This window comes from Canis lupus, chromosome 29 (assembly GCF_011100685.1).
Source record: "Canis lupus familiaris isolate Mischka breed German Shepherd chromosome 29, alternate assembly UU_Cfam_GSD_1.0, whole genome shotgun sequence".
Classification (NCBI taxonomy): Eukaryota; Metazoa; Chordata; class Mammalia; order Carnivora; family Canidae; genus Canis; species Canis lupus.
In genome coordinates, this window is record NC_049250.1 from 16,529,335 (window position 1) to 16,801,791 (window position 272,457).

General features: G+C 38.6%; 3 protein-coding genes, 7 long non-coding RNA genes and 1 pseudogene across 12 annotated transcripts; 4 read left to right on the forward strand and 7 right to left on the reverse strand.

Annotated features, from left to right (window-relative positions):
- Positions 1-14,529: 14,529 nt before the first annotated feature.
- Positions 14,530-18,004, reverse strand: LOC119877720. Its single transcript, XR_005381045.1, has 2 exons — positions 17,739-18,004; positions 14,530-17,328 (listed from the first exon to the last, which is right to left on the reverse strand). It is a non-coding gene; the product is annotated as an uncharacterized LOC119877720 (long non-coding RNA).
- VXN (vexin) lies at positions 16,905-40,282 on the forward strand. Its single transcript, XM_038579427.1, has 6 exons — positions 16,905-17,166; positions 21,494-21,549; positions 29,384-29,534; positions 33,413-33,474; positions 35,901-35,992; positions 37,836-40,282. Exons 1-6 carry the CDS (start codon positions 17,100-17,102, stop codon positions 38,017-38,019), a joined length of 612 nt encoding a protein of 203 aa, XP_038435355.1. The 5' UTR covers positions 16,905-17,099; the 3' UTR covers positions 38,020-40,282.
- On the reverse strand, positions 27,942-34,379 carry LOC119877719. Its single transcript, XR_005381044.1, has 3 exons — positions 33,672-34,379; positions 29,824-33,078; positions 27,942-29,335 (listed from the first exon to the last, which is right to left on the reverse strand). It is a non-coding gene; the product is annotated as an uncharacterized LOC119877719 (long non-coding RNA).
- Positions 39,870-41,791, reverse strand: LOC119877718. Its single transcript, XR_005381043.1, has 3 exons — positions 41,642-41,791; positions 40,680-40,805; positions 39,870-40,009 (listed from the first exon to the last, which is right to left on the reverse strand). It is a non-coding gene; the product is annotated as an uncharacterized LOC119877718 (long non-coding RNA).
- Positions 41,792-80,317: 38,526 nt separating this feature from the next.
- Positions 80,318-80,931, forward strand: LOC100682929 (annotated as a pseudogene).
- Positions 80,932-94,273: 13,342 nt separating this feature from the next.
- On the reverse strand, positions 94,274-131,393 carry MYBL1 (MYB proto-oncogene like 1). 2 transcript variants are annotated; one of them, XM_038579428.1, is made up of 16 exons: positions 131,136-131,388; positions 121,759-121,864; positions 121,353-121,424; positions 119,214-119,306; positions 117,640-117,860; positions 112,890-113,064; positions 110,673-110,747; positions 109,812-109,916; positions 106,314-106,547; positions 104,870-105,238; positions 102,804-102,946; positions 102,135-102,249; positions 98,891-99,007; positions 98,693-98,797; positions 98,055-98,231; positions 94,274-96,922 (listed from the first exon to the last, which is right to left on the reverse strand). In XM_038579428.1, the coding sequence occupies exons 1-16, from the start codon at positions 131,153-131,155 to the stop codon at positions 96,794-96,796; spliced, it is 2,256 nt and encodes a 751-aa protein (XP_038435356.1). In that variant the 5' UTR covers positions 131,156-131,388; the 3' UTR covers positions 94,274-96,793. The 2 variants fall into 2 exon arrangements, with proteins under 2 accessions (XP_038435356.1, XP_038435357.1); XM_038579429.1 differs by lacking the exon at positions 98,055-98,231 and having other exon boundaries at positions 131,136-131,393.
- Positions 131,394-131,852: 459 nt separating this feature from the next.
- Positions 131,853-139,182, forward strand: LOC102156256. Its single transcript, XR_005381047.1, has 3 exons — positions 131,853-132,594; positions 132,695-132,782; positions 138,628-139,182. It is a non-coding gene; the product is annotated as an uncharacterized LOC102156256 (long non-coding RNA).
- A 3,580-nt stretch (positions 139,183-142,762) lies between these two features.
- On the reverse strand, positions 142,763-174,476 carry VCPIP1 (valosin containing protein interacting protein 1). The gene is made up of 3 exons (XM_038579430.1): positions 171,465-174,476; positions 162,637-162,723; positions 142,763-148,857 (listed from the first exon to the last, which is right to left on the reverse strand). The coding sequence occupies exons 1-3, from the start codon at positions 174,166-174,168 to the stop codon at positions 147,986-147,988; spliced, it is 3,663 nt and encodes a 1,220-aa protein (XP_038435358.1). The 5' UTR covers positions 174,169-174,476; the 3' UTR covers positions 142,763-147,985.
- A 303-nt stretch (positions 174,477-174,779) lies between these two features.
- LOC119866708 lies at positions 174,780-184,899 on the forward strand. Its single transcript, XR_005381046.1, has 2 exons — positions 174,780-174,925; positions 184,670-184,899. It is a non-coding gene; the product is annotated as an uncharacterized LOC119866708 (long non-coding RNA).
- Positions 184,900-199,271: 14,372 nt separating this feature from the next.
- LOC119866709 lies at positions 199,272-214,215 on the reverse strand. Its single transcript, XR_005381050.1, has 3 exons — positions 213,887-214,215; positions 208,097-208,139; positions 199,272-200,283 (listed from the first exon to the last, which is right to left on the reverse strand). It is a non-coding gene; the product is annotated as an uncharacterized LOC119866709 (long non-coding RNA).
- A 16,831-nt stretch (positions 214,216-231,046) lies between these two features.
- Positions 231,047-266,453, reverse strand: LOC111093134. 2 transcript variants are annotated; one of them, XR_005381049.1, is made up of 3 exons: positions 266,122-266,453; positions 265,593-265,734; positions 231,047-231,288 (listed from the first exon to the last, which is right to left on the reverse strand). It is a non-coding gene; the product is annotated as an uncharacterized LOC111093134 (long non-coding RNA). The 2 variants fall into 2 exon arrangements; XR_005381048.1 differs by lacking the exon at positions 231,047-231,288 and adding an exon at positions 253,981-254,437.
- Between the last annotated feature and the right edge of the window lie 6,004 nt (positions 266,454-272,457).

Here is a 272,457-nt window from a genome sequence, read left to right on the forward strand (position 1 = left end):
GAGGCTTTTTTACAGACCAAAAAGTTTTAATTTGCTGAAGTCCAATGTATAATTTTATTTTCCTTTTATGCATCATGCTTTTGGCGTCAAGTCTAAGAACTCTGATTAGCCATAGAACTCTATGATTCCTAAAAGTTTTACATTTAAGTCTATAATCCATTTTTAGGTGTTTTTGTTGTGTTTGTTTTTTAAGAGAGAGAGAGATTGTGTGAGCGGGGTTGGGAGGCAGAGGGAGAGGGAGAGAGAATTTTAGGTAGGCTCCACACCCAACACAGAGCCTAATGCAATTGATCTCCTGACCCTGAAATCATGACCTCATCCAAAATCAAGAATCAGACACTCAACAAACTGAGCCACCCAGGTACCCCTCCACTCATTTAGATCAGCATTTCATTTTATCAGCATTTGTAATTATTAGGGCACAGTTCATAAGCATGTTTTGTTAGTTTTATACCTAAGTATTTAATTTTCATTACAGCAACCATAGATGGTATTTTTAAAAATTTCTGTTTCCACATATTTATTGTTAGTATACAGAACTGTGACTGATTTTTGCACATATATCTTACATCCTGCAACATTGCAAAATTCCCTGAGATTTTTCTACGTAGGCAATTATATCATCTGCAAATAGGGACGGTTTGATTTCTTAATATCTAATATGTATTCCTTTTATATGTTTTTCTAGCTTTATTGCACTGTCTAGAACTTCCAGTACAATGCTGAATAAGAGCAGATATCCTTGCCTTGTTCCTGATCTTAGGAGAAAAGCATCCAGGACTATAACTATAAGGTTAGCTGTAGAGTTCTCTAGGTGCTCTTTATGGACTAAAAGAATCTATGTCACCTTTTAAAAATAATGTAAAAAAAATAAATAAATAAAAATAAAAAAATAAAAATAATGTAATAACAGAGAAGATTTTATTTTTCTCTGATGTTTATGTTTAGATAATTTACTGGAGTTATTTTCATAATTAATAGACAAAGCAATCTCTTCCATTTCCATTATAATCCTGTTAAGGTATCTGTGCAGGTATTATCATTTCCAGTTTTCAGATAAACCTTTTAAAAATACTCTAAGAGGTAAATTGTCTTGCTTAAACTTACATGCAAATCAGTAGACTTACACTAAGTCCCAGGGAATCAGTTCAATAACATTTACTGTAAACCATGGGGTGCCTGCGTGGCTCATTTGGTTAAGCATCTGCCTTCCGCTCAGGTCCTGATCCCAGGGTTCTGGGATCAAGCCCCTGCTTCTCCTTCTCCTGCTCCCCCTGTTTGTACACACACACTTTCTCTCTATCAAATAAATAAAAATCTTTAAAAAAAAAAAAAAAAACATTTAGGGGATCCCTGGGTGGCTCAGTGGTTTGGTGCCTGAGTTTGGCCCAGGGTGCGATCCTGGAGTCCCGAGATCGAGTCCCATGTGGAGCTGCCGGCATGGAGCCTGCTTCTCCCTCCTTCTGTGTCTCTGCCTCTCTCTCTCTCTCTGTGTCTATCATAAATAAATAAATAAATAAATAACAAACAAACAAATAAATAATAATAATAAATCTTTAAAAAATAAAAAAACATTTAGTGTAAATCTAATACTGATAACATGGTTGAACCCTTATGAGCCAGGCACTCTAAGTGCTTTAGGTGTGTTACGTCACTTAATTGCTCAAAACAGCCTGATGAGGTGGCTATTGCTATTATCCCCATTTTACAGATGATAATATCTAGCCTCGGAGAGCTGTATAATTGACCAAGGTCACACTGCTAGCAAGTGTTAGCAAGTAATTTGAACCTAGACACAAATCTTCCTCTTGACAACCACTCACTATGATATCCTGTGTCAGGTTCTGGGGATACAAAGATGGATAGAAGAGAGTCCCCTGCCTCTAAAGGAGCTCATAATCCAGCAGGGAAACAGATCAGCAAATTTGCAGGTTGGTTCCTGAAGAAGCCAAAGCACCAGTTGGTAAAATATCTCATCAGTGTTAGAGCAGCTCAATAAAAAGTATTTGTTGATTGAATGGCTAAAATGGAAGGAAAGAAGGGAAAAAGAAGGAAGGAAAGAGAGAAGGAAGGAAGGAGGGAGGGAAGGAGGAAAGTAGTCATCATTCTGGTTTCTTGGATAAATCTAACATTGTTTGTATCTTATGTAGAAACTTCTAGTAGAAAGTACCTTCTACTTTCCAGAAGTAAAAAGAGTTCCTTAAACCAAATCATCGACCTGCCTCAGCCAGTGTGGTCTTTGCACAATTGTGCTGGTAAATGACTAAAAACTATCAAATATAAAGAAAGGGAAAGCAATATCATGGAATATCAGAACAGAAAAAAAAAATGGCAGGAGGTGGTCATCCAGAAAAAAAAAAAAAAAAAAGAGCAAATTCTCCACATATAGCTTTATGGAATAGACAGGCTCAGCCACAGCGGCTGCTCACAGAGGATAGGCTTTCCTGTCCAAGTAACTTTGACCTCAGGGCTCCCCAAGCTCCCACCATGTCACAAGACCTCTATCACCTCCAACACCAAACTCACCTCTCCTTCTTCAGAGTCTCATCTACAGGTAAGGCTTCCTCCAGGGCAGAGTCTCCAGGAGACACTGGGGAAAATGCTTTCTTCTCGCTACAGTATCCTTTCACCCTTCCCATTCCCTAATTCTCCCTTCTTCTCCTACCCCTCTCCCTGTTCTTCCCCTTTACTATGTTATGACCACTGGGAAGTACTCATTCCCAAAGAGGAAAAAGAAATATGAGTTAACATTAACTGAGTATAGATTATACAAGTTCTATTCTAAGCACTTTACATATTTCCCAAAGTTGTCATTTCAACAATGTTATACCCCAACATCTTCACCCCAAACACATACACAGCCCCCTTGGTTCAGGCCCACCTCCCCCTACCTGGTCACTGCAGTCACCTCCTTAATAGCTTCCCTGCCTCCATTTCTTAACCCTCGGCAATCCATTTTCCACACTGGCACCAGGATGGTTTTTATAAAACCCAAATTGTCTGACCATGTCTTTCCTGTAATTAAAATCCTTCAGTGGCTTTTCATAGCTCCAACCTCCCTGCCTAGCCTCCTGTCCCCATATAGACCCTTCACTGCAGCTCACCCTCCTTCCTAGGGGCATCAAGGAACCTTGGGTGCAGTCTCCTCTGCCCATGACACCCTCTGCGTGCTTCTGCTTATCACTCTGTAGTGTAAATACGTCTTATTCTTTGTGCAGTCATTTATTGCCTTGTCTAGCTCCCCCTCTAATCTGTTAACAGAGGGTTAAAGACTTTGTCTTAATCATCTCTAGATCCCTATCACCTAGCATGACAGTTGGCAATATACAGCAGTAAGTTATCAATAACTTGGCAGAAAAGAATGGGAAGGAGAGAATGAAACAAGTGGTCTGATTTTTTCCTAGTCAGACGGTCTGATTTTTCATTGGCCAAAGTCTCAAACTTTTCAACTAAATAAGTGCAAAGTCTGCATGCCCCAGATCCTCATCTACAACTAATGAACAGTAGAACAAACATCTCTTGCCCATTATATCCTTTTTTTTTTTAATTTTTTATTTATTTATGATAGGCACACAGTGAGAGAGAGAGAGAGGCAGAGACATAGGCAGAGGGAGAAGCAGGCTCCATGCACCGGAAGCCCGACGTGGGATTCGATCCCGGGTCTCCAGGATCGCGCCCTGGGCCAAAGGCAGGCGCCAAACCGCTGCGCCACCCAGGGATCCCCCATTATATCCTGATATAAAAACAATCTGGTAAAATAAATATAAATACATACATACATACAATAAAATAAAATAAAATAAAAACAACCTGGTAAAAAGTGTTCTAGGATATGCCTTTTAAAGTCCTAGTCCACTGAGAATGTTGGGAGGGCAGCCTGGGGGGTCCACAGAATTCAGGAGCCCCCTCTTACAGATCATTGCACAGAGAACCCCCTAGCTGTGCCAATGAGGGACAACTTTGTAAAGAATAGACAACTATTTATTTACACAAAAGAAAATCTTCCTACCATTAGTAACACCATTAACATCTTAGCAGCTTTTCCATTATGAATCTGACATTTCCTTTTTCTTCAAAGCCCAACTTGAGTGCTTTTGATTTTTTTTAGTGAAATAAAGCCATCAACACACAATAAAAGCTATGCAATATTTATAATTAGAGGTCTCTAGAGTGTATTTTATGTTACAGAAAAGATTGAATTTCTAGGCCTTCCCTTTTAAATCCCTTAAAACCTTCAGCTTTAGAATGAGAGACTCAAACTCTTCTCTTGGGTCTTAACTTTTATGTGGCTTATTACTTTTTTATCCCCTCTAAAACTCTAAATCCCTTCAACATAGCTTCGGTTCCTTCCACGGCTGAATTGGCAGCAGGCTGATCTTTTTATTGGTGGGTAATGGATTTAGTTTGATTGCTGACACGGGAACAATGAGAAGATAAACAATTCCATTTGTGGCCATGAAATTCCCCATCTGTTGAGCGCGTTCGTGACTGAAGAGGGCTGGGCAGAGACAGATGAATGAGCCTGCCACGCCCGATGTTAATGACATCCGTCATACAAGCCGAACATGTGGCTTCATAAATCAAGAGCTAATAGCAACTCTGGTTGCTCATGTCATTAACTCGCCAGCCGCTTAAATACCTAAGAATGTACCATAACGTTGAGCCTAGAGATCTGATTTGCAATTCCGATCTCACCAAAAAACCAGAGGTTAGCATGGGAAGCCAAAGTCATTTTTCTAAATTCAAAAAACAAAACAAAACAAAAAACTTTCAGATGTATGCTTAAATATTTGTAGATCATATCTCAGATATATGATATCCTATTTGGTTTCTGGGTGGAGGGAGTGTGCAGAGATATAGATGAGAAAAGATTGGCTGTGAGCTGATTGTTGTTAAAGCTTGGCGGTGGCAACTTGAGAGTTCCTTATACTATATCCTTCCCTTTTATATCTGTTTAAAATTATCCATAATGAAAAGGTTTTTTTTTTTTTAATTTGAAGATAAATGGGAAAAAGGGAGTTTCCATCGTTTAGAATGAACATTTTTTGCCAAATTCTCTCTTAAAGAAAAAGAAAAAAGCTATGCTCACACAACAGTTCAAGCATGTAACAAGCCAAGTCAGTCATCATCACCAAAGAGAAAAGCAACACGTTTCAGAGGGAGAAGATCAGGGTTTTTAGGAACCCACATCACTCGCAGCCCAAGCCCTAATGCCGGGAGATTATTGTGTTGGGAAGTCTCAACAGTCTCCCCACCCCTCACCCTTTCTATTTTCCACTGCAGTGAGTTACCCACTTTTGCATTTTGTGGCTTTTTTTCATGGATGTTTGGTCTTGGGTGTTCTCATGTTGCGGCTGTTGTCAAAGAAACGGACAACGAAAAAACAACAGGAAAGGAAAGCAACAAAGGAAAGTGATAGTGTGCTGTTCAAAGGACCCTTCAGTTCATTTCTGTTAAGTAAAGCCTCTTAATGCCCCCCAAGGCACACTGTCTCAAGTTCAGCTGGATCCCCAGAGGAAGCTCAGGGTATGTGTCCATCAATCCTGATATTGTTGGACGGCCTGAAGAGGAGACAGGGAGAAAAATCTGTGCCTCTATTAGCCTCCTGACTCCCAAATTATATACAAATAGAGTGTTGCTATAATTTACTCATGATAAAATCACTGAGTACTTACTCTGTGCCCAACATTGTGCTGGGCACTGAGGTTACCACAATGAATAGGGCATATGACTTTTTCTCAGGCAAGCAAACAAATAAACAAGCAATCACTACAATGGAATATGGCCCCTTGACCTGCCTAGGGAATCTTCTAGTAGAAGTGATGGTGAAAGTGAGAATGTCAAGTGCAAAGTCCAAAAGCCAATGAAAATTTGGCAGGTTGCAGAACCTCCAGAACTGTGCTGTCTGATACGATGTCCACAAGCCACACGTGGCTGTTAAGCCCTTGAAACATGACCAGTGCACGTGGAAATGGGCTATAACGTAAAGTATATGCCAGATTTTGAAGACTTAGCATTAAAAAATAAAATATATCATTAGGATTTTTATATTGATTATATATTCAAATGATAATATTTTGGATCTTTTAGGTTAAATAATGTGTATTATTAAAGTTAATTTCACTTATTTCTTTGAACGTTTTGAGTATGACTACTACAATGCTTTAAATTAGATATGTGGCTAGAATTATATGTCTATAGGACGATGCTGCTCTACTGGTTCAGTGTAAGCTTGGGAACAGCATGGGTTGAGTACCACCTTGAAGGAACCAAGAGACTGTCCAGTCCCCTGGTATCAGGAAAGGGACAAGAGTCATTTACTATCTCCCTTAAATATCAAACTTCAGCTTTGAAGTACATGCTCTAATTGCCACCCAGATTCTCCTCCCCCAGCTGCTAGTGTTGGTGGCTGACAACTCACAGCTGACTTCCTGCCAGAGCTTGCTCTATTAGGGAAAACTATCTTGCCCAAGATCATGCCTTTCCTAAGGTGGCCTCCAACTGGCGCCAGTCAAGTAGCTCAATTAGGAGACCTGACCAACTACCTGGACCCAATTTGGGTAAGTCTGAGGGCTGCCCAACCTCCAGGCTCCTTCCTGGGGTTGGCTGAGTTCTTCATTGGGACTACATGGCATCCCAGCAAATTCCTGTGCTTGACCCTACTTCCTTCACTGGGCTCCTAGGTGTTGATCCTGCCAGCACTGGCCAGCAAACCTGCTCCCTGCAAATTTCATCTGTGTCAGCTTCCTGGGAATTGAATCTGCAAAATGATCTACCTCCCAAATCTCTTCCTTTTTCAACCTTCTCCTGGTGCCATCTCTAACTCCTTTCATTCTCTCACACCCACGGCCTATCGGTCAGAAATCCTGCTGGTTTTACCTTCAATTATATCCACAATGTGACCAGTTCTCACGTCCTCTTCCACCGCCTCTCACCTACAAGCCTGCCCCTCCTCTCACCCCACCACCTGTGGTACTGCAAGGGCCTCCCAACGGCCTCACCCTGCCTCTGCCCTTGCCGCTCTCAGTCCCTCTCAACAGAGTAACCAGAGTGCAGGTCTCAAGCCAGGTCATGGCCCAGCTCTGCTCAAAGTCCACCAGTGACTTCCCATCTCACTCAGAGTAAAAGCTAAATCCTTGCTAGGATCCAACATGCCCAGGACAATCCCAGTTTATACCAGATGGCCCAGAATAATTTAGTAGCAACTGCTTCTCCCTTCAAAAGCAGCTTCATTTGGAGACGTCTAATTGGCTCAGCGGTTGAGCATCTCCCTTCGGCTCAGGGCGTGATCCCGGGGCCCTGGGATCAAGTCCCACATCAGGTTCCCCGCACGGAGCCTGCTTCTCCCTCTGTCTGTGTCTCTGCCTCTCTCTCTGTGTGTCTCTCATGAATAAATAAATCAATCTTTAAAAAACAAAGCAGCCTCGTCTGGATTATAAATTACATAGTTACCCCACCTATAAAGCTCTTCATGTAGCTTCCTGCTGCCTCTTGGGCCTCATCTCCTATGCTCTCCTTGTCCACTCTATTCCAGTGACTCCAGAATATTCTTCAAACAAGTAAATTTCTGCTTCACTTGCTGTTCCCTGCCTAAGATGTTCTTCCCTCAGTTATTTACAGGCTAACTTCCTCATGCCCCTCAGGCTTTCCAGGATCATTTTTATGGATGAGGTCTTCCCTGACCACTTCTTTTAAAATTGCAAATCAACCCTCAATTTCCTTCTTCCTTACTGTATTTTTTCTCCTTTTTTACCTTTTTATAATTTAATATATTTTATATTGTAGTCACTTATTCTGGTGTCAGTCTATTCAGGTTGGTGTAATGAGATACCTGGGTGGCTTGTAAACAATAGAGGGGCACCTGAATGGTTCAGTTGGTTAAGCGGCTGACTTTTTGGTTTCGGCTCAGGTCATGATCTCAGGGTCGTGAGACTGAGCCCCATGCTGGGCCCAGAGTCTACTTGAGATTGTCTCCCTCTCCCTCTGCCCCTCCCCTAACACTCACAGGCTCTTGCTCTCTCTCTCTCACTCTCTCTCTCAAATAAATAAATAAAATCTTTTTTTTTTTAAGAGTATCTTGGGCAGCCCTGGTGGCCCAGCAGTTTGGCGCTGCCTTCGGCCCGGGTTGTGATCCTGGAGACCCAGGATCAAGTCCCACGTCGGGCTCCCTGCATGGAGCCTGCTTCTCCCTCTGCCTGTGTCTCTGCCTCTCTGTGTGTGTCATGAATAAATAAGTAAAATATTTTAAAAATTAAAAAATAAAAAATAAATAAATAAAGAGTATCTTATTTAAAAAATGAAAACTAAAAATTAGAAACAATAGAAATTTATTTCTTGCAGTTCTGGATGCTGGAAAGGCACCAGCTGTTTTCTGGTGAATCTTCCTAGTCCGTAGCTGGTATCTTCTCACTGTGTCCTTTTGTGCTGGAAGTGGTTAAGGAGCTCTGTGGAGTATCTTTTCTAAGAACGTTAATTTTATTCATGAGGGCTCCCCTTTGTGACTTAAGCACCTCTCAAAGACCCCACCTCCTTATACCATCACATTAGGTGTTAGGATTTTAAGATACAAATTTTGGTGGCATAAACATTCAGATCACAGCAACTGGTTAGCATTTGTCTCTTTCAATAGGATGTAAGCTTCATGAGTCCATACTTTGTCATCCCCCAGTGCTTAATGCATAGTAGGTGTTCGATAAATAGCTGTTGGAAAAATAAATAAATGAAATATGGATGGACTTCAAAAATATTATGCCAAATGAAAGAAGCCAGACAAAAAGTTCACATATTTATGACTTCATTTGTATGAAATATCAGAACACATAAATTTGTAGAGACAGAATGCAGATTAGTCATTGCTAGAAGCTGGAGAAAGGGGGAATGTGGAATTGCCTAATGGTTACAGGCTTTCCTTTTGGAGTAATGAAATATTTTGTAACTAGGTAGTGCTCATAATAGCGATGATAGCACAACATTGTGAATATACCAAATACCACTGAAATGTGTGCTTTAAAATGGTTAATTTCATGTGACTTTTACCCCAATACCAAAAGCAAAAAAACCCAAATATGAATGAACAGTTATGGAATGGTGAGGTCTGACAGTGTCAGGGTTTTGCTGTCTTCAGCTTTGAATGGGGAGTGGGTGTTAATGCATTCCTCAGGCTCCAGGAAGACAGCCTGAGAACCCATGTTAAAGCCTACTCTCTCTAGATGCCTGGGTGGCTCAGTGGCTGAGCATCTGCTTTGGGCTCAGGGCGTGATTCCAGAGTCCTGGGATCGAGTCTCACATCGGGCTGTCTGCATGGAGCCTGTTTCTCTATGTCTCTGCCTCTCTCTGTGTGTCTCTCGTGAATAAATAAATAAAATACTCTTTAAAAAAAAAATAAAAGCCCATTCTGTTTTCAAGGCAGGGAGAACCTGACCCATAGCAAGTGCCAGATCTCATTGATGCCATATTTTAACAACCATATTAAATGTCCACAAGGTCTGGGCATTATCCACTCTGAATCTTACAGAGCTCAGTGATAACACCCCAAAGCAGAAATCAAGCTGCAATACTAGGTCATGCAAAAAGCTCTGCATGTCATTTTCAAATGATTTTTTTCCATATAAATGTAATATGATAGATTCCTCTTGGTTCCTGAATTTTTTTTCTGGATGAAATTGTTGCAATGCCTAAGAGCACAAGCTTTGTGGCAGGCTGCTTGGGTTTTGATCGTGGCTCAATATCTTAACGGCTATCAAACCTTAGTTCAGTAGTTCTCAACCAGGGGTGAATTTACCCCACCTGGGACATTTGGTAACATTTGACGACAAATTTGATTGTTAGAACCGAGGGACTGCTACTGGCAGCTAATGTGTAAAGGCCAGGGATGCCATTAAACATCCTGCTGTGCAACGGACAGACTATCCCCATAACAAAGAATTACCTGGTCCCAGATTTTGAAATGTCACTGAGACTAATCACCAAGCTGTTTCTGGCCTCAGTTTTCTCCTCTGTTAAAGGGTGATACCAGCACTGGGCCCATTTATAGGGTTGTGATAATAAATAAAAAGTGAGCAGAGTGCCTGGGTGGCTCAGTTGGTTACATGTATTCCTTCAGTTCAGGTCATGATCCCAGGGTCCTGGGATCAAGCCTCACATTGGGCTCCCTGCTCAGTGGAGAACCTACTTCTCCCTTTCACTCTGCCACTCCCTGCTTATGCTCTCTCTCAAATATATAAAATCTTTATAAATAAATAAATAAGCAAAAGCCCAGAGCATAGTGCTTGGCCCACAGTAAGTGCTATTATTATTATTATTATTTTAAAGATTTTATTTATTTATTCATGAGAGACAGAGAGAGAGAGGCAGAGACACAGGCAGAGGGAGAAGTAGGCTCCCTGCAGGGAGCCCAACATGGGACTCAATCCCGGGTCCCCAGGATCACACCCTGAGCCGAAGGCGGCACTAAACCACTGATCTACCAGGGCTGCCCCTAAGTGCTACTTTTTAAAAGTATTTTTAGACTACGCCTATGTCTGGTTATCTCAATTATTGCAGAACCTAATAAGACCAGGTGAATTTGTCTTCTGCCCCTCCCCCAGCCTTAGCTGCAAGCTTTCCAACACAGGAGCATCATGATCACAAGGAGATGGAGCATTCATCCCCTGGCCCAGAAAACCCACTGCAGTAAGCTTGCCTGATTTTAGCAAATAAAAATATGGGATGCCCAGTTAGATTCAAATTCCAGTAGACAATAAATAATTTTTAATAAGTATGCCCGTGCAATATATGGGGCACATTTCTTATGCTAGAAAACCAATACTTATATTATACTAGAAAAACTACTTATTTATCTTAACTTAAAATGTAATGGGGTAACCTGTATTTTATCTGGTCACCCTGCCCTCCAAGCACATGCCCTCTGATGGGGAGAATCTTTTTCACACACAAAGAACATCAATTTGCCTAAGTTAAAGATTGAAACTCTCTCTCTCTCTCTCTCCCTTAGAGGAACTGAAAGGTGAATGTTACATCTGCTAAAATTATAAATGTCTCTTCAATTTTGCAAAGTAAACCACTGAAGATTGAATACAGAGGCCCTTGAAGTTGGCACAGATTAGCACTGGGGGGTGGCAGGGAGTCCAGGTTTTGGAGTCATGACTGACCTGGGTTAGGGGCTCTCTTTTGTAAAGCGGTAGTAGGTCTACTTTGCCAGATTGGTGTAGGATGAATGTATAAAATGCCTGGTACATAACAGACGTTCAACAGTGATAGCTTCGACATAGTGTTGGTACATGATGGGGTTTGAAAATGTGGAGTCAACAGATGAGTGCTGTACAGCACGGACCAGGGGCCATAGGCCACCATTCAGATTGAGGGGCTACCACTCCTCTGCTCAGCCACAAAACCCATATCCCCCGAGGGCTTTTAAAGCCACACACTCCGAGGAACCGCTCCAGACAATGGGTATCAGGAAAAATGGGGATGTAGTCTAGGCTTTATCAAGCTGCTTAGCAGGTCTAACGCACAATCAGGGTTAAGAACCATGAGTCCTGGGACGCCTGGGTGGCTCCGTGGTTGAGCATCAGCCTTTGGCTCAGGGCATGATCCCGCGGTTCTGGGATCAAGTCCCACATCGGACTCCCCACGGGGAGCCTGCTTCTCTCTGCCTATGTCTCTGCCTCTTTCTCTGTGTTGCTCATGAATGAATAAATAAAATCTTTAAAAAAAAGGGGAGGGGGGCGGGGGAACGCCTGGGTGACTCAGCAGTTGCACGTCTGCCTTTGGCTAGAGTCGTGATCCTGGGTCCCAGGATCGAGTCCCACGTCAGGCTCCCTGCAGAGAGCCTGCTTCTCCCTCTGTCTGTGTCTCTGACTCTCTCTGTGTGTCTCTCATGAATAAATAAAATCTTAAAAAAAGAAAAAAAACCACAAGTTCAAATCTTGGAGGATGGCTTCATCAAGAGTGGTTCTCCAACTTTAGCGAAGGTGAGAGGCCCCAGAGAGCTTGTTAAAATGCAAAAGGCCCGTGCTCTGTCTGAAAGTTTCTGATTTAGGAGGCAGGGGGAGGCCTGAGAATTTGCATGTCTTACTCGTTCCCCACGTTCCCCAGCTGCTGCTGTCTGAAATCAGTATGAGAACCACTTCGCTCCATCCAAGCCCCAGCTACACATTATAATCATTGGGGGTGTTTTTAAATACCTATGCCTTGGCCCTGGAGAATCACATTTAAACAGTCTGGTAAGGAAACTGAGCTCCTCATAATTCTAGTGCCTCTGGGATCAGGCCTGTCTGCTTTCCTAAAGTGAACTTTCTGCTCTAATTCTGAAGTGTGCCCTGGCACCAAGCAGGGTGGCCTCTTGGAAACTCAGTCTCTCGGAATCTATGGAATCAGAATCTGCATTTTAACAAGGCACTAATTCCTATCACATTAAAGTCTGAGAAGCATTGCTTAGGATTCAACCTAAATGAAACTTTTGCTAAGAGAGCTCCTCCCAGCACCTTTGTGAGGGTAGATCTCCAGGACTCTGAGGTTGGAGAAACACAGGTAGCGCCACGCAGCCCTCCCCATTAGCCAGGCAGATAGGTAGCCCAGCATGCAATGAATAAATAAAGTCTTCGGGACGTTTGGGTGGCTCAGTGGTTGAGCGTCTGCCTTCAGCCCAGGGCATGATCCTGGAGTCCCGGGATGGAGTCCCACATAGGGCTCCCAGCATGGAGCCTGCTTCTCCCTCTGCCTCTCTCTCTGCCCCTCTCTGTGTGTCTCATGAGTAAACAAAATCTTTAAAAAATAATAATAATAAAGTCTTCTATTGACATTAATTGCCTGCCCTTTGAGTAAGGGTAGAAATAAAAATTTTAAATGAAAATAAGTGGGCATCCACCTACCAACAGTGTAGAATCCCCATCACTGACATCCCAGAACCTGAGAGAAGAGAAACCTAGACCAGGACCAACTCTGTCCTACTTAGGCTTGGGCTGGCCCTGGCAGGGGTTGCTACCAGTACTTACAGGTGTGGTGTGTACTCACTGTTGCATACAGATTATAGAATTGATATTCCAAAATGAAGTCTTAGCCATCCACCCCTTCAGGGATTGTAAGGAGCCCCATAACTGTCTAATACGATCAAGATTTTTGGCTCAAAAGTCAAAGAGTATAATTTCGAAAAAAATTAATAAGTATTGCCTAAGGTGTGGGGAATAAGCCTCTCATATCCTATTGGTGAAATGTCAACTGATGCAGAATTTTTGGAAGGCAATGTGGAAAAATCCCTCAAAGTTTTAAATACCCATATGCTATGACCCATACTCTCACAATAGAAATGTAGCCTACAAAAAAAGTTAGAAGACATTTATAAAGATACATATATAAGGATGTTCTTTGTAGTACTGTTTCTAATTCTAAAAATAGAAATAAATTATAGGAATCCAATTAAGAAAGGAATGGGGTCCCCAGGTGGCTCAGTTGGATAAGATCCAGGACCCTGGCATCAAGCCCCGCAGCAGGCTCAGCCCCTGTTTGGCAGGGAGTCTATGCCTCTCTCTGCCCCTTCCCATGCTCATTCTCTCTTTCTCAAATAAGTAAATAAAATGTTTTAAAAAAAGGGGATCCCTGGGTGGCTCAGCGGTTTGGCGCCTGCCTTTGGCCCAAGGCGCGATCCTGGAGACCTGGGATCGAGTCATGCGTCAGGCTCCTGACATGGAGCCTGCTTCTCCCTCTGCCTGTGTCTCTGCCTCTCTCTCTCTCTCTGTCTATCATGAATAAATAAATAAAATCTTAAAAAATAAATAAATAAATAAAAAGGAGTGGGTAAATTCTTACAGCGCAGTAGTCTTCTGCACATTTATTTTAAAAATGGGAACTATAAATGTTCGCACATGAATAAGCACATGCATGCATAGATGTGTGTATAGGTAGTAGGACTCCACTTCTATTTTTTAAATTATATATATATATACTTATATATATATAAATAAGTATAAACAAATCTGGAAATGCACCACCAATCTGTAAACAATGATTGCTTTTAGGAAGTGAGGCCAGAATAGGGGAAGTAGATTTCACTTTTCCTGTATACCCATCTGTAATTTTTGAATGTGTTATAATAAGCATGTTTTTATATAATAAGCATGTTTTGTTTTTATTACTTAAAAATATTTGCAACAGGTAAAAATAATTTCTTAAGAATTGTTTTTCTCTGGGTGTGTTTCGTTACTTTTGCTCATTTAGTTCTGTGTTTCAGGCTTATTCAATTGACTAATACAATATATTCTAATTGATTAAGTTTGGGCTTTCTGAGAAAAAAAACATAATCTAGCCTGGATTCCTTGAGATTAAATCCAGACGACCCTGATTGGCTTCTGGGTACCCTAGAAGGTTCTTAATTTTAATTTAGTGTCAGGTCCTTGAAACTACATTTGTGTCTTTTAGCTCTGTTCCTTATTATTACCTCTTATTAAGCATGTGGTTAACCAAAGCTCCAGATTTCTTTTTAATAAAATGCTGCTAAACCCCAACTCCATACTATATAATTTTTTTAATGTAAAGGTAAATGTTTACATTTAGTTTTATTAAATTCCATGCATATTTTATTACCTAGAGTCCATTAACATGATTTCAGTCTGTTAACATAATTTTGGATCTTTCTTTCTATTTAAATATTCCTCTGAATTTTCTATGATTTAAAAATTTAATCACTGTGGAGGTTATAAAATTTGTAGACGTGTCTTTTAGACAGTACTCTTTTTAACTGAAAATGAGCAAAACCTACTTAAACTTAGAAAAAGGAAACTTATCAGATGGAGGTCTAGGTATCTGGACCCCAAGATAGGAATGACAGTAGGCCAGAGGGAGAGACAAGGCAGGAAATGGGAAACTATCAAATTTTTCTGTCCCTCCCTTACCTCTGCCTCTTTGTGCTCTTCTCAATTCTCCATACCCACTCCTCACTCTTCCAATACTTCACTTACTCCCAACCCCTCATCCCTCCCACTGGCTCTCACCCACTGTATATGTGACCACAGACCCACGAACTATGGGTCAGGGTGGAAGTACTTGCTCCCCATCCTCCATCTAAAACACTTTACCCTGGATTTGCATCTAGGCCTCAGGCCCTGTCCAGATCATCAGTTCCATTTATTTCCACTGGCTTCCCCTCCATTCCACACCCTCCTCCCCACAGTGAACCTGCAAACCACCTAGATATTGAAAATTTATACCTTCCCTCTGGCCACAGGCTAAGGGCCAGTTTCTGCTTCCAGGAGGCAGCAGTTTTGAGTTAGGTGTCTACCCTGGTCCAATCGAATGTGGTCAAGGGAATAGATTCAAATAGAATAAACATGGCTTCCCAGGGCCATCTTCTGTAGCTAGGTGCAATTCTGAGACCTAAATGTAATATTGACACTAACTGGTGAGTAAATGCCCCAAATTTGTCTACTACAAAGATAGCAGGGATGCCTGGGTGGCTCAGTGGTTGAATGTCTGCCTTCGGCTCAGGTGATCCCGGGGTCCTGGGCTCACATCCTGCATCGGGCTCCGCATGGGGAGCCCACTCCTCCCTCTGCCTATGTCTCTGCCTCTCTCTCTCTCATGAATAAATAAACTCTTAGAAAGAAAGAAAGAAAGAAAGAAAGAAAGAAAGAAAGAAAGAAAGCAAGCAAGCAAGCAGTGGACACCATGTCCACATCTAAGAAGGGCTTTGAACTCCCAAGTTTAAGGTAGAGGCCAAGGTTTTGGAGGTAAAGAATGGAGTATAATTTTAGCAATTAAGTACATTGATTTTGGAGTCAAATTAAGGATTAAATTCTAATCCTGCCATGAACTAGGTATTCTAATCTTGGACACATTACTCGTTCTCAGGCAGCCCCGGTGGTCTAGCGGTTTAGCGCCACCTTCCGCCTGGGGTGTGATCCTGGAGACCCAGGATCCAGTCCCACGTCGGGCTCCCTGCGTGGAGCCTGCTTCTCCCTCTACCTGTGTCTCTGCCTCTCTCACTCTCACTCTCTCTCTCACTCTCATGAATAAATAAATAAAATCTTAAAAAAAATTACTCATTCTCCTCATGCCTCAGTTTCCTCACCTATGAAATGGCAAAAATAGTGGCTAGTCTTATTGGGTGGCTCTAGACATTAAATAACATTACACATCATGCTTCTTAGCAAGCAGTTAATAAATGCCATCTATCATTATCAATATGAATACATAATTGCTATCAATACGAAGAAATAAATCTGTCTTGGTATAATGAAAGACAGTGGGTTTGACATAATATACGTAATACATTTCAGACATACCTTATTTCTGTGTGTATACTTAGAATATATAAGACAAAATATAGGGTATATATTATTCTACATAAATACAGGGTAATAGAATATATAGGATAATATACATTAGGATATTTAGGACAATACAGTGTAATCTTCTTGTAAATCTAATCTTCTGTACCACCTTGAATGTCAGGGCGCTGCGTGTTACAATGTCTCTGCAAGCACCTGAAGGGTTATACAAGGAGATGCTAAGTACACTGCTCTCTAGAAATGTCAGCCTCTCATGCACTGGCATGAGGCGAAAATGCTCTAGAGAAACAGTCCTTTTGTTTAAAATAGAAACTTAGAAGGAAGCCAAATTAACACACGACAAATTACTGAATATCCAGTTCTTCTGGAGGAGGGGGGGAAAAGCACCCCTTCATTTCTGAAATGAAAAGGGTAATTGCTGATACGAAAATTCACGTTTCCTTCAGCCGAGCTCCAAATCTCTAACCAAGTCGGCGATTTCACTTCATCGTTACTTCACAAAAGACTTCCAAAATCACTGCGGCAGACACGGCAAAACAAAAATGTTAAATACATGCTGGCTGGGAGGGGACTGAAGCCTCCACGCTCAATCAAAGGTTTACAATAATAGGATTCATAAAAAAAAAAAAAAAGACAGATGGGATTAGAAAATGTTGCAGTGAAGACTCTGGAATGAGATGAGATCACAGCAGCAGCCTGTCTTTTGTGGATCTGCACAATGATCCCTGAGCCAGACTGGATTAGGAAAGCTCGAGACTAGGGGTTCAGGGAGAGGCTTCCGGTTCCCGGCACTTTGGGGGAGAGGAGGCTGAAACGATGCATCAGATTTACAGCTGCAGTGATGAAAATATAGAAGTTTTCACCACGGTGATCCCTTCCAAGGGTGAGTAAATTGCCCTTGACGGTTTCCTTACGGAGGCACCTTATTATGCTGGAGGTTAAAGACAATCACGTGCTAGTTTACTAGGGTTTATCCTCAGGTCTCTCGGAGGGTTTGATGGGCTCTCTGTCGTGATGGTATTTGTTGTTGTTGTTGTTGTTGTTTCTGAAAAGGATGTACGGGGATGAACATCAATCATTGAGAAATCATCCATCAAAGGGTGGGGGCGGCTGGGTGGGCGGGGGGGTGGGGGGGGTTGGTGATGAGGGCAGTTAAATGCTCCCAGTGTCACTTAATTCAATATTGGCAACCCAATCTGCGGAATGAAAGTGACAGCAAGCCATTGTTTTAGGAAACAGAGATGAAAACAAAATTCCCTGGGCAGCTAGAGAGATTCTCCTTCTCCACTGAGCAAGTGGGCTCTGAAATGAGAACGGCTGGCTCAAAAGTATGATTTCTAACTATGCTATGAAATGTGAGTGAGGAGAAATCCTCCCGGCAGGGGCCTAAAGTCCAATGCCCTGACCCAGGACTGGCCTCTAACCAGACCCCAGGGCCACGGTCCCAAACTTCACCTGAAACGAGCACCACCACAACGCGTGACTCTGCTCTTGTGCTGGGGGTGAACGGTGTGTCAAGTCCCAGGAAGGGCTTTGTGTGGGAGCTCAGCGGACAGCAGGTGTCTGGTTACTGGACAGTTCCCTTACCCCCTCCGCAGCTCAGCCCTCTCTCCTGCTCCCTCTGTTCTTTCCCTGCAGCCCTTGCCTCGCTGGGAGAGCCTGGGACTCTGGCTCAGCCCTGGTCTCATTGTCAGACTTGAATGAAGGGGGCTGGATGTTTGCTGGTGTTGTGACCCCCTGTTCAAACAATCCCTTTCTTCTTCCCGTGTCAGCCACTGACAGGGCCACTGCTCAGGGGGGGAAGGGAGACACTCGGCCTGGCCACAAAGAGACAGCCTGCAGAACATAAATAAAGCTTTTGACATCTATTGCCACATAGAGAGAAAAAAGAGCTAGGAGTCTGCCCACGTGTAGGAGTTGGAACTCTGTCTGGAGACTCTGAAAAGTACCTGGAAAGTCAAAGCTGACCCTCCGACCCTGCAGTTCCACTTCTGAATGCTCTCACTCGGGGATGTTCACAGTGGCATTGATTCTAGGGGGGCAAAGTTGAAAATAACTTCAATGTCCTTGAGGAGGGGAGGGGGTAAAATGCGGTGTCATTGTACTATGGAATATTCCACAGTTGTCAGCAGGGATGAACTAGATCTATGTGTATGGACACAGATCTCAAAAATATAATGTTGAGGAGGGGGGAGGCTGGCTGAAAATTTTATATGTATGGTAACAATTACTGTATCTGGCAATACAAAACAGCTGATGGATACACATCCACAGAGAGTCTGAAAACATAGGCTGGAAAGATGCAGATCAAATTAGTGATCTTACTAGCTCTGGGGAGAGATGGAAGCAGAATTAGCAGGGAGTAGAAAGGGAATCTATACTTGCCTAATATTTTCTTTCTTTTACGTGAGAAAAAAAACAAATTGGAAGCACATATGAAAATGTTAAGATGTATCTATTTTCTGTAATTTTTTTCCACTTAAGTTTTAAAGGAAGAAAAAAAACCAAAGCCTCTCATAGTCCTTTTTAATTAAAAATGTATTCAACAATTCAGGAGTATGTCACACTTCACCTGAATAAAATCACTTAAAACAGGGCCTTTGACTCCATTTGCTTAGCGTCGTGGTCAAGAGACTACTGCCAATTCTGTACTGTGTCACCTTGGGCAGGCTTCATCTCTGTGGCCTGAATGTCCACGTTTGTAAAAGGGAGAGCTAGAATTTACCTCCTAGGGTTATTATGGGGGGGAAACTGAAAGACAGATAAAACATAAAGCTTCTAGAACAGTAACTCAGCATGTAGTAAGCATCATTAAGTACATCACTTACAAAATGATTTCTATCTTTATTCCACATTTAGAGCAATGAATATGTTCAGTCGGAGATAAAATATTTAATCCTGTGTTCCTTTCTTGCCATTTTCATTCATGGCCATCTCCTGGTAATAAACCAAGTATTCATTGGTATTCATGGACATTTCACTGCTCAGGAAGTTGTTCTCCAAAAAAGGAGTTTTTGCAGTCTTACATTAGACCATGAATGGAAGAAGTTCACTTCTTCCTCCTTCCTTTTTTTTTTCCTTTTTGCCTCATCTTGCTTTCTCCAAAGCTCTCGAGCAGAGGGATTTCAGTGAAAGAAGACAGTGCTAGCTCTTCTTAAGTCATTGCTTATAAAAGATTGGTAACTCTTCATTACATGCCCATGTTCCTTACCCATAGAAAGAGAAAGTGGCTTAATTCTGTCTAACAAGGTTATAGTTCTCTCTTCCCTCTTCCCAGTGCTACAGTTTAGCATGACGAAAATGACCAAGACATTTTCTGAGCACAGATTCAACAGCATGAGCAGGGAGGCCAATGGTTAAGAGTATAGGGCCTTGTACCACCATCAACTGGGTGACCCCCAACTTCAGTATCCCCACCAATAAAATAGAGATAATGCAGAGTACCTAGCTTACAGAGTTGCTATGAGGAGTGAATGAGATAAGGCAAATAAGCCATCACCTGGTAAAGCTCAATGTGAGCTATTATTATGTTTATATTGTTGTAGCATGTCCTTCTATCCAACACACCCATGCATACACATACTGGGTTCAGCTTAATATTTATTTGTTTTTTCCAGCCGAACCATCTTAATGTCTCACAAAATATGGCAACAGCAAGTGTTATAGTATTATTGAAGTATTTTAAAGGCACAGGACATAGATATCAAGTCTATAACTGAGGACAAGTGTGGATTTTTACTTTCTGGAGAGAAAGAGAGCCCTTTAAGGGAAAGATTTCATAGACAAAATTCACAGTAGATACAAAAGATAAAAGCTGTGGTTTTACCAAGAAGTTATACCAGAAGTTATTTCCTGAGACACAGCAGAGGGGGTTTTATTCTAGTGCGAATGGCACCACAGCATTCAAAATAATTCTCTTGAGAATAAACAGCAATGGGAGGGGAATCGGGGAACAGCAGGAGGAAATGGAGAAAACTCCAGAAAGAGAAATCCTAATGGAATGCTATAGTATCTAGAAGTTATTACATATTCTTTTCACCTGCTTTCAACTTGCAGAAATGGAGGAAAATCAGAATAACCACCACTAATTTGGGGGAACTTACTCTTTGCCAGGCACTGGACCAAGGGTTTTATAAAAATTAGTTCATTTAATCCTCGTCACAGCCCTCTGAAATGGGTGCTATTAATTACACGTCTTACTGATGGGGAGAGTCGTGGAGAGGATGGGTAATTTCCCCAAGTCACATAACTGGCAAGTGGTCCAGTTCTGATTCACACTCAAGTGAAAGGAGTCTGGAACCATGGCTATTAACTAGCACACTGTCCACCAGGTTTCGTGGCTATAGGTGCTCTGAAGAAAATAATACCTCCCAGCACTCATCTGGTCACTTATCTGATAGGTGACCAGAAGTCATCTCAGTTCTAGGCAGGGCAGTGACACGGTGGGATTTCAGTTCCAAATAAATCATTCTGGCAGCAGTAGGGAAAAGAGATGCCTGAGTATCGCCATTTTCAACAAAATACACACCTTCTTCCAACCAAATAACATTTTTTAACAGTTGATTTTTTAAGCTTTTTTACTGTTGTAAAACATACATGATATAAAATTCACCATTTAAGCATTTTTAAGTGTACAGCTCGGGGGCATGAAGTACATTCATACTGTTGTGCAGATATCACCACTATCCATTTCCAGAACTTTCATCACCCCTAACCAAATCTCTATATAACAACTCCCCATTCCCTTCTCCTCCTAACCCCTTCATAACCTCTGTTCTACTTTCTGTCTCTGAGTTTAATACTCTAGGTAACTCATCTAAGTGGACTCATAAAATATGTGTCCTTTTGTGTCTGGCTTATTTCACTTAGCTTAATGTTTTCAAAGTTGGTCCATGTTACTGTATGTATTCAGAATTTTATTTCTGTTTAAGGCTGAATGATATTTCACCGTAGGCTTATACCACCACACTCTGTTTATCCATTCATCTATTAGTAGACGCTTGAGTTGTCTCCACCTTTTGGCTGCTGTGAACGCTACTGCTATGAACTTTGGTGCACTCAGCCAAGTAACACCTAAAATTGTAATCACACCCTGGAGTCTCCCCACGTCCCTTCTTGGCGCTCTGCCCCCTTCTACGTGCAAACCCTCTCTGAGGCTACATCAGCCTCACCCATGTTCTCTAAAACCATTCCTTTCTCTCTCTTTGCAGTGTCCAGTCCAGCCAGAAGAAGAGTCAAAAGCTCTCAACATCTCTTGACCAAGAATGTAAGGACAACTTCAGTTCTGATCCGTTTTATTGGTTTTTAATACAAAAGCAGCATCTAGCTCTCCATTTCCCCTGCCCTCTATAGCCAGGAAGCTTTTCTCTATGGCATTTGCTGCTGCCTGATTTCCTGTCCTCCACTTCACCCAAATAATTGACAAATGTCAACCAGACAGGAAACAGCCCTGAATTAGACTCCCCTAGTCTGTCATTTCCCCCCAACCTCTCAGATGTATAGAGTAAATCTCATTCTCTGAAAAAATTTTGTTCTTATTTAAACAGAGTCCACGATGAGTATAGCATTCCTGATTTAGTGGTCTCCTATTGTTGGCATTTGTGATGCTCCATTTTTTCCACTATTATGAATAGTACTGCAATTAATTTGTACAAAATACTGTTCTTTTGGATTAATTCCTTGGTAAATTAACAAGTAAAAGGATAAGAAGAGTTTCATCTATCCATCCATCCATTCATCTATTCATCCATCCAATATTTGCATTCCTACTATGTGTAAGAGACACTCTGCGAGACGCAGAGAATAGTGATTTTTTTAAAAAATGGTTTTGGCTTACGGCTTTGTCACATATTACTAGGAATTCTGAACAGGTGTCAGGCTTCCAGCAATGCTTTTCCATTTACCTCCAACCTAACATCAACTTTCATTTTTTTATATTATCCTTTGCTACTCTAATAAGAATTTGCATTACCTTAAAATTAGTTTACATGTCATTAGAGCCAAATGATGCTGTAAATTTCTCATTTTGCTTACATATTTCTCTACACAAAAGTTGTCAATCCATCTTTGTACTTTCATTGAAAATGTTTAACTGCTAATTGTTTCCTCTTGGTTATGCTGGGATTTCTATTACTATAACAATTTTTCATAGAACACCATTTTGATTTTCTAAGTATCTCAGCTTTTGAAAGCCTATTCTCCTCTTTTAAAAAAGAATTATTTTAAGTATCCTGGGAATGAGATAGGTTTTAGTCATTGTCATTTTTGACAAACATGACTTTTTTAATTCCCAAAGTAGTATGTGCCCATTATAAAATTTCAAATACGATGAACATATAAAATATAATATTAGAAAATTCTAAGAAGCTACAGAACATAATGGCTAGGTATGTAGACTTAAAGTCACACTGCCTGGACTTACATTGCAGTTCTATCCATTTCTAGCTAGGTGACCTTGAGCAAGTTGCCCACCGTTCAAATGGGAATAATATCTCAAGAACCATTAGAAGGAGCGAATGATTTAATACACGTAAAGTGCTTAGTCCAGAATCTGACACACACCAAGCACTCATTTAGTGATGACACTTTTTTTTTTTAAGATTTTGTTTATTCATGAGAGACACAGAGAGAGGCAGAGACACAGGCAGAGGGAGAGTCAGGCTCCCTGTGGGGAGCCTGATGCAGGACTTGACCCCAGGACCCTGGGATCATGACCTGAACCAAAGGCAGACACTCAACCACTGAGCCAACCAGGTGTCTCCCGTTGTCACTTTTTAAGTGAAAATTTCCCATACTAACATATCATTATGCTCCATTGCTCGATAACATACTGTTTTTGCAATTTGCTTTTTTCACTAACCTAAAAATCTTGAACTTCTTTACGTGCCAATTGAAACATATCTCATTCTTTATAAAGGCTGCATACCATGCCATTGTATGAATGTACTATAATTTTCTACCCAAATCACATCTGAAGTTTTCTAGATTATTTAACCAAATTACCAATCAATGAGGTTTCTTCATTGTTTCTACTAAAACAATGCCACGAGTGATATCCTTGAACATACCTTTCATGCTCTTATACAAATGTTTTTGAGGGTAAATTCACAGATATGAAAATGGTTAGTCATCAAATCAATACATTGACCTCCTTAGTGCTATATGTTAATTATATCTCAATTTTATTTTTTTTTCATTTTTTTTAAAGATTTTATTTATTTATTCATGAGAGGCACAGAGAGAGAGAGAGAGGCAGAGACATAGGCAGAGAGAGAAGCAGTCTCCATGCAGGGAACCTGGTGTAGGACTTGATCCTGGGCCTCCAGGATCACAACCCAGGCTGAAGGCAGGCACTAAACCACTGAGCCATCCAGGGATCCCCTATATCTCAATTTTAAAAAAAGAAAACGCTCAAAGGACATGAACATTGAAAAAAATTTATAGCCATTGCAAAATTCCTAGCAATTATGTTTAAAGTACCTTTACCAAAACCAGTACTATAGGTCATCAATATTAATCTTTGACAATCTGATAGGTGAAAAATATCTTGTTTTAATTTGCATTTCTTTAATTATTAACAACATTCTTCATCTTTTCAGGGGTTTTGATATTTTTGCTCTATAGGTTCTTGATTCATGTCTTTTGCCCACTTTTCTGTTGTATATTTTTAAATGACTTTTGAGAATATTTTATATTCTCAAAGAATATAAAAAAGAGGGCCCCTGAAAGAAAAAAAGGACTTTTAATAGATGGAAGATTTCTTTGTGGTAGGGAAGAGATTCTTACCTTTCTCCTGGTCCCTGAAAACTTAAGTCCCTAGTCCAGAAGAAAAATGCTCCCAACTTTCAAGGAACAGTGGATGTTTTCTAACATGGAAAGGGAGCGGTATCTGGGTGACTCAGTTGGTTAAGGAGCCAACTCTTAATTTCAGCTCACATCATTACCCCAGGGGCCTGGGATGGAGCCCCTCCATAGGCTTGAGGATTATCTCTCCCTCTCCCTCCTCTGTGCCTCCCCACACTCACACGCACCCTCTCTTTCCAAATGAATAAGTCTTTTTTTTAGAAACAGAAAGGGAAGGGGTTGTTTGTAGGTAATTTGCTGTTTAAGGAAAGTTTCACAACAGACTTTTTGGTCAAAGGGCTTGAGTTTGACATTACTCTGGATTTGAAGGAGCCACAAATCATTCATGACTCCAGAAAGATCCCTTGGGAATTGGGAATAGTTTGTTACCAACCAAGTTCTTGCCTTGAATTTCTAACCTTAAACAATGTTCCTATCTGAATCACTCCTAACACTGATATCCACTGACTTTATGGACACAACAATATTTACAAAAGTTTTTAAAATGGAAACTAAATCATCATACTTTCTGACAGTTAAATAGGTTCTAGGGAAGAAACTTCTCAGATTTAAATTTTTTTTTATTTTATTTATTTATGATAGTCACAGAGAGAGAAAGAGAGAGAGGCAGAGACATAGGCAGAGGGAGAAGCAGGCTCCATGCACCGGGAGCCCGATGTGGGATTCAATCCCGGGTTTCCAGGATCGCGCCCTGGGCCAAAGGCAGGCGCCAAACCGCTGCGCCACCCAGGGATCCCTCAGATTTAGAACCTAAATAAAGGAGACATCCCTCCGTGGTGGTGATGGAGCCACATGGGCATGAGATATACAAAGCAACCAAAATACAGGGCACAGCCTCCTGAAGCAGCCTTGACTTCAGCCAGGTACTATAGAACCGTGCTCTCAGGTTCCCTGGGAGTGGAAATTTTTGAGAAAGACTGTCATGCTTATGGTTTATGACTTTCCCTCCCCAAAATATTTTTACTCAGAGAAGAAAAATGACTCAAGTATATGAATACATATTAAAATTTGCTTTTGATTTAAAAAAAAATAGAAGCTGGGTCTTGTCTTCAGCTATGCAGTCTTCTTCCAGGTGAGACAATTTAATTATGCCCTCTGGCCTTTGAGCTCTTCTCTAAATTTCTCATTTCCCCTAACCCCTGACTCATCCTTTGCTTGCAAATCTCAACCCCAGCTGTACAGAACATTCAAATTAGAAAAGACAAGAAAGGTCTTAGTCTACCTAAGATGAAGGAAGTGAGTCCTGAAAAAAAAAACGGTCTCTGATTTTTTGTTTTCTCATCCATCTGGCTCTTGGCTTCCCTTTGAGTTCCCAAGGAAAATATTCATATTTTGTAACTGCTTGAATCTACCAACATTTATGACTTTCTTTGTCCTGAAATTCTTATTTGTGTCTGTTCTCCTTGGGCTACCATGTAAAGTCAGGTTCCTTCCTTTATAAAGATCTCTCCTCTCTAAGCCACCCTTAGTGCCAAAGAATCACTAAGGTGTGGACATCTAGGCCACACAGTGACCACTGATTCCCAGCCCCCTCATAATGAGCAGCGGCACCACCCCCTGGAAAGATGGAGAAATGAGATTGTAAATGTCACATTCTCCCCAGATTCAACCCTTTGGGGAGAAATTGGTCTGGAAATCTACTGATTTTTCAAAATCCACTGAGCAATCAATTGCACTTGAAGTTTATCTGGATGTAGGTAGTTCTGTGGGTCTTACAAAGAGCCCTCACCTGGGAGTCATAAAACCACAGCCCTCATCCTGACTCTGCCCCTTATAGCTCTGTGACCCTGAAGACACATGATCTCTCTTGGCCTCAGTTTCCCTATGTGTAAAATTTGGGAGTTGGGCTAGAACATTGCTGAACAATATTCAGCAGCCCTAAATAATGATGATTCTCCATCACCTAGGTCTCATGGGTCTTTCCAGCTCTCCACCAGCCCAACTTCTCCATTCCCTCTCCCTGTTCCCCTATCTTACCCCTGTACTCAAGGTGCTAAAAAGCTTGCTCTCAACTACTTCGAGACCAGAGCATTAAGTCACCAAACTGTGTCCTAGAGACTAGAAAATAACCCAGGCTTTCAGGAGGCCACAGTCATCCATTCAGCTGTCTGTTTCCTGGTGTGGGTCCAAAGCACTCCCTGGAGCCCTCTCAGAGCCTCTGTTACTGTGGGAAATGAGAACCAAGTACCAGCTAAGAAAGAGAAATCTGAACTGGGCACCTCCACTGTTTCCTTTCCTGCTATTGGCATGCTTTGGGAACTAGAGAAGATACCCTGACGGTGCACTTGGCCCTAAGTTGTGACCTGGGAAGAAATCAGCCTCATCCTTATGCCCAAGGAACTTCCTACATCCAGCAGAGGGCTAAGCAGCTAATACTTCTCCCTTTCTTCCTCCCTCCTGATTCTCTTCTCCCGCCCCACAAAGCAGAGCAGGATTTGCGGAGGTGGAGTTTCTTGTTCCTAAAGGGAACATTTGCTTTCCTTTCAGAGGAGGAAATGCTGGGTCTCCCTCCTGGACTCCGCAGGCTTTCATTACCTGCTTTACTTTTTTTTTTTAAGATTTTATTTATTTATTCATAGACACACAGAGAGAGAGAGGCAGAGACACATGCAGAGGGAGAAGCAGGCTCCATGCAGGGAGCCCGATGTGGGTCTCGACCCAGGGTCTCCAGGATCACACCCTGGGCTGAAGGTGGCACTAAACCGCTGCGCCACTGGAGCTGCCCCTTGCTTTACTTTTTCCTTGCACAAAGCAGGTCTGAAAACATACCAGTCTCACTCCTCCTCATTTAGGAGAATGCTGACAGAATGAAAATCAAATCAGAAATATCTGTGACAGCCAAGAGCCCTGTGTCAGAGATGAGGTTCAGGTCTCTCCAATTCAACTCATTCCAGGAGAGTCCTTAGCTAGCCAAATATGACGTGTCCAGGGGAATGACATCCAAACTACCAGTAATCCAGGAAATTCTCAGGGTTCCGGGCAACATCATGGCAGAGCACAGGGCCAAGGGGAAGGAAGGTAAGGAGGAAAGCAGAGGGGACTGTTAGTGCAGGGGGGTCAGTGCTGGACCACCCACCTCTGTGCCTTCCAGTCCCCAGTGAGCTGATGCAGGGTGGATCCGTGCTGCCCCCAGGCCAACGGAAACACCACCTAATCATACCACAGTTTATAAATGTATCAAATCATTGTACACTTTAAACTTACAAAATCATATGTGTCCATTGTATCTCAATTTAGCGGGGAGGAAAAAGGAATACATATTTTAAATAATTGGGGGGATGAAGAACCCACCTTTTTAGTGCCCAGAAGAGAAAACGTACTAATCCTATATGCTGCTGAATTTTCAGCTTTCTCCAAAGGCACAGTGAATGAGTCTGGGCCCTAAAACGGACTTGAGAAGAGTTAATCTCCTAACCCAGATAAGACCAGATTTGGGATATATTAATTTTCTAAGCAAAGGACTATTTGTGGTAAACTGAAGCAAAGGGTGACAGCTTCTCCTACTTTCCTCTTTGGGAGACACGAACTGTTCTCTGATTCTGTAGATAAATATGTGGCACAAAGAAAGAGAGCAAGCCCTGCTACTAAAGTCTCTACAAATTTACTATGCCCCAGGACAGCAAGGACACACAAGAACATCTCCTTTCCGCATAATCACAAGTCAAAACTAGGGTGTGAACTCAGGTCTGCGTGACCCCAAATGGAGTTACCTTCCTCATTACTGACAATCTGAGAGGAGAAAAAAAGACACAACTTTGCTTTCATTTACATTTAATTACCATTCAATATCTCTTCATATTTACGGTTTCATGTTTACCATTTGCATTTCTGTTGTCAATTGCCAGCTCATGGGTTTTTCCCATTTTTCTATTGTTTTCTTTCTCTTCACTGATTTGTAAGAGTTCTGTGTACATAGGGATAATTCCCCATCACGTGTAACAAATGTTATATTGAGCCACATGCAACTCTTGTGTTTGTTTTTTGTTTTTAACATGTATCTTTGATCTGTCTGGTATTTATTTAGGTGTGAGAAGTGTGAACACAGATCCATTTCTCCCAGTCACTTGCCATTTATTCTAGCAGGAGTTATTAAGGATTCAATTTTTCTCCACTAAATTGAAATGTCACCCTAATATTTAAAAAATTTAGTCTTATTTGCTTCAGGATCCTCCAAAAGCCACACAATTGTTCTATGTGGACAAGTGAGGGAGATCCACCAAAGGCCAGAGAATGAGAACTGAGATGGGTCCACCTAACTCACAGATGCACCCAGCACCCGGTACAAAACATGCCCTCGAAGGGCATCTGTTGAAGGAGCAAGCGAATGAGTAAATGCAAGCCTCAGAGAAGCTGCGGTGTACTACTGGGGATTCTAAGCAGCTTCAAAGGAGTAAAGAAATTCAGAATGAATGACCTCAATGTCCTGGATATGTATAAAAATATGCATAATATGAGCCAAAACCTGCTAGGATTCCCTTCATCACTCCCAGTATTAAGATAAAATATAGTATTATTTGTCTCAAGTTTTTGCATTTAATCTATTTCAATATCTAAGTATGTATATTTTAACCTGTAAGGCCTATTTTGGTGGGTCTTGACAAAAGGGAGATTTCCTCTTAATGTACTTCCCAAAATACCCATTCAGCAGGTGATCATTACTGGAAACACCTTAGCTCTTAGCATTCTGTCTGGTTTTCTGGAATTCCCACTTAGCGAACCACACATAGTGGACGTTCATCTCCCAGCTGCACCTGCCACAGGCATTCTGCGAGGTGGGGTAAATGTGAGCACGTGGAGCTGTGCCAGCTCTGTCTTGCCATCAGTTTTTTTTTTTTTTTTAAACCTGGGAATTAGGTGGGCCCCAAGTCCTCTCCCTAGCTCTCCCTCCGCGAGAACGAGAGTCTGCTTAGTGCAAAGACTGTAAGACCCTGATTTCTAGACCTGTCTCCATTTCAAATAGCCTGTCCTGCAGCCGACCATGTCAGGCCCCAGGGCAGGTGGCATCTTTGGCCGGATGGCCCAGGCTCCTGGCTCTGTGAAGGGACTGCTGGTGAGGAACCCCCAGAACCCTCACCTTCCCGCACCAGGGCCCCATTCGGCTCGCTGAAACTAAATAAAACGGTCGACCTGCTGGAGGCCAGTTGAGTCGAGCTCTCTCGCCGCTGCATCGCTGCGGGCACCAGGTGCATCTGCAGAGGGGAGAGGAACAAGCTGACTGTCCTTCCTCCTCCCGGCAGGTGGTGATCGAGTCAGACCTTTACACGCCGCGGCCCCTGGAGCTGCTGCCGCACCGCAGCGAGCGCCGCGACGCCGAGGGCCGCAGGTCGGGCCGGCTCCATGGCGCGCGGCCGCAGGGCCCCCACCTGGGCAAGGCCCCGGCCAGACCCGGTACGTGCGCCCCGGATCGAGCCCCTGGAACCTCCCTGGGGGGTGGGGGGGGGGATGACGCGCTTGGACCGGCCGCTGCGGCGTCTGCGGCCTGGCTGGCCTCTCCCAGGGGTCTCACGCTCCTCGCCGGCGCCCCGCATCACGCCAGGTGAGCGCCGCACCTGTGGCCTGGGGCGCCCCCCTCCCCGGCGCCCGCGGCCCCTGCTCTCTCTCGGGCCCCGCCCACAGCAGCTTCTCTAGGCGCCTACCTGAAAAACCCTCCTGGGCGAGCACAGATGCTCTCACCTACCGTCCTGCTCCCCAGGAAGCCCTGCTGGATTCAAGAGATGAGAATCATTCCGTTCTGGGGGAGAGAGAACCAGCGTAGACAGGACTCAGGAAGAAACAGAAGCTTACGTTATTTACTTGACAGGCCGTGAGTGTGATTATACAGGCTCTTCGTAAACTGCCACCCTAAGAGCTCACCACCTTAAATGTGAATGACTTAGGGCTATGCAACAATCTCTAAAAAGAATGTAGGGACACATGCGTTTTGAAAACTGGAGGCATTGTAGCCTTACCTTCGCTATTTTAAGAATGCCTTCCACCCCAAGCAGTCAAACAGGAACCTGCGACTAGCCCGCCCAAGTCTGTGATGGTATTTTGCCTTTAACGGCTGGTTTAGGTTATTTCTGTTAATGTCCACAGCCTAAAGGAATTCATATTTTAACTCCGAAAATGTACAATAGAAAGTCCTGGGATGTCCTTCTCAAGGCATTTGGGTGTCGACAATTTTGTATGTTGTAAGAACTGAAGTTATACTTCATCAAGTGTATCTCCATCCATTTCTCTCCTTCGTAGATGCCCCACTGGATCTCTAAGGTTTCTTTGATCAGTAACACCCTGATCCTGTTTTTACGATCCGACATATAATAACGCATAAATGAAGATATCTTCTCTAGCTAAGAGATTACATATACACATATGTAGAGTGAAAGCATTAGGAAAACCACAATCTGCCTTGCAAATTAAGAGGAGATAAATTCTCTGTGTCTATATATAGGTGAGTGGGTGGGTGCATGTGTGTGTAGAAAGAGAAAAGGAGAATATGTTCGCTACAAAATCAAAATGAATGTACAGCCATGTTTCTCAAATCTTAATGTGCAGAAGAATCACCTGGGAATCTTGTTTTCATGCAGATTCTAATTCAGCAAGACTGAGTAGGGCTCCAGACTTTGTTTCTAAGAGGCTTCCAGGTGATGTTGAAGATGTTGGTCTGAGCACGATATATTGATTAGCAAGGATTTAGTTGGTCAAATAAGTTGTTCTCACAGTGGGGTCCCCAGCGCAGCAGAATCACCTGGGAATTTGCTGGAAATGTAAATTTTGGGTCCCACCAGAGACCTATTGAATCAAATCCTGGGATGGGGCCCAGCAATCTCTGATTTAGCAAGCCCCGCCCCCAGGTGATTCTTACACATACTGAAGGTAGAGAACCCCATGCCCTTTTACAGAAAAGGAGACTGAAACCATAGAAACTAACCCAAAGTCACACTGCTTATTAGCAACAGAACTGAGATTAAATCCTAAATCTTCTCATTTCCTAGCCAATGCCTCCATTCCCCCTCACCCAGCCCCCAAGAAGCTTCCCAATCATCTAGCTTTAGGGGCCACTTTCCTAAGTAACTTGACTGTCCAAGTCAGTCTTTTATTCTATAAAAGAACAGTAAGTAACGAAATGGAGATAATCTGCCCAACATGTGACAGTCAGCTCATGCAGGGAATGTGCCAGTCAGGTTTTAAAAAAAAGATTGAGCTGGGCATTGATTCAATTCCTTCAGCTCCCCTAATCTGATAGATTCCAGAGGGGGTTGACAGAGACGGAGGGTTTCTGAGTCAAAGCCAGACCCAGTGCTTTCCACGAAAAAGGCTTTGGCACTGGCCTTGGGTACTAAATCTTCCATCCTCCCATCAGAAGGATGTGTGTCTCCAGGGATCTCAGATCTGGAGGCTTGCTTCTTTTCTGAGCTGTAGGAGAAGGCTCCTGGATGATGCAGCCTTCTCATGTGGGAGAAAGATTCTCTGAGGAATCTTGGAAATTGCAGGGACTCTGAAGGCAGAGACCCAGCTGAGAAACTCTCTCACCATGAGGCCCTGAGCTGGTGAGCCTCAAATGCCTAGAGTGGGGACAACCACATCCTAGGCCTTGGAGAATCTGCTGCCTGTGGAATGTCTCCACCGAGACGTCATCAGGCTCCTCAGAATCAACTTGTTCAAATGGAATGCATTCTCCTCCTTCAATCTTGTCTTCCTTTCTCAGCTGGGATGTTTTCCTTAACACCCTTTTGTTCTCTCCACCCCCACTCCACCCACCACATCGCATACTAAACTCTGACAATGTCAACTAGATATGTCTCATCTTTCCCCCTTGCTACCTACCTCAGGCTACCTGGGCTGAGATCCTCTTCTTCTCTGGTGTGTAGCATCCAACCCTGGCCCTCTTCCCCTATAAGGCTACCAGAGGGGTATGTCTAAAGCAGAAATCTGCCTTTGCCATCCTCCTGCTGTTCAATTTCCTTCCTATCCCGACTGCCCTCCAGACCATGTTCAAGGCCCTCCAAAATCCATTCTCTGCTGACCTCTCCAGGGCCACCTCTTGTGATACACTCCTGTCCCTGCCCATCGATATACACAGCAGCCCTGAGCTGCAGTATAATTCTGTGACTACTCCATTATATTGTTTCCCCGACCTTCTCTGACCCCATTCTTCCTGCAGCTTGTCCTTCCTGTCTCTACCTAGGAAACACTTCCCAGACTGGGTTAGGGTGTCCCTCAGCCAAGTTTCTCCAGACCTACAAGACCCCCAAAGCAGTTCACCATTCCCTGGATCATCCTTATCTGGCTTCCTCTGATTGTTATGCATCTCTAAAGACTTTACTTTCTCATCTGGAAAGTGGGGACTATCATGATATCTACCTAACAGGGTCATGGTGAGGATTAAATGAGACAATGTTTATGTGTTTCACAGCACAGTGCCCAACGCAGGAAATACTCAAAACTATGAGCTGCTATTATTTATGCCAGAGCACTGTACATTACAATTTAATCTCAGTAGTCTTGTAGCTTCATTTTATTGGCATTTAAATGTTTTCTTCCTTGGGCTGGAGTGTTTTATCTCTATTTGCTATAGTGTGATAGGATGGGGCTTGTTCTGGAATGTCTGCCCAAGGAGAGGACAATATTGAAAGCCAACTTTCCCCCACCTATTGCCAGCTACCTCAGCTCAACACCTGGATTCTCAGAAGCTGCTGACTTCAGGGTAGAGGTTAATCAGAAGTAGATCGGGCTTCAGGCATAAAGGCATAGCAAGAAGGTTCTCACATAAGTCTCGTGTAGCCAATGTCTCAGGACTCTGATGAACTCCAACCATCCCACATCATAGAGCTGTGCATAACACCGCAGACAGGGCTTCTCTGCTCATTTCCAGAGAAAGGTGTCCAGGATCAACAAGCTGAACAGATCCCAGCAGTAAAGACTCAATTCTTGATAACTTGTGATGTGACACCTTAGGAAAGAAGGAAGGACCAGCTAAGGGCATATTCTCTGAGCACCTACTGCACACAGACACAGTACTAAATGTTTCCACACATGTGATCTTGTTAGGCCTTAGTTCTACCACCTTTCCCCCCCAGTGATGGGAGGAGTGCCAGGGGTACAGGTGCCCCACTCGACGATTGCCCCATTGCCTGAACCTACTGCCTGATTTTGCTGCTTGGCACAAAAGCCTTTAGAAATTCTCAGCTTGGGATTGATTAGCAAATGAGATCATTGACGGAGAACCAGGGGGAAGTAGAACACAGAGTACCACTGAGTAATGCCTCCTCTGTTCAACCTTGCAGTGGGGATTTCAGAAACCAAGTCATCAAATCTGTGTGGGAATCGAGCATATGGAAAATCTTTGGTAAGTAAAATAAGCCTGGTTCATTGTTATCTGTTGTGCTTTAAACTTCTTGCCCTGTCCTTTGTTTCAGGCCTGAGGATTATCAGAAAAGCCCACTGAGGGTTCTTTGCTCCTAAAGTCTATGAGCTAACAGCACACTCCTGGATGTTACTCTTTCTTGCCAGAAATTCAGGTCCTAAGCAAGCAGAAGGTGTTACCTAGTGGACATCTCCAACATGGGGGGAAAGCAGTGGTTTCTGTGGCAGGCACGTGTCAGGTAGAAATGCCTAATTTCCCAGCAGCAGCTATAAGGGTCTCAAATATTGTGAAAACACGAAACACTGGGTGTCTCCAGTCAGGACACCTCTGAAGGACATCTACTCCAGGTTAGGGTCTCTGGAAGCAGACTCTGAGATGTGGGATGGGGGTAAGAGATGTGCATTAGGGATCAGCACCTCTGCAAGAGAAGGGAGGTGGGTTGGCGCAGAGGCTGAACTGCCGTGCCTCCTGGCGGGAGCTGTGAGGCAAGTGCTACCCATCTGCTTTGTCCTAAGTCGGGCCCAAATGGCCAAGCCTTTGTTTCCTCCCCGCTCTGTCATGGTACGTGGGCTGCCTAGCAGTTGGGCAGCTTGTCCTTCTCTGAAGGGAGATCAGGTGGTGCACATCTAGATCTAGCTCAGGGTCACACTGAAAAAAAAAAAAATCCTATGTCGTCTTCTGGGCATGAATGTGGTTACCCTCTGGGTTAGCACAGAAGGGGTGGAATCATGGCTAGAGGTGAGGTCAGCTTGGGCATCCTGGATTCCACAAGCAGCAGCTCTCCAGATGGATGGATCGTGCCACGTGAGGTCTAAAAAAGACCCAGGAGATTGTGTGGGCTGGCCCTATCATCCTTTATGGAACTAGTTGGACACTGAGCATTTTGCTCCCTGTCTGAGCAGAAAATCGAATCCAAATACCTCATTTAGGTCATCCCTGTACTAGGAAAACCACACAAAGGCAGGGATGGGACAAGCTGTTTTATCAGGAGCCCCCACACAGCTAACTGATTCAGTGCTGACATGAATTGGAAGAGGACTAAGAAGAGTGGAGGAGAGATGGGCTTATGTTCCTGGGGCTGGGCTGTTGGCACGATGGGGAGGGCGAGCTCCCGAGAGGCCACAAGGTGGCACAGTAACTCTGCCCACAACCCTTGGCCAGCTAGGGAGAGAAGGGACAGTAATTATGATGTCCTTGACCTGGAATTTCCCAACAATTCCAGGAATGTGGTGACCTTAAGCCTTCCATGGGGTTGGGGTGAAGGAACAAAGCAAAGCAGATGCCCATTGACTAAGCCAACTCTGGATTTAGCCCTAGTTAGGCCATCAGTTACTTTTCCGTTTAGTGCAAGCTTCTTGAGCACTTAGCACCTCCATCAGGAGAGCTGTGGGAGGGCCACCAGAGAGATTAAGTGCTAGACCCTGACACACACCATGCCACGTTTCCAGGGACCAGACTAGAAAAGGATATGAAACAAGAGGAGAACCACAGAAAGAACTGGTGGAATGTCAAAAAAATGTCACATAGGTACTCAGTGCTGTGGGGACATTGGACATGAGGGCAGAGATAAATCAGCTTAGGCCACTAGCCTGAGGAAAGGCTTCCAGGAAGAAGTGGCCTTACATGGCAGGCAGAGGTGATGCAGGGGGCGAAGGAGCCAAGGGAGGAAGGAGAGCTGTACATGTGCTTGAGGAGAGGCTTCGCTGTGCACGGGAATGAACGTGAGCATCCGGGGCCAGCCACACTGGGATGGAAGCTGTCACCGTACTGCAGGGGATCGCAGAGATAGAGCTGCAGGAGGAGATGGAGCCAGTTTTCCAGAGCCTGGAAGCACAGGCCGCAGAGCTGACCTCAGTCTGGCCTGCAGCAGGGAGGCGCTGCTGGCCCAGCAGGGCTGGGATTAGTGGTGAGACTGGTTGGAAGCAAGGAAGGTCCTGGGTCATGGATCTGGAAGCTATGACAGAGGAAATGGGGAGTATGGCACGAATCTAGACAGTCTTTCAAAGCACAAATCTACAGGATTTGACCACAAAGTGGACATAGGCAATTGGAGTGGGGGGGGGCGGGGACAGAGTTCTCAGGTAAGATTGTGCTCTCTCTTGGGCTCCCCGGGTCAGTGGTTCTCAAAGTGGGGTCCTGGGACTGGCAGCACCCAGGAACTTGTTAGAAATGCAGAGTCTCGGGCCCACATCAGACCTACTGAATCAGAAACTGCGGTAGGCCCAGCGCGGTGCTAACAAGCCCTGCAGGGGAGTCCTGATGCCTGCCAAAGTGTGAGGACTCTTGTCCCACGTGGGGGACCGACGGAGCCATCTCCCTTTCAACCAGCTCCAGTTGGGCCAGAGTTGGGACCAGAGTTGGGACCCTGGCCACATCCTCACGTTGCCTTCCCCTCCCACACCACCCAGATTCCTCCGGTGGCCCGGATCTCGGTGAAAGCCCCCGGCGTGCTGGAGGCCGCAGCCATGGGCTCGGAGAACGGAGGTGTTCTGACCAGAGGGTAAGTGTGGCGTCACCCCACCCCCACCCCCGTCCTGCCACAGAAGAGTAACAGGTGGCCTGGTTCACAGACTCTCAAGATGCTCAAACAAAATCAATGCCAGCTTTAAATTACCTTTTAATGAGGGCAATAATCCCAGGTCTCTGTAGCGCCTCATCAACTGTTTCCCTAGGATTAAGCTGAAGTGTTTTTGATGGTTTCCACTTCATTAACACCACTCTTTAGACTTGGAGAAGTGTCATTTGGGAGGCTTTTTGGTTAATTAGATGGATGTAATCACAGGTCATATTCAGAGCCTCCCGGTAGGCGCAGTGATGTCAGAAATGCCTCATGAATTAGGTTAAGTGCCCAAGGTAAATATGCAAGATACAAGAGTCTCAAACCAAATTTATAACCCCCATGTTACTGTTGACTGATCCAGAGCCAGCAGCTAGAGCAGCAGGACTGGATAATCCCCACCTCCCCACCCCCAGCAACTCCGTCACTGCCTCCAGTGTCACACTAATGGCAAGCAAGTATCTGAAATTCAAGTCAACATGTATCTTGATGCCTCTGCCACTATCCCCCATGCTGCACATAGCAGAAAAGTGATTCAGAGGGTGATGTAGGGATACAAGGCTCTGAGCTGCTTGCTTGCCCAGCACTGCCACTAACCTGCTATGACTTCAGGCAAGTTATTGTAACCTCCATGCCCTCACTTACTTCAAAACAAAACCCAAAACCAGGGATGATAATAGTACCCCTCTTAAGGGATGATGGTGAGAACTGAATCAGATGATATGTGAAGAATTTAGCACAAACTCTTGCTGTTAGTTTTCAAGAAACCTACAATCTAGCAGCTGGAAAGGCACATCCTTGGGGGCGTGTTAGATGTGTGCGTGTCAGAGGGGCCATGTGCTAGAATATTAACCCAAGAGGTGTACACCTTGAAAGTTTAGAGTCCCAGGAGGAAGAGACTGATATGAAGCTCTCCTAGATGAAAGAAAATCATTTAGAAAGAATTATAAAAACTAAGTCACTCAATGTATTGGGACCTAATTGGTGAAAAGCCAGAAAACCATGTGGATTGTTTGAAGGTCTAGTGGCCAATGGTCCTGAGCAGCGATGGCTGTTGCTGAAAACTGAATTAAGCCCACAACAACTTACTGTGCTGCACAGACCAAACTTTCTGCTCCACAGAGCTGCATGCGGAGGGATCTCCATGGTCCCCCTTTCTCTCTAAGTTCAGACATTCTCATTTCTATGTGTTCCTGGAGTCTGGCTATTGAAAAGTAAGGCCATTTCTTTCACCTAGAGGGAGGAAGTGAGGAGAGAGATAAACATTTACTGAGGTCTAAAAATGAGCCCAATGCTTTATTATCTCATTTTCTTCCTCACAAGTCTTGTGACTTAGGTGAAATTATCCCTGTTTTGTACATGAGGAAACTGAGGCTGGCTGAGATTAAGTCATTCGCCTGAGGCCACAGAGTCAGTCAGTGAGCAGCAAGATGTACTCCCCATTGCTCAGGCTCTTTCAGTAGCTCTAATGCTTTGGGAAGCTTGCCCTTTCCAGCAAGATTGTTGGTATAAAAGTGGGAGGGGTGGGAAAGGAGACTCTGGGACAAGAGCAGGATTTGAGATTCATGGACCACTGTGCCAAGAGCCACCTCCTTTCCTCACCCCATTGTAAGGACCCCTCAAAAGAAGTCATCCACATATGCATCCCAACAGTGACCCTCCATCCTGGTCACACGGTGTATGAACAGAAGAGAAATAAGGGTTCGATCTACTCCTTGAGGGCAAAAATGAAAGTCTGGCTCTATGAAATGACTGTCCTCCCTACTTACCCCTGACTCTTCTTTAGATCCAGACATCTCAAGAAGATGACTGAAGAGTATCCAACCCTTCCCCAGGGAGCAGAAGCCTCCCTACCGCTGACAGGAAGCGCTTCCTGTGGTGTCCCTAGCATCCTCCGGAAAATGTGGACAAGGCACAAGAAGAAGTCTGAATATGTGGGAGCTACCAACAGTGCCTTTGAGGCTGACTAAAGGTGACCTTCCCCAGGTGCCCTGCGTTGGCCAGAGTTCACTGCATAATGGGGGAGGAAGCTTCCAGATTGGAACTGAGCCGCATTCACCTCTGCTACTAGCTGGTCCAAACACACCACCATCTCTTACTAACGATAGCCCTGGCTTAGGGTACAGGCAAGGAACCCGCCTTCGAAGGCAAAAGAAAAGGGTGCCTTCTTAGAATCGATAAAGTCATGGATCTGAAAGTGGCTTCGGGAGGTCATAGAGGTTATATCCCTATCTTTAAGCAAAACCACACCACAATCAAATTTTCCCAACCTATTTTAAAGACCTCCAAGGAAGGAAGCAGGCAGTTCCTCAGTCTTCCTTGTGAGTTGTTCTAATGTGTGTGATTCCTGGTATAAATATAAGAGCTTGATGTTTGAGGCACTTGTAAACACAGTGGTTCTTACTACTCCTCTTATCACATTTATTTCATCTTGACAAGGTACAATTTTTAATGACAAAGCACTCTATATTTACTTATAGTTCTAATATCCATTTGACAGTATTGTCAAGATCAGTATTGATCATTTGGCATGATTGCATGAATTCTCTATTCTACGTGCAGCTTTTCTATAGAAAAACATGATTAAAAATTAAATGTTGAATGCTAATGTTTTCTGAAGTGGCATAGTCTAGTGAAATTAATAATGCCTTGCAGTGGCAAAATGATTCTAACTTTTGAAAGTGTTTCCCATCCGTTATCCCCATTAAAGAAAACACACTTATTCCCAGTCTACAGATGAGAAAGCCAAGGCCTTATGAGATTTTGTGATTAGATATGGTTAGTGGAACTGGATACTAGGTCCTCAAGCCCACCAGACTCCTTTCTTTGCTTACTTTTTTAGCAACTGATTTGAGGATAGTTTTGAGGGGTAGGAGTATGTCTCCAGGGGCAATGTTTGAAAGGAAAAATTTGATAAAGTTGGAAAAAGTAAGTGATTTAAATGAAATATTAACTATTGGGTTGAACTTGAAGAAATTGCATCTCTGTAAGTCAGAAACAACTGATCAATTTCATGTGATTCAACCTAATATATTAATGCAATGCTTTCCTTCTTTTAATGGAAATGTCATCAATCCCACTGTTAACTTCAATAGGCTTATGATAATAATATGATAATGACACCTCCCATTTATTAAATGCCTACCATGTGTCAGACATGACACTGAGCACTTTACATTCATTCTTTCTGTCCAACAACTTTGAGTTAGATGTCCTTATCTATTTAATAGATGACAGTTTAAAGCAGTTAAATGATTAGCCTGAAGGTGCCTGACCCATCTGGTATCAGGCTTCATTGCCTGTGTATCCGTGTATTCACACAGAATAGTTCAGAACATAGAGAAGGATCAAGGTTAGCAAATAATTTTCATCTCAAACGCTAGATACAAATGATTGGCAGAGGCCGCCTGGAGTGCTGTGTGGAGGTAGGCCTGAGATCCAGGAGTGCAGTGGTCAGTTAGAAATGCCTGCCTGTGGAGGGCATTAGTGGCACATAACCCATAAATCTGTCACCTGTAGCCTCGACTCTGTCCCAGAAGGCTTGTTTTCTAATTCAGAAACTTGAATTAATCTTACCCATTTAGCAAAATCAGATACTCCATGGTGAAAGTCTAAGACTAGGTTGGAAATCGCCAAGTTTTAGTACAATGAAGAATGTGGCCATGTTACCAGTCCAACTCAACAGTTATTCATAAGCTATCGCTCTGTGGCCACATGTTGCCTTTTGCTAAGTTACCTGTTTCCATGGCCCCAGTGAGCCATAAGGAGGCATGGAGGAAGAAGAGGCCTGGCCCTCTGGGCTTTCATCTTGCTGATCCTTGCCCTTCAGCCATTGTTTTAGATGCTCAGCCCCCAGTCCTCACGTTATAACATGATTTGGAGATTTGGGCATCGAGTGCTCTTTCAATGAAGGACTGGTCTCAATGGACTAAGAGTCTTACACAGTATAGATTACAGGGCCTGGAAAAGAGTTAGGGAGCCAGTAGGTGATTAATGCCAGACCTATCAATCAGAGAATCCCAAAACTATTTATTTCAGCTTATTTAATTTGTAGCTGATGTCGTCTATTTGTATGTGGCACCTGGAGATTTCCGTAGGATGGAACTAACTTATTTATTTTTAATTTAAATATTTCATGATGAAGTGTTTGCCTTGCATAGAATGTTTTAACTGACCGGTTCAAATATAAATAAAGTATGCTTTGTTTGTGACACCAATAAACCACCACAAGAGTATGAGTCTCCCTCATTGAATGAGAGAAGGCTTTCACCAAGGGAAAGAATTATGAATCTGGACCTCACTGTTCCTTTACCTAAATGAAAAGGATTGTGAGGAAGAATCTGGAATGTTCTTTCCATCCTAAGGCAATGTCTGGTTTTGATATTATGGGCCCTGCCCAACAGTCAACACCAAGGCCATTTCTGATGGGGCTTGGCCTGGCATGACCTGCCCTCTCTGGGCTCACCCTCCTCCCTGATACCAACCCCTCAGTCCCCACCACAAATCCCTGGGGGCCCAGCGGCCATCCCAGCCCACTGGCGTCTCTCTCTTGAGGCCAGGGAAGACAGAGCCTTTCTCCTCTGTGCCCACCTCATGTTCAGCCTCCCTGGAGACTGCCCCTGTGACTCACGTTACAGCCACTTGCAGAAGGACGCCAAGGCTAGCTGCAGACTGCTGTCCAGGATGACGGAGGCTGGAGTCTTCTCGCGCCAGAGGCAACAGGGTTTCCAGGACATTTAGGGTAATAAAATCGCCTCTGTTAGGACCAAGTCCAGTCAAATATTTCAGTTCTTACTTGTGTGTTCTCTGGCAGTCCCCCCACCCCTCCCAATACTTGTGCTGCCTTCAGAGCAGGCAGATGGGCAGTGGGTAGGCAAAGCAGCAGCAGCCAGAGCCCAATTTTAAAAGGAATCGTGTGACATGTTGTCTCTGACTCTAAGTTGGCAGAGACCTAGGGACAAGCAAGAAAAAACACAAGATAACTCTCCTAAAGATTCTAATCCTCAGGGATTGCATTCAGTTTTTAATACAAGAAATGTCAACCTCTTTTGAAAGGTTTGTGGTGAATGCATTGTCAAAGTGCACAGGAAGAAAGATTTCATTTTGCAGACAGGCCACATGCTTAGAAATTTTTTTTTTTTTTTTTTTTTTTTTTTGGTGGTGGGGGTTTGGTCACTTTGGACTTGGGACGAGATTCACAGCTATTAATATCCATTGTTGGGAGGGAGCATATAGTTTGGAAAAAGTCATGTGCTGTCAAGGGAGTGGCAGCAAAAGAAACCTGACCTGTGACTTGTTCATTGACAGGGCAGCTGGGCCTGTGTCAACCTGCTTCCTAGCCCCTAGCTGGGGTCTGTGGGTAAACCAAGTAGAGAGGCTCATACCACTTCACACCATAAGCCATTCCGTGCTCCTGGCGTTCCTGGAGATTTCATAAATTCTGAGTTCTGGGTGGGGACGTTGGAGTTTAGCCATGAAGCTAAACTCCCCTCCTGGGGTTCAAGCAGCCAGGCCTTTGCCTGATGGCCTAAGGAGGGTCTATGTTCTTCTAGGAGAAAATGGGGATCTGGATCCTGCTCAGCAGGGTGGTACCTGGAATTCTAGGCAAGTGGTGATTAACATTTCAGATTCCATCCATAGAAGAGCAAATTGAGTTTCCTACTCCTTGATCACCTGGGCCCCACTCTTCTTTAGGGAGAGGCCCTACTTCAACATGAACTGGCTTTTTGCTCACATCACAATCCACAGAGCTCAGGATTCTACCCAGCCTGGCAATTTCAGGGGGTGAGGGGCAGGTGTCAGGAATTAATCAGCAGCCCCCAATGCACAAGACACAGCTATTTCTAAAATCAAATGCCGAAAAATAAAATAAATAAAATAAAATAAAATAAAATAATAAAATAAAACAAAACAAAATAAAAATAAAATAAAACAAAACAAAATAAAAATAAAATAAAATAAATAAAATAAAATAAAATAAATAAATGCCGCAGCCAGTGCTCCAAATGTGATTGCATTCTCTGGGTGACAATATTCACATATAGCACAAGAGGCAAAGCAAACTATGAAAATGCTTTCTTTGTTTCACTCAGCACTAGTTCTGGCCACAGCAAGCCTGTGATGAGGGCAAGCTTATTCCCAGTTTCTCATTGCCCACCCCCTCCCTGTTTCCTCTTCCCTGTCAGCATCAACACACACCTCTCCTTCCTTCTGCTGGGGCAGTCAAGCAGTATCCACAAGCAAAACCCACCTTTTCTTATTGGATTTGCAATAGATGAGGAGTGGAAGGGTGTCTGAGCTCCCCCTACTGAACCTCCTGACTCCATTTTGTGAGATTTCCTTAATTCTTTTTCACAAGACAATGCGTTTGGAGGTGCTTGACTTGTAAATTGAGGCATAGACCACATGATTGTAAGGTGAGCTAAGGACTGGAGAGGGTAACCCTTTAAACAGTGTAAACTTATCAATCCTTTATGCCTTAGAGTAGGAGAGTGAAGGAATGGAGAAAAGGTTTTCTTAGGAACCTGAAGATAAGGTGAAAGGATGGGGTGAAGGGCTCCTAATGGGGGAACAAATTCAGGCTTCCTCGTCTACTTTGTCTAGAGTTCTGCTTATCTCCCATCAGTATTTTAAATACCTTGGATTCAAAGTGCAGTGTTCCCCAGAAGCAAACGTCCTCCAGCAAGAAGAAAAGAAATGGCCACCAGAGGTGGTCCTGCAGGGTCTCACTTGCCAGTGCCCTACACATGGACACCTAGACATGTAAGGTGGTAGGGATGAGCATCAGACTCAAGACAGGAAGCCTGTTTCTTATGACTCAACTCCACAATGACTTACAGTGTGCCTGTGTATGTGTGTGTATGTGTGTGTGTCATTGGTCAAACTGCCTCCATTGTTGCTATCTGTGAAACATGGATGAAATTACCTGGCTGGTGGACCTCATAGGCTGATGAAAGATCAGAAGAGAGCTGGTGCATAAAAAGGCTTTATAAATTGTGAATTGCTCTTCTAACATATGGTGCTATGCTAATCCACTCCATTCAGAAAGAAGCAGCACTGGGAGTGAGGAGAAGTGACTCAGGAAGTTCGAGACAGGAATGAGGGCTGAAGAGCTAGTCAGCAACCTAAAATAGAATCATTTTCAGAGCCTGGGGCCAGACTGCAGGGCCAGGCCCGTCAGCAGCTGGCAGGCAGGAACTCCAGGCTGGTAGGAGCCCAGGCTACCTGCTCCCACAGTGGGGCCTGTGGGGTCAGTGCCCGCAGCCAGAGAAGGCGAGAAGGCGAGAAGGCCGCGAACACGCCAGGTCTGTGCAGGCCAACGGCCATGGGCTCACAGGCAGGAAGAGGAGGGCAGGAATTCACAGTGATCTCACCGTGAATTCAAACTGCTCTCCCTCTCTAAAAGATAGTCCGCTCGCTGCCAAACGCTGCCCTGGCCTCTTGCCCGCATTCCCTACCAGCGAAATTAGGCTGCAGATGAAATCTACAAAGCGCCTTGGCCCGGGAGCCCACAGGCCCTGCCCACGTCCCCCTCCTGCCCCAGGAGGGAAGCTGCCCTCTGCCCATCCTGCCTGGGCTGTGCTCCAGGCCTTTCGTTCCCAGGCAGGTAACGGACACCTGTCCCCGCAGGCCTTGAGACTGAAGAAGTACAGAGGGCTTGGGGTCTGGAGGCCGGCTAGCCGCTCGGGCGTAACTAGGCAGGGATTTGATGTTTCACAAACAAACGCTGCTCCCAGGCATTCCTGCTGCTTGCTCAGGCCAACGAAAGCAAGGTAATAGCTCAAGGAACAGTGACCTCATCAGGAAAGCAGGCTCCCCAGTCTCTCGCACAAACCCCACATCCCCAAACAACCCGGGAGACTGTCATGAAAAGTCCCAGAGTGGCCTGCCCTGTAGAACGAGCAGGTGGCCGGTCTGGAAGCGGACTGGGAGCAGGGAGGTAGCTTTTTGCCAACTGTCTGGAGAAACCAGAAGAGAGGGGTCGGGGATGGAGACTGGGGGGCGGGGGGGGGGGGGTTGCGTTTTCCATCTCAGGGTCCTCCCTCTTGCCACAACATAAAGAAACCAAAACAAAGCCAAAGCTATTTGTCATTTCTCTCTCGGGTCCTGGCCAGGCTCCAAGCCGCCAGCACGCTGCCTCGGCAGCCTCCGGGAGCCGGTGCCGTAGAGACCATTCAGCCTGGTCCTGCTTCACTCCTCCCATCTGCTACTTTGTTCTTCCTCAGGATGTGGTGAGAGGTGGAGGTTAGGGGAAAGAAGTAGGAAGTGGGGGGGGGAGGGGGAGAAGGATGCCTGGATGCTCTGGCTATTTATTCTCTACTCCCCCAGCCTGAGGAGAGGAAGGGCAGAAAGCCATCCTGGCTTCAGAGACTGGAGACACTCACTTGCAGTTGCCCAGGGCTGTGTGCCAGGCGCTACCCGAAGCCACAGGCTAACACTACATATGTTCCTCAGCCTTCCAGCAGGGTGTGGTCAAGCCTTCACATTAAGATAAATGCAGGTGTATTCATAGGAGCAAACCCTTCTTGAGTACCTACCATGTGCTGGGCACTGTGCTAAGTGCTTAGGGCGCCTCAGCTCATGCAATCCTCCAACGGTGCTATAATCGAGTTCTTTCCTTTACTCCCTCCATTTGCAGAGGCTTACAGAGTTCATACCTGGTCAGAGGCCCACAGCCATCGGTGGCCAGCCTGGACATGAACCCAGGCAGTCTGACTCCACAGCCCACCACATGTAGATGTCCAATCTGTATGGTGCTCTACAGGGCCTTACTTGGGGCAAGTGCCACATTTCCTGGCACAGGGGCTTTCCCTGCACAAACACTGTTGGCTTGCCTTGAAGGGGCAGCTGCCCAGAAGAGGCAAAATTCACTCAGATACTTCAGTTAAAGCCTGAAATGTCTTTGGATGTGTTGCCTCAAACCACAAAATATATGAAATATGTAATAATATGTAATTTTATGTATAAAATATATATATATTCATTCTTCTTCTTGCCCTTCCCTTCCTAAACATCTCAGGCCTAATGTAGTATGGCCTAGCAGAGCAAGCTAGGCATCCACACAGGGTGAGAGGGCAGAGCCACAGCAACCCAGAGAGAAGGCAGGCTGGATCCTTTTGAGATAAAGGACACTACTGGGACAATTGGAGAAACTTGAGTGGGGTATGCAGATAGATGACAGTCATGTATCCATGTGAATTTCCTGATTAGATGGGTCTGTTGGGGTTTTATAGAGGAACGTCTTTGTAGGGGGCACATGATGCCAGCAACTTACTCTTTTAAAATGTTTTTCATTACTAGTTTTACCTTTTCATTTACTTTTTTTTCAGCTAAGACAGCAGAAAAGATGATTTATTGTACACATGTTACATTCAGCCACAGATGAAAACAGAGTTAATCCCAAAAGTCGCAGGTCCAGGGCAAAGAACCAAAATGGACTGTTTTGGTATAAGCAAGATGAGTGTCTTAAAAGTGGATGAATGTTCTAGATTCATTGAATCGAGTTCTAGAAAGTAGGCATGCAGTCCAACAATTTGCACCAGTGTCCCTGACCTCTGGCTTTCCTTATTTCTGCTGTGGCTTCCATGAGGGCACAAGCTAATGGTTTACTTGGACTTTACTTGCCTCATCTTCTTTTTCACCTCATCCTGTGCATTTGCTTCTTCCTCTGGCTCTCATGGCACAGAGGTTTCCAAGAAGATGGTGCTAAGGCCAAGAGATCCTCTTTTCATTTACTTTTAGAACAAACTAGAAATGCATGCATATGTTCTTGCTGTGAAAAAACATAAAGCAATATAGAAATTATTCCTTAAAAAAAAATGAAAGTATCCTTCCCTCCTTTTCAATATCAGTGCTTTTTTCAAAAGCCACCAGTATTATAAAAGCGGTATCTTCACAGAATACAAATATGTAAGGGAGAGAATAGATCTTCAAGTTCCCATCACAAGAAAAAATTGCAACTATTTGAAGTGATGGATGTTAACTAAGCTTATGGCAATGATCATCTTGCAATGTATATGTATATCAGATCATTGTGTTGTACACCTTAAATTAATACCATGTTATAGGTCAATTATGTCCCAATAAAACTGAACAAATAGCCAAGAAAAAATAATTAGAAAATTTTAATTCTCACTACAAAAAAAAAAAAAGAAATGTTGTTAAACTTTCATTGCATTGGTTGTTAAGCCAAAAAAGGTTAATAAAATATACTTCACTTTTGAAAAAAAGACAAAGGGCAGCCCGGGTGGCTCAGCGGTTTAGCGCCGCCTTCAGCCCAGGACATGATCCTGGAGACCCGGGGTTGAGTCCCACGTCGGGCTCCCTGGATGGAGCCTGCTCCTCCCTTTGTCTGTGTCTCTGCCTCTCTCTCTCTCTCTCTCTCTCTCTTTCTCTCTCGTGAATAATAAATAAAATCTTTAAAAAAAAAAGACAAATATATAGGTGATTGACTTTTACATGGTTCAGAGGAAGAAAGTTATTTGCACTGTGCTTTCAATTTCTCTGTAAATTTGGGATTGTTTCAAAAATGTCTTAAAAATTAACAAGAAGCAAAAAAAAAAAAGACCCCAAAACACCACATGCTCTGTGCTCTACAGGGAGTGGAGGGCTCCCTCCTGGTGAATCTATGCTCGCTGAGTCACTTGATGCCCTCCAGCCTTCACTTGGGAGTTCCAGCAGAAAAAGGTAACATAAGCAGCAGTGCCTTGGCCTTCGTGTTCTCCACTGCCCAGGCGCTACACTCCTGCCTCCACCCACTGTTCCCACGGCAAAAATGCCTTCAGGGTCTTATCCCACTTTATCAATTCCAATAGACAATCAATCTAAAGAAGAAATGATCACTGTACTCTGGGTTTCCTCTCTGAAGGCAGGAACTCTCTGGAACTAATTACTACTGATGAAGAAACATTGTGGGATGAAGGGAGGTATGAGAAAGTGCCAAGTCTAATGGTGGTGTCCTCAGCCTGGGACTGTCCTGGCTCTTAGAATATTGTTCCTATATAATTTCTGTACCATGAGGACTGCACCTACCTTTTCCTCTGGGTTCAGGGCAAAGGGCATGGATATTTTCCACATTTCCAATTATCTTTTCTGTTGGGGAGTCTTTCATTTTAAGAATCAAAAGAAGGGTAATAACTCCAGTGTTCCTGACCAGAACCGCAGCTAATTTTCAGAGGCAGGAAACGCGCCCTGATGTTCCAGCCTGTTACTCAGCAGGTGAGCTGATTGCGAAAGACAGTAGTTATGGTCCCGGTGTCCAGGGCAACAGCACAAACAGTGCAGGGGTGTTCAGGTCAGTGCCCCAGGCTCCCTCACATAAAATTCCTGCATCATGTGTGCTAGGAGTGGGCAGGGCACAGAATAAAACAGGTAAGCTTCTTGATGTGAGAACATTTCCCAGTCTCAGAATATTTCTAGGGCCCTGACTTTGCCTAGAAATGCAGTTAATAAAAAACCAGGGGCCAGTCATTTGTACAGGACCTCCAGAATGACAGCTCCTTCCTCACATGAGACCTGGATTTGTGACTGGGATTTATGAAGCACATCCTCCTTTTACAATTTAATACTGTGTTTTGAAGTGCAATCCTTGCCGTCCCTATAAGACAACAAGAAGCAAAAGTTATCCTAAGGAAACACCAAATTTAACAGTGCCTATATTGGAATTACTGGGCAAGCAAGGGGAAGAGGATGTTAGGAAATATGAGCTAGCAGAAGTGAGCTCAGGGAATCAGATGTGAGAATGTGTGATGGCAGTCAGAAAGAAAAATAGAAAAGACCAGTTGTTTAAAGAAACTTAGAGGGACACCTGGGTGGCTCAGTCAGTTAAGCATCTGCCTTGGGCTGAGGTCATGATCCCTGCTCAACGGGAGCCTGCTTCTCCCTCTCCTCTCTGCTTATGTTCTCTCTAACTATCTCCCTCTCTCTCTCTCTTTCTCAAATAAAAAATTAAAAAAAATAAAATATTTTTTAAAAAAGTAAAAAAGTTTAGAATCAGAAAGCAGGATGATTTCAGACAGGAGAAACTGACCTTTCAGCAAACTGTGCTGGACACACTGAGAATGCAAAAATTGAAAGACAGTCCTTGCTCTTGAAGAATGAAACAGTCTAGTGGAAGACACAGACATAAACCAATTTAAAAAATCACATGATCCAAGTCAACAGTTGAGGCATTTAGAGGCTAAGGGAAGATGAAGGAGTGAGTATCTGACTTGGGGAGTCGGGGACATTTAATTTGGGTATTGAAAGGATGAGTACAAGTTTTGCCAAGAAAAGGAAAGGCCTGAGTGCCTTCCAAAGGTAGGTCAGTTACAAAAAAACTTGAAGGAAAGGGCAAAGAAACCAGTTTAGGGAGACTCCTCTTACTGTGTGAGACCAGGTAGCATTTCTGGGCAAGCTGTCTGGACTCTTTGTCAGGGGTTTAGAAATGACACTAGGTCAGCCTGAACACAAGGAGATGGTGAGCAGGTGAAAAGAGGGAGAATGATTATACTTTGCCTATAATCTGAGGCTTTCGGCTCAGATTACTTACCTATTAAATAGGGATAATAATATATATGGTAAGGATAGCCAATTATCTAACATGTTTTTGGGGAGTGTTCACTAAATGCTCATTTTTTTGAGTAGGAATCCAATTAATACTTGTGCTTTTTCACTTAAATTCAGTTAATTAACATATAGTTTATTATTAATTTCAGAAGTAGAGGTCAGTGATTCATCAGTTGTATATAACACCCGGTGCTCATCATATCACGTGCCCTCCTTAATGCCCATAACCTAGTTACCCCATACCCTCCACCTCCCTCCACTCCAGCGACCCTCAATTTGTTTCCTATGATTAAGAATCTCTTATGGAAAAAAAAAAAAAAAAAAAAAAGAATCTCTTATGGTTTGTCTCTCTCTCTGATTTCATCTTTATTTTTCCCCTCCCTTCCCCTATGATCTGTTTTGTTTCTTAAATTCCACATATGAGTAAGATCATATGATAATTGTCTTTCTCCGACTGACTTATTTTTGCTTAGTACAATACTCTAGTTCTGGGACACCTGGGTGGCTCAGTGGTTGAGTGTCTGCCTTCGGCTCAGGGCATGATCGTGGTCCGGAGATCGAGTCACGAATCTGGCTCCCTGCAGGGAGCCTGCTTCTCCCTCTGTCTGTCTCTCTGCCTCTCTCCCTGTGTCTCTCATGAATAAATAAATAAATAAATAAAATCTTTAAAAAAAATACTCTCTAGTTCCATCCAAGTCACTGCAAATGGCAAGATTTTGGGTTTTTTGATGGCTGAGTAACATTCCATTGTATATAAACCACATTTTATTTATTTATTTTTTTTTAGGATTTATTTACTTACTTATTTGAGAGAGAGAGAGAATACAAGCAGGGAGGAGGGGCAGATGGAGAGGGAGAAGCAGATGCTCGCTGAGCAGGGAGCCTGATGTGGGGCTCCATCCCATGACCCTGAGATCATGACCTGAGCTAAAGGCAGTCACTTAACCAACTGAGCCACCCAGGTGCCCCTTTACCACATTTTCTTTATCCACTCATCTGTCATTGGACATCTGGGCTCTTTCCCTAGTTTGGCTATTGTGGACATTGTCGCTATAAACATTGCGGTGCAGGTGCCCCTTTCAGATCACTACATTTGTATCTTTAGGATAAACCCCTAGTAGTGCAATTTCTGGATTGTAGAGTAGCTCTATTTTCAACTTTTTGAGGAACTTTTATACTGTTTTCCAGAGTGGCTGCACCAGGTTGCATTCCCACCAACCATGTACGAGGGTTCCCTTTATTCTGCATCCTCACCAACATCTGCCATTTCCTGACTTGTTAATTTTAGCCATTTTGACTGGTGTGAAGGGGTATCTCATTGTGGTTTTGATTTGTATTTCCCTGATGCTGAGTGATGTGGAACATTTTTTCATGTGTCTGTTGACTATTTGTATGCCTCCTTCGAAGAAATGTCTGTTCATGTCTTCTGCCCAATTCTTGATTGGATTATTTGTTCTTTGGGTGTTGAGTTTGATAAGTTCTCTTTTTTTTTAAGATTTTATTTATTTATTCATGAGAGACACACAAAGAGAAAGAGAGGCAGAGACACAGGCAGAGGGAGAAGCAGGCTCCATGCAGGGAGCCTGACGTGGGGTCTCCAGGATCAGGCCCTGTGCTGAAGGCGGCGCTAAACCACCGAGCCACCTGGGCTGCCCTGAGAAGTTCTCTATAGATTTTGGATACTAACCCTTTATCTGATAAGACATTTACAAATACCTTCTCCCTTTCTGTCGATTGTCTTTGGTTTTGCTGTTTCCTTTGCTGTGCAAAAGCTTCTTATCTTGATGAAGTTCCAGTAGTTCCTTTTTGCCTTTGGAGACATGGCTAGCAAGAGTTGCTGCGGCTGAGGTCACAGAAGTTGCTGTCTGTGTTCTCTAGGATTTTGATGGATTCCTTTCTCACGTTTAGGGCCTTCATCCATTTTGAGTCTATTTTTGTGTATGGTGTGAGGAAATGGTCCAGTTTCATTCTTCTTTATGTGGCTGTCCAATTTTCCCAACACCTATTTGTTTAAAAGACTGTCTTTTTTCCATTGGATATTCTCTCCTCCTTTGTCGAAGATTAGTTGACCATAGAGTTGAGGGTCCATTTCTGGGTTTTCTATACTGTTCCATTGATTTATTTGTTAGTTTTTTGTACCAGTACCATACTATCTTAATGATTATAGCTTTGTAATATAGCTTGGAGTCCAGAATTGTGATGCCACCAGCTTTGGTTTTCTTTTTCAACATTCCTTTGGCTATTCGGGATCTTTTCTGGTTCCATACAAATTTTAGGATTATTTGTTACAGCTCTGTGAAATAAGTTGATGGTATTTTGACACAGATTGCATTGAATGTATAGATTGCTCTAGGTAGCATAGACACTTTAACAATATTTGTTCTTCCAGTCTATGAGCATGAAACATTTTTCCCATTTCTTTGTGTTTGCCTCAATTTCTTTCATGAGTGTTCTACAGGTTTCTGAGTACAGATCCTTTGCTTCTCTGGCTAGGTTTATTCCTAGGTATCTTATGGTTTTGGGTGCGATTGTAAATGGGATTGATTCCTCAATTTCTTTTTCTTCTCTCTCAGTGTATAGAAATGCAACTGATTTCTGTGCGTTGATTTATATCCTGCCACTTTGCTGAATTGCTGCCTGAGCTTTAGCAATTTTAGGGTGGAGTCTTTTGGGTTTTCTACATACCGGATCGTGTCATCTGCAAAGATGCATGTCATCTGACATATTCTTTACCGATTCATATGTTTTTTATTTCTTTTTGCTGCCTGATTGCTGAGGCTAGGAGGGTATCCTTGTAGTATTCCTGACCTTAGGAAAAAAGCCCTCAATTTTTCCATTGAGAATGATATTTGCTGTGGGCTTTTCACATATAGCTTTTATGATATTGAAGTATGTTCCCTCTGTCCCTACACTTGTGAAAAGTTTTAATCAAGAAAGGATGCTGTGCTTTGTCAAATGCATTTTCTGCATCTATTGAGAGGATCATATGGTTCTTGTCCTTTCCTTTATTAATGTAGTATATCCACTGATTGATTTGTGGATGTTGAACCACCTTTGCAGCCTAGGAATAAATCCCATTTGATCAAGGTGAATAATCCTTTTAATATACTGTTGGGTCCTTTTGGCTAGTATCTTGGTGAGAATTTTTGCATCTGTGTTCATCAGGGATATTGGCCTGTAATTCTTCTCTTCAGTGGGGTCTTTGTCTGGTTTTGGGATTAAGGTAATGCTAGCCTCATAGAAAGAGTTTGGAAGTTTTCCTTCCATTTCTATTTTTTGAAACAGCTTCAGAAGAATAGGTATGAATTCTTCTTCAGATGTTTGGTAGAATTCCCCTAGGAAGCCATCCAGCCCTGGACTCTTGTTTGTTGGGAGATTTTGGATTACTGCTTCAATTTCCTTACTGGTTATAGATCTGTGCCATTTTTCTATTTATTCCTGTTTCAGTTTTGGTAGTTTATGTTTCTAGAAATGAATCCATTTCTTTCAGGTTATGTAATTTGTTGGCATGCAGTTGCTCATAATATGTTCTTATAATTGTTTCTACTTCTTTGGTGTTGGTCATGATCTCTCCTCTTTCATTCATGACTTTATCTATTTGGGTCTTTTTTCTTTTTGATAAGTCTGGCTGAGGACTTATCAGTCTTATCAATTCTTTCAAAAAATGAGCTCCTAGTTTCATTGATCTGTTTTACTGTTCTTTTGGTTTCTATTTCATTGATTTCTGCTCTAATCTTTATTAATTCTCTTCTCCTGCTGGGTTTAGGCTTTATTTACTGTTCTTTCTCTAGCACCTTTATGTATAAGGTTAGGTTGTGTCTTTGAGACTTTTCTTATTTCTTGAGAAAGTCTTGTATTGCTATATACTTCCCTCTTAAGACCTCCTATCCTGCATCTCAAAGGTTTTGAACAGTTGTGCTTTCATTTTTCCTTTGTTTCCATGAATTTTTAAAATTCTTCTTTAATTTCCTGGTTGATCCATTCATTCTTTAGTAGGATACTCTTTAACCTCTAACTATATGAGTTCTTTCCAAATTTCCTCTTGTGATTGAGTTCAAGTTTCAAAGCATTGTGGTCTGAAAATATGCAGGGAATGATCCCAACCTTTTGATACCAGTTGAGACCTGATTTGTGACCCAGTATGTGATCTATTCTGGAGAATGTTCCATGTACACTCGAGAAGAATGTGTATTCTGTTGCTTTAGGGTGGAATGTTCTGAATATATCTGTGTAGTCCATCTGGTCCAGTGTGTCATTCAAAGCCCTTTTTCCCTTGTTGATCTTCTGCTTAGATGATCTGCCCATTGCAGGGAGTGGGGTGTTAAAGTCTTCTACTATTATTGTATTATTATCAATGTGTCTCTTTAATTTTGTTATAATTGGTTTATATAATTGGCCGCTCCCATGTTAGAGGCATAAATATTTACAATAGTCAGATCTTCTTGTTGGATAGACCCTTCAATTGTGATATAATATCCTATATCACATTATATTATATATTTTATATATTATAATTATAAATATAATTATATATATTATATATTATCACATTATATTATAATATAATATCCTTCTTCATCCTTCAGTCTTTGGTTTAAAATCTAATTTTTCTGAAATAAGGATTGCTATTCCAGCTTTTGTTTGATGTCCATTAGCATGATAAATGGTTTTCCACCCCTCACTTTCAATCTGGAGGTGTCTTCCGGTTTAAAATGAGTCTCTTGCAGACATCACATCACTGGGTCTTGCTTTTTTTTAAGATTTTATTTTTTTATTCATGAGAGACACAGAGAGAGAGGCAGAAACATAGGCAGAGGGAGAAGCTCCCTATAGGGAGCCTGATGCAGAACTCAATAAAAGGACCCTGAGCCAAAGGCAGATGCTCAACCACTGAGTCACCCAGTGCCCATGGGTCTTGTTTTTTTATACAGTCTGATACCCTGTGTCTTTTGACTGGGGCATTTAGCCTATTTACATTCAGAGTAACTATTGAAAGATATTAATTTAGTCCCATTGTATTATCTGTAAAGTCCCTGTTTCTGTGTATTGTCTCTGTTTCTTTCTGGCCTATGTTACTTTGGGGCTCTCTCTTCACTGAAGGAATCTTCTAAATGGGGTGGTGGTGGCTGGAAGGCTTGGCACTTGTAGCTGCAGTGATGGAGGCTCTTGCCCAAAGCATGGCACTCTGTGAGACCCTGGCCCAGGGAAAAAACAAAAAAGTGACCCCATGGCTGGTTGTGCCTCTTAGTAAAAGAAATTCTGGGCAAAAGATATGGAGCCAAATTTAAAGGGAATGATGTTGTTAGGGACTGAACTGTTTCCCCAAAAAGTCACATGTTGAAGTCCCAACTCTCAGTACCTCAGAATGTGACCTTATTTGGGAATAGGGTCTTTACAAGGTAATCAAGTTAAATGAGGTCATTACAGTGGGCCCTACTTCAATACAATATGTCCTTCTAAGAAGGGGAATTTGAACACATTCCCAAGGGAATGTGAAGGGAAGATGGTGTGGAAAGATGTAGAGGGAAGAGTACTACCTACAAGGCAAAGAGAGAGGCCTGGAACAGAGCCTTCCTCCACACTCCTCAAAAGGAATCAACCTTACTGATACTTTCATTTCAGATTTCTAGTCTCCAGAACTGTGAGACAATCAATTTCTGTTGTTGAAGCCACCCAGCCTGTGGCACTTTTTTATGGCAGCCCTAGCAAACTAAGACAGATGACTACCCTACTATGGTCCACTGTGGTCCCCTTCAAGCAGTGTTTCTCAAATTTCAATAATGCATACATTTCTTTTAAAGAAGGAGACACATCCTCTTGCTCCATACCTATCCCATGACAATTTATATTATTTAAAAACTATTTTTAAAGTAGTATAATTAGTTACAAACATAAAATCATACATTTATATTTTTGTTCTTGTAGAATTATAAAATCAAAACCAAATGTTCTCTATATCAAAATTATCCATTGAAAAGATACTTGCAAATGACATATCTGGTAAAGGGCTAGTATCCAAAATCTACAAAGAACTTCACAAATTCAACACCTAAAAAAGTCAAACAATCCAGTTAAAAAATGGGCAGAAGACATGAACAGACACTTTACCAAAGAAGACATCGATGGCTAACAAACACATGCAAAGATGCTCAACATCACTCATCATCAAGTAAATACAAGTCAAAACCACAATGAGATACCAACTCACATCTGTCAAAGTGGCTAAAATTAACAACACACAAAACAACAGGTGTTTGGCAAGGATGAAAAGAAAGGGGAACCCTCTTGTGCTATTGGTGGGAATGCAAACTGGTGCAGCCACTCCAGAGAACAGTAAAGAGATTCCTCAAAAAGACAGAAATACAATTGCCCTACAGTCCAGCAATTGCACTACTAGGTATTACCCAAAGGATACAAAAATAGCTTCAAAGGGGTACATGCACCCCGATGTTTATAGCAGCATTATCAACAATAGCCAAACTATGAAGAGCACCCAAAATACCCATCAACTGATGAATGGATAAAGAGGATGTGGTATATATATAAAATGAAATATTACTCAGCCATCAAAAAATGAAATCTTACCATTTGCAACAACATGGATGGAACTAGGGTGTATTAAGCTAAGTGAAATAAGCCAGAGAAACACCATGTGATCTCATTCATATGTGGAATTTAAGGAAGAAAACAGATGAACATGTAAGAAGGGGGGAAAGAATAAAAGGAAAGAGGGAAACAAACCATAAGAAACTCTTAACAATAGAGAAAAAACTGACGGTTGATGGAGGCAGGTGGGTGGGGAATATTCTTGAAGGGTTATGGGTACTAAGGAGGGCAGTCATGGTGACGAGCACAGGGTGTTGTGTGTGATGAATCACTGAATTCTATTCCAGAAACCCGTATTGCACTGTATGTTCACTAACAAAAATTTAAACTAAAAAAAAAAATTATCAGTTGAAATAAAAATCACAGAATTTAAAATAAAAATTCTTGTGGCAATGTTGATGGCTCCACTTTGAGGAAAACTACCTTGAATAATTTATTTTTTTAAGATTTTATTTATTTATTCATGAGACACACAGAGAGAGGCAGAGACATAGGCAGAGGGAGAAGCAGGCTCCCCCTGGGAGACTGATGGGGTACTTGATCCCAGGACTTCCCGGATCATGACCCGAGCCAAAGGCAGATGCTTAGCTACTGAGATACACATGCATCCCTACCCTGAAGAATTTATACACTGGGAAGACTATGTCACCCTAAAGCAGTGCCGGTGGGTGGTCAAATACCATATGTCCCAGAATTCATAGAATTAGATAGACACCTGGATCATGCACTAATGCTGGTATGTCTCTAAGGAAACAACTCTGTTCTCCTGTAGAGAATTTGGTAGCTTCCCACAGCTCAGGGCCTGTAGTCAAATGTTGAAGCTCTGAGCAAGTAGGAGACTAGAGGCTAGAGAGGAGAAAACTAGGGTGGACATAGTCAGGCTCCCCATGTGTGTTTGTCCCCCTCCATACACACAGTGCCGATTTTGTAGCAGATTCACAGGCTGGGTTTTAGCAGAATAAATAAGTAGATAGACAAATGATTATTAAAGTACCCCACGTATTATGGGCTGAATTCTGTTCCCCAAAATTCATATGTCGAACTTCCAACACCTAGTACCTCAGAATGTAACCATATTTAGAGTTAGGGTCTTTACATAGGTAATAAAGGTTAAGTGAAGTCATAAGGCTGGGACCCTCATCCAATAGGACTTATAAGAAGAGAGACATGAGAGATGCACAGGTGCAGAGGAAAGGCCATGTGAGGACACAGTGGGAAGGCGGCCATCTGCAAGATAAGGGGAGAGGCCTCAGAAGAAACCAAACCTATTGACAACTTGATTTTAAACTTCTAGCCTACAGAACTGTGAGAAAACAAATTTCTGTTGTTTAAGCCACCCTGTCTGTGGCGGTTTGTTATGACAGACCTAGCAAATTAATACCCCCTTGCATGGATGATCTCTCTCCAAGCCAATATCCCCCAGCACGCTATTTGTTCATAATGTGGGCAGGTGTACAATCACCCTGAAGAGAGCATCATGCTGGCTACTTTGGGAGTTGCTGAAATCGGGGTTGGAAATTTGTCGAAATATCTCATCTCCCCTACCGAACTGTAACTCCTGAGCAACCAGGACTGTGTCTCAGTGAACAGAGCACACAGGAGTCTCGTGACCAGTATTTGATGGATATATGAATGAAAAAGAGAAACAAGAAGTCATCTAACTTTATATTTATAAATAGATAAAGAATATACACCAAAACATTCATAGAGTTAATCTCTGAATATGAGGTTATGGATGATTTCATTTTTATTACTTTTACATCAATGTTTTCTTTATCTCATACAATAAATTCATAACATTATAATATGATAAAAGAGATGATGTTTTATTTTGCTTTGCTTGTTATGTTTGAGTATCCAGAGCTGTTGTTCACTGAGACGCTGACAACAGAATTTAACCTCATTCCCTTACTGATCATAACTTGAGGAAAAGAGGGACCCTGGGGAGGACCTGAGCCACAGGGACTTTTCCCTTGGACCCCCTGAGACCAAGGACTTTCACTTAGAATAAAGTCCCCAAATCATCTGCTAGCCCTAAGTCCTGCAGTATGGAAAGAAGGTCCAATATCCAAGATAGGTTAAGAGGGAGCAGGGAACTTGACACCAAGGCCTGGGTGGTACCTGCACTGGAAGCCATGGACAAGATTTCTAGACATCCATGTTGGGTGGTCCAGGGACATGAGGCCTGTGTCCATTCATGGAGCCTCATAAGGCTTGGTCACCCTGTCTCCTAAGAAACGTGTTTTAAAAAGGCAGCCTGGGTGGCTCAGTGGTTTAGTGCCTGCCTTCAGCCCAGGGGGTGATCCTGGAGACCCTGGATTGAGTCCCTTGTCGGCCTCCCTGCATGTAGCCTGCTTCTCCCTCTGTCTGTGTCTCTGCCTCTCTCTCTGTCTCTGTCTCTCTCTCTCTCTGTCATGAATAAATAAAAAAACAAAATCTTAAAAAAAAAGAAAGAAACACGTCAAAGGTTTGCACAGACCACAGTTCACTCTTGGGTAAATTTAGCATCTATTGTGTAACACAAATGGTCCAGAGACCCTCCAGCCAAAATGATCTCTTACTTTATCCAACAAGAAGCCCTCAAATCTACTGCCAGAAGCCACCCATGGTGTCAAGAGTCACCTACAGAAGGATCCAAGGGAAACAGCTTGTTAATTCATTAGCACATTGGTGCTCAGCAGAAAGAGAGTCCCAAGAGATCGAGATGAAGGCATTCCAACTTGTGATAGAAGGGAGAAGTTGAGCAGTATTTGTCACAGTGTTTCTCAAACATAAGAAATACATAGTCCCCTTTTAAAGGAAAAAAAAATCACTTGTATCCCCAATACTGACTCAATTTATTGTTATTCTAAGGCAACTTAAATATGTACAAACACATACAATTAGGTAGAAAAATAAGCTTAAAATACAGAAATGTATGTTGAATATGGAAAACATAATTGCCAATAAAATCCAAATTACTCCATTACTTTAATGTGACAAATTGAACTGTCTTGCTGACGTTAATTCACTGCACACAACAGGAATACAGGGCTGATCACAGCAGCAGAGTCATCACACTGGAGAAATGTGAGAATGCAGCGCTCCTACTACCTTCTACTTAAAATGCCACGAAGCCTCCATTGTACCAGCTACTGTCCAATCTGGCCTTCTTTTGGCTCCAACATTCTGTTTACATATTCCATCCTCCATTCTTTTTCTATTAGGCAATTAAAGATATTCTTACCTACTTACACTAATGCCTTCTTTTTTTTTTTTTAATTTATTTATTCATGAGAGACAGAGAGAGGCAGAGGCACAGGCACAGGCAGAGGGAGAAGCAGGCTCCACGCAGGGAGCCCCATGTGGGACTCAATCTCGGGTCTCCAGGATCAGGTCCCCGGCTGAAGGTGGTGCTAAACCACTGAGCCACTAGGGCTGCCCCATACACTGATGCTTTTAGAAGCATCATCAACAAACCCTGACACTGAGAACGGATGGTCATAACTTCAGTAACAAGGCAATTGCCCAGGTCACTGAGGAGATATTAGATTACCACAAATGAAAGCACCATTTAAAGCACCATTCTCATTGATACCTCTGTTGGATCTCCAGTTTGAGAAACTTTTGTTCTTCTTATTCAGAGAAAATAAACTCAGGTGGAGAACAAAGTTAAAACTTTAAAAAGAAGGTAGCAAAAGACTATGTTTAGAGGCCTCAAGAAAGGTCAAAAAAGAGCAGAAGGAATTAAAATAAATTGGGAGGTGTAAATGGAGAGAAAAAACAAACAAATAAAAGTTACCTAGTTTGATTATTGATGATGATGATGGCTTGGGGTTTGGTTTTGGCTAGGACTACCTTGGATTTCCCCTGACCATCTTAGTATAAAGTAGTAGTTACATGTGGTTGAATCAGACACCCCTGAGACAGGTTTCAGTTCCACAATTTTCCACATAAATGCAAGAAGGAGCTTGGCTTCCCTAAATCTCAACTTCTTTCTCTACAAATAGGGATGCTAATTTTCCTTCCTCAAAGGATTGTTTTGAGGATTCAATTAAATAATCCATGTTTGGGATCCTGGGTGGCGCAGCGGTTTGGCGCCTGCCTTTGGCCCAGGGCACGATCCTGGAGACCCGGGATCGAATCCCACGTCGGGCTCCCGGTGCATGGAGCCTGCTTCTCCCTCTGCCTGTGTCTCTGCCTCTCTCTCTCTCTCTCTCTCTCTCTCTCTCTCTGTGACTATCATAAAAAAAATAATAATCCATGTTTAAAAAAATCACTAATGCACTGCATAGCACACAGTAAGTGCTCGATTAGTAACTACTTTTCACAGCAGATTTATTTTAACCATATTGACCATAAAACTAGACAAAGGACTTTAGAATGCCTAAACCAAATAGTGGATAAACATGTATTTGGTCTTATATTTTATTTTATTTTTTTTTAAGATTTTATTCATTTATTCATGATAGACATAGGGGGAGAAAGAGGCAGAGACACAGGCAGAGGGAGAAGCAGGCTCCATGCAGGGAGCCCGATGTGGGACCCGATCCTGGGACTGCAGGATCGCACCCTGGGCCAAAGGCAGGCGCTAAACCGCTGAGCCACCCAGGGATCCCTGGTCTTATATTTTAAAGTACTTTTTAAATAAATACACATTCACAAAATTTTATAAAACATGTTGAAATTATTTACTAAAATGTATGTCAACAAACAACTATTATCAAACATTATCCAAAAGATTTATCTAAATTTGTACCATTTTCTGGGACACTGGGTGGCCAGTGGTTGAGTGTCTGATTTCGGCTTAGGGCTGGATCCTGCTCTGGGGAATCGAGTCCTGCTTCTCCCTCTATGTCTCTGCCTCTCTGTATGTGTCTCTTGTGAATAAATAAATAAAATCTATTTTAAAAAGGTTTAAATTTGTACCATTTTCCAGTGACTGGCTTCTCACATATCAATTCACTGGACCAGGTCTCCATAAAACCATATTTTAGAATTATGTGAAATCTTATCTTAAAATTACTTCACTTTGTTAAATACATTTTAAATATTCAGCAGGAAGGAAAGATAAAATTTCTCTTACATGTTTTAAGGAATTGGGTAATTGCTGGGTTACTTAAGCAATTGCAAAGGATTTGATACAAAACAACTCCTAGAGGAAACAGAAATGTCAAAATGAGTAGAAACATGATTTCCAAAGAAATAGTTTTTGGTTAGGGAAAAAAAATCATCATTAGAGCCAAGTTAAGAAGCAGCTCGTGTGTGAGTGTGTGTGTGTGTGTATGTGTGTGTGTGTAGTGTGTGTGTGTGTGTGTGTGTGTATTCTCCAGAAAAGGAAATGTGCATTAGTACTACATCTAAGAAAAGAGAATTTAAGGGCTTCCTTGAGATGAGCAGATTAGTTTTATCAAGAGTAGCATTAGAGGGTTAGAGGAAGCTAAACTAAAAGTGCAATCATGAGGTAGGAAAACTATCAATTCTCAAAGAAAGCAACACAAAGACTAAAATCCATGTGACTTGAAAAGAGGTCAGAGGTACCCAGGACTTTCAGACAATGAGAAAAATCATAGCTAGCTAACTATCTGATTTATCTCCCAAACCTACACACTTCTGAAAGTAAAACACAGTAATAAATCAAAATTATATAAACTCTATGCATTTTGATGGATAAATTGAATTTATTATATGAGTGGACCTATATGTTAATTCTACTCCAAAGTAAAATTATTTCTTTAAAAGTAGACAATTACCATGTATATTCAACCAAAACCAAAATAAAAAACCAATAAAAAATAAACCAAAATTCAACCAAATTACCATGTATATTCATATGGATTATTGAAAGATTAAAAATAAAATCATTCTTGGTATGTATTTGTGTAGTTTAATCGGTTACTTACTTATGTCTTCCTTATTGAAATATTTTGAAGAGTATATTTTTTATTACACTCTTACAAGTTTTAATTATTATATGAAGCTGCCTACAATTTTCTGCAAAGTTGTATTCTATGATTAACAAATGTTAAATTGTGTACATCTTCAATTGATTCCCCTATGGACAACAATATTTTTTTAAGATTTTATTCATTTATTCATGAGAGACACAGAGAGAGAGGCAGAGACACAGGCAGAGGGAGAAGCAGGCTCCCTGCTAGGAGCCCAAGGCAGAGACCCAGATCCCAGGACCCTGGGATCACAACCTGACTTAGACTGAAAGCAGATGCTCAACCACTGAGCCACCCAGGTGCCCTTGGACAACAATATTTTTAGTTGGGAAAATATTCTCTACAGGTGCCAAAGTACCTGGTAAACTGAGAACAAATTCTGCTAAATATGGATTCATAGTCCTAATTTTTTCTATGTTGAAAAGTGTAAATAATTCAGACCAAATATTTTCATGGGTATTTTCATTTATCCTAAGGTCAAAGTACATTTCTTTAACAAATACTTTTATAAATGCTGCAAAATTATAGGCTTACCTGCCAATCCATTCCATTTCAGGATCTAAATTCTTTCAATTAAAAGTAGAGTTTGTCAAAAGACCCCACAAGTCAAAATCCTCCAAAGCATAAATGCAATTATAGATTTTTTACATTAAAACATTTACAACATTTAAGCTCTACATGTTTAATTGTTCAATTTCTCCTCTGCCTTGTAAGGGTACATTTCACTGTCTTCCTGTTTGCAACTTTGTTTTCAATAGCTGCAATTTGTTTAAAAGTTCCAGTACTGAAATTTTTTGGTCCTTCACTGAATACCTTGATTAAACATTTAAAACTGAATTTAATCTAAATGCAATCAAAGGACTTGGTTATGAAAAAATGTTTCATCTGCTATTAATGAAATCACCACATTAATATCAATGGTTTTGCTTTTTGAATATATACAAGAAAACCTGGAATTAAAGGTGAGCGAAGTTCATCTAGAAGAACTGGTATATGATCTAATGAAAAGTCATGCTTCACTGAGTGATACATAAATGCATCTTCTGCAGCTGTATCATCTTTCTGTCTAGTTTTATTAAAATTAAAACAAACTTTTGGGGCATCTGGGTGGCTTAGTATGTTGAGCTTCCTACTCTTGGCTTCAGCTAGTTCATGATCTCCTGGTCTAGGATCAAGCCATAGGTGGAGGTCCATGCTCAGTGGGGAGTCTGTTCCCCTCCCTCCCTCCCTCTGCCTCTTCCTTCCCCCCCCCCCCTCCTTACACACTTTCTCTCTAAAATAAATAAATAAGGGATGCCTGGGTGGCTTTGCGGTTGAGCGTCTGCCTTTGGCTCAGGGCATGATCCCGGAATCTGGGATCAAGTCCCACACTGGGCTCCTTGTGAGGAGCCTGCTTCTCCCTTTGCCTGTGTCTCTGCCTCTCTCTCTGTGTCTCTCATGAATAAATAAATAAATTCTTAAAATGAATAAATAAATAAATCTTTAAAAAATTTTAAAACAAACTTTTGAAGTAGATGCTGATGTATCCCCAGCAGACGTGTGTCTTCTTGTTTTCCTGTGGCCACTTACAGCCCTCCGTTGTGGACAATAAATGTTGACAAACACTTTGTTCATGATCAGTTATCTTGAGACACAGGAATCTGAATATCTAATTTTTCATTAAACATTAACTTTTCATTTTTTTTAGTTGATTGTTGGTGGAAAGATTTATTACAAAAGCAAGAAAAGTATTCTAAGTGTATTAGTTTCCCAAAGCTGCTACAACAAATTATGTAACAAACTTAGTGGCTTAAAACAACATGAATTTGTTATCTTGCAGTTCTGGAGGTCAGAAGCCCAAAATCAGTCTCACTGGGCCAAAGGCAAAACATTGGTTAAACTGGTTCCCTCTGTCTAATTAAAAAATGGGCAGAAGACACGAACAGACATTTCTCCAAAGAAGACATCCAAAGAGCCAACAGATACATGAAAAGATGTTCAACACACTCATCATCAGGGAAATGCAAATCAAAACCACAATGAGGTATCCCCTCACACCAGTCAGAATGGTTAAAAAAAAAAACACAGGTAACAACAAGTGTTGGCAAGGATGTGGAGAAAAAGGAACCCTTATGCACTGTTGGTGAGAATGCAAACTGGTACAGACACTCTGGAAAACAGTATGGAGTTTCCCCCAAAAATTATAAATAAAATTACCATTGGATTCAGCAATTCCACTACAGGGTATTTACCTAAAGAATAGGAAAACACTAATTCAAAAAGACATATGCACCCCTATATTTATAGAAGCATTACTTACAATAGCCAAACTATATAAGCAGCCTAAGTATCAATCAATAAGTGAATGGATAAAGATGCTGTTATATATAAAATGGGATATTACTGAGCCACAAAAAAGAATGAAATCTTGCCATTTACAACAATACAAATGAAACTAGAGAGTATAATGCTAAGTGAAATACGTCAGAGAAACACAAATAGCATGATTTCACTCATATGTGGAATTTAAAAAAACAAAACAAATTAACAAAGGAGGGGGAAGATAAACCAAAAACCAGATGTAATTACGGAAAACAAACTGATGGTTGGGGAGGGAGGTGGAGGGGGAATGGGTGAAACAGGTGATGGGGATTAAGGAGTGCATGTACGACTACTGAGTAATATATAGAATTGTTGAATCACTATACCATACACCTGAAACTAATATATTACTGCATATTAATTATACTGGAATTAAAATTTAAACTATTTTTTTAAAAACTGATGACTCGGGGATCCCTGGGTGGCTCAGCGGTTTGGCGCCTGCCTTTGATCCAGGGCGTGGTCCTGGAGACCCGGGATCGAGTCCCACGTCGGGCTCCTGGCATGGAGCCTGCTTTTCTCTCTGCCCATGTCTCTGCCTCTCTCTCTTTCTGTCTATCATAAGTAAATAAATAAATCTTTTAAAAAATATATAAATAAATAAAGAAATAAAACTGATGACTCTGAGCGGAGAATTGTTTTTGTTACATTTTTCTATTTCTGGAGTCCACTTGATTTTCTTAGTTCATGATCCCTTCCTCACATCACTCCAATCTCTTGTTTTGGTAGTAGCATCAGCTACTGACTGAGCTCCTGCCTCTCTAAGGATCTTTGAGTACCTCAGGCCCACCTGGATAATCCGGACTAATCTTCCCATCTCAAGATCCTTATTTAATGTCTGCAAAATCCCTTTTGACCTATGAGGTAGCATATTCACAGGTTCAAGCATTTAGGATATCTTTGACAGAAGGAGGGCATTACTCAGTCTACCAGGCCAAGCAATGTAAAAACCAAATGCAGATTTACACAGTACAATCAGTGACACCACCAATGCAGCAGGAGATTTCAGATACTCCCGAGAGCTCCGAGTAGAACTTCTTAGCCTCTATTTCCTGAACATATCTCAAGCACAGCTGTATTAGCCTACATTTTCCCACATTTCCCACTGGCCACATGGACTATCGGCCCAGCACTTGGAGCATATGGCATCCCACAGGCCAAAATGTGGCTCACAGCCCAACTGACTGGTGCACTGAGTCACAACAGTGATCAGCAGCGACCACCACCTGGGAGGAGAGGGCGTTCCTTATCCCTGGCTGCTGCCGTCTAAGGGCACTTCATCTTACCAGCAAACATCCTGCACGCTCTCCTTGAAAAGGAGCTGCTGGTGATGCTGCATCTGGAAAACTTCAGGAGAAGCGACTGGTGTGCTTCACGGTCTTCCAGATTTAACCATGCGTCAAAGGAAGAACTCTGGCTGCTGCACTGTATCTTGCACACTGCTTGCCAAGACCAGAAGCCAGCAGTGGAGGCTACCAGCCCCCTCCCCTGCTTATCTCGGTGCCAGCAATATTAATACCACCTTTTTTTAAAAGGAAAATTTGGGACAAATGCTAATCCAGACAGGATGCCAGAAAGTGAGGTATCATAAAGGCTGTTCCAAGTGAACCTGGACCCACGGTTTTACTCTAACAAGTGAAATAAAAGTTAACATTTCCTTTAAATTAGAAAAAAAGAAAAAGCATGCCAAGATTTACCTAAGCAGCTGCCAATAATTAATAATCGAGGTTACGACAATGGAATTTAACCCGTATTTACTTACTCTAGATTATGTATCTCTTTCTGTATCAGAATAAATTCATGGGGCACCTGGGTGGTTCAGTCAGGTAAGCATCTGGCTCTTGATTTTGACCGTGATCTCAGGGTCATGAGATCGAACCCCATGTCAGACTCTATGCTGGGCATGGAGCCTGCTTAAGATTCTCTCTCCCCCCACCTCCCCACCCCTATTTGCTTGCACTCATGTTCTCTCTCTCTCTCTCTCCCTCAAAAAAGAATAAATTCACAATGGCTTACTTTACAAAGGAGATAAACATTTTTGAGGAAAATGTTAAGAGAATGGATGGTAGGGTAATCTGATTTCTCGGTTATTCAGAGTCAATCAAACCTAAGCAAGGCAACACCTACTGGCAACTATCCAAATTGCAATAACAACACCAAAAACCAGCCTGGCAATTCAAAATCTAGTGAATGATTTCAAACTGACCCTAACTGTTTATATTCCATACCTGCTTCTGCACAGAACCCTCATGATCACACACACCCTTTCTCGAGACTCTGCCTCCTAGGCTTCCTTGGCCAATCTCCCCTGCCTTCTACTCTTCTCCTTATGTTCTCTTCCCCAGTTTCCTGGCTAGTTTCTCCTCTAGCCCCCAAGCTGTAACTGTAGATGTCCCCCCACACTAAGGTCTCAACCCCTTGTTCCTCCTGCTTTACAATTACCTTCTTGGAACATCACCTACAATCCATGTAACTAAAGGTCCTTCCCCTTTCTTGATGCCCACTCAAACTCCTACAGGACCCCAATTCTTATTTTCTTCTAGTCTAGCTCCAGACCTCACTTTTTTCTTTCTGTGAGTTCTAACAGCATTTATAAACCACACCACACAATCTGAAGTCTATATATCCTATGTTCTTCTCTACATATTCCATGTATGTACATTTGCTCCTTCCCAGAGTACAAGCTTTTCAAGTAGATGTGAGGTCTTTCCTACATTCATTCAACAAACATTTCTTGAGAGCCTACTATAGGCAAATACTGTTTTAGATATATAAACAGACAAAACAAAGATCCCTGACTTCATGGAGCTAATATTCTAGTGAGATGGGGTGAGGAGATGCGGGTGGCGAGGAAAGACAACTAGCAATAAACTCATAACCAAGGAAACTGTACACAGGATATTGGTTAAGTGGTAAATGCTCAACAGCTTCAGGTGGCTTGTAACTATCATATTAGACAGTGTAGGTCTAATGCCTTAATTCCCTGGATTTCATTTCATTTCATGGGGAGAAAATGTCAGTAACAAATCAAGCTGTGATATTAGCATTCATTTTCTCAAATGCAAAGCAGCCCACTGCATCCAAATACCAAATACCACGGTGCAGGTGGTAGAAATAAACTGGGGTTGCTGGTTTGTTTGCTTCTCCTGTTTTACAAAAAAGCAAGCAAAAGAATGACTACATTGGCAGATTCAGATGCACAGGCCCATCAAGTGCCCCAGGACTCACACCCTCAGGGTTCAGGCATCAGATTACCCCTTTTCTCGCTACAAAAAATACAAGAAAACAAAATGTCCCACAAGCTCTGAAGGGCAATTACAAAGATGTTCCAAAAATATTTGGGAGATGACATCACCAGAATCAACGACTGCTTGCCAAGGTTTTGAAGAGAACAACCGTCATTCAAATGTCCAGCTTTCATATGAGCGTCATATTACCGTGTGATCAGAGGCAGAAGCAGACTGTTTATATAGATTTTGTGAGGCAGCTATTTTGACAAGACAACTATTTGACAAAGCTTCATCAAAATCATCCTATCAACAAACCCAGTATGCACCCCTCACACTTGCTCTGTCCCTGTGACCACCATTTATGGAGGAGTTTTGCTTACTCTATTACTTTCTGATATATATTAGTCTTATAACTGTTTTCTTCTTAATGAAAAATTATATATATATATATATCACATGCAACATTTGTATTAAAAAGTGTAGGCAATTATATTTATATGTGCTTGTACTTGGACGGCATATCTCTGGAGGGATATTTTGTAAAAGAGCCATGACCCATTACCTCTGGGATGGATATAGGGCAATGTGGATCAACGGCTGGGATGAACCTCACTTCTCACAAGACATCCTTTTGAACTCTGAATAACTTTTTTTTACTATAAGCATCTTTTTTTTATCTTTTAAAAAGCCTTTTTCTAAATTTATTTTTTTAAGATTTTATTTATTTGACAGAGAGAGAGACAGGGAGAGAGACAGAGGACAAGCAGGGGGAGGAGCAGACAGAGGGAGAGGGAGAAGCAGGCGGGAACAGGGAGCCCGCCCTATGCAGGGCTCCATCCCAAGACTCTGGAATCATGACCTGAGCCAAAGGCAGATGCTTAACCAACTGAGCCACCCAGGTGCCCCTCTAAATTTATTGTATAACAGTTTTAGCTTCATAGAAAAAAAAATAGGCAGAAAATACAGAGAATTTTCACAAACTCTCTCATGCCTTCACACTCCATTATTAATACCTTGCCCTGGTGTGCTACATTCCTTACAATTGATAAGCCAATATTTATAAATTATTAAAGTCTACAGTTTACATTAGGGTTCACTCGATATTCTACATTCAGCTACTATAGGTCCAGCACCTGTTCTCACAAATAGGCACTCTCAGGTAGTCCTCCCAGCAATCTCATTTTCTAAATGAGGATGCATGGGCTCTAAGAGGTTCAGTAACTCCCCCAAGGTCACACAGACCCTAAGTGTGTTTGTGCCTGCATCAATCCTCAAATACCCCATAGCTGTAGTGTATCTGAAGAACTAGACAAGCAAGCATGAAATCACTTGTCTTTAAATTTAGTAGGAAAAGAAAAAAATCTCTTGCAAATGTTTTCAAATGATGGCAACATGAACATCAACAATAACTCCTCTTGAAAGGGGAAATAATTTGGCTACTTGTGGTTAAAAAATATTGCCCCACCCTCAGTGTCATACCTACCAAGCCAGTGAGCTCCCTACTTACTGTGCCCTCCATTTGAGTCATCTGAATGTACCAGGGATGAGAATGAGGGGAAATTCCACTGGCCGTCAGGAAGTCCTATTTCAGGAATGGTGACTCAGATGCCACCGATGGATGCCCTGCCCAACCAATCAGCCTTGTGAAGGAGGCACATGCTTTCAGGGCCTGCTTAACAGGACTTAGGCTTCTAGAGCCCCAATTTTTAGCATATGGCTAAATTCTGGTCCCCAAATCTACAGACCAGAAACTTGCAGTGCTTTAGTTTCCCTGTTGTCTTTATTTCTCCAACAACATTGAGTTGAGTGCTGCTGGGTATGGAGAAGGCAGGTGGGACAGATGTGGTTCTCTGTCAATAATGCAATGGGAGACTCCTAACTCTGGGAAACAAACAAGGGGTGGTGGAAAGGGAGGTGGGTGAGGGGTTGGGGTGACTGGGTGACAGGCACTGAGAGGGGCACTTGACGGGATGAGCATTGGTGATATGATATATGTTGGCAAATTGAACTCCAATTTAAAAAATGTAAAAAAAAATAATAATGCAATGGGATTAACAGAAAAACAGATGAGGAGCAAAGAGACAGGGGGCCCCTCTGCCAAGGAAGACTTACTAGTTTTTTCTGAGGCTTCTATCTTCAGGGAGATTTCTATAATAAAATGAAATACGCTAAATGTGCCTTAAGAACAGCCCAAAGAAGATATTAGGGGGATTCAAAGTGAACAAAGTGTTTTGAGAAACTTAGTTACTTTGCACAATTTGAAATTTATGTGTAGATCCTTGCTTCTAGAGGGGTGGTCCACACAACCAGGGCATTGATATCACCCAGGAGCTTGTAAGAAATGCAGAATTATAGACTCCACCCAGACCCACAAAATCAGGGTCTGCATTTTAGTAAAATTCTCCAGTGGTGTGTATGTGGGGTTAAGCTTGAAAAACACTGGTTTAGAAGCTTGAGAAGCATCACTCTAAAGCTTGCTTTAAATATGGTTTGGGGTTTTTTTTTTTTTTTTTTTTTTTTGAAGGCAAACAATACGCAGAACTAAACTCCCTGTGAGATTAGCCTAACCACAACATAATCTTTCAAAATTAGTACTTCTTTTCCTTCAGAGCATTTCGTATTCCCAATTCTTCCTTTATTCGATCTGAGAGGGATGCAGGTGTGTGAGGCTCAAAAAAGAAAAGAGAAGAGGAAAAAAATAGATCTTCTCTGGAAGGCAGAAAGGGCTGGCAAGCTCCCAGTAGATTCAGTTCTAGAAAATAAAGCCTTTGTGCTTTGAGATGGTCTGAGGCCATTCGCTCTCAGATCTCTGTTTCACCTGGCCTGGCAGCTGTCCTGCTGCGCGGCCACATCAGCACCAATGCAGGCATTTTTGTGCTGATCTCATTTTGTACGTGGATCCAGAAACATTTGCAGAGTACCTATTAAGTGCATAACAGGAGTTAAGTGCTCTCAGGTATATAAAGGCATGGTCAACAATATATAGAAAGAATTATAAAAATAGGTAGAAAGCAAGTGGTACCAACAGAGAGATACAAACCAAAGAGAATGAATGTCCGGATGAGGGAGAGAAATTCCTAGCTCAGGAAATCCAGGAAGGTTTTGGGAAGGAGGCCGCAGAACCGGCTGGGCCTTAAATGATGGTTAGGATTTCCAGAGGCAGACATGGAATTAGAGCATTTTAGAAAGGACATCTAGCCCAGAAAAAGCATGGGGCATGAAGGCAAAGGGTTTTCCCCAGGAGATGAGAGAACCTGACTGAAGAATGTGAGGGAGCAAGCTGGAGAGGAAGGCCTGGAGTTCAGTCATAGATGGTCCCAAATGCCCAAATGTGGTGGCAGGAAGTCCCCGAAGATTTCTGAGTAGAGCAACATCATGGCCATATCTATGTGTTGGAGTTTTTATACACCAGGGCATTCTTTGCAGGTGAGGGAGTGAGAGGGCAAGGGTAAGAATTTAGGGAAGTCCTACTTGCTTCCTATGATTCCCAGTTGAAGATATACATTTTATCCCCTTCCTTCATGATCTCCCCTGCTTTCCATCTCCCCTGCCCCTGCTTCCTGACAACTATGCAATCAATAGATGTTCAGCAGCTCAACATTAACAGGGGCAGGAGTGGAATCCAGCACCCACGGAGGCTTTCCTGGAGGCTGCAAAGTGGCACAAGTCCTATTCCTAGGAAGATAGCTACAGAGCACAGGTGTGTTATGATAGAAAGCATTACTAAAGCTGGCGATTTATCAAAGTCTAGGGTGGTGATGATTATCATTGAGCATGTTCATCATCAGAAAGAAGATGATCAGATAAGAAAACCCACTTGACAATCATCTCCTTTCACCTGTTCTTGTTTCTGGGTATGTGCTGTTCTAAGAAGAACATTCGGTCCCTTTTTTGGTTAACCTGATTCCCCTGAGCCAACTGTTTCTTCTTTCTTATATCACACATCTTGGGAACTGGACAGAACTGCAGAGCCATTTTGCCGATTCCCTCATTTAATGGAGAGGCAGAATGACTTGGCCAACTGCAATCAGCCAAGCTAGAATAGACCCTTTTAAAAACATATAAAATACAAAAGCTGGAGGAGGGTCCCTAGCATCACCCCTCAACCCACACACATGGAAGCGGGAGTGGGGAGGCTTCCCCATTGTCCATGTCCACAAGGCTGCTGGGTGCCCAGGCGAGAGCAGCTCCAGCCTCAGTGTGGGCTGCGGGCCAGGAGGAGAGCACCTTGACGCCAGGTGCCAAAGGTCAGCAGCACCTCTGACTGCAGAAGCAGGTGACCTGTCAGCAGGGGCCTGGCCTGGATGTCCCCACCCCTGACCTGCCTCCCATGTTCACTCCTCTTAAAAACAGAACTGTGACAGAATTTTAAACTATTTAGAGGGGATTTTAATGTTAAGAAAAGGCAACTTATTCTGCTTGGCCTAGACCAAAATACAAAGAGGCTGGTGTGAAATCACTTCCTCAATGGGAACCAAGTGAGACACGCTCAGTCGCTTCCCAGCAGAGGTGAGGAGGAGTTATTCCTCTCTCTCTCTCTCTCTCTCTCTCTCTCTCTCTTTCTCTCTCTCTCTCAGTCCTTATGGAGAACCACCACACATGGGGTAAAGTCCCTGCTGATGAAGGGTTCAGGGCTTATCGCTGCTCAAAGACACCTTCTCTAAGCTGCAGTCACAGGTCCCACCGTATCAAAATATCCTCTCAGGCCTTAACTTTCTTGTGCTTTGACTTAAACTTATAAAGGAGAAAAGCTATGGCTAGATTAAAAATAAAAAAAAAAATTTTTAAGTCAAGGAACACTGGAGGTTCTTGGCAGATTTTCCCTTGACGGGCTTTGTGCTGCTCACACGTGCTAGATCTTCCATTTCCAGAACAGAGTCAGTCATATCTGAGGCAGAACCTTGTTCGCCTCCTGATTTATAGAAATAAGGCAAGATTCTCAGCCTCAGAGCACCTGAGCTCAGTGAGTTGAGCTTCTGCCTTCGGCTCAGGTCATGATCTCCAAGTCCTGGAATCCATCCCTGAGAGTCCAGCTCCCTGCTCAGCGGAAGTCTCCCCCTGCTTGTGCTCTCTCTTCCTCTCCTTCTCTCTTTCTTTCTGTCTCTGTCAAATAAATAAATCAAATCTTTTTAAAAAATAGAAATATAGGGTTAGGTGGGAAGGTGGATTCAAGCTGGCTGGCCATGGGCAAACATGTTAGAAGTGGCTTTTGGAGTCCCCCTGGAGCACCTTCTCCCTTCATCCCTCTTCTGGGCTCTTATCCTAGACTCACTCACTACAACAGACCTATTCCAGCTCCTCTATCCCCATAGTACATTTAAGCTGAGTGTCATTACCTGGGTGCACTGCTCTCTGTTTAAATGATAAAGTGTGTGCATGCATTACACTCAGGGTCACCGCAACAGATCTCCCAGGGGCCTTCTGGAGAGAACACCTAGGCCTGAAGAGGGCATATCAGTGGAGCAGATGCTCAGAAGATAGAAAGGGACTTGGATATGTTTCCCTTCACATCTACTGGTCCAGGTAGAATGCTCCATTCAAACCTAAACAACAAAGCATTTACCATCTCATCTAAAGAGTGTCCAAGCCTCAGGCCTGGGTAAGTCCCGTTTACTATCATCAGTTCTACTGCAGACCTAGAGATAGGATCACTGCAGGTGGCAGGGCCATGGGGCATGGGGCTGCAGATAGAGTAAGGCTCTGTCCACTTCTCTCCTATCTACCTCCGCCCTACTCCTCCCCTTCCCCACCCCCACCCCCTAAACACAAACACTCTACAAATCAACACCTGGTCAAGGAGCTGGCCACATCTCCTACCTGCCCAGTCTTGCTCTGGCCACGAATATTGGGCTAAGATCTTAATGGGGGGGGGGGGGGGGGTTGGGATTCTCTCTGGGAGGTCCCAGTGTTTCTCCCTCCTCCCCATCACCCTCCCTCTCTGCACGTGCTCACAGCCTGGACCCAGCGTGAACTCATCCCTCACTGACGTCTTTTGCCTTCAAAGAGTTCTCTGAACAATGGCCAGCCCGCGCTCACCGGAGTGCAAACATGGCTCTGCTCTCTGCTCCCCAAAAGGCCAGATGGAAACTCCCCCTCATTTGTTGGCCCACATCAGACAGAGCAAAAGGCTTTTATCTCAGAAGGAAAGGGCCCAGTTCTGAGCAGCAGCCACGCCCCTAAGCACACACAAAGTCAAAAAGACATTTGTCCAAAAGGCCTGTCACAGAGAAGTTTTGTGTGCGTGTGTTTTTTTTAAAAGACTCTTCTCTTCCCGCCGAAATGTGTGTCCCAGCAGCCGCAGCAGCAGGTCCGTGGAGAGCCTGCCATCTGACCTGCTCCGCAGGTCCCTAATTGCGCCCCATCTGGTGTCTGGCACAGACAAAGGCCACTGGCCCAGCTCCGCCCCCCGCCTTTCTCCTGACCGTTTTGTGCGTTCGTGCGGCAGGCGCTTGGCCTCCCCCGCCAGGCCCGGCAGGGCGCACTGCTGGCGGGCGCCAGGCCCAGGGGCCTCCCAGGCGCGCAGACCCGCACTCCGCTCCGGGGAGGAGCACAAAGGCCGCGCCTGACGCAGGGGGCCTGGCTTCAAGGCCGGCTCTGCACACGTTTGGTCAGCCGAAGACTGACAGTGACGGCAGTGGACTGGCTCTCAGCCAGAGAAAGCGGATGGACCAGTCCTAGGACCCCAGCAAGTGTTGGCAGGATGCATTAAAATGTGCTCGCCTCTGACTCAGCAATTCCTAGCTCCTAGGAACATCCCAGACTGCAATTCAGAAGGGCCCAAAGACAAAGCTGCCAAAGGTTCCCAGCATCGCCTTTTTGCAAAACAGCAAAATCTTGGAAGCAACTCTAACAATTAAGAATGGGTTGGGTTGCATAAATTGTGGAATGTACACACTATAAAATTCTGGGTAGTGATGAAAGGTGGTGCTGGAGGCCTGTGTATGTTGGCATCGAAGAATAGCCACAAAAACATTCTTAAATTTAAAAAGCCAGTTACAAAATAATATGTACAATATCATCCTATTTCATTATAAAATATGTTTGTGTAAATTTATATATATCTGCATGTATGTGTGTGTATCTGTATGTAGAAAAAAATATATATACCAGGCTGTTAACTGATTATTTCTGGATATTGAGTTTGTGGCTGATTTTTCTCCCTATTTTTGATTATCTGTATTTTCTGACTTTTTATGCATTTTCCACAATTTCCATAATAAAGAACTTTTTTAAATGAATGCTGGAGTCAGTCCTCTTATTTACTTATAAATATTATCTAAAGCTATGAACTAATTGAAGTCATCTGAAGGAAAATATAGAGAAGGGGCTCCAGGGCAGAGGCCCCGGGAACACCAATATTTGAAAGTTAGGCATAGGAGGCGGAGACAGGAAAGGAAACTAAGAAGGGGCAGCCAGTAAGAAAGGAGAAAAACCAGGAGGATCCCAGAGGCCAAGTGAAAGAAGTGGCTCAGGCAAAAGTGAAAGGCACAGTCACTTGTCCCCAAGAGGTCAGATAATAAGATTAGGACAGCAAATTGGGCAATGGTTGGCAAGATGGAATTTTATCAGAGTAAGAGGGAAGTTGAGGAAGTGGATTTTGTTGTGAAGAAAAGGCTGAAAAAGGGAAACATGGAGAGTGTTGTCTGCTGAGGGAGGGTTTTTATGTTTTGTTTTGTTTTGTTTTGTTTTTTGAGGCGGGAGGAATTTCAACATTGCTGTAAGGATGACAAGAATGGTCAAGTAGCGAGGGATGCTGGGAAGAGAAGGAAGGGTTGCAAGTGCAACAAGCTTGGCTGGCTGAGTGAGAGGAGCAGGGTCCAGCCCCAGGCCAAGGGACCCCCAGCTTGTCCTTCTAAAGGAGGAAAGAGCACAGTGACAGGTGGGCATGATGCAGGCAGCTTGGGAGGCATGGCCAGAGAAAGATGAGGTGTTTCTACACTGTTCTAGACTTTTTAAAAATAAACAGATAAAAAAGAGCAAGCTGTGAGTGAAGGGAAGTCTAAGGACAGAGGTGAGCACGACCTCCTCAGATGGGGGAGAGTCACCTGTCCAGGCATGCAGGGTAGGATGGTGTAGCAGCCCTTAGGGGCTGCTCGAGGGCTTGTGGCATCGGTGCACATTTTACAGAAGGTCAGTTGGCACCATCGCGTGTTTGCCTCTAGCCCCACTCGAGAGCTCTGTGAGTAAGAGCGCTTCCCAGGGTGAGGTAGGGGAAGGCCCAGGTGTGGGTGAATGCTGCCCTGCAGGGAGCCTGTGTCCTCCAAGCATCCCTTCCTAGTGTGCTTCAGCCCATTGCTGGCACCCCTGCCTAAAGCCGGCTTAGTAGCTTTAAGACTTCACTTAGGGGGCTTCAAAGAGCTGAGGGAGGCCCTGTCACAAAGTACATGAATTGGTGTTTTTTTGTTTTATTTTTTTAAGATCTTATTTATTTATTTGATAGAGTGAGCACAAGCAGGGGGAGCAGCAGGCAAAGCGAGAGGGAGAAGAAGGCGCCCCGTAGAGCAGGGAGCCCCATGTGGGGCTCGATCCCAGGACCCCCGGGACCATCACCAAAGCTGAAGGCAGACACCCTACCAACTGAGCCACCCAGGCACCCCTTAGCACATGAATTATAATTAGCCCTTTGTTCTAAAATTAAAATAGGAGTTCCTTGAACTCTAGGAGTGGGTTATCTTTATATCCTGAATTCTGGGTACAGAATTTATAAAGTAGGAGCTCAATAAGTATGTGTTGAAGGAAGGGAAGGAAGGAGGAGGGAGGGAGGGGAGAGAGGAAAGCAAGGAGGAGAAAGTTTTCCAATTGTAGAATTGATGAAATCAAAGTTCTGATTCCAAACGCTGCTTGTAAAACCCACCAAGAGCTACATATTAATAGTGGTCATATGGTCAAGCACATGATTTGAGCTAAAGGGACCCCCCTGCCCTGCATACAATTTGCTTATGCTTATTGTCCTTTTTGGTGTAATTATTAATGGAATCATCAGTGGACACTGAATTCAGACTGGGGCTGGTCACTTGAGTGAAAGTTTTCAGAACAATCTGCAAACTAAAAATTCAAAACTTTTTCACGGTTTTCGTATGGATCAGTATCAGATTCCCACTTTTGACCATTCCTCTACAACCCCGGTAGATGACACGTGGGTGTAAACTGAGCTATGTCTGTTAAAAAATATTTTGCGGGTTTTTAAATTTTGTTAATATTTTATCGATTACACGTACCAAACAAAACTGAATTAATTTTCATAGCTTTTTTGAGGTATAATTTATATACCACAAACTTTGCTCATTTTACTTGTTCAATAATTTTGGTAAATTCATAGCTGTGAAACCAAACTATAGTAATTGGACTAATTTTATTTGTAGGCAGGAAATCATGTATATCTGGAACTTCCTATTAACGTGAATTATTTAATGCTTACAGCTCCATCCCCAAATATATACTCTGTAACTCTCTCTCTCTCCTTCAGTTTTGTAATAATTTATTTCTCTCAGGAAATGACTTCATCTCAACTCTTAAGATAATAAATTGGAATTATAATACAACAATCATCATTCTTGAGCATGACAACACTTTGGTATTTTTCTCCCAAGACACATTCCATCTTATGTTTTCATAAAAAGGGGGAAAATATAAGCACAAATGAGAACATCTCTCTCTCCTCACAATTAAGGGAAGATGATAGCTGACAACTGATGATTAATTACATGGCCCAGAGATGTTTTGCCTCTGGGATTCCTCTGCTTAGCCTCACCCAATCATTCCATCTTCTTAACCAGTTACTCGCTTTTGTGGTTGTTACTAAATAGATATTCTGATTTGTCATTTAAGCCATTTTCTCTGGATTATCGAAGAAGAAAATCCATACAGCTGCTGGGAGTGCAATGGGCCCATTTTCCCCCAAGGGCCCTTTGTTCATTTCCACAACTCACGTTTTGTGTGAGGATTTGGGGTTGGAAACGACTGACCAACCTCCCCTTCATCACAGACCCTAGAAAGATGCCAGCATGGTGCACTGAAACCTACCGCTACCATGTTCTTTCACATTTAATATTATAGAATCAACTACTCTGTCAACTAATATGAGTGCAGTTTCTGTTATCAGTGGGCCAAGAAAATAGCCTTGTTTAGCACCAAGGGCTAAATCCTAACTTCTCATAAAGCTTGATGTCCTAGTTCATTGACCACAGAACACATCTGAGGACATCGACAATACAAGCAAGTGTCTAGAAGAGAGTAAAAGTCAGAGATCTTTCTAGAACCCTCCAGCAAAAAAAGCTCTGGAGATGGAGTGTTTGACCCAGGAGCTGCAGGAGTGGTTCCCAAACATAGATTTAAGATTTCAAAAATATTGGGGGTTTGGAGAAGTGATATTGGAGTCTGGTATATTTTGCCAAATAAAGATATCCTCATCATTTTAAAAAGAAAGATTGTTATTTACACAGCTCCAAAATAAAAAGAACATGTTCACAGAATGATTATTCCATACGTTAATTAAGTTTTGGGGATCCCTGGGTGGTGCAGCGGTTTAGCGCCTGCCTTTGGCCCAGGGCACAGTCCTGGAGACCCGGGATCGAATCCCACGTCGGGCTCCCGGTGCATGGAGCCTGCTTCTCCCTCTGCCTATGTCTCTGCCTCTCTCTCTCTCTCTCTGTGTGTGACTATCATAAATAAATAAAAATTTAAAAATATATATATAAAAAGTTTTGTTTTACTTAAAAAAGTATTATGCCCACCTACTTTTCACAAATAAGAGCGTATCCTCATCCAAGGTAGAATTATCTTTCATATAGACAATGAAATTAGAAAGACATTTTATAATTCTTTACTCAGATCAAAAGATTAAGCAAAGCAATCCAAAACTGAAAGCTAGAATTCAGGCAATATAATATGGTGCTGCCATGGTCTAATGAATTCCAAAGATTCTATGTTTTACCCTATTCCCACTACCCCATGATTTGTTACTATGGCTTAGGGAAGTTATTTCCTATGCCATTCTTTCTCCAGTGGCAAGCCTGAGAAAACATTCGTTTTTATAACCACATTGTAAAAATTTCAATGAGAGAAACCAATTAAAGAACTCAAACCACACAAGTGAGCCACCACTAGATCTAAAGTGCTCAGTAGGGATGTTTGGGTGGCTCAGCAGTTGAGCATCTGCTTTTGGCTCAGAGCGTGATCCTAGAGTCCTGGGATTGAGTCCCATATCGGGCTCCTTGCTTCTACTTCTGCCTATGTCTCTGCCTCTCTCTCTCTCTCTCTCTCCCTCTCCCTCTCTCTGTCTCTCATGAATAAATAAATAAAATCTTTTTAAAAAATAAATTAAAAAAAATAAAGTGCTAAGTAATTACAGTAAATTTAGATGTTATCATTATACCCAGTCCCCAAATTCATTTATGACTCCCCGGTGACATCCTATACTTTCTCTTCCAGAAAGTGAGCAATAAACCAAATATAAAACTATAAATGAGATTTACAGCTTTGAGTCAGTTAAATGAAGTGTATCAACAATCTACTATCAACTGCCTGCCTTCCTTGGTCCTATGAGGGGCAGAGAAAATCCGATGTAGTCTGTAAGGAGGGAGATAAGACACGGACACAAAGCACAGTCCCTCAAAACCAAAGGTGGAGGGTAGGCTAGGGGCACAGTGTTTGGGAGTAACAGGGAGGAAAGTATTTGTTCCTATCTCTCCCATAATCCCAGACTTCTTTTGCTACCCTCAAACATTTTCTGTTCAACTTTTCCTTTTGAAATGATCTCACACTGAAAGAAAAGTAGCGAAAATAATATAAAGGACCTCCATAAAGCCCTTCAAATGGAGTTCACCAATTGCTGACATTTTAGCCACATTTACTTTATTTATTTTTTATCTCTTACCCTCTCTCTGTATGCATACACACACACACACACACACACACACACACACACACACAATTTTTCCTTAAACTAAGAGAGTGCAGACATAATAGTTCTTTATACCTCAATACTTGAGTGAATATCTGCTAGAACAAAAATATTCATTTATACAACATAGTACAATAATCAAAATCATGAAATTTAACACTGGTACAATACCGTTATTATCTAATCTATGAATTTTATTCAAGTGTTGCTAATTGTTCTAGACTGAATGTATGTCCCCAAAAATTCCTGTGTTGCTGTCCTCAACCCCAATTGTGACTATGTTGGAGATGGGGCCTCCTAGGAAGCAATTAGGGTTAAATGAGATCACAAGGCTGGGGCCTTGATCCAATAAGAGTGGTGTCCTTCTAAGAAGAAATATCAAAGAGCTCCCTCCCTCACTTTATCTGAGCACAAGCATAGAGGAAAGGTCATGTGAGGATACAAGAGAAAGTGGCCCTCCACAAGCCAGGAAGAGGATCCGCATCAGAAAATGAATATGCAGGCACCATAATCTCGGATTATGCAAGCAGCCTCCAAAACTATGAGAAAATAAACTTCTGTTGTTTAAGCCTCCCACTATATGGTATTTTGTTATAGCAGCTCAAGCAAACTAATAAAATAATGGTACCAATGACCTTCATTGCAATGTTTTTTCTTGTCCAGCAGCCAATCTTCCCAGATTTCTTAAAGCCCTTTATCTCTACCCCTTCCTTTACACAGGAAGCACTGCCATGTGTTTTCTGCTAAACTTTTCACGTGTATATGTTCATCTCTCTGGGGAAGCTTTAAGCAATGTGAATATTTGCTTTTGTCTTGCACATCTGTGAGTGCTACGCACAGCCTCCATAGGGTCTTGCACACAGGACATACTCATGAATATTTGTCAGTTAATTGAATGGGAATAAATTTTAATTACTAGCTGCATTATGGCATAGAGCCAATGGTCATTAAGTGAACCACACCTCAGTGGCCTCTCTCATCCTGTTGCCAGAACAAATTTTCCCATTTTTCCATGGAAATAATACATACCATATCTTATTCACACATAGGCTCTAGTTTATAAAAATAATTCTTTGATCATGCTCAGAGATGGATAAACTCCCAAATTCCTTCAGGATAAAGTTCACCCTCTTTCCAGGATTTTAGAAACCCTTCAGGATCTGAACCTAATGTGCATTTTCACTGTATTATTACTTATTCTGCACTTCACACTCAAACCAAAGTGTGCTACTTGTCATTCCTTATGAATGTCTTTAATTTTCCATTCTCTATCCTTCATTCATTCTTATTCTCTCTTTCTAAAATACAATTCCTCCAACATCATGGATCAAAATTACACTCTAGCATTGAGCCCAACATTGGAGTAGAGCAAAATTGAATTGTTCTTGCATATATGCTGATGCACATTTAGTCCACAAAAATTTACTTGAGCACTTACTATATGTCAAGTACTGCACCATATACTCAAACTACAGTAGTGCATGAGACAGATAGGGTTTCCTGCCCTCATCATTATCCTTGCCCCTGCTAGTTGGACAACCTATTCTGAGAATTTGAACAGGATTTCTATTTAGAATAACTTGTTTTGGCCATCTTGCATCCCTGCATGTGTGCATCTAATCTCATCTGGTCCACCCTAGACCCCCTGAGCGCCAACCCTATTCCCCTTGAGCAGTCCAATTTCCACTCCAACGAGATGAAAGAAACTATCATGAACCAGGAGAAACTCGCCAAACTGCAAGCACAAGTGCATATTGGTGGGAAAGGGAGTGCTCGCCAAAAGAAGAAGGTGGTTCATGGAACAGCTACAGCAGATGATAAAAAACTTCAGTTCTCCTTAAAGAAGTTAGGGATAAACAATATCTCTGGTATTGAAGAAGTGAATATGTTCACAAACCTAGGAACAGTGATCCACTTTAACAACCCTAAAGTTCAGGCATCACTGGCAGCGAAGCTTTCACCATTACAGGCCATGCTGAGACAAAGCAGCTGACAGAAATGCTACCTAGTATCTTAAATCAGCTTGGTGCAGACAGTCTGACTAGTTTAAGAAGACTGGCTGAAGCTCTGCCCAATCTGTGGATGGAAAAGCACCACTTGCTACCAGAGAGGATGATGATGATGATGAAGTTCCAGATCTTGTGGAGAATTTTGATGAAGCTTCCAAGAATGAAGCAAACTGAACTGAGTCAACTTCTGAAGAAGATAAAACTTGGAAGAAGTTACTGGCAGCTGCTATTTTATATTATGACTGCTTTTTAAAATTTTGTTCATGGATCTGATAAAATCTAGATCTCTAATATTTTTAAGCCTAAGCCTAGGCCCCTTGGACACTGCAGCTCTTTTCAGTTTTTACTTATACACAATTCATTCTTTGCAGCTAATTAAGCTGAAGAAGCCTGGGAATAAAGTTGGAAACAAGGTTAATAAAGTTCTTTGCCTAGGGAAAAAAAAAATAGTGACTTGTTTTCCTGATGTAATAATACAATAGCTCATTTGACCAACAAGAATGCCTTTGTTTTTGTAGGCAATTCAATAGTTGACAAGCATATTTCCATTTATTATCTCATTTTATGTTATCTCAGAGGTTCCCATTTTATGAAAGAGGACACTGTAATTTGGAGAGGTTAAGTTAACCGACCAAGGCTGATGTCAAGTATAGGATGAGAATCCTGGCCTTCTGACCCCCTGTCCAGTTTCACCACCTCCAAATAACAGATGTAGAAGAGGGATAAGCAATGTTAGCTCTACTTCATAAATGAGAAAACTCATTTAAGCACAGTGAACATCAAGACATGCTGCGAAAGAAATCCAACCTAGAGGTGTTTGGAAGTCAAATTCAATATTACTTCTACCAAGATAATATAAATCATATACCAATACCTTGAGAAAAAATAAACTACTTGTTGCAATTTGAATTCACAAATTCAATTGTTGGTAAACTGGCCTTGCTTTATCAACACTTAAAATTTGAACAACTAATCCTGCAATTCATTAAACCACTAAAAAATTCAAATGCAAATAATTCCTCTATAGTTCCAGTCTTGTCCTATACTATTAAAGTAACTTTAAAAAATAAAACAAAATAAAATAAATAAATAAAGTAATTTAGCATTTCAGAAAATTTTGTGGGGGGACCTCTCCTAATCCACAAATTCCAACATATCCACTGCTAGCTTGAAAGTGTTTCCTTTCAGTTTCTTACCAGACACAAAAATTTTACATTACTACAATTATACTTCTCATACTCTGCTTTTATTTTTTCACCTGACATTCCATTTATATCTTGCTGTGTTTCTGCATAGTCTAAAAATAGAACAGGTCTTGGAATCAGAAGACCCAAATTCAAAATGCAGCTCTACCTCTTATCACTTATCCACAGGGGCAGATATAGACCTACGGGACCCAAAGCTTTTCCAATTGGGAGGAAGGGATTCTTTAAGAATACAAAATTCAGAGCAGAATTAAATATTTCTTTGGAATGAAAAAGGAAATCACAACACATTTTTGGAGATTTGGAGATTTCAATCTTTTCTTCTGAGCTCTCCTCAGGCAATTTACCAGAAATGCTTATACAGAAATGCTCAGTGATTATAATCTGGCTTCTTCTCCTACCCCTCATGCCATGCAACTCCTGAACTCACAAGGGACCTGCAAGTGGGGGCCATAGAGCTTAAGCTTCACTTGCTTTGCAGTAAATCCATATCTGCCATTATGATCTTGGACAGATTGCATAACCTCTCTGGACCTCAGTTTCCTCGTCAATAAAATAGATAATAGCCACCTGCAGAGATTGCTATGAGAACCAAATGAAATAACACAGAAATCAGTACTGGAATCCATGCAGCACCACACAGGCTGGTTATTACTCTCCAAATGCCAATGATCTGGAGGTGGAGGCTACTTACTGCTCCATATACTGCTCCTGCTCTTCACAGAGACTATTTCACTTTTGGTTAGATTAGTGTCATTTTTCAACTATCTATACCTTTCCTGTGTCAGTTTTAATGGATTTTTAGACTAATAGATTTTGTTAGTTCTTTACAAATCCTTCTCTAGTAATTTTTGGCTAAAAATAGGGATTGGGTAAAGCAACTCATTATCTGGAGTTCCTCCTTAACTTTTTCTTCTGAAAACAATGCCTAAGAAAATCTGATTTGGGGTTTCACTTTGGAAGTTTGTTTCATTTTGTTTATTTGTTTGTTTTTGGTTGTTTTTGGATGTGCTGAAGCAATTACAAAAAGTTAGAGGACTCCAGAGATTCAACGGCTCTGGCCTGTGAGCAGACGGGCCATTCATAACTTTGTAGTTTCCAATTTGGAGCAGTCTCAGATGAATTTCCTGCCCAAGCTGGTCTGCTTATGGAACAAAAGCCTGGAGATGTCTGTTTCACGCCCCACTGGAGGGGCACACTGCTCAGGGCTGGCCTCTCTGGTGGCCTATATTATCAGAGAGAGACACTTGGCGATCTGGCTTTTACAAATCATGAAGGGAAATCCAAACTAGACAACATAGAAAAGCTTTTCTTCATACTACTGGGACTCTGCCACAATCTTTTTTATCTTGTAAATAACCCATAAAGATTTCAATTAACTATGCCTTGTTATTGCTTCCTCACCAGGAAAGGTCCCCTTTGCTGGGGTTGACTTTCCCAAAATGCTACAAAAACTCTGAAAGCTGTCCCTAAGTCATTTATTCCACAGTTTACAACATAGATTCCTCTAAGGACCATTTTCATATGGCTGCTTTTTACCCGACATCCCACAGGCTCTGGCAAACAGGGACTAATTGGGTATCTGTGAAATAATACACAATGTGGGGAGAGGTGCTAATACCCAAACAGGCAAGAGATGCCAGGTGTCTCATTCCATTTTAAACAATTAACCTTGGGTATTAGTCCTGCCTTTGTGAAAGAAATGCTTCAACAATTACAGCTACTCCAACCTCAGTTCAGCTACCTTCTCTTATACAATAATGGAAGAAGGGATGATCAGGAAAAACTGCAATGTGGGTAGGAGAAACAAACCTATAAAAGATCTCACAAGCAGATCTGGGACAAAGGAACAGGAAAATGGGCTGCATACCACCTCTCAGTACTGGAGAAAGGAAATAAATTACCAGTTAACTAATTTTATTTTATTTTATTTTATTTTTTATTTTAAAATTTTATTTATTTGAGAGAGAGACAGAGATAGCAAGAGAGAGCATGAGCCAGGGAGGAGAGGGAGAAGCAGACTTCCCACTGAGCAAGGAGCCTGACTCAGGATTCCATCTCTGGATCCTAAGATTACTATCTAAGGCAAAGGTAGATGCTTAACCAATTAAGCCACCCAGGCACCCCAACAAGTTAACTAATTTTAAAGAATAGACTGTGAGATATAGCTGTTACTTCCCAAGATTTCTTTTACTAAAATTCTCTTTTGTATTTAAAAGAGTATATGTTTAAAATATACGTGGAGGGCAGGCCGGGTGGCTCAGCGGTTTAGCACCACCTTCAGCCCAGGGCGTGATCCTGGAGACACGGAATCGAGTCCCACGTCGGGCTCCCTGCATGGAGTCTGCTTCTCCCTCTGCCTGTGTCTCTGCTTCTCTCTCTCTCTCTGTGTGTCTCTATGAATAAATAAATAAATAAATAAATAAATAAATAAATAAATAAAATCTTTTAAAAATAAATAAATAGTAAAATATACGTGGAGACGGTACCTGGGTGGCTCAGTTGGTTAAGCATATGACTCTTGATCTCAGCTCAGGTCTTGATCTCTGGGTCATGAGTTCAAGTTCCGCATTGGACTCCATGCTGTGTGAAGCCTACTTTAAAAAAAAATTATATATATATATATAATATATATATATATATTTGGAGATAATTGAATATTTCTAAGGAAATTTCCCTAAATACTGAAAGTAAATGTCTAATAATTGTGCATTCTTTAAGAGCTAGAATTGACCTCCGATTTTAAATTAAATATATAAAAGTGGAAAAAATATATCTACTTAATCAACTTTGATTCTATGGTAAACTTCATGCTTCCACCTCTCATTAGATACTTGGCCCACATATTTCCACTCCAGCCCAAAGGCATGAGAAGTTTGTGCTAATTCCTGCTATTGCTTTTCCCAAAGTTTCAATATCGTTTTCTTCTCTATATCTTGAATTTTGGCTCCTATATTTTTCAAACATTAGGCTGAGCTGATCTGGCTTTTTATCTGTTAACATCACTATAGCTTGATGAATGGTGATTCCTAATAAGAAGAGTGTGCCCAACCCCGTGCCTGGGGAGAATGCTTCCCACATACACATATAAGGAACGTCTATTTATTGGATACATGAATGAACAGTAGAGAAACCTTCATCCATGCTTAAAAAAAAGATTGTGGGGATCCCTGGGTGGCGCAGCAGTTTAGCGCCTGCCTTTGGCCCAGGGCACGATCCTGGAGACCTTGGATCGAATCCCACGTCAGGCTCCCGGTGCATGGAGCCTGCTTCTCCCTCTGCCTGTGTCTCTGCCTCTCTCTCTCTCTGTGTGACTATCATAAAGGAAAAAAAAAGAAAAAGAAAAAAAAAGAAAAAAAAAAGTAAAACATTAAAAAAAAAAGATTGTGACAAATGAGAATGAAACTAAAATAATCTAATGGGGGGAAAAGGAGCTTTTAAGATAAAGTTCACCTTATCAGGGGCCTTCTGGACAGCTTCTTTTCATTGATTACTATTTCTGAGCATTATGTAGTTAATATGTTATGTTGAGCCCACTAATCAAAATCTGCCTATGGACACACCTCTGCCAAATACTACTGTGATAACCTAATATGGGAGGCTGAATAATGACTTCCATAAATGTCAATGTGTGAATTCTCAGAACTCCTAAGCATGTTATCTTACATGCTAAAAAGGAGTTGTCATATGTGATTAAATTCAGGGTCATGATGTGGGGAAATTAGCCTGGATTTTCCACATGGGCCCAGAGTAATCACAAAGGAGACAGAGGGAGATTTGGCTAGAAAGAGGAACATCAGAAGATGTGTCATGAGGAAGACACCATCCACTATTCCTGGTTTTGAAGATGGAGGAAGAGCCATGAGATGTGGCATACAGCAGCCTCTAAGAGTGAGATAATTCGAGGAAATGGATTCTCCCACAAAGCCAGAAAGAATGAAGGCCCATATCTTGATTTTCATCCAATGAAACTAAGATCAAATTTCTGAATCCCAGACTGTAAGATAATAAAGATGTTCTGTTGTAAGCCAATAAATTGTGGTAATTTGTTAGAGCAGCAATAGGAAACTAATAAAGCAGAGTGTAGTGTAATAATTTCATTTTTCACAGAGATATCTAAGATCTTTCTCTTTCAAACTTCTATTATCCAAAATAATGGAGCACAGTGACTTGAATAGGATGAGTTGATAGTTCTTGAGCAGAAATGACAAAATTATGGGCGCAAGAGCTAACTGGATGATAAGAAACCAACCAAACTCGAAGTTAAAAAACTACCTATGGAAAATCCAGAAGACTATTTATCATTACATTGTTTTTAAAGAGTTTCCCCAATAACTGCCTTTACATACATTTAAGTCATTTCAGGGTTTTTTTTAAATACTATTTCAATAAACTCCAGACTCCTGTAGGACTTAATAGTAAACACAATATTTTGGTAATTATAATAACTGATAAAGCCCTCATCGTATATGTTGGGTTTGATTTTCCAGAGTCAACACAGCTATATTGACAGATTGTAGACATTTGTAGGGGAAGATTCTGCCAGAAGTAGCTACAGTTGCTAATTGAGAAGCAGAAGATCGAAGGGTTTGTCCTAAGAGCTGGCATTCCTTCTTCCAACACTGCCCAAACAGGTGCCATAGTTCTTGCGCCCTCCCGAGACTTTGAAAGACACAGAGATCAAATCCAGCCATGCATCCTCATTCCCAGCAGCTGTGACCTCTGATCTTGAAATGCATTGTTTTAGCAGATGCAGTAGAAGCCAAGAAACCCTGCCCTGTTGAAAGATTGCATAGAGCCTGGATAGCCAATGCCAACCAATAAATATTCCTAGCCTCATTCTGTTCATATTCTTATATTTTATCTTTCTTCCTCTAACCCATTCTGCAGCTGAGGATTCTACTCAAGCATCATTTCTTGAGGAAAATCTTTTCCTCAAGAAAAAGATTTTCCTTTTTTTTTTGGGAAGGTCTTTCCCATATAGCTGGAGCCCTTTATGATAGACCTCCATAAAACGCTGTATTCTTTTCCTTCAGAATGCTTACCTTGGTTTGTAGTTATATACTCATTAGCGTGATTATTTGTTTAGTGTGTCTCTCTCCCCACTGTAGGAGCCAAGGGCAGGACACCACAAGATGTGCACCTTTTACATCTTGATAGTTTTAAATAAAAGTTACTTAAGAAAAAGATGATGTGAAGATACTCATCTCCTCTTCTGTCCCCCTAAAAGCAGGAAACAAATCTCCCATATGAAAAATAACCTCCCTGTCCTAAGAAGTAAAAAGCCATCTTTATTACCAGAGATAGGGACTTTAAAAGCCAAGAAAACTGTAGAAACAAATCTTATTTTTTTCTAATCAACTATCTCAGCTTTAATTTTACTTAGAATTCCCTACTAATTAAAATTCTGAAACACCTGTATTCTTTATCCTGTCAATTCCTCACAGATTTATTGTCTCGTCTAAAATGTATAAAAACTGACTACTTTGATAATTTCCTTAGGTCTCAGATTTTTTTTAATTTTATTTATTTTATTTTTATTTTTTTTTAATTTTTATTTATTTATGATAGTCACAGAGAGAGAGAGAGAGGCAGAGACATAGGCAGAGGGAGAAGCAGGCTCCATGCACCGGCAGCCCGACGTGGGATTCAATCCCGGGTCTCCAGGATCGCGCCCTGGGCCAAAGGCAGGCGCCAAACCGCTGCGCCACCCAGGGATCCCTTATTTATTTATTAATGAGAGACGCACACAGAGAGAGGGGCAGAGGCACAGGCAGAGGGAGAAGCAGGCTCCATGCAAGGAGCCTGATGTTGGACTCAATCCCGGGTCTCCAGGATCATGCCCTGGGCTGAAGGCAGTGCTAAACTGCTGAGCCACCTGGGCTGCCCATAGGTCTCAGATTCTATTACTGAGACTCTGTGCACACATAATAAAACTTTGGGTTTTTCTCTGTTAATCCAGCTTGTGTAAATTTAATGCTTAGTCCAGCTGGAAGATCATGAAGGATAGAGGAAGAATTTTTCCTTCCCTAAACATTCCCCCCACTAAACATTAAATTCCATAATTAGAACCAGGTCTGGTTTATTCTTAATAGTTTATAGTAGGACATGATCAATATCAGCTGAGTGAATGAATGAATGAGGAACCTCAGGCGTGGATCCAGGCTCCCTTCCTCCTCCACTAACAAATACTCGACTAAGCTATAAATCAAGTCACTGTAGGTGAGCCCAAAACCAGAAGACAGTTCTCCAGAACATTGAAAAAATATTTGTTGAGGGCACACTAGGAGCTGGAGCTCTCAGCTGCAAATTTAGAAGTGGAGCCAAGGCAGACACAAAAAGCTCTAACAAAGGACAAAAGTAATGACAACTACAAATGGGGGACAGATAAAGTGCAATGGAAATTCAGAGGAGGCAGAGTGACCTCCAGTTGAGGTTATCTTGCTTATTCTATAAACCAGCTTTCTTGATAATATTCCACACTAACCTCGCCTCTCAGTCCTTCTGCTGTGTCTGTTTGGCAAATGGAAATGCTGTCTGCTGCTCCTGCGGATGCCTTGGACCAAGTGGCCCCAGCAGTGGATGCCAAGGGCAAGGCAGATGCGTATCACTATGTATCGTTTCAGGGCCCCTGCCTGTGGCCATGCTCCCCAGCTGAGGGGACAAGTGGAACTTAATTAACACAAAAACATCGTTATGGACCTAGCAGAGGGCCTGAACTCATGCTTGCCAAAACAAGTCCTCATCGTTTCTTGGCAGTTCTACTGTTTCCCTAGTCAAATTCCTTCCCTGTTTTCCTCAACAATCATTTAAACATTCTTTCCTCTCCTCAGATCTCTGGCAGTGCTTCCCACACCATCAGTTCCTCCTGTCTTTCTCAGCAGATGACCCTGCCTCTTGCTCCACAAAAGAAACTGAAGTCAATGAATTGCTCTGTGAGGAGAGTCCTCACCCAAGGGCAGGCCCCCTTCCTGGTGCAGCCCACTTCCAAGAAGAGACCCTGGGTTGGAAAGAACTGGTCTCCTCACCTAACTTGGGACATCTTGAAGAGCCACCTGAGCCTCAGAGCTCCCCATGGGGTTGGCCAACGTTTTCATCAGACAGCACTGTGGCCAGCTTCTCCCTCTGCCCAATCCTGCTCCCTTCCCTTCCTCAGGTGTTGATTCCCCAACACACATCCTGCATGCTCATCTCCATCACACTGTTTCTCAGGGAATATATGGCCTACCAGGGCTTGTCCACTTCTTCAGGAGCATTCTTTGCACTGTCCTCCTCTACCAATCTCACCATTTCACTCCGGCTTTGGGGTCTTTGAATATGGAATGCCTGCTCCCTCCACAGGGCCTTACTCTCCTTACCTAGTTTCCTCATGCCTATCCATCTGCTAGATCTCACTTCACACATAACTTTCTCCCGAGGAAAACACATCAGTTTCCTTGGTCATAACCTTTCAAGGGACCATCTTTTCTCCTTTATTCACTTGGAGTCCTACCTCCCCTCTCAGAATTCAAGCATGCTGGCAGGGCTGCTTGTTTTTGCTCACTGCTATATCCTTTGTATTTTGCATAGTTCCAGGTAGTATGCTAATGCTGGATACATTCCTACAGAAAGCTTACAATCCACTGAAAGAGACAGTAATATGGAAGTCAAGAAGGTAGTAGACCTCTATCTTACTAATGAAGAAACTGAAGCTTGTGACAGGCATGTCTCAAGGTCAGCAAGGAGAATTGGGATTAAATGAATGAACTTAAAAAGACCCAGGGTGAAAGGAAGGTGGAGAGGAAGGATTCCAATGGCTGTAGTTTACTAAATTGGTCTGTTGTGGCCTGAAATAGGTAGTGTTTCCTCTGAATTACAGAACGTTTTCTCTGTGAATTCCTAGTGATTTAAAACTCCATTGCCCAGTGCACTAGCCACTTGACACATGTCTATTGAGCCCTTCAAATGTAGCTGGTCTGAATGGAGATGTGCTTTAAGTGTAAAATGCACTTTGGATTTCAAAGACTTAGAATATAGCAGGGGTTGAGGAGTGGTGGAAAGAATGTAAAATACTTTATTAATAATGTATATTAAATGTTAAAATATTTTGGATATATTAAAAAATGTAGAAGCTCTCTCATCTATCAATATTTGCACTCGTTCAACAAAAAGTGTTTAGTCAACTAGAGAAGGTCTGCTAGCCTACTAGTCGTTGGTGACAGGGAACTTGAGAATTTAGGAATGAGGAATGCAGGTTAATCAGATGAGTGAATTAAGTGAATGCTGGTTAAGAGAACACAAGCACTGAAAAGACAGTAACACATTGTGCTATAAAGAAATGCAGTTCAGAAGGTGCAAAGCACCTAGTGGACCACATGAGATAGATGGTTATTTGGTTACTAGTAACTTGATGTGGACATTTCAGTGGGGTGGGAGTAAAAGCAAGAGGCTGAGCAGAAGTTGAAAAATGTAATTGTGGAGTATTTATGGGGAACTGTGACTGTTTAGTTTGGCTTGAGTAAAGAGTTCATGCAATGAAGTGGAGTAAGCTCTTAAAATAAAAATTTGGTATGTTTGGCATATACAGTCCAAGGAAATATTCACTTATTTCATGTAGAAATCTTGCATAAATTTACTTTACCAGAAGAAATGAGCTCAATATATGCTAGAGAAGAACAGTGAGAAGTTCAGCTGAGTGCATAACTCTTGTAGACTCTTATAAGCATATGAAGGGAACCATGTAAGGGCCAATTTGTTACATTTTGCTCTGGCAGAGCACTTTTATTTCCCTCTACTATCCAACCAAAGCTTAATTCTAAAAAAATTTGTTATTGAAGCATAATGTGCATACATACAGAAGAGCCTGGATTTGTACAAACTTAAAAACACATCCACAAAATTAGCAACCACAGCAGGAAATGGAGCATTGTAGCACTCCAGAAGACCCCTTCCTCAAGGCTCCTTTTAATAATTCTCCCGTCCAGGGTAACCACTACCTTCTAATAGCATAATTTTTGCCTGTTTTGTACTTTTATAGAAATGAAATCATCTACTCTGTACTCCTCACCCTTATGCTTAATTTTAAAGAATCAACCCAAATCTCAGATGATTGAATGAATTCCAGCTCGACATTGTACTGTATGTTTTGGACAAGTCTCCTAACCTAAGCCTGTTTCCATATCCACAAAAGTGGATTATAACAATGTTTACCTAATAGAGTTGTCAGGAAGAATAAGTGACATGTTTGCGACTGGCACATGGCTCCAGCTGCTATGCCATACTCAAACTTTCAGGCTGTGAACTTCTGGGTGGTGCAAGATCCCTGGGTGGTGCTAACCAATTCTCCATAGTATGTGGGGAAAAGAAATTCACACTATCTAGGCAACGCCCAAATTTCCAAATGAGTATTTACAAATATAAGAGGAAACTTGACTACTTGATCCATCTCATTTTTCAGCCTAAGAGATGCCATTACATACTTATTTGGATCCCCTTCTAGAATATCAGCTTCCTTAAGGGAAGGGTCATGTCCTGTTTACCATAGTATCCCCCAATACCAAGCACCAGGTACTGTAAACACTTGGTTAAGTATTAGTTGCTAGCTGAACGAATAAATAAGTGCTAATTGTATTGAGGCTTAGGAAATTGTGTCAGAATTTGATCCAACCTTTTGAGGTATGGTTAGCAAAATTACAGTAGTAAAATGACAGCATAAGCACATCAGATCTGAGACCTTCAGAAATAAGGGTAGTATATATAGTACACTTCTTTTAATACTGAGTTTGCTCAAAAGCAACAGCTTTTAACATACTAATGCCGGGGATCCCTGGGTGGCTCAGCAGTTTGGCGCCTGCCTTTGGCCCAGGGCGCGATCCTGGAGACCCTGTATCGAATCCCACATCAGGCTCCCGGTGCATGGAGCCTGCTTCTTCCCTCTGCCTGTGTCTCTGCCTCTCTCTCTCTCTCTCTGTGTGTGTGACTATCATAAATAAATAAAAAATTAAAAAAAAAAAACATACTAATGCCAAGATGCTAAAAAGTTTTCAGAAACATTCTCTCGACAACACATGTCAGCCATGAGTAATTTTTCTCCTGGTACACTTTACTTGGCTTTCTGCTGACATATTTCATATTCTTGACCATATCTATTATTTTTTTTAAAAAAAGCACCATGGAAGGGGAAAGTATAATGTTCCAATGGAAACTCACTTGATTCATTTTACCTCCACTAGTTAAAAATAAATTTTCACTTTTCACAGAGTGGGAAGTACCTCTTCAAAAAATACCATCTGGGGGATCCCTGGGTGGCCTAGTGGTTTAGCGCCTGCCTTCGGCCCAGGGCATGATCCTGGGGTCCTGGGATTGAGTCCCACATCAGGCTTCTTGCATGGAGCCTGCTTCTCCCTCTGCCTATGTCTCTGCCTCTCTCTCTCTACGTCTCTCATGAATTAATAAAATCTTTAAAAAAAAATACCATCTGTTTTACATTATAATTAAAGGTCTGATTGGTGGACAAGTCTATTACTCTATAGATGCATAAACCAAGCAAGAAATTACGTGATTATAAAGTGAGCTAAAAGATTTTCACAAAATAATAGTTTATTGACGATAAAGTAAAACTAGTTTCATGTAGATAGAAGCCAAAACTATTTATAATCAATCTGTTGTGTAAAATATGGCTAATATTCCCTGATAGAGCCATGACTAATTTTTTAAAATTCTTTCAATTTAACACTTACTGAGATTTTTCTAAGCACCATGCTAGACAAGGAGCTATAAATAGCAATTCCCATTCTTCAAAACAAAGTCTAGGGGGAAAGTTTTATGGAAGCACTATGATAATCAGGAAATGATTCATAGATCTGTGCCATCAAGGATGAGTAAAATTTTAACAGGCTGAGACAAAGCAAAGCAATCATGCAGAGAAAATATTACTAACACAGGCATGGAGATTGAAGCATACACATATATGTTGTTGGAAGATACAACAGGTCTAGGTTAGGAAGTGGAGAATTATTTTTATCTAGGCAACAGACAACTATGGAAGATCTTTGAACAGAAGAGGTGTGATCAGATATATACAATTTTTATATTTGTTTCCTTATGCTTTCACATAAGAGAATGTACCTCATCCTTTTGCAGTAGTTATTTCACTGTAAATTAATAGTTTCATGTGTCAGTCTTGCATATTCGAGATAAGCATTCTACTAAAGGGTAAACTCATTTTTGGTGGTTTAACCCATCAGATTTCTTTTTTTTTTTTTTAATTTTTATTTATTTATGATAGTCACACAGAGAGAGAGAGGCAGAGACACAGGCAGAAGGAGAAGCAGGCTCCATGCACCAGGAGCCCGACGCGGGATTCGATCCCGGGTCTCCAGGATCGCGCCCTGGGCCAAAGGCAGGCGCTAAACCGCTGCGCCACCCAGGGATCCCACCCATCAGATTTCTAAGCCTAAAAAGCTAAAGGTAAAATCTAGATGGTGACGAATTCACTGAGGCAATGTAATACTGCAAACCTGACTGGGTGACCATTTGGCCTTGCAGGTGACACCCTGATGTCACTGGCACAATTTCTTCATATTTCTATAGAATGGAAATTAGAGTAATTAGTGCAACTATCCAAGTAAGAGATGAAGGAATAGATTTAGAGCAATGGCCTTAGACAGGCTAAGAACTTTTTAAAAAGATTTTATGTATTTCTTTTTAGAGAGAGCACAGGGAGAGAGAGGCAGAGCGAGAATCTCAGCAGACATCTGCATTGAGCATGGAGTCCAACATGAGACTTGATCTCACAACCCTGAGATCATGACCTGAGCCAAGATCAAGAACAGGGTGCTTAACCCATTGACCTACCCAGGTATCCCTAGGTAGATAATTTACAACAGATTTCTATTTGGGGAGGTGAGGGAGGCAGGAGATTTCTCAATGGGTGATGGAAGGGAAGGCGACACCACTAAGAGAGAGAAAAGGAAGGGTAGGTCCAAATTGGGAAAAAGAGAACATGTTGCATTTAAGGTATTAACATAAGAGTCATATGGAAATATCTAAAAGCAGTTGAAAATATGGCTCTGAAAGAGACTGTATAATTATTTCCACAATTTGATAAGGAAGTCAAGTTGTATTAACAGGTGAAATCAACTGTATAGACAGTTCTAAAGGAGAAAAAAAAGTCTAAGAACAGAATGTTGGGTTAAGGGATGCCTGGGTGGCTCAGTGGTTGAGCGTCTGCCTTTGGCTCAGGGCGTGATCCTGGAGTCTGGGATCAAGTCCCACATACGGCTCCCTCTGAGGAGCCTGCTTCTCCCTCTGCCTATGTCTCTGCCTCTCTCTGTGTCTCTCATGAATAAATAAATAAATAAAATCTTAAAAAAAAAAAAAAAGAATGTTGGGTTAAGTCCTTAAGGGTTCAATCAATACCATAAAACACAAAACCAAAGTGAAATGAGGAATGCCAAGTCAGCTTGTACACAGATGCTTTATTATGGATGTTAATAGTCAACATTGTATGCAAGATTCTCTTACAATGGAAAGTTTTCCCATACATCAAAAAACTCAATTTAGTCAGGGTAATTGCTGTATTAATGTGAAAACCTTACAACAAAATGCAGTATTATATATGTGTAGTCAGTTTCCATGCAAGTATGGCTGCTACATGTATGTCTGGCATTTTTGTAACATACTGAAAGAAATTCAAATGAACACAACAGTGTAAAGGTGACTTAAGATGCCTGACATGTTTAAGATTAAAAATCTTCTTGCAAAAAGCAACAAAGCAGTTAACTAAAGGATTCAACCAATACCAACCCAAATATGTACTATGTCCAATAAGCCCAGGCTTATCTGCAATATATTACACTTGGGATAATTTAATGCTCAAGAAAAATCATGCTTTAAAAAAATATAGCTCTTCCAAGATATACTTTGGTGACTGGAAACTATGTACATCCAAACCAGCTAAGGGCTATGGGCTACATTAAAACAAACAAACAAACAAACAAACAAAAACCATTATGTGCTATTAGTTCAAAGTAACTGAAATTGAAATGATCCAGTATGATTTTGCTACAATCATTGGTTTTATAAAGTGTTATTTCTGTGAGAAGTTCACTAATTGGGAAGCAATCAACAGACTTAACAAACACACTAAGAAGATTCAAATTGGTTCATCCATTTGTTATCAACAAGGCATAATCTTAGTACCACACATTTTCTTCACTTCTCACTACATATAATATGCAAAAATGAGCAAGTGGATTTAAATAGCTTAAAACCCTTTTATGTCTACTGTTCAAGAGCTAGGCATTAAAATATTTAGTATTACCATTTCTATTAACATAAAAACATCAGAAAATCTTAAGCTGTCTTTGTTTTAAGGCATAGTATTTTGGCATTTGCAAGAATTTGCCTGGTAATGGTTGATTCCATTAAGTTAACTTGAGAACTTGCCATCATTTGCTTTTTACCTTTTCACACAGTGCAAGTGGTGGTGGCTCTTTCCTTCTCTCATAGCAGCAAGCCGATTCTGCTATTTTCTATAGCAGCATACTTCAGGAGTGGAGAGGGAGAGAGTGTGTCAATTATAAATAATTACAACTACAGTGTACAATTCTATTTGCCTGTCAGTGTTTAAGTTGACAGCACACCATTATATGTCTCAAAAAAAAAGTACATAAAATCTCTACACAAAAGCAAATAAAGACATTCTTTCAAAAAGAAATAAGTGCAAACACCTAAAACAGGCAACTGAAGCAACTGTTGTAACCTGTAGAGAAACACAAAACATTTATAAAAGGACAAAATATTTTTATAAATAAAAGATAATGTTCTCTACCTCTGAAACACTGAGTAAATACAATAAACTTCTAAGTGCAGACTGTTTTTAGGGACCAAAGTACCATATTATTTGTTTAAACAAAATGCAAAAATTTCAAACACATATACAAATCACCAGATTAATTTATATGACCCCCCCATATAATTTAAAAAGAAAATATTAAATTATTATTTAGTACATTTTTAGAACTATTTTATAACCAACATGATTTAAAGGGCATAGTGCAATATTTAGGTAGATGTGACATACAGTATAGAGACTGTATTCTTTGCAGCTATAACTTACTGTTTCATATTTCATACTTAAACATCAAAATTGTTCTTTATGTTAGCTGTAAATAACAGGAAACAACACTGGCTTCTAGACACCCTGTATAGGTATAAATATCTACATTTAAGCTTTAAAAATGAAAATAAATTATAAAAAGACTTCTCTCCAATTTACAAAGTCTTGCTCCTACATACTGTACAATACATTCAACAAAACTCTCAGCTCTTCTGAGACTTATGAAGAAAATACTGACTCTTTACTAATAAGGGAAAAAACCTTTTTCAATGCTTTTTGTTTTTAGTACTATGCTCAAATAAATACATTTAACACTGTAGTTAATTTTATTGTTTTTGAAAATACCAAAAATTAGTAGTGCAACTTTCTCTCCTTCTTTTAATTTCTTTCCACTGTATTTCTTTGTAAATGGTAGCTTAAGTAAATCAGCACGTAGGCAAAAGTACTTCATAAAACCATGTGTGCTTCCCATACATAGACTAATTTAAAAAATCATACATACTCATAAACCTATCTGTAACAAAACTGCAGCATCAAGAGAGTAGCAACATACATCTTCTAAAGAAAATATGTGAGAATTTACCTTTAGGATATCCATAACATTCTAATATGGTTTTCTGATCTTGTTCTTTAAAAACAATTTTTTAAATCTCATCTCTTAAAAAATTAACCATGAAATTACCTACCCCTTACTTAAGTGGCTGGGCTTCCTGCTTCCCCAATATGAAAAAAGATGCAAACCATTTTAGGGCTGTATTAAAACTTTAAAAACAATTAATTGACAAAAATTTCATTGCAACCTAATTTAGTATAGGATACAGTAACAAAGTAGGGAATTTCATCGATTTTAATAACGTTTACAGTATGAGAGCTCTTGAAGTGCTGCTGGTAGCTGTGTAAGTACTCAAATATCTTCTTGCTTGTTCTGTCATGATAAGTTGGTCTTCTGTCTTTCCATAAACCACTGTTTCCCATTCACAATTTGACTATGAAAGAAATATTAATAGTGATATGAAAATTACTAAAATAACTATACATTCCACTTTATAATTAATGACACTTTTAAAAGTCAATTATTTCAACCAACTAGATAATGATAAATAATCACTATAAACATGTTTGGATAATGGCATTGTGATTCTCTTTATTAAACAATATTTTAAAAATACTTAAATATTTATGATCAATTTTTTAAAATCCATTTTTTTTTAGCTACTTTGTTCGTAGATTTGTAGAGGCAGTTTATAAGTTTTCTAACCACAACCCCCTCAATTCAGTCTTAGCATGGAAAGAAATGTCAGTCTTTATTCTTCAAAATTTTGCAAAAGATTTAAAGAATCTTTTTTAGGTATGATCTGCTATGTAATCTATTTTCCTGAAAAGTTCTGTGTTAAACACTGGGAAATCAAACCATTTAATATGGATTAAGAGAACGTGCTACATGGCTCTTTGAAGGGCAGCAGCTAAAGACAGAGATGAGTGGCCACATCCAATTGCCAAAGATGTTTTCAAGAACTGCTTAAACGTCAGGAATGCTAGTGCTGCTGTTGCTGTGGTCTAAAGAAGAGAACTTCATCCTCAATGAACTCTCAAACTAACTGGGTTGAATTCTTAAGATAACGTAGTAAAAAATTTTCCAGGCTTCATTTACAGCAACATAATGGCTGCAGAGCAATGGAAAAAAGAATTTTGTTTTACAACTTCTGAGCCAAAAAGTTCACTGGAAACAATTATACCAACAAAATCAAGCTGAAACTGCTTCCAACCACTTACCCTTTCAAGATAGCAATTAGGGCTACACATATTTGTTACAGAAGAAGAGAGGCCAGAAGGAGACTTAGATAACTTTAATTTAAAAATGAAATTGTGCTTAAGAAATCACCAGATGAGACTGGCCACAACTTCAATTGTTTAGTTCATATGTGCCCTGATGAATCAGTATCTCAAAACCCAAATCTAGTTTGAGTGACAAAATAATGGTGAATGTTTAGTTACTGTTATAGTCGATTTTGAATCTAAAAAGAAAAAGTATAACTTGTGATCAGTAAGTCCAAAGTGATAACTGAACAAAGTGATAACAACAACAAAAATCACTGAAAGAAACTTACAAATTCATACCTGAAGGTTCTTTTCCAATGTGACTTTAGAAGTGTTAGGGTTTGGTTTCTTTTTATTAAGTGTACATGTTTTGTTGGTTAAATTTATATCTTGTTTTTCAGGAGTCAAGTTGCACCTATTGTCATGTATTTCCAATAATGGTATCATTAATAAAGATGTTGTAAATATATTTTCTGACTAAGAGAGAAAAAAGAAGAGGAAAATAACTAATTCAAAAATGGAGACAAATAGAGAGACTACTGAGTAAGTGGTAGTGGAAGCCCTGTCATTTCACTCCAAGAAAGCTTTTGGCTCCAACGAAATTTCTAGTAATGTAGTAAAATTAAATCAGAAATTAACCAAAGATAAATACTGAAATTTAAAGTTTTGAGAACTACCATTTTTTGATATCATACATAAAAGAGTAAACTCCTCTCAAAACAAAACGAATATAAAAATGAAGAAATAAATAAAATATTCTCTATAGTCAATAGTTTCTTTCTGAAGTAAGCAAAATAATAAATGCTAAAGGTAACTATGAATCTCTAATGAGATTCATAACACAATGGGTAAGAAACAAGAACCAGTAGGACTTAAAGCAATCACGTTAACAACAACAATAGCAATCACATTAACAACAACAGTAATTCTTCACAAACCTGCATGTCTGAAATGTCTTCAGTCAATAGTTGAGTACCTGGTTCTTCTTTTTCCCAATTATCTAAGACTAGTGATTTCCTGACTTTCTTTACAGAAGCTGTATGCTAGAATGAATAAGTTACAATAGAAGCATTATGGTAAAGTCACTTTTATTTTTAAAATAAAGACTTTTATTAACAATAATACTAAAAGACTACCTCCTGCTTGCAGCTTTTGTAAGCAGGTTCATCTTCCTCTTTGAGGAATATATCTGTTCCAGTTTCTTCTTTTAAAACTTCCCGAATATCTTCTTCCAAGAAGGCAAGTGGCTGTGACTAAATTGTTTTTAAAAGGGTTAAAGAGTCTTTTATATCAATTCCCTTCCCCCCCATATATAGAAACTCATCTTTTATACTTTTTTATTATTGGTATAATTTTTTCTGAGTCCCTATAGATACTTAAAGTTGAATGAATTAACTAATCAGTTTTATGGCAAAAATAATACTGAGCATTACAAACACTGAATGAAGTGTGCACTTTGTTCACTCTAGGCTTTCTCCTTCAGGGGAAACTGCTGTAGCTCCTGCTTCAATCAGGAGCCTCAGAATTAAACAGATAAGAGATTATTTCCCAAATATTTTTATATAAAAATAGAAAAAATAATAAATACATAACAAATTGGGACTATACTAGTTCTCCTTATTCTTTTACTGTACTTATTATATGGTATGTAGTTACTAGTTAACATGTTTCTCTTACCACTAGATGTGTGAGCTACTTAAGAGCAGTAAGCACGTCTTTTTCATCTTTGTGTATATCTCTGTACACCTAGTCTCAAGCTTAGAGATGAGACAGTTTTCAAGAAGTGGTGTGTATGTGTGTCTATATGAAAGAAACTTGAGTGTGGGCTAAATACTGAAATAGTATCAAAATATTATTTACCTAGCTTCCTATCAAATAGCTAAGTCAACTGTGTAAGTCAGAAAGAACAATTTGTTTTAGAAAGAGAGAGCATGCATGGGAGCCTGGGCCGGGGGGAGAGAACCTTAAGCAGGCTCCACACCCAGTGCAGAGCCCCACTTGCCTCTCAATCCTGAAATCATGACCTGAGCTAAAATCAAGAGTCAGATGCTCAACCGACTGAGCCACTCAAGCGCCCCTGGAAAAAATGTTTTTAATTATATCAAACAACCCCTACCATAGCTAAGATCTGCTTTAAAATAAACAATCACAGTGCCACTAAATAAAGAACAAATTGACAGCACAGAATAACCAGCAGCTTATATTCCCAGTCAACAAAGCTAGAGAGAATAACATTCATTTATAAATGAGATTACACAGCATTTACAAAAACTTTAAGAATGGAAACAGAATTTTTAGTGCTCTCATCTACAGCCTGACACATGCAGAAATTATGTCAGTATTTTTATGTAATGCCCCAGAAGCTTTTGTTTTAAGGATTATATTTCACAAAGAATATTGATTAGGTACTCTTAAAAAAAATCTATGATTTGTTTTTCCCTCATAAGAATACAAACGTCCTGGAGAAGTGCCTAAGACACAGATGAATTCTTTCACTACCAAATGTCCTAATGTGACAAAGAAAAGAACTACTGTATGTAATACTTCTCAGGTTTAATACTACCCAAATTTAGATTTTTATTTAAAGGACTTTCAGAGTTTTTAGTCTTTGAGTGATTTTCAGCAAACATTAGAAAAATCAATAGTTACTAAGAAAGCAATAGATATTTAAGGCATACCAGATTAAAATTTCAGAGCCGTTTCTAAGAAGTGCATGTGACTCAAAGTAAGATACATTAGAAAAGTAAATGGTTAGCATATAGTAGGTACTCAGTAAATAATAACTGGAGATCGAACAGGAGGAATGAAAAGTCAGCTTGCTGCAAACAGATATATGAGCATATGGATATTTTAGAAATTGTAATTACTAAATCATTCCTTTCTTTTTATCTTAAATTGCTGATGAAAATGATCTGTTTGGGCAATGGATAAATTCTTCCCAAATGAAAACAAACTGATAGGGACTTAATTTAAAACCTAATTTCCCACACACTAGTATTAAAATAACAATTTGTATTCAATTTATATGTTGAACAAATGACCCTGAGGCACTGTAGAATTCTTAAATGCCTTCAAATCATTGTTTGCCTAGCTCCCAATTAGGCTACACACTCCTATGAAGGCAGACAACATACCTGACATGTTCAACATTACATCCTCAAAGCCTAGCCCAGTGTCTGGCACCTAGTAGGCACTCAATCAATACTTGTTGAATGATGCATTTTAAAATGAAAAGCAAAACACTGGAAAGATTAGTCAAATCAATTAGGTAACTCCATACAATGGAATATCAAACATCAAAAATTATGGGATACAAATATACATATTTATTCTTAAAAAATTTTTAAAAGGTTATAAGATAGTACATAAAGTGTGATCTCACTTTTGTTATGTGTGTATGCGCAAATAAAAGTCTAGAGAACTAAAAAGAATAAAATTGTTCACAGCAGACTATAGAGCTAGGGGACAAAAAGATTTCATCAATCCTACTATGCACCCTCTAAACCAATATTTTAGAAAGAGAGGAAAGAGCAGAAGATTTGAGGGTGTGACATTCCTTTTGGTAGAAAACTAATTAAATCAAGCAAACTAGAATTAATGAATCTACCCAAAATATGACTAAAAATAGAGGAACATAATTAAACTCCCCTAGAGTTTAGACCAATATATTTTTTAAAATATTTTATTTCTAACAAACCTAACTTGTCAGAAATCTGTATCTGCCTGGAATTAGAATGTCCATAGCTCATCTAACATACTTCAAAGTTAACTATATATGCAAAAACACATAACACTTCCCACCTCCATTTACGAACTACTATTGCTATCACGATTATTAAAATAACAAGAGCAGCAACTAAGTACATACTACTTGAAACTTAGCACCAATCCCTTTATTTCTACTATCTTTTTTTAATCTCCAGAAATAACCCGCTGGGATGTGTTTTATGATCTCCACTGATTGAAGAGTGAACTGAACCTTAAAGAGGTATCTTGATCATTCAGACTCATTAAGTATTATTAGGAAAGTGCTTATGTATATCAAAATATTAAAATTACTTTATTCTACTGCAGGTAACTACCACAGAAACTACTAAAAGGTGGGTTCTAGTATTAAGAAAAGGGTTCAACTGACACTTGATTTGCTTTCTCTAGATGACATAATATTAAAAAAGGCATGAATTCAAAACAAGCCAAGCAAAGGTTTATTTACAAGTCAAGGAAAAGGATTAACACAGCAAATTCAAATTTATAAATCAAGAAATAAAATTTTATCAATTTCAGTGAACATCTTTTTTAAAATGTGAAAAAAAGGATAAAAATAAAAAACACTTTTATTAAAATCAAGATATTTCTTAAAAATAAAAAGAGCATACATACCACAATTTTAAGAGGTCCATATTTTTTCTCCTGAGCAGCAAGCGCATTCTTAAAAGGAGTAGGAGTTCTTGGTGTGGTACCCAATATAGATCTTCTAATAGTAGGTGTTCTAAACCTAGCCAATCATTTAGATATGTGTATTATAGTCAAAATTTGATTATATAAGCGTTAAGGAAGGCACACTCATGACAAAAGTATACACTAAATTTTTCTTGCATATACACATGCTTTATTTAAACATTCCAGGACTATTTTAAAGTATGTTGCCTAAACTAATTCTTACTCCAATCAATCACCTTAAAATGGAAAAAGACAAATGTAGAAAAAAGTACTAAAAATGTTATTTCGCTTCATATCAAAGTTTTTCATTACATTTAGCTGATTTTCAGTCAGTGGGAATGAAACATGAGGTTATAATTTCTTTTTCTTTTTTTTTTATAATTTTTTTCAATTCTAAGTCCTATATGAATAGAGATTAGGATATACGTATAAACAGACAAAAAACTATTTTTTTAAACAAGATGATTTTTTTAAGTAAATTCTATGCCCAACGTGGGGCTTATAGTGATGACCCCAAGATTAAAAGTTGCATGTTCCATTGACTGAGCCAGCCAGGCACCCCATTAATTTATTCTTAAAATTGTGCTAACACAATTATTTAATACGTACCCTACATTTTCCTTTTGATCTTTGGGAGTAGTTTCCTTGTGAAGAGGAGTTGTAATGAGAACTTTCTGCCCACAAATAGGGGTTGATGTAAATGAAGGATTTTCTATATTAATTTGTTCATTTCCAGGGCATGTGTTGAAAAACTAAAAAATGAGAGAGTTTATAGAGACAATTTCTAGAATGTTAAAATCCTTACACAAATATTAAACTGATAGGATTTTCAAGGATATTTTCAAATATAAGATATTTCTCTATTCCTTTTAGAAAAGAATTACCAATAATATTTCATTTACATTCCACTCCATGAAAATTAAGCTCCATGAGGGCAGGAATTTTTATTTTGTTCATCACTCTCTCCCCAGCTCTTCTAAGTGTTTACCACATAATAGGTATTCAAGAAATAGTTGTTTAACAAATATTCAAAAGTTACAGAACACAGTAAAACAATTTTATAACAATTGATAAATTTACAACAAATATATCAAATAGAAATCTACAGAAACCATAAATAGCTGCTATTATAACAGTTTCATACAACAATATAACTGGAAAAAAGTTTTATTATTTTATTAATAAGCAATTTAAGTGTCCTTCTCTATAAGAAATCTTTGAATTCTGAAAATAATAATGCTTTGTTGATAATACAGCTGTCTAACAAATCTGCCTACCTAGAATACAGCTCAGAACCTTGGAACAGCCAGAATAGGTATCAAGAATCCATTTTTCAAATAACACTGGACATAAAATCCAATTTTACTCACTGAATCTTAACTTACATATAATCATGAAATATTGAATGATTTTTGTAGCCAAGAGAATAGAAGCAGTGGTAGGAAGAAATGGAAATTACTTTAAGGCTACTTAACTGTAATGCTCTATCACTTCCAGCTCCTAATATTTGCAAATATACTTAACCCTAAGATTACCAGTCCAATCCTTTCAAAACCCTGTAGTAGTGCCCATCAATTCAAGCTCTTTACTATGGGATACAAGGTCTTTATTACCATGACTCAACCTTCTCAGCCACTTTCCACCTTAGGATTTATAATTCAACAAAAATTGCTAATGTTCAAAACTCTATAAAAATAGAAAATTGCTAGTGTGCCCAACCCAGTTTCACCTTCCTCAGGATCTTGGTAACTCTGACAGCTAGGGTGGTATTGGGAAACACAACGATTCAAACTGTAGTCTGTGTAAATGTCATCCCCTGAAGCACAGGGGGAATAATTTTCAGAGAACACAGTGCTTATGTACAGCCAGATTCTCTGACTATCCCAGCATCAAAATACATCTCCAACACTATCCCAGGATCTTTCAAGTTTATTTGACCATTAAATGTCCTTCTTTTTCCATAAAACTTTTTAATCTACCAAGACACTTTGAGCAAACATCAATTCCTTTCTCTTATTAACTGATCGTGGGCAAACTGCTTAACTTCTGAATTTGTTCCAACTCCTAAGGGTTTTTGGAAGAGAATTAACTAATATGCTATAAGAAAAGTGTTTAGCATACAGCCTGGAACACAGTATTTGTTAAGAAAGATAGTACTATAAAATAAGAGCTACAGTTTGCTTTGTATCTCTTATAAACATCTGTTGCCCAGGGACATAACTCCAGGAGAAAGTGGGTAGTTCCTGACATCCCTAAAAAAAACCTTCACACACATGAAATTCTTACAATGAGTAGTTGTCTATGGATGTATACTCAGTATCTGTTGAACAGTTAATCAGGAAGCTGGATCTCAGTCTCAACTCTGCCATTAGGTAACTGTGGGCAAGCCATTTTACCTTTCTGGACCTATTTCCTGATGAATCCTATAAAGATACACAACTATTTATCTAAAACATCCCTTTTAACTCTAAAAATTTTAAGATACAATAACACAACTACTACACTTTATGAGACAGCTTCTGATCTACCGGAGCTTAGCACTCTCATGTATACATTTAAATACTTTATCCATTTTTATGTGTTATCAAAGGAACAAACTGCTAGTAAGGATATTAAGGATCTAATGTAATTGAGCTCACCAACATTTGGGAACATAAGCAAAAACAAAACTCTACCTGTGAAGGAGAAAATGGTAGTGTTTTCACTGGTGTGTGTTTTAGTGCTGTATTACCACCGTCATTAAAGGAGCCATCGCTATGTTCGCTGCCAGGGGACTGACCCACTCTCATTCTTCTCTTCTTTCTGAGGATGGTTGGTGGAGTGCTAAACTTGGCCACATTCGGGGATGTTACAGGAACAGCCTCATTGTCTGCACTGTTACAACTGTTTTTTTTCCCTTCAAGTACAAGACTGACATTAAATTGACATTCCATGGCTCCTTCATTGTGTTGAATTCTCATAAGTTTGACTGGGGTGGACTTGACAGGAGAAGCAGCAGCATCAGAAAGATCAAAACTGGTAACATCACTCCATGCTACAGGATCCTGCAATAAAATAAAGCTTTACCTAAGTTAATCCTTTAAACTATGTAACTAGTTAAATATGATATTGACCATAGAAAGATGACTTCCACAAAGTTAACTACTCATTTTTATTATGAGAAATAGGCTTTTCTTATTCATCTCTCTCTTTTTTCTTTTAAGAAAGACCATTTGAGAGGAAGAGATTACGGTTTTACTACAACTCCAATTTGGAACATCCTACAATATTTCGTCTAATTCAGCAGCGGAAGCTTACTGTCAAAGTATTTTAAATAAAAAGAACAAATTATTTTAAGTTATTATCAAAGAGTACAATTCTTCATAAACTTCACACTATATTCCACATCAGAAAAACTATCAAATTCCATATAATTTGGTAATGTGTATGGAACATCTTCAAAAATGGTCATACATTTTGATCCAGAAATTTAATCTAATCTATGGAAATCATGATTTTACACAAAGGTTTACATAATATATTCTATAATTTGTAATACTGAAAAACTGGATACCACCTAAATGCTCAATAACCGTATACTGAGTAAATAAATTTTGTTACATTCATATGAAAGAGTATGATGCCATTAAAATTGAAGTTCAAAAAACAGTTAAGAAAACAAAGACATGCTCATGATATAATGTAGAAAAAAATCTATAAACATAATACATAGGTGTATATTTCAGTAAATATATATATATGCATGTACATATGTTTTATATGTATAGAACACAGCCTGAAAGAAAATACTTCAAATTAACTCTAGGCTTATGGAGGATTTTTCTTCTTTACAGTTTCCTCTAGTTTCCAACTCTCTCTAATATACAATTTGTACAGTAAAAAACAAATTCTTAAATTTTAATTTCTAAAAATTTTAGGTCAAGTACATAGTAAGATAAAGATATAAATTTTTTATTTGTTTTTGCCAAAAGCCACTGCAAAAAATCAAAATAAAACTAAGCATGACATACAAAAGAATGCTTAAAACAAAACTGGTCAGTGTCCCTTAAACTAAGTTTCTGAACATGAAATCATGCTACTAAAATTGAGCTTTTGGTAATCTCACAATTTCAAACTTACAGATTCAATAAGTTCTAGAGTCTCTGCAAATTCTGGGATGGTCTGTAGAGAGGACAGCACAGCATTTGCCTCTACGGCCAGGAACTTTGTGGGTGAATTCTGCTGAGCAGACAGAGTTTGATTTTCATCCATACTGTAAAACTCACTAGTGTGCTCCTCGAGGCTATTTAGAGTATTAGACATGCTATCATCCATGAGGAAACTACCAGACCAGCTAGAAAAGCTTCCAGGTTGCTAAAAGTACAAAAGAAATGTGAATATTATTTGTCATTCTCAACCTAAGCATAAATTTGGATTTTAACTAAGAGTTTTTTCTAGGATAACATACATTTCACAAAAAATATAGTAGCAAATATACTGTCTTCCCTCAAAAGTCATGGTGAAATAAAACTAGCAAACTAGCATATGTACACAATATAGAGTTCAAACTCCCAGAATCTGGTCTCTCTCTACCTTTTACACCTCATATCCCAACACTTTCACTCATACACCCTCCTTACAGGGAATACCGAATATCCAACTATAGTTGTAATTCCCACGAGTTAGTCTTTTACCCTAGAGTGCCTTTGCACATACTACTGGCTCCTTTTATCTAGAATGTTCTCCAATATAGGTCAGGGAAAATTTTTATTCTTCATTTAAGATACACTTCAAATATTGGAAAGTCCTCCAATTGATCATCCACTTTTACCTATTCCACCTACAATGATGCCGTAGTTCATCCACTTTGCTACAAAATAAACATTGCCTTTCAAGACTAGGCTAAAATAGAGTTCTTTGAGGAACCCTTCTCTGACTACCTATACCTCAGACACCTCTCTTATGTGCCCCCACAAAACTTTGTGACTTATTTTAACATACTACATCCTATTTCTTGTGTCCTCATTGCAGAGTAAACCCTTTGAAGTCAGGGATTGTGTCATTTTTATCTCTCTGAAGAAGTACAGTGGGCAATGGACTTATCTTTTGAGCTGAGCTTCCTAATATCTCATAATAAAAAAATAAGAAAAAAAGACCTTGAGGAGTCCTGGTTAAGAAACTATATGTAATTTGAAAGTTTTTAATAGTGGATCCTAAGAGTTCTCATCACAAGAAAAAGAATTTTTTCCCCTTTTTTTCTTTTCCTTTTCTGTTTTGTACCTATATCAGATGATAGATGTTAACTAAACTTATCGTGGTGATCATTTCACAATAGATGGAAATCATACGTGGTACCTTAAACATAAAGCATATAGCTCTCTCGAACAGACTTCTCAGAGGTGATGAAAATATTCTTATGTCTGAATCTCCTCAATATGAGAGCCACATGCCATATAAACAACTAAAATGTGACTAGTGCAACTGAGAAACTGAATTTTTAAATTTCATTTAAAATTAAATGGGGAAAAAAAATAAAATTAAATTAAATGGAGCTAATAGCTACCATATTTTAGAAAGCACATTGTCCTATCCATAGGAAGTGCTCAATAAATGGTACCTATATTTTTAAAACTAAAAACTACTAGAATGTGTTAGATATTCACAGTAACAAAACATTCGGTTTCAAGTTAAGGTGAAAAAAATTTCCGACTGTTGCAAAATAAGTTCCACCTGTTTTAAAGTTCCTCCAAAATAAAAAAATTAAAGCACCCTTCCTTTATTAGCATAGCCAACTATGGAATTTGCAATCATTTCCTGGAGATAGGTTCCAAACTATTGCACGTCAATTAAATTTGAAAGTGGTAAAAAGATTCAAAAAGGTGAGTAGGCCCAGTGGAAAAACCAGAGGTACATTCAGACACACCTGAATATAAATTCCTAACAACAAACCACCTACTTCACAGTTAATATAAGGATTACTAAGAATACATAAAACATATCTATAATGGTTGAACATAATGGATACTTAATAAAATGACAATTATCAAATAATTTTTAAGAATACTTTAAAAAAAAAAGAATACTTTATATGTGTATGGACTCTATTCCACTGGGTGCAGCAACTTCCCTCCAGAATCTAAAATCTCCAACCAGATATTTATGAAAGTGGATTTTAGATAAATAAGTTCTAAAAAAAAAAAGCTGTCTTCATCTTAATGTAAAATGCCATTTCTTGTAGCTAGTTACTTCTTGCCGTTAAATTAAAAATGATAGGGATCCCTGGGTGGCGCAGCGGTTTGGCGCCTGCCTTTGGCCCAGGGCGCGATCCTGGAGACCCGGGATCGAATCCCACATCGGGCTCCCGGTGCATGGAGCCTGCTTCTCCCTCTGCCTGTGTCTCTGCCTCTCTCTCTCTCACTGTGTGCCTATCATAAAAAAAAAAAAAAAAAAAAAAAAAATGATAGACTACTATAAAAAAATAAAAAATGGTTTAAACATGATACAATTACCTAACAATGTGGACTCTCTAAAAATAACTATTTCTTAATAAAACCAAAATTAATTTTAAAATAGGTATACTTTAGGTCTTCCTATTTGACCATGGTTTTTGCAGTTTTAATACAAAAACTATGCTTCCTATGGCATGTATCTTGTCTATTATAGTTAACAATGTTGTTTTTACTAATGCTTTTTTAAATGATATAAAGACATCAGCAGTTGCCTCATAATACTATTTCAAAAACTCGTTATTCTATTTAGTAATTTTGTATTAGCTCCCAATCACCCTGAGTGGACAGTCCCCTCATTAAGCCCCAGGCCAAGAGTAGCCCCTTCCTAAATGTAAAAAATCTCAAGACAGTAAACTTTTAAAATAGTCATTTAAGTATAAATCTTTTTTCTCTTAATCCATCTAATATAGCCTAATTTAGCTAGAATGATTACTATGTGTCCTAATTTAATACTCCTAATTGTTCCCATCAAGCATATCCCAGACAATAGTTTTCACATGTGGTAACCAAGACCCAACATTCATATAAAAATTTCTTTAAAGAACATAAAATCTCAATGTTCCCTTTCCCTATATTTTTTAAGTTATTGTTTTTTTCCAATTTACCGAATTCATATTCTTAATATAGTAAATAGGAAAACACGTTCAAGGACAGAATAAAAGTAATTCTGAAGCACATAAATCTCTATAATTTATTGAATTCTTTATTTTTCAAACATTTTTTTCTATTAAAGATATCATTACAAGGAAGGCCTAAAATGAAAGCAAAGCCAGAAATCATAATAAAATAAAAGCAAAGCCTAATCTAAATCACATATCATTTTCACAAATATGTATATATATACACACACACACATATATATTGAAGATCATACCTTAGGTCTGCTTGACATTTACAACTAAAAAACATCTTAATATACAACATTGTAAAATATGTTCAAAGAGTTGTATATCAAAATCAGGCAACCTCAACATTGCAAATTAGAAAATCTATTTTAGTCTGTATTAAAATCTGGAGTCATACTGAATATGCTTTCCATGTGTTAGTAAATGAAAGTCAATGCTGATGAAAACTATAAAAGCACATGAAGGATTCTAACAAAATCTAAACACTTAAGCTTATTTCCTACCGATGAAACTCGCTTTCTTCTAACTTCATTCTCAGCTGACATAAGAAGTAACTCAAGTTCCTTTATTTTTTTTTCCTTATCAGGATCTTCATCAATGAAGGGTGGCTAAAACAAGTTAAATAAAAGAGAAAGGCCACTTAAATAAATGTTTTATTATTATTATTATTCTTAATTTTTATCTTCTATGCAACATAAAATCTATTTTCTCCAAGAAAGCTTAATACAACTAAATCCCAAATGCTCAATATCACAATCCCCCGGTATCTAAATATTTTCAATTTAACAGAGAAGATTTGGGAAATTCATTTTATTATTTTATTTTTTAAAATAATATCTATCTCCAACATGGGGTTCAAACTCATGTCCTGGATGGAGATTGAGAGTTACATGCTTTATCAACTGAGCCAGCCAGTTAGTTACCCCTAGAATTGGGAAATTTAAATACATTAAAAAACTAATAAATAAATAAATACATACATACATTAAAAAACTTATATTGTATCATCTATATCAATTTAGAAATCTATGTCTGGAGTCTGTTTTATTAAATCATATATATGCACATTCTATCCAATTTAACAAAAATGAGTCCATTGTCAACCTGAATGGTTTAAGTTGGAAAAATGTAAGGACCACACTGCTGGTGTTGTCAACCACCTTACATCTGTACAGTTTATATTTCTCAAACCCATTTATAAACTTTCTCCTTCAGTTACAATATTCAAAGTAAATAGAACAGGTAGTATTTTGTCCTAGTTTTATGAATGAGGAAATAGGCACTATTAGACTTTCAAATGTATGTTTGAAAGTGTTTTCATTGTTTTTGTTTGTTTGTTTGTTTTGCTATAAATAAAAAGCTACCTGAATAAATGCAGAAGAACTCTGAATTTGTTCTACACAATTGCCTTCAGGTGAAACATACTGATAGCCTGGGATCTAAAAAGTAATGAAAACATTAGTTATATATATAGCACTATATAAATTTTTAAAGTCTGAGGCAAAGCATAAAAACTCTTGACAAAATATCAGCATTAAAAACTCATGAAGTATCTCTGTTAACTTTGAAAATTCACTCATATAATAATTTCTAATTATATCTTTGTTCTCAGAATCTTCTAATAAAAAGTCATAACTCTTAGGAAAGACTTATTTTCTCCTGGATGAAATATGAGAATTACTTGGCATATATTTATCAGCCAATCATTCTGTTATCTACAATATCCAACAAATTATTTTTTAATCTGCTATTAGAAGGACTGCTCTATCTCCTGAAGAAGATAAAGTAATAGTGTTCTTATCTTTCAGAGGAAGGAGTTGGTCCATATGAAATACAAAGAAAAGACTAAAGTAAGTTTTTCAATATTCATACCTCTCTTACTTCTACCACCACCCCAGGCCAATCTCTGTGTAAAAAGATATGAAAACAGAGGCTTCTTCTATTACTTGTCTTAGAAAAACAGTAGGAATCACTCATGTGTTTTTTAATACTTTGTTTTTCTAAAGCATCTGTAATAAGAATTTTGAAGTTGCATATAAATTTAGTGTGCAGTGGTGGAAAGAAATAGGAGAAGATATTTTTAAAAACCTAAAAATCTAATAAATACAAATAATGAAATTGTTCTATTTTCCATTATGGCCTACCTAAATCACTATCTGATGCAGAATCACCATATGTAACTTCTAACATAGAACTTCCACAATACTTTATTTGTATTAGTTATCACTAAACTTTCAATGAATTAGAAACTTATTTTTCTCAAACTTTTCATTTAAATCTTTGACAATATTTCAAACCAATCCACTTTTTCTTTCAAGTCAAAATTAGAATGATCTTTTTAGTAGCTTAAATGAGTTGAATTATGAATACATATATCTTTCAAGAATTATTAAATGTATAATAAACAATTCTTAAACTACAAGAAATATTATTTTCCAATATATTTTGATTGAGATTGTTAAATACTCTCTTGACCCCAAATAACTTTTAAAACTATGTTTCTATGAGTTAAAAAAATAAATTTAAATGATAACCTTTCTAAGACAGAAGCAGAATGTTTCAGTTTATGCTGCTGAAATCTAGGACTCTAAAGGAAAATGTAAAGAAACAGACAATAAAAACCTTAAGGTATTGAGTATCAGCAGATAACTATACTGTCTCCACGTTTTCCTATTTGTAAATTAAGATGTCATTACTTTTTAAAAATGGTTCTTTTAAAATTATGTCCAAAAAAATGTTCATTTAATGAGGTAAATTCAAATAAAATCTGTGCATACTAACCACAGATTTTTAACACCCAGACAAAAGATTAAGTCAGGACTTAATCTTTACATTTTATGTAACAAGAACCGAGAATTGCTCAACATGAAAAATGGCATGACAGACAGGCAGACAGAAAAATAAAAAACAAACCTTATGAAAACTCCTAACTAATTTCTTGCAGAGAAGAAAATGCACTGTAAGGAAAATAGAGCTTGCCCTATCCTGAGCTTGGGGAATCTCTATTCAAATGAACCTGTCTAAACAAAGACTAATATCACATGGCTGATTGGTTACTAGGGAGAGAAGCAAAGTTGAATGCCATCAAAGAATCAATTAATTATTTACCACACCTCCCAAAGATGAATGGATTTTGACTATTTTCTCCTTAAAACCATTTTATACACACTTACCTCTTAGAGATAAGCAATACTACAATTACACAAAATCTTTTTTAAAAGGAAACTATAATGGATGTTAAAGCACAAATGACCATAAGCTTTGAATCATAAATAAGATTCAAAGAATGATAGCATTAGGAAATGTATATACTAAGTTTCTTACCAAGATAGTATAAAAATTACATATAAAAGGAAACATTTCAATGAGCTTGTTTCCAAAATATTTATCAATCAAAACAAGTAGAAAGTAACCTCCATTAATGGTTAACAGCAGTTATGGCAATTTTTTTTTCTGTTTGGAAATTTAAATGTCTATTCTTCTTAATATATGTTGTATTTGTCCTATTAAGAAACCAAACATCCTCCCATTTAACAACTAAAGAAATTTTTTAAAATAATAAAGGTATTAAAAATATGTGCCTGAACAGGTATGTAAAACTGATTCTGGGTTTGCAAATGGTCCATAGTCGCACAAGGTTTGTGTTGAAGTTTAGATGAAGATCGTTCTGATTTTATTCCATCTTGTAAGTAGCCCTCCTGTTCCACTTTTCTTCGCATGGTAGAATTCCAATGATTTTTGATAGAATTATCAGTCCTAAGAAATGAAAGTGTATAATTTAAAAAGAAAAAAAGGATTCCATAAATTTTAACACTGTATGAAGTTCACAAAGTACTTAAAACAATTTTTTACAAATAATGAAACTAGGTACTTTCTCAATTCAAAGATAAGCTGTCAGTCAGACACAGTTCGAAACAGTGAAAATATAACAGTGAATAAGAAAGTTCCTGTTCTCATGAGGCTTACTTTCTTATTGAAAGTGTGGCAGCACAGGAAGGAAGAATAGAAAAAAATAAATAAGAAGAAAAACATCAGTGCAAACTAAACTACATTAAAAAATCATATACAAAAAAAATCATATACCATGATCAGTTAGGATTTATTCTAAGGATGCAAGGATGGCTCAATATCTCCCAAATCAATCAACATCATATTAACAAAATAAAGGATAAATCAATAGATGCAGAAAAAGTATTTGATACAATTCAACATCCATTTATGATAAAAAAAAAAAAACTCTCATCACAGTGGGTACAGAGGAAACATATTTCAACATAATAAAAGCCCTATATGACAAACATGGCTAACATCATACTTTATGGTAAAAAGCTGAAAGCTCTTCCTCTAAGATGAGAAACAAGACAAGGATGCCCATTCTCGCCACTTTTATTCAACAAAGCTTTGGAAGTCCTAGTCAGTCACAGTAATCAGACATGAAAAAGAAATAAAAGGCATCCAAATTTGAAAAGAAATAAAACTGTCACTATTTGCTAATGACATGACTATACATAGAGAACCCTAAAGAATCCACCAAAAAAAAAAAAAAAATAGAATAAATGAATTCAGTAAACTTGCAGGATACAAAATCAGTGTACAGAAACTCTGTTGTGTTTCTAATACAATAATAACTACCAAGAAAAAATTAAGAAAAAATACCATTCACAATTACATCAAATATAATACCTATGAATAAATTTATCAAGGAGGTTGAAAGACCTGTACTCTAAGGCATTGGTGAAAGAAACTAAAGATGGCACAAATAAATGGAAAGATATAGTATGCTTATGGATTGGAAGAATTGTTAAAATGTACACAAAAAGCAATCTACAGATTCAATGCAATCCCTACCAAAATACACAATGGCATTTTTCATAGAGCTAGAACAAATAATCCTAAAATTTGTACACAACCACAAAAGGCACCAAATAACCAAAGCAATCTTGAGAGAGAAGAACAAAGTTGGAAATATCACACTTCCAGATTTCAAACTATAGTACAAAGTGATAGTAATCAAAACAGTACGGTAATGACACAAGATAGAAACAGGTCAAAGGAACAGAATAGAAAGCCCAGAGTTAAACCTACACTTACACAGTCAATCAATCTTCAACAAATGAGGCAAGAACATACAATGGGGAAAAGAAAGACAGTCTTATCAATAAATGGTGATGGGAAAAGGGGACAACTACCTGAAAGAATGAAACTGAAACACTTTCTTATATGATATACAAAAAAACCCTCAAAATTTAAAGACTTAAATGTAGGGATGCCTGAGTGGCTCAGCAGTTGAGCATCTGCCTTTGACTCAGGGCATGATCCCAGTCCAGGGATCGAGTCCCACATCAGGCTCCCTGTGAGGAGCCTGCTTCTCCATCTGTCTGTGTCTCTGCCTCTCTCTCGGTGTCTCTAATGAATAAATACATAAAATCTTAAAAAAAAAAAAAGAAGACTTAAACATAAGACCAGAGACCACAAAACTACTCAAAGAAGCCCTTGAACACTGTTCTAAGCAGTACTTTCTTGAATCTGTCAGGCAAGAGCAAAAAACAAAAAGCACTACATCAAACTATAAAGTTTTAATACGGTGAAGACTATCAACAAAACAAAAAGGCAACCTACTGAATGGGAGGAGATATTTGCAAAGGATATAACCAATAGGTGTTAAGATCCAAAATACATAAAGAATCATACAACTCAGTATTAAAATAAAACAAAAAATGAGGAGAGAACATGAACAGATTTTCATCTGTATGAAAGAAGACATGCAGATGACCAACAGACATAAAAAGATGTCTAGTGAGCACTAGGGACACCTGGGTGGCTCAGCAGTTGAGCATCTGCCTTTGGCCCAGGACATGATCCCGGGATCTGGGATTGAGTCCCTCACTGGGCTCCTTGCGGGAAGCCTGCTTCTCCCTTGACCTGTGTCTCTGCCTCTCTCTCTCTCTATGTGTCTCTCATGAATGAATAAATAAAATCTTAAAAAAAGAGAGAGAGAGAGAGATGCTCACTAATCATCAGGGAAACGCAAATCAAAACTACAATGACATATCACCTCACACAGGCCAAAATGGCTACTATCAAAAAAGACAAGAAATACAAGTGTTGGCAGAGATGTGGAGAAAAAAGAACCCTCATGAACTGTTGGTGGGAACACAAATAGATGCAGCCACCATGTTAAACAGTATGAAGGTTCCTCAAAAAATTGTAAGTAAAACTATCATATGATCCAGTAATTCCATTTCTGGGAATTTATCTGAAAAAAACAAAAACACTAATACAAAAATATATACACACCCATGTTCACTGCAGCGTTATTTACAGTCAAATTATGGAAGCACCCAATTAGTTACTGATAGATGAAGGGAAAAAGATACGGCACATGCATACAATGGAATATTCCTCAGCTATAAAAAAGAATGAAATCTTGTTATTTACAACAACATAGATGGACTCATATGGTATTATGCTAAGTGAAAAGAGTCAAATAAAGATATATACCATAGAATATCACTTATCTGTGGAATCTAAAAAACAAAACAGAACAGAAACAGACTCATGGATACTAAGAACAATGTGGTGGTTGCCAGAGGGGAGGGAGGTTGGGGGGTGGGCAAAATAGGAGGAGGAGATTAAAAGTACAAACTTCCAGCTATAAAATTAAAAGGATATGAAGATACAATGTACAGTATAGGGAATATAATTAATGATATGTAACAATTTTGTATGGTGACAGATGGTAGCCAGATTTAGCTTGGTGATCACTTAAAAATGTATATAAATGTTAAATCACCATGTTGTATATCTGAGAATATATAATATTTCATGTCCACACTTCAGTTGGAAAAAAGCAAAGAAAAACACCAGTGCAATACAGATCATTAAAGCAGAAATAAGAAAAGTGAGTAACTAGGGTAATTTGGTAGGTGGTCCAGGAAGGTCTCTGGGTGACAGTGAAGCTAAGATAGAATGACAAGAATGAACCTGCCATACAAGAGGAGGAAAAAAGAGCATTCCAGATAAAGGGTATAGAGAGGGCAAAGACCTAAAAGCCAGGAACAAACATGGTCAAGAAAAGCAAACCACAAATTAGAGAATCCCAATATTCTTTCACTAATGAGAATACCTATGTTGGAAAGACTTCACTGTCTTTTCACCTAAAATTTCCTTTATAAAAATGTAAACCTTCAACCCACAGCTACCTGTAGTATAAATTTCATCCTTCATAAAGTATACAAACATTTACTGAGAACCAACTTTATGTTAAGGCACTAAGCTAGTTTCAATGGACAGTAAAAATATATATACATATATATATATAAAAGACTGAAAACATTGGAAGTTCCTAAACCAGGTTCAGTAACATGCAAAAAAACACTATGCTTTAATTTCCTTAAAAGATAGCATTGTTTGCTTGGCATATTTCATTAGTATATGAAGATTAATTAAGTATACAGGTAAAAGCGTTTTGTAAGTGATGAAGTACTATACAGAAACTACAGCAATAAAAAAAACATGCATACCTTCCGAATGAGATACGGATTTTCCCAAGGTTGTTGGTCTACTGTACTACAATCAGGAAACATTCAAACCAATGCAATCAATGTACAGTATACTTATAGTATACATATACACAGAAGGGCATATCACTTTCCCGGAGGGAAATTCTGTGTTTTAGCCACATGGATATATATACTACTCCCATGATGTGAATATCATAATTAAGAACTGAATTTTCTCTAATGAACTTCTGTAGTTTACTTTGCTATTCTCAGATCTTGTGCATAGAATCCAATACGAAAGAAATCTCTTCAGGACACCTGGGTGGCTCAGTGGTTGAGCGTCTGCCTTCGGCTTATGCCATGATTCCAGGGTCGGAGTTCCACATCGGGCTCCCTACATGGAGCCTACTTCTACTTCTCCCTCTGCCTATGTCTCTGCCTCTCTCTCTCTAGGTCTCTCATGAATCAATAAATAAAATCTTTAAAGAAAAAAAAAAAGAAATCTCTTCAATTTAGATTCCATTCCAACCAGGTTTGTACAAAGAAGATCTGTCTGACTGGCATTGATAGGTAAACAATCTGGGGAGTACATTAACTGTTCACATAACCTAAAGGTCTATCATTTTACTGCACAAATTAGTGCTATTATTTCATTTTTTTTAAGTAATTCTATGCCTTACACAGAATTTATTACAAATAGGCCCAAAGGGTTGCTTGTCTAAATTTCATTATAAATAAAAGTCAAAGGGATTATCTGCAAACATACCTAATAGTAACTTAATAAAGATCAAGTTTAAGTATGGGAAAATATATACGTTTATATAAGCACCTTCCAGGAAGTAGTTTAGCAATTTCTGCCCAACGATTTCCCAACCGCTTATGGGCTTCATAGATGATCCTGTCCTCCTCTTCTGTCCAAGAAGATTTCTTTACTTCAGGATTCAGATGATTATGCCATCTTTCTCTACATTGCTTGCCTATTCTTCCTTTCAAGTGTTTTGCAATTAAAGACCATCGTTTTGGCCCATATTTCTGAACTAATTCAATAACCTAAGAAACAGAAAAACAAAGTTTAAAAAAGCATTACATTTTTAAAAAGAAATAACTCATGGGGATGTAATGTATAGCATGGTGACTATAGTTAATAATACTATAATGCACATCTGAAAGCTGCTAGAGATCTTAAAAATTCTCATCACAAGAAAATAATTTTTATAGTATATTGTGACAGATGCTAACTAGACTCATTGTTGTGATCATTCAGCAATATACAAATAGCAAATCATTATGTGGTACACTTGAAATTAATACAGTGTTACATGTCAGTTATACTTCAATTAAAAAAGCATCACCTTGATAAAATTTTAAAACATAACTTAAGAATACTCTTTTTAATGCATTAAATACAAACCACAACAACAATTTTACTAATACTCATCCATCATTTATTTGTCAAGTACAAAAGTTGACCCCAAAACTTATCAAAAATACAAGGTGCTAATTAAAGTGAATTGTAAGTTAAATTGTTTTCAATGAACATTAATTTAAAATAATAGTAAAAGTGTTGAGACTTAAAGATTATCTACTCTTGTATTTTTTTTTTTTTTAAAGAAGCTTCAGCTCAAAGACAAATCAGTTTGGAAGCAGGAAGGATCTACATATTTATTGTCTTTTCATTTCTTCCTTTCTCACACTAAAAGGCTACAGGTAACACACTATAAAATCTATCTTTGGCTGTCAGGTAAGTCAGATCAGTTCTGAGCCTAGTGAACATTTCTTTTTTTTTTTTTTAAGTAGTAGGAAACATGCTCTAATTCCCCAACTACATTAATGTTTCTGCCATAAAAAACATGAACTAAAGGGCAATTCCTTGTGGAGGGCATCAATATTCCCATTCTTCTCAAACTTTTATAACACAAAGATTTACCCTAGTTTTTAAATCATCCAATCCTTTAGAAACACAATGCTCTGGTATCTACCTTATTCTAGGGCTCATTATAGGTAAAGAGGGATAGTTAAGAATGACTTTCTTACTTATTATGTAATCAGATAAAATAAAAATAAAAATTAAATGGTTTTTAAAATGGTAACTCAGTTTTCAACAAGAAGCTATACCCTAAATGTTGCTAACCTAAGCTCTAAATAAGATGACTAAACTGATGGCATTTTTTCCTTCTGTAAAAAAATTCCCAGAAAGAAAAAGCAATACATATTATACTTGGCTTGACTCAATTCAGAAAAACTACACTTCAAGACACTCAACTTTCAATTCTTCTATAAGCAGCACCCAAAGGAACAAAATCAAAGTGATTTAAACATATCCTTTGTGACAAAACAATACATTAGGAAGAAAAAAAAGCCAGTCCACCTACACAGTCAGAATAAAGAATATGAACACGTTACCCTCTGATCTTCTTCTTTAGTCCAGGGACCCTTTATCAATTCTGGATTTAAAACTTTCTGCCATCGATGCTGGCACTGAAAATCTGAACGATTCTGGGAAAGAATTGATTTTGTGATTGAACAATTGTTTTCCAGAAAGCAAATCAGCCTAACTCAAAAGAAAATCTTCAAGAATAATGCATTTAATAACATTCTTTAAACTGTAGTATTTATTGGGGTGCCTGAATGGCTCAGTCAGGCTGCCTTTGGCTCAGGTCATGATCTGAGTCCAGGGATCAGCCCATGTCCTGAGGCTCCCTGCTCAGCAAGGAGTCTGTTTCTCCTTCTCCCTCTGGCCCTCCCCCCAACCCTGAGTGCTCTTACTCTTAAATAATTTTTTTAACCCTTTAAAATGTAATATTTATCTTACACACCTGTGTCTTAATTCATATTTAAATTAAAGCCTTTGGCAGGGCTTAGACTATATATATTATTTTAATTTATAAGTATGTATCTCTACAGTGTGCCTCATAACATAGCAAAATGCAAAGCTATAACATAGATACTGCCATAAAGAAATCTAAGATTGAGGAAAAAAAGGGAGTAAACAAAACTAAACAAAGCAGACAGATGAACTCAAAGAGCATAGCAATCTGAATTCATACAGTACATCAGTACTTAACTCTAACTTTATACAATTTAAAAACCCCTAAAGATATTACTAGACCACTGCATGGTATTTGAAGGATTTTCATAAATGATAATGTCCAAGTTATCAAGAAAAAACTAAATACATCTATATGAAAGATGTGCATTACTTATCAGTTAAATTATTTAAGTGTTGAAGCTTAAAAAGTAAATTAATTTACCAGGATAGGAAAACTTTATGTAGAAATATCTCAAATTCCAAAAATCTCTAACAAATGAAGCTTTAGTCACTTCATGGCCTAGTAACTCCTACATATAATATATATTAATAATAAAACACTTAACTTCATGAGTGATTCAGAGTTTACAAAAATATGAATTCATATACAGGATTATGGATAATGTTGTTTACCAATAGCTGTCTTTGTGCCAGCTATTAAAAATAATCAAATTATTTTTATTTAAACTGAGTTTCTTCATTTATGGCTTCTAAACATCAATGCTGATCCATTGTAAGGCTATCATTTTCTTCAAAATAATCAGGTAGTTCCTGTACGTCCTCGTACCAGTTCTTTGTTCCCTTCATTTGCTACTGTACCACTGAAGTTAAACTAATAAAGCTAAAATAAATTTTTCTAATTTAGCTTACAGTTATTGAACACCTGCTAAATGTTAGGAAATGCACCAAACATCCTATATGTTATTTCTAATTCTCACAACAATACTACAAAAACAAGTACCATTATTTACATATTATAGATAAGGAACCTGAAAATCAAAGAAGGTAAGTAATTTTTCTAAGACCAAACAGCTAGTAGACCTGACACTTGAATATAATTCAGACTTACTCCAAAACTTATGCTTTTTCCATTATCTGGTCTCAATTTTCAGGTTATGTTGAAAAACATCATAACAACTTAGAAAGAACATAGGTAACCTAGCTTCTGAAACCCACGGTAGTCAAAACAGAAATTCAGATAGGAATATTTTGCCTCACTACCTTTATTGTAGTAAGAAACAAAAGGACTGTATGTGAAGATACTTTGTAAATTATAAAATTACATACTAATGAACAGTATGTGAATAGTATGATGAACCATTAAGTATAATTCTTTTAAAAATCAATAACACCGTAAAATGCAAACATTAGATGACAAACTTTTCAATAGATCTTTCTCTGATTTTATCGATCAGCTACCAAAAGACTTCAATGTATTTAACTTCTTTCAAATGTTTTTAAACATTTATCAGTAAATATTTATTTATAAAGCCCTACCCAAACTTTGTATCATTTTCATTTTAGATTAGTAATCTTTTTAGGCTTGTGTATAAACTAATTACCAGAAAATCAGACTTTCTGACCTTTGGCCACTATAGAAAGATCAGAACCACCAAGATGTTTTCAGAAAGGAAATCAAGTCTAAAATAATGAAGACACATTTATGAAAAACAGTAAATTTAATCCAATGACCTATATCATCTATGTTAGAAATATGATAATAGTTCACTTACTTGAAGATGACTAGCAATTAGAGTCCAATCATCAGTTCCATGTTGTTCAACCAACTTCTTTAACTTATCATCCTATTAAAGCAGGAATGAAAATTAGAAAGCCTTTTCCCCCCACCTATTCCTCTATCCCTAACTATAGATAACTCTCTAATTCTTTCATGTCATATCTGATGGCCATCTGTAGAAGGACAAACCACTATAATACAAGCTCTCCCATTTACTATACTGTTTCTATCAGTCTCAACATCCCTTCGCTATTCACATCGCTGGTGGAAGAAAAATATGTCACCTTAGTTGATGAATAACTTTTCTCCTGTTTTGCTTTTCAATATCTTTAATATCTTTATTAAATATTATTGACAAGTAAATACCAGTATGAAATTAGTTAACCTTATCATATAATTACCTCATCTCTTGTCCATTTTACTCTGTTCCAGAGTTTCTTCAATCCTTTTTGTTGTGGTACTTCATAATCATGATCAGCATACTGAAGGTCATCATCCTCATCCTCACTAAAAAACAAACAAAAATACCCCTTAATTGTGAAATCAAGAATTTTATGTAAATTTGTGATTCCAATCTTTGAATCTGTGTATACAGGTATGACTGAAGAAGCCTCTCAGGCTAACAGACATACATCCAATTAGATTATTCAAAATATAAAAAATTTAGAGTTCTACAACTGAAAATTGCTATAGTTCTTATTGACACCAGAAAAATGAGATGCCACCAGGGGTCAAGTGATAACCTCTATGTCATGCTAAGGAATTTGACTTTTATTCTTTATTTGACCTTTATCCTAAAGAGTTAAAGGACTTTAAGTAAGGGAAAGACAAATATCTCGTGTTTCAGAAAAATCATTGGCAGAAATGTGGAGAAATGGAGAAAGGAAGATCAATTACTAATCTTTTACAATAACCCAAGTAAGAAAGTATTGGAGCCTAAGAATAGTAAGGGTAAAATACTAAACATAGTTACATCCAGTTAAATGAAACAATGGAAGAAATGATTCATTAGCATTACTAAAAACAACAAAATTAAAATATGTAAAAATAACTTGATCAAGGTATAGTAAGCAATGACACACTATTATGTTGGGCACCTGGGTGGCTCAGTGGTTTGAGCATCTGCCTTTGGCTCAGGTTGTGATCCTGGGGTCCCAGGATCAAGTCCCACATCCAGCTCCCTGCAGGGAGCCTGCTCCCTCTACCTCTGTCTCCTTCTGTGTCTAATGAATAAACAAAATCTTAAAACAAAACAAAACAAAACACTATTGTGAGATATATTAGATTTGAACAAATGGAAAAAACATTCAGACCCCATTCCTGGATAGGAAAACAGATGTCCATCCTCCTAAATTAATTAATAAATGTATTTTTAAATTTTTTTTTAAGTAGGCTCCACACTGGGTGTGTGGGCTCAAACTCATGACCATGGGATCAAGACTTGAGCTGAGATCAAGAGTCAGATACTTAACTGACTGAGCCACCCAGGCGCCCCTAATTCATAAATTTAATGAATAAAAATACCATTAGATTTTCAGAGGAACTTAAACATGTTGAATCTATATAGCTCATATGGAAAAATAAACAATTAGCACTATCTAGTATGAAAACACACTGTAGAGAAACAGTAAATAAAACAGATTAGTACTGGCACATGAAAAGATACACAGGTCAATGAAAAAGAATAGAATCTCCAGGAAAAAAACAAACCCAAAAGGGAAATTGGTAAATTTTAACAGTAAGACATCAAATCAGAGGGGTAAAGATGGACTTTTCAATAATGGTAAGACACAGGGTAGCTATTTTTAAAAATAAAACTTGAATTCTACTTTAAAAAACTTCAGGTGAAGCAAGTATCTCACATTTTTAAAACTGAAATCATAATAATACTATTTTTTTAAAAAAAGGACAGAATTCCATCTTTTTATATCCTTGAGTAGAAGAGATTTAAATATAACAAAAATCAAGAAACCACAGAAGAATAAATCAACTAAGGCAATAACAGCAGCAACGGAAAAAAGCATGTGAAACAGAGATGTTAAAAAGGTGGAAACAAAAGAATTTTACAAGGAATCAAGGATGCCTCCAAAACTTCTGACTTTGGGAGCATAAACAAAGCTATCCACTGCGATGAAGGAAAAACAGAATTTTGAGAGGGAGAAGAGAATGGGGCTAGGCACTTGGGAAATATACAAGTGAATATATCTAGAACAGCACTGTCAAATAGAAATATAACACAGCCACACATGTAATTTCCTAGTAGCCATATTTTGAAAATAGAAACAGGTCAAAATAATGTTATATTATTCAACCCAAAATATTTTAAAAATTACCACTTCAACACCTACTCAATATAATCATGAACTAGTTTACATTCCTTTCTTCTGACTAAAGTCTTCAAAATCTAGTGTGCATTTTATAGTTAGAGTACAATGCTATAAAGACTATCCACATTTCAAGAGCTCAATAGCAACATATGAGGAATGGCTATCCTATTGGGGAGAGCAGATCTAGGAAGGGAACTGGGCACATGGATCCTCTGCTCAGGTATGAGGCCTAGGATAGACAAACAGTTTTAGCAATCACCAGCATACAGAAAATAAAGCCATGAGGACATGAAGGACATGCCCCAGAAAAGAGGGCAGGTCTTTATGATAAACTAAATTAGAGGATTTTGAGAAGATTGAATAGAGTCATGAACATCTGAAAATAATAAGCTAATATTTATTTAAACTTTCTAAGTACCAGACATTAGGTAGTCTATGAAATTTCTGTCTTAAAACCCCACAACATCCCCAAGAGGAAATTTTATTATTCCCACTTTACAGAATAGGGACACTTTGACATAGAAACGTGACTTCTTACCCAGAGTCATGCTAAATGTAGCATGGCTGAACTCCAAAATTCACTATTTAACCAGTATACTACCACATACTAGAAAAACAGGGAAGCAGATATCAAGAAGCTGGAAGAGATCAAAGACAAATCTGACATAGATTTTGAAATCAGAACAAGTTTCTAGATATAACTTAACTACTTAATTTGCATCTGTGGACATATTAACCTCTTAAGGCTTTAGGTTTATCTGTTTGTGAAATGAGGATAATCTCACCTTCTTTAAGGATAAAATTAAACAAAAGAACACATAAAACACCTCATATAGCACATGACACAGAAAGGTAGCTCACTATTAGTATTATGTACACTGGATTTGTACTGCCCAACAATATTCAAGATTATTTCTACTTTACTAGATTCAACTCTTTCCAAAAATTCACTGATTTCAAACAGCTAAAGTTGGATTTAACTTTAATACATTTAAGAACATGTGGGTAGTTCCTAATATCTACATACAGTGTAATTCTTACAAAACTGAAAAATCAAGGCCTATATTTAATATATATACTGTCTATAGATCCTTTGCAGGAACTTCTGATTTCCCTTGATTTGTCGGTTCTATAGGACCAAAATTCTTTTTTTTTTTTTAAGATTTTATTTATTCATGAGACACACAGAGAAGCAGAGACATAGGAGAGGGAGAAGCAGGCTCCAGGGAAGGGAGCCTGATGCAGAACTCGATCCCAGGACGCTGGGATCACAACCTGAGCCAAAGGCAGATGCTCAACCACTGAGCCACCCAGACTTCCCACTTTTCTTTTCTTTTAAGAAGGCTCCATGTCCAATGTGGGGATTGAACTTGTGACCCTGAGATCAAGAGTCACATATTCTACCAACTGAGCCAGCCAGGCACCACCCAGCCCCCCAAACCCCTCACCTCCCCGCCCCCCTGCTGCTCCCAGGACCAAAATTCTTCCTATCTGACCAAGCAAGACACCATGATCCCCAACTCCCCTACCTATATAGCTACTTATCTGCTTCAATTCAATGCATTTCAACATTCCAATGCTCTCTCCCTAAAGCCACTGTTTATTTGTAACAATATACTGCCACTCTTATGCTTGTTTTGTTAAAGTAATATGAAAATAAGGACACAAGTTTAAGTAAACATTACCTGTTATTTGCTGCCATCTTCAGCTATCAGAAATATCACCTGATTAGCCAAGATTAAGTACTTAAAATGAAGGCAGTTCAGGATCCAATGACTTAATACAATTCTAAGGCTACCAAATCAGAAAAAAAAAAAACACCATATTGAGACTTTCTATCCAATCTGTATGAACTCATAGCATCTACCCTTCCTTTTTAACATTCATCTTACATGCCAACCTTCCCAATCAAATATCAAGTTCAGGAGCGCAAAGATAATATCTGATACATTCACCTCTCAGCATCAAGCACAGTACCTGTAATATTTGTAAAATAATGAGTAATCAACGGTCTTCCTTGCTCTCTTACCTCCTCCAAGTACTCGGTATTCCAAACTGCCTCACTCCCTTCCAACCCAATGAAAACTTCCATCTCCCTCAATACAGCTGATCTCAAGTGGATATGAGAGAGAAAAAAATTTTTTTAACGAATGAAAATACCACTAGGAGAAGAGGAAAGGCATTCCCATTTATTAAAAAGGGACTTTCAAAATCCAAATGCACCTCCAAGTGGTAGAATTTTAAGAAGCATAACCTGCTGAAACAAACAAAATATTCAGTACAGAAGGGGTTCTTTGGGGAGTCTATTAATACTGCCTAACTTTTCCTAGAACTGTCCCCAGCGACATTACCACTTCCTGCCATCCCAAACAGCCCTCAGTTGTGCTTTTCACAGGTTCCCCTCTTCGTCCCTCCCCTTAGATTGCAACAGCTTTCACAACAGCATATCTGAGACTACTTTTAAAAATTAGGTTATTTCTAGATCAAAACAATGTTTAATTTGGGGACTTCCCTATATAAATCTTGAGTGTTCAAAAAATATATCACATCTAATCTGTACAAAATTCACTGTAGGCTCTTATAAAAATATTTTATATTAAGGATATGAGTCCAAAGATATTACTTTGATCAAAAGACTAATTTCCAGGGAGTAATTTTCCTAAAAACTTATTAAACTTTAAAATTTGGCCTTATTTTTTAACCACATGCTTGATTTGTGAGAAATTTCTATTTCTACATGAGGTTTCATTCTCTGTTTTGCATCAGCATGGTCATCAGTTTCGGAGAGTTATACAGCCCAGTCAATGTTCAGGAAGCTGGGTTTTTTGAGTGGGTGAATGCGAGGGAAGATTAAAGTAGAATTCTTAGAATCATCTCTACCACTGGGACTTTCCTGGAGTGTATCCACCTAGCTACTTCTCAGTTTTAGCATAAATTATTTCTATATTAGTTAAGCAATTATTGAAAGAATGATGTAACTTTTAAGTAAATGTGACCGAGTAAGATCCTAGAAAATTATCAATATCACTAGCTATAACAGAAAGGTGCCTGAGAATATCTACAATTTGCCAAAAAAAAAAAAAAGAAAAAAAGAAAAGGGATAAAAAACCCACAGATAATTCACCAATACTGTACTTTGACCATTGCTTAATAATGGTTAGACACCATCAAAACAAATCTGTTCTATTTTCTGCCTTTTAATATCTTTTAGCATTTTTATACTGTAGCAATCAATGATGATAAGACATAATAACTAAGTAAAATCAACTCCTTACTACATAAACAAATAAGCCATTTTTAGCCTAGGATGACTAATCTAAAAGACAGCAAAAAAATAGGTGAAATTATTTTGCTAGCCACAAAGCAAAAATAGAAAAGGAATTTGGTTTCTGAATCTTCATCCAGGACTTGGTTACCAGAATTACTCTGCCAGTTTTATTTTTCAAGTCAAAGAAAATATTTATTCTTTAATTGTCTAATATATAAGCTAAGCACTACATTCAAATGAAAAGGGTTCTTTTAGATTATGAATGAACAAAATGATTAGGGTGATTATGAAACAGCAAAATGAAGCACGTGTACACAGAGACAAATAATAGGACTCATTAGGCCAGGAACATGGTTAAAAGAAACTTTACACTGGGTGTAAGCTAATGAGTAAGCCATAACTTAACCGGTGAAATAATACACAAACTATTCATATTTGAAATATTAAGATAAAACATTAGGGAGAAGTTCAATTTTAAAGGATACTAATTATTCCACCTAAAATAGGAGTAAACTGAGGTATCAAAAGGAAGAATTTGAGAATTTAAAACTTACTTTTATTTGAAAAGAATCACTGGCTCAAAATTAAAGAATTATCAATAGTTCTATAAAATTTGCTCTAATAAAATCACTTCAACTTGATCATAATTTAAGTTACAAACTGCATCAAATCTGAAGTTTTTATCAAAATCCAAAATTCCAAGTTTATTTTAAACTGTCTTGACAGGGTAATTCTGCATTTTTTTAAGTCCAATCGAATTCAAGGTATGAAAATTTACGGTTGATTTAATAAAGTGAAATCAGGCCACCCGGTGGTTAATATTATGTACTGCATACTTGAATATTTTATTTCCAAACCTGAACTGCAAACTAGCATCATTACTGTAGAACAAATTTGACTTCATTTAAGCATTATTAATAGCAAAACTGAAATTAACACTGAAGGGAATTCTACCTACCTACTTATAAACAAAAATGATGACTGAACTTTTCTATTTTTTTGAATTAGTGTGTATATTTTTAAATAAGCAAAGATGATTATAAAAGGGTTCAAAATAGAATATATATTAAAACTAGAAGTTACCTTACAGACCATAAAGTCCAAACCCCTAGATTAACACACTTAAAAACTGGGACATAGAGTTTACTTGCTTTCCCAAAACAACAGCACTAGTTAACGACAAAGCTGATTAAAAATCAGTTCTCAAAAAAAATAAATAAACCAGTTCTCATTTTCAGTATTCTTTCACCCATTTTGTTGGAAACAACATAGTAAAATTGCTTCTCACACACAGATAATCCACTGAAGAGTATTTTCCAAAGTAAAGGCTGGCATTTACCTTTCCAATTTAGTGCAGTCACAGGTCATCAAGTGTAAATACCTGAATGTTATTACTTAAACAGGTCTTCTAGCTTCTAAATGACATTTTTATAGTTTATTTTTAAGGGTAGATCTGGCTTTTAAAAACTAAAATTAATTACTCAATACATAAATATGCTTAAAAATCAAGTACATGCTAATAACATATACCAATTTTGGTATTGCCTGTAAATTATATCATTAAAACACCCAATGGGATCTAAAACTATTTAAAGTCACAACACAAAATGAGCCTTTTCCTTTATGTAAATCTAGATCAGAGATACTATACCTATCTTAAACAAAAATCAAAAGAGCCAACATCCTCCAGTTCTTTCACCCTAAGGTAACAGTTTTTTTTTTAACCTTTTTTTCATATCATACAGAAAAAGGCATATTAAAGGATTTATGCCCATAGTCTTATGTAAAACTTTTATACTGCAAAGTAGAGTTTTCACTCAAATACTTAAGTAGTTGTATAGTAGAGATCTTAAATTGACTAAATTTAATTTCCTTTCTCATTCAACTATAAATTAGGTTCCTATTTATTACTAAGATATTTAGCCAAGAGGCAAGAGACCAATAATTTCGCCTTCAAAACATCTCACATTCTTTCATCTTTTAAGATAAAATGTATTTTCATATACAAAAAATATATAATTTAGAACATAAAACACATTCGAATATGAAGACTCTAAGATATACACCATTTGGAGATAATTTCTCACCACATCCTCTACCTCTAAACTCCCCATAAGAAGCATAGCTTCATCCCACTGCATTTAATTACTCCAGCCTTATGACTTTTTAAATCACTCTATAATACATTTCAATACATACAGGTGACATGGAACAAAAATGAACAGTACAATTAACGTTTAGCTCTCAAAGCTCACAATATTGTCACGTTTAGCTCTCAAAGCTCACAATATTGTCAATAAAAGAAAATAACTTACACAGGCAAATTAGTCATTAAATCACTTCTCCTTTCTTAGTCTATTATTATGAAGCATACAAAAACTATGAAATGAACAGACAAAATCAACTGCAGGACATTCAAGCATCAGTGTCTAACCATAACTAAATGATGATGATAGTATTAGCTAAGACACTCTTTCAGAAAGGATTAACATCAATAATACTGATAGGCAGATGATGCCACACAATGAACATAAACAAATTTCTGTTTTTGAGTTGACGGAGCCACTTTGTTACCTTGCTTAATGAGGTTATTTTATTTTAAAAATTTCATATCTTTAAAAATCCAAAAGAAAAGGCCTAAACCAGTACCTCAGTAATTATAATTACAGGGGATCTATCTTTTCTGAAGATTAAGAAGTTAATTAGAGCAGTGATTCTCACCTGGGTGATTTTGCACCACCCCCCCCCCACCCCCCCCCCCACCCCCCCGCCTTGACACACATTTGGTGGCATATGGAGACATTTGATCGTCACAACTGGGAGAAACAGGGTGTTACTGGCATCTACTGGACAGAGGCCAGGGATGCTGTCAAACATACTGCAAAGCATAGGGCAGCCCCTCACTACAAAGAATTATCTAATCCAATATATCACTAGTGACAATCTGAAAATCTTTATCTAGGACAGGTGGGTTTCTATGAGTGTATGTATATATATTTGTTCCACCTCAAGAGTCTGACCTACTCTGTAGTTGCCACAAAATAAGCCTAAAAAGGGCTTAATTATTTTATGCTGATTTCTGCAAAAATACCTTATGTACAGCGGATGCTGTAATAAATTAATACAGCAACAAATATCTGTAGTTATTGCCAACTTTTAACAAACCCCTACACTGAATGAATCCTAGTACTAAATTTCAACTTAGGAAATACATCTCTAGTTAGGACTTTAAGGCTGTGGACCTAGATAAACAAAAACATTTGGAAATCCTGCCAAACATCTTCTCAGGTTTATTTAATACTACTGACAAAAGACACCTTTGTTTTTTTTTTTTGTTTGTTTGTTTTTTGTCATCTAAGTGGTTACTACACACCATTTATATGTAGCTACTATAGTAACATATAAATAAAAATTAGATGAGTAAATTCCTCCTAGCAAGTTCTCCAACAAAAAAAAATATGCCCTACCTCTCTGGGCCAACACTTAGTTACAGACAGAGCCAAACATGGACACGAAAAATATTCAGTGAATCAAACATTGTTTTAAGATCAAGCCACTGGTAGTAACAGTGTGGCATCTTCCCAGCAGAAGATATTAAAAATACATGAATAAAGCTAAGAACATGGGAATGCTAATTACAGAAAACACCAAAAAGGTCCTCTCTCCTCAGCTATTGCCCAGAGGATTTTTCCATACCTGTCAAGGTAGCAAAGATGGCAGAGGGGTCCCAGTGCAGGTTTATCACAGAGTTCCTACTTTAACTGATGGAGTAATTCAGAAGAAAGGAGTCTCCCCGAACAGCATTTTCATGCCGTCCGGGCTGCACATCAGCACTTTGACACGCGGAGGGTCCTCCCTGAAAGCGCACAGACTTACCTGGCAAGAAACCGCGACCAAGAAGTGGCTGTGAGAGACTGAGGTCTGGACGTGCGCTGTGGGGAGAATCGACTCAAAAAGAGCAATCCGGGCATTAGTTACTCACTTTCTGCGCCTTAAGCACAGTGGTCCCCAACTCTCCACACGTCACGGCTCCGATCCGGCTGGCCGGGCCGGAGCGCCTGTGGGGCACGGGAAGGAATAGCTCTGCCCCAGTTGGCGACGGCCTAACGGGGAAGCACTGGGAAAGGGAAGGATCTGAGCCGAGACTGTGCCAACAGGCCTGAGTGAAAGGGATGTCACCCACCTGCGCGACCTCTTCGCCATCCTTCAAGTACCGCATAGGCGCGGGCTGGGCGGGGACGCAGCTCAGCCTCCTCCAGCCTCGAGCGAACGCTCCTCGTCCCCGACCCTCCGGCCGCTTTCCTCGCCCCCTGTCCGCGGCGACCGAGAGTGGAACGCACGTCCCCGGCAGGGCAGGACGCAGGGACGGAGGGACGGAGGGGCGGACCGTGACCCGCCCCCGGCCCGCAGCGCCGCTCCTAGCCCCGGCCCGGCCCGGTCAGGGACGCCCCCAACATGTCAGCAGGCGCGCTCCCGCCCTCCGCCGGCCCCTCCCGCCGCCTCTCAGCCTCTACACAGCCGTCCCAGCTCAGCTCCGCGGCGGGCGCCGACCCCCGCCCTCAGCCCGCAGCGAGCAGCTCTGCAGGGCTCGCAGCCTCCTGCAGGGTTTTGTCCGCACCGCCGAATCTCGCGCCCAGCCTCCCTCAAGGAGCCGCCGTTTGAATCTGCGCACGCGGCCCCGAACCTCATTGGCTGTAGCGGCCGCACGCGGGGGGACGGGGGCGGGGCGGGGAGAGCGCGCGCGACTGGGGGCGGGGCCGGGGAGCTGGAAGTCGGGACTGGAACTCGCGGGAGTCGCGGAAGGAGCTGGGAGTCAGGGGGTGGGGCCGCAGGGCGGGCCCGCGGCTCTCGCCTCGACGGGACCCGGAGCGCGCCGAGCGCCGCACCGCGCGGGGCGTGCTGGGAAAGCGAGTTCCGGGGCTCGCCTGGAGACGGTCCGGAAGCTGCGGCGAGCGCAAACTTCGCGGGGTGCGCGGACCCAGTCCCTGGGGGTTGGGCGTCCCCGCCAGGCAGTCCTCGCAGCCTTCTTTCAGCCTCAGCTCCTCCACTCCTAACTCCTCGTGCGTATCCCGCCTCGTTAGTTAGGAGGCGCGGTCTTCGGACTTGAGACCAATCTAACCATAAAATTTGCGCGGCCGTTACTGCTTAAGCAAAGAATGTGAGCTGTTTTTTGCCCAGACATCATAGTTCCTGGAGTAGCGAAGACTGTGGCAGGAAGCCGAATATCAAGAAGGAGCAGGAGCGACAGATGAAGAAAAGTTTTTAGCTGGAGTCGTGCTTGACACAGAAAAAGGAAATAAGCCAAGTCTGCGTGCGGTCGTCGCAGTGCTTAACCCCTTAGCTCGGTCCAGGGGGGATCCTTGATGCGCGATGAGGGAACCCTGATCCGGGAGAACAGTGCAGAAAGACAGGAGCGGACTGGGAATTGCGCCTGGATAAGTCCGTGTGTGGTAGTCCACTGTAGAAGGTGACCTTCCTTCACACGAGAGACAGGAGGAGGGGAGAATTGCACGGAAGGAGTTGCCAGCAGTGGAAGCTGCTCCACAGGTTTCAAGTCTAAAAACTAGGAACTGTTCGGATGAGATCACATTAAAGTAGATTACAGTAACAACTAGAAATGGTAAAGGATCCAAATTTGCAAGGTAACATGCTCTACTGCAGAGAGCACTAAACCACATGTTATTAAAACAAACTTACATTTTGCTATTTTGAAATGTTAACGCATCAATTTTTGCAAATCAGAGATGCAGGTGCGAATGTGAATTGAAGAGGAGCTTGCAAGCACTACTTCAAAACTTAAAACGCCTTTTTATAGTTCCTTTTTCTCAAGGTATGGGTCCTGGGACGGTAAAACTTACCTTTTTATATCATTCCTTATTGTGTTGCTCGTTCACTTTTTTTTTAACCTAATTAAGAAAGGAATGTCATTTGAAAACTGATTTCTGATTTACTCCTGGGTCATACGTTACTCAGCTTATTTATATTCTAACAGGAATAGTTTCTGCTATAAATTAGGCTTTTTGTACAGAATGCTTTTTTAGAACTTGAAGGCAGGTATTTTAGATTTTGACAGTAAACTACCCCTAATTTTAAAGTTAGATAAAAATGTAATTCCTCAGAAAGGTCGCATTCCAAAATCACTCAAATCACTTTTTTTTAATTTTTTTTTAAATTTTTATTTATTTATGATAGTCACACAGAGAGAGAGAGAGAGAGAGAGAGAGGCAGAGACACAGGCAGAGGGAGAAGCAGGCTCCATGCACCGGGAGCCCGATGTGGGATTCGATCCCGGTCTCCAGGATCGCGCCCCGGGCCAAAGGCAGGCGCTAAACTGCTGCGCCACCCAGGGATCCCTTTTTTTTTTTTTTTTAATTTTTTTTAATTTTTTTTAATTTTTATTTATTTTCAAATCACTTATTTAAAAAACGGTGAGCAATGAAAGTAGATCACAGTCATTTGAATACACACTCGAATGTAATTGACAGTTGGGGTTTTTTTTTATAGCAAAGTATACATTTTTAAAAGTTTTTATTCAGAATATAAAGAATTCTCAAAACAATTATGGGGGAGGGGAGCAATGGAAAAAATGGGCAAAAGATAAGAGCAGACACTTCACCAAAAAAGATATACAAATGGCAAATAAGCCACATGAAAAGATGCTCCACATCATTAATCATTAGAGAAATGCAAATCAAAACCACAGTGAGATACTACCACACAGCTACTAGAATGAGGGAGACAAAAATGGCTAAACATACAAGTGTTGGTAAAGGTGAAGATGCTGAACAAATACAACTTTCATGCATTGGTGATAGAAATGCAAATAGGACAGACACTTTGGAAAACAAATATTTATGGTGGCTTTATTTGTAATTACCAAAAACTGAAAACACTCAAAGGGATGTTCTCATTATCACATTTCTCAATCCCTGAGAGTTGGTTTTGAATAGTCTGTTAAAACTTCTCAAGTTTTTCCACTGAGGTATAGGGGATTAAATACCAAGGGAAGACAGACTGGGGACTAGTGTTGGGAATTTCTCTAAAAGCTGTTTTATCTTTTAAAAACTCATGTAAAACTTTCTACTCCATGACAAATATATTCCAATTTTTAGTTATAAAAATGATTTTTTAAATATTTTCTTTTTTGATTAAATTTTTTTTAATTTATTTATGATAGTCACACACAGAGAGAGAGAGAGGCAGAGACACAGGCAGAGGGAGAAGCAGGCTCCATGCACCGGGAGCCCGATGTGGGATTCGATCCCAGGTCTCCAGGATCGCGCCCTGGGCCAAAGGCAGGCGCCAAACCGCTGCGCCACCCAGGCATCCCAATATTTTCTTTTTTAATTAACTTTTTTAAAGATTGTATTTATTTATTCATGGGAGACATAGAGGCAGAGACATAGGCAGAGGGAGAAGCAGGCTTCCTGTGGTAAGCCCAATGTGGGACTCAGTCCTGGGACCCTGGGATCATGACCTGAGCTGAAGGCAGACACTCAACCACTGAGCCACCCAGGTGCCCCTTTAATTAATTTTCTTAATCTCTACACCCAATGTGGGGCTCAAACTCACAAGCCGGAGATCAAGAGTTACATGCCATTCCAACTCAGCCACCCAGGTGCCCCTATAAAAATGATTTTAAAAATATGTACTAATTTACTTTCTTATTCTAAATCTTTAAATAAACTGCTAAATTGCTTCATTATTATTAAATAAATGAGCAGTAAAGTGCACCATGTTCATCCTTCCCATGGCTATACCAACTTACTCTCCAACAAAGGCCAAATACTCCCAAGATTTACTTAGGTTGTTTGAAAAACTTTTGCTGGCTTAATATAGTACCTGAGAGACTATACTTTTAATTTTTTTTTTTTTATTTATGATAGTCACACGCAGAGAGAGAGAGAGGCAGAGACATAGGCAGAGGGAGAAGCAGGCCCCATGCACCGGGAGCCTGACGTGGGATTCAATCCCAGGTCTCCAGGATCGCGCCCTGGGCCAAAAGGCAGGCGCCAAACCGCTGTGCCACCCAGGGATCCCGAGACTATACTTTTAATAGAGCCATGTCTATCATTCCCATAAATAGATTTTTGTCTGTTGCATTTGTTGCTAGAATCCCAGTCTCTAGAATAGTAATACATCATTATGCTCAAATACAATCAGTATACAATGAATAAGCAAAGGGAAATAATAAGCATGTGAATAAATATGTTCATAAAAAGTATAAATTAAAATTGAAATGCCATTTTATGACTACTAAAGTAGCAAAGTGTTTCTAAATCCTGCAAACAAAGTTTGAATAGGTCCTTGATGTTAGTACTGAAACTGGTATCTTTTTGGAAAGCAGTACTAAGCAGAAGCTGTAAAGATGTGCATAGCCTATGACAGACATTGTTTCTTAATATACTATAATTCAATGCAAGCAAAAAAGATGTATTTCAATGCTCATAGTATTTCATTAAAACCCTAATATGGAAGTATTCACATTTTGAGACTAGTTTAAAAGAAAAGAACAATTATATAGGCAATAAAAATACTGTAATATTAAGATAGTGCCATTAAATGGTTATTACACTACTGGGCCCTTCTAGGTGTTTCACATGCATTCGTCTTAATCCTGTGAGATAGGTACTATTATTTTCATCTACTTTATAAATGAGAAAAATAGGGCACCAAAAGGTTAATTTGTTCAAGGGCATATAGTGGACCAAGATTTGAATTAGAAACAAAGTTCCCAATCACTCTACTACCCTAATATCCATGAGCATCTAACTATCAGTATAGTATGGATGTGCTATAGTATGGTGTAGAAAAAAGCTGATAGCAAAACTGTATGATTAATGTTATTTATGTATATAAGGCCTCAGGGTGTATGTATGTGTCTAACATTATAGAAAATGGTCTATGGACTGCACACCAAACTGTTTAGCAGTGTTTTATTTTGGCAAGAGGGATGAGATGGGAGCAGGGCAGGCTTTAACTTTTTACCCTATGTATTTTTGGATTATTTGACTTTTAAAGCATAAATTCTTGTTTATTTTATTTTTTAATTTAAAAAATGAACTGAAGGGGCGCCTGGATGGCTCAGTCAGTTGAGTGTCTGCCTTTGGCTCAGGTCATGATCTCAGGGTCATGGGATCAAGGAACCATGTTGGGTTTCCTATTCAATGGGGCGTCTGCTTCTCCCTCTCCTTTTTTTTTTTTTTTTTTTTTTTAAGATTTTATTTATTCATTCATGAGAGACACAGAGAATGAGAGAGGCAGAGACACAGGCAGAAGGAGAAGCAGGCTCCATGAGGGGAGCCCGATATGGGACTCGATCCTGGGGCCCCAGGATCACCCTCTGAGCCAAAGGCAGACGCTCAACCGCTGAGCCACCCAGGCATCCCTCTCCCTCTCCTTCTGCCTCTCCCCTGCTCCGCTCATACTTACTTGCTGGCTCGCTCCCTCTCAAATATATAAAACCTTTAAAAATATAAAAAATAGAATTTAAATTTTAAAAAGCTGGCAATGCAAAGAAAAAGCTTAAGTATGTTATATAGGGATCCCTGGGTGGCGCAGCGGTTTGGCGCCTGCCTTTGGCCCAGGGCGCGATCCTGGAGACCCGGAATCGAATCCCACATCAGGCTCCCGGTGCATGGAGCCTACTTCTCCCTCTGCCTGTGTCTCTGCCTCTCTCTCTCTCTCTCTCTCTGTGACTATCATAAAAAAAAAAAAAAGTTATATAAAATTTGCTCCAATATTGATAATGCTAAATTAATATGCTTTGGCGGAAATGATGAAACCATATATATTTTGTGCTCAGTCTGAAAACAAAAATCAGGTTTAGAATTATATCTTGGATACATAAATGTCTGTTCCAACCTCTCCCATTACCAGTGTATTTCGGTAATCTCTACATTTAGGATGCTATTTTAAGTTTGATGGAAATTATAGATAGAAATCATAGTGTCATAAGGTGCTATAGAATTCTTAGTTTGGCTTTTAAAGGCAAAAATAAGAGTGGTTGATCTCCAAGGAAAAAACAAACATAAGAGAAAAAAATGTTTTAAGTGTCCCTATTAGGGCACCTGGAAAGCAATACCCTGAGTTGTGATCTGGGGTCCTGGGCTCGAGTCCCACATCAGGCTCCCCATAGGGAGCTTGCTTCTCCTTCTGCCTATGTCTCTGCCTCCCTCTGTGTTTCTCATGAATGAATAAATTAAATTAAATTAAATTAAATTAAATTAAATTAAATTAAATTAAATTAAAAATAAAAAAAAAATAGTGTTCCTCTTTCAGGAGCCAGGTGGGGTGATGGGTTAAATAGGTGATGGGTATTAAGGAGTGCATTTGTGATGGGCACTAGGTGTCATATGGAAGTGTTGAACCATGTACAATAATATTGTACACCTGAAACTCATAGTACACTGTGTTAACTGGAATTTAAATAAAAGGTTTTGTTTTGTTTTTAAATAAAGTGTTCTGGGATGCCTGGATGGCTCAGCGGTTGAGCTCTGCTTTCAGCTCAGGGCCTGATCCTGGAGTTCAGGGATCGAGTCCCACATCGGGCTCCCTGAGGGGAGCCTGCTTCTCCCTCTGCCTGTGTCTCTGTCATTCTCTCTCTCTCTCTCTCTCATGAATAAATAAAATCTTTTTTAAAAATAAAAAAATAAACAAAAATAAAGTGTCCCTATTTCAAACCAATATTCTTTGCTCTACTCTTATAGTAGATAGAGTGGCCCCCTCAAAAATATCTATGTCCTTGTTCCCAGAATCTATGAATATAATACCTTAATAGCAAAAGGGACTTTGCAGTTATGATTAAATTAAGGATCTTGCCATGGGTATATTAGTTTGGATTATTCCGAAGGGACCAATGTAATCACAAAGTCCTTAAGAATGGAAGAGAGGAGCAGGAGAGCCTGAGATAGATTTGGAAATGCTCTACTGTTAGCTTTGAAAATGGAAAAAGAGGTCATGAACCAAGGAATGTGGGCAGCCTGTAGAAGCTATTAAATAAATCAAGAAAATGATTCTCTTCTCAGATTTTAGCTAAAGGAGATTCTCTTTGAAATTCTGACTTCCAGAACTTTGGAATATTAAGTTTGTATTGTTTTAAGCCACCGAGTTTGTAGTAATTTGTTACAGAATAGGAAACTACACCTTCTTTCAACATTTTTGGCCTATAATGATAAAAGTAGTGCTTTCTCTTCAGAAGGTGATATTTCATAGTGTTCAAAATTTAGCACTCATTTGAAAAAAAATGAGCCTACTAACTGAGGGTTCAAAATGAAGGCTAGGAACCCCAGATTAAGAGAGAGGGTGTTCAGGAGCACCTAGGTGGCTCAGTAGTTGAGCATCTGCCTTTGGCTCAGGTAGTGATCCCAGGATCCTAGGATCAAGTCCCGCATGGGGCTCCCCACAGGGAGCCTGCTTCTGTCTCTGCCTGTGTCTCTGCCTCTCTGTGTCTCTCAATAATAAAATTAAAGAGAGCGAGAACTCGGGGCATTAAATAAGAGAAATAAAAAATAAGGATACCACAAAATCCTTAAAGCAGGACTTGCTTATCTGTGGGAAACATGACATGGGCCAAGATATGATCTTTAATTCTAATCTTTCTACCTTTACTTTCAATTTTATCACCTTCCACCTTAATCAGAGATAATATCTTTTTTTTTTTTTTTTTTTTTCAGCTTCCCCTGCTCTCCTGGCCCAGTACATCCAGGCACTCCCAAAGGGAACAATGAATTTGTAAGATTTTCGGGGAATGTGTGGTTATTGAAGATCATTATTGGCATTTAGAGTGCCAGTTCTAAGGAACACAAGACTTGTAATGTTTGAAACAGTTTTGCACAAGGAAGAATTATCCTGAGTTCCATACAACATTCAATCAGACAGTAACATAAGTGAAAAAATTGATCATAATTGTTTAAACCAGGATCAACTTTTAAATACAAGTGCACAAGTGTTGGGTTTTTGTTTTTTGTAGCTTTAAAATACACTATTTCCAGAAATACAACTGTATGTAAACCAGGGGAAGATTCTATTTTATTTTGTTCAGACCTGATCAAGAGTTGTTTTCTCATTTTAGAAAATCTTACCACTGAGGGTAACTCACCTCAAGCTTTTGAGACAGAAATGCAGCCCACTGATATCCGTCAGCTGGATTAGTTGTGCCTAATGAGCTTTATTATAAATCTCTTCTGTTTCTCCACATTTTGGGAGAGCATTAAAACGATTAAGAAATTTGTTGTCTATGAATATCACTTTAGTAGGGCATAGGGAGCAGAATATATTGTTATAAAAAGGGGACACTGGCTCCAGTAGATTTGAAAATATGGATCTAAATATATCCATCCATCCATTGATCCATCCATCCCATAAACCTGTATCTGCTATCTTCCCTTTCAGCTAAACTTCAAAGGTGTCTTGACTTCTCTAGCCATCAGTCTTCAGTACTCTTATAATCTAAACTTTACCACCATCCATTGAAATTGTGGCTGTTAAATCCAATGGACACTTGAAAGAAATTCATTTTACCTGAACTTTCTACAGCATTTTTTTTAAAGATTTTATTTATTTATTTTTAAAGACTTTATTTATTCATTCATAGGCCCAGAGAGAGAGAGGCAGAGACACAGGCAGAGGCATAAGCAGGCTCCCTGTGGGGAGCCCCATGCGGGACTCGATCCTGGGTCTCCAGGATCACACCCCAGGCTGCAGGCGGCGCCAAACCGCTGCGCCACTGGGGCTGCCCTCTACAGCATTTTTATTACTTCCTTTTATTTGAAACTTGTATCCCTCAATTTCTGTGTCCTCAGCTCCATAATTGCCATACCTCAAAGTGTTTTGGTTGTCCCTGTTCATCTGCCAGCTCCTTAAATGTTGGCATACTCCCAAATTGCATATAACTGTCTTCTCACTGTACAGTCTCTTCCTAGGCCATCTCAACCCCTTCTATAATTTCAGTCACATCCTAGGATTCACAGATCTTCACATGCAACCCCGGCCCCTCTCCTGAACTACATCTAACTCCCAACATTCAACATGTCCCCAAATGAAATTCACTCCCTTTCCACCAATCTGTAATTACTCCTGTATCCTATTCTAAATTAGCAGCACCACCTTCCAGCCTCTTAACTGAAAACCTGAGAGTCTAGATTGACCTTTTTACCGTCTCTCCAACATCTTGATATCGCCACTGCCAGTGGTTCAGTTCAGGCTCTCATCTCTCTCCAATTATAGCAAGTCTTTTAACTGATCTCTCCTCCTCTAATCTTGTTCAATCCACTGTATCCTCCACTTGGCCATATGAAGGATCTTTTAAAACACAAATCTGTTTCTTTTATAATATGCCTTGAGAAAGTTCTAACTTCTAGTTGGAGTTTCAGAAAATCCTTCTCATTTTGACATTTGGGATCACCTCACCTGTTTTCAAACAATAGATTACTTTTAAAGCAATTATGGCTATACAACACATTTTGAATGCTATAAACCCAGACTACATAATAGTAATAGTATAGCTAATAAAAATAGAAAGCAGAATGGGAGGATAAGGGATATTATAAAGTATAGAAATGATAATTTCTTCATTTTACATACTGGAAAGTTGAGATAATATCTAAAGTTGATAGCTCAATAAGCAGACTTAGGATATTATATGAAGCTAGAAAGATGATCTAAAGAGAGCAAGGGCGCTCATCTTTCATAATGGAAGAATCAAATACTGTCTAAAGTTGACATATCAAGAGATTAGACCCGTTAGGGAGGTAACCACCTAAATAGAAATAGTTGATTAAGTAATCGGGATGGAGAAACTGGGTGTCTTTCTATATAGTTTTGAAATTTTTTAAAAGACTTTGAGAAAGAGAGACAGAACACGAGCAGTGAGGAGGAGGCAGAGAAGAGGGAGAAGCAGACTCTCCAAGTAGGGAGCCTGATGCGGGTCTTGATCCCAGGACCCTAAGATCATGAATCATGACTTGAGACGAAGGTAGACACTTGACTGAGTCACCGAAGTGCCCCTAAATGACTCTCTCCTTCATTAAAAATGATGTCAGGAAGAATCTTTCTTGCCATTTTATTATTCCTTATGTGTACCAGAGTACCTGGCACATGACAGATTTCATAGAAATGCTTTCAAGATGTGATAAAAGTAGCCCATGCACTGTCCTTTGAGAAACATCACCTTTGGAGAGCCTTCCCACTAAAGCAACAGACCTGCTTAGTAAATGACAATTATTCCAGGTTCTTGAAATGAGAGAGTTGGGAGTTTTATCTAACCAATGAATCTCAAATTTACCCAGATCAATCATCTAAGAAATTATGAAATCCTTCTTTAAATCACCTCCAAACTTGGAGGAAGAAAATAAACCCAAGGAAGGAAGAACTTGAAGTGGAGGACTGGGGTTCAGGCAGGGAAATTGTAGGAAGTGAAATTAAAGCCAGGTAGTACACATTGAAATCATTTCACACCAGATTGGTGTACCTGAAAACAAGCTAGATTTAACAACAGATGTTTAAGACTTATGTGACCACCAAATTTTACTCCTTTGCTAAATTACAAATATAGCCCTCAGGTTAAGAACTTAGGCTATGGAGTCATAAACATTTAGGTTTAAATTCAGCTCTGACACCTATTAAGTCCAGGATTTGGGTAAACTGCCTAATCTACTGAGCCTTTTCCTGAAAGATGAAAACAGTGATGTTATCCAACCGCAAAGAGTTGTTTTGAGGGTTAAAGGAATTATTGCATGTTGTGTTTCACCTATTGTCTACATACAGGGAAATGGTCACTAAATGATAGTTATTATGAATGTGTTTATTGCTTGTTTCCATTATTGGGATGTAGCTCTAAGCTACATGGAATTTGTCTCATAACTGTTCCCCTAGTTCCTAGAACAGAAGCTCAGCTTTTGATCAGTGCTTAACAAACGGATTAAATGAATGAGTGGTTCAAGTATATAATGTTGATTCCATATATCAAATATAAGTCATTATTTTACAGGGAGATCTCATACTATACATGTTACTTTATACATGGAACTGACAAACAGGAATAATCTTCCCAGATTCCCACACAATTTGTTTTTCGAAAGATTTATGTGGTATGACAAATGGACCAAAAACAGATTTAGTTCCAACGAGGAAAGAGTACAAGTTTAAAGAGCCTGTAAGTTTTTCACCTCAGTATACCATACATAGTTTAGAAAATGAATTAAAGACTTTGATTTTTCTGTATACATTTTTAATGATTAGAAACAATCAACTATGCAGTCATAATTGCAGTTACTGGGGTCAAAAAGCCAGTCAATAAAAATAAAATCCATACTGAAGTATGTAAGTAGGATGTTTATCTTATTCACTGAAGTTTTTGAGAGCTCCAAATTATATGGTATGTGACCAGTAGGACCCATGTACAAGACCTCAAGTCCAAATTTGGGACAAGTGTAGCCAACCAAAGCATAAAGCAAAGCTAATTATGTTTAGTTTAAAGCCCACACCAATGTCACTTGTCCCATCAGCACTATGCCATCAGCAAGTGACCCCATGATGACACGATCAGCACAAGAGGGTAACAACTAAACAACCAAAAGGTTATAGTAGAAACGGAGGCCTTGAAAGGCTCCATGACTTGCCTGCCTTAGGTCACAGAACAAGTTAGTCACAGAGTACAGACTGTCAGTTCTCCAGATTTTCAGTATTGCATGTGGTCATTAAGCTCTTGCATTAATATTTGAACATAGAAACCAGTTTTTAGCTCATTAACTGTGGACACAAAGCAAGTTTTTACCTAATAAATTATTTAAATAATGTGTGCCATATCTATGAGGATTTATCCATTTTAATGTCAACTGAATTATTTTGATATGTAAATAACAGTAATAGTAAATATGTGAATGTTTACTGTATGTCGGCACTGTTCTAATCATCAGATACGTGTTAACTCATTTAACCCTCACAACAACCCCAGGAGTAGATATCCTCATCATTCTACTAGAGAGGAAACTGAAGCACAGAGATCACACAGTAAGCAGTGTCCCAAGACTCAACTCTAAAAGTCAAGGGTCTGAGGCTCTGCTCTCACTAAGTTAAACAAGTCTACTCTAACAAAATGAATATTGAGCACACACATTAAAACTTAAAAGTAAATCTGTCATTTTGATTGCTAAGCCATACAAATGTTGTTACTATTTTCTAGATTTCCCTTCTTTCCCTCATTATCTCTAATCAGTATTTTTGAAAAACCAGCACAAAACTAAGTTCTCTATTACAACATGTGTTTTGTTTAAATATTCAGTACGCATTACATTTATGTAAAATGTCTAAAGGAATTTTGCTTATTCTTTTCTAACTGAATCCATTTCATTTATGTTGAGATCACAGTAAAGGGGAGAAATTCCTATTCCTAGATGATGTCCCACTAAAGGAAATTTTAAAAAGACCTGTACTACATTAGGAATTCCTTCACAAAACTGAACTATATTTTCATGCATTATATTATTAAAGTATAATTCCAGGAAACTCAAGCATAAAAAGTTATTTTAAAAAGCTAATGTGGAGAAGTCGAGGGGAAAATCAGTATGTATTAACTTATAGTTTTATTAATATAAAAGAAAACTTCAAATACTGTACAGTGAGGTGTGCTGTAGAACACTATATAGTTATAATACACTATTACCAATTATTTATTACTCAAATGTAATATATACAGCAACAGCAGAATCAGAAAATAACGGGTAACAGCCAGTGCCTTAGGGATGATAGAACATTTATACTATTTAATTGAGCAGTTAAAGCACTTGCTATGTAATTTTTCTAAATATTTACATTATCACTTATTTTTACATATTCTAAAGAGTATTTCCCTCCAAAAAAAGTAGACTTTCTAGCTCTTGGCACTAAGTCTTCAAGTCCAATAAACCTGAAAATAATGATAACCTTTTCAGTCTTTTATTGCCCTACCACAGGCATAAAGGCTCAGGAAGGGACTTGTGCATTCTCAAGAAAAGTATGCAATACCTTCAAATTTTAATACTAAGTAATTGATACTCACAAGCAGATAACATCAACTAAAACTTTTTTTTACTAGTTTTCCTTTTCTTTTACAAGAGAATAATCATTGTATTAATATTATACTACAAAAGCATGTAGACTCCATAATTTAAAAAATTAAATGTCAGATATACAAGTAATGGCATTTTCTCCAGTAATTCACAATTTTTACAATTTCTGCTATTTTGGAACAAACTTTAAAATTTCCACGATTTAATTATCATTAAATATGAATTGAAACACTTAGCATCTCAAAGAATTATTAAGAGTGGCAGAACTTACAGTTAGCTACAAATCTTACAATAGCTCTTTATTTTATTTCTTAAGTAAACATTCTACTATGGTATGTTTTCAAATGAATAGTTCTGGTTTGAAAATTATCTTATGTTAACTATGAAGAGTCTTGACGATGTACAATTTTGTTAAATTATATGGTAACCATGAACTGTAGAATGTATCTACCCAACTTACATAGAGTATGTATTTCACTACTACCGTGATAAAAGGTCATTTAAAATTCATACTGAATGGAGTTTAATTCAATTTTGCAAAGGTTTTTATGAAAATCTTAATATGGAAGCCTTGTTTTGGGAATCATGAAACTCAAAATCTACTCTGCAGTATTTTAAGTGTAGGCCAATTCAAACTTCTATTGAAAAATGAAGACAAAACTGTGTTGATATGCTGAAATAAACACAGTATATTGTTGCTATATTGACTAAAGCATAATAATGACAGAAGTTATGAGTTAACTTCATACCTAAAGATTAGTTATTAGTGACCTCTAAATTTTTAAAGAAATGTTCACTAGCAGCCAGTATTAGTAGGCAACTACATAAAATAATAGTTGTAAATTTGCATTTAGTAGCTAACATGTGATGTCAGTACAATTCTCAAAAACCTGTCATTAGTAATATATGAGTTGCTAGCAAGTGATCTTCCCTGAGGTAAGAGACCATATGCAAAAGTCTGCTCATTTCAAATTAAGTTAGATACGTAAAAATAATGGCAATAAGGACCTGTGGCTGGGATTCACAGATGCATTTCAGATTGGTATCTTAATTGCAAGCAGTAGGCTTGATTGTAAAAACCAAACTAAAAATCATCAGAAGATATAAAGCAAATTTCACAGTCAGTAGTATTTGCTAAATTTCTCAGGTCTTTATCCTAACATGTCCCAATAAAATACTTGAAACATAGTAAAAGGGGAAAAAACAGGCCTTGGGTTTGCTCTTTAACTAGTTCCTGAGTAACCATTCCCTTGTAGTTCATTATATTCTAGCTCATAATATTTGGCAGTGTCTCGTGTTCTTCAATTTCAACCATTTCTCATTACCAATATTCTACACATACACTACCTTCAACTCTACCTGGACTTTGGGTCATCAATTCAAACTTGGTATTACCTATAAAATGGATTACTAAAATTTACAATTTTACTTCAAGTGAAACATCACAAATTAAATTATAAGATGGAGTTATGTTACTTCTAGGGCAAAAAAATATTTTAATTGATTATGATCTCTAGCTTGAATTCAAAGTTGTGGTGGTCACAAATGGCAGCACTAAAAAATTAGAATTCTGTAGTCATGTATTTGATTATGATAACCATATGGAACAACAAAGGATGAAAATTAAGAAAAACTGTTCCTAAAACTTCTTTGTGAGGTTGATACCTGGCCCACTTCTCAAAAACTACTAATTACCCCAAACGAATTTCAGCAGATTTAAAATAATTTCAAAAAATCCGACCATTCTCAAAATCAAGCCTTTTATTCTTTATCAAAGGAGAACCCAAACTATTATTATTCATACCTACCTGTCTTCTAAATAGCATTGCTGTGGCAAAAGAAACTAATAGTGTGATCAGAGATTAAAGGCCTTCTAATGTTCACAAGTGCACTCTAATTTGACTAAATGCAAGTATTTAATAGGAAGATAAAATTTATTTCTGATATTTTTACTATATGCTATGAGAGTATATTTGTCAGTTATTAACTAAACATGCCAAGCCACAGGTGAAGAAAATATTTGTTAAAGAAAAGGTGATTATATCGTTTACCTGGAAGCAGTGCATTTGCTTGTTAAACAGTTTTTCTGTATTTAAATTAATAAGAAAAAGCCAGTTTCAGTGGCTGAAAAAGCCAAAAATAATTATAGTGGTTAGTGGTATTTGTAATTTTTAGATTAATACACAGAAGCACCTATATAACTAAATGGGAAATATTATTTGGTAGCTGTAGTTCTTTATGCAAAATGAGTGCACAATACAGAAGTCCAAAATTTTCCTGCTCTTAACATATTAAGATAATTGGTAGTAAATTTAGAAGAATTGAGATAAAATATGGTTTAAAATGTGATGTGATAAAACTAACCCAAATATATATCTTGCTCAGATATCACCTGCAAAATGTCTAGATTCTCCATTCTTTCCTTATTCGAATGGAGTAATTCATTTAGTAAATGGATTAAGTCAGAGATACTTTCATAGAAAGAAATCCAAAACCTCCCTCTCTTTGGAAACACAAGTCAAAATACTGCCTATGTTCATTATAAATCAACAGGTTGAAATTTTGAAACATCTAATAATATACTTTCTGATGTAAATTTTCTTAGACTGCAAACACAGTTCTGCATCTGTTACATGTGCAAACAGAGACAGCCAGGCTTTAATGCTCTAGATAAGAGATTGTATTAACATACATTTTGTCTTTCATCCATTCAAATTCAACTTAATTTCAGTGAACAAAAGAAAAAGATGGATTGAAATGTACATTTCAGAATACAGATTTGCAGAACAGGATAAAATAGTGCAATACCAATCTCAGGATAAACATTCTTTGTCTTTAAGATAATAAGCATGAAAGCTGCTTTTTGAGGAAACTGGCACTAAAGATTTGATGAATACACTATTTAAGCAAATGCCCAGTTGATCAGGGTCTGATGTAGTAAAATTTGCATCCAAATCCAAGTGAAGCCAACAAATAAAGAAAATCTTATGGATGCTAAGGAAAAAAGGAAACATTTTTTGGTTCAAAGGGGCTCAAAGACACTTAGCATATATAAGCTTAAATACCATTGATCAAAATTGTAGAACAATGTAACTCATTCATAAAGATAAATTCTTATATATAAATTCTCTGTGAATCTGACAAACTCTGAAAATTAGAGATTAACTACTGCTACCATTATTTTTATATTTTCTACCACACTTTGCAATCAACTTTTCTCAAGATTAAGGAAAAAAAAAAATTCAGTGGTACTTGACCAGGCCAGGATTAAAAAAATAATGGTAACATTTTATCAACAACAGAGCACACAATTGGCTGTGTTGGCTCAGACAGCAACATTACTGAATCACATTGACTTTATCATTCTAGAATAGATATTTTCCCCCAGCCTTGCTCAAGTCAGCAAAATGTTATATCATTACACTCTATTCTCAAGATATTTTCATCAAGAATATGTATCTCTATGAATGTGTTTACGTTCACGGAAATGTCGGATCTGTCTCTAATAAATCCTTCTATGAATTTTAAAATACAATTTAGTTCAGATAACCTTTAAATTTACATAAATCTTTTGACACTCAAATATGTGGAATGGTTACCTTGATGACATCGATGTTAGCAAAATCTCATTCCCCCCTCAGTTCTAGCCTTTTCAGGAAATCAAACATTAGCAAGAGAATTTTCATGTTTGAAACATTAAGACTTTCATGGAATTAAAATTACAAAAAACTTCCAAAGAACCACATGTATGGAAGAAATTCAGCAGATCTAATAACTAATTTATAGGAATTCAGAGCCAGCCTGGGCAGCAGTATATTAAAAGCTATTGCCAATCACACACTTGCTGTCATGCACTGAATAACAAGATATAATCTTTGAATTATATACGTACAAGATTTTTTATGACTAATCAAGTTATGTGGCCCAGCCAACAAATGTTACATATTCACAATAAACATTCTGCCTTTATTAGCCTCTAATTAAATCAAGAGTGATCCATTGGCTCAGTTGTGTTTGTCATCTCAGCATCTTGACTATCCATCTCTTCAGGCTCCTCCACTGAATTTCCCTTTTGTGCTTTTGACCTTGTGGCAAATGCAGCTCCCAGGGCCTCTGCCACACAGCTATCAGTTGTTTCTGTATTCAAATTTTCAGTGCCACCAGTTAAAGAAAAAGATTCAGGTAAGCCAGTCTGAAGACTCCCAGACTTCACAGAAGAACTTACAACTTCTACTTTTCTTTGAGGAAGATCAGATGGTGACTGCTCTGTACTTTGATCCCGCAAATGCTTGTCCATCGAAGCTTGGATGGAAGAAACCATTTCCTGCAATTTTTTTCGCTGGGCCTCAACCAAATCAGGATCAAGCTGCCTGCTGTCTCTCATTGTAACTACTCCAGGAGCTATTCGAATAAGCTCACTATTACTAGGAGCAGCTGTGAATACAGAAGGCTCTATTTTAATGGAACTATTACTAAAGTCTGTCCCTGTATTATGCTTCCTTACAACTGGGGCTTCCCTAGCTCTTGAATCAAGGTGTGGGTTACTAGATGCAGTTCCTAGAGAATGCCCTTTTCCCTGAAAGGCAGTTACATTATGAAGCTGCTCTGATTTCTTTTTCACTACTCCACCACTACCTAGTTTTAATAGCCCATGTGAGGGACTTGATTCTCTACTTCTTGTAGTAGCCTCTGCTCGAACCTGACTTACAGCCTCTTTAACTAAATCTTCAACATCAGGACCGATGGGGAAATGTCCTGCAGCATCCACACACAATTCCAGTCTATCTTCAGAAGCATTATAGACAAAGGTTTTGCCAGGCAGATGTGGAAAAGTACAATGCTTGCCATCAGCCATACCTAAAGAAAGGGAAAAAAGGTATTTAACATTTTAAAGTCGTACTTATATAGTAAACACAATTATAGTTGAAATAGTGAATTTTCAACAATATCCAGAACAGTTTTGAAAACAAAACTAACTTAAAAATAATTTATTATATTTATTAATATAATTTAATAATATTTAAAAAAAGAAATATCATGACAAACCTTACTGTAGTTCCCCAGGAGAAACTGTGAGGTTTTGGTTTTTTTTACAAATACCATTAACCTATTACAAAGTTAGGAAAAGGGCTTGAAACAAACAGCTAAGCTATGAGAAAACACTAGCAACAGTGTTATTAAAACAACTGCTTACAGTAAAGCGACAAGAAAATATACTTTCATTTGCTAATTCAAATTTAAAACTTTGGGGCAGCCCGGGTGGCTCAGCGGTTTAGCGCCGCCTTCAGCCCAGGGCGTGATCCCGGAGTCCCGGGATCGAGTACCACATTGGGCTCCTTGCATGGAGCCTGCTTCTCCCTCTGCTCTCTCTGTGTGTCTTTTGTGAGTAAATAAATAAAATCTTAAAAAAAAAAAACTTTAAAGCTTTGTAAAAATACCTATAAGGGCAAAGTGTGCTGTACAGTGTGAATTAAAAATCATAAGGAATTCTACTGAATTATAGAATAGTAGAATAAACAGTTTTCTCAGTGTACTTTAGGTATATCTTTCACAAATATAAAAGATATAAACTTTCAAAATAAGATATAAACTTTCAAAATAAGAAATTCCATAGTTAAAGTAGTAATTATGAGGGCATATTTAGGAAACATTAATGCACTGTGTCTTTGGTATAACTGTAAGAAGTGACACTTGGTCACAATAATGAAAAAGATCTTAATTCAATAATTTTGAAATAGTTGTATTTCTTATTACTCCTCTTATTCCTCTCTGGTAAGTCACAAACACCAAAATAAGCCTGACTTACAGATGCTCCTCAAATGACTCCTGCAATTTTTACTTCTCACAATCAACTAATGATGCAATAGAAGAACTTAAAAGCAGGCTGCTCTTTATTTTCTAGTGGAGGACCTTGGTCTCACTATCTGGTATTCCAAAGTTTTATACTTTTTCCAGCTTGTGTATAAGAAAATTGTATTTTAAAAACTACTCAATATCCTTACATTTTAAATTTGTTAATCAAAGTATACTCCAAGTATGCAAAAATAGAGGTTTTCAAATTTTATAAAACCAAAGATTTTCTATGTTAACACCAAAAGAAAGATGAAGTACAGAACTCTTATTTTATTTTTTTGGAAGTAGGCTTCATGCCCAGTGTAGAAGCCATGAAATAGAGAACTCTTAATAACGTATGCTGCAAAAGGGTATATATATGGCAAAATATATAAAGGCAAAAGCAAACTAGTTAAAAATGAATGGAACGGTTAATGCTATACAAATACAGAGGTGAAGGATGAGTGAACTCTGGAATGCTTAGTGGGCATTTAGTTAGTCTCCAGCTTTGTAGGTTATCAAGAATAGTTTTTCCTCCCTCCTCTGAAAGAAGCTACAGAGTGGTTCTAATATATCTCACTGTGAATATTCCAAATAACAAGAGAAAAGAACTAAACCCCAAATGAATAAAGAACATACAGTAATTTTAAATAAACATTCATCAGTGATAAGTATCCATTAATACAAATCTAACTAAGATTTCCTCTTGACAGAAAATTTTTGGCAGAGGTAACCGATAAAAAAGAGACAGACAAAACTTAAAATCAGAGATGTGGTCTAAATAGTGCACTTCAGGCCACAACCCTGGAATCCACTTATTACCAATCCCCTATCTCAGAGATCCGTAAAACCTGGATCAAGAAACAAGGTAACAAAAAAAAAAAGAAAGAAAGAAAAGAAAGAAAAGAGAAAAGAAAAAAGAAGAAAAAGAAAAAGAAAAAAAGAAAAAGAAAAAGAAAAAGAAAAGAAAAGAAAAAAGAAACAAGGTAACAAAGAAGAGAATTTTGAATGATTAAGTCCAGGGATAACCCTAGGCAAAACTTTCAAACAGTCATTTCAATGGATAACATCTATTGAGTCTCACTATGTGCCACAATGTGCCACTATTGGTCTAACTAAAATAGACCCTGAAGACTCAAATAAAATGTAATTCTTAGGAGACAGGTCCAAACAGATTATAATACAATCAGGTAAGTATAATGATGGATATACTATTCACTTCACTGATTATTTGAGGATTAAATGAGAAAACATGTAAAGCATGTACTACAAGTGCCTAATATAAATCAGGCAGTCAATAGTTTTGGTTCCTCTATTAGATCAAAAATAGTTTTGTAATTGTCTCCAGACTGCTACTGTGATGCTTTCTCTTGGCCATCCCTGGAAAGAATCCTAGTCCCACACATGTTCATCAGAGTATTTACAATGAAACACAGAAAACAATCTAAGTTAAGCTTTCATCAAGAAGAGAATGGTTAAGAAAATTATGGTCTACCTATTAATATGCAGCTATTAATAATTGATATAAATAAGAAACCTATGATGCTTCACATATATAGCAAAATGTGCATGAATAGCAGGAAACAAATCTAAGCACTATAATTATAATCAAGCCAAAACACATACATATAAGGCAAATATTTAAAAATTATAGGTGATGTTTCCCATTTCTATAGTTTCTAGACCTTTTACATTATTAAATACATTTAAAATATGTATTAAAAAATCAATGTAAAAAAATCAATGTTATGGGTTGTGCTCCCTCTAAGCATAATCATTCAGGTTTCATATAACTTAAATAGTCTTTTGAATTTTAAGAATCAAAGTGTATTAAAATTCCTCTATCACATAACAATTCCATCACATATATACACCAAAAAATATGTATACTAATATTTAGAGCTACATTCTTCCTTACATCAAAAAAAAAAACAAACACATAAATGCATAATGGGTGAATAATATTAAAATGATAAAACAGAATATAGTAGTGAAAATGAATGAATGGTACTTGAATCCATCAACATGAATGAATCTGAAAAAGTGTTGCATAAAAGAAGCAAATCATAGAGAATGTATAAATAAAGCATAATTTTCATTTTCATAAAGTTCAAACTCAAACAAAACTCAACATAAGATGAAAGATACCTATACAAGTTTTAAAACCAAATTTGTGGGGGATCCCTGGGTGGCTCAGCGGTTTGGCGCCTGCCTTTGGTCCAGGGCATGATCCCGGAGTCCTGGGATGGAGTCCCACATCGGGCTCCCTGCATGGAGCCTGCTTCTCCCTCTGCCTGTGTCTCTGCCTCTCTCTCTCTCTCCCTCTCTGTCTCTGCCTCTCTCTCTCTCTCTGTCTCTCATGAATAAATAAATAAAATCTTTAAAAGTAAATAACAAAATAAAAAAATAAAATAAAACTAAATTTGTCATTCATGTCTGCATTTATCTCTGTATAAAGACCTGCAAGGAAACTTACATTTTAAGCAAAAGAACTTTAAAATATCTTTCCAATTATAAAGAATAGAAATATTAATAGTCTAGATATTTTGGGAAATATTTCTGTTCTAATGTTGATATAACCATCTGTTTGTTAGGGTGAATTTGAAAAAAGTAAGAGAAACACATTCCAGTTTTTGGAGGATATGGGTATATGTGTTTTTGGGGTGAGGAGGGCTTGATATACTTTGATTCTCTGATTACAAGATAATAATAATGATTTGCCACATCCATCTGTCCTAAACAAAAGGGGTGAGGTGCACCTGGCAGAGGAACATGCAACTCTTGATCTCAGGATCAAAAGTTGGAGCCCCATGTTGGGTGTAGAGATTACTCAAAGAAAGAAATGAAATTTTAAAAAATATAAAACTTTGCCACAAATATCTGAAGGAACTGTATTTTGAAAAGTAAAATAATTTTCTGACAATGACCCATTTCAAATGGTTGTTAGAGTCAAAAGAATTTTAATTATTCTGCAAATAACAGCTGATATTATAATAACAAACTAATTAGCTAATTATTTATTAAGTACCAGGTCCTTTGGTAACTGCTTTTTGTGCATGATCTCATTTGGTCCTAACTACCCTGAAATTATAATACCCACTTTATTAATTAAGAAACTGAGACTTAGAAGTCACACAGGCAGTAGGTCGTAGAACCAAAATTTGATCTCAGATGTTCTTACTTCAGAGCTCTAAACTACTTCCTAAAAAAGGATAAATAACACAGGTAATATTTTAAAAACTACAATGGCTCTACTGAGAGATAATTCACATACAATTCACTTGTAAGTATACAACTGAATGATTTTCAGTATATTCACAGAATTGTGCAACCATTACCATAATCACTTTTAGAACATTTTCATCACTCCCCCCCAAAAATCCAAACCCATTAGCAGTCATTCTCATTTCCTCCCCCTGCCCTAACTCCCAGCTCTAGTCAATACTTCTCTCTATATATAGGTATGCCTATTCCATGACATTCATGTAAATGGAATAACATATGGTCTACTGTGACTAGTTTATTTCATGCAGCATATTTTCAAGGTTCATGCATGATATGGCATGTACTAGTACTTCATTCCTTTTTATTGCCAAACATACTCCATTGTACGGATATACTAAATCTTACTTATCCAATCATCAGTTGATGGAAATTTTGGGTTGTTTCCACTTTTGACTATTATAAATAATGCTATTATGACCATTTGTGTACAAGTTTTGTATGGATAGGTTTCATTTCTCTTAAGTACATACCTAAGAGTAGAATTGCTTGGTTGTAACCACGTTAAACCTTTTAAGGAACTCCCAGACTGTTTTCCCAAGTGGCTGCACCATTTTACATTCCTACCAGCAGTATGAGGATTCTAATTTCTCTGTATCTCCTTGCCAACCGTTCTTATTATCTGCTTTTTTGATTATATCCAGATATGAGTGTGAAGTACTATGTCATTGTGGTTTTTATTTGCATTTCTCTGATGGTTAATGATGCTGAGCATCTAAACATCGGTTCATGTATTCAATGACCATTTATATATTTTCTATGGAGAAATGTCTGTTCAGATCCTTTGCCCATTTTTTAATCAGGTTATTTGCCTTTTAACTGATGAGTTTATTTTTATTTTTTTTAAGATTTTTATTTATTTATTTATTTATTTATTTATTTATTTATTTATTTATTTATTTATGAGAGAGACACAGGCAGAGGGAGAAGCAGGCTCCATGCAGGGAGGCCGATGTGGGACTTCAATCCCGGGTCTCCAGGATCACGCCCTGGGCTGAAGGAGGCGCTAAACTGCTGAGCCACTCGGGATGCCCCTGATAAGTTTTTTATATTTGAGATACAAATCTATTATCAGATACATAATTTGCAAAATTTTTCTCTCATTCTGTGAGTTGTCTTTTCACTTTTTCTTTTCTTTTCTTTTTTTTTTTTTTTTAAAGAGAGACAGCACAGAGAGAGGTAATCTTAAACAGGCCCCTTGCTCAGATAGGGCATAACATGGGGCTCGATCTCACAACCCTGAGATCATGACCTGAGCCGAAAGAAAGAGTCAGATAGATGCTTAACCACTGAACTACCCAAATGCCACTGTCTTTTCACTTTCTTGATAGTGTTCTTTACAGAACAAAAGTTTGCTTTTTATTTTTTTTCTGTTGTTGCTTGTACTTTTGGTGTCATATCTAATGAGTTTTTGCCAAATCCAAAGTCAAGAAGTTCTATGCCCATGTTTTTCCTAAAAGTTTTCTAGTATTAACTCCTATATTCAGGTGGTGGATACATTTTGAGTTAATTTTTTTATTTGGTGTGAAGTAGAAGTCAAAACTTCATTCTTTTGTATATAAGTATCCAGTTGTCTCAGGACCATTTGTTTTAAAAACAGTTCTTTTAGGGCAGCCTGGGTGGCTCAGCGGTTTAGGGCTGCCTTCAGCCCAGGGCCTGATCCTGGAGACCGGGATCGAGTCCCATGTCAGGCTCCCTGCATGGAGCCTGCTTCTCCTCTGCCTGGGTCTCTGTCTGTCTGTCTGTCTGTCTCTCTGTCTCTCATGAATAAATAAATAAAATTTTTAAAAAATAAATAAAAATAAAAATAATTTCAAACTACGGGATGCCTGGGTGGTTCAGTGGTTTGGTGCCTGCCTTCAGCCCAGGGCGTGATTCTGGAGTCCCAGGATCAAGTCTCACATTGGGCTCCCTTCATGGAACCTACTTCTGCCTCTGCCTGTGTCTCTGCCTCTCTGTGTCTCTCATGAATAAATAAATAAAATGTTTAAAAAATAGTAATTTCAAACCAGAAACAAGGCTATTTAGTAAATAATCAAGAGTCATCCCCACAACCATCCACCCCCCCCCCCCCGACAAAAAACACATGAGGGAAGTTACATTCAGTTTCATTTCGTGCATACTTACCCTCATTACTCAGAACACCATTACTCAATCCTAATTAAAAACTAACCTTTAAAAACCCCATTACCTGTTATCAATATAATTCAGGATATAGAATAAAGTAAAAAAAAAAAAAAAAAAAAGAATAAAGTAAAAATATAAAGTAAAAAGAAAAGGATTCAAAAATAAGGGGGGGAGGATGCTTAAGAGAGACATTTATAGCTTTAACGCTTTTATTAGAAAACAAAACAATTTATAAACAATAATCTAAGCTTCAACATAAACTAGAAAGAAAAGGGCAAATTAAACCCAAAGCAAGCATAAAGAAGGAAAAAATAAACGTAAGGGCAGTTTCAATCAAACTGAAATCAGAAAAATAGAGAAAACCTCTGAAACCAAAAGCTTGTTCTTTAAAAAGATCAATAAAACTGATAAACCATTAGCTGGATTGGTCAGCAAAACAAGAGAGGCACAAATTTCCCGTATCAGAAATGAAAGAGCACAGACTCTACAGATGTTAAATGAACAGTAAAGAAATATTCTGAACAATTTTATGCCAACAAAATTGTTACCTTGGATGAAATGGAGAGATTTCTTGAAAGACTAAACTAACAAAGCTTACCCAAGAAAAAAAAACATAACCTTAAGAGGATTCTATTAAAGAAATTAAATTCATAGCTAAAAACTGTTCCACAAAGAAAACTCCAAGCCCAGATGCCTTCACTAGTAGATTCTACCAGTTAAGAAATAATTGTATCAAAGTATTACAAAACCTACCAGAAAACGAAGAATAAACACTTGCTAACTCTATTTTATGAAGCCAACATTACCCTGATTAAACAGTCATTATAAGAAAAGTATATACCATTATACCCCATGAACACAGTTGCAAATCTCTCACCAAAATACTAGTGATTTGAATCCAGCATGCAAAGTCAGTTCCAAAAATCAATCAATGTAATTCACCCTCTACTAATAAACTCAAGAGAAAAACCATAAGATCATTTCAAAAGATCCTGGAAGAAAGCACCTGATCAAATTCAACATCCAAAAATCAATCAATGTAATTCACCTTACCAATAAATTAAGAAAAACCATAAGATCGTTTCAATAGATGCAGGAAAAGAGTACCTGATAAAATTTAACATCCATTCAAAATACAAACTTTCAGTATACTATCAATAGAATAACCTGATAAAGGGCATTTCTGAAAAAACTACAGGCTGAATGCTTTCCCCTGAAAATCAGGAATAAGGCAAGGATATCTGTTCTCACTGTATCTATTCAGCAATGAACTTACAGCCAGTGCAATAAAGCAAGAGAAAGAAATATAAGGCATACTGACTGAAAAGGAAGAAATAAGGCTGTCTTTTATTTGCAAAAGACATGATGACCTACCTAGACAATCCCACAGAATCTGCTAAAAAGCTACTAGAATATGTGCATTTATTTTTTTTTAAGATTTTATTTTTTTATTCATGAGAGAGACAGAGAGAGAGAGGCAGAGACACAGGCAGAGGGAGAAGTGATGCAGAACTCAATCTCAGGACCCTGGGATCATGCCCTGGTGCTCAACCACTGAGCCACTCAGGCATCCCTAGAATATGTGCATTTAGCAAGATTATAGGATACAAGGTCAAAGCATAAAAACCTAGCTTATTTTCTATGCACTAGCAAAGAACAAAAAGAAATTGGAATTTTTAAAAAAAACATTTATTTATTTACTTGAGAGAGAGCAAGAGAGAACGGGGAAGGGCAGATAGAAAGAGAGGGAGAGAATCCTAAGCAGACTTGACACTGAGTGCAGAGCCCAACATCAGGGCTCGATCCTACAACCCTGAGCTGAGATCATGACCTGAGTCAAAACCAAGAGTCCAATACTTAACCAATTGTGCCACCCAGGTGCCCCCAGGAAATTGGAACTTTAAAAAACCATCTTTTAAAATAGCATTCCCATAAAAAAATAATAATAAAGTAGCATTCCCCAAACATGAAATATTTAGGTATGAATCTAACAAAGGATATGTAAGAATTGAATGCTGAAAATTACAAAATTTTGATGAGAAATTAAAGAAAACAAGTAAGTGGAGAAATACAATGTTTTCATGAATTAGAAGATTCGATGTTGTAAAAATACCATTTATCCTCAATTTGATATAGAGTCAACAATTCACAATAAAAATCCCAGTAGACTTTTTCGTAGGAACTGACAAGTTGATTCTAAAATTTATATGGATAAGCAAAGCACCTAGAATACCCAAAAATTTTTTTTGGGAAAGAATAAAATGTTTTCAATGACATGAATGGAGCTAGAGTATTATGCTAAGTGAAATAAGGTAAAGAATGACAAACACCTTTTGATTTTACTTACGTGGGATTTAAGAAACAAAACAAATGAGCAGGGGATCCCTGGGTGGCTCAGCAGTTTAGCACCTGCCTTTGGCCCAGGGCGTGATCCTGGAGTCCCAGGATTGAGTCCCACATCAGGCTCCCTGCATGGAGCCTGCTTCTCACTCTGCCTGTGTCTCCGCCCCCTCTACCTCTATCTCTCATGAATAAATAAATAAATAAAATCTTTTTTAAAAAACTTAAAAAAAACAAATAGGCAAAGGGGGAAAAGGGGGGAAGAGGAAGGGAGAGAGAGGGAGGGAGGGAGGAAGGGACGGGGGGTGGAGAGAGAGAGAGAGAGAGAGAAAGAGAGAGAGGAAATCAAGAAATAGACCTGTAACTATAGACAGCAAACTAATGGTTACTAGAGGGGAGGGCATTGGGGGGATGGGTTAAATAGGTGATGGGGATGAAGAAGTGCACTTGTGATGAGCACCCAGTGTTCTTTGAAAGTGTTGAATCATTATATTGTACATCTGAAACTAATATTACACTGTATGTTAACTAGAATTTAAATACAAACTTCAAAAAAATAGAAAATATAAAGATGGAGGACTCATACTAACTGATTTCAAGAATTACTTTAATGGTACTGTAATCAAGACTAGTTATTGGTAAAAAGAGAGACAGATCAACAAATAAAAGTTTCTAAAAATAGACCCACACGTAATATGGTCAATTGATTTTTTAAATAATTTTACAGACACTATATTTTGCATATAATTTACCTTTTTCAAGTGCATGATAAATATATGATCCATGGTCAACTGATTTTTTTTTTTTTTTTGTCAACTGATTTAACAGATATGGTATACTTTTTTTTTGACAAACAGTGCTGGAACAATTGGGTATCCATACATAAAAAAAATGAACCTCAACTGATAACTTGTAACATATTAAAAAAAAAACCTGAAATAGACCATAAACCTAAATACAAACCTAAAACTACAAAACTGCTAGAAGAAAACATAGAAGAAAATTTTTGTCACCTTTAATTAGGCAAAGATTTTTTTAATATGGCATAAAAAGTATAAAAGAAAAAAATGTCAAACTAGTTATCAAAATTAGAAGTCTCTGATCTTCAGAAGATACTGTTAAGAGAATGAAAAGACAAATTATAAACTGGGAGAAAATATTTGCAAAACACCTGATAAAGGATGTGTGCCCAGACTATATAAAGAACTCTCAAAATTCAACTAAAAAAAGATTCAAACTAACTTAAAAATAAGCAAAAGAAGAAGGAAGCAAAAAAGTACATGAGAAGATGCTCAACATCATTAGTCATTAGGGAAATGCAAATTAAAAGCACTACAAGATAGTACTATAAACCTATTAAAATAGTTTTAAAAACAACTGACACTACCAAGTACTGGTAAGGAACAGAGCAACTGGAACTCTAATATAGTGCTAAGGAATACAAAATGGTCCAGCTACTTTGGAAAATGGTTTGGAAGTTTCTTATAAAGACAAGCATATACTTACCATATAACTCAGCAATCCCACTCCACAGTATTTACAAAAGGGAAATGAAACATATTTCCACACACAAAGACCTATACACAAATGTTTATAGTGACTTTATTCATAGGAGCCCAAAACTGAAAATCACCCAAATGTCCTTCAATCAGTTTTAGATTTTTAAAAGTATGATACATCCATACAATGGAATACTACTCAGCTATAAGAAAGAATAAACTAATACATGCAACCAGATTGACAAATCTCAAAAGCATTAGGTTAAACAGAAATTGGCAAATTTTTTCTGTAATGGAGCAACACAGTAAATACTTTAGGTTTTCATACCATTATAGTCTCTGTCGAAAACTATTCAATTCTGCCACTGTAGTATGAAAGCAGCCGTATACAATATGTAAACATGAGTGTGGCTGTTCTTTTTTTTTTTTCTATGTCTGATAAAACCTTATATACAGTAAGGCAGCAGGCCTGATATGGCCCATGGTCAGTAATTTGCCAACACCTGTGCTTTAGCAAAGAAGTCAGACACAAAAGGTTGTATTAATCCATTTATATGCTGATATGAAAATGGCAAACATAAAGAGACAAACAAAATCAGTGGTTGTCAAAGCCTGGGGATAGGAGTAAGAGATTAATTAGAAAGGCACACAAGGCAACTTTTTGGAATGATGGCAATATTCTATATCTTGATTGTGGTAGTGGCTACATGGCTATATATGTTTGTAATAATTCATATACTTTATACCTACAAAAGGTAAATTTTGCTATATGCAAATTATGCTTCAAGAACCATGTCAAAGGAAGGAACGAAAGAAGGAAGAAAAATAGGATCTAGGAAGATGGGAAGGAAACCAGTCAGCCAGCCATTCTTTGGTCCCTGATTCAAATAAACCGAAAGAAAAAAAAAATTTTTTTTCAAGACAATAAAAAATCAAGGAATTGTAAACACTGGATATTTGGTCATGTTTTAAACATTATTTTTCATATTTTTCATATGTGATAATCATATTGTACTTTTTAAAAAAAGAGTTCTTACTTTTAGAGATACATATTGAAGTTCTTATAGATGTAATTATATCTGGGATTTATTTTAAAATAGTCTAGTTGAGGGGAATAGAAATGTACTGATTTTTTTTTTCAAAAAAATTTAAGCTTTTTTACCGCATATGCATTACATTACATATACAGAATATTTTTAACTAGTGTTATATCCTATTGACTTTGTATAATAACTTTTCATTAAACCTTATATGTAAATATTTTCCCATGTCATTAATGATTTTCAAAAGCTTCATTTTAGTCACTACATCCATAAAGTGGATGTACAATTATTTTATTTTATTTAAAAAATTTTATCACATTTCTTTTGTTTAGAGGAACTATATTTTGTTTCCACTCTTTTTCCTACTACAAACAACATTGGAATGGTTGGTTATCTGTATGCATTTGCTTTCTTTACTATTTCTTTACGATATATTCTTACAGGTGACATTGTTGTGTCACAGGATCTTAAGACTGAACCTCAAGAAGATGGGTCCTTATTTCCTTGGCCCTACTACACAGTAATTCATCTTTTTCTGTGGCACTGATGAAACTAATAACTGATGGTCAGTTACTAAGCAACATTTGTCAAGGCTATTATACCTTTTCCATAGTTGCACTAAGAGCAACTCAGTTAAGATTTTAAATGTTCATGCTTACAATATCCCTTTAGGAAAGCATTTTTTAAACAACTGGTATTTACTAATAACATATTTAATGTAATTATTCTTATACATTTATTTAATGTAATCACAATGAAAATTCTCATTTTCAGGCAAAATGCAAAGTGAACCTAAATATCAAATTGTTAAAAGGGTAACATATGTGACTCTATACAGGTCTCAGAAAGGGTAAGCAGATTCTGCTGAGGATCTGTGCCCACTACTTCTGGATCATTATTGAAAGGACTCAGCTTCCACAGATGATCTTCTATTGACTCTGAAAGGTAATTAGCATCAGATGAAGTGAAATCTATGCTCCATGAGAAAAGAGTCCAGCCCTGCTGTCCTGCAGTTGTAACACATTTCTTATGCAATGTAACAACATTGCTGATTACAGCATGTTGATTACTTACATTGGGAACTCCTATTTGATTAGGCTCACCTGAGTTTTGCTCTTCCCATTTCTAATCATCTCTTTCCTCAATCTTCCCTTTGTTGTCAATGAATTTCATTTTAGTCTATACTCAAATTGATGGTTTCTCTAAAGTTTCATTAAATTCTTTATTTCTCTGAGTTCTTTTTCCAAGGTTCCACTAGGTTTGCCCTTTCTAAAATGTTTGCACCTTTGACTGAGTAACTAAACATTCAGAGATGCATATAATTCTATAATCACTCTATGTCACCAGTGACCTATAAGTGAAGAGCTATGATTTTATTTCATCTCTGAATACTTACTCCATTAGATTAGCTAGAGTGATTAAAAGAAATAATCACTCTATGTCACCAGAGACCTGTAAGTGAACAGCTATGATTTTATTTCATCTCTGAATACTTACTCAATTAGATTAGCTAGAGTGATTAAAAGAAAGCTGTTTTGATCTTTGGAAAATACATGTAGGTGTGATGTCTTTGTCTCTGCATCTCTGTCTCAGTCTTTCTAAGTAGATGATTGATAGCTATGTAGACGACTGAGAGGTAGATAGATAATCATAGGTATAAAGTGCTATATACCTAGTAAACACTAAGTATTCATGAGTACTAATAATTATTGAAGCTGAGTGGTGGGTAAATGGGGTTCATTATATTATTCCTGATACTTTTATATATGTTTGAATATTTCTACAACAGTCAAGTTGGTTTGTTTTTTTTTTTTAGAAAGGTACGTAAGAGATAAAAACCATAAATAGTGATTTTGCAGTTAATGTCTAGAGAGGTCAGAAAAAAATGTCTAGAGAGGTCAGGTAGGTGAAAAAATGAAAAAGCTAGAGTGATAAAGTCTGACGCCAAAATCATTCACATCAAATCTCTGAAAAAACATTTAACGTCCAAACACACACACTGCCAACCATTTTCTTAAGACCTTAAAATTCTGAAGATACACATTGTATACTTTCACATATCTTTACAAACATAAATACAATGTGAAAAGAAATTAAACATAAAATGAGCTATTTCTTAAAGTCCTGAAAACACTAAGGTATGTAAATAAAAATAGCCAAAACATAACAACAACAACAAAAATACCATATTATCTGGTTCTGGTACAGTCACTAGCATTATAACCAAATCTGCTTCTAATTTCACAATTTGTCTTTAGCTATGAAGAATTATATACATAATTTAATGAGAAAATAGGAGCAAGAAAGTAACAGGAGACTTTTTAGTAATACGACAGAAAACAGAGATGACCATATCAGGATAATAACCCACTTTAACTAGGAAGACGGCTAAAGAAAAATACATACCAGAAAGTAATGTTGGATATAGCTTTAGAAGAATACTGACATTTCTTAATCTTACAATAGCCTAAGTGGAGATATTATCTAAGAATAAAATCAGATATTAACTATACCCATGGTTTTCTTCATAATATTGTAGAATACTCCGCCCTGCTGGAACATGTGAGGAAGACCCTTTGCATAAGACCATACATCTTCTCCTATAAAATAAAAACAGATATAGAATCAGCAACAAACAAAAGAGTTCAACCCAGGGTTGCTTAATGATAACCTCAAGCAGAGACTGCAAGGTAGATGACTTAAATGAGTGATGCAGTTTAGTATAACATAAAGAGACAATATGGAGTGATGGGACTATCTGGTAAACTAGAGAATCCATGGTCCATCTAAAGGTGGCAGCCACTGCCAAGTGCTATCATAGGAGAGTGTAGGCCCAATGTTTTAAGATCCTATGGCTTTTCAGAAGCAAAAACCTAGGTTTTTCATGTGAATTCTCCCAAATTTTCAATGTAGGAACTAACTGAAAATTGTCTTTAAAACTGTGAGTCAATACTGTGCATATTAAAATGTCTCTGAAAACTCAATCCAACTCAAAGGAAAAGTAGTTCACAACCTTGAACTAGACCAACAGAGAAGGTTATGGAAAGATATTTATGTTTAACCAGTAGAATACAGATTTGTGTATTCTATCTATATTTATGTTAAAACCAAATGAAAATAAATGGAAAAATCTAGGAAGAAAAGTAAATAGGTAGACTGAAGATAAGTAATGTTGTATTGTGTTGTTCCGAAGTGGACTTTTTTAAAATAGAAATTTAGGGGGAAATGCCTTGTTGAAGAAATTTAGAATAACCTTTAGAAGTCTACAAAATGCCTACAAGCAAACGACCATTTCACAAAAACATTTTTTTAAGAACATCCTTAGAGGGATGTCTGGGTGGCTCAGTGGTTGAGCATCTGCCTTTGGCTCAGGGCGTGATCCTGGGGCCCCGGAATTGAGTCCTGCATCGGGTTCCCTGCATGGAGCCTGCTTCTTCCTTTGCCTATGTCTCTACCTCTCTCTGTGTGTCTCTCATGAATAAATAAATAAAATCTTTAAAAAAAAAAAAAAGAACATCCTTTGACAGTGACTTTCTTTCTTTTTTTTTTTTTTATGATAGTCACAGAGAGAGAGAGAGGCAGAGACATAGGCAGAGGGAGAAGCAGGCTCCATGCACCAGGAGCCCGATGTGGGATTCGATCCCGGGTCTCCAGGATCGCACCCTGGGCCAAAGGCAGGTGCCAAACCGCTGCGCCACCCAGGGATCCCTGACAGTGACTTTCAATAAGGAGTTTCAAATAAAAAGTTAAGAATGATAATCACTGTTCAAAAAGTTAATGAAGAACAGATAGAACATAAAAATTAGTGACTTTTGAGGGTGCCTGGATGGTGTAGTCGTTAGGCATCTGACTCTTGGGTTTTGGCTCACGTCATGATCTCAGCATTGTGGGGTCAAGCTCCATCGTCAGGCTCCATGCTCAGTGTGAAGCCTGCCTAGGATTCTCTCTCTCTCTCTCCACCCCCTACCCTCTCCCAAACATAAATAAATCTTTAAAGTAAAATTAGTTATTTTTAGTTTGTGGAATGTTTTTGTTTCTTTATATTTCACTATTTTCTAATAGTATAATAATGAAATAATTTTTTTATTTCTAATAATATATATATGTACTACATTTACAATCAGGACTTTTTAAATCTTAACAAAGAAAGGCTAATTTTCAATTTTCCTACTAGAATATTATATGGACTCTGAGCTTTGAATGGAGGTTACTAGTTATGTGGCTTAATCATTATGTGCATGCAATCTCTTAGAGCTCTAGCCCCTTCCCACATTTATAAACAGAAATATGAATTTGCATGGCACTTGGCTAGAATTACTCAGTACATCAGTTTAAAGACTACAGATTTTAAAAGCCTTGGCAGTTAGTTTCAGTTAGCTAAAACACTTACTTACACATAAACACTTTATTCACTAATGATATAGTATTACCAGAATATGGCTAAATTTAAGGGCAGGCACACAAATTTAATTTTAAATTTTGAATATTAATAAAAGCCTCCAAATACAAAATGTTAACAACTTATAGAAAGTTCTAATTGATGAACTTATCATTAAACTTCATTTGGATAAATTATTTCTATGGTAATAACCTTTCATTTAGTTATTATCAATGTTACCATAAATGTACTAAGTATTTTATAAAATACTCATAATATAATTTATTTTGAAAACATAAAAATTATATGGTAGCACTTAATTTTTTTTGGTAAAAGTCTGTATAGGTCTCAAAATAGTGAATTCTCCAGAACTGACCACCATTAAATATTAGTAAAAAAAATGACATTCCTTAGTGTTTTACATACCTTACTATTCCTTATTTAAGCAAGCAGAATTCTAAGAACTCTAATGGAGTGTTTATGAACCTTGTTTTCATTCTGTCCCCTTAAGAAGCCCTTTTAAACATTTTCCTAAGCTGCCTACCTCCATGGCATTTGAATACTACAGATATACTGCTTATATGTTTATATGTACTGCAGTATATCAGTTTTATTCATTAAAAATTTTGTTTACCCTCTCCCTCTTGAAAGTACCAAACATCACCTCCCTTCAGAGCAATATGTGGCCCCATTGAGTATGTATACTCTGTTGCTTTAAGGAAAGGATAAATAAATCGAAACCTCTATTTTCTACCCAGCTTTGAACAGGCATTTTACAGTTTCATTTTCTCGTCACAAGAAAGCCCTATTTTACTGAAAAGAAAACTCAAAGAGAGTTTAAGCAATTCTCCTAAGATCAAACAGCTTGTAAGTGGCAGAGCCAGGATTTAAATCCTGTGTATCATTCTAAAACTTAATACTTCCCTTTCCACTGATGTTAAACCTCTACCGCAGATCAAATTGTGTTACAACAAATTTGACAAAACTATCCAGTCTTTTCTTATAGAAATCCATGGCACCAACAACTGGTGGGGAGGAAAAAATAGGTAAACTATTTCCTTTGGTATACAAATGCTTCCACTAAGTCATGTTTGTTGGTAAAAGAACCAAGAAAAGAGATCAGGAAGCAGGAATTATGACACTCTGCACAAGTGCCCCATCAGCATCATATGGCTTTATACTGCACTTGCCTCCATCAGTTCTACAACTGCCCTGGTTCAGGCTGTCTCCTGCCTACAATACTGCCTCCTAACTAATTTTCCCTCCAATCCTGTTCTCAAATCCCTCCTCCTTCCGAGTTATACGTGGAATGGTTCCCCAAAATCACAAAGTAAAAAAAAAAAAAAAAAAAGGCTTCTTTTTTATGGCAGATCAAGGCACCCTAAGAGTCATCCTTGCATTCTCTTATCTCACATCTCCACTGTACCCTAACTTGAGTTTTACAAAGCAATAACACCAAACTCATCTTGTTCCCAAAGGTCAATAATTGCTATATATTCTTTAAAACTCCATTTAGGGGGATCCCTGGGTGGCGCAGCAGTGTGGCGCAGCGGTTTGGCGCCTGCCTTTGGCCCAGGGCGCAATCCTGGAGACTCGGGATCGAGTCCCACGTCGGGCTCCCAGTGCATGGAGGCTGCTTCTCCCTCTGCCTTGTCTCTGCCTCTCTCTCTCTCTGTGACTATCATAAATAAATTAAAAAATAATAAAATAAAATAAAATAAAATAAAATAAAATTCCATTTAGGCATCACTTCCTCGGATTCTTCAGTAGCAGGTAGGTAGGTACCCTCCTTGCTAGTCCTATGCATATGAGCACCACAGCCCTCATCACACTGCGGATTAATTTAGTGTACTTTTCTGCTTCCCCTTCTCGACTAGCTTCTCAAAGTCAGGAAAAGGTCAAGGGTCTAACTGACTTTCTATTCCCAGGGCCAGACACAGTGCTGGGAAGAGAGTAGCACTCAACATTCATTGAATGAATGCATATGAATGAACAGTATAAACGAGGTTTTTCCTTTTAACAAAGGGAAAGACTTTTAGTTACAAACTTCCAGTTTTCAAACAAATAAGTCATGGGGATGTAATGTACAGCATGGTGACTATGGTTAATAATACTATATGTTTGAAAGTTACTAAGAGAATAGATCTTACAAAAAAAGGAAAGGAGTATTTTTCTACTATTCCATTAGAAAGCAAACTCTTTGAGAATAGGAATAGCTTGGTAAAGCATCTAGGAAATATTATACTAACTCTTATTTTTATTAGTCAATTAATTTTACTTTATAATTCATCTTTCTTCACAGTAAACAATAAAATATATTCAACATAGTATGTGTATTGTCATGTTGTCATAGATGGCAAGATCTCTTCTCTGGCTAAGTAATGAAATGAAATCTTTTTAGGGGCACCTGGCTGGCTCAGTTGGAAGAGAACAAGACTCTTGATCTTGGGGTCGTGAGTTTGAACCCCGCACTGGGTGTAGAGATTACTAAACAAATACACTTAGAAAAAACAAATATATTTTTAAAGAGTCCCTGCAAGATGCTTAAAATAAAATCTGAAGTACCTATGATCATAAAATAAACTGACCAAAATATAAATTTAAACTAGGAACATGCAACTGTTTCTACTAGAAATAATCCTAAAGCTATTCATTAGCTGAAATAATTGTTGCCATCTCTCCAACCTTCCTACAGATCATCCCATCTAAAAATGTAGCTACCTCATCAATAGTCAAAACCATTTCTAAGAAAGGCATGTCTGTTTCTCTCCTTAGACTGAGTCCCTGAAGAGTATCCAGCACCTATGACTTTTAGCATCATTAGCATTAAAAGATGTATTTATCATATATATGCACACAAACCTGTGTGTAAATGTTTACACATACATACAGTCTGATTTTCTCTGGGAAGTAAAAATGTTAAAGACAACTAACATATTCCTTGAATATTTAAAAATATTAGCTTATAATTAAAAAAATATGAAGGAATATAAAAGGTGTCAAAGTAGTTGAATACATAAAGGAACAGAATCAATGTTTAACCTAATCTTCAAAGTATGATAGTAAAAAAACAAAACAAAAAAAAAAAAAAACAAAGTATGATAGTATAAATTCATGTATAATATACATTTATCTGAAGATGTATCTATATGCACCTTTTAGGAAAATAAAAAAATATATAAAAATCAAGTAAGTTTCTCAATTCCTGAAAGGCTGCTAACCTTTGTAGTGAAGTGAGGTAAATATCACAAGTGGCTCAATTCTGTTAAAGCAACTCCGAACTGACAGATTCTGTTTTTTGCAAATTTGTCTTATCTCTTGGAAAAGAAAATTAACTAGAAACTTATTGCAATACTATGAAAAAAGAAATTAGCCTAGAATTTATGATGGATGATACACCATCTGTCATGCCTACCACATAGAAAATCCACCAAAAAATGATCTAAGACAAAATTTAATAACATATCTTGTAATGCCAGAGTCAAAGTCACTCACATATAAATAATGAAGATAATAGTCTGCAAAAATTGTTCAATAACCTCCAAGTAGTCTGGATAAAGCAGATTAAAATGTGAATTACTACAGGTAGAACATTATTTCATTTTAAACTATCATCATATATTCAAAGTGACTATGTCCATGAATGCTCACACTGAGCAAAAGACTGATGCATCTGTTGATATAAATAATAATTATAATGCCCTCAGTTGAGATCCTGCAGGTAAGTTTACAGAAGGCAAGGACTGTGTCTCATTCATTTTCATATCTCCAGCACAATCTCTAGCTCATAGCAAAACACTCATTTTGCAGAAAAAAATTTGCATTCATTCATTCAGCAAGCATTTATTTGGCACCTAGTAAGTGCCAAGCCATGTACGAACTGATAAAGTATTCATCAGTGAATAAAAAAGGCTACCATCTCTGCCTTCGTGTAGTTTATAATACAGTAGGGTAAGCAAATTAATTACTACCAACAAATAAGATAACAAAAACTTGTAATAGGGTATGAGAGAAATGAACAGGGTACAATGCTAGAGGCGATCTACTTCAAGCAGTTAGCAAGGGTCTCTCAAACCCTTAGATAATGGTCAGGAGAAAGCCTCTTTAAGGCGGTATTTAAGCCTAAACTAAATGAGAAGCAGCCAGCTATTCGAAGAGCAAAAGGCTTCATGAATTCTTCTAAACTAACCTATCAGCAGCTTAATTCACATCTGGTAATTCACAAAGTAATTTCTGCATTTTGAAATTTGCAATTTTCTAAATAAGCACTGCATTTTCCATTTTCCAGCCCTCTCCAACTAAATATCAATAGTTCCCCAGCACTCTTTACATAGGTTGTTATATGCATGTGTGTGCATGTCTGTGTGTATCTAAATATCTCCCCAAATTGACATTTTTATCAACACATCACTTTTATTAAGAATATCTCTTCTAGGGGCACCTGGGTGGGTCAGTCAGTTGGGTGTTCCACTCTTTATTTTGGCTCAGGTCATGGTCTCGAGGTCATGGGATTGAGCCCTTCATTGGGGTCTGTGCTGGACATGGAGTCTGCTTAGGATTCTTTCTCCCTCTGTCCCCCTCCCCAATTTGTATTTCTCTCTCTCAAAAAAAAAAAAGAAAAGAAAAAAAAAGATTATCTTCTACATAATTCAAATACAGTTATAAGAAAATTGGAGGTAAAAAAAAAAAGTTTAATAGAGGGATTACAGGCCTAGCACTCTCTTAGTACTTTATAACAGAAAATCTCTCTATTGCTACAGTATGAAATTAATAAAATACTCTTTTTATGCTCAAATTTTGTGTTGGGAATAGAAGATTTAAACATATGTGTGGATTTATAGGGCAGTTAACATAAATGTTAGAGGCAAAGATGGAAGGGATTGTAACAGGAAGACATCATCTTGTTGAACTCATTGCAGTCCACAGTCTAGCATTCAGATATTTAGGTCCAAAAACCTCAAACTAAACTCAAGAAGTGACTAATTATAAACCAGAATATATTTTACTAATTTTCATTATAAAATATATTATTATGCTGACCAGACTTAGAGTACTGATCATAATCTCACCTTTGCCAATTTATTTATCTACAATGGAGAACACAACCTTCTAGGTGTATGCAATCTTCATCTGCACTCTCAGCTGTACATTAATACTTATATCAGAAAGTTAAATGAGTGTTCAGAAGATGAATACAGAATCACTAAAGGGATACAGTTCTTTCAGCCAGGCTATGGTAAGGACTAATGAAATATTCCTACCCCTAGAGATTACCGTTCTAGTTACCAGAATTTTCATGAACCCCGGATGATGTATCTTTTCCCTTTGTACAGCAGTGTATAAACAGTGCCAAATTCTGCTTTTCAACTTTTTCAATGTTCAATGCTGACCATCCATTCCATTTCTGCTGACACAGACTTTCTTTAGACATGTAATGTCATCTATTTAATCCAATCAAAAACATTTCAAAGTGCCTACAATCTGCTGTGCACTATACTAGGAACTGAGCATCCAAGGTTAGACAAGAGATGAGCCACATCCTCCAAAGTTAATCTTCTATTGAGGAAGACCTTCTCTTTCCTATTTTTTGACCTGGAGGATTGTCAGTTTTTAAAGTATCTTCTGCATATATCTAATTTTATCCATTCTCTGCTGATGTTATTTAATTCCCAGAGTTCTGGGCATATTTTATTGTTGCCCTGTGTACCAACTACAAAGGGTATTTTATAGAGAAGAGGCTACTAAAGTATTAGGGAGTTAAGCAGCTTGTCTGAATCACTATGTTAATAAGTACTGGAGCCAAGATTCAAATTCTAGGCCTTTCTGACTCCAAAGATCACACAATCTTTCCTCTTTTTAATGCAGTCTCTAAGAAACTAAAAACTCTCCCCCAATTTGATGGCTATATCTGCCAAAATAAAACCAGCAATATCAATATCAAGTTACAAACGTGTACAGGTCTTTTAGAGCCAAATTTAACAAGCCAGGAATAAATAATCTTCATTTTGGTAGGTCAAGGCTCAATTCACTGATATTTACTACTCTTAGAAGAGAGAATCAAAACCCAGACCACTTTTCCAGTTAAAACCTCTAATCTCAGCAAAAATAAGGCTCTTCTAATATGTAATATAAATTTTAATTCTACCTTAAGCCTTAGTAAAGCATATTAAGAGTGATTTTAAAAACAAAGATTAAGCAAATAAAAATAATGTTAAAAGTGCACCATTGGATCATATCCCAAAATCATCTAAAGCTTTAGATTATATATTTGGTTGATATTTTTAATTTATGCTGAATTATTAAAAAGAAATGCTTCCTAAGCATTTACCTCTGTTTCTTGTATTTCTCATGAGTTATAATAGTTACAATTGATGGCAGAGAGTCACTACGCAAGAAAATTACTTAAACAGAAATCCTAATTACAAATAAAAATGTGATGAACTTCTGGAAAGGAAGAACAGGAAATGGAGGACAGAGACTATTAGGTGGGAGTGCAGTGAGAATATAAACACCAGAAACTGCAATTCATCAAACAGGAAGTCCTGAAATCACATGACATGCAGGAAAAGAAAATTTAAAAATAAATGAAAAAGGGACAAAGTGGGCAGGCTCAATAGAGAGCCCAGGGAGGAAAACATTTTAAAAGGTTTTAAATAGATATATATCATAAGGCTATTAAAAAATTACAGTAAGTTATAGTTAAATAATCTGGTGACAGTTAAGGGACTACTTTCACTTTCTTAGTTATGTTGTCCTAAACATTTACTCAATAGAGAATCATACTAACATATATCCATTAACTGTAAAAACAAAAACAAAAAACCTGAAAAAAATAATCTCCTAAAATACATATATAATCAAAGAGTTTTTACGATGACCAGACTTTTTCACGAAGACAACACAAAAACTCAGCGCCATTATAATCACAATTAAGAAATACTATCTAGATTAAAATGATCTTACCCATCAATGTTGCTAAAAGACACAAGGAGTACATTTCTTTGTCAGCTTGCTCCTGAAGTTCCTTAGATAGTTTACCAGTAACAGCAATCTCTTCTTGTTTCACAGTGTGGGCCGAGTGTGCTGCAGCAGACTGACCACCTTCTGCTTTACTTTTCAGAATCTCTATTGAAATTCTGTCACCATGCTGTAAAGGAACTGGCTCCTTTTCCATTCCTGCCTGGGGTGGCATTAACTCTTTAGGAGGAAAGCCATATCGAATACACTGTAAATATGGAGGAATGTTAAATTCTCTGGCTATGCTTTCCTGAAGTTCAAAAAAGGTTGTTGAAGACTTAAGTGTAACCATGGACTGTCGTCCATCATTAGTTGTTATTCGGATCTTTTTCTCCTTAGAAGTTGTTGGTGAATAGGGAGCCTTGGTAGGGGTAGCAGGTGCAGAGGATGGACCATCACGAATGGTACTAGGTGAAACAGTCCTGGGCTGCCCTTTTGGTTCTTGTTTTAACTTCTCTGTTTTCCGTTTCTGCATTACAGCAGCCTGTTCTGTAATATTCTGTTGAATAGTTCTTTCAGTTTTACTCATGTTTAACTCCTCCTTGTGCAAAGTTTTTGTTTTCTGTCCGGTAAGAATAATTTTAGTTGGGAGCTGAGACTCCGACTCTTGTCCTTGTACATCTCCAACTCTTTGGGCATGAGCACCATCTATATTTACAGGAGTATAATCATCAGGATTCTTTTTGGCAGTCTGATGCAATATAGTGTGGACAACTTTCTGAACTAGGATTTCACTCCCAAATTCACCTGGAAAGTGCTTGGTAACAAGTTTCATTGCAACATCATAAACATTACTATTCAAAGATGGATCACTTTCATACTGGAACCAATATACTGTTTCTCTGACCACTCTTCCACCCCATTCCAAAGTTATAGGAAAAGCTTCTGGTAGATTGTCATACTCTTTACCATCCCAAAAATGTTTGAATCCACAACCACATTTGCCACCAGTGGACCTAGAATTAGTTCTGTCCCCATCCAAATATACAATAGACCCATCTCCTCTGACCCTTCGCACTGATGTGCCATGGCACCAATTACAAGCTGTCAGGTTACTCAATCCATAGTCTGGTACCAGAACATCTTTCACTGAATCATATGAGCAAACTAAATTGTTCAAGGGAAAGCTATAATTTTTGTCAGGCCTCAGCTGTCCATGAGTACTTTTTGCCAGGTTATACAGTTTCCCTCCTGGAGCCAACCACTCTGGAGGAACATGAAGTTCAGAAAGGGCACCACAGAGCAAACATTTGTGAAGGCGATTATCCATTACTGCTTTCTTAGCAGCTGCTGTGACTTCTTCAGGCTGAACTCCTATCACCCCAGTCCTCCTGTAGAAATACTGATGGACATCAGCAACCAAACTAGGATGGATACCATGTTTGTCCATGAAAACTTCTTCCATAGCAGCAACAAGCCTAAGTAAGTATTTATCCTGCAAACTTCTGTCTCCTCCAATAACACAACCACCATCCTCCTCAAGTTTAATGTACTTTTTAATAAGGTCCTGAGGCACACCCCACGCTTTAGGCAGCAAATTCATAGGCAATTTGGGCAAAGCAGCCCCTTTAATGCCTACCAAGGGGATATAATGGTTTCTACCAGAGCTACTCCATGCAATACAGATTGGTTTGTTCAAATGGCCATCTCTCCCTGTGCACTTCTCTGCAGGGATAAGCCCAGGCAGAAAGGTAGCTGAATAATCACCAGAGCTCCTCATGCCACTGAGAGAATCTAGCAGAATAATAGGGCGATGTAATACATTGGCAAGACCAAATATGTGGATGTTCCTCAAGCCCAAAGGAACACCCTCAGGTGGTACAAACAAAGGGTCACACTCGTTGATGATGTCCTCCCATTCAGCGGCATCAATGAAGTCATGGAACAGGGCTTGATACTGGGCCAGGTGCTGCTGAAAGTGTTGTTTAAGATTCTCTCTCAAGGCATGCCAGAAGAGCTCCCGGCCTACTAGAGCCCGGGACACAGCATGCACCAAGCAGTGTCCATCCCCGTCCACGTGAACTGGAATGAGGCATTCCTGGCTTTTATTGGCCCGCTTGATGTCCTCAAGAGTGTCATGCAAATACAGGAGGCTTCCGGAGCGGTCCTTGCCATAGCCCACCGTGTTAACATGCTCTGGTTCGATGAGGAAGGCGCGGTCCCCTAGTAAAGCGCAATCGAACAGTTCACCCTGGTTCATGTCCCGGAGAAGCTTAGCCCTGCCTGTCTGTTTATCCATTCCATAGCGAGCTAATATGGGCGACAACAATTTGCAGTGGTAGTTAGAAAGGCCCATCACCTTTACCAGTTCCGTGTTCTTCTTGGGTGCCCCTGTCACCCCGAGCAGAGCGTTCCGCAGCAGGTTGTGTAGCACTACGTCCGGGTCGGTCACCTCCTCCACCCCCAGCAGCTGTTGCTGCTCGTGCCGCTGTCCGCACTCGGTACACTCGATGCTGACAGAACCGGAGGCCGGGAAGAACAGACGCGCCTGGCACTTGGGATCCGGGCAGCTCCCGGAGAGGATTCTCCGGTCTCTCCGTTTCGAGAGCCCCCCCGGAGGAGCCGCCGCCGCCAGGGACGGCGGAGTCTGCGGAGCCTCAGGGGGAGGAGGTGGCGGCGGCAGCGGAGGCGGCGGCGGCGGCTGAGACATACCTCTCGGCTCTCGTGTCTCGCTCCGCGTCCCAAGCGACCCTCAAAGGCTCATAGCCCAGACCCCCACCAGCCCGACTCTCTCTAGTCCAGGCCCCGGGCGAATCACTTTCCTTTCCCTACCAGCTCCTCCTCCTCCTCCTAAGCGAAGGCGGAAGCGCCGGACGTTGTTTCTCTTCTTACTTCTCCACTGCCGTAGCCGTTGCCCCGAACGTAACGGCCACCACCCTACCCAGCACTCACACTCACTCACTCTCGCTCTCTCTCTCCCCTCAGACACACAGACATACACGCCCTCACTGAGAGTGCGCAGGCGCAGCTGCCGCTCTGCCCTCTGGGAATTAGAGTCTTGCAGACTCTCTCCCGGTCGTTGAGTGCTAGGATCTCGGATCCAGAAAGAACTACAAATACCGTGAGGCCAAGAGGTTCGGCACCCGCGGAGAGGAGGAAGAGGAAGGCAATAGGGAGGGGGGGGCAGAAAGGAAGATAGTCACTCACGTTGCCTGCCGGGAGTTGTAGTTTTAACTGGATCTCCTTTGTCGTCTTCCCGATTCTGGGGCGCAAGCAAAAGAGAACGAGAGACCACATTTCCTAGAATGCCCTGCGGTGCGTTTAGCCTCACTTCCCCCTTAGGCGGAGAGAAGGCTACAGGGAAGCTTGGTAAAAACAGAATTAAAGGGAATGGGTGTCGGAAGCGGAGGGTCTGAAGTTCACGACTCCTAGAAGGGGAGGGGAATGAAAGGCTCTCAGTGAAGAAGGTACAGTAAATAAATGTCCAGCGATATGGCGGGCTGGGAAGTTGAATGAAAGGTCTAATCTAGACTGGAGGTCGTAAAAGAAACGGGGAAAACAATGAATTGATTCTCTGAGTGTTTCTTAAGGTCTTTTTTTCTGCCACACTTCTCTGTTCTCATTCCTACTTCCATCCCAAACCACTGAGATGCCTAAATCCCCTTTTCTGCCTTTTTTTCCCCCTCTCTGCTGAGGGTCACTGAGGCGCCATTTGTTTCCTAGTTCCTTGTGCGTCTTTACAGTTTACAAATAACAATACCTTGGGTACGTATAGAGTCATATATACATACAGGTCCTTTTCACTAGATACAGTTTGCTCCTTCTGGTCCTCTCCAGCTATCAGTTATTAAGTTATTAATATATTTCTGTCTCAGCTTTTACATACACGCCGTCATTTGATCTTCATAATAACCTTGTTAGAAAACACGTCCAGAAAGGAAATTACTTCCTCAGGTTCACACAGCCAGTAAGTGACGGTTAGGATTCAGATCAATCCTTACCTATTTTACAGACAGGAACATAGGCAGGAAAAGTTAGGCCCAATTTTATATAAAATAATAACTTCCCATTACTATTGCTTTATAATTTACATAATAAGTTCGCGTATGTCATTTCATTCTCCCACCAGTCCCATCTGGTAATATGTTACCAGATATTGTTGATTGCATTTACAGTTATGGAAACAGACTAGGAGCTAAGTGTCTTGTCCAAGGTCAAATCATCAGTGTATTTCAGAACCAGAAAGTGCTTTTTACACTAGTTTCTACAAAAGAAAAGAGCTGTTAAGCTCAGGCCTTTTGTTAGGCCTCTGAGTCTCATAGTGACTCAAGAAGTGGTAAAGATGTTTATCCTTAAGGCAGCAGAGCTTTATTTTATTGTTTACTTGGAAACTGTCTCTTCATGCAAAACACATTGATACGTTCATAGAAAGCCAGTATTGTTTTAGTTATTATTGTACAGTCAGCCCCTTTCACTTATTCTGGAAATTCTTGCTTTCTGAAACCTTAGATAAGTGAACTGTCTCAAAATTTCTGAAACATTTGGCACAAAATAGATACATCAGAGCAGTCCATGAGGTCATTTGAGTCTTCTGCAGCTGCCAAGGGAATTGTTTACCTTATTAGGTTTTTTGAGTAAATAGAATTTGATGCTTTGAAATGAACCATCTGTAAGACACTCCTAAAGGGATTAGAACTGACTTTCACCCTGATTATTGTCTACAGTTTTCTTCAGAAGTGATAGGTTTGAAAGAGAAACTCTTCAAATGTTATTTTCTCACCCAATTCTTCCTGGTTCATGCAAAAATGATGTTACCTTCATACAAGATAGGTAATGTTCTTATCTTGAGGGAGATAATTTTCAATAAAGTTTTTTGTAATGCATGCAGGAAAAGTTGTTTGTTTATATTCTGACCAATGTTACTTATCTTGAAGGAGATAATTTTCAATAAAGGTTTTCGTAATGCATGCAGGAAAAGTTGTTTGTTTATATTCTGACCGTGGTTTCATGGTAACGTGTTCTATACGTGATAGAACTGGTTTTTAATTGAGTGTTTATAAGTTGAGAAATTGTGCCCAGTAAGTGGAAATTGTCTACTGTTACTGCGAAGTTACACCTGCAGTGAAATTTTATTTTCCTCATACAAAATCCAAAGAATTTAATTATGAAAGCTTCAGAGCACCTGAAAGATGACAGCAGCATGTACACTGGCATGCACTTTTATGTTTTGACATCACCAAGGCAAATTTTCCTTAGTGAAAATACATATGAACAGTGATATATATTTTTTAAATTGCATCTGAATGTGTCATTCTGAATTATACTTGATAAAATAACCACTTCCTACCCTACTGAGGAAATGGGTAGCCTCTAAAGCTTGTCATGCACAGTCCAGTTGACTGATCCATTGTCCCCACGTGGAACCTTGATTAGTTAGAAACATCCTTCCCAAACTAAATCTGACATTTAAACCCATCTGTTACTATAGTTCCCCTAGTTGTAAAAATGATACTTTGGAGAGGAAAAAAAAATACTCTGGTGTAAAGCATAGTTAATAGGAGGAAGGAGAGGAGTTAAGTTTTCAATCAATTCTAGAGTTAAATTAGGTCATTTAACCTACAAATCACTTATTAACAAGTGTGTAGATGCAAAGTTCAGAAAGTAAGAAAGTTCACAAAGGAGCAATGATGTTAACCATGCCAAGTTCAATATGTGAATTAGATTTTTACATGTATTTAGAGGGCATGGGTAAGGGCATAAGTAAGAAAACTTTGTTAGGACAAAATATGACATGTGGCTTTTTTTTTTTTTAAGATTTATTTATTTATTCATGAGAGAGAGAGAGAGAGAGAGAGAGAGGGCAGAGACACAGGCAGAGGGAGAAGCAGGCTCATCGCAGGGAGCCCGATATGGGACTCGATCCCAGATCCCAGGATCACGACCTGGCCAAAGGCAGGTGCCCAACCGCTGAGCCACCCAGGTGTCCCTGACATGTAGTTTCTTATAAGGCTATGGGAGTGTGGAAAGTTTCTAACCTGCTTACACGAGATGTAATGCTTACGTGAGATCTATAACATGCTTCCCTCCTCTTCTCCCCAAATTCCATGACTTATCTAGTAACTTTCACAGGAACTTTATGAGATCCCTATTAGTTCTTTTTCTTGTCTCAGTATTCCAGATGGGAAAATGAACTGAGCCCCTAATAGTAGCTGCTCTGATATATACCTCTTCTACCATGATTATCGCAGCATCACTTCTCTCTGAATTGTCAAAATGTAGTTAAAACTGAAACCCTTTTTTCTCCCATAAATTTCTAATATGACGCTTCTAAAATTCCTGTATTGCTGTTAGCAAACCTAGTAAATGCAAAAGCAAGATGCATCCACTTAAGAGAACAACCATCGTTGTATATTCTCTTTTACATTGGTAAAAGAAGAGAATCATAACTTTTTCACTTTGGTGATTGTTATAAGTCAGCCACATACTTTTTTTTAAAAAAGATTATTTATTAGAGCACAAACAAGGGGAAGGCAGGGGAAGAGGGAGAAGCAGACTCCTCACTGAGCAGGGAGACCTGATGCTGGGCTCAATCCCAAAACCCCTGGATCATGACACTTAACCAAGTGAACCACCCAAGTTCCCCAGCCACATATTATATGAAATACACATCTGTACTAAGAGTTGACTGTGTTCCTCCAGATTCATCCCCCAATCAGACTTTGTGTCACAAGCTTTTGTTAAAGGTCAGAGTGGACAAAGGACTTAGTTACTGAAATACGTATTGTAGGAACTTAAAGGGACGCAGAAGGCTATCTCTAACCCAAAAGAACTCAGAGTCTAACAGAAGAAAAAGGTTCAACCAAATTGTTCATAAATAGAGGTAGAATAAAGCATGTCATCAATCAAAACAACACAAGAATATAAGTATCACAGGTGCTATGAAATATTTATTAAGAGCTTGTTGTAGGGTGGGTGTTCTTAAGAATATTATCTTAATCTTTAAAACAGTCCTGTGAGATAGGGAGTATTGTTTTTATTATACAGATGAGAAAGTTTAACTTGGGAAGGTTAACATTATTATCATCATTATTACCAGCGAGCTAGCAAGTAGCAGAGCTGGGCTTCAAATCAAGGTTTCCTTCCACGTTCCCTTACTCTTTCCACTACATCACAGCTGCTTAGTGATTGGAGAGAGTTAGCCAAGAAGTGAGTGCATACTGGTGGCCAGTGGCCAAACTTGGCTTACATGCATTTTTGTTTGGCCAGCAACAGTTCAACTTTTTTTTTAATGTGAACATCTCTGCACAGTGGCCAGCATTTTACTCTCTAATATCATATACCAGGTCCCCTTGAGACATACTACCTGCCTGACTCCAGAAAGCATTTTCATTTTCTGTATCAGGCAGTAACTGGGGACAAGAAGGAGTTATTCTCAGAGGCTCATGAAGAAGGTATTTCAAAGGGTAGAAAGAGGACTTTGTGAATAAGAATTGCAGAGAGGGGTGCCTGGCTGGCTTAGTTGGTTAAGTGTCCAACTCTTGATTTCAGCTCAGGTCCACATCTCTGGGTTAATGAGATAGAGCCCCCACATCGGAGGCTCCCTGCTCAGCTTCTCTATCCTCCTCTCCCTCTGCCCCTCCCTGCTATCTCTCATGCAATAATAAAGGTCTAAAGTAAACAAATACGATCTTTTTTTAAGAAGAGTGCAGAGGGCAGCCCCAGTGGTGCAGCGGTTTAGCGCCTCCTGCAGCCCACGACGTGATCCTGGAGACCTGGGATCGAGCCCCACTTCGGGCTCCCTGCATGGAGCCTGCTTCTCCCTCCGCCTGTGCCTCTGCCTCTCTCTCTCTGTCTCCTCTGTGTATTCTCATGAATAAATAATAAAATCTTTTTTAAAAAATGAAGATGAATGATTAGCAGTATTTTTCATTATATAAAGGTAAGAGGGGTCAACTAGAGTTACAGGTTATGCCTTAGCATTGAAGTTCTCAAAATTGAGTGATTGACAGAATCAAATATAAGGCTAAAATAGATTGCTGGGCTCCATCTCAGAATGAATGCATTTGGGTTGGAGCCTGAGAATTTGCATTTCTAGCAAGTTCTTTGGTGTTTCCGGTCCAATGATCACCCTTGAAAAATCCATGTTTACCAGACTGTAGGGCATTTCTGGGGATGGGCTTAAAGCCCAGACTTTGGTTTTATGTTTTTGTTGTTTTAAGTATAAAAGGAATTGACATAGAATGCTTAGAAAATAAATAAAAATGAAGAAATTAAAATCAGTCTTATTAATGAGAGTTAACAGTTATTAACTGTGTTTTTTTATGTATTGTTCAATTTGCTTTTTACTAAAAAAGTTTTAAGAATCCAAAATCGTATCATCATCAGAGTAGCTATTAAATTAACACTTATTGAGCATCTATTGTTCACCAGAGTCTTTATGTATATTTACTTAATCTTTATAATATCTTTTTGAGCCAAATACTATTATAATCATTCTTATTTTACAGATGAGCACTGAGGTACAGAGAGATTATTTAAATGATTCATTGCTAGTAAGTGGCATAATTAGAATTAAGACCCAAGCAATCTGGGTCCAGAGCCTGTATGTTTAACCATTATGCTATACTGACTCTTATCTTATATTGACCATATGCTATACTATTGTGCATACTGTTTTTAACCTGAATTGTTCAATCACATCATGAACAATCTTGATAACATTAAATGTTCTTGTCCAACATTTAAAATGAAAACCTACTTTTTTCTTTTAAAACATTTCAAGCATTCAAAAGTATACAGAAAAATTATATAAAAATACTCATGTACCCACTACCAGGTTTAACATATATTAATATTTCAGCATATTTGCTTCAGAATCCTCTCTTTCAAAAAAGAAAAAAATGTAGTTTATTGACTATAATTTTGAGTTTAATTTTACTTAAAACAAAATTGTGCCTTATGAGTTATAAGAGAAATCACCATTTCCCTTAATAAAAGTAGGATATCCTTTACACTTAGTAATGGAGAAAGAATTTCTATGTAGTAAATAGCTCCATAATTATTGTTGCCATTATCATGCCATCCAAGTGAACACTCCTCCCACTGGCCTTTTAAATTACTTGGTGATTAAGTAATAAATACAGATAGTAACATACAACTAGGTAATGTGACTTGTATGGTTTACTGAGTCTTCAGGCTGCTTAGCCTACCTTTTTTTTTTTTTTTTTTTTTTTTAACTTAGCCTACCTTTCATATGGCAAAGGTCAAATTCTACCTGGGTAACATCTCTGTGTTGCCCAACAGAACTATCTGCAGTGATGGAAAAGTCGTATGCCTGTCCTGTCCAATATGGCAGCCATTGGCTACATGTGGCTATTAGGTACTTGAAATGTGGATAGTGCAACTGAGGAACTGGTTTTTAATTTTTTTTTTTTTTTTTTTTTAGGAACTGGTTTTTTAACTTTATTTAATTTTAAATTTAAGTAGCCACATCTGCCTATGGCTCTCTCTTTACCGCACAGATCTAAGTCCTTACTGCTGCTAAGTCTACATTAAAAATAATGATTCCCCAAATTTCAGTGAGTTCCTGGCTCTGGTGGGGGTTAAGGGATGGAGACTGGCTGGAAAAGGGAACAAGGGAATTTCTTAGAATGATGGAAATATTCTTTATCTTGATTATGGTGATGAGGACATGGATACATACATTTCCCAAAACTCATCCAACTTTTAAAAGGGTGCATTTGTGTGTGTAAATTATGCCTCAATAAAGTTGATTTTAAAAAGGAAAGGAAAAAAGAGGGTGCCTGGATAGTACAGTTGGTTAAGCGCCCAACTCTTGGTTTCAGCTCAGGTCATGGTCTCAGGGTCTGCGATTGAGCCCCACATCAGGCTCCGTGCTCAGCACAGAGTCTGCTTAAGATACTCTCTTCCTCTCCCTCTACCCCTCTGGCTCATAGTCTCTCTCTCTCTCTCTCTCCCTCTCTCTCAAATAAATAAATAAATGCTTAAAAAAGAAAGGTAAAAGATTAAAAAAGAGTTGAATTCCAGAGACAGGAGTTCCACCTCTAGTCTACCTAAAGCATTCCTTCTACCATCCCATTTTTTTCCCTAAGAACCAGCAAAGTCTTTACTACATTACAGGACCCTATGTGACCTGGCCCCTGACTACTTCAGACATTATTTCCTTGGCTCGTGCTTCTGCCGCACTGACTTTTCTTGTTGGTCCTCAAACACTCTGAGTACATTCCCATCTCAAGGCCTTTGCACTTACCCGTCTTCTGACCGGAAAACTTTTCCCAGGTAATCATTTATGTATCTGCTCAGATGTTACCTCCAGCAAGATGCCATTCCTGACAACTTCTCTAAAACAGCACCTCTGTCCTTTTCACCCTCCATGTCCCTATCCTGCTCACTTTCTTTACAGCACCAATCACTATCTGAAATTATATAGTTACTTGTCTATTGTCCTTCCCTGTTAGACTGTAAGGCTGTTCATAAGGGCAGGCAGTTTGTTGATTGTTAGATTCCCTGTGCCAGGCACACAGTAGCCTCAATAAATATTGTTGAACGAATGAATGGCTATCATCCATGGCAGTGTTTCTCAGCCTGACATCCAACCATACACCTTCATAGAAAATCCACAAATTCTCTAAAAAATTTTTTTAATCTTGTGGTGTCATTTTGATACTAAAATAAAACAGTATTTATTATTTCCCTAATGAGAACATGAAGTTTTGAATGTCTGAGTTCATGTAGAGTTTAGGATTTTGTTTGTATCAGATGAAAACTAAAGGACTTTGTGACAAAATGTATAAAGATTGCACAGTTATTTTGATGGAGTTAGGTCATCACATGTCACACAACAGCCTGGACATGCCAAACTCCAGAGAACCAGCACTTTAACTGCCAATACCACATTCCAGTTAGAAACAGAAATTGCACAAAGCATGCACATGTACATGTGCACACACAAACATACACACACACTCATTCAGAAAACTTAGTAGCTGTAAGCAAACCAGTAAATCTGTAAGAATTATTTTGTGGTTTCCAGCAATAATCAGATTAGATATTATTTGATTAAGATGTCATACTTAAAAAACGGTGAGGCGCCTGGCTGGCTCATTGAGTAGAGCATATGACTCTTGATCTTAGGGTTCTGGGTTCAAGTCCCATGGTGGGTGCAGAACTTACTTAGAAAAGAAAAATCAGATACTCAAAAATACTAACCCTATCTTATACTAAGTGACTACAGTTACCAGGTGATACTCAATTAAAATTGGTATTCTAGGATTTTGTAGCACTAGAAATATTTTTTTAAGATTTTATTTATTTATTCATGAGAGACACACAGAGCGAGAGAGGCAGAGACACAGGCAGAGGGAGAAGGAGGCTCCATGCAGGGAGCCCCACGTGGACTCGATCCTGGGTCTTCAGGATCACACCCTGGCCGAAGGCGGCACTAAACCGCTGAGCCACCTGGGCTGCCCCAGCACTAGAATTTTTATTGAAATATTGATCTGATCTCAAACTAGCAGCAGAAAACCTAGAAGTTAACAACGTGTATTTGTGCAAACAGGTATCATTCCATTGACATTATTAAAATAAACATACAGAGACACATTTACTATAGATCAGAAGTGCATCTGAATGCTCATAAGCTTAACAGTTCACAACTCAAATTAACATTAAATGTCTGGGCCAAAATAAACCACTGTCCTTGGAGCAAAAGAATGCTGATCACTGCAGTTCTATTTCTTTTCCTTCTTTCATATTTTTCTTTCCTTTTATTTAAAACCTAAAGGGGGGATCCCTGGGTGGCGCAGCGGTTTGGCGCCTGCCTTTGGCCCAGGGCGCGATCCTGGAGACCCGGGATCGAATCCCACGTCAGGCTCCCGGTGCATGGAGCCTGCTTCTCCCTCTGCCTATGTCTCTGCCTCTCTCTCTCTCTCTGTGTGACTATCATAAATAAATAAAAAAATTAAAAAAAAACCTAAAGGGTAGTTTTGGGGTAAAAGAAAATAGGTTCCAGAGTTTACTGAAAGAAACACTTGATCTTCATTCCAGTTACAATCTTGAGTTTTTGTAGAATGGCCTGATCTCTCCATCTGAACTTTCTAGGTCTGTCCCCTAAACACAGTCTAATTCAGTTCCTTTCCTGGGTGTGACATAAAGAGTCAGAATAAGCATTACTTGACACATTTCTTTTATATGTATAGTCTCCTAAGACATTTTAATAGGTGAGAGAAGAACAGAAGTATAAGGCAGCATACTTTCTTAGCCCTTTGGATCATTTACATTAATCCTTTCATAATATTCCAAGATATAAGTGCAGTATAATTACGATGTACAAGAATATAAATGCAGTCTGCAAGGTTTTATTAAGGTGGACAGGAAAGTATTGGAAATTATGTGTGTTTGTACTAAATTAAAGCATAAGCACTAGGTGTCAGCAGACCACAGTATTGGAGAGAGCCTCAATTTGGGCATTGATAAAATAGCAATACATATGTTTGCTAAATGTGCTCCATGAATTCTACAAATATTAATAGATATCATGTTGAAAGGAGAGGTCTATGGTCAAGTAAGTTTGAAACAGTAAGTAAATGAAGTTAGTTTTCTTTTTCTACTGAGGAGTTCTCAGAGTCTTTCTCTGCTGATGACACTGTGACTCCAGAGGACAAGCAGTGATGCCTCCAGAATGTCTGTGGAGAGGAGAGCTTAGTGGCAAGAGTCGGCTTGCAGCACAACATACCAGGATGTTTTATATTTTTCATTTTGTACATTATTTTATTTACAGTGTATATTTTGAGGTAATCTGGGGGTGCTGATAGAAATAATAGGGATGTTAATACCCTAAGCCACCCTTGGCACTATTTTTGATGTGTATCATTTCCACACCTCCTTAGCCACAAAAACATTTTGAATCTGCATCAGAGGCATATATTTTAGGAAGAACCAATACAGAGAAATAGTGCTTCTCATCATGGTCTCTACTTTTTTATCAGTGTGCTTAAAAATGAGTTAATGTTTACCCCTATTTTCTGGTAGTTTATGAAGGTTTTTTTCTATTTAATGTTTTCATCTAGCTGACATGTATTTTGCATAGGATGTGAGGGAGAGATTCAACTTATTTATCTATTTATTTCATATTGCAAAATACCAGTTGTCCCCAAACCTTGCATTAAATATGTTTTTGGTTTTGTTTTCAGGTCCAGAACCCTTCAGATCAACTTACCAATAAGTTCAATATGTAAAACAGACCAAAATGGTTGAAATGGGAACGAATGAGAGTTATTGCAACTTGCCAGCAGCACTTACCCCCATTCCCACCTCCATAAAGTGTACTTTGAAAAGCACTAGAAAAACTTATCCTCCCCTCATAAATGGCTTGAAATGCCCTATCTGTAATATGCTACATTAAAATGTTTACTTATCCCAATTATTTTTCTATTTTTCTGCCAATCTCATACTTTATTTATGGAGTCTAAGACCTTTATAATATAACAAAAGAAGAAATTGAAACATCTGATGAGTTAAATAACATGAGATTTGGGGGGACCCATAAAATTATCATTTCTTTAAAATGTCTATTGTTGGCAAGAGTTGACCAAATCTCTTCAATATATAGAAGGTTAACTTGATAAAACTATATACTGGTTGATAATTTGATAATGTGTGGTTTACAATGATTTACCAAATCACTTATAAGATTTAACCCTAAAGAAATAACTAGAAATGTATGGGGAAAACTGTTTATATTATTGATAGTATTGAAAAATGTTCTAGATTTTAACAATGTAGGACTAGTTAAATGGATCCTGGCCCAGCCATGAGATGGGATACTCTAGCCATTACAGCGATGTTATAAAAAGTAAAATTGCTTATTGAGTACTTGTGATGAATCTGGCACTGTACCAGTCACCTTAATTGTGTTGTCTTAAGCCTAACAATATCCCTAGGTGATAGATGTCATCATTCCCATTCATAGAAGAGAAAACACAGAAGTTCAAACAGCTAGTGAAGTAGTGTTGCTGGAATTCAGCCCATGTCTATTCTTAACCCTTGATTTTAATCACTGTCCTAATGATAGGGGAAAATATTCACTATTTACTGAAGCTATTGTTTTTCAACCAAATTTTTTTTTTTTAAGTAGGCACCACATCCAATGTGGGGCTTGAACTTATGATCCTGAGATCAAGAGTCACATGCCTTACAAATGAGCCAGCCAGGCACCCCAAATAAAAACAGTACCATTTTTTAAAGTAATCTCTACACAATGTGGGGCTGGAACTCACAACCCCAAGATCAAGAGCTGCCCACTCTACCGACTGAGCCAGCCAGGTGCCCCCCACAATAAGCTATTATTTTAATGTAATTTAACTGACATTAAAATAAACAATAAGCAAAAAACTTCCTCCTCCATGAAATCCCTTCCTTTCCAAAGTTACTTATATTTGGTAATGTTTCACCTGAAATGAATCTACCTTTACACATTTTTTAAGTCGATTTTGGAAGTTTTAAATGCCTGCTTTAAGAATTGAAACAGTACTGAAGATTATAAAGTAGCTGCACCTTTAATCATAAATTATATATATGATTAGATACACTTGAAGGCTCTTTTTTATGTTTCCTTGATTCTATCTCTTCTTGCTCTGGTGTTAACTTTAGGCAAAGTGAGAGGAGCAACCTTCGAAGGTCTAGATGGCCAATGTTTAACACAGGAGAGTCCCCTGCATGTGTAGTGTGGTGGTTAGAAGCACTAGTTCTGGAGCTCAACTGGTTAGATGGAGTCTCAGCTTTTGAATTTGAACAGCTTATTTGTCTTCTTAGTGTCTTCATTAAGTGAAGGTGGTCATTGTACCTACCTCATAAGATTGTGGTGAGGATTAAACTAATGGATGCATGTAAAGTGCTTACAGCAGTGCCTGGGACATAGTACATGCTCAACCATTAGCTATAGTTATGGTCAGTATGATGATGATGATGCACATGTGCAGAGATGGGGAAGAGAAGAAAAATAATTTCTGAGTATTTACTATGTGCCCTATGCCTACAGGATCTCTCCATTTGATCTCTGAATTAGATATTTTTGTTCCCTTTTTATAAAGATGATAAATCTAAAATTCAGGGTATTTATCTATGGAAGGAATAGAATAAATTATTAGACCCATTTCTAGGACTAAGAACAAGTTAAATACTGAAAGTTATCTGCCCAGGAGATAGCAAAATGCTGAGGAATGAGATGAGAAACAGGCCTACAGAGTCATACCATGCATTAGGACCAAGGGGCAGTGTTCTAACATTCAGGACAATGGGGGCCCAACCCAATATGGCATCAGAAAACTGCTTTGGAAATCCAACTGTTTTTATACTGGTTGTATTTTCTGTAAATATTTCTTGTTTTGTTCTCTCTCTGTGTATACTAAAGTTATTTCTGAACTACCAGTCTCTCATTTGTACTTTGAGGGAACAAAAAGGAAAAAGAAATCTTTGGGCTTCTTGTCCTGGAGCTTTCAGGGAGAACATGCCAGACACCAGGTGTCCTGGGCTTCAAATGTAGGGAAGAAAATTCTCTCTCCCCCAAAGGCTTCTGTAGTGTTCCCTGCTCTAACCTTAGGTTTTGAACAATGTTGCCTAGAGAATGGCCTTTTACATACTCATCTGCCTAGCATGACTCATCCCTAAGAGTGTTGAGTAAGTGAAATTTTACAGTATTTATGTTTCTGTGACTTTTATAAACATGGTGATGTGGAAAGAGCATGGACTTTGGATTTGGACAGGCCTCAGCTTTGTCACTTGGACTCAGCTTGTGTCATTTTGGACTGGTTAATAACTTCTCTGGGCTTCCTCATCTATAAAATAGGAATAATGAAAATCAGTTTCACAGGATTGGTATGGAAATGAAATGAGGCAGCAAAAATGAAAGGATAACCTCTGACACACATAGGTGCTTGTGCCTTTCCTTTCTCTGTCAGGGTTTGGAGTGAGCATGTGGCCACATCTTGCATTTATTTTTATACTTTTCTACTATATCCCATTCAGTGCTTTGTTTACAGTGAGCGTCCTATAAATAGTGACTTAACATTGGCATACATGCACAGAAATGGAAGAATGGGTAAACAACTTTAGATATGTCTTAATGTTTATTAATGTATTTATCCTGTCATAGAGGAAAACTGCCAAATGGAAATAAATAAGACGTGCAGTCAGGGCTGAAGAGTTGGGCAGGTCTTTCCCTGCACTGGGTCGGGGCTCCTCCCCCGCTGCTGGGAGAGCCCCCTGAGAGCTCCTTGTTTCAGTTTACTCAAAGGCAGTCTTCTGTGGGTGAACCACAGCCTCATCTCTTCTGACACCAGGGGCTCCTCTTAACAGACAATTTGCTATGCTTGATTTAAATTATTTTCTTTTTCTCTCTTAATTATTAAATACTTAAAAGGTAAAAAAGATAATGTGATACTCATTTACCCATATCCATTTGAGACTGCCATAATTGCTACAACTTCTTTGAAATTATAATTTCAGACTTTTAGAAAAATTGAAAAAATATTACAAAGAGTTCCCACACACCTCTCACCGTTTCCCAAATGTCAATATTTTACACAAATAAATTGTGAAAATTGCTAAAAGAGAAAACTGTTTCTGTAAGGAAGAATATAGTGGGTGGGGTGTGTCCTGTGAAGATGTTTTGTGGAAGGATGTTCCAAGAGGAGTGCCCAGCTCTGGGAAGGTCGAGGGCAGAACAGAACTTGGCAGCTCAAGGGCTGAACAAAGCCAGCGGGCAGGATCAGAGTCGAGTAGCTGAGAGGTGGCAGGAGAACCACGGGCTAGTTCACATAAGGCTGTATAAGCCATGTTAGAGCTTTTGATTTTATCCCTGGAACTGGAATCCATTGAAGGGTTTTAAGCACAGAATGAGGTACAGAGGGGCAGCCTTGGTGGCCCAGAGGTTTAGCACCACCTTTATCCCAGGGCGAGATCCTGGAGACACAGGATCGAGTCCCATGTCAGGCTCCCTGCATGGAGCCTGCTTCTCCCTCTGCCTCTCTCTCTCTCTCTCTCTGTGTCTCTCATGAATAAATAAATATAATCTGAAAAAAAAAAAAAAAGAATGAGGTGCAGATTTATGGTTTTAGATATAACTCTAGCTAGGGGCACCTGGATAGCTCAGTGGGTGAGCATCTGCCTTTGACTCAGGTCGTGATCCCTGGGGTCCTGGGATCAAGCCCCACATCAGGCTCCCCCGAGGGAGCCTGCTTCTTCCTCTGCCTGTGTCTCTGCTTCTCTCTCTCTGCATCTCTCATGAATAAATAAATAATATCTTTATTTTTTTTAATTTTTTTTTAAATTTATTTATGAAAGTCACAGAGAAAGAGGCAGAGACACAGGCAGAGGGAGAAGCAGGCTCCATGCACCGGGAGCCCGATGTGGGATTCGATCCCGGTCTCCAGGATCGCGCCCTGGGCCAAAGGCAGGCGCCAAACCGCTGCGCCACCCAGGGATCCCAATATCTTTAAAAAGTATATATAACACTAGCTAGAAAGATCAAGAGTGGAAGCAGGGATACCATTCATAGCAACTTTGGCAAATGGAGGTTTTTGGTGAGCTCAGAGTATGTTTCCCTCTTGTCAGAGTTTACTAAAATCACAATGAAAGCAGATGAAACAGACTTTAACTTCATCTGTAAAGGATTGTTTGGACAATTTATGATGATCATCATAGACTCTTTATAGGTCTGGAAGGTCTAAAGTTATAGCCTTAACTCCACCTCCCCCCCCCCCCCCGCAATTTAAATTTTGTAGGTATTTTGTAAGAACTTTTTATTTTGAAATTTTTAACTTCCATTTAAAAAGTACGATTAATTCCCATTACCTTGGGAATTACTTACTCAATGATTGTCAAGTTTGCTGACAGTTACTTCATCTGTCACTTTTTTTCTTCCTTTGCCAAACTATTTAGAAGCAAATCCCAAAGATATAATTTTGTCCCTTTGTATTAAGGATCCACCTCCAAAATATGAACATTTCCTTACATACCACCACAAAGCCATATTCACAAAATGAACAATTTATTGCTAACTTCTAATGCCGATTTTATAACCAAATTTCTTTAGTGTCTCAAAAATGAATAGGTGGTTTGTTCAAATCAGAATCTAAATAAGATCTACAAATGCATTTGGTTGTTAGATTAGACCTCTTAAGTCTCTTAATCTACAGCACTGCTTTTTCTTTTTTCTTCATTTTTTCCCCTTTTAAAATTTATGTTATTGACTTGTTGTAGAAACTGAATTAGTTAATCCTGTAAAAGGTCTAAATATTTCATAATAAAAACTGTTTTTTTAAAAAAAAACAATAAAATATGGGGTTTGAGCCTTTAAACTTCCAGTAAGTCAGACCATCTCTCTGGAATGTTCTTTGAAGTGTCTGGCATACAATACAGTTGATGAACCATAAACACTCATCATACTTGGCATGCATATGCAAGCTGTTAAATAAGAATGCTTGTGCTTAATGTTTTAATTTTATCATTCAGTCTTCTCAGGTTCTTGGCCTGCTTACTCACTGTGATTTGTCTACTGTTATTAAATTAACAGAATCTGAAAATAGCAGTTTCTCAAATGTTTTCAAAAGTAATTAAGATAATGCTTCAGTTTGCTAACCTCAGTCCTTTTCACTTCAGAAATTAGAAAATTAAAAATAGTTGAACTGGAGGTAGCATCAATAAAAGCCAAGTTTGGTTCCACTTCAAGGAAGCACAGAAAAAACGGTGACCAAACAATGCATGTTTCCTTCACCTCAATGTTGGTGTATCTCAGAAGGACGACTTTGATTTCTTTGCTATAATTAGCCTCTGTTGCCAATGGAGCAGAGTCTTATTGCTTGCAGTAAATAGAATTAGATCCCTAGTTCTTTTGGCTTTGTTGTTTCAACAGGTTATAGTACATGATTATTATTGACAATACCATGGTTATATAAAATGTCTGTGTTAGGGAAAACTGGATAAAGGGCATTTAGGCACTCTGTACTATCTTTACAACTCCTCTAAATATAAAATTATTTCATAGTAAGACTTTTTTTTTTTTTTTTAGAGAGGGAGAGAGGGCTAGGGAGGGGCAGAGAGAGAATCCTAAGCAGACTCTATGCCCAGTGTGGAGCCCCAACATGGGGCTTGATTCCATGACTTCAAAATCATGACCTGAGCAGAAATCAAGAGTTGGACACTTAACTGAGCCACCCAGGTGCCCCAAGATATTTTAAAATATTAGTTTCCTCTTTTAAATGATAATCTTAAGGAAGTGTGTGGTTATTCCAGTAATGATGTCATTGCTTTAATTATTTTTGAAGCTCCTTTTTGGGAACTGCCCTCAAAAGCCTAATATCAAAGGTCATAAAATTGGAAGATTGTAAATAGAGATCTGAGGAGTTATCTAGTCCAATCTCCCAACCATTCCAGAGAATCCTGTTATGTACCATAAACTATTTACCATTCCCCTAGTGGTTAATTTTTAGGTTGTGTCTCAAATTGTCCCCTTTACAAAGTGTATTGTACATACATATATCTTTTTTTACACATATATCTTTAGACACATTAGGGATACTTAAGTATTATAGATTGCAAAAAGTGGAATTACTGGGTCAAAGGAAACACATTTAAAATATTGATTAAGCCCTTCCAATCTGCTATCCAAAAAAGCTGTATGGGGATGCCTGGGTGGCTCGACAGTTGAGCGTCTGCCTTTGGCTCAGGGCATGATCCCAGGGTCCGAGATCGAGTTCCGCATTAGGCTCCTTGCAGAGAGCCTGCTCCTCCCTCTGCCTGTGTCTCTGCCTCTCTGTGTCTCTCATGAATAAATAAATAAAATCTTTAAAAAACAAACCTGTATGCTTCTACCAACCGTTATATGGGCATGGGCATATATTATCATAGGATGCTATCAATCGTTTACATTTTTGCTATTCTAATAGGGCCCAGTGGGAGCAGCCTGCCCCTGTAGAGAAGAATATTTTACCAATGACATATTTTAGAATTAGCATGATGATATGTTTTATTATTATTTTGAAAATTCTCTACGGCCAGTGCACCTCCTTATTGCCTATCCTCCTTCCTGCTGATTGCTCACACCACCCACCCCCACTTGGTATACTGCTGCTGGTAAATAAAAAAGCCACCTTGCTTTAATTTGCATTTCTCTGATAGTGAGGTTGAACACATGCTTATTTGTTAATTGGCAACTTGTATGCCTTCTCACTGAACTGCCTATTCACCTCTTTGGTCTGTCTTATTTTTTATTTTCTTTTTCTTATTTTAAAAGAACATTTATATATAATGAATAACAAATCCTTTATAGCCCAGTTTGCAAGTGTTCTCTGTGTGTCACTTATCTTTTAACTGTACAGTCTTTTTTGCTATATGAAAGTTATGTTGGTGTTTGGTGAAGATACAAGTGAATTTTTATTTCTTTTTTTTTTAAGATTTATTTATTTGAGAGAGAGAAAGAGAGAGTGCAAGGGAAGGGACAGAGGGAGAGGAAGAAAGAAAATCCTCAAGTAGACCCCTTGGTGAATGCAGAGTTCCCCAGGAGGCTTGATCCCAGGACTCTGAGATGGTGACTGGAGCGGAAATCAGGAGTCTGGCCACTTAACTGACTGAGCCATCCAGGGGCCCCAAGGGAGTTTTTATTTCACTTAAATTCATTTTAAATTAGAAATACTAGGAACTAGGAATACATTCAAAACCTATCAAACTCCAAGTAGGAAATCTACTGTGCTTATCTGAGCAGGGAATAATGCTCAGTATCAAAGCAAAGCATAGCAAAAGACTCCTGGGTGCCCCTTCTGGACTCCCTCTACTTGCCTCTCCACTCCCATCTCTCACCCCATGCTATTAGTCTCCTGGGGATTCCAAGGAGAAAAAGATGGACATAAGGAAAGGCACAGCTCTTTACAAAAGTGTTTGCTCTTCACGTAATCTGCTTAATCCATCGTGGCTTCCAGGTTTTGTGTCAGGCTAAGGCAGTTCTTTCCTACCCTAAAGTTTGTAAAGATATTTTTCTATATATATTTTTTACAAAGAGTTTTATTGTTTTTTTTTTTTACATTTAGATTTTTAAATCACCCATAATTTAGGGGTAATTAAGCCAATTATCCTTATGCTGTTTATACTGAATTATCTATTCTTGCTTAGACTGATTTGAAATGCTGAGTGGTGCCTGGCTGGCTCAAGTCAGTAAAGCATACTCTTCTTGGTCTCCAGATTCTAAGTTCGACTGATTTGAAATGCTGAGTGGTGCCTGGCTTGCTCAAGTCAGTAAAGCATACTCTTCTTGGTCTCCAGGTTCTAAGTTCAAGCCCCATGTTGCATATAGAGATTACTTTAAAATAAAATATTGGGGAACCTGGGTGGCTTAGGCAGTTAAGCATCTGACTTTGGCTCAGGTCTCAGGGTCCTGGGATCAAGCCCTGTGGTGGGTTCAGTGGGAAGTTGGATTGTCCCTCTGTCCCTCCCCCACTTTGTGCTCTGTCTCTCAAATAAATAAATTAAATCTTAAAAAATAAAATAAAATATTAAAGGGGCTCAGGTTATGATCTCAAGGTCTTGAGATCTCAAGATGGAGCCTTGCCTCAGGGGTCCATGTTCAGCAGGGAGTCTGCTTGAGTTTCTCTCTCTCTCCCTCTGCCCCTTCCCCTGCCTGCTCATGTGCACACACACTCTCTCTCAAATAAATAATTAAATCTTTTAAAATACATAAAGTTTTTTTAAAAAAAGAAAATGTCACCTTGAGCAGGTGTGGAATCTTTTAAGTATGAACCTGGGTTATTTTCTGCACTCTTTTCCATTCTATTGATCTAGTCATCTTTTTCTGATCAGTACCATACTACTCTATTTACTATATAGTTTTACAGTTCTTTCAGTATCTGGTAAGCCAAGTCTTATTTTGTTACATTTGTTTTTCAAAAACTTCTTGGCTATTTTTGAACATTTACTCTTCCAGATAAACTAGAGAATCAACTTTTAAATTAAACAAAAATTCTAGGGTGCCTGGGTGGCTCAGATGGTTAAGTGACTTTTGCTCAGGTCATGATCCCTGGGTCATGGGACAGAGCCCCATATTGGGCTCCCTGCTCTGTGGGGAGTCTGCTTCTCCCTCTTCCTTTGCCTCTTCCCCCCTGCTCATGCTATCTCTATCACTGTCTGTATCTCTCTGACTCCAATAAATAAATAAAATTTAAAAAAAAATAAAATAAAAATAAATTTTAAAACTTCCATTGAGATTTTGATAAAAATTTACTTAATTTACAGAGCAGTATGGGGAGAATTGCCTTTAAAAAAATATTGAGGCAGGGGACACCTGGGTGGCTCAGTGGTTGAGCATCTGCCTTTGACTCAGGGAGTGATCCTGGACTCCTAGGATCGAGTCCCACATCGGGCTCCCTGTGAGGAGACTGCTTTTCTCTCTGCTTATGTTTCTGCCTCTCTGTGTGTGTCTCTCATGAATAAATAAATAAAATCTTTTAAAAAAATATTGAGGCTTCTTATCCATATATGACTCTCCATTTACAAAAACTGTATATGTCCTTCAGTAAAACATAATCTTTAATGGGTTTTGAACATTCTTTATTAATTTTATTTCTAGGTGTTTTATAGTTGTAATTATTATGAATGTGTCATTTTCCCATTATAGTTTTGAACTAGTTCTTCCTGATACATAGTAAAATTATGATTTTTGTGTATTCCTTTTGTACTTAATACCTTGCATTACTATACTTTGTTTACTTAACTCCCCCCATTTCTGGGCATTAGGTTGTTCCCAAGTTCTGATGCTCATAAGTAGCATAACACCTCTCATCAGGTAATTTTCTCCCTTTAAATATCTTCCCACAGGGGCAGCCTGGGTGGCTCAGCGACTTGGCACTGCCTTCAGCCCAGAACCTGATCCTGGGGACCCGGGATTGAGTCCCACGTCGGGCTCCCTGCATGGAGCCTGCTTCTCCCTCCGCCTGTGTCTCTGCCTCTCTCTCTCTCTGTCTATGATAAATAAATAAATAAATCTTTTTTAAAAAGGTATTAAAATAGGGATCCCTGGGTGGCGCAGCGGTTTGGTGCCTGCCTTTGGCCCAGGGCGCGATCCTGGAGACCCGGGATCGAATCCCACATCGGGCTCCCGGTGCATGGAGCCTGCTTCTCCCTCTGCCTGTGTCTCTGCCTCTCTCTCTCTCTCTCTCTCTCTGTGACTATCATAAATAAATAAAAATTTAAAAAAAAAAAAATTAAAAAAAAAAAAAAAAAAAAGGTATTAAAATAAATAAATAAATAAATAAACAAACAAACAAATTTCTTCCCACAAATGGGAAAAACAAATTTAAAGGGTGTATGGAACTTTATGGTTCTTATTGCAATCTGCCCGTAATAACATCAGCAAAATCAAGTAGCAATGATGAAGATAATGACAACAAGGATAATCAGACCAGTTGGTGAAAGCAAGTGTTATACTCTAGGCTTTCCATGTCTTTTTTCATTTAATACCCACAATGAATCTGTAATATGCTATTGCTGTCTCACATGGACAGATAAGGAAACCGAGGCATAGAGAGAAGTTAACATCTGCATTCATAGCTGGTAGAAGGAGAAGTCAGTAGTCAGTCAGAAGAAGGTCAATACCTTCTTCCTATGTCTTCTCCAAAACCCATTCTTTTTATCTTCCGTTTACATTTGATACCTTAAAAGGCATGTAATAAGACCTGAAAGTTGTTTTACTTTGCATTTCTTAATCAACAAGTAGATTATTAGGTAACACATTTGTTAAATCTCTTTTCCATCTCCTTTGCTCACTTATCTAATAGACTGGTGATGTTAATTATATATTTGTAACAACTCTCTACAAAATGAATAGAAAGTTTTAAAAGATTATATTTTTCCCACACCTTTATAAATATTCTTGGGTTTTATTGCCCATCGATTCTTCCTTTCCTCTATTCTACTTTATGTCTTCTGTAAATTCTTCTTATCTGAAAATTCCACTACCAGCATGAAGAATATTATTAGTAGATGAAACACTCATATCTCATTTATACAGTAGTATTAGTAGTTAATAATATTAGCAGCTTTCAAAAACTGAGTGCTTACCAAGTGATAAGGATGCTGTATATATAATCTCATTTAATCATTGCTATAATCCAAGAGATATTATCTTTGTTTTATAGATGATGAAATAGGCTCAGATTTATCAACTTGGCCAAGGGCACACCACTAACAAAACAAAGTCCTGTCTATTACAAAGCCCATGTTCCTAACAATAGTACTCCTGGCCCTCCATTATGTAGAGAATAAAATGGATTCTCTTTGCAAATCATCATCATCATCTCTCTTTTAAAGATTTTATTTATTTATTCGTGAGAGACACAGAGAGGCAGAAAGAGAAGCAGACTCCCTGTGAGGAGCCTGATGCGGGACTCGATCTCAGGACCCTGGGATCATGAGCTGAGCCAAAGGCAGATACTCGACCACTGAGCCACCCAAGTACCCCATCATCATCATCTATTTATCATGTTAAGAAATCTTCCATACTGGGACACCTGGGTGGCTCAGCAGTTGAGCATCTACCTTTGGCTCAGGACATGATCCCAGAGTTCTCAGATCAAGTCCCACGTCAGGCTCCTGCATGGAGCCTGCTTCTCCCTTTGCCTATATCTCTGCCACACACACCCCTCTATCTCTCATGAATAAATAAATAATCTTTTAAAAGAAAAAGAAGAAAAAATCTTCCGTGCCAATTTATTTCTTTTTAAAATTTTGAATGAATGGATTTTTTAAAAAGGATTTATTTATTTATTTATTTATTTATTTACTTATTTATTTGACAGAGAGAGATAGAGCACAAGCAGGGAAAAGGCAGAGGGAGAGGGAAAAGCTGGCTCCCTGCTGAGCAGGTAGCCTGACACAGGACTCAATCCCAGGACCCTGGGATCATGACCTGAGCTGAAGGCAGACGCTTAACTGACTGACTGACTGAGCCACCCAGGCACCCCAAATAAATGGGGTTTTTAGTTGAGATATAATTCACATATAACATTATATTAGTTTCATGTTTACAACATAATTCAATATTTATAAATATTGTGAAATGATCACCAGAATAAGTCTAGTTGACATCCATCACCACACGTAGTTACAAATGTTTCATACCAATTTCTTACAAACTTTGAATAAGAGATTTTTAATTTCATCAAATATTTCCTTGGCATTTATAAAGAACCTTGCCATTTCCCTTGCCCTTCTTAGCTCCTAGCTCTTGGGGTCTCCCGGCATTGCCACTCTGGTCTCCAGGGGGCACTGTTCCCCCTTTAATATTGTGGCTCCAGCATTTGACTCCTAATTCCCTTAGGTACAGATAAGACCAGGAAAAATATTTAAACGAAGTTTATAAAGGACTCCAATGAACAGAAGACAAATGAGTACAGAAAGTAATATACAACTGGATAATTTGGTTTACTTTTTTTTTTTTTTTTTTTTTTTTTATTTATTTATGATAGGCACACAGTGAGAGAGAGAGAGGCAGAGACACAGGCAGAGGGAGAAGCAGGCTCCATGCACCGGGAGCCTGATGTGGGATTCGATCCCGGGTCTCCAGGATCGCGCCCTGGGCCAAAGGCAGGCGCCAAACCGCTGCGCCACCCAGGGATCCCGGTTTACTTTTTTTTAATTTATTATTTATTTATTCATGAGACACACAGAGAGAGAGAGAGAGAGAGAGAGAGAGAGAGAGAGAGAGAGAGAGAGGGAGGGAGGCACAGGCAGAGGGAGAAGCAGGCTCCATGCAGGGAGCCTGACATGGGACCACGCCCTGGGCTGAAGGCGGCACCAAACCACCGAGCCACCCTCGGGGCTGCCCCGTTTACTGAATGCAGAATAGGCATTTCAGTAATTTGACACACCCTACTTTGCTTCCCACTGCAGGTGGGAAACAGGAGCCTTTTTTTTTTTTTTTTTTTAACTATGTCCTCAACCAAGCAAAATTCTTCGAAAACAGGCTCTGAGATTGGTAAGGCTAGTTCCAGCTAAGGGCTTCTTTTTTTTTTTTTTTTTAATATTTATTTTTTTTTTTTTTTTAAGGGCTTCTTTCTAAATTCTAGTTTCCAGTTTCAGTATCTGCCTCTCCCAATGTACTGTCTAGTACACTAAGCATGTCAGCCCTCTTCTGAGAAGATGGCATTATCTACCCCTGGTTTGTACCTTTACCCTGTTGTTTGGGAATGGTTATCTGTGGGTCTCTCATACACCATCATCTCTTGGTCATTATGTCAAGAATGCAAGTCCCTGACAGATTATATTACATATCTATTATTGCATAACAGATTACTCCAAAACATAGAGACTTAAAACAACAAACACCTTTTTTTTTCTTTTGCCAGTTCCTGTTGATTAGGAATCTGGGCATAGCTTAGCTAGGTGCCCTTGGCCCAGGATCTCTGATAAGGCTATAGTCAAGGTGTTGGCCAGGGTGCAGTCATCCCCAGTCTTGAATAAGGGACATTCTGCTTCCAAGCTCACTCAACACAGCTGTTGGCAGGCCTCAGGTTCTTACTCACTACTGGCCAAAGACATCCTTTCCTTGCCGTGCAGATCTCTCTAGAAGGCAGCTCATAACATAATACCTGTCTGCCCTCAGAGTGAGTGAGAACATAAGAGGGTGCCCAAGATAGAAGACACAGTCTTTTTATAACCTCATCTCAGAAGCAACATCCTGTCAGTTGTGCTGTATCAAAGTAGTTAGAGATGAGTCCATAAATCTAGCCCACAGTCAACTAGAGGTGATGACACAAAGGAGTGGATACCAGGAGGCAAGAACCCATGGGCTTTGTACCACATCACTCTACTCAAGCCATTTCTCATAATTGTGTTTGCAGCAAGCAATCTTTTTTTTTTTTTTTTAAAGTAATCTTTACATCCAACATGGAAGACAAACTTACAACCCCAAGATCAAGAGCAGCATGCCCAACTCATTGAACCCAGCCAGATACGCCTACAGCCAGCAGTCTTGGGGGATGATGTAACATCTCCCTCTGGGACAACGAAGTTGACTGAGCTTATTGCTTGCCAGAAACTGAACACAAACTCACTGCATGTGCGGTATCTATCTGGGCCCCTTGGTATCACACCTGTGGAACTAGGGGGCAGGAGGAATTGATAGAACAATTCATGCTTTTTATGCTATGCTGTGGGTAAAAAGGTATTTTTTCTCTGACTCCAATGTCTCATGTCTTCTTTCAGTATCTGTAAAACAGTAAAGGCTAATTTGTTGGCTTGGAAGTAGGATAAAATCAAATTGCAGACCTGACAGTTTGACTCAACAGCACAATTCAGAATTGTATACAGGCCTGGGAGACCAGCATTCATACAAGAGATCCATGTGCATATTATTCATTTTATTTGACAAACACTTATGTGTCAGGTAATTATTCTAAGAGTTTATGGATATAATATAATCCATGAGATAGGCACTATTAAAAATCCCTATTTTACAAATGAGGAAGAAGAGGCCCAAAAATGTTGAGGAACGTGGTCCGAATCATACTGCTCATGAGTGTCAGAGCCTCATTATTCAAACAGAAACAAACACAGTCTGGCTTCAGCATTCATCAATCCCATATATCATGCTAATTGTATTCGGGGCTGGGTGGGGCTGGGGGTGGAACAGAAAGAAGATAGGGGAAAAAATGACAAAATAGAGAGTTAATTCCTCAAAACATTTGTTGAAATCATAATTTTAGAGTTATTTATTCCTAACAGTAATATATTGTCTTGTTTCAAAGGATATTCAAAAGATAAACTCTACTAGTCATATTTAGATAAATGCCTTGATTTAGTGTGCTATACTTGACATCTTAGGATTTAATTTAGAACGCTTGTTCTATATTCAGACTATGAAGGTTCAAATGAACTGTCCATACAAAAATCTGAACATGGAGTTTATAACAGCTTTATTCATAAATGCCAAAACTCGGAAGCAACCGAGATGTCCTTCAGTAGGTGAATGGATAAACTGTGGTACATACATACAATAGAAAATTGTTTAATGCTATAAAAAAATGAGCTATTAAGCCATGAAAAGATTGGGGGGGGGGTGGCTAATGCATATTCACTAAGTAAAAGGAGCCAATCTGAAAAGGTTAAATACTGTATGATTCCAAATATATAATAATCTGGAAAAGGCAAATCTATGCAGATAGTAAAAGGATCAGTGGTTGCCAGGAGTTGGGAGGAAGGGACTGATGAACAGGTGGAGCTCAGAGGATTTCAGGGCAGTGGAACTATTCTGCATGATACTATTATAGTGAAAACATGTTACTATACATTTGTCCAAGCCCATAGACTATGTAACAACAAGAATGAACCCTAATGCAAACTACAGACTTTGAATGATAATGATGAGTTAATGTAAGTTCATCCATTACAACGGAAGTACCACTCTGGTAGGGGAGGTTGTGCATGTGTGGCAGCAGGGGTTATCTGAGAACTCTACTTTCTTCTCAGTGTTGCTGTGAACCTAAAACTGCTCTAAAAATAAAGTCTATTTTTAAAAATGCTTTGAAAATGACAGTGTACTTTAAAATGTAAGATATTATTAATAATGGAAGCATGTATAGTAAGTTTTTGTTAATCTCTCTCCATACCTGTCCAAGTCCCCCATGTCCTTGGCCTCATCTTCCTATCACCTCCTCCTTTCCTTAGCTTGGCCTCTCTTCCTCTGGTCCTTGTCCTTCTCTTGAACCTTCCCAACCTAGGTTCAATCCCGCTGTCTGTCTTCTCCTCCATGGCTATACCACGGCTGCAGAAAAACCACAATGGTGAAGATGGTATCTACTGTACAACTTGCATTCTCCTACATCAGCTCATCCCTTAGTGTTTTCTGCCAACTATTTCTGTTTCATCAACCAGAGCTTTCTGCTTAAAATATGTATCACTAAGTTTTAAGTGTAGTTTGCTTTTCTGATATTGTACTATTTTGAATGAATAAAGATTCTCAAAGTCTTAAGCTGTTTCTTCCAACTCTACAGATAATATATGTCAGCTTTTTTGGATATATATAAAATTGGATTCATGTTATTAATTAAGCTGTTTTCTATTAAAACAATTAAAATAATCTGGCTTCTAATGATCATGTATACATGCATGGCAGGTAAACATATCTATGACAATTCATCCAAAAATGTTTATGCATTAGCAAACCCAGGGGGGTTGATGTGTTTAGAGTTATTTTAATTATTGGCGTCTTTAAGAAGATTCTGTGGAAAAGCGGAGTCATATTTCCTTCTCCAATGTGCCTCAATGCCCTGGAATAAGCCTTGCTTGTTCTTAGATTAGGGTTATATCGTCACTCAATGAGCTCAAACAAAATCTAATTCAATCCTTTATACTAACATTTTGAATTTATGACATTTCACATTAAGTGTATATTGCTAACTTTTATTGAAAAATTTTGATCTGGCAACATGGGCCTATATCCTCACATAGCAACAATCAGCTGGTAGGAGCCATCAGCCATTCCTTTAGAGAAGGCACTCATAAAGAGTGATGGTCAGTTACAATTTATCATTTCACTTTCAATTCTTCTGACACCATCTCAGGTGCCTCCCAGGTCCTTTTTTTTTTTTTTTTTTTTTAACTTATTCATGAGAGGTACAGACCTAGGCAAAGGGATAAGCAGGCTCCCTGTGGGGAGCCTGGTGGGGAACTCGATCCCAAGACCCCAGGAACATGACTTGAGCCAAAGGCAGATGCTCAACCACTGAGCCATCCAGGTGCCCCCCTACCAGGTGCTTTAGGCATTTAGTTTGTAAACTCTTCTACACCTGGTCCTTGCTGCCTTTCACCTACCACCACCTGTGGACATGAGAGGCACTGTGGTGCTCTAGAAAGACCATGGGCTTCAAATCAAATGGACTCAGCTTTGCCACTTACCTGCTGTGTGACCTGGGTGGGGTTATTTTTTCTGTCCCTTTGTCTGTGAAAAAGGGAATAATGATGGTGTGGTTATGTGAATTAAAGGCAATAATGGGGGTGCCTCGGTGACTCAGTTGGTTAAGCATCCAACTCTTGATTTCAGGTCAGGTCATGATCTGAGTCATGAGATAAAGCCCTGAGTCGGGCTCTGTGCTCAGTGGGGAATCTGCTAGAGATTCTCTCTCCCTCTCCCTTTGTCTCTCACCTTCGTGTGCTCACTGTCTTTCTCTTTAAAAATAAATAAATAGGGATCCCTGGGTGGCGCAGCGGTTTGGCGCCTGCCTTTGGCCCAGGGCGCGATCCTGGAGACCCGGGATCGAATCCCACATCGGGCTCCTGGTGCATGGAGCCTGCTTCTCCCTCTGCCTATGTCTCTGCCTCTCTCTCTCTCTCTCTCTCTGTGACTATCATAAATAAATAAAAATTTAAAAAAAAAAAAAAAAAAAAAAAAAAAAAAAAATAAATAAATAAATAAATAAATCTATCTTAAAAAAATAAATAAAGGTAATAATATACATAACATGATTTTGATAGAGCCAAGAAGAGGCAGGAATTTTTATTAAAAAAATAAATAAAGGTAATAATATACATAACATGATTTTGATAGAGCCAAGAAGATGCAGGAATTTTTATTAAAAAAATAAATAAAGGTAATAATATACATAACATGATTTTGATAGAGCCAAGAAGAGGCACACTCAGTGAGTGTGGCCTGCCTCTGAGTTCACCTCTCAGGAGATGACAGGGCTATTCTCATAAGTCTCTAGCATGGTCAATTCATAACTAATTTGTGTGATACTCTCAAGTGTCTAGATACAAATAAAAATATAAGAAACTGGGGGTAGCTGGCTGGCTCATTTGGTAGAGCATGTCACTCTTGATCTTGGGGGTCATGAGTTTGAGCCCCATATTGGAGGGGTAGAATTTCATGAAAAAATAAAATTTAAAAAAAGAAAGAAAGAAGAAAGAAGAAAGAAGAAAGAAAGAAAGAAAGAAAGAAAGAAAGAAAGAAAGAAAGAAAGAAAGAAAGAGAAAACATAGGAAGCCAGATAGTACTTAGGTAAAATTTATATTCTATAATTGTCATCTGCCTTCATCAAGGAAACATAATGGGTTAAGCTGTTAGCCAACAGTACTTCTATTGCTTGGAGAATAATCCTATGGCATGGTAAGTCAAACTCTTGGAATCAGTTATATAAAGAAAACAAAAATGAAAAAGTTTGTGATTTGGCCTTTTTCCAAAATTGGGGGGTGGTGGCAATTCTATATATGCCACACTTACTCACACTGTAACTTTTGTAGAGTTCCTGCTATATCTATATATCTAACTTGCTTTTTATGGTGCTGTTGTAACAAATCACCATAACTCAGAGACTTAATGTATTGTCTTTTTTTTTTTTTAAGATTTTATTTATTTATTCATAGAGACACAGCTAGAGAGAGAGAGAGGCAGAGACACAGGCAGAGGGAGAAGCAGGCACCATGCAGGGAGCCCGATGTGGGACTCGATTCCAGGTCCCCAGGATCACACCCTGGGCGGCAGGCGGCGCTAAACCGCTACGCCACCGGGGCTGCCCCAATGTATTGTCTTACAGCTCTCTAGGTCTGAAGTCTGACATCTATGCCATTGAGCTAAAATTAGTGTGTCAGTAGGGCTGCATTTATTTTTTTGGAGGCTCTATGAGTGAATCCATTTTCTTGCCTTTTTCTTTTTTTTTTTCTTGCCTTTTTCTAATGCTAGAGGCCACTCATATTCCATGGCTTGAGGTCCCTTCAAAGCCTTCAAAGCCAGCAAACTTGTATCTCTCCAACCGTCCTTCCATAGTGACATCTTTTTCTCTCTTCTTTTGCCTTCTTCCTCTTCACTTTTTTTTTTAAAGATTTTATTTATTTATTCATGACAGACACAGAGAGAGAGAGAGGCAGAGACACAGGCAGAGGGAGAACCAGGCTCCATGTAGGAAGCCCGACGTGGGACTCGATCCTGGGCCTCCAGGATCACACCCCAGGCCGAAGGCGGCGCTAAACCGCTGGGCCACCAGGGCTGCCCCTTCCTCTTCACTTTTAAAGACCCTGTGATCACCTTGGACCCACTCAGAAAATCCAGGATATTCTTCTTATATTAAGGTCAGCTGATTAGCAACTTTAATTCTATCTGCAATCTTAAGTCTTTTTTAAAATTATTTTTTTTAATTGAGGTATAATTAACATATGCCATTATATTAGTTTCAGGTATACAGCATAATGATTCAATATATGCATATACTGCTAAATGATTGCCATATGTCTAGTTAACACCCATCACCACACATAGGTATGTTTTTCTTGTTATAGAAATTTTAAGATATACTCTCTTAGCAACTTTCAAGTATACAATACAGCACTATTTTTTTTCTTTTTTTCTTTTTTTTTTTACAATACAGCACTATTAGCTATAGTCACCATACTGGACATTATATCCCATGACTTATTTTATAATTAGAAGCTTATACCTTTTGGGGATCCCTGGGTGGCGCAGCGGTTTGGCGCCTGCCTTTGGCCCAGGGCACGATCCTGGAGACCCGGGATCGAATCCCACATCGGGCTCCTGGTGCATGGAGCCTGCTTCTCCCTCTGCCTGTGTCTCTGCACCTCTCTCTCTCTCTGTGACTATCATAAATAAATAAAAAAATTAAAAAAAAAAAAAGAAGCTTATACCTTTTGACCACCTTTACTCATTGTACACCTACCAACTGCTTCTGACAGCCACAAATCTGTTCTCTTAACTGAGTTCATTTTGTTTTGTTTTACATTCCATATATAAGTAAGATCATATAGTCTTTGTCATTTCTTGTCTGACTTAATTCACTTAGCATAATGGCCTCAAAGCCCATCCATATTGTCCACTCAAACTTCTTTGCCATATAATGTAACATATTTACAGGTTCCGGGGACTAGGATGTGGATATCTTTCTGAGGTACATCTTTCTGAGTAAGTAGGTACATTACAATGAATTTATCTTCCTTAATCTTCACAACAACCTTATGAAGTAGGAGCTACTTTTATGAATAAGAAAACTGAGGCTGAAGAGTTAGTAGGAAATGTGCTTGGGTCCAGAGCTGGTAAGCAGCAGTGAAATTCAAACCCAGAGCTATTTTCCCTTAAGCCATGTACTTAATCACTATACCATACTGAAATTTGTTCAAATGCTATTTTTCTATTTTTTTTAATTAAAAAAAATTTAAGATTTTATTTGAGTAGGGGAAGGCCAAAGGGAGAGAATCTTAAGCAGACTCTGCACTAAAAATGGAGCCTGACCCGGGGCCTCATCCTACCACCACAAGATCATGACCTAAGCTGAAATACAGTTAGACATTTAACTGACTGAGCCACCCAGGTGCCCTTCTTTCTATTTTCTATGTAAATGATTATTATAGTGAAAATTGGATTTTTTTTGGGGGGGGGGTGAGTGGGTTAGCCCAAGGAGCCCAAGGAGTATATATGTATCAGTTAAAATTCAAATAAAGATATTGTCTCTATATTTTTCAAAATTGAATTTTATATTATCTCAGACTTTTGCAACTGACTTTTCCTACCATGCTCCAAATTGTTAGTACCACTTGTTTTTAAAAAGTCAAACAGATATAGTTTCCTCCAAAGACTGTGAACTATGATTGCTTATTAGCATAGTTTAAACGTTGTTTATGTGATTCAGCCTCTTGCCTTGAATACCTCACATCACCAATTTTTTTTCTATTTAGGGAAATGTTATGAGATTAATTTCTCATAAAATTTCTCAGAGTTTCTCCTAAACTCTGTTAGGAGTTTAATTTCTATAATCTTAACTTCTAGCAGCTTTCTCTTCTGTTTTTCATGATTGTTCTCTAATGCAAATAACTAGCAATTAAAAGTAATTTATCTCAGTCATGAGTTGAAATTATAAGTAATGAGATAAAATTTTAAAGAGGTGGTTGAGGCCAAATAGCATGCTTGTAAAACTTTCAAACAGTATGGTATCAGGCTTGAAGAAACACAGCAGGCAAAAGTGCTAAGATAGTTAAAAAGACAATTGTACTGAGGGATGCATTCAATAGTGAAAGAATTCCACATGGCATAAGGAAAAAATTAGTGTGTTTTTTTCATTTTCTGTCAAGGATATGAAATTCCCTTGAAAGCACAATGCATTGTTTGTACATTGAACCTTCCGACTGTCTTAACACGGTGCTTCGAAGAGGAAATGTTTGTTGAATCAGTGATATTTATATTTACATATGATTGCATAAAAAGCACCTTGCAGATATCTAGAAGAGAAAATCAGCTATAAATAGTTTATTTAAACTACATAAAAACTAAGTGGGTGTTCGAATGACCAGTTTCAAATTCAAATCCCAGTCCACAGCAAATCATGATCTATGCCAAGGACGAGGAGTGGAGATCGAGGCAGAAGCTGAGAAATAGGTGATTCCATGAACATTAGCTGTGGGAACAGTTCTTTATTATATGCTTCATAAGTGATTTAAACTACTCTGTGGGTGGGGATTTAATTTTTAATTTCTACCTCTCTGAGCCTAGCACAGCACCTGGCATACAGTGGGTACTCAACAAATAGTTACTGAATGAAGAATAAAGAGAACAAAAGGCATTAAATTCTCAGATGACACCAAATCAGCATGGACACACATATAAATTACATATTGTGATCTCCTATACTAATATATTGCACACGTTGTAGAACAGAAACCCCAAATTTTAAAACATGATATAATATACTTTAAATAATTTTCAGACATTTTATTAATAGTATAAAAGCCTTTTTGCTTCCATTTGATGCTTTATTACTTGGAACTTTTGTAAAATCTTGGTTTAATATCTTCTGATACAGTGATTTGAAGATCTGGTTTGAAGATCTGGTTTGAAGTTTAGCTTATTCTGATATTATATTTAATAGCTGTCATAGCTGAAAAAGATACTTCAAAAATATTTAGATTTAAATTGAAGAAATACATTCTTGTTCCTTCTTCAGTCTCATCAACCAGTTCTGCAAAGGTTTTTGTTGAAGTCTTACTAGGAAATTTGCATTTTCTCTGCTATCAATCAGCAATTCTTGCAAACTAATTTAAAGGCATTGCATTTTAATTAGTTTAAGGCCCACTGAAATTATTTGAAAATATTTAAAGAAATTGAAAATTGTGTTTCCAAAATCTTTAAGTATGTATATATGAAAGTTTTTTTAAAATTTTTATTTATTTATTCATGAGAGACACAGAGAGATAGAGAGAGAGGCAGAGACACAGGCAGAGGGAGAAGCAGGCTCCATACAAGGAGCCCAACGTGGGACTCGATCCCGGGTCTCCAGGACCAGGCCCTGGGCTGAAGGCGGTGCTAAACCGCTGAGCCACCCGGGCTGCCCATATATGAAAGTTTTAAAAGGACACACACACACGTTTTCTCACAATGAAATTACACACAGGTAAGAAATATTTCTAAACATCATTTTCAAACATTCCCTCCATAGTATTTCTTTCAAAAACACATGTATACTTAAAGAGAAGGTGGATGGAGTTACTTCCTCATTCAATGGTAAAACTTTCCCTTAAAAGGAAAATACTAGTCACAGAAAAGGTAGGGAAATCTCGATCCTTTGTATTTTTAAGAGGAATTGTGTCATTCATCTTGATATTTATTCTTTTAAGTAGTAATAATAGCTAATGCTTATGTAGTGCTTATTTTGGTGGTAGATTTTTATATATCATCCTCAAAACAGCTTGATGCAGTAGATACCATTATGCTCTCCAATTTACAGATGAGAAAACTAAACCTCAGAGATGTTGAATAATTTGCCCACATCATCCTCAAAACAGCTTGATGCAGTAGATACCATTATGCTCTCCAATTTACAGATGAGAAAACTAAACCTCAGAGATGTTGAATAATTTGCCCAGGATTACTTGGCTGGTGATGGTAGAATTATGGTCAGACCCAAAAGTGTGTATGCAGAAGCAATGCTTTTAACTAAGTATCCTGAATACTTCAGTGGAAGATAAAGAGTTTCTATGATTAATCTCCATCTCAGTACAAAGTATTATATAGATCCTATTGAAAGGATTTGTTTTGGGGCACCTGGGTGGCTCAGTGGTTGAGTGGCTGCCTTTGGCTCAGGTGGTTATCCCGGGGTCCTGGGATTGAATTCCTGCATCAGGCTTCCCGCAGGGCGCCTGCTTCTCCCTCTGCCTGTGTCTCGGCCTCTCTGTGTGTGTCTCTTGAATAAATAAATAAAAGTTTTTAAAAAAGTTTACTTCTTTCTTTTTAGATAAAACAAATAGACTTTGGAGTATTTTCTTCCTGAACTGTATTAGATTGTCTTGAGCACTCTTAGGATGTATGCCCTCCATGTTTTTTGACTTAACAAATACGATGAAATTCAAAATCATCCAGGAGAAGAACAGTTTTGATAAAAATAGGTATAGGGATAATCAAAACAACCTCTCAAATATAATGCAAGAAAACATAAGTAGGCCAAAAGAGTATTTCAAGTTCACATTTTAAAATCTGAAAATGACGAAATGTAATTTTAAATATGAGAATAATTCTAAGTTACAGTATAGGAGTGTGAATTGAAGAGCTGTGAGAGAATGCTCTCACTGTACTAAGGACTTACCTGATCCTTTATAGAGTTCCATGTCTCATACTGGGCATCTCATCTAAAGAAGAATGTGAAGAATTTGGAAAGAATTCATATGAGAGTCATAAAACATTAAAAACAAGAGAGGCGTGAAAAAAAGTTAAAAGAATTGTAGTTGTTTATTCTAGAAAACCTGAAGAATTTAAGGGTCTTCCAGTATATGAAGAGTTATAATCCCTTAAAGTCTATTTAAGTCTTTGACACATCTGGTTGAGCCAGACACAGATGCCTTTGAGAATTAGTTGCAGAAATAACAGCAACACACTTTTTTAAGCCAGAGGCTATTAAGCCTTTGCATTTGAAATAGGCTCAATCATTAATTGTACATAATTAACAGTAAGTAACTGAGTCACCAAATGACTAGTGTTTAAGAAAAGCTATTATTTACTACTGATAAGCAACTAAAATAATTGTTATCTTCAAAGTCCACCTAGTAGGTTTGAGCTCAAAGGCCTAATATGATTCTCTGAGGAATGTAGTAACTGCTGACACAACTTATGTAAGTACGTTATGGTCAACCATTAACAGACGTAGTTTATGTATGTAACAGACTATCCAAACAAAAGTCAGGAAAAAAAAAAAAAAGAAATGAGAAAGAAAAAAGAGTGATTTGTATTTTGTTCTTGATACTCATAATAACTAGATTGGAAGAAAATGAGTTTTCCTTAATCTCCTTAGTAGAGAAGGATAATAGTTTTACTTCAGATAATTAATGTTCTTAGCAAGATTCAAAGTAATTTCTAGAAACTTTTTATCAAAAAGCTGTGCCAGCAATTTAAGAGTTCTGATCTCTTAACACTTCCCCTTGGTTTTTCTCAGGAGTCTAATATAGAAAGTGAAAAAGTCCTGTGATCTAAAAGTCTTTTATATATGACCCTAATGTAGTCTTGCTTTAAAATAGTTTTCTTGGGATCCTTGGGTGGCTCAGTGGTTTAGTGCCTGCCTTCGGCTCAGGGCATGATCCTGGAGACCCGAGTCCCACATCAGGCTCCCTGCATGGAGCCTGCTTCTCCCTCTGCCTGTGTCTCTGCCTCTCTCTCTCTCTGTCTCTCTCTCTCTCTCATGAATAAGTAAATAAAATCTTAAAAAAAAAAAAGTTTTCTTTGTTACAAAACACACTTGGATTTCAAGCACCTCAGTTTTGAGTTTGAACATGGCTAATTTGGCCCAACAAAGATGTTGAGCTTTGGGTCATTCCCACCCCCAACACACAAAATGAGTACACTCTAACCATTTTCTAGATGAAGGAAAACAAGTTAATTTGGCTCTGTGCCAAGGCAGTATAAACCAGTATCAATTTCAGCTCCTATGAATATCTGAGTTTTTCTAACTATACCTTGGGTGGCTTTGTGTTTTACTAAATTGATTTGCTCACAAAATTCAATAAATTGGTCACTTTAATTCTTATATTCTTACCTATATTACAGCAGGCTATTCAGGTTAACTATTTCCTGAGCCAATTCATGGCTTGGACTATCCCTAAACTACCTTCCCAAGAAGGGAAGGTAGTCTTCTTTTTTTGAAGTTGTGGGATGCTACAATTGGTATACCAAAGGATAAACATAGCAGGAAACTATAGCAACAGCTCCTGGTGTCTGACTCACTTAAGGAGATGAGTTTGTAGTAGAATGAACGAAAAGGTGCTATGAAATCAATACAAATAATACAAATTAAAAACATCTTTGCTTTTGTAATCATGTGGTTGGTAACACTGTTCTTACTTCTCTGATCTTCTCGATTTATTTGCTGTAAAACAAGTATTTTCACAAATGCTGGCCTCCACTTCTGTTACCAACTAACTTATAAATAGAAGCCATTCAGGTCCCATAGCTGTTATTTTATCAAATTATCTCCCTATGGAAAGTGAGATTTCTTATATTATTAACACTCCTCAACTCTTCCAAAGTTACAGTGAAAGAAATAAAAATAATAGAGGACTTGAGGGGCAACTAGGTGGCTCAATCAATTAAGTGTCTGCCTTGGGCTCAGGTCATGATCCCAAAGTCCAGGGATCCCAAAGTCCAGTCCTCTATCAAGCCCTCGATGGAGCCCCTGGATGGATTCTTCCAATCAAGCCCGTGATTGAGCCCCCAGATGGAGCCTGCATTAGGCTCTTTGCTCAGCAGGGAACCTGCTTCTCCCTTTCCCCCTGCCTGTCACTCTGCCTACTTGTGCTTTCTCTCTCTGTCAAATAAATAAATAAAATCTTTAAAAAAAAATAATAGAGGACTTCGTTATGATATAAAAAGGGAAAAGTTTTTCCATTGGGAAAAGTAGGTGAAAATCAGGCACTTATCTTATTGGAATATGTTACCTAAAAAAATATGTATTTTGTCAGGTGGTTGTTTTTATTTTTAATGCTTAGACCAACAGTTTACAGTATTGCCAGTCTAATTTTCTAAAGTTCTGAACATAACTATATCTTAGTATTTCTACTATAATTTTTTCTTGTTATTTTTAGGACCTCTACAAAAAAAACAAAACAAATGCCAATACAAAACTCTAAAATTTGACCATTCTTTATACTAGTAGAAAAGGAATATAAAGCACTGGCATTTTTATATTCGTGTTAGAGCTAATAATAATGATGATGACAATAGCAATCAATTGATATTATGTCCCAGACATTCTACCAAGTTCATTTGATCCTCCTAGCAATTTCATGAGATAAGCACTATTACTACTTCTGTTTCACTGAAGAGAGAAAAGTACTATTATCCTATGTTACTGGTGAAACCAATACTCAGAGAGGTAAAATAATTTGGCCAAAGTAGAAAGTTGCAGAGCCAGAATTTGAGTCTGTCCAATTCCAAAGTTTATCCTCATAATCTCTACATTATAGATAAAATAGTTGAACAGAATATTTGTCCCTATCTGCATGAATAGAGTCCTATTTCCAAACAAAATATTGGAACCCATAGTCTAAACAAAAAACTTTGTTTTTAAATTTTATTTATATGAAACCTTTTATAAAAGCATAAATATCAGCTAAACATTTAGCTGAACATTCAACAACTTTTCTTTTACAATTTTATAATAAATTGGAAACATAATGGAACATGGAGATATGATCTATATCTATAGGTTAATATGATTAATCAAAGTGATCAGCCTTAAAGTGTGACTTTAAAATTAATTTTAAGTGAAAAAGCCCTTTAATATAAGTTGGTGAGTATATTTATTTACAACCTCTAGTATTCTGGAAACTCAAGCTAGTAAATGGCAGCTCTCAGATTATAAATGCAAAATACCCAATTTATCAGTTGGATGTGGCTCACCCATCTTCTTGTCTTAAAATTTTGTGGGAGGTGGTGTGTATGCATGTATGTACGTGTGTGTTCTTCATAGCAGGAAGACAGATTTATTCTGGATATTAATGGCTCCCAGATGTTTGTTTCTTAAGAAGAAGGAAGGAAGGAAAGAAGGAATGAGGGAGGGAGGGTGGGAGGGAAGGAAGGAAGGAAATTGAAATGTGATAGCCAAGTATGTATGTATCTCTAACACCAGAATGATGTCACTACGTTGGAGTTTTTTTTTTTTTTTTTTTAAGATTTTATTTATTTATTCTTGAGAGGCACAGAGACATAGAGACAGACATAGGCAGAGGGTGAGGCAGGCTCCATGCGGGGAGCCCGACGTGGGACTCGGATCCTGCATCTCCAGGACCACACCCTGGGCGGAAGGCAGGCGCTAAACCGCTGAGCCACCCAGGCGTCCCCTCATTTGGAGTTATTGACACAAAACTTCCTTTTGTCTGAGAAATTTTTCAGCACTGTCAATATGGTTTTAATTATGAGACTGATCACTTGTTGATTTTGTTACAAGGGAAGAAATTCTGTAGCTTCTCTGTGCCTCATTGTGTGGATCACAGTGAAAACACACAGAGGACCCTTGCAATGCGTTGATTTGTATCTACTGTATTTTACATCCATTTCTGTATGCTACTGAAAAATCATTGTTTACAAAGTCCTGCAGGATTATTATGTTTTGAAGTATAAAAATGTTGGATTCACAATTCATTTTAAGAAGGAGAAGGCCTTACTGCGCTAATGGACATTACAAATGAATATGCTTACCTTTACCTGTGGGTTAAATTTGTGAGTATTATTTTAAAACATAAGGAAATGTCCCCTGAATTTAGAGAAGCCACACATAAATGCTGGCTCTTCTAATTTCCTTGGGAAGTTTATTTGTTCATAGATTTATGGCATAGTCCCTGGAGTCATATAATCTGAAGTATAGATCATTGCCTCAAAATCTAAAACAGGATATATGCATAGTAATCTTTATATAGTTGCTTGAGTGGATCTTCAAGTGGTTTATCTGATACAACTTAAACTCCAGTAGTGTTGCGGAGCAAACGACACCCCCACTCTGCTTCAAAATCCTAGCTACTTTATTCCACGCCCACTGAATCATGCAAATCTTAGTTTTCCACTCACCTTCTTTACCTCTCTTTATCTTATTTGGGGAAAAAAAAAAAAGGAGGCCAGTAAAATGCAACTTCTATATTTAAAGAATCAGAAACTGTCAAGTGTGACCTCAGCTGACTTGGAGATGAATGGGAACGCAAAACAAACAAACAACAAACAAAAAGTAGCTCTGGAAAATGCGTGGAAAGGAAATTTCCCTGTCCCTAGGATCCGCCAGTTTCTGAACTATCAACACAAAAGCCAAAACGTTACTGATGGAAAAAAAAAAAAAAGGCAGAAAACTTCCAATAACGCTAAATGAAGCACAGTCACTGTGCTTTCACACTACCTGATCTGGGTGCTTATTTCGCTACTTCCCTGCGTTTCCGATCTACAGCCCGCGGCAGGCCCACCAGGCCCCCGCCGGGCGCTCCTCACTCGGCGGGGTCGGGCGGTCCTGCCCGCCGCCGACCCGGGTCGGCTCCCCCGGGCGCGCCGGCTCCGCGGCTCCGCGGCTCCCGGGCAGCAATCGCTCGCAGCCGAGCGGCAGGAAACCTCGAGGAGCCCCAGCCTCCAGGCAGGATCCAGCGGCGGCCCCTGAACTTCGCGCACACGGCGAAGCGGCCGCCAGACCGCGCGCGGTGGCCGGGCTCCGCGGGGACGACAGCGAGCGGCTCCGGGCGGCGCGGCCGCGGCGGGCCCGAGCTGCAGCCCCAGCGGGGCGCGGGCGCCCTCCCGGCTCCCGCCCGCCGCCCGGCTCTCCCGGGCCGCCCGGCACACTGCGGGAGGAGCCGCGGGCCGCCGTGACGCGTCAGGGAGGAAACGGCGGCGCCCGGCGGCCCTACGGGGAAGGAGGCAACGCGAGTGCGCTCGGCCCGGCGCCCGTAGCGCCGGGAGGCAGCACCGCCGAGCGGGGTAGGTGCGGGGCCGCCGCGACCGGGGCGGGTGGGCCGGCCGCAGGGGCCGCGCGCGTCCGGGCCGCTGGGGAGCCCCCCGGGCGGGAGAGACGGGGCGGAGCGGGGCGAGCGCCGCCCGGGCCTCGACTGCCGCCTCGCCTCCCAGCAAACGTGACTTTCCCGGGTCTTTTCGCGGCTCCCCTGACCCCTCAGCCCCAAAAGCTCCGAGGAAAGGGAGAAGCAACGCCCCCGCCCAGCCCCCCGACTCTTAGAGTTTGCGGTCTGGGTTTCCTCGAGGTGAATCCAGATTCTGCTTTTTTTGATTCCTAAACGCTCGAGCCGTGTGGGTGGACGGACCGAGTTAACCCGTGCGCGGCTGCGCGGCGTCGCGGGGCGTCCGGAGGGTGGGCGACCCCCCGACCCCCACCCGCTGAGGTGGGAAGAGGCGGGTGCGTCACCTGGAGGATCGGGGACGGGGAGGCCCCGGGAGTGGACGCGCGGCGGTCATTAACCTGCTGTCAGCGGGCCGGACTAGGAGACCAAGGCGTTAGGACCCTCAGGTTCCTCAGGTTCTCCGGGATTTAAACCCTTTCCGTCTCTTGTGAGGTGACTCCGGCTCTCTTGCTTCCCACAGCTTTAGTATTGACACGTACCCTTTAGAGTGGTTTGAGATTTTTAGATTTGTCATCTTTAGTGGTGGTTAGCTGGGAGAATGGAAAAGAGAATTCATCCCCTGAGACTTCAACTCTTTCATCATTTAATTTTGCACAGTGACTTCTGAACTGTGAGTTAGGATTTTGGTCCTGCGCAAAAGACGAGTAGAGTTGAGATGCAGGCACGCTTGAAATGCGGGAAAGCACATGGGGCCCCGTAATTCCCACATCTTTATTGAAAATATTAGACTGTTGTGTGTTTGGATTCTCTCTTTTGTCTCTAGGTTGAGGACTTACCCAGCCAATCTGGGAAGTGACTTATTTATTTAATAAACACTTAAGCGGCTCTTACTACGTGCTTGGGCTCCTTCTTAGTGTTTGTAAATATTAACTCAAGTTGTTAACTCAAAATATTAAATTATAGCGGTTCTAGCAGTGAAGAGGTTGTGTACACTTCAGTTCCCCAAATGTCATTGCAAGAGCTAGAAACATTAGAGGAAGTTTCAGGCATATTTTAGGACTGGGTGTGCCTTCTGGCGCACTTGGCCACCACTCCTGTAAGACAAGCCGCCACCCCTTCACTCCCTGGGGGAAGGGAGTCTGGAGCTACAGGAATGAGATCTCTTCCTTGCAGATCACCAGATCCCCAGCATCGTTTATAAGATAGTCTTTCTCATCCACCCTAGTACCCATCTTAGGTAACTCTGGAGAGACCAGAACTTCCCCTTTTTTCAATGGCCACTACATGGAGCCTAATTTTGCTTTTAAAAGGAGCTTTGTTCCTAATATGTGGGACAGTTGATGAATCCATAGTTTAGTGAAATGTACTAAAAAATAGACTGTTTTTGTTTGTACACATCAACATAACAAAATAATGCTTTGTGATTTTGGTGCCATTTGCTGTTGGTAATGTTGAGTCCATCCTCAACCTGGTAGATGTCTAATTTGTGATTTGCAGATACACAGAGAGAATATTTTTCCAGAATAAAGTAGCTTCTTCAAATGAGTTCTTGGCCTGATGGCCAGATTGGTAGAGACCCAAAATGATGAATCATGGTTCTTATCATTATGCTGGTTATCAAAATCTGCATGTCATACTAGCTTTCTCTTTCTAGCTTTTTCTATCTCCCATTTAAATTTCCAGAAAGATGATTAAATGAAGCTATAAGCCTTATTTAACAAGATTATGAAGTGTCTCCTGGAAGCAGGAAGGCTCACTTTTCCTCTGATACAATTTTTGGTACAACAGATAGTGGCATTCTTGAATTCAGTTCAGTGAAATGACAACACTTTGATGGTTTACAGAGTGCTTCCAAGTATATGTGGGAAGTTGGCAGCCATTTTTTATTCCTCTCTTTAGAGATGAGGAAACTGAGGCATAGAAATGTTAAAATGCCTTAGCCAGGATTGTAAGCTGGTGGGGGAGAGAGCTTAAAAAGAGAGCAGGTGTGTGGACAGTGCCTGGCATGTGCCAGCCTGTAATAAACATTGTGGAATGAATGACTCCCAGACTTCAGATTTCTTGGTCTTTCCAAACATTATGCTTCTCAAATACCATATTGATTTATGCCTAAGAGATTTTCCGGCCTATACCAATGTCCCTGTTATTTCAAACAGTATGTGATAAAACAAACATCTTTTCTATAAAAGAGAGGAGAGTGCCTTTTAGACTCATTTCTTAGGACTTAACAACTCTGGTTTTGGAAAAAGCAAAAAGATTGGTTGTTTTGTTTTCTTCTCAAACATCCTTTTTTCCTCTGATTTGAAGACAGTTTAGATTGGACATATGGTTTCATTGTTTGTGTTGACAACTTCCTTATCTCTCCCTGCTCATTGAAGGTCATTTTTAAAAAATATTTTATTTATTTATTCATGAGAGACAGAGAGAGACAGACAGACAGGCAGAGGGAGAAGCAGGCTTCATGCAAGGAGCCTGATATGGGACTTGATCCTGGATCCCCGGATCAGCCCTGAGCCAAAGGCAGGCGCTCAACTGCTGAACCACCCAGGTGTCCCTGAAGGTCATTTTTAAGGACTACAAATCACTGTAGGTTTTCAATGTCAGTGAACTCAATTAAGCTACTTAGATTTATGATCAGGTTCAAACACAATGATTATAGGTATTGTCTTTTTTTGAAGCATCTGGCACTTCTACTGCTGTGTTTTTTGAGATGTTGTAAGTACTTTAGCATAAAGTATCTTTTTAAAAATTTTTATTTATTTAAATAATAATCACCAGGGGGCTGGAGCTCACAACCTCAAGATCAAGAGCCCCATGCTTTCCAACTGAGCCAGCCAGGTGCTCCTAACGGGTCTTTTTATAACAAAAAACAAAAAACCCTCAACTATTTATATCCTTTGAGCATAATCTCTGTATCCTAAAGTATGTGACCTGCAGATGGTTAACCTTCAATTAGAGAGGAAAATATGGCCATTACCAGCAGGGAGGAATTGAGAAGGATATGGAAAAAAGAGAGATGGGGTGGCCTCTCCCATGAGGGATATTAGGTGGTAAGAAGCCCTTAATGAAGCCAGACTGAGTCATCTGCCTGTCAACATTCTTCTGTGTGGGGGTGGAATAAAATACTTTTGAAACCTGCCTTGTTTCAGAAACCACTTTACCTTTTCGAATCCTCATATTTTCTCTCTCTTTTTTTAATTCATGTAAATTACTGACTAAACTGCTGATTCATGAAACGCAAATTATGTAACATGTTATTCCTGACAGAAACAGCTCCCACATTTTTTAAAGAGATTCAATGCTTCTGTTTTCCTCTTTACCTATCCCATTCCTCATGGTGACATCTTTGTTCTCATTTCACTTTTTTTCCCTATTTCATGGAGAAAAAGTAAATCTAAGAGGTGCTGATTCCACATCTTGTAGTTCATGTCAAAGTAATTTTAACTCAGTACTAACTTTGAGTGAATCGTCATTGCTGAGGAAGACGACGTGGAAATCAAATGTTGAAGGCTGAGCATCAATAAGTAACATTCTATTACCTGTCTGAAGCTGAGCCAGGGGGTTTTCAAAGGGAATTAGCGCAGTGTACAATATCCTTGTACAGTTTCCCAGGGCATCTCCTATTTCCCATAGGTCCTGAATACCTGTCTTGGTCCATCTCCTTGTAGACACTACTTCTTCTATTACTCAAAACTAAAATCTATTTTCCTTGGATGTGGGTGGTGGTGAGTGAAAGGAGGGTGAAGGGAATTGTTGTAGAGTAAGAGATTGATAATATGTAAGATGGAAGACAGGAGATGTGTGAGTGAAGTAAGTAAGCTCTCATGGTGGATTTGTACTTTGTGCACAGTACTGGCCTCCCTCAACAGGGCCATGAATATAGGGAAGACCTACATGGGATCAAAGAATGTTTGGCCGGGATTAAAGATATCTACTGCTGTGAGATTGGCAGGCAGAGCCCCTTTGTACTACCAAGGGTGGAAATATCGTTCCAGGTAGCAATTTCTTCAGGCCACGGTATGAGTTTAAAATGTAGAGGGCCAGTTCTGTGGCTTTTAACTTGAGAGTAGGAATGATTTGGCAGGCTTTTGGCTGCGTAAAGGCCTGGATTATGTACCTTTTTAAAGGCTGACATTTTTTGGAGAATGTCTATAGTGTTGAGATAATGTTTTTCCTCTTACTGTTTTGTGATTTAAAATAAATGACATTGTATTTACATTGTATATAGTAATGAATGTGATTCAGGTTAATTGCTTACATTCAGGTTCCTGATGTATTTGCTATATGCCAGTCAATGCCAAACTTTTCTTTTCCATAGGTAAAATAGCTTTCATATATAATATATTCATATATAAAATTGGACTCAGTGATGAACTAGCCATTCCACAGACAGCGGATGAAATGTCCTCAAGTATAGTGGGGCTTCACTAGGACTTGACTAATTGTTCACTTGAGTTAAAAAATGAGAAGGACCTTTATTACTCTAGTTATTTACCTCCCTGTTTTTAAAATAAAAATAAAGTTTACTTAAAATGACCTGGTTTCCATCTCAGTGTCCACATATACAAACACACACAAAGGACTAAGTGTATAGACTATATAATCTAATGCACATGTATGTTATATATATGACTAGCTAAGACAGAATACAAGAATTCTATCATTCATTTCCCGAGAAAACACTATACATCATCTCTTCCCCCATTTTAATTTTATTGTTGTCTCTTATATTTTCTAAACATTATTATTTTTTTTAAAGATTTTATTTATTTATTCATGATAGACACAGAGAGAGAGAGAGAGGCAGAGACACAGGCAGAGGGAGAAGCAGGCTCCATGCAGGGAGCCTGATGCGGGATTTGATCCCGGGTCTCCAGGATCATGCCCTGGGCCAAAGGCAGGCACTAAACCACTGAGCCACCCAGGGATCCCTAAACATTATTTTTAATTACAAAGGTACGCATGCCCTTAAATTCAAGCAACTGAGAAGCATATTAAATAAAAAATGAGTACTCTCCACTCTAATCTTACCCACAAAGATAATTCACCCTCCATTTTTATATCCTTCTAGACTTTTCCCTATGTTTAAATAAATTTGTATATCTATATAGGTATATGTACGTACATCAGGTTTTTTCAAATGGGAATCATTCTACACAATATGTTCTTTTGTTTCGTATTTAACACCTTATCATGTACAGCTATAGATCTATATAAATTTTGACATCTACATAGTGATCTATTTCATAGCTAATAACATCCATTTTCTAGCTCCATTACTTATATGTTCCTTCTCTTGTATTAATATATATTTAAAAAATATTTAAATCACCAAAGTAATGCATCTTTTTTTTCAAGAAAAATTTAAAGAACAGGAGAAAAGAATCACCAATAAACCTACCATCCCTTAATAGTCGCTAGTAGTACTTTAGAGTACATTTTCCTAAACTTCTGTGTGTATATATCTGTATTTTCAATGCCATTTTAAAAATTTCTCTTATACAGGCTTGCTTTGTTGGTTAGAGAATCATGTTTATGTAGCCAAACAACGTCATAGATTCCATGCATGTTTGAACCAGTTATTTTATAGTTTCCTGGCCACCTGCCATACCCTAAACCTGGATAACACTCATGAAATTTATACTACTGCTCATCAAGGGGATGAGGTGAGGGTACGTGGGTGGACTGACAAATCCATCCAAATCAGCATAAATCCTCTTAAAAAAAAAAGATTTTATTTATTTATGAGAGATACAGGGAGAGAGAGAGAGAGGCAGAGACACAGGCAGAGGGAGAAGCAGGCTCCATTCAGGGAGCCTGACGTAGGACTCGATCCCAGGTCTCCCTGGGCCAAAGGCAGCACTAGACCGCTGAGCCACCTGGGCTGCCCAAATCAGCATAAATCCTCTTAATGGAGGTTGGTCAATACTTGTATTTTAAGTACATCTAAAATACAAGATGTTTAAGAACAGAGGTGATGGAATATTTTCATATAATTCTGATCACTACAGGAGAAGCCAAAGTAATGGACTTGAACCAAGGAAAAGTGTTAAATTCAGTTAAAAATTAGAAGAGCTGAACTTTAGATGTTTTGAAATAGTCTCCTAATGATAAGCACATGGCTTGGAGTGCTTAGTTTAACACAAAGTCTCAGCAATAGTAGGATAGATGACCTTGAAGTTCCTTGTGATCCTCTTCTATTATAGGCTGTCTCAGAGTTAGTAATACCTGACTTAGTATAATTTCATGCATATAACTCCCTAGGTGCATACTAACTCCACCAGTCTTTCCAGACAGCACCTGTCCAGGCTAACATGTCTCCACCCAACGAGCATGTGCATAGCTATCACGCACGGTCCTCCTATGTTCTCTTGCCACCTTCCCCCCTTTCTGAAAGTTTAGAAGTCTTTTGATCTTTTGCTTTTTTTCCTTTTCTTCCAGCTTTTGCTCCAAGGAAATTTTTGTTCTTTCTCCATCCCACTCTCTTCATTTTGATCTTGAGCAAAAAAGATACTAATCATGGTGATACAGTTAAGAACAAGCCTTTAATAAGGGAAAGGAAAGCTTTTAGTTTGAGAGGGAAGGTAGACATTATAAAGAACTAGTGGTTTCAACCTTCAAAGCCCTTGAGAATACCCAGTAATTCCTTTCAAAATTTCCACAGAAGTCTCCACCCACCTCCTCTTCTGTAAATAAGCTGGTTTTCCTTAAGCGTTGACATGTATAATAAAATTTAAAATTGTTTACAACTGGGGGGGAACTCATGTCATTGCAATAGCATTGTTTTGTGCTACTCTTTCCCTGTTGAAGATGTTAACAATCTTATGGATTGAATTAGAATGTTTTGGTCATAAAAACTTCTTCCAAATAAGACCACTCTTGCCTTCAGAAAATACATCTAGTTCTAGGTATCTGGTTTAGAAACAATTTCTTTGGTTTTAAGTAAGTTGAATAGTAAGAAGGCTATTTTAGATAAAAGGTTAGCAATCTTTGAGAAGTGGTATGTCAAGATTCCAACCCTTTTCTTTCCAGATTTTCATCAGCAGAGATATGCATTTGGTGAGAAGCATAGATCAGACTTTCATCCTTAGGAGTCAGAGAAGAAGTAATACTGGTTGCAAGAATGTTAGTTTGCCACTGGAGACTCTCTCAAGTCAGGCCCTGATAGCTATAGCTGACTTCAGCTCACCTGTTAAAGGTGCTTTGGCAAGACATTCTGAGGAGCTCCACACCAAGAGAATAGCTGCTTAAGCTAAACTGAGAGGAAAGGCCTTTTTTTTCCCCCATAAATATTAATGAAAAAGCTTTTGAAAAGACATTTTTATTCAGCTTTCAAACATGATTTTAAAACTGATGTTGGCTTAAATATGAAAGTTTGTTATCATTCACTTGTTTGAACTGGGTTAGTAAACATTCAGAAATTAAGACTTTGCTATAATTTTTTAAAATGGCTCTTATTTTGTAGTTTTTTGTGCACAGTTCACATTTAATCCATTCTGACCTAAGTAGCTCTCTTTTCTGATTGATCTTCTGTTACCTCCTACCCTCTCTTCTCTTGAATATCTGGTTAAGTTTTTTGTTACCTGTGAGGGAGTGATTTCTTTTTAATTAATGAAAGATAAGACACTCATGCATGTTTTAGCAGAGAACATTTTTTTAAAGAGATTTATAAGACTATGCTCCCTTTTCTCCTTGAATTTTGTTTCCTCCTTGGGGTTTCCTTTATTTTTGATTCCCACTGACATTAGCTTCATTTATGTTTCACCACTTAAAAGTCCACTCATGTGTGAATGAAAGTTCCCGGCCTGTTGAATTTATTTGTTGCTTTCATTGGACACTTAGGATTAAAAATTTGCTTTTGAAATGCAGAATGGTATTTATAAATTGCTACTTTGGTGTAGAAAAACAAGGAAAGAAAAAGGATATATTTTTGCTGTGCTTGTCTAAGACTCTAGAAGGCTACTTAGAAATTAACAGTGTTTATCTATTTGGGATTGGGTGGTGAGAGCTGAGTGGGTAGGGACAGGAATGGGAAACATACTTTTCTCTGTCTCTTTTTTATTCTTTTTGTTTGAATCATGTCAATATGTTAAAAGTCATTGTAAAAATCATTTTTAAAATTGTGTCTATTAATTTCCTGACTTATAGAAAATAACTCTATTTTCCCTTTTCCATATATCTTAAGGAATGTTGGTTTTTTTTTTTTTTTTTACAATAACACAGCTTTATATATTTTGTTTTTAAAATGTTTTTATTTTAATTTCAGTTAGCATTAGTGTTCTACTAGTTTCAGGTGTACAAGATAGTGATTCAACAATTCTATACATGACCCAGTGCTCATCGTGATACCAATACTCTTTAATCTCCGTCACCTCCTTAACCCATCCCCTCACCCACCTCCCCTCTGGTAACCATCAGTTTCTTCTCTGTAATTGAGTCTGTTTCTTGATTTGTCTCCCTCTCAAAAGTTGTTGCTTTAAATCTTTTTAAAAGAATCCTTATGTAGTCTAGTCTCAAAGGACTAGCAGTATTTTGTGGGCATCTTGACCTGTTCTGCTCTCTCAAGTGAGATTCAGTATGAAGCTTTCTCTTAGGAAATTCTGATACTGCAAATACAGCCAAACCTTAAGTTCTTGCTGGCTTATTTGATGAATCATTTTACTGAAGCTGTCTGCAATATTCTGCCAACAGGAAACTCAGTTGTTTCCCAATAAAACTGTCATACAGTACCAGCATAATTAGTGCAAAGTTAGTTGATTTTCCCCCCATGGTATCTTGTATCTTATCATCATGGTTATAATTTACCTGCTTAAGATTATATGAGTTTGATACTTGTGGAAAATAAAGGTTCATTTACTTTTAGTATTTGGGTAATTCTGTCCTTTTTAGTACACACAAAGCCAAACAGTTTCTTCATCAAGGATTTTTGTAGTTTTTGTCATTTGTGACTTGTACTTTAGTTTGTGGAGAGCAAAGAGAGAGAAAGAAACTAATATTTGTTGGGTATCTACCATGTGCTAGGTGCTTTAAGACCCTATTTTTTTTATTACTATTATTATTATTATTATTATTAACGATTTGAGAGTATGTGAGCATGCACACACATGTGCAGGAGCAAGGGGAGGGGCTGAGAGAGAGGGGGACAAGCAGACCCTGTGCTAAACAGGGAGCCTGACATTGTGTAACCCTATCCCAGGACCCTGAGATCATGACCTGAGCTGAGATCAAGAGTCAGACGTTTAACCGACTGAGCCACCCAGGTGTCCCAAGACATTATTTTAAATCCTTTTTTTAAAATTTATTTATTTATTCATGATAGAGAGAGAGAGAGAAAGAGAGGCAGAGACACAGGCAGAGGGAGAAGCAGGCTCCATGCCGGGAGCCCGACATGGGACTCCGTCCCGGGACTCCAGGATCACGCCAAACTGCTGAGCCACCCAGGGATCCCCCAAGACATTATTTTATTAAATGTTCAGAAGAACTCTGGGGAGTAGAGTAGTTTTATTTTACAGATGAGCAGATTGGGGCTCAGTGAGGTTTTGAAGGGAGCTATACGTAGGCAACACAGGGCAGAGCTGATCTGAACACTTCTACCTGGACTTACCAGGAGGTCTCCTGTGCCTTTGAGGAGAGGGTAAAGGCTGACTCAGCTTAAACCCCTCATAGGCAGGATTGATTTACAGATAACTCAGATTGCCATCTGCTGTTGAGGTAGTGGTTAAATGAGTTTGAAGACTGGATTTTCAGTTTACCTTATTAGTCTGAGATTACGTTGCTGGTGCCAGACCTTAAGAAGAAAGCTGACTGAAAATGTTTTAAATATCATATATTTCTTGCTTAATAGAAAAGGGCTTAAAAGTCTAAATTTAATTACTGAATGGGTTAAATTCTGCACTTACAGGTTGTGAATGTCTTATATTGGTATCTGCTGGGGTATCAAACTCCTACTATTAGCAACTAATACCCAGCGAACTTTGCCAACTCTAACAAACGCTGTTGTCTAAAATCGTTTAAAGATGATAATAAGCACCGCTTACATAAATTTGAAGATAGAGCCAGCCATCAGCAAGTACAGTCTGTCACTGTGCTGATCTTTGATGGATGCTAGCTAATGTGGATATATCTGTGTCTTGGCAGTTACTGTGATAAACTGTTTAAACAAGTAAGAATGAAAGAACATTTTATGTCTCATTTTATATTACTCCATTATCTAATGTATTTATGTTCTGGGCAAAGATGGTAAGAAAGATATGAGGAAATTCAAGTGATTAGAAAAGCATAAAAAGAAGTAAAAGGCCACAGATAGTGAATGAAGAGGACAGCATAAACCCACCCACACATACTCAGGAGTCTGTTACGCTTAATATTAAAAAAAAAATACTAAAACAGCTTTATATTCTTTTCCCATTGAATTATCTTGACATCCATGTAAAAAATCAATTGACCATAAATCTGCTATATTTCTATACTCTCATTTTTATTTTTTTTTATTTTTTATTTATTTTTAATTTTTTTTAAAAATTTATTTATGATAGTCACAGAGAGAGAGAGAGAGAGAGGCAGAGACACAGGCAGAGGGAGAAGCAGGCTCCATGCACCGGGAGCCTGACGTGGGATTCGATCCCAGGTCTCCAGGATCGTGCCCTGGGCCAAAGGCAGGCGCTAAACCGCTGCGCCACCCAGGGATCCCTATACTCTCATTTTTATTCTAATACCAGTGCCACACTGTCTTATTTAGCTTACTGTGCCTTTGTACTAAGTTCTAAAATCAGAAAGTATGAGTCCTCCAACTTTGTTCTTTTTCAAGATTGCACTGACTATTTTAGGGCCATTGCATTTGAATTTTAGAATCTGCTTCTCAGTTTATGAAAAAATGGCAACTGGGATTTTGATAGGGATCACATTGAATCTGTAGATCAGTTGGAGAGTATTACCATCTTAATGATATTTTGCATTCAGATCCATGAATGTGGGTTGTTTTACATTTATTAAGATCTCTTATAATTTTTCAACAATGTTTTGTAGTTCTCAGTGTGTAAGTTCTCTTGTGCTTCTTTTGTTAAAATTTATTCCTAAATATTTTATTCTTTTCGATACTGTTGTCAATGGAATTGTTTTCTTAATTCATTTTTTTTCATTTCTTAATTCATTTTGTTTGCTTATTGCTACTGTATAGAAATAAAATTGATTTTTTTATTAAGGTATAACTGACATACTGTTTTATTAGTACAATTGATTTTTAAATATTGACCTTGTATTTTTAATCTTGCTGAATTTATTTATTAAATAGGTTTTTGGTGGACTCATTAGGATTTTCTATATACAAGATCATATTATCTGCACATAGAGATAGTTTTACTTCTTCCTTGTCAATCCAAATGCTTTTTATAATTTTTTTCTTGCCTAATTGCTCTGGCTAGAACCTCCAGTACAATGTTGAATGCAAGTGCAAAAAGCTGATAATCCTTGTCTTATTCCTGATAACAGGGGAAGAGTGTTTAGTCTTTCATTATTTTATTTTATTTTTTTTAATTTTTATTTATTTATGATAGTAACAGAGAGAGAGAGAGAGAGGCAGAGACATAGGCAGAGGGAGAAGCAGGCTCCATGCACCGAGAGCCCAACGTGGGATTCGATCCCGGGTCTCCAGGATTGCGCTCCAGGCCAAAGGCAGGCGCTAAACCACTGCGACACTCAGGGTTCCCAGTCTTTCATTATTATATGTGATATTAACTGTGGGGTTTTTGTAGATGCCCTTTATTAGCTTGAGGAAATTCTCTTCTTAGTTTGCTATGATTTTATCATTAGGAGTGTTAGAGTTTTCAAGTGCCTTTTCTGCTGCTATTGAGATGATTGTGTGTAGATTCTGTCCTTTATTTTGTTAATTTTGTAATAAAAATTAAACAATTTAATTTTGTTAATACAATAATACATTTGACTGGTTTTTAGCTGTTAATCGAACTTTACATTCCTGGGATGAATCACATTTGGTCACAGTATATAATCCTTTCTATATGTTGCTGGATTTGGTTTGCTGGTATTTTGTTGAGGATTTTTGTACTGCTATTGATCTGTAATTTTCTTGTGATATCTTTATTTGGTTTTGGTATCAGGGTAATACTGGCTTCCTTGAATGAGTTCTTTCCTCTTCTTTTTCTTTAGAAGAGTGAGATTTTATGGAAGATTAATGCTAATTCTTTTTTAAACTTTTGGTAGAATTCACCAGTGAAACCATCTGGACCTTGACTTTTATTTGTGGGAAATTTTTTTTTGTTACTAATTCAATCTCTTATTATATATCTGTTTCAATAGTTTCTGTTTCTTTAGTTTGTTTTGTTAGCTTTTTGTTCTACAAATTTGTCCATTTCATCTAGGTCATCTAATTTGTTGGTGGACAGCTGTTCATAGTATTCTCTTAAAATTCTTTTTACTTCTGTGAGATTGATAGTGATATTCCCATTCATCCCTTATTTTATTTTTATTTTCTTAAGATTTTAAAAATTAATTAATTAATTAATTAATTAACTAATTTGACAGAACACAAGCAAGGGGAGCAGCAGGCAGAGGGGAGAGGGAGCCTAATTTGGAGCAAGATCCCAAGACCCTGGGATCATGACCTGGGTTGAAGGCAAACGCTCAACCAACTGAGCCACCCAGGCACCCCCATTCCTTATTTTAGTAATGAGTCTTCTCTCTTCTTGTCAGTATGGCCACAGGTTTGTCATTAATTTTTTTTTTTCAAAGAACCGACTTTTGGTTTTCTCTATTGTTTTTCGGTTCTCTATTTCATTGATTTCTAGTCTAATCATGATTACTTCCTTCCTTTTACTTTGCTTTGAGTTTAGCTTGCTCTTCTTTTTCTAGTCTGTTAAGGTGGAAGGTTAGGTTGTTGTTGACTTCAGATCTTTTTTAATGTAGGCATTCACAGTTACAAAATACCCTCCAAACACTATAGTAGCTGAATTCTAGAAGGTTTGGTTTGTTGTGTTTTCGTTTTTATTATCTGAAAGTATTTTCTAATTTCCCTTGTGATTTCTTCTTTGACTCCTTGGTTATGTAATAATGTGATCTTCTGCTAGATGTTACCCTTAATACTTTGAAGGCATTATTTTAATGTTTCATATAAGTATATTAATATAAATATGAAACCTTACTATCAAGATAAAGACTCTAATGTGACCTTGGGCTATTTAAAAAAAAATTAAATTGAAAAATTATTTACTTTCATTACTTTTTAATACTAAAATTTAAATGTAACTTAAGTTCAGTTATATTTTCTCAGGTCCATGATTCTTTTGTGTCTATGTGATAGAATTTACTAATAAAGCGCACTTAAATATTTTTTTCAAACAGTATCGACACTCATTTCATCTCAAATAAATCAACAGTTTTACTTGATCAACTTACCTGTTAGGAATTAAGGGTTTACTTGCTAACATGTGGTGGAGGTGACAGCTCCAAAAAATGTAACAGCACCATATCTTCACACTATTCAAAAGTAGTTGAATTTTCTTATTTTTCATTTTCAGTGGTAACATTATTTTATCTGTACCTACAAGAATTCTATGAAATACACATTTCAAAATTTGTAGTAGTAGAAAGTGGTAGAAATTCAGTTAATAGAGGCAATTTAAAATGTACCAATATATGAATACCAGTAAATTTATTTCCTCAACTAGAAATACTTGGACATTTTAGTGCCATGTGTTTGTGAAGACTGTAATTTTACTTTGCCTTGCAGCACATATAGAAATTATAATGATTTAAAAAATAAACTATTGTTTTGAAATTATAAAAAAGCAAATACCCATATGTTAGTGTTTCTTTCTTTTAAACTGTAGTTAGAATGATCTCTCATTTAATGAATCCTATCATCCCACAGTAACCATTTTGGAAGACCATTTGGCCTAGGTAGATAAAAGGCATGGTCAGGGGTACTTGGGTGGCTTAGTTGATTAAGCGGCTGCCTTGAACTCAGGTCATGATCTCAGGGTCCTGGGATCAACCCCCACATCAAGCCTTGGCACAACAGGCTCCCTGCTCAGCAAGGAGTCTGCTTCTCTCTCTCCCTCTGCCTGCCCCCCACCACCTTGTTCATTCTCTCTCACAAATAAATAAATAAATAAAATCTTTAAAAAAAGGTGTGGGTCAGAATGTAGAGGAAAAACTCTACATCATTTCTATATTATCCAGATTTTTGGATTATTAGAGGCAATAGCAGTTTAGGAGAAAGCATAGATTGGAGAACAAACAGAGGATTTTTGGATTATAAGAGGCAACAGCAGTTTAGGAGAAAGCATAGATTAGAGAACAAACAGAGGAGCTACAAAAGAATCAAAAAGAATGTCATAAGGAAAAAGTATAAAAGTAGATGAAAGAGGAGGAGGTAGCTTCAGAAGTCTTTATAGGTCCTTGGCAAAGAGGCCAGTACACGGAAATGTGTTCCTATATACATATATTTTTTTATTGAGCTTAGATTTGCCAACATATAGTATAACACCCAGTGCTCATCCCGTCAAGTGCCCTCCTCAGTGTCCATCACCCAGTCACCCCATCCCCCTGCCTGCCTCCTCTTCCACTACCCCTTGTTTGTTTCTCAGAGTTAGGAGTCTCTCATGTTTTGTCACCCTCTCTAATTTTTCCCACTCATTTTCCCTCCTTTCTCCTATAATCCCTCCCACTATTTCTTATATTCCCCTTATGAGTGAAACCATATAGTGATTGTCCTCCGATTGACTTACTTCACTTACCGTAATACCTTCCATTTCCATCCACATCAAATCAAATGGTGGGTATTCATCCTTTCTAATGGCTGAGTAACATTCCTAGGTTTTCTAAATCAATATCTACTTCTGGGAAGGAAATTTCTGAGAGTAAAGTGTGTTGTTGGAGCACATCCTCTTAAGCAGTGTAGTTACTGCAGTAATTGAATTTCATCTTTCCATTTAGATCATGTGGCAGTATTCTCTGTTGGCAACACTAAACATCTAAAGGAGTGAATGTGATTATTATTTTGTTAAGTGTTTTAAAAATCTTATGAGCTGACTTAGAAAAGTGATGATAGATGTAAAAATGCTTGGCATAGTAAAGGGCACAGAGTAGGAATGTGATAAATGTCGGCTGATATTAACCTATCCATAATATTCAATAATACTTAATAGCCTTGGCTAGAGAATTTAAGAAGCCTAAGTTTTAGTGTTAGATCTACCACTAACTCGTTAAGGTATCCTTAGCAAGTCACTTGATTTTATTTGATTGTAAATTACTCAAATTTCCTTCTACCTCCAAAATTCTATGGTTCTATTACATCTATATAGGAAAAAAAGCTCTAAATAAAGATTAATTTTTTAAAAGAGGTGGAAGTTTTGTTGTTGTTCTCAATTTTTACAATTTTAACTAGGGTACACTACATGAATAAGATTCTTTATAGCATTATCTAAAGCCAACCACTGATTTATTTGAAAACAAAGGGTTTCTTTACAGTGTCATTTAGCCTGGCATTGCCATGAATCCAAGAATTATTCTACACTAATCAGAGAACAGTAATTCAGTTGTACTTAAATTTAGAGTTCCACACAGCCATTCACGAGAGATGAATTGAGGTGAACAAGTACTTCTAACTTAATTTGCAAAAGTTCTAAAATGTACTGGTGGAATGCACTGTAGGAAAGCGAAAAGTAGGTTGGAAGTGTGGCTCAGATCATGAAAAGCTGTTGGAGAAACTATTGCAGCTTTTTGTTGTATTTTCTGATGTACGTGATTTCTAGTTAAAAAAAATAGTGATCATATAAGTTTTAGGAGCATTTTTACCATTTTGTTGATGTATGGTGTGGTTGTTAGATAATGAATCAATCTGGTTGATATTTTTGTTTTAAAAGGAGGCCAGTGCCTATATGGAACCACATTCATGTAGTTGTGAAGGACAAAACTCTTGTTTTCCTTTACACACAATACTCTGAACAATTCTGTACTCTGGTCGTAAATGTATGGTAGTTTTCCAACACACCAAGCAATTCTGAGACACCAGCTGGGTTTCCTATAATTTAACTCAATCCTGACACTGCCTATCTGGAGATCCCACAGATTAAAAACTCAGTTCTATAAAACTGTTGTCCCGCCTCCTTTGGCCAACAGTTGCAAGGCCAGGTTGTTACCTGTTCTTCTGACCAACAGCCTATAAATTAATTTCCCATGACTCCCTCCCCAGATTTGATTAATTTGTTAGGGTGGCTCACAGAATTCAGAAAAAAAGTTTACTGACTAGATTGCCAGTTTATTATAAAAGCCTATAACTCAGGAACAGCCAGATGGAAGAGATACCTAGAGCAAGGTACGTAGGAAGGGATGAAGGAGCTTCCATGCTCCCAGTCAGGGGTGCACCACTCTCCCCACACCTCCTTGTACACCAGTTTGGAAACTCTCTGAATTCTGTCCTTTTGGTTTTCTATGGAGGCTTTATTATTTAGGCATGATTGATTAAGTCATTGGCCATTGGTGGTTCTAGTAAATCTGTATAGAATTTATTTAGATTCTAGCGCTATTCCCTTCCCCAGAGATGGGGCTGGGTGGGTATGTGTCACTGATGGTTCCAACCCTCTGATCTAATCAGATTGGTTCCCTTGGCAACCAGTGCCTATCCCGATATTACCTTGGGGTTTTCCAAAAGTCACCTCATTAACATAAACTCCAGTGTGATTGAAAAAGGCTTGTTATATGAATGACAAAAGACACCTGTTTCACCTTTATTGTTTTTAAATCACTTAGGAAGGTTTTAGGAGCTCTGCCAAAAACTGACAAAGACCAAATATATGTAATTCTTAATATAAATCACAATGTCACCGAAGTATATGGGTTTGTTTTAGGAGGCAAATTACGTGCTAAGGCTGAGTTTGTCTTTACCAGTGTGAATATTAATGATGGGAAACATCACTCAGCAGGCAGAGCGCTTACACCCTACCACTTGTAGTCAACTGCAGACCCAACAGAAAGAGATGGACCTTGCAAGTGGGTACTACATTACTATCTCACAGAAGGAAGAAAAGCTTACCTTTTCTCATTCCCAACAGCCCAACCAAGGAAAAACCACTATACTTACAGCTCCCAGTTTACTCCAGTGGATTTCTTTGTTTATAACTGCCTTCCCAACTTACCCCCTTTATCTATGAAAGAACCTACTACTCCCTCATTCTCTGCACTTGCCTATGGTTTTGCTGCAGCTTGCTTGTCTGGGATTGCAATTCTTTTTTATTCTCAAATAAACCCATCTTTTGCTGGTAAAATAACCAGAAATTTTATTTTTAAGAACAACACCAGCACTTTTTTTAATGCAGGTTCACTATAGGGATGTCATAAGCCAATAGCATACAGGATAATGTGTCTTAATAAGCCAATAAAGAAATAACAAACTCCAAAACAATGGTAGATTAAAAATCACACTATTGTTTCAGGCAAGGGGAGAATAAAGAAAGAAAGTAAGTCCAAATTTAGTTGTGGTATACCTTTATATAGTTGGTTCTCTGGAGAGACAGCTCAGTCAACCAAGAGCTGACAATAAACAGCCAGAACAAAGTAAAAATCTTTTTTTTTTTTTTAATCCTTTGTTGCCTAAAGCATGTTGGTGAGGAATAATGGTGCTGGTGTTGATGGGAAAGATGTTCTTTCTGGGGCCACTGCAGTTTCACCACTGTCAGGATAAGAATTGCCTTCACTGCACCAGGACCCATCAGATCACCAAGTCTTAGGAGAGCTATTTAGATCAGCAAAGGGTAGACTTGTCAGACTGAATACTCACGAGAGTCCTTGCATCCACATTGCCATAGTTGCCTCTTCATATGTTTTATTGATAAGCTCCCAGCAAGGCCCTCAGCAGCTGAGCTATGGAATGCTCATCAACAATAATGGATAAGAGGATGAAATTCTTAAACAACTTACTTCACTCTTATATCAAAACAACTTTACTCTTAAGAATGGTTTCATTGGGATATCCGGGTGGTTCAGTGGTTGAGCGTCTGCCTTTGGCTCAGGTTGTGATCCAGGGGTTCTGGGTTTCCAGTCTTGCATCAGGTTCCCTGCAGGGAGCCTGCTTCTCCCTCTGCCTCTCTGTGTGTCTCTCATGAATAAATAAATAAAACCTTTAAAAAATTGTTAAAATTATGAGAACCAAAACAATTTTTTTCCACCTCCATTAAAAGAAGATGATACACTTTAAATACCTATGTAATCTTTAGTGGAAAAACCAGGAGGCAAGCTATTTAAATGTACTGTGGGTTTTTCTTTTTTAAAATTTTAAACTCTTACTATTAAAGTTTGTTTATTGTAATTCTCTGTACATTGCCTTAAGATCAGTTTTAAAAGGAGGGAAAAGTGGAAAACAAGTTGTGAAACACTAAGGTAATGGATGGTGGTTATGAGTCATTATGGTTTATTATGCAAGTATGTACAGAGGTAGAAGGATCTATCAGGAACAGCTCTCATAAAATGACAAATTCATCATATCCTTGGTGAAAAGGACCCTGTATATATTTAATAGAAGTCTTTTCTCATGGACTTTCTAATCATTAAGAATTTATAGTTTGAGTCACTTGGAGAAGGTTCTGGGTAAGTGACTGTGTTGAAGACTGTATATTTGTTGGTCAGCATTTGCTCTTAAGCCTTTCTAGGATCCACATATCTAGCCCTAACCTGGAGGACAGTATTGACTTTCAGACTTTATACAGGTAGAAAGCAAGGAGTACTTTCTCATTTTATTTTGGGTAGTCAGCTATAGACAACATTTTGTGCTGAAAAAAAGCTATTTTCTGTTAATGTCTGTCATTGAAGTTTACCACTTAGGTTTCAATTTTAATGTTTCTCTGTCATAATTAAGCAGACTGAATCTTTGGACTGTAGCATTTAAAAGAACCTTTATTCAAACTTTTATATAGTCATACGTGAAAACAGAATACTTCTTTAAAATGTAGATAAGATGGTCACAAATGGGATAAATGATAATGACAGGCATTGTTATGCATAGAAGTAGCAGGTTTCCTTGAGTGACTCATAATTTTTGAGAAATTATACTTAACAGTGGTTAAGAATGAGCATTCTGGGGCAGCCCCGGTGGTGCAGCGGTTTGGCGCCTCCTGCGGCCCGGGGTGTGATCCTGGGGACCCAGGATCGAGTCCCACGTCGGGCTCCCTGCATGGAGCCTGCTTCTCCCTCTGCCTGTGTCTCTGCCCCCCGCCCCGTCTGTCTATAATGAATGAATGAATGAATAAATAAATAAATAAATAAATAAATAAATCTTAAAAAAAAAAAAAAAGAATGGGCTTTCTGGACTTATCCAGACCATAGTTCAAATAGTGGTTCAGCTACCACTTAATGAGTTTTTACCTGTAGAATAGGCATAGTAATCAGGCATATCTCATAGGGTTGTTATTAAGTTTAAAATAAATAATAATTGGGGATGCCTGGGTGGCTCAGTGGTTGAGCATCAGGTTGTGATCCTGGGGTCTGGGGATTGAGTCTCACATCAGGCTTCCCGCAGGGAGTCTGCTTCTCCCTCTGCCTATGTCTCTGCCTCTCTCTGTGTATCCCTCATGAATAAATAAATAAAATCTTTTAAAAATAAAATAAAATAAATAATACTTGTAAAGCACTTAACACAGTGTTTGTGATATAGTAGGTGCTCAATAAATGTCAGCAATTAATAATACTCTAGTCTTCCTGTATCTGTAGGTCATATGTTCTAAGACCCCCAGTGGATGCCCGAGACCAAGGATAGTACCAAACCTTATATATATTATGTTTTTTCCTATACACGCATATATGTGCTAAAGCTCAATTTATAAATCAGGCACAGTAAGAGATTAACAATAATAAATAATAAAATAGAACAATTACAACATATACTATAATAAAAGTTATATGAATGTGGTCTCTCTCTGAAGATATCTTGTTGTACTGATGTGGGATGATCAAATGCCTATGTGATGAGATGGAGTGAGGTGAATTATGTGATGTAACGTTAGGCTACTATTGACCTGATGATACATTTAAGGATCATCTACTTCAAAAAAAAAAAAAGGATCATCTACTTCCAGACTGCAGTTGACAATGGGTAACTGAACCACAGAAAGCAAAACCATGGACGGGGGGTGGGGAGTGGGGGGTTACCATATTCTTTTTTTTTTTTTTTAAAGATTTTATTTATGTATTCATAGAGACACAGAGAGAGAGAGGGGCAGAGGCACAGGCAGAGGGAGAAGCAGGCTCCATGCAGGGAGCCCGACACGGGACTCAATCCAGGGTCCCCAAGGATCACCCCCCGGGCTGCAGGCGGCACTAAACCACTGCGCCACCGGGGCTGCCTGGGGTTACTGTATTCTTTTTTTTTTTTTTTTAATTTTTATTTATTTATGATAGTTACAGAGAGAGAGAGAGAGAGGCAGAGACACAGGCAGAGGGAGAAGCAGGCTCCATGCACCGGGAGCCCGATGTGGGATTCGATCCCGGGTCTCCAGGATCGCGCCCTGGGCCAAAGGCAGGCGCCAAACCGCTGCGCCACCCAGGGATCCCGGTTACTGTATTCTTAATGGATAAAATTTTATGGCCTTAATTTTGTTTCTCTTTTGCTAATTACTTCAAAGGAAAACACATACCACAACTTTCCCTTTATAAGTCCTACAAAGCTTTAAGGAAGGAGAGAGATCTGGAGAATGGCAAAGAAATTATTCTTCAGAGATTATTCCTGACCTAAGCATAAAGATGATAAAAGCCTGTTCCCCCTTTTGTGTCCCCAAGAGTCTGACTTCCAGCCTATTGCCTCTTGTGACTACACAAGTTGTCTATGGGTAATTAGAGCTACTCCTCTGGTTTACATGTCTTTTGTGTATGACTCCCCAATCATGGCTCCAACACTGACCTTTATCCTTTGCCATTCAAACTAATATGTCCAATTGCCTACTACCACATAATCAGCCTCACCTAGTGCTACCCTATAGGTAGTTCAAATGCAACATGTATAAAACATAGTATGTCTTCTCTACCCTCCTCCTGATGCCTTACCCTCACTTTCCACTAATTTTGTCTTCCTTTTATTGTCCCTATTCAATTTATGGTATCTCCATCAACCTGAGAGGCATTCTAGACTTGTCTCCCTTATTGCCTATATCCTGTCATTTACAAAGTCCTCCTGATTTTGCCTCCTACATATTTCTCAAGTCTGTCTTGTCAGTTCTATGGCAACTAAAGCCTTTATCATCTCTTGCCTTTTTCTCTAGATTTCTCTAACCCCATCTTGATCTTGCCTCATCTTCATTCATTCTCCATATTGCTTTCAAAGTGATTTAAAGTGAAGATATGACCATTGTCATTCCTACATATGAACACCATCATTTCCTATACAATCAAGTCCAAGGTCCTTAGCATGACTTATCAGGCTCATTGTGATCCTCTGATCTCTGCTTATTTACTAGCTCTTCCAGGCCCATGCTCTCAGCTTCAGTACTAATTACTTCCACACATGTTATGTGTGCTTAGAATACTGGTCTTCTGTTCACTAACGTGTCCAATTATCAGTACTCAGCTCAAGAGCCACCTTCTTTAGGACAGCTTCCCTAACCTTCATTTTCCTTCCTATCCTGTCTCCCAAAACAGAACCACTTGCCTCTCCTTTGTGCTTCCACTATAACCTCTGGATACTTCTATGCTAACATACTGTTGTATTGGAATTATCTCTTGTAGCCCATCAGGAGTCTTGAGCTCCCAGGGAACACCTTCAACATAGTGCTTTTTTCCAGAGGTGGAAGTCACAGTTATTAAAATTATTTATCAATACTGGCATACTAATAGTGTAAGAATAATTAATATGCCTTTGTTTTATGAAAATAATAAGTTCAGTCATTTTATGTAGACACTTTCCCAATTATACTTAAGTACCATAGACTCCCCTTTACTACACTAGAATGCTGACACTAATGTGGCTCAGCTCTCAACAATTTGTATCCATTTCATTAAAGGTCAGGTTATAGTATATGAAGCTATTTGATTTAATATAGTACAGCTCATGGAACATACAAGAACCTCAAGAAATGTTTGTTGAGTTGATGAATACTAAACTCAAGCTATACAGACTGGGCCTTTGTGGTTAATTGCTCATGTTAGCTCATCTGCTCACACTTTAAAAAACAGGCTAAAAAAATGGAGGAAAAAATTCCCCCCATTCTGTCTTGCATACCAAAAGAGGCTAATCTTCTTAAAGCCCTATTTTAATTGCATGCCTACCTTTCTTAACCTACAATAGCTCTTTATTAGTTCAAGTCCCAACTCTTCACCCTGCCTTACCTATTCAACCTAATTTTGGGCAGCAACTTCTACAGAATCAGTCTGTACAGTTAGATCCACTTAATAAGCAGAGTAGGCTGGATATATGGATTGGTTGTTCTTACTTGAAATAGATTTTGACTTTTTGAATCTAGGCTTTTAGTATCAGGGTAGAGACTTTAAAGTTATATGTACACTAAACAAAAATTTGTGTTCATTAAATATTTATTGAGTGCTTACTATGGGCGAGGCACTGGAGCAGTGGATGGGGCTTTGGTGATAATCAAACTTAACATAACCTCATGGAGATTCTGGTCAATTGTGAAGGCCAGTAATTATAATTCAGGGTAAAAAGTGCTAGGACAGGGAAAGTGCCCCAGGAGTCCAAGTTCACAGCAGGAACATCTAACCCAGCTATGGGATCAGCTTAGGCTCAGTGACATCTATGTTGGTGGCAGTCAGTGGGCTGTGCATTACAGGTTGAAGGAACAGCAAGTGCAGAAGTTTAGAGGGAAGAGAGGTTGGTATGCTCAAGAAAATGAGAGAACTTTCTTAAGGCTAGATCTCAGGTACAAGGAGTCATCTGTATTACTGTAGTAGATCATGACAGAAAAGAAAGACTCTTTGTCCAGTCAGGGACTTACTTCCTCTTTTCCTCAGGGTCTAAATTGTTCAAGTAAATGCATTCTTTTCTTTCATGGAAGTTTTAAGAAAGAAAAAAACCAGAACGAATAAAATAAGCTTCTGTTGTTTCACTGTTTAGCTTCTAGTTACATATCATGTTGCTTTTAATTTGTGTAATTATGCATACAAAATTAATAAGTCACGCTGAAATGGTATAAGCATCACTGTAGTTTGCTGACACCCCCACTTCCCTTGGAGCCTTTCCTTGGATCTACTCCTTGGATTTACATTGCTATCAGAAAAACATTAGAATCCTCAGCAGAGTTGTTAAGCCTTTTGTGGTTAGTCTTCAACCTACTTCTATGTATTTCCTACTTATCTCTTTCATCCAGACTTACCCTTTGCTCTGCCATAGCTTTAGTACACCCTATGTTTTCCTGCCTTTGAGCCTTTATTTACCTACTCTTCATTTGTAATAGCTGCCTTCCCTTTTACTGCCTATTATGATCCTTTCTTGAAAACTCAATTCAAATACTTTTCTTTTTTTTCTTTTTTTTTTTTTTAATTTTTATTTATTTATGATAGTCACAGAGAGAGAAAGAGAGAGAGGCAGAGACATAGGCAGAGGGAGAAGCAGGCTCCATGCACCGGAAGCCCGATGTGGGATTCGATCCCGGGTCTCCAGAATCGCGCCCTGGGCCAAAGGCAGGCGCTAAACCGCTGCGCCACCCAGGGATCCCTCAAATACTTTTCTATCAAGTCTCTGATTTTCTTGCTTTCCCTTTTGCCTCCTCCAATTCTCCAGAAGTGTTTTTTTTTTCCTTTCAATAAAACATACTGTAGTCTTTTGCAGTATTTTTTTTTTTAAATATGGGTTGCAATCCATTAGTGACTTGTGAAATCAATTTAGTAGATTGTGATCAGGATTTAAAACCTAGAATGATGGTGCACCTGGGTGGTTCAGTGGGTTAAACATACAACTCTTGATTTCACCTTTTTTTTAGATTAAAAACTTATTGTGTATTCTTATATCCTATTTTTTGTTTTTATTTGTTCTAGTTTGTTTCATTGTTTTTTTCTTTTTCACTTTGGTCCTTTATATTAGAAGTTTTCCTTTTCTTTTTCACTTTGGTCCTTTATATTAGAAGTTTTTCTTAAGTCTCTGATGATCATTTAAGAGTAGGACACTAAAAATTCATTGAAAATTGAATAAAAGTTCTATGTATCTGAGTGGAACTTGTTAAAGGTAAGCCAGCTTTTTTTTTTTTTTTTAATCCTTTTTTAAGATTTCATTTATTTGAGAGAGAGTGAGAGCCAGAGAGATCACAGAGGGAGCAGACTCCCTACTGAGCAGGGAGCCTGATGCTGGGGGCTTGATCCCAGGACCCCGAGATCATGACCTGAGCTCAAGGCAGACACTTAACTGGCTGAGGCACCCAGGCGCCCTTAAGCCAGCTTTTTTGATGGGGACCATCACAGATTTCATCAACAGCAGCTGCTTTCTCAAGGACCATTCAGTTTTTCCAGACAAGAAGCCTCTCATCTCTTTCCTGTTGCTCCAAATTCTGAGCCTTTTCACAGAATCTACAGGTTAGGTAAGCTCACTCCTGTCTGGTCCCTTCTGCAGACCCAGTTTCACCTTCTGCCACTCTCCCATTCCTCCATAGACTGTCTTCATACAGTATGGAGTTTGATGTCTTTTGTGTTTCTCCTATTGTTTGAGGTGACTTCTGAGAGAAAGGGGTGAAACATCCTTATACCAACATTTTAAAATGGGAAATCCTTTCCTGAACTTTTTAATTCACAAGTTTCTCCATTTATGTCATTAAAAATGGAGGGAATGTGCTAATATTTCTCCTACACAGGTATGTTGAGACCTAATTGATGTTAATGTATTGTGTAGATGAAATCCTTGTGTAAGTATTAAGTGGCCTGCTGTTTTTCAGAGCGCATAGAAAGAATGCTGTATAGATTTGAAATTACCTTTTATGGTTTCTCATTTTAAAAAAACAGAGATTCTCCCTTTTAACTTTAGATTTTGGCAAGCCAGTGTTTGTTGTCTTTTCATAGCCAATTCAAATATCCGGAGTATGACATCAGGAGACGATTCATAATATGAAGTGTGCTGAATGTGGCTTTGTGAAAGTTGTTATTTCTCATGATATTGGGGTGTGAAGTTTACTTTTAAAACAGACTGTTTTATTCCCTAAGCTCATTTCAATATTCTTTTTCTTTTTGACCATGGTTTTTCCATCCCAGTAACTTCAGTAAAATTTCTTGCAGAGCAATTGCTTACAAATAAAAGATTATCTTTAAGTAGTTTAAACAGACATATAGTTTTTTGAGTAAATAGTACAGAATGTCTGCTTTAGAAAGTCCAGATCTAGAGAAGTAAGAGCTGGAGGAGACTGAGATTGTGCCATATTGTAGAAGAATGGTAATACACATTAGTTTAAAATTCTTTGACATGAGGACCATTTTAGTATGAAGCTAAAAAGCCTCTTATCTTCTAAAGTTTTAGCCACTTAGCAATTTAGTTTTTTTTTGTTGTTGTTGTTGTTGTTGTTTGTTTTTTTTAAATATCCTTATGGGGATTACACCACAAAATGCATGTGAAGTCCTCAGCACAGGGCTTGGCTCCATTAATGTTAGTTAGTTCCTTCTATTGAGGTATGTAAAGCATTTAGTTCAGTGCCTTTTCCTCCTACTTTCTTTCCTCCTACTTACTCAGGATGTTCTGCTGAATCAAAACTACCAGTAGGAAGTTATATAATTCAGATCCTTTCGTCTAATTCTTAGAAGTTTTAATTTGGAGATAGTTTTGGTAAATTCAAAAAAATACTGCTACTAGGGTGGTGTTTATGCTCAGGGCTTTCCAAAGAGTTAATCCTGTCTGTGCTGAATTAGCAACCTATGAAAACAACAGTGTGTTGCCGGAGGGAACTCCAAATTTTTGAAATAACTTCTTTGCCAAGCTACTCAGGCTTTGGGTATTACCTACGGGAATTTATGAATATGTCAAGCCTTGATAGATCCTTCCTTCTTATGTTAATGTACTATAAATATGCTAGGCTCATCCTGCCTGTGGGACTTGTTTTGTCCAGGCTGTTGGTCGTATCACCAATACAACGATCCTCCTGGACTTGAGTAGTGCTAGGGACCCACAGGACCAGTTTAGCTCTGCCCACACTTGCATTTCCCTTTAACATTGCTGATTTTGAGATCAATAAACTCTCTACTCTGACATGTAGAAGGAGCAGGCTCATCAATTTTAATTTTGAAAATTGCCTACATGCTATTGTCATCATTTTGTCTGGGTTACCTTTGCAAAATGGTGGATTCATCAATTTGAAACCCATTATGACAGAGTTGGCCATTAGGGATTTCTAATTTTGCTATTACATTATTTCCAGTGAAACTCTAACTAGATATTCTAGCTGTATGAATGCTTATATGAGAGAATGGTAAAGAAAATATAGAGTAAGGGATGGATCCATTTTGCATTATTCAGAAAATTATTCTATAATAAGTTTCTGAAATTAACTGCCTTTGGTCAACACCTAACAAAATGTGTAAAATTTGATTTGTTAATGATACAAAATTATCTGATACAAAAATTATCATTTTATTAATGGGCTGCTTCTTGCATCTGGAAGACTTAGTTCTAAATTTTGAAGGTATTATGTAGCTTTACAGATATATTTTTATTAAACTAAAAATCCCCACTTATATTTTTTTATTTAAAAAGTAGAAGCTTTAACATTCCATGGATATAGTGGACTAGATTTGAATTGCTTAAAATATTTTTTATACGTTATTCACTTTTTTTAACATATTATTAAACACATATAAGAGAATATTCACAGTAGATGTGCAAAATACAAAGAATAACACTAAGATAAATACCCATGTAGCTACTACTCTGTTTAAGAAATAGAATGCTAGAAATACATTAGATTCCCCATGTGCTCATCCCCAATTCAGTTCACCTCCCTCTATCCACCAGTTAACTATAGCAAAACTTTGTATTTATTATTCTCTTGAGTTATGTAAAATGATTTTTTCAACATTTATATTTATCTCTAAACAGTAAGTTGAATTTTTTGATTTTGAAACTTATATAAATGGAATGATTTCTCCTGATACTTTTACTAGTAGTGTTGGTGACATTCATCCATGTTGATGTGTATAGCTGTGCCTATTCATTTTCATTTCTGTGTAACATTCTGTTGTATGTCCTACAACTTAGTTATCTGTTCCTCTCTTTTTTTAAAAAACATTTTATTTATTTATTCATAGAGACAGAGAGAGAGAGAGAGGCAGAGACACAGGTAGAGGGAGAAGCAGGCTCCATGCAGGGAGCCTGATGTGGGACTGGATCCCGGGTCTCCGGGATCACGCCCTGGGCTGGAGGCAGCGCTAAACCCGCTGAGCCACCAGAGCTGCCCTATCTGTTCTTCTCTTGATAGACATTTGGGTCTTGCTAGTTTTTTGGCTGGTACAGACATTTATTTCTTATACATGTCCCTTGTTGCACATGAGCAAAAGTGGAATTGCTAAACAAATTGCTTAATTTCTGAATTTCATGAAAAAATGCAATTTGCTTTCTTTTGAATTTAAGGAGGATTTGACATTGAGAGAATTTATTGCAAAGCAGTGGTTTGATAAATTGGATCTATTTTAGCAATTTTTCTAGGAAAAATAGTTCAAATTTTTAAAGATAGTTGGTTTATTCAGAAAAGTCAGGGAGTAAGGAATTTTAGATTATTTAGATATGTTTGTACATGGATGTAGGGATACAGATATATAGATATGAGATAAAGGGTCAATTTCAGGAATCAGGATATAATCTTTTTTTTTTATTTTTTTATTTTTTTTTATTATTTTTTTTTAGGATATAATCTTAATAATAATAATGGGTAACTTTTATTGAGTATGAACCAGGATGACTGTCCTGGTACATGCCAATTGAATAGTTGAATATAAGCCACTGCTGTGTGGAAATTGTGTGTGTGTGTGTGTGTGTGTGTGTGTGTGAGAATCTTTGAATATGGGCAGTGAAAAAATTGCCTTCAGAGTTTTTGATTTTGGGACAGAAGAGGAATTTTATATTCATTCAGCCTACTTTAATCAGTGCATGTTCTACCATCTGCAAGTAAGATGGACTATAAGATGCTGAATTAATTTTTCACCATGATACTTGAATTTCTACAAATTCAAGGTAAGATGAGTCCATAATGCCTTTCATAATTGTCAACTTTATAATTAGTGCTTATTGCCAGTGCTTTCCTTTGTATATATCTGGAAGTGTATTACAAATGAAATTTATGTGCATTGCTGATAAAATGCCCTCTCTTCTGAAAAACCTTTGTTTTACAACTATCTAAAATTTACTCACTTTTAAGATTTCATCCCCTCTTCTATACTTAAGATATTTATTTTTGCCCCTGCCTGAGCCAGGCACCTATTTGTTTAAGTGCTGGAGATTCAATAAGAAACTAGATCCAGGGTGGGGGTGACTGGGTGACGGGCACTGAGGGGGGCACTTGATGGGATGAGTACTGGGTGTTATTCTATATGTTGGCAAATTGAACACCAATAAAAAATAAATTTATTAAAAAAAAAGAAACTAGATCCAATCCTGCCCTCAAAGAACTTAGAGTTCAGTGAGAGAGAGGATATATGAACAGATGATTCCTGGGCAATTTGCTTTGATAAGGATTGGTTCATAATCAGTCTTCAAAACAGGTGAGGGGAAAAAAAAAAGAACAGATGAGGGAAAGCCTCCAGTATTAAGATATTTTTAAAACCTGTTCTCTGATTTAAAATAAATCTACAATAAATTTAAATACTTGTTTGAGTTATGTAAAATGATTATGATTTTATGATTCTTCCTAACAGAATACCATTCTGTTTTCTTGTTTGGATTTCATGAAAAAGGAGAACTGCTTTTCTTGTTGCTTCAAATATTTTTTTAATTCTATGAGTCATGACTTCTGGAAACTTATTCAGAAAACATAGTAGTCATTGATTGCATCTTGTGATTATTATAATGAAATCATAAGTATGGCATGACATTTAGAACTATGTAAACAACACATGGCATGGGGCCTTGAATCCACATATACTCATGCACCCAATGTGGATATTTTAATACTGGCATGCTTCACTAAAAGAAAAAGCAGGTACACTACAGGAATAATCTTTGGTTACTAAATATCATTTATTGAAAGGCCAATCTAAGGGGGATATAAAGTGTCCAGTAGATTTGGGCATGAGGAGAGTGTTGTGCTATGTGTCAAAGCAGTTTAGGGAGGTGAGAGATGGAAGCTGATGATATTGGGTTGAAGAGTGAAGAGTAGAGAAGAGAAAACGAGTGTGGACTCTGTCCATTCAATACGTGAGTTTGCAATAGAGTGACCAACTACCCAGTACTGTAGGGTTTTCCTTGGACTCAGGACTTTCAGGACAATCCCAGGCAAACAGGAGCATTTGGTTATTCTATGTGTTAGGTTCAGTGCAAGGTTCTGAGGTTGTAAAAGTAGATGTGCAAAGAGAGAATTATTACATAATAATGATAATTTAGGATATACATGTAAGGGGCTATGCAAACACAAAAGGGAATACTCCCCAGTTTGCAGAAGGTGGTCAGAAAGAGAAGATGAAATGAATCCAGAGAGAGAGTAGAAATTATCCCAACAAAAAATGGGGACAGAACATTTCAGGCAAAGAAACCATGCAGCATTTGGTTTTTAGAGAAACACAGTAGTTTTTTCCTGAAAGAGAAGGGGAAGTCACTAAAAGGGAAGGGAGCTCAGGTTCTTATCCCTCAGGGTTTGGGCATGTGGGGGATGTTAAGGGAAATAAAGCCTGGGGGCCTCTATGTCTTTGGTGAGACTGGTGCACTGCTGAGGGAGAGAGAGAAGAAAGGAGGTAGGGAGTTTAAGGAGAATGGGGAAATCACAAGTTTCTGAGATAGCCAGATGTGATTATATTAGGTAGAAAAGCTTCAAGCATTACAAAGCGCTAGAAGAAATAGCTAAAACTTAGTTATCATATACCTAGGTATCTTACGAACATTTTCACATTTAATTATCATAACAAGCACAAGAGATAGATACTACTATTATCTCCATTTTACAGATGAAGAAACGAAGGCACAAAGAAGTTAACACTTGCCCAATGTTATGCAGGTCCTGAGGGGCAGAAACTAGGACTCGGTGGGTCCTATGGAACCCTTCCCTCTTTATCTCTATGTTAAATACATTTCGCCATGTGATTTCACCTGACACTCCCAACTATCTCTTGTAGTATTTTTATCCCCAGATGAGGGGACAGTGACCAAGGCAGAATCTTGTCCAGAGTCACATGGGCAGTCAAGATATATGGCTAGGCAATGTGTAGGAAAGAACAACTAAGGACACTGTAAATTGCTGACACTTTTCTTTTCCCCACATTACCTACTTTCCCAGCTTTAAAATAAACAAATGTGATCCTATCATGTCCATACTCCAGAAATATTCTAGCCATTTGCTTATATTTTGGTTTTTTGAATTCAAATGCACTTCTCCCTAGAAGTCACAGATGACACTTCATTCCTTTTTTTTTTTTTTTTTTTTTTTTTTTTTTTTAATATGATAGTCACACAGAGAGAGAGAGAGAGAGGCAGAGACACAGGCAGAGGGAGAAGCAGGCTCCACGCACCAGGAGCCCGACGTGGGACTCGATCCTGGGTCTCCAGGATCGCGCCCCGGGCCAAAGGCAGGCGCCAAACCGCTGCGCCACCCAGGGATCCCGACACTTCATTCCTAACCAGGTTGTAAGGTGATTAATATTGGCCGTAGATTTTAAATGCCCTTATGAACCCCTGAACTCCATTTGCCTCTGAGTCCTGAGTTTTTGGGAAGTGGGAATGATTGTCTGAAGATTTGTCTGATTAGCAATCTGCTATCCTGGTAAGCAAGAAATCTTCAGAAACCTGGAGGTGGGACTCCCAGAGCTTTAGCAGAATTAGTTGTTAAAGATGTGGTTGATCCTCCCATCAAGGGCAGACGAGGGAAAGAGTTGGACTATATATTTTGGATATTCACAGATTAGGGGGTTTCTGTTTAAATTGTCACCAGTTTTGACCTTGGGTAATTTCTGCATTTACGGATGATGAGAGATAATGCAAAGTTAAGGAACACTGCCCCATTTTTATGTTGCTAGTTAATGATTGAGCCAGGACTAGAATTAAATCTCTATCCCCTTAACCAATTGCCCCAGTGGGATTAAAAACCAGTGAGACTTTATCACCACCAAGATACTGATTTGCTGGTACATCCCTTGTGGATAGCAGCTGCCTCAGTATTCTGAATGCTTCCCAGGCATGCTCATAGACCTGAAGTTTTCACCAAAACTCTCTAATGTGATACCACACAGCATTCCCTCACTGTCTCATTGAGTGGCCCTAGTATGTCAGGTATTAGCCTAAACCCTGCGGACCCAGTGGTGAATATGACAGGCATAGTCTCTGCTCTCATGTGCTTAAGGAAAAACAATCATGAAACAATTACACCAAGTATATAATTACATTTGTGTGATAAATGGTATATAGGATAAGTATTGGATACTATATGAGTATAACAAGGGCCCTAACCTAAATCCAGGGTGAAGGAATGTTCCCCTTAAGAAGTACTCTTCAGGTTGATCCCTAAAAGGTAAGTAGTAGTTAGCTAAGTCTTAAAGACTGAATCATGTCTCCCTCTAAATTCATATGTTGAAGTCCTGACCCCTTAGTACCTCAGAATGTGACTATTTGAAGATAGTCTTTAAAGAGGTAATTAAGGTTACATAAGATCATTAGGGTGGGCCCTAACCTGACATGACCAGTGTCCTGATATGAAGAAATGAGGACACAGACACACCCAGAGGGAGGATCAAGTCAAGATGCAGGGAGAAAATGGCCATCTACAAGCAATGAGAGAGGCCTCAGAAGAAACCATCTCTATAGACACCTTGATCTTGGACTTCTAACCAAAGGAATTGTGAGAAAATAAATTTCTGTTGTTTAAGCTACCCAATCTATGTCACTTTGGTATGGCAACCCCAGCTGACTGACAGTTCAAGCAAAAAATAGAGGTATGAGTGTTCCAGGTAGAGTGACTATACGAAGACTCAGAAGAAGGTTGTAGTTGGCTAGTGTACCATTTAAAGGGACTTATTCCATCTATTTGGAGGAATAAGAGAATAAGAATAATAGTATGTTATTCACATTTACAAAACCAAACTTCTTTTCTAGTTGTGGGTTACCAAAAACTAACAAAGATTCCTGAAATTGAGTCATGTTAGGTCTAGTGTTTTAAAAGGTAATAACAATCTGGATATGTAAAATTATGTTTGTTTGTTTTTTAAATATTTTATTTATTCATGAGATACACAGAGGGTGAGAGAGGCAGAGACACAGGCAGAGGGAGAAGCAGGCTCCTTGCGGGGAGCCTGATGTGGGACTCGATCCCGGGGCTCCAGGATCAGGTCCTGGGCCGAAACCGCTGAGCCACCCAGAGATCCCCTGTTTGTTTATTTATTTATTTTTAAACAGGAGTGGGTTGTGGGTTTTTTTTGAGAGATTGTGAGAGAGTGCACATGCACAGGAGCAGGTGGAGGGGAGGGGCAGAGGGAGAGAGAGAATCTTAAGCAGCCTCCAAGCACAGCACAGAGCCCAGCTCTGGGCTCAATCTCACAACCCTGAGATTGTGACCTGAGTCGAAATTAAGAGTGGAACGTTTAACTGACTGAGCCACCAGGCACCCATGTTTATGTATTTATTAATGGCCTAGTCTTCTGACATTATCACGTGTAGACCTACTTTTAAAGTGCATTATATGTTCATGGGGTCTTTTGCCTAGAAGAGTCTTTCTCTGCCTTCTTGCCCCTGAAAATCCAATGTGTAGTTAAAAATTACTGAAATCTTATGTGCATATACTTTTTACTACTCAGGCCCCTACTCGTCTGTCCTTTTTTACTAATTGTGTATACTAGTGGTTCTCAAACATTTTGGTCTCAGAACCCCTTATGCTCTTTTTTTTATACATATATTTTGATAAGACTTTATTTTAAAAATAAATGGCCATCCAAGAAAATGCACACAGGGCCAATACACATATAAAAAATTGCTCAACATCCTTATCCATCAGGGAAATAAAAAAATCAAGTACACATCAAAGCCTCAATGTTAGATCACATCATGCCCACAAGGATGACTACCATCAAATAGACAGACAGTAGCAAGAACTGACAAGGATGCAGAGTCATTGGGAATCCCCCTGTTCTACTTTTTTTAATTTTTAAAAAAATTTTATTTATTTATGATAGTCACAGAGAGAGAGAGAGAGGCAGAGACACAGGCAGAGGGAGAAGCAGGCTCCATGCACCAGGAGCCCGACATGGGATTCGATCCCGGGTCTCCAGGATCGTGCCCCCGGCCAAAGGCAGGCGCCAAACCGCTGCGCCACCCAGGGATACCCCCCTGTTCTACTTGTAAGACTGTAAATCAAAAGAGCCACTTTGGGAAATAAGTTGGTGAGAACCCCTTACACTCTTAAAAATTATTGAGGACCCCAAAGTGTTTGTATCTGTGTGGATTATCAATATTTGCTATATAAGAAGTTAAAAATGAGAAACTAAAAAAATATTTAAAATAAAAATATTTACCTTTTACACATTAACATAAAATATTTCTATGATGTTTCCCAAAACTAAAAAAAAGAATTAGGGCAGCCCCAGTGGCCTGGCAGTTTAGCGCCACCTTCAGCCCAGGGCCTGATCCTGGAGACCAAGGATTGAGTCCCACGTCAGGCTCCCTGCACGGAGCCTGCTTCTCCCTCTGCCTGTCTCTCTCTCTCTCTCTCTCTCTCTGTCATGAATAAATAAATAAAATATTTTTTAAAAAAAGAATTAGTGAGATTAACACTGTTTTGCGTATTTCAAATCTCTTCATTTTTTTTTTTTTTTTTAAGATTTTATTTATTCCTGAGACCGAGACAGAGAGAGAGAGAGAGAGAGAGAGAGGCAGAGACACACACAGGCAAGAGGGAGAAGCAGGCTCCATGCAGGAAGCCTGATGCGGGACTCAATCCCAGATCTCTGCTTGGGTCAAAGGCAGGCACTAAACCAGTGAGCCACTCAGGGATCCCCTCAAATCCATTTAATTATGTCTGTCTTATGAGGAGATACCTGCTTCTGCATTCAAACAGTTACAATATTTTGTTTTGATTGAAGTATGCAAATAAATAAATAAATAAATAAATAAATAAATAAATAAATAAATAGACAAACAAATCAGGCCTCACAAAGACATGTAGTGGGAAAAAGCAGGTTTATTTTAATAGCCTTTCCAGAAAACTGTGAAGATTCTTCTTTGATACTATACCAAGACTTGGCAAGTGGCTGTTTTTTAAACACAAACTGTGCGGCTTAGAACAACAAATTTATTCTCTCACAGTTCTAGAGGCTGGAAGTCTGAAATCAAGGGGTCAGCAGGGCCACATTCTCTCCAAAGACTCTAGGGGACATTTGTTCCTTACCTCCTATAGCTTCTGATGGTTGTCTGCCTTCATCTTTATGTGGCCTTCTCCGTGTGTCTCTGTGTCTTCTTGTCTTGTGTCTCTTATAAGGACACTTGTCATTGGATTTAAGGCTCACTTAGATAATATATAAATCATCTTATCTTGTGACCCATTTGGGGGGCCACCATGCAACCCACTATAGTCATCTTATATTTTGATTGGACCTTTGACGCATGCATTGTTTTGTAACTTCATACATTAGTCTTGGAAAACATTGGTTCACTAATTTATGCAGATTTCCCAAATGTTGACATATTTCAGTTAATATCTTTTAAAATCACATTTATTAATATCACCAACAGAATGCATTAGAAAAATCTTTCAGTGGAAGGAAGCAGGCAAGCTCATGCGGGAAGAAACACATTTTCCAAAATTCTTAATTTCACTTTAAAGGCTGAATTTTATCATTGCCAACAAATACACTGAGTTGTTTTCCTCGATGTGACAGGCTTACTTTGTTCGTTTTCAAGAAAATGCCTGCCAAATACCCAAGTTTGGCAAATATTGTCATTTGTCAGTCATCCTTTTCAGTAAAAATGGTGTTCTATATAAAGCAGCTAGTTCAGCTTTTAACTCAAACAATCTCACAAGAAAAGACTTTCCCTCCAGACAGTCATTAGACTTTGGTAAACAGAAGAAGTACTTTATGCATACTTAGATTTTGCCACACAGTATATTAAAAATGAATGGACTCAAAGGTCAAGATTTAATACAATTTTTACTGCCTTTTTGTTTTGTTTTGTTTTGTTTTGTTTTGTTTTTTTTTACAGATATCCTTAAGTGAACTTGGCATTTTTCTTTTTTTTTAAACTGCAAGTCAGTAATGGTGAAAAAAGCAATGAGTAGGATAGCAATGAGACTGCCTTCTTTCATGCAGGGCACCATCAATTCTAAGTACTATAACTTTTGTACCATCAATGTAAATCAGTGAAGAAGGCAAATAACATCTTACTGTTATTATGAACACAGTTTGACCTCACAGACCTCTTGAGAAAGTCATAGGGGTCTATAAATTATACTTTGAAAACTGCTGATGTACACGATTCATTTTAGAACTAAAACACTATAGACTGATTAAATTTTTAAGATACGTGTATTTCTTATTAATAGGACTGTTTCCTTAGAAATGAAATATATGAATGTATCTAAATAAAAAACAAATAGTACACGAAGGCTTATAATGAAAAGTAACACTACCCTATGTTACCAGTCCTCTGAAGCAAACACTGTCTTGAGGAAAAATACCTTTTTTTTTTTTTAAGATTTTATTTATTCATGAGAGACACAGAAAGAGAGAGAGAGAGAGAGAGGCATAGACACAGGCAGAGGGAGAAGCAGGCTCCATGCAGGGAGCCTGACATGGGAATCGATCCCAGGTCCCCAGGATCAGGCCCTGGGCCAAAGGCGGTGCTAAACCGCTGAGCTACCCGACTGCCTGATTACCTTTTTATTATAGAAAATTTCAAAAAAAAAAAAAAAAAAAAAAAGAAAATTTCAGACACCTACAAAAATAGTCTGAAGAGTATAATTAGCCTTCATAAACGTGTTGCCTGGTTTCAATAATTATCTACTTTCAGTTCAATCTTATTCAGCAAATCACACCCTCTTCCCCTGTCTCCACAATTTTGAGGCAAATCTGAGACACCAGGTCATTTCATCCTTAAATATTTCAGTATTTTTAAAAATATGTATTTATTTTAAAAATTTATTTATTAAAAAAATGTATTTATTATTTTGAGAGGGAGAGAGAACACTCAAGCAGGGTAGGGGCAGAGGAAGAGGGAGAGAGAGAATCTCAAGCAGATTCCACACTAAGAGCGGAGCCAATACTAGGCTCCATCCCAGGACCCTGAGATCATGACCTCAGCTGATGCTAAGAGTTGTTCAACTGAGTAAGCCATATAAGTGCCCCCTTAAATACTCAGTATTACCCCTAAAATATAGATCTTCTCAGAAACATAAAAGTAACATATCTTTAAAAAAAAACCACAATGATTTTTTAATGTTATTAGATATCCAGTTATCATATTTAAATTTCCCAATTGCCTCATAATTTTTTCAGTTTGTTTGGTCCAGTGAGGATCTAAATAATATCCATATATTACGATTGGTAATTGTCGTATCTTTCAAGCCTATTTTTTAAAAATATTTTATTTATTTATTTTGAGAGAGAGTGAGCCAGCAAGCATGGGTAAGAGGGAGGGGCAGAGGAAAGGAGAGAAGCAGACTCCCTGATGAGCAGGGAGCCCAACTCAAGGCTCAATCCCAGGACCCTGGAATCATGCCCTGAGCTGAAGGCAGATGCTTAACTGACTAAGCCACCCAGGCACTTCACTTTTAAGTCTTTTAATCTAAGTGTTTCCTGCCTTTCTTTTTTCCCTTACAATTTACATAACGAAGAAACAAGATCATTTATCCTGTAGAATTTACCAGTAAATTTTGCCGATTGCATCCCTGAAATGTCATTTATCATGTATCTCTGACCCCTATGTTTCCTATATATTGGAAGTTAGATTTGGGTTCAAATTTTTTGGCAATAATTCTTTATAAGTGGTGGTGTGTTTTTTCTTTCTGGAGACAAAATGTCTGGTTGGCTATCCAGTCATTGATCAACATTGCCTAGATGCATTAATTCCTTAGAGGTTGCAAAATGGTCACATTCTAATTCTGTTCTTCTTTAATCATTCTTCTATAAAAAGCAACTTCCCCTCATTGATAATTTGGTTACTTTGGGGCGTAATTTGTATTGGAAAGGCAGTATAAAAGCTTGATTCTTACCATTTATTTACCAGCTAAAAAAAAAGAATTAGTTCCTTGGTATCACTCATAGATAATCCATGAGGTCTGTTTGGCATTTTTTAACCATTTATTTATTTATGAGAGAGAAAAAGAGAGAGCGCATGCACGTGTGGGGGAGGGGCAGAGACTCTTCAAGCCGACTCCTCACATAGCCTGATGCAGGGCTAGATCTCAGGACCCTGAGGTCTTTTTTTTTTTTTTTTTTTTTTTTTTATGATAGTCACAGAGAGAGAGAGAGAGAGAGAGGCAGAGACACAGGCAGAGGGAGAAGCAGGCTCCATGCACCGGGAGCCCGACGTGGGATTCGATCCCGGGTCTCCAGGATCGCGCCCCAGGCCAAAGGCAGGCGCCAAACCGCTGCGCCACCCAGGGATCCCCCGACCCTGAGGTCTTGATCTGAATTGAAACCAAGAGTCGGATGCCACCTAGGTGCCCGTTTTTATATTTTTTAATGTCTTCGTATACTTCTGTATTTATTGTGTTTTAGTTCACCATGGTCTTTTTTTTTTTAAAAGATTTTATTTATTTATTCATGAGAGACACAGAGAGAAAGAGAGAGAGAGAGAGAGGCAGAGACAGAGGCAGAGGGAAAAGCAGGCTCCATGCAGGGAGCCGATGTGGGACTCGACCCCAGGTCTCCAGGATCACACCCTGGGCCAAAGGCGTGCTAAACCACTGAGCCACCCAGGCTGCCCAGTCATTTTTTTTTTATGCTTGATTTTTACATCTTTGGTTAACTCTACATTGGTCCTAAAGCCTGTAACATGACTGTAGTACTCATTTATATCATACCAGAAAGTAAGAAAGTTAAGATATTTCAGGTTCATCTTGTATATTTTCTGATCCCGATCTGCAATCACCCAATCCTACAAGAAGCCCTGGTTCATTTTAGCAGAAAGTATCTAGGGACCACTATCTAGGTACTAATGATGCTCATTTCACTTCATTTAAAATGTGCTCTTGTAGGTTCCTGGGTGGCTCAATCAGTTAAGCGCCTGCCTACAGCTCAGGTCATGGTCCCAGGGTCCTGGAATGGAGCCCTGCATTTGACTCCCTGCTTAGTGGGGAGTCTGCTTCTCCTTCTGCCCCTCACTCTGCTCATGCTCTCTTTCTCTCAAATAAATGAACCTTTTTAAAAAATAGAATAAAATATGCCCTTGTGCTATTGGTGAAAATGCAAACTGGTACAGCCACTCTGGAAAACATTCTTGAAATTCCTCAAAAACTTAAAAATAGAGCTACCCTATGATCCAACAATTGCCACTACCAGATATTTATCCCAAAGATACAAACATAGTGATTCAGAGGAGCACCTGCACCCCAATATTTATAGCAGCAATGTCTACAATAGCCAAAATATGGAAAGAGCCTAATTGTCCATCAACAGATGAAGGGATAAAGAAGATGTGGTATATATATACAGTATAACTTGACTATAAAAAAAGAATGAAATCTTACCATTTGCAACAACATGGATAGAACTAGAGAATATTATGTTAAGTAAAATAAGTCAGAGAAAGACAAATATATGATTTCACTCATGTGAAATTAAAGAAACAAAACAAATGAACTTAGGGGAAGGGAAGGAAAAATAAAATAAGATGAAAATTGAGAAAGAGGCAAACCATAAGGATGCTGAACTCTAGGAAACAAACTGAGGGTTGCTGGAGGGGAATTGGGAGGGGAGAGGAAGGGATAACTGGGTGATGGGCATTATGGAGGGTACTTGATGTAATAAGCACTAGGTGTTATATGCAACTGATCAAACACTAAATCCTACCTTTGAAACTAATAAGAATAAATCTTAGAAAGTATATTCATATGAATGAAACCATTAGTGCTAAGCTCCGGGACCCAAACTAGAAAAAAAAACAACTCCTCTATTTATGACATTGTCTATTGAATCATGAAAATATAGTGGAAAACAATTTTCCCCCTTAGCATACAAAAAAATGCATAAAAAAGTTCCTGTAATCTCTGCCTCCATTAATGGAATCTGAACTAGTCAGTCTTTTAAAAGAAATATGTCTAATTAATCATAGATTAAAAATTACTGACCAGATCATATAAATCATTTGAGACAAATTTAAACCCAAAAGCCTATTCCAAATTCCAAAGTCAAATAAAATTACTCAGCACATCATTAATAGATGATTTTCTGCCTACAAGATTAATAGAAAATATCTGACTTTGGGGAGTTGAGAAAAGGATTAAATTGGATGTCAAAGTCGAAGATTTCCTCTCTAAGATGAATAACCTCTAATTGTTTATTAAATTTTATTTTCTCTGGCCCACTGCTATATAGGGCTTCAATGTAAGTGTATCATAGGTCACTAATTCTCTTTTATAGAGTTAGATCCCCTTCACTATAACACTAATATTTATGTAAGTCAACATGGATTTAACAAAAGATATAGGGGAATCCCTGGGTGGCTCAGCGGTTTGGCGCCAGCCTTTGGCCCAGGGCGCGATCCTGGAGTCCTGGGATGGAGTCCCGCGTCGGGCTCCCGGCATGGAGTCTGCTTCTCCCTCTGCCTGTGTCTCTGCCTCTCTCTCTATCTATCATAAATGAATAAATAAAAAATCTTTAAAAAAAAAGATATATAAGGACTGTTATATAAGAATTGATGGACGCCTGGGTGGCTCAGCAGTTGAGCATCTGCCTTTGGCTCAGGGCGTGATCCCTGGGCTGTGGGTATCGAGTCCCACATTGGGCTCCCTGCAAGAAGCCTGCTTTTCTCTCTGCCTATGTCTCTGCCTCTCTCTGTGTCTCTCATGAATTAAAAAAAAACAAACAAACAAAAACAGGGACGCCTGGGTGGCTCAGCGGTTGGGTGCCTACCTTCGGCTCAGGTCGTGATCCCGGAATCCGGGATCAAGTCCTGCATCGGGCTCCATGCGAGGAGCCTGCTTCTCTCTCTGCCTGTGTCTCTGCCTTTCTCTCAGTCTGTGCCTCTCATGAATAAATAAATAAATCTTAAAAAAAAAAACCCTGCTATATATAAGAATTATATAGAATTTGAGATACAGAAAATAACATTTAAAAAATTGTTTTTATCAGAAGTTTATACCTAATCAGTCTTTCTTTATGAAATCTTCAGGCTCCTTTATATTTCAGTAAATATACAGTCCTGTTGGTGTACTTAAACTTTTATTGTGTTCCTTTATCATAGTTGATTTGCCATTATATCTTTAATAGTGCATTTTATTATGTTCCTGCTTCAACTTTGTTTCTTAGTCAATATACTTTCTTTAGTACAATGGAGTCAAGTTTATTCATAAATTATCAGCCATCTCAGAATTCCAGGCACAAAGTCTGAGAAAACAGTGGAAGTTTCACATTAATCTGCTCTAGAATATTAGCAATGAGTTTCTGGGAAATTCACTGACCTTTCAAAGTCACTTTATTATACATGGTTAAGTTGTCATTTTAGAGAGGTGACATAGCACAGTGGTTGAGAGCATGTACTTTGAAACCAAAGTAGCCAGATTCCAATCCCAACTCTCCCAGTGAATAGCAAGTGACATTGAGCCAAGTGATTTGGCCTTGTAGTGTTTCTTCACCTGTAAAATGGGGATGATAGTTGTGTGTAGCTCATAAGCTTATTGTGAGGATATATATATATATACACAGACACACATACTTATATGACTGTTGGCTATTATTATTTTGACTATTACTATTTAGAACATTAGCAATTATAAGTTGCCTGGGCAGCACAATTGGTTAAACATCTGACTCTTGGTTTCAGCTTAAGTTGTGATCTCAGGGTGGTGAGATTGAGCCCAGCATCTGGCTCTGAGTTCCATGCAAAGTCTGCCTAAGATTCTCTCTGCCTCTCTCTACCCCTCCCCCACCTCAAATAAATAAATAAATAAATAAATAAATAAATAAATAAATATTTTTTAAAAAGAACATTAGCAGTTATTGTCAGGGATGTAAATAATTCTAATTTTTTCCTATTAGTATTCAGAAATATGTTTCTAACTACTTTTATCAGGAAACTGTAATATTACCTACTTATGTGATTTTCAAAGGGTATTAGACATGCTAGAGTCAAATCTCAGAAAAACACATCTCCATTTTTATAATGGAAGCCAAGAGGATTTGTATGCAGAAACTTTTTTTATATTGATTTGTTTCTTTTAATATTATGTGCCTAATCTGTGTAAGAATAATCCTAAGGACCCTGGGAATAACAGGGTGAATCACATATGGATCTTGCTAATAATTATTGACTAATAGAGGACAAACAAGCAAACAAATAAATAACTCTGAGGTAGAAAGCAAGAAGTGCTGATCAAATGCTCATAGAAGCTTATAGGAAAGAGTATTTTCCACTAAAAGATTAAGAAAAAAAAAAACTCTTGAAGGAGCTTGTATTTGAATAATGTCATGAAAGAAGAGCAGGACTTATGCATGTAGAGAAATGAGGTTCTGTGCTGCATGTAAAGGAAAGGGCTTATTTTGCTTGGAGAATGGGATATATGAAGAGGAAGTAGAGTTATATGATGGTCAGATATGAAGGATCTAGGAGGCTAGGCTGATAAAATCTTATCCAGTCATCAGTGGTATATTAATGTTTTTTTTGTGTGTTTTTTGTTTTTTTATGATAGTCACAGAGAGAGAGAGAGAGGCAGAGACATAGGCAGAGGGAGAAGCAGGCTCCATGCACTGGGAGCCTGATGTGGGATTCAATCTCAGGTCTCCAGGATCGTGCCCTGGGCCAAAGGCAGGCGCCAAACTGCTGCGCCACCCAGGGATCCCTATATTAATGTGTTTTTCACAAAATTAAGGTGGCATTCACATAACAAAATTAATCGTTTTAAAATGAACAATTCAGTGACATTTAGTATATTTACAAAGTTATGCAACTACTACTTCTATCTAGTTTCAAACATTTTCTTCACCCCAAATTAAACCCCGTGTCCATTAAGCAGTCATTTCCCACTTCCCATTCCCTCATCCCCCCAGCCTCTGGCAACTACCAATCTGCTTAGTGTTTCTGTGGATCTACCTATTCCAAGTAGTGGATTTATTCAGGATATGCCCACTTGTGTTGGACTTCTTTCACTTAGCATAATGTTTTTGGGGGTTCATCCACATTGTAGTATGTAAAAATTACTTCATTACTTTTTATGGCTGAATAATATTCTGTTGAATATATATAAAACACAATTTGTTCATCCATTCATCCGTTTATGAACATTTGGTTGTTTCCATCTTTTGGCTAATATAAATAGTGCAGCTATTAACATGTACATGTAAATATTTATTTGGGCACATGCATTCAGTTGTTTTGGGTATACATCTAGGTGTGGAATTGCTGGGCTATATGGTGGTTCTATGATTAGCTTTTTTTTTTAAAAAGATTTTATTTATTTATTCATGAGACACACAGAGAGAGAGGCAGAGACACAGGCAGAGGGAGAAGCAGGCTCTATGCAGGGACGCCAATGTGGATTTGATCCCAAGACTCCAGGATCACTCCCTGAGTGGAAGGCAGACGCTCAACTGCTAAGCCACCCAGGCGTCCCTATGATTAGCTTTCTGAGGAACTGACAAACTGTTTTCCATAGTAGCTGCACCATTTTACATTCCTACCAACCATATACAAGGGCTCCAGTTTCTCCACATCCTCACCAACACTTGGTTTCTGCTTTTTTTATTATCATCCTAATGTGTATGACACAGTATCTCTTTATGGTTTCGATTTGCATTTTCCTAATGACTAATGATGTTAAACATCTTTTCATAGGCTTGTTGACTGTTTATATATCTTCTTTGGGGAAATGTCTATTCAGGTCCTTTGCCTACTTTTTAAAAATTTTTATTTATTTATGATAGTCACACACAGAGAGAGAGAGAGAGAGAGAGAGAGAGAGGCAGAGACACAGGCAGAGAGAAGCAGGCTCCATGCACCGGGAGCCCGACGTGGGATTCGATCCCGGGTCTCCAGGATCGCGCCCTGGGCCAAAGGCAGGCACCAAACCGCTGCGCCACCCAGGGATCCCTCCTTTGCCTACTTTTAAAATTGCATTATTTATCTTTCTATTGTTGTATTGTATAAGTTCTTTATATATTTTAGATACTAGACTTATCAAATATATGATTTGCAAATATTTTTTCCCACTCTATAGGTTGTCTTTTTACTTTCTTGATAATGATCTTTGATTCACAAAGGTTTTTAACCTTTTTTAAGTTGTTGCTCATACTTTTAGTGTCATATCTAAGAATCCACTGTTAAATCCAAGATCATGAATATTCATCTCTATGTTTTCATATAAGATTTTATAGTTTTAACTCCTATAGTTAGGTCATTAATCCATCTTGAATTAGTTTTTATGTAGAGTGTGAGGTAGGAATCCAACTTCATTTTTTCGCATGTGGATACCCAGTTGGCTAACCACCATTTGAAGAGACTATCCCTTCCCCATTGGAGGATCTTAGCACTCTTCTTGAAAATTAGTTGGCCATCAACATACAGATTTATTTATGGACTCAATTCTATCCCAGTGGTTTATTTTATTTTATTTTATTTTATTTTATTTTATTTTATTTTTATCCCAGTGGTATTACATGCCTATCCTTATGCTAGTACCATAATGTTTTGAATACTATAACTTTGTGGTAAGTTTTGAAATCAAAAAGCATGAGACCTTGTTCTTTTTCAATATTGTTGGTTACATAGGGCCCTTTGCCATTATATATGAATTTGAGGATCATTTCTGCAAAACAAGCTGTTAAAATTTTGATAAGGACTTCATTAAAATTGTTACAGGATTTTGAACAAAGAAAATGATGTGATTAGAATTTAATTGTCTTAGACAGTATTCTACAATATGGATAGGAAAAGGAAAAGAAAGGAGTCCGGGAGACCATTAAAAAAATTAGTACAACAGCAAGGCTCAGACCTATATTATTGGAGTGAAGAAGAAAGGACAAATCCCAGAAGGGCATTTGAAGAGGCAGATTTGAAGGGACTGAAGAAATTGCTCCATTCATTTAATGATTTGCACCCCCATTGTTTTATGCCCCAGGCACTGTGGATGCTATGGTAAACAAGATGGATATGTTATTTTGCTTTCATGGACCTTGGACTTGAATAGGGCAGGAACTAGGGAACAGCAAACAGTGAAATAAAGCGCAAATTGTGATCACAGTGCTATGAAGAAAATGAACAAGCTACTATTATAGAAATAACAGAGGAAGGCCTATTTTATATAGGAAATTCCTCAATGAAGAACAGCCGTTTATTATTTGTTTGTTTATTTATAAGTTGGCTCCACGCCCAGTGTGAAGCCCAGGGTAGGCATGAACTCACAACCTTAGATCAACAGTCAGACATTTAACCAACCCAGCCATCCAGGCACCTCGAAGAACAGCTATTTAAACAAGACCTGAATGATGAGGAGTTAGCCTGTGAGAGATCAGAGGTGTACAAAAGGAAGGATGCCTAGCATCCTTGTTTCCTAAGAAAACAAAATTATCAAAGGCTCTGAGAACCTAAATGGGAAAGGGAGGGAAGATCTGGGGAGAAGTCAAAGAAGAATCCAAAGTTTTGAACTGGGTAGATGGTGGTGCTACTAATGCAACAGGCATGGAGGGAAAACCATGAAATCATTTTCAGGGGGAAGATATTTAGCAGGTACTTGGAAATTTGGAACTAGAGCTTGGGAAACAGGTCAGGCTTCAGGTAAGTATATTGTAGTCAGGGGTATGGAGGATGAAAATCAAAGACACAGCTTGGATGAAAAGCTGATTATAGTGAAAAGAGCTCAGGACTTAACATTGAAGAGCTGGATTTAAGTCTTCTCTCTCTTCTTGAGTGGTAGTGATACTTCAGGCAATTTCTCTTTTTAAGGTCACAAAGCTCTATTTGTCTATTTTGTTCTAACAATCTATTTGTCTATCTTTATGACAGTACCACATTGCCTTGATTATGATGGCTTTATAAGTCCTGAATATCAAGTAGTTTAAGTCTTTCAACACTGTTCTTTTTAAATATTGTTTTGACAAAAAAAATAAATAAATAAATAAATATTGTTTTGACTATTCTAGCTTCTTTTTTTTTATTAAGGATTTTATTTATTTATTCATGAGAGACAACAGAGAGAGGCAGAGACATTGGCAGAGGGAGAAGCACGCTCCCTGTGGGGAGCCTGATGTGGGTGGGACTCAATCTCGGGATCCCAGGATCACGCCCCAACCAGAAGGCAGACGTTCAACCACTGAGCCACCCAGATGTCTGGACTATTCTAGCTTCTTGATATTTCCACATGTATTAGTTTTCTGTTGCTGCCATAACAAATTACCACAAACTTAGTGACTTAAAACAACACAACTTTATTATCCTATAGTTCTGTGTTGAGAAATCCAGCACAGGTCTCAGCTAAAATCAAGCGTCAGGAGGGCTGTGGTCTTTCTGGAAGCTTTTGGAGAGGATGCCTTTCCTTGTCTTTTCCAGCGCCTAGAGGCTGCCTGCATCGCTAGGCTCCTAACTCTCTTTCTCAAGTCTCTCATTCTCTCTCTCTTTTTTTAAAGATTTTATTTATTTATTTGAGAGAGAGAGAGAGAGCATGAGCCTGAGTGGGGGAGGGGTAGGGGAAGGGGCAAGCAAACTCCACACTGAGCAGGGAGCCTAAAGTGGGGCTTGATCCCAGGATCCTGAGATCATGACCCGAGAAGAAATCAAGAGTTGGGTGCTTAACTTACTGGGCCACCCAGGTACTCCTCTCAGTCTTTTTTGTTTTTTTTTTCCTCTCAGTCTTTTTTGTGTGTGTGCTGATTAGTCTGGTTTAGCAATTTGACTGATTTTTTTTTTTAATTTTTATTTTTTTTAAATCAGCTTTTGGTCTCATTGATTTTTTTTCTTGTCTCTTTCATTGGTTGTACTCTGATCTTTATTACTTTCTTTCTTTGCATAATACTTCGGTTTAATTTTTTCTTTTTTTAAAAATAAGATAGAAACTGAAGTAACTGATTTGAAAACTTTCTTTTTCTGTTATGACTATTACCTCCTAAGTACTGCTTTAGTGCCATCCACAAATTTTGATATGTTGTGCTTTAGCATTCATTCAATTCAAAATATTTTCTAGTTTTCCTTTTGATTTCTTCTTTTACCCATGGGTTACTTAGAATTGTATATTGATTTCAAATATCTGGAGATTTTCCAGATGTTTTTCTGTTACTGATTTTTTTAAAAGATTTTATTTATTTATTTATTCATGAGACAGACAGAGAAAAAGAGAGGCAGAGACACAGGCAGAGGGAGAAGCAGGCTCCATGCAGGGAGCCTGATGTGGGATTCCATCCCGGGTCTCCAGGATCAGGCCCTGGGCTGAAGGCGGTGCTAAACTGCTGAGCTACCTGGGCTGCCCCCTGTTACTGATTTCTAATCTAATTTCATTGTAGTTAGAGAACATACTTTGTATGCCTTAAATCCTTATAAATTTACTGAAACTTGTTTTGTGGTCCAGCATATGGTCTATCTTGGTAAATATCTTATGTGTACTTGAATTATATTCTTGTGTCTTATAGTGACCTATGAATGTCAGTTACGTTAAGATGATTAATAGTATTTTTTAGGTCTTTTATATCTGCCATGGTCTGAATGTTTCTGCCTACCTTCAAATTCATATATGGAAATCTTCACCTTCAAAGGTAATGGTATTAGTAAGTGAGGCCTTTGGGAGGTAATTAGGTCATGAAGGTGGAAGCCTCATGAATTGGATTAGTACTCTTACAAAAGAGATCCCACAGAACTCCTTATTTCCTTCTACCAGGCTAGGACACAGAGAGAAGATGCTGGCCATAAAGCAGAAGAGGGCCCTCACTCAACCATGCTGGCTTCTGGATCTTAGACTTCTAGTTTCTAGAACCCATGAAAATTAAATCACAGTTATTTATAAGCTACACAGTCTGTAGTATTTTGTTATGGTAACCCAAACTGATAGGACAATATCCTTGCTGATTTTTTTCTACTTGTGTTATTATTATGAGAATTCTTAAAACCTCTAAAAATAGGATATTCCTATTTTTCCTTCAAGTTGTTTCAGTTTTTTCTCATTTAGGTATATAAATGTTTAGGACTTTTATGTCCTCAAGATGAATTGGCCTCTTCATAATTATGAAATGACTTTCTCTTTCCCTGGCAATATTATTTGCTCTGAAGTCTACTTTATGTGATATTATTTTAGCTGCTCCAACTTTCTTTTGACTAGTGTTAGCATGGTATATTTTTTTCCATCCTTTCATTTTAACTTATTTGTGTCTTCATATTTGAAGTATAGTTTTTTGGAGGTGAAATATAGTTGGGTCTTGCTTTATGTATCCAGTAAGAGATTTTAATTGGATTGTTTTGGTCATTTCTTTTAATGTTATTATTGATATGAGTTAAATTGATGTCTGTCCTCTTGTTACCTGTTTTCTATTTGTCTTACCTGTTCTTTGTGTTCTTTCCTCTTTTTCTAACTTATTTTGGATTGAGCATTATGCTTCCATTTTTTTCTCCTTGGTTGGATTGTCAGTTATAATTCTTTCTCTCTTTAATGGTTACTTTAGTGTTTAAGTATACTTCTTTAATTTATTATAATCTATCTTCAAATGAACTATGCCATATCACTTATAGGATGCTTACACTTAATACAGAATATATCTTTCAATAATATACTTCCATGTCTCTCCTCTCAACCTTTATGCTATTGTTGTCATACATTTTATTGACATGTAGGCTTGTAGGCCCACAATAAATGATTACTATTGTTTTAAAAAGATTCAAATTGTAAAAGCCTCAATGATCCCTCTTGTTACTATTTCCACTGTTCTTCATTCCTAGTATACATCTGTATTTCCAGAAATTTGGAGTCATTTTCTGTCTGTCTGGTGGACTCCCTTTAACATTTCTTGTAGTGCAAGTCTTCTGGTTATGGTCTTCTAGCTTCTTTGCATCTGAAAAAAAATCTTTATATTCTCTTGAATTTTGAAAGATAATTTTTGCTGGGTATAGAATTCTAGGTTTACAGCTTTTTTGTTCAGTACTTCAAAAAATGTTGCTCCACTGTCTTTTTCTTGCTCTGTTTCTGACAAGAAATCTGTCATCTCTACTCTTGTTTCTCCATATATAGCATGTCTTTTTTTTCCTGTGGCTGCTGTTAAGATTTTTATTGTTGGTTTCTAGTAATTGTATTATGAAGTATCTTCTTGTAGTTTTCTTTATTTCTGGCATTTGGATGCATCAAGCTTATCAGATCTGTGGGTTTATAATTTTCATGAAATTTTGAAAATATCAGTCATATTTCTTCAAATATCTATTCTGATCTCCTTTCCCAACCCCACCTGTATCCTCTCCTTTATGGACTCCCAGCTGCAAATATATTAGGCTGCTTAAAGTTTTCCCATAACTTACTGATTCTCTTTTCTTTTTAATTTTTTTCTCTCTAGGGTTTATTTTTGAAATTTTATATTGTATATATTCAAGTTCACTAATCCTTTCTTCTGCAACATTGTTCTTCTGTTAATCCCATCCAGTGTATTTTTCACTCTAGAAAAATTGTTTCCATCTCTAGAAGTTACATTTAGAAATTTTTAATACCTTCTTTGTCTCTACTTAATTTTTTGAGTATATTATCATTATAATAACTGTTTTAATGTTGTCTGCTAATTCTAAGATCTGTATCAGTTGTAAGTTTCAGTGATTGATTTTTCTTATTATGGGTCATATTTTTGTTTCTTTGTATGCCTTATAATATCTGATTGAAAGACAGATGTTGTGACTTTTAGCTTGTTGGGTGCTGAATATTTTTGTATTTCTACAAACATGCCTGAATTTTAATTTGAGACTCATTTAAGTAACTTAAAAAGTAAGATTCAAAAGGATCAAACTTTTTTTTTTTTTCAGCAGCACCCTAGCAGCATTTAGGCTAGGGCTAATTCCTATATAGTACTAAGGCAAGACTCTTCTAAGTACTCTATATCATCGAATTGGGAGGTTTCTAGTTGGCCTGCTGTGAATGGCCACTATTCCTGGCCCTCTGTGAGTTCCCAGTACTTTTCCTTCTAATGCTTTAAGATGGTTTGTTCTTTCCTTGACCTTGAGTACAGGCATACACTAATCAGCACTGTTGATTTCTCAAGAAAGAACTTGTGTATATCCCTGGGATTCTCTGTGTTGTTAGCTTGTCTCCATATCTGAGTTGTGAACTCTAGCTGTCTTGTTCTCCCTGGACTCACAGCTCTTGGCAGTTCCCTCTTTTACTACCATTGCCTTTAAGTTCTCTAAAGGTAATAAGCTGGGGCAAATCTTGTTCATTGCCTGATACCCAGTATCTTGAAAACTGTTGTTTTATATATTTTGTCTGGCTTATTTTTGTTGTTATTGGTTCAGGTGGGAGAATAAATATGGTCCTTGTTTTTACATCTTAGCTGGATGCAGAAGTTCCCCCAAGGCTCTAATCTTAATAGTCATTTCACATTTTTAGAAGAGGAAGAGAAACATTCCAAGAGTCTATAACCAGTAGCCTCTGGTACAACCAGTCTGTAAAATGAAGTATGACTGTTGTTTAATCTCCCTTTTTAATGCTTTTTAAACATCCAGAATATTATAAAGGTTTGCTGTGAGTAGTGATTTATAGATTGTTTGGGCCAGATTTCAGAGCTCTGGGGTCTCCTTTAAACATGCCAGTGACATTTTCAAAACACAAGGGGCCATTGATAGATTGCAAATCAGTTTTCACTCTTACTTGGTAGTCATTCTGCAAACTTGGTTCTGCTTCTACTTTTGTCATCTGGGTAAGTTTGCAATTAAAGAAAATTTACTTTCTAAAGATGTTAGTAGTATATAAGGCCCCCTAACATAGGCACTTTACTGTGATTTGAGGGTTTATTTCTTGGACACTAAAAACCTTTCTAGTTCAACTCTAAGAAGTGCTGTGTGGTTCTTGTTTATCTTATTCTTAAGAATTTATTTGAAATTGAAGGGGAAACTCTACGATCTTATTTGCATAAAAAGAAAAGACCAGTATTTTAATTAAAGCAAAGGAGAGAGAGGGCTTAAGGAAAGCTGCAAATAATTATAGACTAATGAATATACTTTTAAGCACTTATTATGGGTATGTCCCTTGTTTTGGTAATGGGGTGACAAAAGAATGGGTCAGCTACTTTTTATTTTTATGTATTTTTGTGAATCTCATAGATTTAGTTTACAAAACAAGTCTTATTAATATTAATTATTAATAGTAATTTATTTTCCTTTTTCTTTCTTTCTTCTTTTTATTAAGTAATCTCTATACCCAACATGGGACTTGAACTCTTGAACTCAAGACCCCAACCAAGATGAAGAATCACATGCTCTACTGACTAAGCAGCCAGGCATTGTTGTTTTCCCTTTTAAAAATCAGTAACATCTAACTGAAAGCTTTGGTTAACATGAAGTAATTAGTGTTATTTCAGTGTTATATAATTTCAGATAAAAACAGAATCTTGGGGCACCTGGCTGGCCCAGTTAGTGGGGCATGTGAGTCTTGATCTTGGGCTTGTGAGTTTGAGCCCCATGTTGGGTATAGAGTTTTCTTTAAAACTAAAAAGAAAAAATTTTTTAATAAAATTTTTTTGCTGTTATAGGTAATTTGAATAGCCTAATTGTAGATGAATATATAATTTCTTTTAGGCTTTTTGAGATACTGAAAAGAGCTTTTTCTTCCTTAACTGGCTGGGGCCTAGGGTTATTCAGTAAAAAGAGCTTACAGTTTAGTTTTGGAACTAAATATAAATAACAGAAAAAACAAAACAAGGTAGGACTGCTAAGTGCCACATTGAGTGGTATCCCCTAAGTGTTATATAGCATTTTATTGGATAGAGAGGTTCCTGAGCTGAGCTATTTATCATAATCTGAACAGGTAGCTAGGACTGAGAAGTATTCTGAACTGGGAAGCAGTGGATACAAAAATGTTCAGGGCAGGAATGTTGGCTGTATGTTGTGGATACTGTACAGTGGGGAAACAGTCCTCCAGACAGTATAGTTGGAGATTAGGTAGAAAAAATAGGTAAGGGTCAGATCTAACATCCTGAGTTCTTTGGTTTTTGTACTTTATACAGAAATGGCAGTGAAAATGAGAAGGTTCATTGAAGAGACTCTGCCACGGAAAAAGCTAAGGGACTGGTGACCAAATGTGAGGATTGAGAGGGAAAAGTCAGAGGTTTTGAGCTAGGACAAGAGTCTTTGCAAATAGAAAAGTCAGAAAGGAGAGCTTGAATGAAGTGATGCCAGAAATCAATGAAGTGATGCCAAAGGCTTTTTCTAAAAATTTCTAGTTTCTCTGTGTAGCTCCTGACTGAACTGCACTTTCTCTATGGTCCTTTGCCCTTAATTGTTGAGCCTGGCAGGATGAAATCTAGTTTGTAAGGGAATTTAGAAGTCATGAGGTCACCTGGCCTAATCTCTTTTTTTTTTTAAGATTTTATTTATTTATTCATGAGAGACACAGAGAGAGAGAGAGAGAGAGAGAGAGAGGCAGAGACATAGGCAGAGGCAGAAGCAGGCTCCACGCAGGGAGCCCGACGCGGGACCCAATCCTGGGACCTGATTCTGGGACCCCAGGATCACGCCCTGGGCAGAAGGCAGGCGCCAAACCAATGAGCCACCCAGGGATCCCCCTGGCCTAACCTCTTTATTTCACAATAAGCAGATGGGAGTGCGGGGCTTCAAATATTGTGACTTACCTTAGGACCACAGGGCAAGGCTGGCCTCTTGGCGGTTTTCTGAAATTCTTCCAGCAAATATTGCTTATTGGCAAAGTGAGCCTTATGTTTCCCCAACATAATTCAATTAGTGTTTGACTTGATTCCTCAAATAGTTTTTCACCTTCAAAAATCAAATAAATTAATAGTTAAAATAATTCCTTCTGAGTAGTCTGATTTTTTCCTTTATCCATAAATGTAGTCGCACGCTTTGTAGTACACCATGGGCATCAATGCTGAGCTCAGCCTGGATGTAATGGGTCTGCTCTCTTGCAAAGTGCCTGAGCTATTTGACAGGAGAAGGAATGATTACCATTTAAGTCTGGAGTAATTCCTACTGAGAGTCCTTTACAGAATTTTTTAAATGAAGAATAAGGATATGTGGTAGAGATCAGTAAAGGATTTGCTTCCTTTCTTTGTCCCTTTAAACCCTAGTTGCTGTGACTTCTGGTGCATAGAACCCTGAAATCATGAGTCCTGCCTTGCCCGAGGAGAATGATTAGCTAATGACCTGAATAAATGAGCCTCGTTGCTTTAAGACGTCTCACCCAGTCCTACACCTCCGTTGAAACCTGGGGAAAGCGCCTTCTTTCCTCTCCCAAAGCCTCTTTTCTCATCGTACCACGTGGCTGTCTGTCTTACCACGTGGCTGTCTGTCTCCCTTTGCCAGTTCCTTCTGCCTGCGTCCCGCTCTTCCTCCCAGCGGGTCACGCACCCCCTTGCCCTCCCCGCCTTATTTACTTAGTGCCTCCGAGCTGCGCAGCCGGCGGCTTTGCTAAGGGTCCACCGCCTCCGGCGAGCCGGGGGCGGAGCTGAGAGCCTAAACCACGCCCCTAGCTTCGGGCGGGGCCAGCGGCCGAGGCGGTTCCGTTGATTGGTGTGGGCGGGGCCTGGGCCAGGGGCGGGGCCAGGGGTCGGGCCAAGGCGGGGAGGGTGGTGGGCCCCGCTGGGGGTGGGAGGCGCGGCGTGGAGACCCGTGGAGCGCGGCGCAGCTGTGGTCTTGTTTGCCGCTCGCTATGCGTCGGGCGAGGGTCCCCGAGGGTAAGTGTGGGCAGGGGTCTGGGCGCCGCGAGCGCCAGGGCAAGGGACCCCCGCGGCCGCGTTCGAGCCAGGTGGGGCTCGGCGGGACCCCGGCTGGACCACTTCCGTGCTTAGTAGGAGCGCGTGGTGCAGGTGGGCGGCCCTCTGGCGTGAACCCCCAGAGGGAGGGAGACGGGGGTCTGGCTCTAGTTTTGCAGCACTTGTTCTCGGCGTTACCTCCGGGACAGAAAACATTTGCGTTGGCTCCACACACCTCCTCCCTAAATCTCGAGAGACCTCAGGTACTGAGATTTTATGTTCTTTAAAATACATTTCTAGTTCGTGGTTCAGGACTGGAGGAGAAACTCCATAGTGAACTTGGCAGTGCAGTTTTATTTTGACTTTGTGTTATTAGGTTTGCAAGAAGAGCGCGACTGGTAATGGGACTGTTATTTAAGCGAGGACACCAGGATTACGTAGGCGGTGTATCGTGGAGGTTAGACTCACAGGCTTTGAAGCTAGAATGTCTGGGTTTGAATCTACTTCTTAATTGTAAAAATGTGTGCTATCTGCTCACTTTCTCTATGACTTCGTTTCTGCATATGTAAAATGAGGATAATGATAGTTCCATCCTTATAGGATTGTCATGAGAATTAAATCAGTCGGTACTTAGTTCCGCCTGGTGCATAATCCACAGTAACCTTGGTTATTTTCTTTATTATACATTTAGATGTGTATTAATTTTCAAAGCTGTCAGCACCGGAAAACCTTTCTGCACAGTTGTGGCTAGAAACGCTTGGGGATTCCTTTGGAATTTCAGAGACTGAATCCCACCAGATAAGGTTTCATTACTTTTCTCACCTCCTAGAGATGTGATCATCCACCTGATTTCAAATCTAATCCACTCTCAAATGATACAGAAGCCTCGGAGCCTTAAAGGCTGTTCTAAAAGAGGGATGAAAAAAGCATTTTCAGAGGGGGTAACCTCATTGTAAACACCACCCTCCAGTAGGTATAAAAGGTCATGTCACTTTTATACAAAACTTACAAGTTTTGCTACTTGGGATGGGTGCTTATTTGCACTATTACTGCAAAAGGAGGTATACCAGTGTATCGAAGTACATAAATAAACTAAACATCATAGGAACCATAACTAGCCCATAGAATCTCAGAATTGAAAGGAATCTGAAAAATCGCAACAGCTACTCTTTACAGATAAAGATGAGGCCACAGGATTCAGAACCAATAAAATTCATAGCTCAGACTAGAATTCAGCTCTGCTGAACAACAAATTATAAAATCAAAGAATGATATTACTTCTGATTTTGATAATCGTACTGTTTTTATTTTTGACAGTTTTATGGTGCTGTGAATGGTTTTTCTCTCTGCAGCATCCTCCTTGGTAGCTTAATTGCATGATTCATAATCATTCTTTAGCACCTTTGATTTAAATCACAGGTCCAAAAGTTGCTACATCAATGATTGCTTTGAGAACAAGATGATTGTCTTCTTAAGCTTTGTACAAACATGTTCTAACAGTGCTTTGGTTTTGTTGTTTTAAAGTGTAGTCCTTTCTCCTATGTAGGGAACATCAACAGCTAGTGTAAACAAAATGACCTACTAGGCAGTTTGTTATCACTGTGTTATTGGTGAAGTTTTCTTGATCTGGTAGGATAGAGTCAGGAAGTGGAACACTGAATGCTAGCCCAAGGAAATCGGACTGGGTCAAAAGAGATACACTGCAATTGCTGCTGACTTCAAAAGCATCACAGAGTGAAACTATTTGAAGATATTGGTGTGTTAGTTGCTGACTCTTTTCTCACTCCTTGTGTGGTTCACTCCCTCACCTCTAGGTATTTGTTTAGATGTCACTGTTTCAGACACTCCTAATTAAAATTCTATACAACCCCACTCTTCCTATAATATATATTTATCTCTTTATTTACTTGTTGATTATCTCTTGTCTGCCTTTAGAGGGTAAGTTCCATGAGGGCTGCGGTGCTTACCAATTATGTTCACTGCTGTATCCTAAGTGCCTGGAAACAGTGCCTGGCACCAGAACATGTCAGATTTGTGCATCTGATGCAGACATTTCCAGCTAGGGCTATTAATTACTTAAACCAATTCATTGTCCTTTTGCCCTGCTCTCCCCTCCCCCTATTTCTAGTGATTTCTTCTGGTTACCAGGAATAAAACCTTGAGGCAATGTTAATGCCTCCTTCTACCTTGCACTCTACATGCAAATAGCTATTACTTATTTCTGTCAATTTTTTGCAAACCTGCCATTTCTATTGTTGCCAAACCCCTATTTCTTCAAGTCCTCCTCCATTTCATTCCATTCTCTCCACCTACAACCTTTCAAGTTCCCTTTTACATCCTTATCTGCAGAATGAAATCCAGAGTGAGAAGCCTGGCATTCAGAGTTCTCTACATGATCTCAAATGTACTTTTCCAGCCTGTCTCCTATATGTAAGAAAAGTGATTTCGATTTTATGCTTATAAATATGAAAGTAAAATAAAGTTTTAATGAGAATGCCATGTAAAAGCCCAAGGTGTTGCTTCTTGACAGTTTCTCTTTCTGTTTTTATGGAGTAGATCTTTTCCTGTAAATGGGCAGGAATTCAGACAAATTGGATGAATGGCTCTTCTCTGTACCGAGGACTTTTCCTGCCCTTTCTGTTTTGAGTGCCCATCCTTCAGATCCTCCCTCACACGTCACTACCCAAATACCTAGATAAGTTCAGTAGGAAGTGTTTTTTTTTCTTCCTCTGAATTCTAGAAACTTTTCATGCTTTTCTTAGAGAATTTATCACAGTCTGTTTTGAATTGTAATTCTTTGGGCATTTATCTTTTCTTTTTTTGCTACATATGAGCTCCCGGAGGACAAGAATCACGCACACACAAATTCCAGTTACTTTTTTAAGGAAAAATAAAGCACCCACTTCTTTGTTTTTTAAGTAAACGTGAACTTAAAGTTCTATTTTATAGGTCTTTAAATCATTAAATATTGAGCTTCAACAATCATTTCTACAATATGGACAATTAGGAAGAAGGCATGGGGAAATTTAGTACTACATAAAAAGATCCAAATGAGAATATTGCGATCTGGATTCATAGAGGTAAGGAGAATAACATGCCCAGCACCCACATAGTTGGACAGGCAGAAATTTAAAAAGATCCAGACTCACTCAGAAAACCATTAGGGCAAGACAGACTTTATTGAGCAACATCTGCAGCTTTGGATTTTCTTGTGGGGAATTATTCTTAAGCTTTATTTTGTTTTTGCATCTCTACGCACAAGTAATACTGTCACTTTGCTTTGTTTTCTGAAATGGGTAAGGCAACTTTCTCTTCCTCTTTCTGGTCTGCAGAAAGTAGTTTACCTTCTTTCCCTTATTTTTAAACTAATAAAATGTTCATACTTCTTATTTTCCTGTATATATGGAGAAGATATATGTCAGAAGCTCTTAGTTCTTCAGAGAAAAGAATTAGAAGATACTTGAATTTATCTATTGTGAGAAGCTTCTGGTTTTATTGCTTGATATCAGCATCTAGTTTAATATATTTTCTTTGATTTCATTACCAACATATCCTTGCACATACCCCAGTTCAGTGAATGCTTTTATTTTACATGTGACTTTTTTTGATAAATTAAAACCTGTCTCTAGAACATTTCTGAAATTTAATTTTCTCTCCTGTTGCCTCCCAAACCTTGACTGGCGTTTTCCTATTCTAGGGCATGCATTAGCCTGACTTACTGTCTTTGTTTTTGATTTTCAGTAGTTAACAGGTGTCAACGAAATTTATTTTACCATTCCTAGGATGAAGCTGCAGTTTCTATTGGTAGAAAAGAGTTGGTAGGGAAAATCTATATAAAAGTCCTAATTTTTAAGTTTTTATTTTTTTATTTCTAAAAATATTATTTATTTATTCTCTGAGACACAGAGAGAGGCATAGGCAGAGGGAGAGCCAGGTTCCTCACCGGGAGCCTGATGCAGAGCTCGATCCCAGGACCCTGGGATCACTCCCTGAACCAAAGGCGGATGCTCAACTGCTGAGCCACCCAGGCATCTCCCTAATTTTTTAAATGTTAAAACTTTAAAAATCTTCATGTTATTTTTACTAATAAATAGCTAATACAAGGTCAGGACTTAAAGCTAATATACTACAATTTATTACTTAATTATAGTATATTAATTTATTACTTAAAGTATAGTATGTTTTAAATATGTAATTGGTTGTAAGTTTTGTCCTTGGGGAATTTCTTCTTATGTGCTAACCAGTAAACTTTTACTGTAAGAAAAAGAATCATAAAAGCAAATATTTGCTTCGAAGTAAAGTTTCCTTTATCACACTGTATAAACATCTGTGTTTATCCTGAGCTCTCCTGTATTCAAAAGCCTTAGTGCACATCAGATAGGATCATTCATACAAATAATGAAAGATGGGGCACAGACTAATTACATATCTCTAGTACCTGGTAAACACTGTGTAAGTTATCTGTTAAATAAATTTATATTTTTCAGAATTTTGTTAGGATACTGTAGTGTATTAGTAAGTTTAATAATGGAATTGATGTTAAGAGGGAAAAGTTGATGATTCAGGAGACATTAAGGAATGATGAATCATGCTTACTTTGAAGATCTCACACACTTTGGCAAATTGGAATTTTTACATGCCTCCTTCCACATGTTTGTTGAAAACATAAATGAAATGTGTACCACAAAGTGCCCAGCAGTACGTAAGTCGCAATTTCTACAAGCTAGTTGGGGAGGTTCTCAAACAATATCTGATCTTAGGTGATTATAAATGCTAAAATGGAAAAAAAAAAAAAAAAAAACCAGGATGATGACAGATTATTTTGAGGAAAGAGTGCTGTAGTTAGGTGGTCCTGAAGGCTTGTTGCAGGAATTGGGATTCAAACAAAGGCCTCCGTGTGAAGAGCTGATGAAGAGCTGAAGGGAGAGTATTCTAGGCAGAGGGGACACAGGCACAAGAGCTAAGATGTGAGAGTGCTCGGTGTGTGTGAGAAGTAGGAAGGGAGCTGTTCCCATAGGAGTCTGATGAGTAGAGGGGTGGGAGGCACTGCTGGGATGCAGCTGGAGAGATAGGAAGAGGTTAGACCATGTGGGTGCTTGTAAGCTAGTAGCAGTAATTCAGAGTTTGGATTTTATTCTAAGGGCAGTGGGAAACAATGGAAAGGGTTTAAACAATGGGGTGAAAATACCAGATTTATAGTGATTAGGAAAATGACCTGGCTCCTGCGCAGATAACGGATTGCAGGGGTAGAGTGAAAGCAGAGATACCAGATTGGAGGTTCTCTAAAGAGACTGAAATGCAATGGTGATTGTTGTCTTTATGGGGGGTTCTTTGGTGGTTGGGTGTTTTGTTTTTGGTTCCTTCTCAGTTTTCCCAGCCTTCCCAGCCTTCCCAGCCAGAGAAAAGCTTCCTAGGACCTGCAGTATTCCACATTCGTTGTTCTCAGGCCTCATATAGTCTTCCATCCACCCATCACTCTGCCAGTGATCACAGTCCTCCAGGAATCATCCTTGAAGGTGTTCTGTGTTCCCATCTTCCTGGAACATGTGCTGGGAGTGTGCTTTCTAGTGGAAAAGAGTAGGAAGCCAGGAATAGGGCAGGCATTCTGGTAATAGGGAGCCCAAGACAGTGGCTGTAGGAGGCTGAGAAGGATAGCAGAGCATTGCACCTGCAGGTAACATCTAGAACTGAAACCGGTGAAGGGACATGTTACCAGTTGGACTCAGTTTAGGACCTTCTTCCTTAGTCTGGCAGCTGTGAATCTAGTTTTGGAAAACAGGACTGTCAA

Coding starts and splice junctions, on each gene's coding strand:
- VXN (XM_038579427.1), top strand. CDS start 17,100: ATGCATCAGATTTACAGCTGCAGTGATGAAAATATAGAAGTTTTCACC. Junction 17,167..21,493: donor CACGGTGATCCCTTCCAAGG/GTGAGTAAATTG, acceptor CTCTCTTTGCAG/TGTCCAGTCCAGCCAGAAGA. Junction 21,550..29,383: donor AACATCTCTTGACCAAGAAT/GTAAGGACAACT, acceptor TCCTCCCGGCAG/GTGGTGATCGAGTCAGACCT.
- MYBL1 (XM_038579428.1), bottom strand. CDS start 131,155: ATGGCGAAGAGGTCGCGCAG. Junction 117,861..119,213: donor CTAAAGAAGAAGATCAGAGG/GTAACGTGTTCA, acceptor TCTGTTTCTTAG/GTTATTGAATTAGTTCAGAA. Junction 102,250..102,803: donor GATCAAAAGGAAAATGTAGG/GTACGTATTAAA, acceptor ATGATTGGCTAG/GTTTAGAACACCTACTATTA.
- VCPIP1 (XM_038579430.1), bottom strand. CDS start 174,168: ATGTCTCAGCCGCCGCCGCCGCCTCCGCTGCCGCCGCCACCTCCTCCC. Junction 162,724..171,464: donor TCTTTTAGCAACATTGATGG/GTAAGATCATTT, acceptor TTTATTTTATAG/GAGAAGATGTATGGTCTTAT. Junction 148,858..162,636: donor TATTATGAAGAAAACCATGG/GTATAGTTAATA, acceptor CCCTTTCTTTAG/GTATGGCTGATGGCAAGCAT.